Source organism: Notechis scutatus, chromosome 3, assembly GCF_049901735.1.
Source record: "Notechis scutatus isolate UNSWTSFEM ecotype Mainland chromosome 3, rNotScu1.2, whole genome shotgun sequence".
In the NCBI taxonomy this organism is placed as follows: domain Eukaryota; kingdom Metazoa; phylum Chordata; class Lepidosauria; order Squamata; family Elapidae; genus Notechis; species Notechis scutatus.
The window spans coordinates 102,717,671-103,006,028 of NC_142011.1; the positions used below are offsets into that span (position 1 = coordinate 102,717,671).

Genomic DNA, 288,358 nt, shown 5'->3' on the forward strand with positions numbered 1-288,358 from the left:
TTATATAAGTTTTCTTTGTATGCTGTCGATATTGTTAATTTATAATTTCTTTCCCATAGCATCTGCCATTTATCTAATTCTATAGTATACCCAAAATTCTTTGCCCCTGCTATCATCGTCTCCTTTACTTGCTCTTCTTCTAATTTGACACCTAGTAGATAACAACACAATATTTTAATCAGCTTGTCTTCCATTCCTGTTAAAATTTTATCCAATTCTGTCAACTGCTTATCAATACCTTCAGCTTTAACATCTTTTTCATATCTTGATTGTATTTACATATATGAATACCAATGCATATCAACTCCTTGTTCATTCAGTTCTTGTTTGGTTTTGAGCTCACCCTTTTCATTCAATATATCCTTATATCTAACAATAGTTCCCATTTTACAAACATTTTGAGTGTATAAGTGCTTCCATTGTTGATAACCAGACTGGGTGGGCCAGATCTAAGCACCCCCTGGGCCAGACCCGGCCCTCAGAAGTTGAGTTTGATACCCCTGCTCTAGACCAATCTGGCTCTCATGACTATATGATCTATATACACCTAAAATTCTGATTTGTAATCTTCAATTGGGTGAAATTGGAAGAGATAGGACAACCACTATGGAATGAAGGTAACTCAAATGGACTAACTTAACACAGTGCTGGGACCCATGATTCCCATGGAAATGAAATTTGGGGAAGTTGTTGCCTCTTGAGTGACATTGCACTGCTGTTGTTCAGCATCACTGCCCGCTAGCATGGTCAGCTGCACTCACATGGGTCCTCATTTTTTTTTTGTTCCTTGACATTTCCCATAATGGGGAAGCTGCAAGAAAGTGATACGATTGCAGATGCTTCTTGCTATCTTCCCACTGGCAAAGTTATGGGAAGCTTGCAGAGACAACATCAGTGGAAAACCCAGTAGGGAAGGTCACAAGTTGCTTGGGTAATTGTCTCCCACCACCATGGTGTCCTCCACTCCCTTTGCACTCATGCTGCACCAGACATTTGTCCATCCCTTTTATCCTTCCCCTACCCAGCAATAGCCACTTACTACCTTCGGGGAAGAGAAGGGAAGGAAGAACAAGGAGGAAAGGAAAGAAGAAAAGAATGAGAAGGGAAGGAAAGGAGAAACAGGAAGCTTGAGAAGGAAAAGAGAAAAAAGGGAAGGGAGGAAGAAAGGCCTGAAGGAATAAGTAGAGAGTTAAAGGGAACAAGGAAGGAAAGAGGGTGGGAAGGGAGAAAGGAAGAGTGAGGGAAGGCAGAGTGGAAGGAAAGAAAGTAGAGGGAGGGGAGAGAGAGAGAGAAAAGATAGTTTGTTATGCACGCTGCCGTCTTCCCACGTGCAACATCAATGGGGAACCAGCAGAAAGTTGAATGTCACTCCCACCATTTTTTTGGTCATTCTGTTTCTGTTTTGGTATATATCTCTGAAATGATGACCCAGTGGGTTGTGGGTTGTCTGGTACATGCCAAATGAGGACCTAGATTGTTGGGTGCAGTATGCTGACTGAAGCGGTATATAAGTGCTATTGCTATTAAAGATCCAAGTCAAAGTGCCTTACTTTGGTCATTGACCAGTCAAGTCTACTATAAAACATAGGAATAAAAGAACATAAACTATCTAACAAGATCAATAAAAGACAACGGGGTAAAGGATATATTGAATACAGCCAGAAAGGTGAAACTTTCTTAGTTCCAACAAGCCACTTTGAACACTGAGATCAAGAATACTAAAGCTTCATTAAAGTATCGTTGTAAATAAAGCTTTTAAGTTGGAAACAAATAAACAGAAGAGGCAACAATTATAGTACTGCTATTACTAAACTTGGAGGAAGTTTAGTAAAATTGTTCCTAATGAGTACCTGTCAAATCTCACTATTAATCAAAACCTATAACATTGCTCTAGTCAGTTAAAAAAACAATTGAGATAAAAGATAAAAAAAAAAAATACAGCCTGGATATTGAATTAGTGAAAGTCACAGATCTTTTGTCACAGATCTTAGTAAGATTGACAGTAAAGAAGCACATCAGGTGTTCTTTCAATGGCTTCCGAGTTAGGCATGAATTACATGGGATTTTATGGAATCTGCCTAGAACTTTAATTTGGAGAGTGTTGCAGTATACGAGTGTCAGAATCGTTCATCGTTTTAGTATGATCAGATTAAGATGTCTGACAGATTTACGATAGTAACTTGGTTCCCTAATTGATCTTCACCAGGACTCTGATTACCAAGAACAGAAACAATCAGGGACTTAAGAAGAAACAGCTAGGAGAGCCCTATTCACCTCCTATACAGAATCTGTTGCCAACAGTGATAGCTTCATTTGCACAGTGGTAAAATGGGTCCTTACCCCATTCCAGAAGCCTGATAGAGACCACAAATGCATTTAGATGTGTTAACATTGACTTTCCAAATGAACACTCAAGAATCCAGAATATGAGGGGTTACAAATATTCAGACTTTATTATAAATAAGAAATACTGTTTTATACAAAAACTGCCAAGTGTTGCATTTTTGTTGTTTTTGTTCACTGCTCCTAAGCAGCAAGACCAGAGGTTGAAAGCAAAAAAAAAAAAAAAAAAAAAGGGAGTGAAGGCACATACAAGAGGTGCTCACAGGCATGTGTGTGTGTGTGTGTGTGTGTGTGTGTGTGTTTTAAATGAGGGGAATTCTTCAGGAGGTGTTTCCTGTGGCACCTATTTGTATATTTCTGTGAGCAGCTGTTGCATTATTTTGTTATGCAAAGTAATAACTTGGACCTATACAAATGTGATAATGGCTATTATTAACACAGTATTTAAGAGATTCCATATAAATTCTCATTTATTTAAAAAATAAAACAAAATCTGTTACTTAAACCCAGTTTGTTTGTTTTTTCAAAGGGAAAAAAAGGGAAAAATGCTAGAAGGGCAATGAAAAGGCCAGAAGCACACAATTTGGATTCAATTTTGTTACTTTCTTTAAAATATATATATATATATATATTCTTATCTTTTTGGCAGGTGATACTGTTAGAATGCAGCCATATGACTGGCTTGGTCAAATGGAAAATACTGGTGTCATTTTTTGATTAACTGCTTCATGTATGAATACAAGGAGGATACAAATATAGTTTGGGTGAGCTGTTAGAATTGAAGGCACTAGGAAAACATAAACCAAAGTCGAAGCTCAACTTTTATTTTTCTAAACCAAGGTACGTGTTGAAAACTGAGCTCAAGATCCGCTAGTGGGCCTACAGCAACAATCCCATCCTCAGTATAGTAGTGTGACTGATACCTGTTCAAGAAATACATAAAGAGCTCATGTGCTTATAACCGTTCTTGATTTCTTTCTGAACAGAAATATGGTGTGCTTGGAAGGAAGGGATCTAGAGTTCAACCTGTTCCCTGACATGATTGTCTTCATTGGGGGAGATTTATCTGTGAAAAGAAGAGCAATATTATATTTTCTACAGAAGCCTAGCAAGAAGCTCATAGCCATAACATCAGAATCAATTCAAATTGTTAATGGAAACCAACAAGACAATCCAGAGAAGCTTTGGAATTCAAGTGATATTTTGCTCCCGCTATAAAAAGGGGAGACAAACCCAGATCGGCTTCCTATTTTGCACCATGCAGAATCTCAGCTGACAAAGTATCACTAAAAGGGCTCAAAAATATGTTACCACTTCATGAATGATAGGGCCCCAAATCCTTTGGGCATCAGTGCTTGTTTTATAAGAAGAAATGGGCAAGTAGTTGGCCCTCCAGGGAATATACAGGGGGCGGGAGGAAATGAAGTTAGTGTCACAGAACATATTAAAGACCAATATGGGAATGCAATGGGACAGGTCTGGTCAGAGGAAATGCTCGATCACTGCCACCATCCCTGCAAGGCACATCAAGAGGAAGGAGGAAAGGGTGAAAGTAGGATGTTAATTATGAAGAACTGCAGGGGAACTGTTCCTCTCTAGAAACAAGACCAATTATATTTACACAGGGGAAGAGGAGAGAGAAACAGATGTCCTCACACAAATAGCCATGATTTGAAACAAAGACACGAAACCCCCACATTCACACAAAAATATAACTTTGAAATAATTAATAGCACCAGTGTGTGTCAGATAATAAAAATTTCTTCCCCTCTACGCAAACGTACGAAGTTGCATAGTGTTGAAGGCTTGGTACACACAGTTCTCAAAAGGCCGGGAGGGTGGGCGGGGCTGGAAGCATCAGACCACACTAATGAGGAAGCAACGGAGGCTGACACGATTTCCTCTAGTTCAAGATGATGTATGAGAGATTATGAAGAAAACCACCTATAAATCTTTCCCAAATAGAAAAGAGACAAAACTTCTAAACAGGACAGACATTCGTACTGAGTTGCAAGCAACTCAGCTGGTCAATACTGCAACTTCTAAATATTTGCCCCTAGAATTAGGCCTGACCATTTTTCTTGTTTTGTCAGGGGAAAAAAAAAGAGCCCAAACTTTACTGGGATTCAGTATTTTCAGGCAACTGACTAGTACTTTCTCTTCTGACTTGATATAAAGAGAACTGCAAAATCCTTTGGGCTTGTTTTGACCAGATAAAGTTACAACAGCTTCATATTTCGGAGGGAAACATAGCAAGTAAAGTTCTTTCTAAATGAATTGCTCCCCCCACTCCAGTCAAATGTAAAGAGAATGTTAAAATCTCTTTTTCATTTTTAAGAGAGGAAAAAAAAAATCTGTCCAGTGACAGGAACAATTCTGGCCAGAAGCAGGTTTTTCCAATTAAAACTGAAGCACCTGACTTTATCCTTACAGGCCCAAAATGCATGCCTGCTTTACAGGCCAAGCTTTAGCACCATGTAAAACTAATATACCACTCATGACTCCTTAAAAGCATTTCTGAGAACTGTCTCAGAAAAACAAGATACACATATACATATTGCACACTAGAAAGGTTCTTAAAAGATGGCAGCTGGCTACCAAAGCGTCAAGTGGCTACTAGTTTAAGAATAAGCCTTTTCTCCTTTTTGGGGGGAGAATGCCAATTCTGAAACCCACCTGCATTTCTCGGAATGGGTGGTCACCCTGGCCATTGCTATTTAATACTTTGGTAGCCAAACCATTTCCTTCATAGATCAACGACAATTTGCAGGAGGGAAGGAGATACAGGAATGGAAAAGAGAATGAATAAAAGAGCCTGTGTTTGTGCCCTCCCTTACTTCAGTTCTTGGTACAAGTCCATCATACTGTAAATTAAAATTAAAATTTCTGAGAAAAAGAATGTAGAGTGTTTGAGCAAAGAAGTGTATAGAGTGTATGTCTTGATATCTTTCTGATGCCCCAAGGCTGGTAATTAAATTGCTTTTAGTTCATATAAACTTGCATTCCCCCTCCCAACCCCAAATTAGGAAAGAATGAACGACTGAACTGTGTGGGAGATGAGGTCAAGGTCCTGAAGAACATCATCTAGGAATTAAGGCACTCCACAGCCAAAACTGTTTCACCAGTCACTGAGGGAATGCCCCCACCCTGCCCTTGGCACACCCTTAGGGTTTTTCAATGTGTGGGGTATTGAAACAGCCACTTGGCAAGGTCTTCTTGATGTCCTCTAGATTGTTAATGTCTTTCAAAATGGTGCTGATGTCCCTGTTGTATTCACTGATGGCACTAGCTTGCTTTTCAGCTGCTTTCTCTAGTTCAGATACTTTCCGGTCTAGATCACTATCCTTCATCTGATTTTTTGCAGCATTTAAAGTATCTTCAATAGTGCTCAGCTGACTCTGGTCCACAGGTTCCACCCGTGCTACAAAGATGGAAAATACAAAGTTAGGAAGCCCCCTTAATCTATTACAAAAAGCTATTTCTAATTACCAGATTGGAGAGAAAGACTGAATCTCTAATAGCGGTATAACATTGAGTGGCCTTTTGCTAAGTTTATTGTTGTTGTTGTTGTTGTTGTTGTTTTAAAGAAACAATAAGATCACCCAAACTTGCTAAACTACACTAGAAGGGAACAGTTTCTTTAATTTTGCATTCCAATTGTGAAATCCCCAGTTTTTGGGGTGGGGGGTGGGGATTTGTGAATCAAAATATAGTGATATTTGTACTGGGCCACAAACTCACTCAATTCAAGTTTCTTTTAAATGCCTCCTCAGAAACTCAAATTTTGTAGAAGTTGTAAACTTCTGTGAATATTTGTATTACCAACTGATGTGTATTTAATTTAATATCCTCCAAATGTTTAGACTATAATTTCAAGCACTGCTTCGCAAATAACTTTGCTAGCTAAGATTCATTAGGTTGACGATCAAAACATCTTGAAGAATAGCCAAAGGCAATAACTCATTTAGGCAGAATTTTCTAGTAAATCATCAGCTAAAAGGAAATATATATAGAGAGAAATATACCTAATTTTTCAAGAAGGTCATTAATCATGTTCAGCAAACTGTTCACAGAGCTCTTTGCCTTCTTTGCATTATCTTCTGCTTCCTGAGCTGCTTGTGTAGCCTGTAACATTAAATGTAAAGTATGCATCTTATCCAATGTCTCATGGATGAACACATAGCTATGTGGAACGATGCCATGTCCTACTACCAAACTTAGAGATTGGATTGGGATGTCCACTTCTACAAATTCCATGTTAAAATCACTGAATAATGATCACACTAATATCAATTTACTATCATTGATGCTTGATCTCATATCATTTCCATAGTATGACAAATGCCATAAGGAACAAGATAGCCAAAGGAGGGATATTATGTGATTTCAGTGGTAAGAAGAGTTTTGCAATCTCATGACAAGAAACATATGTACCGTATTTATCGGCGTATAACACGCACTTTTTTCCCCCTGAAAATAGGGGGCAAATGATGTATGCGTGTTATACGCCGATATAATGTTAAGAAGCCTTCGGTGAATGCTGCTGGGATCGGGGATCAAGGACACAAATGAAAGAAGGGGAGGGAGGAAGCAACCGAAGCCTGTCCTTCTCTCTGGGTCAGCTCTGTCAGTCGCTCTCTCGCTCCTCCACCAGCACAGGAAGAAACTGCTTCAAAGAAGCGGGGGGCTTCCCTGAAGCACCTGTTTCTCCCCCCCCCACCCCCCCCCGCCCGCCCGCCCGCCGCAGTGCTCCGTTCTGCCTGCCTGCCTGCCTTCGTTAATGGTTGAATCGGAACAGCTTCGGCTCAGTAAAAGAGGCGAATAGTTATTATTCTCAGCCAAGCTGCTCCCAAACAACCAGAAACTAAGGCAGGCAGGCAGGCAGGCAGAATGGGACACTGTGGATTGAAGCGCGGGGGGTGGGAGTGGGGGTGAAACGGGCGCTTTCCTGAAATTTCCCTCTTAAAATGAAGATGCGTGTTATACACCTGTGCGTGTTATACGCCGATAAATACGGTACTTTTACCTAGTTAAAAAAGATTAAGAATAGCACATTGCGATCTCTATATAGATGAGAATCTTAAACAACCGAATGTTGTTGTTTTTTAGCAATCATAGTTACTTACCATTCCTGCCATCATCATATCTTGTTCAGCAGTTTGTTGCTTCTTCTTTAACTCTTTCTCTGCTTCTGTCAATTGCTTTAGCATGTCATCAACCTCTTTGTCCAACTCGGTAACAGTCTTAAAGGTGTTGTCTGCAATCTCCTTTGTGGCACTAGCATTCTAGGATTGGCAGAAATCAAATTCTTAAAGATACTGAACACATTCCAAGATTAGAAAATTAGACAGCAAAAGCCAAGCAACACAGAGGACTGTTTACTTATTTCAACAAGGATCCATGTGCATTTGCACTTAACAGATTCCTTAATTTAATGGTTTTATTAATGCCATAAGAACATTTATGAAAGACCTCAAGCTTTTTAGTCCAAGCATTCCAAAATAGTCAATGACTATTTGTGAATCTTGGTAGTCCTTGTCGTAATTTTCTCTAACCAATGCGGAAACCATTGCTCTAACCATTGGGTCAGAGCATATTCCCATGACTTACATTATTTACAGACGTAGCAATTCTCTCAGCATCATCAGCTTTGTTTTTAGCTTCTCTGGCATCAGCAGCCGCATTGCCTAGTGTCAATTCTGCTTGCCGAGTCTTACTGTTTGCGTCCATAATGGTCTGGGTAATGGCAGGAATTTTCCTAAGAGCTTCCTCAGCAGCGGTCTTGTTATCATTCACACGTTTATCGAAGTCTGAAACCAAGAGAAAAGCAAAGCACAGCTACAGCAGGTCATACAAAAATCTATTCAGTCCAACTTTTCAGTCCAGTGGCAGTTAAATTAACCCCATTGGCAGTTTGCAAAAGCAAAGATGAAAATCATAGTATTCTTTATCATTCGTCCCAGGATGTCATCATCATCCCTATTTGTTACTATGCAACACTTTATCTCAATACTGAAATAAAGGTAAAAGTTTCCCCTTTCTAGTTGTTTCCAACTCTAGGGGGCAGTACTTATTTGTGTTTCTTAGCCAAGGGAGCCAATATTATCCGAAGACATTTCCATGGTCATTATGACCTTGACGTTATGCCAAGGCGCATAGAACCTTGTTACCTTCCTACCAAGTGTATCTATCTATCTATTTGCATGCTTTTGAACAACTAGATGGGCAGGAGCTGGGCCAAATAAGGGAAGCTCATCCCATGATGCGGTGCTTGGCTTTCAAATGCGGACCGTCAGCTTTCCAGCTGTCAAGCTCAATGTCTTGAAATATTATTTAGCTATCATTGGCTGACATATTCTCACTACAGTATATTCTATAGGACAACCACCATCCCTTTTCAAACTGAGGTGAACATAATACTTAAGTTTTACCAACTCCTTTGTTTTATACTTGTTTCTAAAATCTTAATTTATATATAGCTTTAATTCTGAAGCAATTAGTTGGCTTGTGTCTGAAATACATGATGGAAACTTGCATCGGATGACTGTAACATCCAACTTCATATTGTCTGTACTTGCCTTGCACATATTTATGCACTACAGATGCTTTAGAACACAATTTCTATCAGCCCAACCAATGATCCAAGATTATGAGAACTGTGACCCAAATTTTTGGAAGAATGAAGACATGGAAGGCTGCCTTATTCTTACTGACAGTGATTATTCACAGTTTCAAATAGAAGATGTCTTTCTTATTACTATTTGGAGATGCTGGGAGTTGAGTGGGAACATCTCCATGCAAAACACATTCTCCACCACTGAGCTGCAATTCCTGGGAAACAACAAGGGTCCACATGATTGCTTATTCTTCCTTCAAAAAAAAAAAAAAAGAAATCTGGGAACACAGCATGAAGCAAGGAAATGAATTTTTCAGTGCTGCAGGCATTCCCCATATTTCCAAGAACAAGTATGGGCTATACGTGAGCTGCCCAGGAATTTTTAGAAAAAAATAGTGGTTACTTTGAAACATTCTAAGGTACTTTTGTGTCTTGCGCAGTTTTTTCTTGCCTGTTATTGTGCATTTTGCTATTTTGTGTGTACAGAGGTATTTTATCTATTGTAGATTTTTGTGTCTGGTATGTACATCTTTAAGAATTATCTTTTTTTTTTCTTTTTGTGGAGGTAAATATGGTTTGGCATTGGGATTCAGATCCCACTTCTGCCTTGTGTTCAAGTCCTTGGTCAAGAATTTGTTTCTGCGTCTCACTGTTCCTTTTATAAAACAGGTTTTATAGCAAGCAAATAATGATTGTTTTAAAAATTAAAAAGGCAACCTTAGGATCTGGAGATTAGATCCTACATCTTCCTGACATTTGGCTTGAAGAGAAATTATTTTCCTTTTAGCTTATTGGTTTGTTTTTCTGGAAGGTCCATGTTTTATCATTGGCTGCACTCACTACGGCATGTGTTTTGCAAGAGTATCACAAAGCTAAGTAAAAAGTCTTAAAGGATTTAGGAACCTCTGCCCTTTTCTGCTTGCTGATTTCAATTACTAGTTCCTAGTCTTACTTCCCAAGATTCCTGTCCATTCCTAGGAAACTGAATTCTGCCTTTCTCACAAAGTGACACACAACTGTCCTTTAAACAGAACATATTCAACCATAAGAAGTAGTAGAGATAGATACGGTAAGAATCAGAATAACAGACTTGGTGAGACAACACCTTGATTCCTGCTCAAAGAGAAGTCTATTCTGGCAGGACATCCTGCCATTCTGTCACATGGCTCCTCAGGAAGTTAGGCTGCCTACCTTTCAAATTGTTGAGGATCTCATTGGCCTCCCGGAGTGTGTTGCTTCCCTTCTTGGCAGCTTCTTCAGCCAAAGCTTTGGCAGCATCTGCTCGAGCCAAAAGCTGATCAGCAGTCTAAGCAAATACACAGCAAGTTATCACATGCTCCTTTCTGACATCATCTGGTCAAATTCTAATGCTCAAACGGCGCAAGCACAAGAAAAGCAATCAGTTGAAAAATGCAAGGCCATTTTCTGGATTTATTTCTATTCTATCAAAGGAAGTTTAACTAGATGCAAGAAAGGATAAGTTCTCTAAACTACCCACAGTTCTAGCCAATCATTATCATATGAAAAATATGATAATCATGTAGTATCATTCCAGTAGTTATAAAATGAAAATCAAACTATATTTAAAAACAAGTGATATGTAGCGCAATCTTTATGTTGACAGACTCTGTATCTCAAAAAATAATAATAATGATCAAGCAGTAGTTCTGCAATATGTGGCAATTATGAGAGTGAATACATAGACCCCACAGCATCCATTCTTGACATATCAGGGAAAATAATTTATGTTAGTTATAACTGACCTGCTGCTCTGTCTTGCCTTTCTCCAAAAGATTTTGAACTTCCAATTCTTTCTCTCTCATATCTTCCCTCAGATCTTCATAATTTCTTAATTTGTCTTTAATGAGCAGTTCTAACTCCTGGGCTTCCTCTTTGATATTCTTTGCCTCATTCTGCAAATGGAAAAAAGACAGGAAGAAAATCAGCTTCAGTGAATTTAAGAAACCTAGACTGATACATATCATCCTACACATTCAAGAGACTCTTCTTATAAAACTATCAGCTGATGAACTGGATCAAACACACCCCTTAAAGAGATTCCAGACCTGATGTAGATCTCATTGTGCTCTCTGTAGCAACTTCTTTGATTAATGGAATGCTGAAGATGTTGTCTTCAGGAATACTCAAGAATCATAATCTTTTTCCACAATTTTTTTTTGAAAAGTTACACAAAATAAATGGACTGGGCACTTGCCACTATGCCCAGTGCAGGCCTTCTCCTTCAAATCCTTTTCTCTCTCTCTAATGTATTAAGATGAAAGAGAGGGTTATGCAATGTTTTAATAAGGACTCAAGATACGCCTTGGGTGCTGGTGTAAGCATAAGTAATGAAAATATACAAAATATACACGTAGCAAATTTGTCTTCCTATGGTTTCCACTATTTCTGTACAACCGAAAAAAACAGAAAACTGAAATAAGGAGGCCACTATCTCTGCAAGGAAAAATCACGGGTTTGCCAAGATATTTCATAGGTGTCTTTCCAATTTATGTATTTGTTTGTGGTCATAGGAGGTCTTAGGAATAGAGACCTCAAAAAAGCTAAATCATGGTTGAACCTGATTAGTAATTGGAAAGAAGATTTTTAGGAAATCCTGGATGGTAAACTAGACTGGGAAGTGAAAAAAATATTCTAGTATCAAGTCCTTAGCACATGACCATAGAAGCTAGAATCACACTGATTCAGCGAATTTTGAATCAGATTTAATGCCAAGAAAAAAAGATTGGCTTACAGTGTCTTGGAAACTAGGTATGTATACTACAGCCCTCTTTTACTGGTTATGTATATAAAGACAGAATAACTCTGAGCCATCTAATCCTTTTTACAGACTTCCCTAATCGATACATACCGTGTTTAAGAGTTAAATCTGAAAAAAAAAAAAAATCCTTCAAGTCCTCATCAATCCTGTTTTGAAAATGTTTCCCTTTCCCAGATCCAAGAATGCTGATACACTCAGAAGAAAATGAAAAGTGACACCTGCATTTTCAAGAAAAGGATATGGATCTGTCTGCATAATCAATACTAGGCTGAATGCATTTGAGAACAATTTTACCTACTTGCCAAATTGTATCCATATTAGATAGCTTTAAAATATTCTACAAACTTTGATCTCAACTTGGGGCTATTCTGTCTTTTGCATGATTTGTTTTAAAAAGCATTTCATAAATAATTCCTCAGCCGAAGTTAAGCTTCAAGTATTGTCATCTAAGATTATGCCAGTACAGCAGTTTGCAAGATTTGCTAACCATAATATCTAAGTTCCTTCAGCAAGGAGCCCATCTCAAAATACCTCTAGCCCTGCAGTGTCTATGGATGGAAGAGTGGTGAGATTTGCGTAGATCTGTAGAGCTTTTTCCCCAGCTTCTTTTGCTTCTGCAGAGACCTTATTTGCCTGCTTTTCTAGGTCTCGGGCAATATTCTTTGCTTGGTTATACCTAAGAAACAAAAGTATTCCATTAGAGCTCTGTGTGGTTTATTGGCCTAAGGCTGGCCTGAGAAACATCTCTGTAGCCAATCATCATTCTTGGCTATTTTGGGGGATGTTGAGATCTACAACATAAGTAGGACCATGTGTCACACGAAAACATGAAGACTCCTCAGCTTTAAGAATATTGTTTTTTCCCCCTTTGATCTTGATATTCAACTTTTGCCAAGAGAAACTGTAACTCAAATGGAAAGAGGAACTCAGTGGCAGAGCACAAATGTTTTGCCACAAGAAAGTCTTCGTTAAAGCCATTATATCATCTCTTAGAAGAGAGAAAGACAGACTTTCCTTCATTCCAGATTGACCTCTGGTGCAGTGGTGGGATTCAATTTTTTTTACTACCGGTTCTGTGGGCGTGGCTTGGTGGGCGTGGCAGGGGAAGGATACTGCAAAATCTCCATTCTCTCCCCACCCCCACTAACCTGCTTTCCAGCTCCGTTCTCCTGTGCAGGGGAACAAAAGAAGATCCAGCTAATCAGTTGGGACTTGGGAAGCAGAGAATAAATGGGGGCGGGGCCAGTCAGAGGTGGTACTCCGAACTACTCAAAATTTCCGCTACCAGTTCTCCAGAACTGGTCAGAACCTGCTGTATACCACCTCGGCTCTGGAGGTGATATAAGACGATGAGAGCACAAACCGTGAGAGCACAAATGTGGCATATTCTGTGATATCTTTACAGGCAGTTATAACTGTCGTAACAGCACTAAAAAAATTAACTAAGGATCATTTCTTTACACTTACAACCATTACAGCAACCCCATGGTCACGTGATCAAAATTCGGGAACATGGCAATAGCCATGTATTTATGATAGTTGGGCTGCCTCAGGATCATGTAATCACCATTTGAGAAACTTTGCAGCCAGTTTCTGACAAGCAAAGTCAATGAGGGAAGCTGGACTCGCTTAACATCTGCACTGATTCACTTAACAATTGTGGCAAAAAAAAAAAAAAGATTGCAAAATGGAGCAAAAATCACTTAACAACTGCCTTGCTTACCAATGGGAATTCTGGGCTCAACTGTAGTCGTAAGGTGAGGACCACCTGTAACTATTAAAAAACTGAGGCAACACCACTGTTAATGTGCTGGGTTTAAATGAAGAAAGAACAGACTCAAATCTGTCTGCTGCTTTGGAAGTTTATTGGTTGACATCAAGCCAATCCTTCTTAGCCTAATCTACCTCAGAGAGCTCTGAATGAAATAGGAGGAATAAGTATTATGTAAGTTGGTTTGAGTACTGAGAAGAAAAGTGTGGCTCAAACATAATAAATAATTAACTACCTGTAGGACAATTTCCAACAATCAAGCCAAATTTCACTTTGTTGCTTTCTATATTGTTAAAACTGGAAGTTAGTATTAATTTGCTTGAATCATCTAGTCCAGGGGTGTTAAACTCACGGCCCGCGGGCTGGATGTGTCACACACTGGCTACCCCCACCCCAGTTTAGCGAAGGGGAAAAAAGTAGTGATACATCACGTGATGATGATGTGATGATGTGAGTTTGACACCCCGATCTAGTCCTTAATCTTCCAGTTTCCAAAATCAGCAGTCCCAAATTTATTGAAGCTGACACAGAGGTGGTATTCAGCAGGTTCTGACCAGTTCTGGAGTACCGGTAGTGGAAATTTTGAGTAGTTCAGAGAACCAGCAAATACTACCTCTGACTGGCTCCGCCCCCATCTATTCGCTGCCTCCCAAGTCCCAGCTGATCGGCTGGGTCTTCTTTTGTTGCCCTGTACAGGAGGACAGAGCTGGAAAGCAGGTTAGTGGGGTGGGGAGGGAATGGGGATTTTGCAGTATCCTTCCTCTGCCATGCCCACCAAGCCAGGCCATGCCCATAGAACTGGTAGTAAAAAAATTTGAATCCCACCGGTGAGCTGACAGCTACCAGCTTTTCTACAAAAGCTATAACAAACCATTTGCCTTCAAGTTTATGCTTCACAGAATCTCTTGGAAATACATCTAAACTAGTATTTTTCAACCTTAGCAGCTTTCAGGTGTGAGGACTTCAATTCCACATTTTCTAGATTTGTATGAGAGCAATGTATTTCCTAGGAACCTATATTTGAGCAACGTATTTCCTAGAAAAATATAAGAGCAATGCGTTTCCTAGAAAGATATTCATATTCTTACCCTTAAGACTTCCAAAGCAAACCAAAGCAGGCCCCCGAAAAGGGGGGAGGACAATTTGGAGATATTAAAATGTGGCCATTTTAATTTCGCAATTTAGTTTCAGCAGCCTGATCTCATGATACTGAGAGCTACATGCAGCCTTTAACTAGTCAATACCCATGAGAAATGCCTTACATCCATTCTGGATCTTGTCTACTTGGTCCCACAAAATCTTTATTTTTTTTTTTTAAAAAAAGCTCATTTTTTGCATACAGCTTGCAAGGAGATCCTGTGTTGTCTTGGGATAAGTCTCATAAGCAGTGTGTAGCGCTGCTATTACAAGGTGTTTACCAAGAGGCTGTTAGGGCTGGGCAAACTTCTTTTGATGATGTCATTGGTGGGGTTCTAAAGCCCCAAAGCTAAACACTTGTATTCCAAGTCTTGGCTTTAATCTCAGATGGTCAATGGTTTGAGCAGCATCGTTTCAAGTGGGTTGATTGTTCTGAGGTGATTCTTCTCCTCATTCCATTCCTCCCACCCCGATCTAGTCAATACAGCAGCAGGATCAGTAATGCCCCTGCTGTTATTTGTTTACATTGAATTGAATATTAAGTTGAGAGAAAAACAGCAGGTAAGGTAGGACAGAAGAAAAATGCTTACAGCCATAGATTTGTCAGCTTGCCTAGTAATTTACTGCTGTTTTTTAAAATGTACGTCCTATGGGGAAGCTAGAATTCATGTGTATTCCTTGCATGGGGGAGGGGGGTGTCGTACAGTTTTTATTTATTTGTAAGCAGGCAGGCAGACTTGCCTGGAAAAAAAGCAGATGAAAGAAGATGGGGTTCAGTGTATTATTCAAAATAGAGAAGATTTGGGTTGGTTTGTTGAGTTTTGGAGAAGATTTGCTCCGTATATGCTCTTAAACCTGCTAATATTAAGCTTTCAGGGAAAAGACTTTTGTATAGTTTCAAATATGGATTTCTACATATATTGGTTTCAGAGCAAGGAGTCTCATTGTTTCCCATGACTGAAATCCTGGAAATACTTCAAAGTTTTGTCTCTGTCAGAAGACAGCCAACTCTGAACAATCTAATGGAATGTATCCAGTGCAGCTGTTTTATAGCAAGCTTGAACATATTTCTTGCTTGATATACATTGCTAGTGGTCATCTTTCTGCAGGTAGAAAGCCGCCTAAGAAGGAAATCATGGGTTGTGAGTAATGCTGATTGGTCACAATTAGTGGGGAATCTGAACAATTATCTATTTCACAAAAAAATCACCTGCTTATCACTTATCCTGACCACTCTTGACTGCAACATCGTACTCACAGACAGGGAAACCATGTGAAGAGTCACAATACTGCTATCGTATATAGAGCAATGCCATATATAGCAATGTCATATATAGATCAGGTGGTCCCCCTGGGGATTGCTATTGTTATCGTAGTTGTTCTCTTCCATCTTGTTACTAATATAAGCAGGAAATAGTCAGTATATGGATCTATGTTTGCATGGAGAAGCTGACAAAGGATCTCAGAAACTTTTTCTCCGATCAAATCCTCCCCATTTTGGCCCATTCTTTTTCTTCTTGCTTTTCCTGTCCATTAATGAGCTACTTTTTTCTTCTGTTCTTTATTGTTGCTTGCCATCTTATGTTTATTTGATAATTTTATTAATTGGTTGGTCATCACTGAAGTGGGACACTGAAAAATATATTTAAAGTTTATTGTACAAATTCTTTTCTGTATAGTTACAATTTAAAATTGAATGATGAATAAAAAGGATGTGCCTGTTTCTATTTAGTATATTTGGTCAATAAATAATGTTGCTATAATGTTTTATTTCAATAAGAGAACCTCAGCAGCAAATATATAATAAAGAGTAAAAATAAAGTTCTTGTTCTGTAAAATACAATTAAAGTGCATTTCAATACTCCTGTAGTTCATAGATATCCCTCTTTGAATTCTTCAGACTGAGACAGGGATTAAGAAATAAAAAGAGAAACAACTCCTCTTCACAATTCTTTAAACCAGGGGTCCCCAACCACCGGTCCGCGGACCGGTACCGGTCCGTGGAACAAGTCCTACCGGGCCGCTGGTTTGCTAGGCGCCGCCATCTTTTTGATGAAAAGTGCTTCCGGTGAGCTTTTCCGGGTAGAAAGCTCACCGGAAGCACTTTTTCATCAAAAGATGGTGGCGCCCAGCTGATGCCGGCCCGGGCGCGGTGCCCAGCTGATGCCGGTACCGGGCCGCGGCATAAAAAGGTTGGGGATCACTGCTTTAAACCACCAGGAGTACTCTAACTCTGAAAAGCAATTCAGATATTTAAAACAAAACAACCATAAGCATTAGATGTTTCCATGTTAGACTTACTTTCTATTTAGATCACCGATGTCATTAGTTGTTTCATTCTCTCCTGCTAGTGTGTCCAAGAGTAGTTTATACGCTTGTGATGACGTATCATTTGCTTCCTTAGCTATTTTCTCAATATTATCGGCTTCCGCTTTATGCCTGGGACAAAAAAATGGAAAACATTATTTGAAATATGCTATTATTTGTATTTTCCTCTCCAAGTATCATCATCATGCATGGTTTCTAATTTACCATTCTTCAACTGCATGGCTTGAATTGTTGATTCTGTTGATAACTAACTCAATCCAAGTTGAACAAGACCCTGTTTGTGTAGAAAATATACCATCATGGAAATTTTGAGAGTGGACTGATTTCTGGCCTAGCATCGTGTCCTGGAGAGGAAGCAGTGGTGCAGTTTTCATTCTATGCTATCCCAGGTTCATGCTTCCATTGCCTCTGGTTTCCACCTTTGACCTAACTCTGCAGAGGCCTGCCTTCCCATCTGTTGGAAAGGATTACCACAAAGATTCTGCTCTAAATCTTGTGGAAGATTACTTCATCCCCATTGTTTAACAGTATTGCTTAAATAGGAAATGAGTGACGCATAGTGGTGAAGGGGGGGGAGAAGGAGGGGCATGCTATGACAATAGACTGAAAGTCAGTTCGCTAGAACATGTCAATGTCCTCAAACCAGAAGATGGAGAAAAAGGCCTGGCAAATGCGGTAGTCAGTTTGAGCAACTGAGTCGCAGAATGCCATAATCATACTAGAGACATACTGCAGACTAGAAGTAGGATTTTTCACTCTCTCAGAGTCCCTTCTTCTAAAATGTCTTCTATTTAAAATCAGAATGAATCTATTAAGAATTAGAATTATGTTAAAATATAAAATACAAGTGCGGCCCACATTTTCCATGAATGGGAAAATCAGAGGATTCCTTCATTTTAAATAAAAACAAGCGGACAGCCCATTCTTTCCAAGCTAATGCTTGTCACATATAAACTTTAAAGAGAAAAGCTGCATACAGTATATGCCTTTTTACAAGTAATGCAGTATATATGTATGTATGTATGTATGTGTAGTTATACAATAGATAAGATGTAACCTTTAGTTAGAGTATACTTAAATAAGCAACACAATTCAAAAAAAGAGTAATACTGTATAACTGCCCCATTATGGGTTTCTTACAATCAGTTCTTTTCAGAGCAGAAAAGAGAAGGGAATGTTTTTTTTAAAGGAATGAGAATTGAGGATAGAAAGAATATGGAAATAGACAACACTTCCTCCAAGGATTGAGGAGGAGACCTTATGATGAAGGTGGTGTAGAGAAGTTACCATTTAATGCATGATGGACTTGGAGAAAGGTTAAACAAAGATGATAGCCTTGGGTACCCCAAAAAGAGGCAGGATTAAGATTATCCAGGGGAATAAAGATAAAGGAGGCATCTCTCACCTTGCAGCCAATTGGCGAGCTTCTTCTGCCAGGATAGTCATGTTATTGGGGTCACTGGTTGATTCTGGTGGAGTGATAGACTGAAAGAGGGAACATAATACTTTCAAAAACCATCTCTTGCATTTTACAATACTATAAGCAGATAACAGTTACTTGTATCAGAGATAAGAAACAGAGAGGTGTGCTAAATCTGGTAACCTTGTGTTGTTCCTCTATTTTCTCTGAACCCTGCCGTGCTGAAGTTTGACCTGCCCTCATTTCCTGCATCCTTCCACCACATGCAGGACACTAATCCTGGATTAATGACCACAAGTTTAAAATGGAAAAATTAGAAAATCAGCAAAGCAATCAATAACTGTCAAATTAATCAGACTGATAAAAATCAAGTTATACTTTTTCTGCGTCCTTCCCTTCTAGACACCAGTTTGTAAATCAATGGTGAAATATGGGATTGGATATTATTTTTCTACATAACCCCATTCACATAGCAACTGTAAAAGAAATGGAATCGGTCACTGGAAATTCATGAAGCTGTTTCAAAAACGCAAAAATTCAGAAAGGCAAGGAGTAGGTCAATGTTTCTCTGTCTGTTCAATGTATTTGTTAAAAATAAAGAAAAACATGATTGTTCTTAAAACAGTTTCACATGGTGTACTGATAGAAAAAAATGTGCAGGGGAAGAAAAGCACATCTTCATGAAGTACAGCCATGCTTATTTGTACGTGGGTGCAAACGATTTCACGAAGGTTTCCTTATGAATACCAATCTTGGTACCTGATTGCAGAGAGAATGTTTTATATTCAGCCAAAGGGCAATGCAAGCAATGCCCCATTACTTGATGGAAATGATTCAATTCCAATCTCTGAGGTGGGGATACAGAAAGGAGAAATTAGGGTTTTCCTCTCAGGGCTTCTACATGAAGTACCGAGACAGTCTTTTTGCATTGTTCAACTGCTTTGGTTTAACCGAAGCATCTTCCACAGAAGACTAGTAAAGTCGAACAGGTGCTTCCAAATGATGTGGTAGCATCACTCTGGTACCTAAATGAGGGGGCCCATGTTCTGTCCAGCCACCCTGCAGGAGTGTTTGGTCAAAGGCTTGATCAAGGCCAAGAGAACCTTCCAGACTTTGCACATACCCACCTCAGCAGTGCTTCAAAACGTTCTGCAGCAGGGCCATCTTTTGATGGGACCCATCAAATTCTGTACATTGGACAATCTTGTGTAACATAGCAAAAAATATACTGCATCTTTATTTTGCATCTTTAGTTCATCTGAGAATCTCTATCTCCGTTATAAGTCCATCTTACAATTTTACTAGGTATTGCTCAGCTTTCATCATTTCCCAGCATGATTTCACAACCTCCCCTGCCCCCTCCAAAAAAAAAGGGCTAGACATTTCAGGGGGGAAATAAGCCACATTCATTACGCAAGTCAATGCTGTAGTAAAGATTTGATTGAGCAATATTCATTTTTCAAAAGTATCATTCTAGCACTCATAAATGATGAATTCCCTCACGAGGTGTGAAATCTAAAGAGAGAATGCAAATGTCACTCACCACATTGGCAATAGCCATCCTTGCCCTGTGGAGCATATTTGAAGCACTGTCAATCAGCCCCTCCGTGTTTTCCACCTGGACTTGGGCTTGCTCAGCCAGGTTTTCTGTCTGTCTAACTGTATTCTGGATGTTCCTCAACCGACCAAGTTGACTTGAAAGGGTTCTGTTAATTTCCTGCAGACGATCCATCAGCCCCTGGTCAACATCTGGAATGAGCAAAACAACAGTGAGTCACACAAAGAAACTAACAAACAGAAGTTTATTATCGCATGTTTTTACCACTAATGGATTTTATGAAACAAGAGAATGGGTACTTCTTGCCTCAAACAGAAAAGTGGCTTATAAATCCAATGAGGTTGGATTAAGGTTTTGGGGGGATTTGCAAAAATCATGACCATAGAAAATATGAAATACTGAGCATAGATTTTTACATAGGAGCTTCACAAAGTGATCTTTCACCCAAGAACAGTGTGGATTTTGTACATCTTCAGAGGAAAGAATTCTCCACTAGGACCAAATGCAGCACATCAGATAATTCAGTAAGAAATATTCTACTGGGTTTTTTCCTCCCAAATTATCTCTTCTGTAAAGTTTTTCACTTATCTCTAACACAAATCAAGTTGAATGTATCTGCTAACATACATGACCTTTGCTATCTTTTTCTCTTCCGAATGACACAGTATAGTTTTAAAATAACAGGAAGCAGAAATTTTAGGTTTTGTGGGCTTAATAAGGTTCCAAGAAGCACCACTGATGTACATAAACAAAAAACTGAGAAGAAAATCCACTCAAGTTTGCTCCTATTGCTCACAGAGTTGAGGACTGAAGTACACATCTAATCTTTTATTTCAAAGTACAGTAGGTATTAGTGTATATGTCACTTTCTCTGTGATGACAGAGACTTTTGAAAAGCTCAAGATAAATATCTTTTTACATAATCTATAATTGTTTAATTTAAATTTAATCTGATACAGCACTTTCTAATATAATCATTAAAATATAAAATACAGTATAAAAATAAAAATAGTTCCAACTACTAGTGCTTTCTCTAACATGGACAGTTTCTTCAGTGTTACTATGAAAACTATCTCTCTTCTCCCATAATGGAAGAATGTCTGATGATGATGATGAAATCTACAGAGATGGCTAAAATCTTCATTAGAATAAAAAAAACTAATATCTATATTTATGGCTAATAGGAAACCCTTTATATTTTGCATGAAACAGAAAAAGAAACAAAAGCAACCATGATTTGTGGTTTTAATGCTCAGAAAAAAATTGGGTAACAGAAAAAACTGCACAAATAAATTGGAAAAGTCTTTCTAATCATTTTGTGGTCTCTCTTTCTGCACTTTTCCTTTTCTTCTGTCTTCCTTTGTTTGTTTTAAACTTTATTAGTTCATGTTAGTGTTTATGTTATTTTTGAAAAACTTTTATTTACAAACACATATACATATTCATATATGAGCGGATTGCTTCTGAAATAAATTATAGGCTGCCAAATTGTATAACTTAATTAACTGATGACAGCCAGCTACCTTTGATATTTTGGGCATCTCGGAGTAAGTCCATGACTTCTCTTTCAGCTTCTTTCAGTCTGTCTTCAAAAGCCTGGTCAGTTATGATGTCATCACCTGTTCCTATGTTAGCTATAAGATTTTCCAGATCGCGCAGCCTCCCCCGTTGCTCCTCAACCTGAACAAGTGAGATACCCAAAGAACAACAAATCAGTAAGAAAACTACACAGGTTTTGAAGGCGCCAGATAAAAAGAAGGATGAACAAAAAGATGTTGAAAATATGCAAAGTGGCTCAGGGATAAATATGCAGATTCCTGGAACTGTTAGAATTAAGACAGATGTAGGTTTTGTATTATTCCTGTTGCTGCTGTTGCTTTTAAGTATGTGACATATTTTTTGCTAGTACAGTGGAAGGTCGCAACCAAATTGGGTGACAACCAGAATTTTTGCTTCTGGTTGCGAACAGATCTTCAGGTGGTGACCAAGCAAACCCAAAAATTGCTGTGGCGATTTTCCCTGCCGCGGCAATTTCCCCTTTGGCACCATTTTTTGGGGGGGCTTTTTTGGTCCGCGCATGCGCAGATGGTCGTGCTTCCGGTCACAACCAAATCGGGTTGCAACCATAGTACTGGAATGGATTACAGTCGCGACCTGAGGTTCCACTGTGTAACATTTTTGGGCCAAGCACATATGTGTATCATATTAATTTTCTTCGTTATAAAAATATGTAGGCTCCAAATTGGCAAAATTAGCTATAAACTAGCAAATGTTGTAATCGGTATGACCTTATCTTTCACCAATCTGTAACATGCAGGACATTCTTGACAACCAGGCCAGGATCGATTGTAGAAGTAGTTTTCTTCACACTGGTCACAGCGGATTCCCACAAAGCCTTCTTTGCACTCACAACGGCTGTCTTCTTTGCACTGAAGGGAGTGGGAACCTTCAGGGTTACAGTCACAAGCTGAGGAAACACAAGGCATTTAAACATTGAACAGGGAAGAGGCCAATGAGACAAGAACAATCTGAAAAATCTTTAATCTTGGGATATCTATTAAACCTCTTTCAAATGTCAATGGATTGGTGCTTACTATACAATAGCCTTTAGCTACTAGGAAAATAAGGCATTGCTGACTTTTACCTGTTAAATGAAGCCAGAATTTGTACATACAGTACAGGTAGTCCTCAATTTACAATAGTTCATTTAGTGACTGTTCGAAGTTCCAAAGGCACTGAAAAAGTGACTTATGGGCATTTTTCACACTTATGACCTTTACAGCCTCTCCATGGTCACATGATCAAAATTCAGATGTCTGGCAACTAACTCACATTTATGATGGTTGCAGTGTCCTGGGGGTCACGTGATTACCTTTTGTGACCTTCTGACAAGCAAAGTCAAAGCCAGATTCACTTAACAAACTGACTTAAGAACAAAGAAACTAACTTAGGAACTGCAGTCATTCACTTAACAACTATGGCCCTGAAAAGTTGTAAAACGGGAGCAAAATTCACTGAACAAATGTCTCACTCAGCAACAGAAATAAATGTGGAGCTCAATTGCAGCACTAAGTCGAGGAAAACCTATGCATGGAAAGTTCTAGCACTTCTGAAAGACGAAGTGGAGCAAGAAAAGATTCTCTGATGCTGCTGTTATGAACAAACTACCGCTTTGTGAAACAACAATGACAGAAAGGAGTCTTTACTAACGACTAACGACCAAAATTGAGCCCCACTTTTCTGTTGTTAGGTGGGACATCTGTGAAGTGAGTTTTGCCCCATGTTACCACCTTTCTTGCCACAGTTGTTCAGCAAACTACTGCAGTTGTTAAATAAAATCGTGCCACTGGCTTTGCTTCTCAGAATCTGGCTGGGAAGGTTACAAATGGGGGTCACATGACCCCTTGACAGTGCATCTGTCGTAAACACACGCCATAGTTGTTAAGGGAATCGCCACAGTTGTCAAATTAGTAACACGGTTGTGTTAAGTGAATCTGGCTTCCCTGTTGATTTTGCTTGTCAAAATGTTGCAAAAGCTTATCAGACTTTGATCTTTGACCTTTGACCTCATATGACCTTGGGACATATGAGTCAGTTGCCAAGCACCTGAATTTTGATCACATGATCATGCGGATGCTACGAAAGTCATAAATGTGAAAAACGGGTCATGAGTCACTTTTTCCCCCCCCAGTGCCTCTGTAACTTTGAACTGTCGCTAAATGAACTGCTGTAAGTTGAGGACTACCTGTATTCACATGAAGGGGAGGTTTATTATTATCATGTGGCCCAAACCAGCATCTTCCGGATGCTTTGGGACAGGAACTCCCAGAATTTCCACCCAGACTAGTTTGCTAGTTTGGATTTTGTAGCAGCTGCTATCCTAAAATGTCTGGTGAGTATATACAGATGAAAAATATTGACATGCCAAGAAAATAACAGCAGTGAGGGATCCTGTCTAGTCCTTGTGGCTCGTTTTTTTTATCCTGTCTGATTCACCACTCTATCATGACTCCATAGTTACCTTGTGTTATTTTACCATAAAAAAAGCAATGATGCAGCAAATGTAACTGTAAATAGTCTGACTCTATGCGTCATACCTGTCCCACCTAGCCTCGGTTAGGGCGTGCCTCTCAGTGAAAATACATAGTGACCGTTCAAAGCAGTGGTGGTATTCGACAGGTTCTGCCCGGTTCTGGCGAGTCGGTAGGAGTGATGAGCAGCGCTGACCGAACCGCTTCTCTCCCACCGCTCTGCTGTTGGGCCCACCCTCCCAGCCGGGCTCCTATACTGACTTTTATCCGCTGAATTTGAAGCACAGCTGCTTTGCGCGGCATAGAAGAGTGTCGCGCGGTAGCTGCTGAAGCGACCGGGATCGTGCAGGCTTGCAGGAGGCGAGTTAGAATGCCTCTGCGCCTGCGCCCAAGCCACGCCCACCGAACCGATGGCAACAATATTTGAATCCCACCACTGGTTCAAAGCTACAAAAAAAATGACTTATGACTGGTTTTCCCACTTATGACCATTGTAGCATTCCAAAGTCAGGTGACCAGGATTTGGGCCCTTGCCAACTGGCGTATGTTTATGATAGTTGCACTGTCAAGGGGCACCATTTGTAGCTTTCCCAGCCAGATTGGCATGGTTCGTTTAACAACTGCAGTGATCCGCTGAACCACTGTGTCAAAAAGGTCATAACAACTGCCTTGCTGAGCAGTGGAAACATCGGGCTCAATTGAAGTCGTAAATCAAGGACTACCTGTGTAATGTGACAAAAGTATGTGTTTGCTGTGCATTTCTGTTGTTTAAGGTATGTTCACGTTCAAAGTTACACTTGCTATTGGTATAATTTGTGTTTGTGGTCCAAATGCCAGCTCCATTTACAAACCAGAGTATGTGAATTAGAAACTAGACTCAAAAGAATATGCTTCAATTAATTTTCCTCTTCCCATTTTGCATTTAATGACGCCAAGCTGTATCCCAACAACATTTGACACTGCCATTGCAGCTTGGCATCAATACGTTTATGATACAGAACGATGGCAATTCCTCAAAAGGAGAAGGAAGCAGGGTAATTATTTTGAAGATGACAGAAGAGAATGCACCTGGCGTTCCCAAAGCCAACTCTACAAGTCCTCCTTTGCAGGAAGCTAGCATTATATATGCAGTGGATCACCATATCCAAATCTATTCATCCAAGGCTATTTTTTTTAAAAAAATAAGGAAATGGGGAGGATTAAATAAATAGGAATGTATGTCCTAGATTTTACACTTTCCATGTTCTCAGTATGAGTTAGTTGCTAAAGGACACATTCCGCAGCAACAGCGTAGGAGTGTAAGAGCCAAAAACCAGGTCAGTTCTGGGACAAAATTCAGGGCAAGTATTTATGACAAGGAGCAGCAGATGGTCTACTAGTATATGCAATCCGAATGCCCTAGAGACAGAAAGCAAGACTCATATAACTGCAAAAACATCCTTGCTGGACTTGAAATGAGAAAACATGCAAGAGGCAGACAAAGAGGAGAAAAGAATTAAACCTCTTGTGATGTCCAAGTCTAAGGACAGACACATTAGTAGCGATGAAAAGATTCTCCATACAGAGCATCAGAGATGGAAAAACAAGTGGATGAGGAAAAGTTGGGACAGGGAATTGGGTCTTCCCCACTCCCCTTACGTTTGCAGCCTTCAGGACCAAATCCAAAATGGTTGGCTTCACACCTCTCACAACGCTGGCCGGTAACGCCTGGCTGACACTCGCATTGCCCGGTCTGAATGTCACAGTGGCCATTAGTGGAGCCCAGAGGATGGCAGTTACATCTAGGAGAGGAAGAGCAATGCATGCATCTCAACATCAATGAACACGGGTAAGGAAACAAGGGTGTGCCTTATGCTTGTCATGTTCTGATTTGACCAATACAGGAGTCTCCAAACTTGGCAACTGTAAGGCTTGTAAGCATAGCTGGCTGGAGAATTCTGGGAGTTGAAGGCCACAAGTCTTACAGTTGCCAAGTTTGGAGACCCCTGGACTAATATGTCAATTAAAAACAAAACATGTTGCCCAAAGGGATGTAAGTATGGGATGAAAGACAGATGTCATTTGCCTACACAATTGGTCAAAAGGAAATGCAGCACTCAACAGTAAAGCTCCAATTAGAAAATACCTACTTTCTGTGAATTAAAGCCGTTCAGAAATGCAGTATTTGAGGCACAATGAAGACTTTTACATTTACATTTAATATTCAAGCAAATGGTTTTAAAGTACCTATTATAAAGTAAAATACAGGTAGTCCTCTCTTAGTGACTTTTTGAAGTTACAACCGATTCCTCCCCCTCCCCCCAAAACTACTTATGATCTGGTTCTGAAATTCCAACAGCTGCATCAACTCCAATGGTCAACCGACTGCATTTTTGGCTCATTGCAAAATCTCACTTTTATGGCCAATTGCAGTATTCAGCGGTCACAGGACCATGGTATGTCCAATGATACAGCCAATGCAAAAAGAAGTCGTAAAATCGGATCCAGTCAAATGGATGCCTTGATTTTACGATGTCACGATTTATGGCTGTTAAGTTGAAGACTACCTGTATTTGAACTCTTAGTTATCTTCTAAGCCTTGAGATAATTTTGAAAGCTTGTTTGGCATGAAACTTGACTAATTTTCCTATCCTTCATTTTAATCCAAGGCTTTAGGCTCCATATACAACCCCTCAGAAACATTATCTTCCTCTAAACATGAACATTGACCCAGATAATGTAACTTCCCAGTTATACAGTATAATAACATCTGCGGCTCCTTTTGGCTCTGGTCCTTTGCAAGCAGGACAGTCTGACCTCCGTAGCTGCAATGGAATTAAAGCAGATGAGGCACCCACACCACACCCTGAATAAATGAGAAAGTCTGGTGTTTGTTGCTATTTCCACTCTCTTTTTGAACACAGCCAGATACATGGACTCCAGGGATGGTTAGATTAGATGGCAGGTTTTGAAAGACACCAGGGGGCGAGGACAGATTGTCAGAGCCCCACAGGCCTCCCTTTCTGAATTTAAATATTTAAACATTGAAATATTGAAAAGAAATAGCCTCAAAGAAGCTTTGATTCTCAGATCGGTTCCTCTGCCCCCGCTTTAATGTTGGAAGTTTCTCTCTCCTTAGAGAATAGTTTGTTTTCTGTTCTTTTCCTTTTAAATGATTTGCATTGTCTTAAAGTAAAATAAGGTGAAGGTAAAAGACTCCAACTTCTGGGGACTACCAGCAGACGTCCATGCAGTTTTCTCAGGAAAGGGGTTTTCTATTGTGTTCTGGGATGTTTTTCCACCTCCTGCTCCATCCTACCCCCTTGCTATTCTCTCTCTTGCCTTCCCATTCAAGTATTAACCACACTGAACCTTGCTTAGCTTTCAGAAAACATCAAGGTTGGCTAGGTGCTGCCATCTGCTGCAGACTAATGGGAAGATCCGACAACAAAAATAAATCAATAAGTCAATTTATCTTGTGTGTTTGTACACTGTTCAGTTGAAAGTGTTACACGGAACAACAATAAGATCTCTGCTTTATTGAGTTAGCAGTTTAAAACGCACCAGTGGCAGGAGAAGGAAAAGTAACTGGGGAAGAAAGTGCACACGTGTCATTTCATGTATTGAGGCTTCATTTCAGGAAAGGTAGGGCGATATTGGGTTTTTTTTTTTAGGAAGGCATGCAAAGCATAAATCAGGGGTCCCCAAACTTGGAAACTTTAAAACTTGTGGACTTCAACTCCTAGAATTCTGGAAGTTGAAGTCCACAAGTCTTAAAAGTTGCCAAGTTTGGAGACCTTTGGCATAAATGGTCACAGGGGAGACGGGAGGCAATCTGCTGCAGACAGCTTTCTATAAAAGTCAATTTGTAAATCTTAACAGCTGCTTTTAACAAAAGCTCCTCTACTCTTGGGAAACCTCTCTGATGATGTCTCATCCATCCAGGCCACCAGCGTTCAATTCCAATGTCAGGAAAGAAGATCTCACCTTTCACAGCCACGCCCACTTTGCAGGTTGTAAAAACCTGGCTCGCAGGAGCTGCAGTCCCTCTCTGTGACGTGTGAAAGGCATTCACACTGGCCTGTTACTTGATTGCAGCTTCTCTGTAAATTTGCTGTGCCGTAAGGATTACAATTGCAAGCTACAAAAATAAAAGCATAAAAGGCATCACGATGGGTTTTCCAACCAGAAGGAATTCAGAGGGCGGTTGCAGGAAGCCTAATTCCCATTTTCACACTTTGGAAATAGTAACCCTTTTGCCTTCAAGAGGGCCATTAGGCAAAGGAAATGTAACAGCTCCAAGTTAGTATTTAGTCTCTTTGCTCGTCAAACATGTGCCTACATATTGCAATGCATCTCAGTGGGATAGGTTAGAAAGAATACTTGGCACGATTTATAAACAAAGTGTTCTGCCAGAGGTGGGGTGGGGGAACCATTTCTTCTGACCACATCACAAACAATCCATAAATACACAAGTTGGAAGCCATAATCCCTCTTTGGTCAAGCATTTGGATGGAACAACTGAACCTTCCACTCTCTCCAGGTTCCACAAATTTCTGCAGCCATTGACTGATTGGGAGATGAGGACTTTATACTACTTTCAGGGTGTAACTGAGACATCTTTCTAGCAGTCAATTTTTTGTGTGTGGCTATTTCAAATATTAAAAAGATGCCTCAAAAGAGAAGTTAAGAGGGTTGTACTTTATTTTACCGTGTTTCTCACAAAATAAGGCCAGGCCTTATTTTTTTTTGACCCCTGAAAAAACGGGTAGGCCGGCTTTTTGGCGTTGACTTAATTTCCTCCCCCACCTACAGCGGCCCATACGCACGTACCTTGCCGCGAGGCCGCTTCTTTCGGCAGACAAAAGCTCCCTTGAAGGCAGAATCCCCAGCCGCTTCAGGGCGAGGCGTGGCTGCCCATGTCCCCTCACCTTTAGGCAGTCTTGTTCGGGCGATGGAAGCTCCCCAAATGCAGTCACCAGCCACTTCAATCGGCCGGTAGAAGCGGCCTCGCAGCGAGGGGAATGTGTGTGTGTGTGTGTGCGCGCTCGCCCGAGGCCGCTTCTACCGGCCGATCAAGTGGCTGGTGACTGCATTTGGGGAGCTTCCATTGCCCGAAAGAGACTGCCTAAAGGCGAGGGGACATGGGCAGCCACGCCTCGCCCGAAGCGGCTGGGGACTCTGCCTTCAAGGGAGCTTTGTCTGCCAATAGAAGCAGCCTCGCGGCGAGGTGTGTGTGTGTGTGTATGTGCGCTCGCCCTGAGGCCGCGTCTACCGGCCGATCGAAGCTCCCTTGAAGGCAGAGTGCCCAGCCGCTTCGGGGCGAAGCGTGGCACACACACACTCCCCTCGCTGCGAGGCCGCTTCTACCGGCCGATTGAAGTAGCTGGTGACTGCATTTGGGGAGCTTCCATCGCCCAAAAGAGACTGCCCTAAAGGCGAGGGGACACGGGTAGCCACGCCACGCCCTGAAGCGGCTGGGGACTCTGCCTTCAGGGAGCTTCAATCGGCTATCAGGATATTCTGGCCTGGGCTACCTGCAGGGCACTCCTAAAGGCAAGTTTGCTCCCCATCCCCCCACCCTTCCCCCGCCCATTTCTCTTCACCTCGTGTAGTTCTAACAAACGATGTGAAAAATGGCGGGGAAAAGCATGGTTTGAATAGGCCTAATTTTGGGGGCGGGGCTTAATTTCACCTCATGCCTAGAAATCATGCTGGGCCTTCCTATTGGTGGAGGCCGTATTGTTGGAGAAACACGGTACTAAATTTGCTCCTTTACATTAACATGAGACTTTAATACTAATTAGTTTAGAGGAAAGCTACCAAGATGGTGAGGGAACCAAGTTCTATGAGGAAGAGTAAGGGACTTATCTTTCATTCAGCAGACTCAAAGATTCCAGCAAAGCTTCTGTACAAACCCTACAGAAGTGCTAGACAATTTCTGTAAGAATAGTTCTATGATCACGGATTCTGAAGGTCTTTGCTTGCTCATAAGATACTGGTTCCAAGGCACATGCCAAATCTTCTGTTACATTACAGAGGCAGAAGAAACAACAGCTGCTGAAAGTACTGGGAAGCATCTCCCAGCTGATCCCCTGGCCAAATAAATTTTTTTGGGGTGGGAGAGCTTTTCTCCTGAAGAAAGGGGCAGACTGATGTCCTAGAATTGGACTTTTATGCATTACTGAGGAAAAAAAACCTACCTACCTGAGGAAAGGAAAAAAGAAACCTTGCCCTTTAAGGAATAGACAAAGTTATTTCCTTTTGTGGATTCAAATTTCCCGGCTGGGAGAAATGCAAAATGATTTGGTCAGCTGCGTTGAAAGTCAGAATCAGTTTATTAATAGGAAGGCAGGTAAGAAATCTCACAGCGTTCCTAGGATTAATCTAATAAGTGAGTAGAGAAACTCCTTTTTTATACCCTTCAGATCCTTTGATTTTGTAAGTGTGAACCTTTGAAGTCTTTGATTTGTGTGTGCGTGATGAGTTCCTGTCTTTTGATATTGGGATCTCTTCCTGGGATCTTGGTAACTGTTTTTTGTAGCTGTTTGTTGCATTAGGTTGCAATATCCTGTTATGCCTTTTGATTTGCTTTTCACAAGTTTTTATAACTTGCCATCTATTTGATTTCTATGGGAAAGGATCTTAGCTAGTTTGTAGGGGGTTTTTTTCTCTGTATCTCATGCCTGTAATTTTCTCCTTCCTTTGTTGTGAAAAGCAAGCTGGCTCCAGCTATTTTAATAGCCCTACTTGACAAAGGGTGGGGGCTGTTTCCCTAGAAGAGGGGGGAATCGTAACTTCCAACATACCTTTGCACTTATCCTCTGGATTCTGAGCTAAGGGATTCCCAAAGAAACCATCTTTGCATCGGTCACAGTAGAAACCAGCTGTGTTGTAAATGCACTTCAAACATTCTCCTGTCAAGCGGTTGCAATTCCCAACTGCATTGGGATCAATGTTGTCACTGCACTGGCAGAGGCGACATTGCCTGAAGGGGCCATTTTGGCCAAGAGGATCTCCAAAGTAACCGTCATCACACAGCTCACACCTTTTACCTGTAGGTCCAGGAAACAGGTATATTAGAACATACACAAAATAAATACTGTAATCCATGCAAAAAAAAAAATGACTAAGGTAGAAAACTAGCTGAGAAATTATGGAAAACTTCAATTTTTCAGTCTCAACAGTGAAGTGTTAACAGAACTGTAGCCAATATGGGCTCAATGAAAAGCACAGACTTCAAAAGGAATGCTGAAGCTTTCAGAAATAGTACTGGTAATCCTTGACTTGCAACCACAATTGAACCCCAAATTTATGTTGCTAAGTTGTTAAGTGAGTTTTGCCCCATTTTATGACCTTCCTTGCCACAATTGTTAAGTGAATCGCTGCAGTTAAGTTGGCAACACGATTGTTAAGGGAATCTGGCTTCCCCATTGACTTTGCTTGTCAGAAGGTTGCCAAAGGGGATCATATGACCCTGAGACACTGCAATCATCATAAATACGAGCCGGTTGCCAAGCATCCCAAAACAAATCATGCGACCATAGGGATGCTGCAATGCTCATAAGTGGGGAAAATGGTTATAAATCTCTCTTTTTTTTCAGTGCTGTTGTAAGTTCAAACAATCACTGAATGAACTGTTGTAAGTCGAGGACTACCTGTATTTGAAAAACCCAATAAATCATTAAGCTGTATTCTTGCTCACTAAGAATACATCTCAATGAGGACTCAGCATCCTTCGGAGGCATATGTACTGGGTCAAAAAAGAAGTGAAACAGGAGATAAGACGATAACAAGACCCTGACATAGATGCCATGTCAGTTGGATTAGAAGATCTTCCAGCCCTATGATTCTATAGTCTATGAATGGCTAGAAATCTGAAGGAAACTTTCCCGAGACCTGCTTGTTTGTTATTCAGATTGATTTTTTTTTTGTACAGAGACAGAAGCACAATTTGGCTTAGCAGTAATACATCAGTTATAACAACAAAAAAGGAAGAGAAGAAAAAAGCTTCTCCAAAGCCAATGAAAGCACTTAGGAAATAAGGATTGCATTTTCCATTCACAAATCCAGTATTTTAACCAGACCCTTTGGAAATAATGCTCCAATTATTAAAACACCGACTGCAAAGCACTGAAAATGACCCTTGAGGCAGTCCAGACATAAAACTCCCCTCTGTAGTTTCATGAAATGACTACGTTGCAACCTCTTTAAACAAGACTTAACTTGGGCAGCCACTAGAAAAGTTGCCAAGTTTCTAGCAATAGCTATGGCTTGCAAAAATTAGTTGGCCTCTTCCCTTCATTGTTAATTGTTTCATGTTTGGTCTCCCTGTATTTTAAGTTTTGTATCTGTGTTTATTGGTGTGAAGATGGTGATGATGATGATGGCAAAAAGAAATAGAAGGAAATGCTAAATAATAAAACAGCTACAATAAGTTTCTTTTAAAAACAGTTCTTACTGATGAAGTGAAGTGAAGGGGAAAAAAACGTAATGGCAGACTGTCATGCAATATGGAGTTCAAGTAACCTACAGAAGAAAAACCCATAAATTCATTGATTTTTGAAAATGGGACTGTACTTACTTTGACCAAGCTATAGCTGGTGACAAATTCCAGAGTTAAGAAGCAGAGCAAAAACAAAGAAAAGGCAAAAAGTACATAAACCATCACCTGACAAGAAGTAACATTAGAAGAATGGAAAGATCAAAAGTTAAATGGAAACCAGTTTAACAACACAGTGCAGTACCGTTTCAAAGGAACTTCCTTAAACACCCTTTCCCCAACCTGAGTGTTCTCCAAATGTGCAAGGTTCAATTTCTAGAATTTCTGAGCTAGCAGAGCTACTACTGACAATTTTAGTAGTTGAAATTCACACAGCTGAATGGTGCCAAATTTGGGGAAATCTGGGATATAAGAAACAAGACTTAACAGCAACATTAAGAGGAAATGTTTTTTATAATCTAAGAGGGAGGCAAAAATATTTGGGAAATAGGTAGATAAAGGAAGAACCCATTTATCATATATTTAGTTGGAGGCTTTTTGCTCTATATATCATAGAATATTTATGCTAATGGATTCCAAATGTGCATTAGGTTACCTGGATTTTTCAATTTTTTAAAATGGTTTTCTTCAAGTGCATAGAGCTCCTATACAAAATGGGATCATTTATAGACTGGGATCACCCATTTAAAATTTTGAAAAGTGTAAGCATGCACTAAGCTTCTAGGTAGGTAATGATTATCTAGCAATCGATTGACAGGAGAGAAAATAAAGAGTTAGAAGCAAAGGACCTTCAGAGAAAGCAGGATCTCAGCCTGAAACATGGCTGTTCAGACTGATAAGGAAAAAAGAAAGAACACTGGACACAGCCTCAATAAATCCAGCATTCAGAAAGGCACAGGAAAGTTGATTTTGTGTTTACTTTTATGACTCAGACAAGTTGGGTCATGGACAGACACTCTGTGCAACCATCTGAAAGCTGCCTCCTCTAAGAGTGACACATTTGCCAAGATTGGCCAATTTCTTTATTCCTTGGGGCCAGCTCTAACATTGTTTCAGTCATAAAACAAGGAAAAAGGAGTGTGATTTCTTCCACCAGCTGTAATGGTGGAGGGGTCCAAGCATTTACTGAGGCCATTGTTAAAAGGCTATTTTTCTTATGCTTTCCTGGAAACTTGCCATACACGTTTTTGAAACAGCTTTTCCATTTTAATGGGCTCTAAGGTTGATTTCTCCACTGAACAGATAACCAGGATTAATGTATAAAATTCTACTGGGGAAATAAATCATTTGGGAGGGAGGGAGGGGAAGGAAGGAAGGAAGGAAGGAAGGAAGGAAGGAAGTAGGAAGTTATTAATTACTATCAGCCAGTAACTTGAATTAGGAGTGCCTAAATGGCTCAGTGGCTAAGATGCTGAGCTTGTTGATCAGAAGGTTGGCGGTTCAAATCCCTAATGCCACATAACGGAGTGAGCTCCCATTACCGTATTGTCCCACCTTCTGCCAACCTAGCAGTTCGAAAGCACGTGAAAAATGCAAGTAGAAAAACAGGGACCACTTTGGTGGGAAGGTAACAGCGTTCTGTGCGCCTTCGGCATTTAGTCACATGACCACGGTGACGTCTTCGGACAGCGCTGGCTCTTCATCTTAGAAACAGAAATGAGCATCGCCCCCTGGAGCCAGAAACGACAAACACGCATGTGCAGGGGAACCTTTGCCTTTACTTTAAATGAATTTTGCAAAGCTCCTACATTTATATTTTTGGTTCAGGCTCCAGGGCTGTCATAGAAATTGCATTTCTGGAATGATTGATCCAGAAGTTGACATTTCCATCCTTACTCAAATAATTCTCCTTTGCTTGTTTGTTGCATAAAAATGAGATTCAATATGTCTGAACTTTGGAAAAGTCTATGTTTGCTGAAAAAAACAGAACAAATTCAAATCCATTCATTACTCTTCTACCCAGCAATGCAACAGAACTTGCCAAAGCTGTGTCTTCATAATGAGAATTCAACAAGAGCATACCTGTGGTTCCAGTTGGACAACTGGTACAGACCACTTCCTTGGTCTTGGGAACTACAGCACAGCTTGAACCCCCGTGACATGGACATGGCTGGCAATCTGAAGAGGTGCCTGTGGTGGCATCACCATAATAACCATCACTGCACTTTTCACAGTGAGGACCTGCAGTGTTATCTCTGCAGTCACATGCTCCTAGGGGTAAAGAGAGGAAAGCTGATCATCCAGAGGCTGAAACACTAGAGCAGCAGCTACCTCACAGGGGATTCTCCAGATGTAGCACAATATCCTGTTTTAGATGCAGACAAGGGAAAGCAGTGCATAAAGCAACATGTTTTTATACATAAAAAGAATATGGAATATGACCGTGATGGTGAACCTATGGCATGTGTGCCGGAAGTGGCACGTAGAGCCACTTCTGCCAGCACGCGAGAGGTCACCCGGAAGAGCCCCACTGCATATGCGCACACGCCGCCCACCCGCCGACTGTCTGGTATCTGGCATGCATGCATGGGATGCGGGGATGCGCGGGAGATGTACGGGCATGCACAGAGATGTGAGGGTGTGCAGGGAGTCTCGTGCGCATGCGCAGACATGTGGCATGCATGGGGGGATCACGTACATGCGCAGGGGGCAAGGGGGGTGCGTGCATTGCCTTCTGGGTGCTGGCATGCGAGCACGCATGCGTGAGCGCGCACACAATTTTCGGCATGGGATCCCAAAAAGGTTAGCCACCACTGGAATATGACATTTAAAAACTAAAATAAAGAATATTAGATTAGTAAGGCATTCATTCAAGGTGATATCTAGGTCAATATTTCTCAACCATGGCCCAAAATTCCCCCACCAGTTGAAGTCCATTCATCTTTAAATTATCAAGGTCGAGTAACACTAGTCTAGATAATCATCACATCCAGGACATCAAAGTGCAAAACAAAATCTAGCACCAACAATATTCCCCATTATTCTCCTTACCAGATTCAGGGTTGCAGGTTTCACTGTGCTCGTTGCAGAAACATGGCACACAAGGACTATAAGGTCCAAGTCCTGGAGTCTCCCTTCTATAGCCCTGGGCACAGGTTTCACAGAACTGCCCCAGGTATCCTGCCGGACACATACAATTCTCCACCCAAGTTGCTGGTATTCCAGGCCCACGGTGAGCGCTCACGATAGTAACATCATGCAAATACCCAGCACCTGAAGGGGGGAAAAAAAGGCATCAAGATGAGTAAGATGTGTTGATGACAGCCTCCATAACACGCCAAAGGAGCGCCACTGCTTCCAGACAAGTCACTTTGGCTTTGTTTAGAGTTTCCAACCATAGCCACATCAGAGCCATAAAAAGTTATTTTTTTCTCCTAACTTTCGCATTAGCACTGTTTTCTGATTGGCTGATATGGAAGGAGAGAAAAGACTTCAATGAACCTACATCTCAAGGGTCACCAATAACTTTGGCCTTCTTTTGCTATTCAGAGGACTTTCTCCCATATTTTAAAATTTATATTTGGGAGGGGAGCAGAGACTCTGTCTTGTGGGTTTCGACTTGACATAAGTCCCCAATTGGTTGTTATATCTCATTTCTATGAGATATATGGTATATCTCATTTCTATGGCTCAAGAATCCAGGATTTCCCCAGTGATTTATAATCTTAACCACATAACCACAGCATTTAAACACGCACATGTGCACACACACAATAAAATACAATTATAGAACAACATCCCTGTCATCATAATTTAAAGCATCATGTAAATTTACCCAGCATCAAACAATACTCGCTTCCAAGACCCCGAGGAATAATTGTGCGTTCCTAATAATTTGGCTGCTTTGTTCTTTGTGTCAGAATTGGAGATGACTGGATTTCATATCAAAATGTATCCTCTGCACTGACCAAAATATTGTATGGCAAAATATAAAAAAATAATTGGGGGTCTTTTTGATTGTTAAAACATTGGATTTATAGGTCATGCTTGACTCTGCCAAGTATGTTACTTTAATGTGCTGCTTCAGCATGGTAACCATGTCGTAGTCTCTTGATTTAGAAAAAGGTTTTGCGGAGATTCCCTTAGTCCCCTTTCAACACAATGGTATACTTCCATCCAAGACATTTTGTGAGCTCATAAATGTTTGATCATTAATACTCAGGCAAAGGTTATTTTCTAACAAATGAATCACGTGTTATAATTACTTCTTGGTCTGGAGCCAGGCTAAAGAAGATGGCCCTGGCCATCTTCCTTTACTTACTGGATTAGTCCTTCCTTTGCCTTAATCATGGTTTTGTCTTAGATAGCAACAAAAGGAAATTATGACGCTGGCTCCCCTCATAATCAATCAAGACTTATCAATCCACCTCAATAGTTTTAAATCGAAGATTTTTGGAAGATTCTATTCTTACTTTTTAAAATCACATTTTAATTATAATTAGAAAGGAAAGAGAGTTATTATTGTTAAGGCCATAGGGCACATTTCCTTTTATTTGTAAGAAGCTGCCCATTTCACCTGAAGTGACTCTGGGCGGCATACAGTAAAAACCAAGGATTACAACGTTTTGCCAACCCATAATCAAATTATTTATCTGGTTCCTATTTTGTAAGCAAGGTGTTCAAGGAGTCAATATTACTTTAAGATCAGGGCCTACCCACAATGTCAAGATACCACTGTGGACAGATGTCTTGCCTTTGTACAGTAAAGGCTGAGAAGCACAGATGTGGCAACCAGCCAAACATTCTCCCTGTAAAAGCATGGGTGGGTAAGGAATGCAAGAAACTTATTTACACACACTTCTGCATATATCCTCAGGGAAAAAAAACTGGAACAACTCCCACCTTTGCAGATTGACAGATGGATTGGTATTTCAGGGCTGAATTAATGTTTCACTTTGAGGGAGTTCAGCAAAACCAGGCATTCTAGAGAAAAGAGCATTTCCTTCCCCCTTCTCTCTTAGCTTTCAACCCAACCAGCACTGGGATTCCTCTTCAAAACTGGGCTTGCCCTTCTAACTGCTGCCTCAGAACAGCTTGAAGAACAGCTCTGCCTCACGTACACCACAACTTCTATGGTGCTAGCTGCTGATGTAAAGTTGATATGGGGTGGTAGTTCCAGCCACAGCCCTAGGTGATGCTGCACGTTAACAATAGAAGAATGTAAACTGTATCAGGATCTCTCTGTATTTTTTTCCCTTGAGTGAAGTCATTTCCTCCTTAGATATGAGGACCCTTTTAATGCAAGTATTGTGTATGTGCTATATTTTTGGCAACTTCATCATCCTAATTTAAGAAGCCCTGGTTAAGTTTTGTATTTTGAGTGTAGATGGCAAGCTAGTATGTATGTTGAGCTCGTTCAAATTGCAAACTTTCAGGGATGGCATCATAAGGAAAAAGGGAAGAATTCTAATACCCCAAATTTTCAATGGGGAGATATTACTATGACCAATTTTATGAAATGGGTAGGAGGATTATAAAAATAATCAAGGAATGCTCTAAAATAGGGATGACCCCTAATGACCCCTTTGGGCTTTGTGTGTTGAAAATCATACCATAAATGAGTGGGGCCACCATTTATGCAGTAAAATAGTTAACACTACAATATTTTTTTAAAAGAAAAGAAACAGGCATGGAACATAAAACAGACTAATCAAGATCCATCTTTCTGATTAAAGCAAAGACTTGTTTGAACAAAATTGTTTTGCCATGCAAAAAAACATTGGAAGAAACACTACAAACATCCCAAGAATTCTGTAAGGTAGGTGCAACTGAAAAGAAAGGTATTTCTTGACATTCATTCAGTTTGATCAGCAATTACCACCAACTTACTCCTTTCACTGTAGGTCCCACGAATCTTGATAGCTGTTAAATTATGGAGCAACTTTTGGAATTCAAAGGGAGTGAGAGAAGGCCTCCAGGGGTAATCTGTTGCTTCATGGAGCCTAAAGGGAGGTAGCATTGAAACAGTTTTAAATGCCAAAGAATTAACTTGACTGGTGGACATGTTGCTTTTAAATAAGATTTGTCTGATATTATTGGGTAGCAGCATTTCTCTCTTCTGCTAGTGTCCAGTAAAATAAAGTCCATATGCATTTGTCTTGTTTCTTCTGCTGTCCTTGGACAAATAAATAGGCATATTCACAACTTCCCAATCACTCCCTGCATTTGCATGTCAGACTAATCCAAGTTAAAGCATAGAAAACAGCCACTGCTAGTTAGTCACCTGAACAGAGGACCCATCACTTACGCAACAACATGGTCATAAACAACCCTATTGTAGGCTATAGATATGGTATGGGTATGGGCAGGGGTACTTTGCTTCACATTCTAAGCCAGGGCTGTCAAACCTGTGGCCTACGGGCTGGATGCAACACACGCTGGCCACGCCAATGCCCAGTTTAGCAAAGGGGTTGAAAAGTCACGATATGACACCCCTGTCCTAAACCATTAACTAAAAAACTTTCCCTTCTCTGCTGGTGAGGAAACAGGGTGAAGGTACATTCAAGTTTGAACAAGACTTCTGCATGGTACAGAGTATCACTTACTCCTCACCTATTCCCCAGGACTAGAATCCTAAGACATCTTTAATGCAAGCCTGATCAACCACTCTTTACCTTTTGGAGAGGAAATTAAGAACGGGGGACCATAAGAGGGGTGACAGAGATAGGAATGGTGACTGTAACTATGTAAGAAAGGCAAGGACTTTACAGATTGGAAGCTTCAATCAACTTAAAAAGAAATGTTGACTTACTGAACTTAAGATTTTAATAGAACATTCAGCTGGGAACTCAGCAATAGTTAAATGCTTAGAGCTACATGGCTTTAAAACCAGAAAAGTAATAACAAATATTATTTCTCCTCCATTAAAGTTAATGAGGTTGCAAAGTGCTTAGTTTTGGCTGGGTTGTAGCCCTCTCCACCCCCTGCTGTAGATAATTAATTGATGGGGTGAGGGTGTTCTGCCCCAAGTATTATTAAAAAATAAAATATTACATAACCATTAAATCCATCATAAAAGCATTACGAGTTGCCCTCTCGAGTATAAAATAAGTATTTCAGTATAATGTAGTCTGCCACATTATTACTTTTTATTTATTCATTCACAGAGCAAAAGTTGATGCTTCCAAACAGAGCTGTATCCCTTAAAACTGTAGTTAAAAAAATACAATTTAGTTTTCCCCCCCAAAATAACAAAATTTAGTAATTTCTAATTCTCCAAGGACGTATCAAAAGTGTTCATTTCACACTATTTATTTACAATCTGAGGTAAAGAAACATTCCATTTATAGTAATTTATTCTAATATTTTAAGCTGTGCAAATAAAGAGCTTTAACCAGAATCTTTACCTCCAGGCAATCCTGACATTTTCCAGATTAGAAAATACAGACACCTTTACCTGAATGAATATTTCAGAGTGTCCTCGCTGGGATAGGAGTTGCCTTGAGCAATCAAAGGTACAGATACTCTTAGTCCAGCACCTTCAAGGATTATGTCCTCAGCAGAAAGGCGAGTGTCTCGCTTATCGACCCGAAAAGAGAATGACAGGTTTTGTCCATAACTTAGAATTTGATTTCCAAGGAATTTGCCTGAAACAAAAGCAACAAAATCCACATTCAAGTATAGGTAAAAGGTAGAAGGTTTATTGGCAAGCATGCTTATATAATCTATGTATAAATAATCATTCTTGCTTTGTACCTGGTGTGCTGAAGTAGATGGGAAAAGGTGTATCTGAGATTATAGATATTTCTTGAGTCTCAGGTATCCAGCGAATGGAGATTTCAGAGCCATCTCTCTGTTCTGCATGCCAGTTTTCCTTTCCTGAAAGCCACAAGAAGAAACCATCTTATGTTAAAAGTTGAATTCACTCTACTTAATACATAAAGAAATAAATAGAATATCTACTTGCTTTGTGAATTCTATCATGAAAAGGAAACAGATTTCAACACTGATTGAAAACAGTCTGTTGTGATTTAAGAAAACTGTTACACAAACCATATCGGGAGAAAATCCTGCTTCAGGGATTATACAAATTGCTACTGTGTGTGCTATTAAACTGGTAAGAATAGATTATAGACTTGATCTTAGCCACAAGAGTTTATTTATCAGATTTAGAGACTTGCCCAGAGTTGCTCTGTGAGTGAGATGGGTGGTCTCTAAATCTGATAAATGAATGAATAAATAAATAAAAAACTGAGAAGGTTTTGTGTTATTAAATGTAAACTGGAACAGAATAGGCCTAATTCAGCCATCTGGTACTTGGCCTCCTTCACAAATGTTGAGATTAACTCTGTTCACAAAGTAGCAGTGAGAAGAAAATATCAACTTTTCTAGTCAATGGACTTTTATTGATCATTTGATCAACCAGTTTTATATATGTACAACGAAGTAGCTACAATTTTTATTTTTCTACTCTTTTCCAGTCACATCATTTGCAAGTTATCATGAGCAGAACTATTGGCTTATCCTTATTGGTTACACATGTTCAGCATATTAATTCATGCAATCCATCTTCTCTTACTTTGCTTCTTACCTACAGCAGATAAACCACTCCGAAATCAAAAGTTTTACCAGATAGCAAAACTCACAAGCCAAAAAGCAATCCTAGGCTAATCTGGGAGCAACAGCTCAAAATGGAGCCTGACATGGCAAACACATCCCATTTGGGTTTGTTTTATCCGTTTGTGTAGCCTGGAAATAGTTTGTGAGAGAGAGGTAGGTGGCTTAATACATAATTTTTCAAACTGTGCTTCATGTAACCCTAGGGCTAAATGAAGAGCAAAATAAAGAAATAAATATGATTTTCAATAATTAGAATTTGCTTCTTGATCAAGGGTTCCAGGACTATTTTTAAATTGACAGCTTCTATGGCCAAAAAAAAAAAAGTTAAAAACCTCTGTCTTAATGGATGGTTATCACAATGTCTGAACAAATTTTCACATCATAAACATGCAACAACTGTAAAGCCAAGGTGCTTGTGACCTCAAGGCCACAATATAGTCTCAGAGGAGAACTATTTAATATTTTCAAAGGCGGCTGACTCTATAATAAAATTGCCTAATTTAGCAGAATATAATGCTGAGTGGAATGAAGAATGCAAGCCTAATGGGTAAGGACTAAAATAACAATTTGTTTTCTGGGAGACCCCATCAAAATATCAACTAATCATACACTTTCCCCTATTCAGTACTTACAATGGACAATATAAAGAAATACACCCGATGTTACATGAATATGTCCGTATGCTTGTGCGCCTTCAAGTCACCCTTACTCCTGGGCACTGTCTGGAAAAATCCCTGCAGTTTTCTTGGCAGGATTTCAAAAATAGTTTGCCAATGCCTCCTTGTAGAAGTGAGAGAGAGCAGCTGACCTAATGTCACTCAGCTGGCTTTGTGCCTAAGGTGGGACTAGAACTCACAACATCCCAGTTTCTACCCTGATATCTTAGCCACTACACCAAACTGTCTTTAGTCTGCATAGACCTGCGATTTCTTCCTCTCTAATCATTCTTCACAAGCTGCTATTCAGTGTATCAATTTTCTTTGAAAAGAAGAGATTGGAATTCTGAAAATAATTTAAGTTATTTGATTTTCTCGTTACTACTTGAAGAAATATTTATCTCCTCAAGGTGTGAGGCAGGACTAGAGCTGGTCTTCCAATTTCTAGTCTGATATTTTAACCACTATATCAAATTGGCTCTTTCTTTAGATACCACTGTCTACAAAACATAAAGAACTTTGCTATTACGTGGAAGAAACAAAGTGAGTTGAGACAGTAGAAGAGCTATGTAAAGAACTGCATAAAAAGATCCTCCAAATGATGCTATGTACCAAAGGTTTGAACACTGACATTCTGGAAAGTCAAGTTTCAGAAGGTGACAAAATACCAGTAGAATGTTTAAAATCTGACAAAATTATACTAGTTTATAAGCAGATATGGAAAATTCTACAAGTGACCGTGCAGCTGGAAAAGATAAAATTTATATTCTAAAAATAAAAGGGCACTACTAAAGAAAGTTCCCAACAATCTCACATACTCAAAATACAGCCCAGACTTCAACCATTCGTAAAATGAAAATTGTCACATGGATAAGATGGGTTTAATGGAAGCAGAGGCAGTCAAGATCACATTTTGACATGTGAAGGATAATGAAAAGGACAAAAGAGTTTTAAAAATATGTATTAAGATGCTTTACTAATTACATTAAGGCTGTTGACTATATAAATCACAACAAATTAGGGATGGTTCAGGCAATAGCAGCCCACCTCATCTGCTATTGAAGAATTGGTTCCTTGACCAGAAAGGAATCATTAGAATGAAATATGGAATGATTAAAGAGTTCAACATTGACAAAAGAGTGTGCCAAGGTTGCAGATTGTCAATCTTATTTAACCTGTACAGAGATCATGAGAAATATTTGATTAGAAAAAAAGACAACCGAATTAAAATTGCTTGGAGAAACATCAATATATCCTTTTAATAGCTGAAAATGAGGAGACCCAAGTAAACACTTGCTGAAGAAGAAATAAGAAAACACAAAACTAGTCTGCTGCTCAATTTAAAATGAAAATACACATAAAACCCCCCTTCAGATGATGTTAATGGCAATGCTAATCAAATGGAAATAGGCAAAAAAGAAGCTGAAGTAATAAGCAGATCTGAACTTCACAGGCTCAGAATTTTGTAGGAAGGGTGACTGTAACTATGAAAGAAAAACAAGGGCTTTCAGAAAAAGGCTTTGATAGAACTAGGCAACGTAGGATTAAAGTGCAAAGATATCACACTGGCAACAAAGGTAAATATTGTCAAGGCTATGGTTTCCCTAGTTGTAACCATGGCTGTCAAAGGTGAAGGCAGAATGAAGAAAAACAGATGCTCCTGAACTGGATCATTGTTCTGGAGAAAAATTTTGAGAATTCCGTGGATTGCAAAAAGAACAAATTACTCAATATTAGTGGAAGTAAAACTAGACTGCTCACTAAAAAAAAAAAGAATAATAAAGCTAAGTTTAAATAGTTTGGAAATATTTGAAAACAAAAGACCCTGGATAAGATCCCAATGCTTGGAAATATGAAAGGCAATTAGAAAATATGGCAAGAGTGTTACATAAACACAGGCTTTGGAGAATTCAAACAAGAATTGCTAACAGTCCTGATGAACTGATACCCATTGGACAATTAAGAGTTGGAAGCAACTGAATAACTGAAAAACAATGACAGAACTTGCTATGCTTTGATTAAAAAAATCTAGAATTGCAAAGTTTTTTAAAAAGCTTGTTCTCGGACACACACCAGAAAACTCTGAGTCAAGCTATGAAGCAACTGAAGTTGAAAGTTAGAAATTGTACAATTCCATTGATTATATAACACCTACTTAAAAGATTATAGCTTGTTATGGCATAATTACATGTTTCATTCTTCTAATTGCTTAACAAATTGATTTTATTTAAAGTTAGCATAGGCAAGTTAATTTGCCCTGTTTTATTTTATTGATTTCAAGTTTTGATTTTTATTACTGGAACACAAAGTATCTTATATCATGTTATACTGTGAATGTACCAATGTTTCTGCTCAAAAGAAAATAAGCTATGAATGTGTTCAAAGCATTGTGACTTATATGGCATGATAATCTAATCCAAGAAAATCTGAAGTTTAAATTTACCTGTTTGGAAGGTGGAGGTAATTTTGGAGGTACTGTATCCAATTGCATTGGTACAAACAGAGGAATGTCCAAAACAGAAACAGGGAATACATCCCCTGGGATTGTCAGAATCCAGATTAAAAAATCCAGGTTTACATCTAAAAGTAAAAGAAAACACTGAAATTCAACATCTGTCTTTTCTTCTTTCTGCATTCATATATTAAGGAAAGATTTTAAGCTGGACTAAAAGCCATATCTATAATACACTAGCTCAATACCATTGCTTCGCTACCAATCTATGTGGTCAGGCTTAGTTTTAGGGGAGGAAAATAAGGGGAAAAAATTCTGCCTCTGCCTACCAGCATCCATCGGTATTCATCTGGCTAGCAACCTGTCAGTGAGAGAGAGAGTTGAAGGCTGTTTGGAAAGTGAAACAGTATTTGTGGTGCAAACAAGGAGACAGCAAGGAGCCTGGGTGTGGCTTAGGTCAACTGTTCTATATTAAAGCTGCTTGGTTCTGTGAAACTAAAACTGAAACTGAAATTCTTCTCCTCTGCTTGCATTTGGAACAGATTTCTTTTCAGGCAGGGAGGGGGAGTAGAACTCCTTAGCATCAGAGCGTGTTAATAATAATATACGAAATACTAATGCTTTGATTGTCATTTCGAAAAATCCTTTCTTAGTGAGCACCTAGGAGCCAAGATGAACATATGTTCCAAATTTCAAGTTTGTAGGCTTTACGGTTCTGGAGATTTTGTGATGATGCGTGAGTGGTATTTTGCTTTTATATATATAGATTATACACAGCCATAATAGAACTTCATGCTGAAATGTTATCACATTTCCCTTCATTTAAAATCACAACCAGCAACCTCAGAAAATGCTTGAGATGAAAATAAAAGAAGGCAGAATTTACACTGACATTCTGAGCACTAAGCAAAAGAAGCTTGGATTATAGAGATTTACCTATAGTGAACATATCATAGCTTTGACTATATCTGTGCATTGAAGGAAAGAATTTCTACAGATATGCTGAAATGTTTAATGACCTGAATCTGTCACAGTCAATTAAATCCACTCCCATGTTTTCTACAATGTTTTCTACAGTATTATCATATGATGGTAATGCCAATATTTTCTATAGCAAATGCTACTGCTACAAAAGTCTTTTTTTTTTTTCAGAAACAGCAGGCAGAATAATGGTTCTGAATGGGCTGCACTTCTCCAAGTTGGGTAGCAAAAATCTAGGCAGACAGGTTGGAAGATGACACATCTACCAACAGTGGCTTCCCCAATAATGGTAAATTTCCAAGTAGCCAAAATAATCCCAATTCAAAATTTTCCTCCTCCACAATCTGGAACAAGAGTTGATGAGGATCTTGATTTTAGATGTATTCAGGTAGATCTATCCAGCTAATACTTAGCTTGATCAACCTCAGGATTTGCAAACAAAAACATCTGAATAATCTGCATGGAGGTTGCCCTGAATTCCTTGCAAGAACACAATCAATTCAGCACTTGATTTCACATACTAGACATTGTTTTACCTTTCACAGTTGAACCCTTCCACATTATCCTTACAAGTGCAACGCCCTGATTCTACATTGCACTCATCTGTGCTGCCAGCTGGATTGCAGGAGCAGCGCCTGAACAAGAAGAAAATAATCTAGTTGGAACACTGGGAAGAATGAAGGAACCAGAAATGTGGCAATGTTCTAATATGGATTGTTTGATCTTCTGATAGAATATTTTGCATACATCCAGACACAACTCTTCCCATCTTCACTTTTACTTTTACCTGCATCCTGCCTCTGTAAGAGAATGGAAGCCGGGCTGACACCTATCACACTTGTCACCCATCACACCAAGTTTACAACTGCAGCGTCCATAATTGTCACACTGTGTGCTGAGGGAGCCTGTGGAAACAAAATAAGGTTAAAGTACTCCCTCATAGTGATTTATTCCTCTTCAAAGTTCTAGAGAAGCATTCAGAGGTGGTATTCAGCAGGTTCTGACCAGTTCTGGAGAACCGGTAGCAGAAATTTTGAGTAGTTCAGAGAACCAGCAAATACCACCTCTGACCGGAGATTTTACAGTATCCTTCCCCTGCCATGCCCACCAAGCCAGGCCCACAGAACTGGTAGTAAAAAAAATTGAATACCACCCCCGGAAGCATTGTACACTTTGGATTTCCCTTTTATATTGTTTTTTTTATTGAAATGCTAAGGACCACAAGCTGGAATCAGGTATAAAGTTTTATTGCAAATGGGTAAACTTTTAAAATTTAGATACTTAAATAGAGTATATATTTAGCTCAAGTATTTTAAATGAGTGCAAGAAGTACGCCTAGAAGTCCTTTCCCACAAAAATCCACTTCTAGTTTTCTCTTAATAATTCCTTTTGCTAAATTTAAGAAGGAGAAGCTTTTTCTGTCACAGTTATTTTTAAATAATAACTTCATTTCAAAAATATTTTTACCTGGAAAAAATGAGGAAGGGAAGAAAAAATTAAATATGGGAGTACAATATTCTCATTATATATGCAACCTTAAATAGAAAAGTAAACATGTTAAACATCTATATTCAAAAGTTCTATTCCCAGTCTGTGTAAGTAGATGTCAATGTTCCATTTGAAGCTAAAAAAAATGGAGTCTATATATTTAAAGACAGCACTACATACAAATAATCAAGTCTTTGGTATTACATTAATTCTTCAGTCAATGCAATTTCTCACACTGAACACTGATCTAAAAAAATATGGATTTAGTATCTCAATATTTGACACTAGTAAATCTGACAAGAAACAGAAAAGGGTGAATTTCACTTTGTCTTTTTATAATTTTGTAAGAATACAGTAATATTGTTGAATAATTTCCTCAATTTCCACAAAACATGGCCATTACCACTAGTAATATGAAGTAGTCGGAGTACAATATCTCTGGTATAGTCTAGAAAACATTTGGTTAATGTAATGCATTTTAGAAAACAGTACCATTTAATAATGTTTAAAAATATATTTATACTCCTGTATTGTTTAGCTTTCAAAATCATTCAGATTGATTTTACAAAAGTACTTTCATTGGAACGGTTAACTCTGATCTAGACTGCACAATTTCAAATGGACAGCAAGGGTTCAACTCTGGCTTTCCCATAGCAATCAATCAATGAAACAAAATGAGATAAAATAATGTATAATAAAATGTTTGTATAGACAAAACTAAATGCTAAGTAAAATCATTTTAGTTTAACTTTTTTTCCTGCTATTTTTCTTTCTTCCACACAAGGTATATTCATTAGGAGATTTAACATTGCACGGCCTCAGTGGTTCCATATATTTTTTCAATCAGGGCTTGCATTTTTTTTTCTCCTGAAGCCCAGGAGTGATGTCAACTGTGAGTCTTCTATTTAGAATCCATTTCACTACATCTGAGCCACAGTCCTTCAAATCTTTTACAAAGAGAGATACTTTCTCTAAAAGATGCCAATTTCTGAAATTGATTCAGTAGACCATAGGTAGAATTTCTAGACAACTGAATGCAATAAAGAAGCTATGGTCTCTTCCCTATATCTAAAATAGCATGAGTTCTCTTATTTCCTATTGTTCAATCCTTAAGCCAAAGTTAATTATTTTTACTCTTTAAGCTAATTTACAATGCAAATATATCTCCAAGTGGAATGCATTCAACTGTTCATTTTGCTTTTTAAGTACAGGAAATATCAATACTTTACAGCCCTCAATCATTGACATTCTTAGATCACTAGGATTCCTAATCAATATAGCTGAAATTATTGCTGTATTGAAATTATGGGAATTGCCATCTCAACTTTTCTTGAGAGTGTTAACTTGGACAACTACTGAATGTTTCAGACTATAAGACAACTCTGGACTATAAGACGCACCTAGATTTTTGGGAAGAAAACAAGTCTGCCTTTGCCCCCCCAGCAATTTGCCTCCTTGCAGCAAACAGCCTGGTCAGCTTCAGCACAGCCTGATTTAACATGAGCAGCATGGATCGGACACCCGAAATACCAACTATATATATATTTTTAAGAACCCCAATAGGAAGAGTTCCGGTTCTAGATCTAGTTGTTCGTTGCTGATTTCCTGTAGCCAATCTTTGATTTTAAGCCAATATTTTCGAACCTCTGGGCAAGTGCGTCTTATAGTCCAAAAAATACGGTAACTCCTGACCTTCAAAGATGTCTTTAATTCACCTTTAGGTAATTTTTTTCAAACAGAATCAACCCCCAAAGTTTAAACAAGAGGGAATTGTTTAGCTTAGTGAAGCCTTTAGCATATATAATCCACATTCTTCTTTCTAGTCTATAATTATTTAGAAATAATTACTCAGACAAAACATTATCTTGAGTCAAGATCAAAGTATTATCTTAAATCAACACAGAGATTAAATACATATTGATTGCCTGTGTGGCATGAAATTTATTAAAGGGTTTCATTGAGGTTTGTAAATTATTCTTGAATGCATGATAAAACATGATACAGTAGAACCTCTAGTCACGAGCACTTCTGACCACGACCAAATTCACAATCCCCCCTCCCGGCCGATTTCCCCTTCTGCACCATTTTTTTTTGTAAACGCCATTTTTTTTGTAAGCGCCATTTTTTTTTGTAAGCGCCAAATTTCCAAAATTAGGTTTGGGTCACGACCAAATCAGGTTGAGACCAAAGTTATGGAAGGAATTATGTATACCGGTACCACTCTATCATGATGCTGCACTATTTATACTTGAAATGAAACCAAAACAATTTGCATCGGTCTGTATTTGGAGATCTCAGCTTGATATTGTGAATTTTTAAACCTAAAAATTGGATAACGTCTTGATTGTGGGTATGTATAACTTATTTGAAGCTTTCAGTTATATATCTAGATCCCATATTAATGTCCAAATGCAAACTTCTGCACATCATGCTTATTGTGCAATTAAGATAGAAACTGAGGACACACATGGTCAGCCAAAAGATCATTCATCCTCTAAAACAATGACCCTTTGTTTAGCACTCTTTGAAGTTACACTGGCACTGAAAAAAGTAACATACAATTAATCCTTGCTTTTATGACTTTCACAGCATCTCCATGATCACATGATTGCGATTTGGACCTTTGGCAATTGCACGCTAATAATCGCTGCAATGTCCCACAGAGCCATAATCGTCATTGGTGACCTTCCTAATCAGATTCCAGCAAGCACAATCGATGTGGAAGCCAGCAGGAATTTGTAAGTCATGATGACATGACGCCCTTGCTTAACAACACAACTACCATCACTAACTGGGATGGTTGTGTGATATTTTGCTTCGTGGCTGCTTTCCTTAGCAACAGAACTGAGGGTCCCAATTAAGGTTGTTAAAGCGAGGACTATCTGTACGGCTTTCAGCTCTCTCAATTAGCAAAACTTGGCCAATGTTTTTCTCACCCAGTTTGAATTAGAAAACACCACCAAAATCCCTCAAATAAGCTTAAAATTGTTCTAAAATAACAATACGCCCTACCCCTACCCCTAGCGGGCCTAATATTGCCTTGACTAGTTTGCATTAATGTTGAGTTCAATGTAGCCTTTGGCTGCAGGGTAAAAATATGTGACCTCTAACCATCCAAAGTTATCCATCTCTAACTGAGATCCTACACTAAGCCCTAAATTTAGACCTGTGTAGTGTAGTTTTACAACATACAGATACTGTTTCTATATACTTCCTGTTCTGGCCAGAGCACCTTGCTTTCCACTTTAATGTAATTTTGCTGAGAGCTCCAATCACATACATTATGATTTAATACAATTTGTTTTTCATATATACCCAGTACTTGTAAACCCGGAAGTATGCTACAAAACCCCTCATTTCAATATTACGGAAAACATTATCGGAGAAAAAGCGAACATGCAGAAAAGCAGTCTCCTTAACACTTACCCACAGGACTGCAGTTACACGGCAGGCAGCTCTCCTCACTGCCCAGGCGGTAGAAGTTCTCCCGACACCTTTCACAGTTTGGCCCACCAGTGTTACCAAAACAGCCTGTGCAGTGTCCACCATGGCCGGTGGATCGGTACAGTTCAGAATCAAAGTAACACTCCTGTGACCGTCCGTTGCAATTACAGCCTGTATGTCGGAGAGTGCAAACCCAGGTTAGTTTAAAAGGCTGTGAAGTGGGGGGGAGAGGTTAAAACACTTTTCCAAATTGTCAACTTACCACTACAATACTGCTGACAGTTCATATGACCTGGAAACTCAAGTTCTCTTATGAAATAAGCTGCTCAGTTCAGGTAATTAGAAAGGCCCAGAAATTTAAAAAAAAAAATGTCAGGCAGAGGTTGGACAATCAAATTATTCCTACCTATTTATGGTGACAGAATATATTTTTTTCCTCAATGAAAATTCTATTTTTATCATGTTGAAAAAATGAATCACTACTTTCGCTCCCCTTTAGATTTAGGCTGCTTTAAAAAAAAAGAAAAGAAAAATAAAGAACAAAACAACATTACTGTGGTTTCTCTTTTTCTACTTCCCAGGGATACCACAAGTACCACAGTCAGAGAGTATCAGTGAAGCTCCTGGATTAGAAAGCTGAAGCTCTGATTACAGCAGAAGACCTTAAATTGGTTTTGAATGAGAAAGCAAAAAAAAAAAAAAACTATGTCAAACGTTCCCAACATACAGATGTGCTGGACTTTAATTCTCATAATTTATTTCCCATTCATTCACAGCCAGAATGGCCTCTGGTTACACTACTTTGAATTAAGCAAACACAGAAGGGGCCAGGATGATTGGATTCCCTGCTACACCCTCCTAGTATGAAAAACAAACATTTTAGTAGAGCTTTTTCTTTCATAACTCAAGTTAATTTCTCCTAAATCTTGAGTGCAAATCAAGATACGGGAATCTGTACTGAAGATGCTTCATTGGGGAACTCAGATCACCTCTCATGCATGCATTCTTTGCTAAACCTTGGCTTACTACCAGAAAATGGCCTATGTGATCGATTTGTACATCTGTATAATTGGGAATACGGACTAAAACCATGGCCAAAGAGAATAATAGAGTTTAGGCTGCCAATCCACTACTTTTAGAGATGGTCTCTTCTTCCCAGCTAAGTAGGCAAGGAATAAAACTACCCAAGGGTGTATGTGTGTCATATTCTGTAATCAGTGTTATGGTGCAACTGCACTGTTTCCACTGGACATGGTTGACTTGATTGCCCGCTACAAAGTGACTGGCACACAGACTGAAGGTTGGGCTTGGGAGATGTTGCTTTTGCCCTGGAGATTCCACCAAGCTGTCTTCCCAGCTGTGCTGCAGTTTCTACCCTTCCCACAGCCCTCCCACACAGTTACTCTGCTCTCTGGCATGCAAACTTCAGGGAAAGATAACAATGAGACCAGACTCCCCCCCAGCTGCATCCTGTGAGAAAATGCATATATATATATACTTCTGCTTTCTTTAGTATAGACAGATGTAAATACTCATGACTAGGATGTGAAGCAGAACAAGGGCCATTAACCATTGGCTTTATTTCGTTTTCAGCTGAAGTCACGGATTTACATGGACCACTGGAATGAAAGCTGGGAAGATATCATTCTGAATTTTTTTTTAAAAAAAAATTCTCCAAGCTTTACTATTGAATTTTCAAACCTGTGGATTAGAGTGCGCTAAACAAGAAAAAAGTATGCTGTATTTTCAAAAACGAAGCTATTCTGGAGTTTAACTACTTCAGAGTGGAGAGTAATTTCAACTCATAATCAATGGGTGTGCAATTGCAGCATACCAAGCATGCCATGGATAAACACTGGCATTCTAGGCTAGAAGCTACGGCACTAACTCATTCCATGTCTGGTTGGGCAGAGAAAGTGATATATATTGAGCTATTACCTGGATCATTCTATAATTCTCAGGAGGATACCTGCCCAGTACTCATTGCTCTAGATCAGAGGCTGTCGAAAGTCCTGATGCGACGATTTGTTACTAAAAAGATTTAGCCTAAACTTATCTTAAAAGGCTTCCATTGAAAATTATTTGTGCATTATATTTATATAGATTTTTAAGCAAGACAGAATCCCGAAGCAGCTTTTTTTTTTTTTAGCTTCAAATGTTTTCTTAATTCTTTCCGGGACCCATTCCCTACTTTCCAGCCTGTGTTTGGCAAATGAGTGACAAAAAGCTCCAATGGTGGGCATCTTGCAACTGCAAATGAAAATCTGGATCGGGGTGAATGCCTTAACTTACAACTATTCGTTTAACGACAGTTCAAAATTACATGAGCGCTGAAAAAAGTAACATGATACTTTTTTACATCAAAATTCAAGAGCTTGGCAACTGGCATATATTTATGACAGTTGTACTATCCTGGGGTCATGGGATCACCATTTGTAACCTTCCCAGCCAGTTTCTGACAAGCAAAGTCAATGGGGATGCAGATTCACTGAACAACTGCAGTTATTTTATTAACAACTGTGGCAACAAAGGTTGTAAAGTAGGGCAAAACTCACTTAACCAACCGCCTTGCTTAACAGCAGAAATGCTGGGTTCATTTCAGGGGTGGGATTCCAATTTTTAACAACTGGTTCTGTGGGCGTGGCTTAGGTGGTGGGCGTGGCTTGGTGGTCATGTGACTGGGTGGGCATGGCTTGGTGACCATGTTATTGCCTGGGTGTGGCCAACTCAATATCACTCACATTGAGGCACGCATCTCCTCGCCTGGCCTCTCATGACTGTGGGGATGCTGCAACAGTCGTAAGTGTGAAAAATGGTCATAAGTCACTTTTTTCAGTGCCACTGTAACTTTGAATGGTCACTCCACACAAGCAAAGTACCAGCAAAGGAGGGGGAAAAAACTCCAGAGAAGTTCCTGAGACAGGAAATCTAGTCCTGCCCAAGAATGTAATAAGGGTTAACGGAGAGGCAGTTTCTGTAAGCAACACCAGAATGTTTCCTTCCTGCCTTCCTTACAGGATTAGTAATTACTTCTAACAACCAGTTCTCCGAACTGCTTAGAATGTTAACAACCGGTTCTAGAGAATAGGTGCGAACTGGTAGAATCCCACCCCGGTTCATTTGTGGTCCTAATTCAAGGACTTCCTGTATTACCATTTAGTTTAGCAGGAAAACTCTCTTTTTCCTCCCTATCGTTGTCGGAGATGTTGACCGAGAGAACAGATGTTGAACTAAGTTATTTTCAGCTCACTGAGCAGTTTTTAGAAAGCAACTAAGAGGAGTAGACTGTTCCCAAGATCTCGGAAACATGGCAGGGGGGTCATGTGACATTGAGTTGGCCATGCCCACCCAGGCTTTGAGGCTCCCGGTGTTTTCTTTTCTGTGGGAAACGGGTCCAAATGGCTCTTTGAGTGTTTAAGGTTGCATACTCCGGTCTAAAAAATCTCCAGTGTTACAAGAAATGCAGATCCGCAGTCCAGGAAAGCAGCCCTCTCCTAAATATCCCTTTCCTGCCTTGCTTCATGTCCTTACACCATTCTACTGATTTTTCTTCTTTTTATTTGCTGCTTTATCCAACCACTTACGCATAAAGAAAAAGCTCTACCTGTCATTGCCACGATTCCATAAGTTGTGCTAAGGGAGAAGAAGTAGAGCTTAAAACAGGACTGTTTTTATAACACACACACCTCATCAAAAATAGGATGTCCTTCATCTGAACTTCAACCAAAATGTTAAAAAAAAAGATTCTAAATTTTTTGTTTTCAATGTCCAGAGACCAAAATGAAACCTTTGCAGATCGAAATCAAAACCAAAGCAGAACGACAGAACTGTATGCCAGCAGCTAGGTGAAAGAAGTCAGAAGTGCTTTTATTTCTTATTTTGAAAGCCTTTCCCTCTAAGTAGATCAGAAATTTCATTCCTGAGAAAGGTATGAAAGGAAAAAGGGATGTTTGCCAGAAGATATGATGATACATATGATGTCATCTTATATAACAGATGTTCAGGTGTCATTATGTTACTCCTTAGCTGTACACTTACAACAAATTATTGTAAGTCTGATCTAAAATTATTTATGATACAACCAAATCTCTAAGAATATTAATATTAGTTGCTTGGCGGATTAATTAAAAAAACAGTCACCTGAACCTTTTTTTGTTATACTGAAAATCGTAGGTTTTAGAGTTAATTTTAACATGCACAAATCACTCAACCTACCCTATGACCGTAAACTGATTTTCTAGCAATTAACTGTTAATTGTCAAACAATTGGTTTTTTTAAAAAAAAATTCAGCATCTTACACTGAATCCCTACATTTTACCTTTTTATCAACACTTTGTGAGGTATGAATTAGAATCAATTTCTCAATTAACTTATTTTCTATAATACTTTTTTTAAAAAAAATATGTTTTTAATTGTGTGTTTGACACAATTCTGCAGGAATTCCAAAAACCAATGTAATTTCTTTTTCCAGTTTTGAGAAAACCATTACCATGTCACCTTTCAATCAAAGAGTTATGATGTCTTGAAAGTTCGTGGATGTGAACAAGGGCATCTGTGAAGGAGTTATAAATGCTAAGATGGAGGGTTTGACTCTGTGATCAAAGGCTGTGTTTGACAAAGAATCGGAGCTTTGATCACACAGTTGTATTTCCCATGTTGACTCTTTTGACTCCCTACGCTGTGGACATCCTGGATGGAGATAATATCTATGGAAGCCTTAGAAGCTGCAGAGATTTTGAAATATAATTTCAACTAGTTAAGAAACAAGGTTTAAATGTATTTCATGGCATCTTGATACTTCTAACATCAACAGAATATAATTAAAATTTGAGGACCAGCTGTTTATCGGCTTAATTTGAATACTTCCCTTTTCTCGAGATTAAAAAATCTGGATCATCTTATCTATTTATTTTGGCACATTGAACAATGGCTTCAATTATAACTGGTTGAGCCCAGAAGTCCATACTAAATCAACACTATATCAACAAGAACTGAACTTATTTCACAACAGTGAGATTTACCAAAAATAATCAAAGAGAACAAACCAGCAGTAGGTTAATGTGATGTAGTTTTGAGATACCAACAGGAAAATTGCCTAACCTTCTGCAATTCCCAAGACATTTTTATCAGACACCAAGAGATAACATGAACAAAGACATCTGGGGTAAAGTTAAAAATATGCTATGCTTCTGCATTGATACAGGATAGTAGCCAGGACAGGAAGTGCTACAACTTACCAAGAGGAAGGAAGAAAACTTACTGAAGGTCCTTAAAATTGGCTACCACCCTCTTGCTAGTAGGAAATGGTGAAATACTTTGGCAGAAAGATTTGGCTTCTTGAGATAAAACCAGATTATTTAAAAACAACTCCAATATACACTTACGTAAACATTCATTGGCACTCTCAGATGTTGCTCTTCGCCAAGGCCGGTCATTGTAGAAAGGAAGGCATTTCTCACAGTCCGCCCCAAAGGTATTGTGTTTGCAATGGCAAGCAAGCTTTCCATATTCATTCTTCACACACTCGCTTGCATGGCCATTGCATTTGCATCTATAAGGCAGAAACAGATTTTAGGAAAACTATACAGTTTCTCCTATAGCAGTCTCGTCTTCTCACATAAGCAAAGACTGAATCATCAGAGAGACTGCAAGACTTGGATATTCCCACCAGAAGAGAGGAGATCTTGCTACAGTGCAAGCTTCTTAATAAAAAGGACTGAGAGGATAAGCTTAATTTTGGTCAAGATTGCAATTACTTTAAAATATACCAAACCTTTTGACATCTCCAGTTAAAAAATGTGGTTTAATAATGTGGTCGTCTTAAAGTGTTTTTAAAAATTCCACTGCGCTTGAGGAATCATGCTTTTCTGTTTTTGCAAGCAAGAGTATGCATTGATCAGTCTTGACAGTGTCCCATGGCCAAAACTGGTCTCCCAAAGTTCCCATCTGGATCCAAATTACCACACCTGTCCTCCTTTTACAACTGCAGATGATTTCTTGCCAGCAAGCCGAGGGATAGACAAAAGACCAATTTTACCAATTCTGCGTCAGAATACAATGTACATCTTTAGCCAAATTTGCTGATGTTTTTTACACTTCATCCTTAAAAATAAGGGCTACCTGTTGAAGTTGGCTGCAACTCAGAGACATACATTGACTAAATGTCTAAGATCTAGTCTCACATGTCTCTGCTTGAATATATTAAGCTCCATCTCTTGCTTACTGACATCTGGATTATTTAAATAACATTTTAGAAGCAGCCTAATTACTTCACAAACTTAGTTGATCTGTTATGCCTAGGATTCTAGGAGTGAACATTATTCAATTTTCATTTTATAGGCAAGGACGATGACATAATCAGGGCCATAAATCCCATTGAAAGCCAATATGAAACACCGATTCATCAAGCATACCAGATCATGACTATGCCTTTCCCTATTCACGCTGAAACACGGAGGAAGGGCAAGCACATAACATTTTTGGAAGCATTAACATGATGACACCGTAAAGCAGCTTCAAAGTGAAGAGATATATGCATATTACTACCTTTAGGAGCAATACACATCCCTAACATATGGGAATGCATGGTGGACCGGGAAACTCAACTTTTATCTCATCAATGGATGTACCTCCCCTTCTCCCATCTGCCTCCCCCTCTCCCATCTCCATTTAAGGATATAGATATTGGCCTATCTTACAAGATTGCTTAAGAAAGTTGTTGCTATGAATAATGTTATTGGAAAAGTAGTAGATAAGGAAGACTTTTTAAGGAAGACTTTCAACTAACAAACGGAGCCAGCAAATAGAGAAGGAATTGTAAATAATGGAAAATACCAGAGTGAAGTAATAAGAGACTTTTCTTCTATGTGATGATTAGTTTCGGTATAACCCTGCGCGTAACCTCTTCTTTAGGAAATTTCGGAGCGTTCCCCTCCACCCGGCTTCAATCCTGTCCCTTCTCCTCCTGCCTGCCCCTTGTTTCTGGTTGTTGGGCGCCCGCTGAGAAATAACTTTCCTCTTTTCTCGCGAGCTGTTCGATTCAACCATTGCGGCGGGCGCGACGGCTGCGGGCGGAGGCGGGCGGGCGGGGGGGGTGGGGGGCGGCCTCGAACCCCCTCTTTAGCGTTTCTTCCTGTGCTGGTGGGCGGGCGACGACAGCTGCCCAGAGAAGGACGGCTTGGTTGCTTCCTCCCTCCCTTCTTTCTTGTGTCTTGTCCCGTCCCACACATTCACGGCTTCTTACAAGATACCCCACTTTGCCCCCTTTTTCAGGGAAAAGCGTTTATCCCGCTCTGTATATTAGTCACATTAGGACAGATGAACCACGGTGGCACAGTGGTTAGAGTGCAGTACTGCAGGCTACTTCTGCTGGCTGCCTACAATTTGGCAGTTCAAATCCCACCAGGCTCAAGGTTGACTCAGCCTTCCATCCTTCTGAGGTGGGTAAAATGAGGGCCCAGATTGTTGGGGGCAACAGGCTGACTCTGTAAACCGGTTAGAGAGGGCTGTAAACCGGTATATAAGGCTAACTGCTATTGCTACTGTACTTAAACCAGTGACTGTATTTTAACATGGTCAGCATGCAACAGTTAAAAGCAAGACATTTATTGTATTTTTCAGACTATAAGACGCTCCGAACTGTAAGACACAGCTAGCTTTTGGGGAGGAAAACAAGAAAAAAAAAAACTGCCTCTGGCTCTGCCTCCCAGCAATTTGCCTTGTTGCAGCAAACAGCAAACAGCCTGGTCAGCTTCAGCACAGCCTGATTTAGCACGAGCAACTGATTGGCGGTTGGATCTGCCTCCCAGAATACCGATGATCAGCTGTTCCAGGCTGTGGGGATCGCCACTGTCCATTGGTGCTGGAACAAGGGGGAAAATGGGATGCGCGGAGGCCGAAAATGGGGCAGCGATAGGTGGCAGCGGCAATGGGCGGCAATCCCCGCAGCCTGGAACAGCTGGTCGTCGGTATTTTGGGTGGCAGATCCAATCTCCAATCAATCTCCAATTGCTTGTGCTAAATCAGGCTGTGCTGAAGCTGACCAGGTTGTTTGCTGTTTGCTGCAACGAGGCAAATTGCTGGGAGGCAGAGGCTGGCGGGAGGGGGCTGGCAGGTGGGCGGGGCTTCAACAACATTCGCTCTATAAGACATACAGACATTTCCACCCACTTTTTTGGGGGAGGGGTGTGCATCTTATAGTCCAAAAAAAATACGGTATTTTCATAAGCATCCAAACTGAGATGAAATTTAGCGTGAATAAAATTCAAAGACGCCTTATGGATACAGAAATAATTTCTGGATCAGTTATATATTAATGTAAAGCTATAGTAACATTTTTATTATATCACAATTTTTTAATGAACATGCGTTTAAAAAAACCCTGTCTCAGAGAGAGGCTGAAATCACGCCAAAGCCCTAAAATAGTGTTTTTCAACCTCAGCAATTTTAAGATGGGTGGATTTTAACTCTCAGAAAACCCCATCCTGCATGAGAGTTTGAGAAAGACTGCCCTAAGCAAGCAATTATTTAAGCTATTAGAAAGAGAATTATTTGGGTTTTATTACTCACCGGCCACCCACAGCAAAATCAGAAATTGCATAATAATAGGATTTGAGAACCTTGGGGTCATTAAATACTTCGTCTCCAAAGGTATTCAGGCGATTGAGGCTTACTCTGATATCTGTAGCTGTGACCCACTCCTACAAGAGAAAATGGAAGTTAAACCACATAATCTAAATCAGTTATGACCAAAAAAACCACAGGAAAAGCTTAATACACACAAAAGCCACTGTTTTCAAAACATGAAGAAACCAAGGTCATTTAAATCATTCTTTCTCAACCTTAGCAACTTTTGACTCATACATCTTAAAGTTACTAAGGCTAAGAAATGCTGATTTAAAGGAAGTGAAAGGGAAGAAAATTAAGAGCCACAAATATGAGGTAGTAGTGGTGGAAAAGAGATGGAAAAGGAATTAAAATCTGTGTTAGGATGAGGAAGAAAAGGACACTTACTAAAGACAAAACAAAGAAAGATCTTTTTGAATGCAGTTTAAAAATACTAGTCTAGTTCCTTTTTAGTAAGAGATACTATTGGAGACCCAAATATTATATGACATCACCTATATCCAAAAAGTACTGGTATCTTTCCCCCCAAAAAAATCCCTATTTGCCATGAAATAGGTTGAAACTGACATAAGCAAATAGCATGCAACATTCTTTGTTCTATAATCCCTAGAGCAGATGCTTTGCTTTTGATGTATTCTACAATTTAACATGTTTTAGTTTGCTTAATTAGGAAATAATGCAAAATTAAGTCCATAAACTAGTATGCATAGTCCATGGTTCTCATCAGTTTTTTTAATAGGGCTCTTGGGTTAAATCAAAGGTCATCAAACTTGGCAAGTTTAAGACTTGTGGACTTCAACTCCCAGAATTCCTGAGCTAACATGACTGGAAGAGGAATTCTGGGAGTTGAAGACCACAAATCTTAAATCTGTCAAGTTTGAAGACCCCTGGGTTAAATGGTTACTTAAATAAAGAAGCATCACGTCTTCTGACCAACTAACAAAAACAGATATCCCTTTTTTCTGTCTGTGTGAGATCTTAAAAGCAAGCAATAGCCATTTTTATTGTCTTCCTGCTGGTTTCCAAATCTCTGGTCCTTAATTGAGCATCTTCAATAATCAGTGCATCTTCCAAAATAAAGCTAATATTATATATGAAATAAGAATATGTTCAAAAGAAAGTCATTACAGCATGAGACCACATCATTCAAACCTTTGCTGCAATGTATCTGATTTCCAACAATTATCCAGATCAATTCCTTAATACAAGGTCAAATATTCTCCTTCATTAGTACAAGTTGCATAAATATACAATACCCTATAAATACTCTTTAATAATTTTAAATCTATACAAGTATGGCACATACATGCCAGAATCCAAACTTCCACTGACATTCAATACTCCAGGCTTCTCTAAATTTTTGAATATCTAGTTCAGTGCATTCTAATAATTGTTGATTAATTACTATGTATAATTATTTTGTAAAGAATATGATACCTGTTTCCCCGTTTTACTATTACTGCAAGGGATTCTAAAATAATTAGTGCTGTCAGCCAACAACCACTCTGTTTACTATATGAAATGTTTCTATATACACACAGACATACAGAGACAGAGACACCCCAGCCTAAAACTGCTACTTTGAAATATCATGTAACATGAATTAATTCATCAGAAATGCATGCTATGTGTGTGGGAGGAAACATGTCTACACATTTTTGGAAAAATTATTTTCAGTGAAGATTTGTGATATTATCTGGACTTTAAAGGATTAGCAGTAGAAAGATCAATTGGACTTTGTACATAACAAAATGGAAAGACTCTGCATATTTGAAATATTAGAACATCTTGAAAGGTTGATTTGCTATCAATTTTGAAAACTTGATTGTGACAGTATATATACACTGAATGTTCTATGCTCAAACTCAATTTTATCCACTTTTCACTTTCTGGGGAAAATCAAACCAGGGACACCGTTTTGAGCACCGTTTCTATGTAATAAAAACAAGAAGAAATTATTATAACCTGTAGTGTGTTAATTTTTATGATTTACAAGCTGGATTTCAGAAGGCATAGGACACAGATCCTCTGAGCTCCAAACAATTACTTAGAAGTACCGTAATTGCCCAGCTCAACAAGCAGAATCTTCAAATTTAGGTGGCTCATGCTTCAAAACTTTCCTTTAAGTTGCACTGATATAAAAGTGAAAAGTGGATCTCCAATTTAAGTATGTTAATACTATTATTATGCAAGCTTGTGAACACACTGGATTATTTTAATATGGGATCTCACATCCTATAAAGTGGACTTTAGACTAACTGGGAGATATGGAGAGAAAAATCTCAGGCTCAAGCCCATTCTGTGTTATTCACTTTTTTTTCATTCTGTGCAGAATGAATGATTTCCTGGAAGTTCCATGAAGGCACATCTTTTATAGCAATGATCGTGGACATTCCAAAACTATCCTTAAAGATAGGCTTACATCTGAAAAGACTTTACTTTTTCTTAAGAACTATTTTCTATAGTATCTTCTAGTTGAAAGATACTTCAGAGGAGAGTAATATGGAAGAACATGGAGGACCATGTGACAGCCCTGCAGATGTTAAAGGAGACAGAAGTGGTTGGGTTTCTAGTGGAAGAGGACAAAATTCCCCATAGAGCATGCTTATTTTCTGTCTCTTAAAGGAATACAGGCCTTGTTGCTCCTGGTGACCATGAATGGAAAGGCTTTGCAACCCAAATGATGCTATTAAAAGGAACTAAGAGACCAGAGGTGGTGTTCAGCAGGTTCTGACTGGCCCCGTCCTCATCTATTCTCTGCCTCCCGAGTCCCAGCTGATTGGCTGGGTCTTCTTTTGTTGCCCTGCACAGGAGAATGGATCTGGAAAGCAGGTTAGTGGGGTGGGGAGGGAATGGGATTTTGCAGTAACCTTCCCCTGCCACGCTCACCAAGCTATGCCCACAGAACAGGTAGTAAAATTTTTTGGATCCCACCACTATAGGAGACAGTCTAAGATTCAAAGCTCCCCTATTGTCTTTCAGCAGATGTTGATGGCTTGAATGATGTTCTGTTTGGACCAATTCTTTTCTAGTTGGATTTTAGGTTGAAGGCAGAAGGAAGAATTGACTTTTACCTTGGAGACATCATGGACTAATATGGCTGTTGAAATATCTGGCATAATCCAATGAGTTAGGCTTTGGACCCCACAAGATTGATGTGATCTGGGACTTAGGTAGACAAATTCTATTAGTCTCTGCCATATAAGGAGGATGAGACAATCTCTATTCTTATGCCCCTCCTTTGGGTTGGAGATGATAGTATGACTTGAATTGAGTTTTCTGTCATTACAGTTTGCTCAGAGTCATTTATAGTATAGCTTAGTGAGGTAGTCAGAGGAGAAGTACAGCCAGGAGTACAAGCTCTACTTTTATTATAAGGTTAGATTAACAAAATTTTGCAAGGCTGAAACTATCTCTCCCTTTCTTCCCTACTCCTCTCCCATAAATCTAGTGAGGGTTGTATTCCACATCATCCCTCCTTCTGTAAGTTAACTTTTACATGCCAGTTGTCCAGTCTACATCTCTTCCTCCTGTCTCCCAACATCTTTCCTACATACCATTATAGTGGTTCAGAGATCAGCTTTGGGTTAAACTCCTGGCCCACAGGCCGGATGCGTCAAGGGCTGGCCATGCCCACGCCGTTCAGCAAGGGGGGGAGAGTCCCAATACGTCACGTGACTACGCCATGATGATGTGAGTTTGACACTCCTGCTGTCATTCTCAGTCATCCAGGTCATGGTTGTCCCAAAGGTGCTTTTTCAGGAGACAACAACAACAACAACCTGGGTGACTGAGAATCTCTACAGACTTTTAGCTGTACAATTTGGGATGAACATCCTTTGAATGGTGTGGGAGTAGGAATGGATTTCCAGAGGAAAAATTGCAGACTATAGGAACTAGGAACACTATTCAGGTGACCCTGAGGACACAGATAAACCTCCAAGTGCTTCAAGGACCCTTTAAAAGGATGTAAATGTCCAGCTGTCTGCAAGGAATATAAATCCTTCCATTCCCCACTACCCTGTCAGAGCTGAAGAAGCTTCTTGGATGAGAAGCAAAACGTCTTCAAAAGAAAAAAAAACAAGAAAATCCAGCTGCCTCCTGAAAAAGCACCTTTGGGATAAGGAATGAGTGATATAACTTGACCTTTTGCTCTTTTCTTTTCTTGGTTAAATTATGGCTTTCTTTTATCCTTAGTCTCAATTAAGACATCCAGTTTGCTTCCCTTGAATGATCTTAATATTACCAATTTGGATTTCAAGTCCACACTCTAATTCTTCAGCCATAGTTGCTCCCTAGTGGCCATGTTGGCTACCAAGCTTCTAGCTCAAAAATGGGCACTCTCTGGTATAGTCATTGTGATCAATAGAAGTCTTGATCAGTTTATTCATCAAGCTCTTGAGGTTCAGAGGTCACGAACTGGGCAAGCTAATTGGCCTACAGAGTGGAAGATCTGGCAAAGATATGTCAATGAAAATCCTAATGGCTAGGGCTGTGACTTTGTCAATCTTGTAAGTCACAATCTTCCTGGACTGCATCTTGCCTATATTTAAAGACCAGAATCAATACAGAATCATCTACTAAGCAAAGGTAAGGGTGGCTGGCAATATTTTTGCAAACTATTTCGGCATTATGTTGCAGTTAACAAAGTTCAACAATTACAGTCCCAGTCACAAATGCTTTGCAGTTCCATTTGTTGGGTGCCTTCTACACATGGATGGGAATTATGGTACTTCTGCAAGGTGCAATGAGGAGGCTGATACAGTATGTCATTTAGTGGACATGGAAGCATGGTACAAAGAACCACCAATCACTGTCAAGAATTACACTGGAGCCATCTCACTACCCTCATTATAATCAAGTTATATCCCTACAAATGAGAGGATACTGTGGAATTTAGCTCTGTGCCACATCTTCCCTGCCCTCTGTTCCAAATCATCTGGAATGCTTCCCAATTCTCAGTCCAAAAATTGGGGGAGAAAATAAAAGAATTTAAATACATAGATAAGTATTGGGCTTTACTTTTCCACAAATATACATATAGAATGTTCAAAGTACACTGTAAATACTACCGGTTACATTGTGCGCTGTGTTGATGTGCAATTTTTATTCCTCGTTATCTTTGCCATGGTTCATTTGCTGGCCAATGCAAGCTTAAGACATTGTTGTTCCAGATGGATGTCTACCTTGACCTTCTGCTGTTTCTCAGAATGAAAAACTATTGTAACATGCTTTAAGTAAAACTGAACAACCACTGCATAACAGCATTATCTCACACTCTTCCTGTTCATTTCATGTAGAATAGATTTAAAGTATGTTAACAATAACTTGAAACGGAAGTTAATGGATCCCACGAGAGAAAACAAACATCATAACAATTTGGTGCAAAACTTTTTTCCCTTAAAAGGGAAACTCTGCTTTTCTCATTAGAGGTGTGAATCATTATAAATTTAACTAGCTAAAAGTTGGCACTGGTTTTCTCCCACCAAAATATTAGAAACTGGACTATGGACCAGAAGAGCAATCAAAACATTCTCCTGGTTTTACTAGTCTTGTTCTGAATTCAGTATACACATAAATATATGCACTCACTGCCTAGTACAAGTAAAGAATTGTGACCTCTATTGTGGCCAATTGTGACTGGTCTGTTTGTAATCCACAATATTTCGTTACATGCTAAAAGTTGCTTTACAGAAACTTCTGAAGGCAGCATTCTTTATATTTTTCTTGCCTACATGCATATGCATGCGTTCTCCCCCCATTGACACAAAAGCGTCTCTTACTCTTCATACACATTCCCTTACATGAATGTATGTTATATAGCAAATGCTGAAGTCATTAAGTGAATGCCGTGGTCATTAAGTGAACCCATTATTTGCTCTGGAGCATTTTTGTTGGAGAGCAGAAGTAAATGTCAGTAAATTGTGATCAAACTGACTGTGAGATGATGCAAATGGCCGTAAATATGGGCTGGTTGCTAGGTGTCCAAAATGTGGCCATGTAACTGTGGATATTGGGGGGGGGGCGCACTGGGACTTCAAATCTGGGTCATAAGTACCTTTTCGGACGTGTCTGTTCTAAATTAAGGACCTGACTGAATAAATAGGAATTTGCACATAGAGAGAAGTAAGTTAATGCTTCCTCCCCCATCTTGTTTTCCTCCCTATGTATATTATCTTTGGCAACCATGTCAAGTCGTTTTGGGAAAGGATTTATAGGGAGGGATGGCAAGGAAGTATGATCTCTCTCCTTGCATTCCTAATCTAAGCCATGACAAGTTGGCAAAAATGGGGAGAAAGTGAGACTATATAGAATGGAAGATGTCAGGTTCCCTAGGAAAAAAAAAAAGAGAGAGCGACGAGGTTTTGGAATGACATGGACATTAAGAAATGAAACACACCAGTCTTAGTGTTTAATCCGATTCCAAGTTTTCTTACCTGCAAGACAGGACTGTTGTCAAAGTTATAAGCACTGGGCCTTCCCTCCAGTGTTGAGAAGGCCACATTGCCACCGGTGAGTGGCGAGATGTCACTGAACTCATCTGTACAAACGGCCTGCTGTTCATCTTCCCAACTCTTGACAAAACCTCGGTTGGGTTTGTGATATGTTTTCTCACAGGAGCCACTGTAATATTGATAGGGCACCCATGGACCATCTTCTCGAGTGCGCTTGTAAATGGCAAAGCTCTCTGGACGGCTGGTATGGAACTTTAGGCGTACATAGGTGATATCAAAGGACTTTCCTACAAAGAAGAAAACAAAAAAAGATATTGGCAATGCAATCAAAGCTGTTATGTTTTTGTTTGATTGTAGTGTGTGGTTTTGTTGTAAATTTTACTATTGTTAATTTTCCCTCCTTTTTTATTGCTATTATCTCGGAAACCTTACAGGCAAAGAAGCAATTTGAACACTTTGAAAATAAAGCAAGCAGGCAAGCATAAATGTTGTAGTAGCTAGATAAGAATGGATTTTTTTTGCACTGCATTTTTCTTAACTTTCCGTGTGACACCATACACATACGGCCCTGGAGAACCTCAGCGGGAAAACCTTGTTCAAACCTTCATTTCAATCTTAAATTATATGTTGCCCTAAAAATCTGACTAACCTATCAGTTTTATGTCTGTATATCTTGTGGGCTTGTTATTTATTTATTTAAAGCAACCACTGTAAAAAAAAAAACTGCCAAGGTAATATTACTTTATTTAAATGCTAATTTTTCCCACGTTCATTATAAAGCGGGGGGGAATGTTCTCACAAATTCAACTCAATGCTGCTGACATTACAAGAATAAGATTTACTCTCCTCTAATGTACATCCTCCATAGGAGCTAATATACTGTACACCCTCTTTCACTTTCCCCATAGATGATATGAAAAATGCTGAAGCTGAGCCAGAGAAATGGTGCAATCAGCCTCCTGGTGTCACAATTGGCATCTCAGTCACTTCCTCATTTCATGTCATTGTATTGAAGGGATCAAGGAAATATTTTAACAAGCTAAAACCTAACTATCCTAGGAAGGAAAAAGCTAAGGAAACTCCTTTGACATTATGTCTTCAAATAAATAATAGCATGGGGTTTACAAGCCTTATTAAGACATAAAATATGAGTATGCACCCCACTCCTTTCTCATTGTGATGTAAAAAATTTCCATTGCTACCACTTCGGATTCTTTTAAGTTGCTGGTGTATTTCCAAATATAGCTAATAAATGTCACATAAACTACTATGAGATATTCTCTTTCCAGGGAATGTGCGTCACTTCAAAACTTCTCTTTTATCAAAAGGTTTGTTCAATCTTCTCTTTCTGATAACCTTTTCTGTATATTGTGTAACAAATTCTGGAACTATGAAGATGATCCAAGAAGTAACCTGGCATTCCTCAGCTGTTTGAGATTTACAGCTCCTGTAATCATTGATCATTAGCAAAACCGATTAGTACAAATGAGAATTGCACTCCCTAGCATCTGCATTCCCTTCTTCTAATCTTAAGTGTTTGGGAAATTTTTGCAAGCTTCCAAAATCACAACTATTACTCGACAAGAGTTGAAAAAGTTGTCTGAAATTTCCACCTATTGTTTTGTAATTTAAAAAAAAATGTTCTTACTTGACCAAATGTAGACAATTCTTACCCTAACCCTAAAATCTAAGAAACCAGAAGAAAAGCTCTTTTTAAAGCCTATTCTAGGACAAATACTGCCTTAATGTACAATGTCACCCACATGAACTGAGAATGTTTGTAGAAAGGTGGTTCTCAACTTTTTATAACTTAAGGGGCACCGGTCATTCTGACAAATATATTGGGGGCGCCATCATAAACAAAACATAAAGTTTATACTTTAGAAAGTATATTTGCATGTTTACAAAAATTGTAAAATACAAAAACATTGTATTTAATGTTTCGTGTAAATTTCAAAGACACAAAGAACTTCAGTGATTTAACCTGGGTCCCATTACGATTGGTTACAGATCCTTTCCTCAAACTGGGTGCCTTTCAAGATGTTAATGCTAAATACAGAATTCTCCAGTTAACATGACCACTGCTGGGAATTTTGGAAATCAAAAGTTCATGCCTCAGGAGGATGCTATGATTTGGAAAAACTCATGTTAGGATATACTCCACATTCTTATTTGGTTATGTGAGAATATTCTGTTCACAAACCATTTAATACACAGCATATTTAGCTTTGAGTGATCCACATTCAGACTGAAATTCGTATTTTGCCAAGATTGGACCAAATACTGATCAAAATTTGAACGTGTATCTGTGTGTGTGTGTGTGTGTGTGTGTGTGTGTGTGTATTTGTTTTCTTAAGTTTTCGCGGGTATTTATATGTATGGTATTCAGCTTTGTTCGGGTATTTTCCCGAGATTCTGCTGAAATGTTGCTACAACTTTAAAAGCACAACTATAATGACGTGGAAAAATACCCGAACAAAGCTGAATACCATACATACATACATACATACATACATACATACATACACACACACACACACACACACATATATATTCACAAGATGAATTACTTATAATTGGTGAAATAACAGAAAAGTTAAATAAAAAAGTAGTAGTAGTAGTAAAAGTTTCCCCTGTCCAGCCATATCTAACTATAGGAGGTGATACTCATCTAGTTTCCTACCTGAGGGAGCCAGCATGGTACAAAGATGCTTCCGTTGTCACGTGGCTGACATGACTATACACTGAGTACACTGTTAACTTCCCACTGAAGTGGTACCTATTTATCTACTTGCATTTGCAAACAGCTAGGTAGGTAGGAGCTGAAGCAAATAATGGCAGCTCACCTTGTCATACAGTGCTTAGGTCTCAAACTGCCAACCTTCCAGTCAACAAACCCAACATCTTGGAACTATTGGGAGGGGACTGGCTTGGATATGCTGTGCCTCAGGAGTAACACCTAAGAGCAGGTAGGAAAGGAAGATGATGATATTGGGAAGATTGGTGGATGAGCCAATACATAACCAATGGAGGAGCATGCAGAGGGGGAAGGGAGAACTGAATTGAGCCACATCAGCCTGGCCAGCTTGCTTGTCAGATCTTCCTATTTTGTTTAGTTTTGTTTGCCTCATCCTGCAACTATCTAAACATTGAGTTTCCAATCCACTGAACCATCATCACCCCTAAACAGTTCAAAAGAAACTGTGATGCATTCTGTGTTTATTTTGAGCGCAAACCAAAACCCATTTCCCATTTCTGCCCCCCCCTAGTAACTCTCTCTGTCATGGAACATATTGTAAGAAGGCAGAAGCTGAGCATTGTCTCTTCATAAATATTCCAAGAGTTTCTTCAGCAAGAAAACCATCAGTAGATTAACAGTACTACTTCTTCAAGAGCTAAGCTGTATTTGCAACACTTTGGAGTGAATTCTCATTCCAATAGGGTCTCTTCTCAGCTATAAGAAATATACAGTGCAGAAGGAAGGGACAAAATTTGGGTACAACAGTGAGGAGAAGGAATCCAGTATTCATTTAAGCAAACAAAACCACTGCCACTCATTCTACAAAAGTCCCCTGATATAACATGAAGATTTTTACAGCCTCAGAATCTATGCAAAAAAGCATCCCTTCCCTTTAAAAGGAAAAAGAAATTCAAGGAAAAAAAACCACACACAGGCAAGACACACCCTTTTTCTGAACTGTAAATAAAACAAGAATTCCTAAGCTTTGCTGTTCAAGAACACTGGCACTTCTGTTAAAGAAACACTTTCAGAAATTTTCAACAATGCCTTTGTAGCCTTCTATTAGATAGTAGCGAGAAGGGACAGTGCTTATTGTGTCCAAGCTTTGCCATGTTGGAAGCTCGGCTGGCTGCCTGGATAGACAACTAGGAAACATTTTTAGTCAATCAAGACAAAAGAAGTCTGAGCTATTCACAACACAGTAGGCCATCCACTACAGCATGGGCTGAATCCTAGGGACATGAGGAAAAATGAACTTGTAAAGCAGTTAAGAACACCGGGAGAAAGGCCCCTGGGGAGTGAGAAATGTTTAATAAGAATTACAACAGTGGAAAGGGCTATAAAAATGTTTTCAAAAAACCCCACCTTCCATCTCAATCTTTCTTGGCTATGAGAAAATGTCCCAGAACAAGGTGTACAGCTGCACACCAGCTGTTAGTATTTCACATCAGGCAGGGCAGAATGCATGCATGCGTGTCCACATATACACACACTCGAATCCAACCAAGGGCTTCTGCAACCAAGCGACAGAGGGAGGGAGAGAGGGAGAACCTGCCCTATGCCTTAACCCATAGTGCCATTATTTTTCTATATATATGCTGTTCAAACGTATCAGAATTACCAATCATGCCTAATTTTAATACACAAACAAACTAGGGTCAACCAATAAATCCAACTCCCTACCCAGAACAGAAATTCTAATTAAAGAATTTATGAGAGGTAGCTGCTTAAAGGCAACTTTTTAATATCCAATGCAATGGAGCCATCACTTCCCTGACAGTTTTTTTTTGCACTTGGCATGAAATGATTTATTTGTGCATTATGGTATTATAACACAAGCTCCATCTTTTTCATATTTACACAGTGATGCTGCCACAAGTACATAATAAATAACATATATAACACACTTATCCCTTGACCATTTTGGGGCACCTGAGTTCCCTGATAGTATCAAGATTTTTTTCCCCTAAAAAGGGTTTTAGCAAAACACCAAGGATTCCTTTAAAAAGAACTACCACAGCAAGTGTTCACATGCAAAACCCCAATTCATACGGAGATGTGCTTTGCATGCAGTGTGATACAGCCCTCCCTAGCATGATGGGAGACCCAGGCAAGGAAAGCCATCCATCTGGAAGCAGTTCCCAGAATTCCCTGCCTGCACTGCCCAGTTCCTTAACATACGGATTTGCAATAGGGAAAGAGTGGGAAATGCTGCAATTTTTTTCACTGGCAACTGTATCTACAGGTATTTCGGGTTCATATGAGGATCTTGTAGCAGGATACAATAATTAGCGCAAACTTCACTAACCTGTTTGCAATGTTCTGACATTTTACCAGTAATACAATACGCAGAAGAAAGCCATCAGTTTACACATATCTTCCTTTCCATCCCTTTACTGGGGCAGCAAAATAAGCTGTCACTTCAAATACCATGACACAATAACCAGGATATGCATACAAATTATATCCATACTCTGGGGTGGTTTTTTTTTTTTTTTTTACACAAAGGTACACATATTTGAACCTGTAGGCAACTGGATGAAAAACTTGAATGGCTTCCTAGCAAAAGAGCAGCATAACTGCAAGAGCAGTTCATTATTGCCTAATGCCGTGATGGTAAACCTATTGCACATGTGCCAGAAGTGGTATGCAGAGCCATCTCCGCCAGCACGCGAGCTATCGCCCCAGCTCAGTTCCACTGCGCATGCGCATGTACCTCCTACCAGCCAACTGATTGTCAGGTATCTGCCGTGCATGCACAGGGGGGAGCACGGGGGGGTCGCACACGCATGGGGCAGGGGGAGCGTGGGGGGTCGTACATGCATGCACAGGGGGTTGCCTGTGCATTGCATTATGAGTGCAGGTACGCGCATGCCACACACGACGAAAAGGTTAGCCATCACTGGCCTAATGGTTACTGCATGCAGTACTAGCTGCACTGTGATGATGGTAGTTATAACAATAAAATTGTTGTAATTGAAATCCATTTGTGATATCAGTGGAAAGTACAGGTAGTCTTCATTTAATGACCACAATCAAGCCTGGAATTTTGATTATGAATCATTGTGGTCATTAAGCAGGTTACTATGTGACCTCACTCAATTTTACTGCTGTTTTTACAATGATCATTAAATGAATGATATGGTTAAGTTAATCCATTCTCTCAAATGGGTGTTGTTGATTTTTCTGGAAACCAGCAAAAAAGTCACAAATCATAGTGACTTATGACTGGTTTGCAGTGTCCTGTGGTTATAATGTGATTGTGTAACCATAGTGTGTGAGAGTGTGTATGTGTGTGTGAGTGTGCATGTATGGGTGTGCGTGCGTGCATGCACATACATGGCAGTTGTAACTTTCAGGATGAGTGCTAAGTAACATAATTTCAAATAATTGTTACGTGATGAGTTGTTATACGGGGACTACTTGTAGCAGCAAATTACTCATTAACCTCTTTGTGTAATATATACCACAATGTGTAGGAGATATATGTGCAGTCACACTTATCTTTGTGTGCTCGTGCACATACATTTTGTTGTGTTTTCCATTGACATATTCATAGATGCCTTGCATATTTGCACGCATACATTTATATTTTACTGTTCTTTTGCACTCTGGTTGGATGCTAACTGCATTTCGTTGCCTGTATCCATGGCAATGATAATAAAGTTGAATCTAATCTGAATTACCTTCTCCTAATACTAAAGCTTGTGGGGGGAGGGGGGGGTTGGGTGTGCACAAACACACATCCACACACTCCTTTGAGACAGGATTGACTCTGATGACTGTTGGAGCAAGTCTCTGCAGTTTTCTTGGCAAGATTTTGGAAATGGTATGCCATCGCCTCCTTCCTAGGGCTGAAAGGCTGTGATTGGTCCAAGGTCACTTGACTAGCTTCATGCCTAATGCAGGACTAGAATTCAGGGTTGCCCGGTTTCTACCCCGATGCTTCAACTACTAAACCAAACCAGCTTTCTGCTAAAAGAAGGCAGAAAACTGTGGTTTAAGGCTCATAACAGGCACAGGATCATTACATTATTTATTTATTTACTTCATTTTTATGCTGCCAATTCCTGGGCAGATAACAATTGTACCACAAAATTAAACAACACGCACAAACAAGAACAAGACACAAAGAAATAGCAAAAACATAAAAACCAGAAAATAAGAAAGGCTTGTGCTCACAAACTCCATCTTCAATCACAATCATAATTTCCTCCTGGGCTAGAAAGAACAGATACCTTTACCTAGAAGGGGCAAAGATGACAGAACCAGGTAAGCTCCAAATTTAGGAGCAGGTATTGGAAAGGGTTCATATTTAGAATGTAAGACTTGGTGCAACTATAGGTTACTTAAGTGTACAAGCCAATATTTCCCAGTCAGCCTTCCCAAGCTCCCATCATCTCTCGCTAGCACTATTGACCTTCCAACACAAACTAAGGGAATAATAGTCTGGGTGTAAAAAAAACAAAAAAACCATTCAACTACAGTGTGGGTCCAAAATAAGGACTTTCTACAGAAATATACATGGACTAGCTATAGGAAACAAAGTCTGAGAGCAAAAATGTCAGAGTATATTCATGAACTGGAATAGAGCTTAGTAACAAAGTCAGCCAATGAATAAGCATAGCAACTGAGTCAGCCAATGAGGGCTGTTTGGAAACTGAAACTGGAAGGAGCCTAGGCAGGGCTCTATATTAAGCTCTGCAGCTCTGAAGCTGTGTTAAACTGAGTCTTGCTTGCCTGCTGCTCTAAAGTGAAACTAACTTTGCTGCTGAAACGGATATCTGCTCTGAGCTGCTACTGCTTGTGTTTTTGCTTATGTTACCTTGAAAGAATCTACAAATGGTATTGTAAACTTTACTCATATTAATATTTTTATAAAGAAGTTAATGATCCTGCTGAATCAGTCATCTGTGTGTTTTCTGGACTTGAATTTCTGCTGCAAAAGTACCTAAGTTTTGATCTGAAAAATAAATAATTCTAAAACATTTTGAACAGTTGGTGTGATGCCAACTGAACTGAACAACAATCACAACAATCACAACAGGTTACTAAAATGAGTTACGAATCTAAGAGTTCATAGAAGATTTTCCTGCCTCTTTTTCCAATGGTAGCCTCAGGCTGTAGCTAAATACCTGTCCCTAAATATTGGCTGGCCTCCAGAGGAACAGAATATCAGAATCCCCAAATAAACAAACAAAAAAGCAAACTATTAAACCCACTGGAAGTTGCAACAGTAAAGAAATCAGATAATAACAAGAACCTCTTTATGACTTCTCCTTCCTTGATCCGGATAAAGTTGATGCCCCTTAAGCAAAGCAAAGTAAGAGAAATGTGAATTTTAATATCAGGAACAAGGAGAGAATTCAGTCTTTTGTTTTTTTTACAAAGCAATAAAAGTAAAAAATACTAAAAGTATGAGAGTGATAAAATAGAGTTCTTCTCTGCAACCCCCTTGTGTCTATTCACTTCAGTGAATGCTATTTTTCTCCAATCCCTCTTCAAATGTTACTATTTCCATGAAGCCCTGACAAAAGTGATTATCCATACTTATTTCCTTCTGCAAAACTGATCACCATAACATGAAATTCAAATGACCTGCTAAGCATAGATGTTTTCCACGGTTAAAAGCAAAGCATAGAAAGATTTGCAAAGTATCTTAAAAATTACCCTGGCGCGTTATTGTTTTGTATGTCAACCATGGAAGCTGGGTAACGTGAAAGCTCCCAACTGTGCTGTGTGGCTGAAGGACTGCAGGGAAGGACATTCAGAAAGTGGTTTTCTTTTCCTAGATGCACAACAGGACCTTGGGAAAAAGTGCACGAAATTAACGATGCTAGAATGCTTTGAAGTCTGGTCTTCAGCCATCACTGATGAGAAGAGCCTGCTTTGCACTCCCGCCCAAATCTTGCACTATTCAAATAAGGAAGGAAGATAGAAGAGAACAGGCCAACAATACAAGCGAGGCAACATGTAAGATTTTGTCCAAGACAGCTGACAAGTGGGTTATATAGAAAAATATACCTTCCTTATAGACCTTCTTCTGAAAGGAATGTGCATTCATTAAATATTCCTTTGGCACACAATAGACATAGTCCTGGATATAAGTGTACGTATCTACAAATGGATCGTCTATTATAAATTGGTTATCACTCCCAATTGGCTTGGAATTCTGCAAGTTTCATTGCTCGGTACTGTAACCAGAAGCCTAAAACTGGGGAAAGTTTTATCCAAATAACTGATCTTGCAGTAAAATTAATTCCTATTCAGTGTAAAATTAATTACTTCCATGCTTAAGTGCCAAAGAAAACTATTTCATTTGAGCCACCACATGGTGGTCATTGTCAAAATCTGAGGTTAACTAAGGTTAACTAAATTAATGCAACCAGTGGGAACAAAGATTCATCCAGAAGGTCACTAAGTGGCCTTCCGGGAAGATTTTAAAAGCAAAGCAGGAAACCAGAGTCAACCTCATTACAGGCTGCAGGTCTTCACTATAGAAAAAAAAATCTTAATGAGTTGGTGTGGATTTTCACAACAGTACAGGTTTGCAGAATAAAAAGAGAAGCTGAACCTATCATAACATTATGTACAAAATGAAAAATTAGTACCAACCCCTTACTAAAAAGTATTGATTTCACCCAAGATGGTGTGAAATAGATTTTCTAAACTGTGATCAATCTATTACAAATACCAAAGGGTTATTTATACATAAGCTATATTACGACTTGGGACCAGATTACTTTTGGGACTGTCTACTGTTCTACACCTGGTTCGAGAGGAGGAGCCATCAGCTAAGAAGTGTTGCTGGTGGGGACTAAGAAAATGCCCTTTGCAGACTTAAGTGCCTGGAATTTCACTGCCTCTGAAATTAGCTTAATTCCTAGTTTACTGGCCTTTACAAGGCCTTTACAAATTTTTCAGGACCTGGGGTCCTGGGTGTGCGATAAAGCCCAACTCTTGGCTCGCTTTATGATGCTCAGCTGCTGTGTGTTTTTATTTCTATGTTACTGTATGTAATGCGTCTATTTTATTGTAAATCATACAGAGTCATGTATATGAGGCGGATTAGAAAAATCAAATATAATTAGTATGTAATTTTTTCTGAAATTAACACAAGAAGGCAAGCTCACATAAAGAGGGTTTAAAAAAAAAAGTATAAAATCATTTCACCTTCAATGATCTTGCCTAGAAACACTGCTTCTGCCTGGAAAGCCTCACTTGACATTTGTCATCCATGCTTCACCGTGCATGTTTGACAGTTAGTTATGTGAAGGGAGAGTGCCCTTGAAGAATGAAACTTTAAGGCCAGGCTAATTTCCTGCCTATGTATAGTATGGGTGAGTACAGAATGTTGCTGGCAGCAAGGACCTGACTGAGATGTCCCACTATTATACAATGAACAAGTGCTAAAACAATCAGCACCTACCCTTTTTCACTTTTTCTACAATTTTCACAATTTTCTACAGAGCAAACATTGGTTACATAGAATCAGCAAAACTGGAAGCATGGGAATGAGATCTGGAGAGATGCTGACATCTTATACTAATTGGCAAATTGATGATCGCTAGGTTTCCAGGCAAAGACAATATTCAATATTGGGGCTGCCAAACTCCCAGCCCACGGGCCGGATGCGTCACGCACTCGCCACGTCCATGCCCAGTTTAATGAAGGTGTAAAAAGTCCAGATACGTCACGTAATGCCACGGTGATGACGTGAGTTTGACACCTCTGCTCTATATGAAAAGTATTTTATTTGCTATAGGGAAAGATTATGTCCAAGAAAGATCTTGGTAACTATTCATCAACCTATTCATTAGGTAGAAAAATAGATGGAGAAACCAGAATGAATCAGTGACAAGGTACTCTCTAGGCATGTGCAAAAGTGCCTGATTTATGAAATATTCCAGAGAATGCCAGAACATGGTTTCATTTGTCCTGGACAGCATTCCAGATGAAAAATGCCCATTTAGGCATTATATTATCCCTGGAATACCTTGAACCATCCCTGGAATATATTGAAGCTAAACATTTTCTTTAAAAACCACATAACTGTCCCCTGAAATGCAGGGCTTGGAAGAGGAATGTTTCAATGGGGGAGAAGAATATTTTGGAGTCCTCAGGAACATTCCATTCCCAAAGTAGTGAATATTGTACATTCTTGACATCCTGTGATAAAGTCAATTAAATTTGTATATTAGAGAATGGGACAGAACTCGACTATAAGGCACCTGGAAGACTACAACAGAAGAATATTCAAGGATACACTCTGTCTCTCCTGGCAAGAAAGGAGGCATCTTCATGCGAAAGGGCATGCAGGATTAAATCTAGAAGTGGTCTGTACCCCAAGATTACAGAGGGAAGGAGGTAGAACAGGTATTGTGGGCTAACTATGATGTCTTATAGGCTTATCAGTCATCCCAATGAACGGCAACTATAGTTTACTAGATAACTATGATGCTTGAATGAAAGAGGATGAAAAAGAATATATGATCAAAGCACATAATGCATCATGCGCAATTTCGGGACCATATGGGAATTTATCCAGACCATGAAAAGATTGATAACAAGAGGCTCATTATTCAAACCTTCATATGAGGATACAGAATGGAAGGAAACCAGAGAAAGGCATTCTCCAAAGGCAGAATGATTGCTAGGGAGCTTGTTTTGGTCTAATAATCACAATCCTGAGCGTGGAGGGATAGTAAGGAAAACAATCTATTATGTGTTCCCATCTCTAAAACTGAGTCTCAAGTTTGAGGAGATTCAGATAAGAATATATAGTCCAAATCCAGCAGCAGTCTTACTGTAGAATCAAAGATGGGAGCAATTGCTATGGTGAAGCATCAGCAACTGCAAAATTGGGGAGAAGTTCACAGAAACATCCTTGTGTCTCTTTTTCTTCTGATTGGAACTGATTATGAGAATTTTTTTTAGAAGATTTGGGTTGGGTAGGAGATTTGGTGCCAGGAGATTAGAACCTGAAATGTGGTTGAAACAAGGCTCCTGTCAATCTTTATGACATAGCAAAAACTTTTGGGTGAAGATAAAGGTAGGAACTTCAGGTGAGGATAAATTTCAGAATCTGTCACTCTAAAAACGTACTCTATAGTGACTTGTAAATGAGAAGAGCTATGTTTAGATAAATGCCTGCCAATGCTTAAAACAGTGTATTGTGTGAGCTTCTCTAAACCACAAGAGACAAAAGTTTCGTCCATTTGAGGAAACAAATTTGTTACTCTAGTACTGGCATTTACAGAATGGGGCTTTCAAAGCCAGAAGAGTGCATGGATTGGACAAAGATAACCTGCCTCCAATTTCCCTCCACACCCCACAAGGCAGTAAGTCAAGTAATGAAATATTATGGACATGAAGTACATTAAAACTAAGTTAAATAGAACAAAGTGGAGAAAGTAAGACTTTCAAAAGAATAGTGAGATTTCTGAGAACTATCATACTTTCAATGTGATGGCCCCAAACAAACTAGATAGATTAAGCAGAAGATGTGCCTAGTCATAGATGCTATTATGCAGAAGGCAGGACTACTATAAAAGTCTGCAAATGCATAGATGTATATGTGAACCTCCAAAGAACACAATGAAGGTCTTTTAAGTAGAATTGCACAATATTTCAATAAATATGTCAAGGGTGTACTTAAGTGAATGTGTATGAAAGAGAGTAAAAGCACTGTATACCTGCACGTATGTTTAATTTTCCCCCGTTATCCAATTCCAAAGGTTTGAACACTTAATATCTTTATAGATTAGAGAACTGAGAATATCACGTTACTTGATTAAATACTTCAAATTGCATTGTGTCTTATTTATATTGTAATGTATTGCACTGCATTGTATTACAGTGAAATCTCAAGTTTATGGATCCACATTCAATGGATCACAGAAGCAATGAGCAAAATCTGAATTTGGACTTTTTCACCAAAGACCACTGCTTGGCAAATCAGTGTGGACAGTGCCCTTACATTTATGTAAAATTATGTTAATAATGTTTAAATTATGTTTAACTACATAAAGAATATAAAATTACACAGATCGTTAAATTTGGTTTTAATAGACATTTGACTTTAATAGAACCCCATTCCCATAACTGACCATATCTCTGAAGCTTTAGTACTATGGATTGAAAAATAAATTGGGAAATATAATAGCCTCACAGAATTATAGGAGAAACATGGCTGAAATCCAAAGTTGTGGGATCCTAAAAATAATCTTTACTTCATTTGATTTCAAATAACTTCAGCTATCTATAAAATCTAACCGTCAGTGTTATTAACTAAAAACTTTGTTTGTTTCCCCTCTTTGTGGCAAATGGAAGTACTTCATCATGGATTTCATCCTTAATGAAATGGTTTTCTATGATTCACAATTCAAACAGTGTCGAGGCTACAAATGGAGACCGCCCTCCACTGCATTCCAGAATTTTTTTGATAAGGAGAATATTTGTAGTTCAAGATTGAAATGAGGGGTCCTTGGTGCTCTCTGGGCTTTTGGTTGTTTTCTTGCAGACTTTTCATTACCCAAACTAGGTAATATCATCAGTACTAGTTCTAGTTTGCAAGAAAATAACCGAACTCAGAGAAACCAATGACCTCTCTTTTGATTTTTTTTTTACCCCAGACATACTGGATAACTTTGCTTCAGTCCCTTTAAATCACTGGCTAATGTTCTTTCCAGGGCAATTTCTCATTTCTCGTTGGCCTCCATGCTAGTGATTTTAACTAAAAATTCACAGGGAAGTAAACTTGTATCTGACTGGGTCTGAAAGAGAAAACAAACAGCTCCTCAATCACTCCAGCCCAGGGAAAGCCTTTACATCAATTGACCATTGGGCCAATTCCAATTTTTGTCTTTATTCAGATGCCAAAAATACTAAGGCTGGGTAAAGGATGGGCTTTCTGCTAAAAATGAAAATACTGCTTTCCGAAGCAAAAAGGATTAGCTTCATCCAACAGGAGTCCTACGTGCCGTAGTTTACATTTAATTAAAAGGCATTTAACCTCCCTGGTTTGATAGCTTGACTATTTTATTTCATAAATATGCACACACTGAACAGTAGAAGTAGCACTTCAAATGTTTTCCACTGAGAACATTCATCGCTTATAATGACTGCAAGAAGTACATGACAACAGTCTAGCTATCACAGTCTCAACACTACAGGTAGCCCTCATTTAGCAACTACAATTGGCACCAGCAAATTGGTTGTTAAACGAAGCTGTTACTAAGTGAGACCAAGACTCTGCTTATGATTTTACTTGAACTTTCCTTTTCCTTTACAGACTTGCAAAGACCACAAATGAGAGGATTGGTTGTAAAGTTACTTTTTTGTATCACTGTTCTGTTGAACAGTCGCTAAATGAGGATAAAGTTTGGTCAAAGTTTGTAATAAAGATATCTGAATTGATAAATGAGGCATTCCTGTAATTCACCTTATGGAGGCAGAGCAGCTTTCCAAAAATCTTCCCAACCAAACACTTAGAAGAGAGGAGACAATATCTGGTATCCCTGAATTGGGAGAAAATATACCTTTCTTCCTACAACTACAGAGTTGTAAGCTCTATGGCAGGGGTGTCAAACTCGTGGCCCATGGGCTGGATGCATCACGCGCTGGCCACCCACACCCCCATTTTAATGGAGGGGGAAAAGTCGTGATATGCCATGTGATGATGTGACGCCACGGATTTGACACCCCTGCTCTATGGTAATCAGTGATACTTACCCCACTGCACCTTGTGGTCAATGGCAAGTGATGATTCAACCAGACCACACACAGACCCTGGGTGAAATATGGTCCATTTAGAAAGGAAAGTGGAAGGCTATCATCATATCACTTGAGGACAGGCCTTGAGGCTCTGAGATTTTCATAGTACGTGTCTGACTAAATTAGTTACAGACCAAGACAAGACTGTTTTGGACATGTAAGTTCAGAACAGAAGCAGATTCAAGAAACCTTTTAAAAAGCTGCCTACCAAACCTATATTTGCCTGTAACTGCTGTGCTTAGCTGAATTCTACTGATTGGGCAGAAAATATACTATATAAATGCAATGAAAAACTAAGTTTGGATATAACATGAAACACTTTTGAAGCATCTCCCTTTTCTCTCTTTCTTTGAGTCAGTGTTGACTCCTGACAACTGCCTGGACATGTCCCTGTAGTTTTCTTGGCAAAATTAGCTCAAAGTCACACAGCTGGTTTTATGTCCAAGATAGAACTTGAACTCACAATTTCCTGGTTTGTAGCCACTACACCAAAAATGGCTTAGAAGTAAATCTGACTGGTATTTGTTTTTATCATGCTTCACAAGTTAGGTCAAGATCTCAATAAAAAGAACTATTTGTTGTAAGCCTCCCAGACATACTTGTTTGTGATACGGACAGCCGTAGGGGAGAGAGAGGTGGGAGGGAGACAGTCTATGGATGTTCTGGGAAATCTACACTTCAAGGTATTTTTTAAATCATCCCTACCATTACAGGCAGTCCTCAATTTATGACCACAATTGAGCCCAATGTTTCTGTTCTTAAGTGAAACATTTGTTAAGTGAGTTTTGCCCCATTTTGCGACCTCTCTTGCCTCAGTTGTTAAGTGAATCACTGCAGTTGTAGTGTAAGTTAGTAACCCGGTTCTTAAGTGAATCTGGCTTCCCCATTGACTTTGCCTGTCAGAAGGTTTGCAAAAGGAGATCACATGACCTTGGGAAATAGCAACGGTCAGAAATTATGAGTCAGTTGCTAAGCATGTGAATTTTGATCACATGATCATGGAGAGGCTGCAAAGGTCGTAACGGTGAAAAATGGCCGTAAGTCACTTTTTTTCTGTGCCGTTTGTAACTTGGAACAGTCACTAAATGAACTGTTGTGAAAAATGAGGACTACCTGTATTGGGAAACCGCAGCAAGCTGTGTTTAGAAAGGGTTTCTCACTCCTTGGCCCATAAATCGGCACTTTAACATTAGTTCTTCTCTAGTTTCCTAAAAAAAATAACTTCAGACAGAATAAGTTAACCATGGTAGAGATCTATATGGTAATACAGTAAAAATAATTAGGGAAAAGACAGCTCATCATTTATGGACTGTTGCGGAGACTGTATTGGACCAGGCACTGAAAAAAGCAGTACTAATCTATATACCTTTAGTGCAGAACTACTTTGTGAGTCCAGTTTGCTTTTTACCTGTTTTGCCATTAGGTTGATTTTCTAAAATAATATTAAAGACCACCAAAGTCTGACAGACGGAAATGACTTCCAGAGGGGAGAGAGGTTTCAAGCCAGATTCATGCCTTTACACAAACATTAAAGGAAGTGATGTAGCCTTGGAATCTATTATTAATACAGAGCAAGGAAAAAGTAAGTAAAGATGCCATGTTAAGTGAATAAAGGAAGAAAGCCCCTTTCGTGTCTTCAAAGCACAAAGCTCTCTTGTTCCCTTGCTCTTCAGAACGGATGGATAATTTATATCACAAACTATCCCTGCCAGCTGGCATGCCTACTACAAACGACAGATTGTGAGGATTGCCTTCATAAGATAAGCATGAATTGAAATTCTCCTAGTCTTATGTTCTTCTCTCTGTTGCTTGAATTTTTGGCACCATTTCCCAATACCCAGCACAAATCACTTAATAACACTGCTAATCTGACTCTGGGGCCAAAAGCTCATTTAAGGAAATTTGGGGAAACATATATGTGTGTGGGGAGAAATTGCTACTTGAGCGAGAAAACAGCCATAGGAGAGTTTGTTGCTGCCAAGCTCCACTGCCACAACCAACAGTAAAAAAAAACTCCTGAAAACAGTCACAATTTCTCTCTCGTCAACAGATACCAAAAATCAACCTTATAATTTTCATTATCTGTATTGCCTTTCCAATCTCTTCTTCTGATTATCAGCAGTACTAAGAACTAGCTTGGATTGTAGTCTGATTTCTGTTTGTAGCTATTGGATGGTCTGAGCACACTTAATCTCTAAAATAATCTATCCCAAAGTCCATTCAGACACACAAATCTATACTCCAAAAGTTTACCTCCTTACCCTCGTAGATAGAAACTCAACTGCAACAAAGAATACAGTGTCAGTATATTTCCATGCCAAAAAAAGTCCACGATAACAAGTGAACATACAATCCTAATTTAGAATACAGCAGCCAGAAAGCTGTATTCTTCCCTTGCAATAAAAGGAAAATAAAGGTTTCTCAACCAGCCACCCAAACCCTCATTTTCTTCAGCTGCTAGCTCTTTCAAAGTACAGAGTGAGACATAAGAAGTTTGGCATGCAGCTTTAACACAGGGCTATGACCACACATGGGGTATTCCGTTCTATTTGGTCCTTTCAGATTAAGCACAATGGAAACATTTTAGCTGTGCAAAGCATGGAACACTTTTAACACCCATCGGTGCAATGGCTCCCAGCCGAGACCAATGTAGTGTGCTGGCATGCTGAATCTTCTTACAGAAACGCTAGTGAACCAATTTAATCACATCCTGGGGAGGGTAATTTCTGGATAAATCTATACAAGAAACATCAATTTTGATTAGCCCTTAGAAAGCCTAAATGAAACCACAATTTACCTGTTAGTACGTTGATTGTGCCAAGTAAGTGAGGATGATTAAGACAAGAGACAAACACAGGAAGTCCTAAAACTCTTTTACTCCAATGTATTTTTTTTATCTCAAAACAAAATTGGGGAAAATAATAGTGGAGAAGGCAATTTGGCATGGAGCAAGCATAGGCAGGAAGGAGGTTTAAACCTTTTCTCACTTTTTCACACGAAATCAGACTTCTCTTTAAACCACTACCACCACCCCTCTCATTCTTTTGGCTTATTCTACTGAGAAAACACACATTTACCACAAGGATGCATGTGGTTTCATTTTATCCATTCTCCTTGTTTGAGCCTGAAAACAAGAGCTTTCTAAGATTCTAGTGCTAGTTCTCCATATGTGGTGGAGGAAGGAGAAAGGAAGCAGAACAGGGAAGTGGGCAGAAAAAAATAAACCTCAGATGAACAGAGGAGGAGGTGGTAGCTATTTTCTGGAAATGTTTTGCAATGCTGCCATAATGTTTGGCTATAACACTATTAATAGGGCTGCACTCCAGCATGAATTCAAAAGTCACAGAAATACCCTTTTCAACCAAGGGAGTTGTCCCTACTTCTAATAATCCTCGTGAACGTTTTTATTCTTGACCATGGCTACAGAAAGTATTTTACTTTTTCTATCCTTATTTTTTGAAAGTATTTTGCCTTTTTTCTTTTCCTCTTCTGCTAACAGTATTTTTCATGCTGGTTACTCTAATGTTTCTCTGGATCTCTCTAATTTCTGATCTCCATCTTTTACACCTCATTTGTAGCATTCATCTCACTTCTCTTGCACATCATTTAGTTTTATATTATTCCTTAAATGGGTTACTTTTATTCTCATTCTTCAGATCCTACCTGTCTTTTTTCTAACTACCTTTAAAATTTCACATTATTTTACTTTACATTTTTACATTATTTGCTTTTTTCATTGATGTTTGTCTTGGCTCAGGGTAATATGTTTAAGCTCAACATTTCTCCTCATCCTGAGCCCCCACTTTGAGCACATCCTTAGCTGTCCTGTATCACTGAAACCCTCATAAATTGCCACAGTTTATGCACTATCCATTTCAAGGTTGGATAAGTTACCTTTTCACTCAGGGCTATATAAAAAATAGCTTCAGCTTCCTCTAACTCTTCTCCTATATGTCACAAACCCCTTTAATATATATAATATATACAATATCCACACATCTACTAGAATTAGCCACCTCCGGTTTAAAATAAAGATTATTTGAAATTTTATTTTTAAATTTTTTTTGTCTAATCTTATCTTGGAGATTAGCCTATCACCACACTTGATAAAACTGATATTGATTTGTTATCTGTTATAACATAATTAAAGGAATACATGGAATTAATTAGTTAAGTCTATGAATCAACCAAAGTTGTGAAGAAGAAAAATTAAGGTGAGCTTTTTAAAAGAAAGCATATGCCACAGCATATATATTGTATTAAAAAGAAAGACCATTTTAGCCAACTGTGAATGCGTAAATAATATCAAAGATTCAAAAGGAAAAACTATCGAACAGCTACTGAATCAAAGGCACTTATTTGATTGAAAAGGTAATCAACTTAACTTTAAAAGTTAATCAAACTTAATTGCCTCAATATTGAAGGCTTGTTATAAATGAACATTGATTGTGTTCAGGGAAGAAGACAAAAGAAACATGCACATTTTTTTCAAAGAAATAAAAAAGACCTCTCCTTTTCAGCAGAAGCTAAATCTAAGATATGAAATGGACAAATATCAAGCTGGTGCTGTTCCCCAAGAATCCTACTTTGGCAATGAACTTCAATCCTGCCCTTGTACCTATCTTCAAATACAATATTCAAACCTGGCAGACCACGTACAGTGTAGTACCTAGCTAGGAACACAGTGTCAAAGTATATCACTGTAATTCTAATCCTCAGCACGTCTATGTGCATGTCTGCACATGCACTCACACAAACACACACATCAGGTTTCCCTGTTATTTTGTGGAGCACCTGAATGGGCAAATTGACTTCTCCCCATGGTCTCTTGTGAGTCAGGCTCATGCTCATCCAGGATTAAATCCCCCTTTGAGGCTCCCTCTCCCTCCTTTCTTTTTCAGAAGCCACAGGAGGGGTCTGGCTTTAAGACCTTTTGATGGCGTTGTCCCACCCTTAAAAGGAGGGATCACTGCTCTGTCTCTCCAGGGCAGCTTACTTGATGTCAACAGTGATGTTTTTTCAATGCCACACAAACTTTTATTTTGTTTCTGTACATCACAGATAGACAACTGTGGGCCCTCTGGGTGTTTGGGACTTTAATTCCTGGCAGGAATCACCAGCTGCTGTTGCAAATTCATGATTACATTCTTCCACAAGCTTCTTAAATGCTGGTGCTAAGAGCTTTCTAATTGGGGGGAAAAATGAGGAAAAACCTATTGTCATTATTGTTAATTTAGCCTTCTAGTACCATTTTGAAGCATTTCCAGCACAAAGCCCACTGGGTATGCCAATACTGTCACAAAGCTTTGAAGACCAAAGCTCGCTGTTGTGATACAGTATAAAGAAGGTGGAAGGGGAAGACCATCCCATTCATTTAAACAAGGCCATTCCTGCCATTTGGAAACAAATCTGTGCTATCTACAAAGTTCCATCTTTAAGCAGGAAGGGACACAGGAAACAGTGGGACCCGCTGGGAAATTTAGCAAGACCTTCAGGATACTAAAGCTACATTAAAACTCCCACCACCCCATTAGCTCATGCATTCTTTTAATGTGGCCTGGAACAAAGAGCCCATTGAGTTTGGCATGTAGGCGGCCTGAGACAGCACAGTGCTGTCTAACACATTATTCTGTGACAATCTGGTGTAAGACTGAGCTCTTGATTCAAGTCAATTTTTCTTATAATTGCTACTCGCTCTGTTACGCTAGGAAGCAACTGCCTTTTTTGCCTTGGTCCATTCAGAGAAATGTGTTCTCTCCCTCTCTTTCACACACGCACGCTTTCTTTTTCACATTAGCAGACACAACAGTGGTATTTAAAAAGCAGAAAGATCCCCCCCCTTTTTTTTCTTTCTTATGCATTTTGCTTCTAAAATCTTAAAATCCAATTCAGAGGAGAGAAAACTACAGGCTACTCATGCTTAGGAAAGCAACACAGGATATTCTTAATAAACAGGGATCCATAAGATATTGGACCTATAACTTGATGGAACTCAATCAGAAATCTGGAATATGGGGTGTGGGGGGGGAAAAGACAGGAGCGGATAATGGAAATGTATTTGCAAAGCTATACACTTGAGAATACAGTCAGACATGGATCAAATCTACTTTGCAACATGTGTCTCTGGAAAACAATACAGGTAGTCCTCGACTTACAACAGTTCGTTTAGCAATAGCACTTATATACCGCTTCATAATGCTTTAGCCATCTCTAAGCGGTTTACAGAGTCAGCCTCTGGGTCCTCATTTTACCCACCTCGGAAGGATGGAAGGCTGAGTCAACCTTGTTAAGTGACTATTTGGAGCAATAGCACTGAAAAGTGACTTATTAATGTTTTTTCTCATATTTACGACCGTTGCAGCATCCCCATTGGCAACTGACTCATATTTATGGCGGTTGCTATATCTCAGGGTCATGTGATCCTCTTTTGCGACCTTCTGACAAGCAAAGTCAATGGGGAAACCAGATTCACGTCACAACTGTGTTGCTAACTTAACTGTCGTGACTTTCTTGCAAGCTGTGGCAAGAAAGGTCATAAAATGGGGCAAAACTCACTTAACTAATGTTTCATTTAACAACAGAAATGTTGGGCTCAATTGTGGCCGTAAATCAAGGACTGCCTGTAGATATATATTCTTCTAACTACAACTTACAAGCTTTTATATGTTGATTGTCTTCCTATAGGGGGAAAAAACTGATACCTTTGAAATAGGCTTGAAGGCAGGAATACAAAGGGAAGAACCAGAACCAGATTCTAAATAATTCAGAGGTAAAAAAAAAAGTGGTTGGAACAAATAGTGGTGTGAGTGTAGCACATGTTTGCAAGTCTTTAAAGCAGCTCAGTCTTTTCCTGGGTATCTGGTCACTACAGCTACTGTGTGATTCCAGGAAAAGGCACAATTAGTTCAAGGAGTTTCAAAGAGGGATTCCATTCAGCCCCTGAAACACATTTTTGCCTTTGAATCAGAAGTGCTGCACAGCCCTATTACACACACTTGAAAACAATCAGCCCAGAAATAAATGTTACATGCCATTCAGTAACAGTAAAGCTAACTTGCAAGAGAAAAGAAAGTCAAATAGAAAAATAATGCCGTAAATCAAACACAGCATAAAAATCAGCCCCAGACAATTGCTTGGAACACAAAGAATAAATGCCTATGTGGGGATGGCTTATCACTTCCCATCTGATGTTCTGTTTATTCAGTAAGGATACTTTCTGATTTTATTGAGGATGTTTTATTTTTACATCCAACATTAAAAGCCAGTGTGATGGTACAGTTAAAGCGCTGGAATAAAAGCAGGGAAACCCAGGAACTACTAGGCTACCCGCAACCATGAAAACTCACCCAGATCTCTCTCCTCAGCCAACCTACATAAGATGGTTGTTGTGGGGGAAAAATAGGAGATGGGAAAGCTACATATGCTGCTTTAAAAGCTCCTGAATAAAAAAATACTCTCTCTCTCTCTATATATATATTTCTTAAGTTTTCGGGTACTTACATGTATGGCATTCAGCTTTGTTCGGGTATTTTCCACGTCATAGTAGTTGTGCTTTTAAAGTTGTAGCGACGTTTCAGCAGAATCTCATATATATATATATATATATATATATATATATATATATACATCAACTAATAAATCCAAGGGGAAACGTGTTATTTGCACAAGACCATCCAATTCAGGGTTAGAATCAAGATTTAAACTTGTGTTTACCATTCTGGCTTTCGGAGGTTCATGTGACTGACATTCTGATCTTTGGAAGCCTGAAAGAGTTAAACCATTTGCCAAATGAGTTCCCAATATAAAAACTGTTGTCACGCCACATGCCTGTTCACTAGCCTGGCTGAGAATTCTATACCAGGGTTCTCCAACCTTTTTTACCTGAAGAATGAGAGTATGTTTAGCCCTTTAACAGCAGGCTGTTCATTCAGACTAGACACTATTAGTGAGCACAGCCAGTTACCAAGTACCAATTTACCAAAAGACTACCTTTTATTTTCTCTATCCCCACCACATTCTTTCTACTTACCCTTGCCACTTTTCCAAACAAGGTACTGGGCGCCTCAGCTTTATTTCCTAAAAAAGCCTATGGACTTATTTGGGAATATAAATACATTCCAGAAAACAAAGATGATGCTTAAGATGGTTGCCTATCTTTAGAACATGCCAGCTTCTCCTCTTCTGTTATTGTATTGAGTTTTTGAGGACATTTTTAATAGATGGAAATGCAAGTGGGAAAGAAAATCTGAGAACAGGAAGATTTTTGTGGCATGCCAGTATCACTGGGCACCATTTTGGGGACCTAACTGTACATAGTCCTCAAGCCCAAAATTTATGCTGCTAGGTGAGAAATTTGTTAAGTGAGTTTTGCCCCATTTTACAACTTTCCTTGCCACATTTGTTAACTGAATCACTACAATTGTTAAATTAGTAATCTGGTTGTTAAGTGAATCTGGTTTCCGTATTGACTTTGCTTGTCAGAAGATTGCAAAAGATGATCACATGACCCCAGGTCACTGCAACCATCATAAATGTGAGTCAATTGTCAAGCATCCAAATGTACGTCATGTGACCATGGGGGTGCTGCAATGTTCATATGTGTGCAAAATGGTTATAATCCACTTTTTTCAGTGCTGTTGTAACTTCAAACAATGTATTGTTGTAAATTGAGGACTACCTGTACACATATAATGAGGGCAATTACTAAGAAACATGGAGTGTATGGTATTAGATGAACACCTCAATAATGTCAGGATCTAATTCAGCTGGGACAACACCACTTAAGAATAAATCCATCTTAAACTGCTAATTTTATCAATTCCAAGACATGTTATCAGGCTCCTGCAAAGCCAAACATTCCAGATGGCAAGAGAGCCCTGTAAGTTTTGAAGAGTAGATGCAAAATTTTAATGAGCCAGCCTGTTTACCACTGATTTCCCAGTGAAAAGGGAAAAAAATATTGTCATTCCTTTATTTGATGGATTTCCCAGCACTGGTGGCATTTACATAACCCAAGCCTTGTTTAATGCAGCTGGAGACTCCTGCAATTCAAGGTAAAATTTTCCTGAAGATAAGCGAACGTTCTAATGCAAACACAAACACAATGATATTTAGTTGAGAGGCACCCTACTTGGTTGCTGGCCACACCTGAAATAAAAACTGTTATTGGAAATGATATGAGGTCATCAATAGCAAAGGTTAAAAAATACCCTTGGCTACAATCCTGAATTAAAGCAGAAGACCAACGACCCACAGATACTTCTTTTTATTTTAAACTCATCTGTACTTAGAGTTTGCATCTGGGGACTCAGGTAAAAGGGCTATGCTATCCCCTGAATTCAGAGAGAGCTTGTATGTCTCAAAGCTACACAAGCTGCCACTTCTTTACACTCCTTCAACTCCTGACAGAGTTGTTGGCCAGCAGCCACAATACAGTGCACTCAAATAACCCCATCCTAATATGTCACCTGGGAAAAGTCTATGACTGTTCTAGAATAAGTTGTGCTGAAATGAGAATAATTGCTACACCATTTTGGCAACTATGAGTCACAATAGTCCTGCAGTTTCAGAAATAGAGGGTATTTGTACAAAAAGTGTCCTTTGTGGTTCAAAAGTCCAAAAATCTTGATTTATTAAATCTGGAGTATATAAAAGCATTTGCCAAAAAACATCAAATTAATCAATTCAACAATTTTAGCTGTAGCATAGATCCCCAGTTGCCATCTTTTCCATCTTACTCACTCACTCACTTAATCAGGGAGTTAAGCAGTATTCAATAGAAAGTCCATATTTTATTAAATAATTGTGCAAAACCTTCCATTGAATGCTTCAATTGTTTTCCATATACTGTCTAAATAACGGCCAAAATCAAACATTCTGATCATTCACATTGTACGGGTTACCCAAGACCAGGGGTCTTCAAGCTTGACAGCTTTAAGACTTGTGGACTTCAACTCCCAGAATTCTTCCTCCAGTCATGTTAGCTCAGGAATTCTGGGAGTTGAAGTCCACAAGTCTTAAACTTGCCAAGTTTGAAGACCCTTGGCCCAAGACTGATAAATTTTTGAGCTGTGATTCTATAATCTATGCTGTTCCATAGACAGATAAAAGAGGATTGCCCAGAAAAACTGATCATCTCCAATCCACAGGGTTCCACGTTGAATAGTGCCTTAGCATGAATGCATGTATCTATATATTCAGCCAAGAGCCAAGAGATTATAGACAAGTGAAACTGTCTACTAACCTTTTCACAATCACTGATTAAAATTGAGATAATTGCCAAAATTGTTCTTTGGTTTGATAGACAGTTTGTAAATCAGCTATTTGCCATCCATGCTTTATAGTATGCCTTCTGTAGCCTCAAATAAGGTCTCTTTCACTTAAATACAAGATTACTTACTTTCCATTATTTGGCTTTATTTCTCTTTTTGCTTACATTTTCACCTGGTTTCTTTCCAAATTAAACTCAATTGTTCTCATCTATTTCCAACCTCTGCTTTTCTTTCACTGGAAATACTGCCCTTCAATGATTGAACTACTGAATCTTCCACAATATTTAAGTGAATTTTTCAAAGTTTATTTGTTTCACTCAGGACATTTTGGAAATCATTTTTCTCTAGCCATGTTAAACTTCCTGTATTTTTCTACATTATTTTAGATTGCGGCTTTATGCAGGTGGTTTATGCAATGCTACATGCAACCACTGAGTTACATGCAAGTATTAAGAATTATTACATACAGCCTGGCATATTTCTCTTCTCTACTAAGCCTACAAAACTTTGTTTCTTTTGCATTGTTCTTGGCCACAAATTTAATTACAGACATGGTGATATCAACAATATTATATTAAGTATAAGCATTCAGGAAACTATTTCCCTAAATGCTAACATATATCTGCTAAATAGCCTTTAAAAAGAATCTTCAATTTATTAATCTGAGCTATAACGCCAAAATGCAGATAATTCCTAGTACAAGAGATACTATAAAACAAAATACCTGATTCTAATCACATCAATGGTTCAGTATTTGGACAACTGGTTGTCAACCACAACTGATAAACAATTGTAACAATTTAAGTGACTTAAAGGAATTGGGCAATCAGAATTCTGCCAATGAAATAATAGCTTGTAATGTAATAGTATCACAGCTGATGTGATACTATATTTTTCCATACAAAAATATGAATTATAGCCATTTTCATCCAAGACCATTTTTAAATGTATAATTCTTTTCCCAAGACGAAAAGCTGCACTTGGAAACATATCCAAGAATCTCCTACATTATGTTCTTGGCAAGCAATTTCCCTTTATAACTAATGCTTAGTTCTGATGACTTTTTAAAAGAAAAGTTTCTACTTATTCTTCACTCTTGTTAGGTCAGTCACTAGACCAGATTCTTTGGCAGGCATCCAAATATTCACCAGCTTGCAAGGAGCAAATGCTCTTGGCCTTTAGTGAAACTCACATTGCTTGTTCTTAACTTTGGAGGTTAAAAATAGCAGGACAGATTGTACGAATTAGAAAACGGGGCTTTTCCTAGCCCCAATAAATGTGTCAAGAGAGTTGAAGAAATTTGTTTGACAAACACAAAGAATCTGGGCAGTAAGCAATGTTTGTAAACCTTGGCCAATGGCTAGTTAGAGTGGGGTTTTGGGGGGTGGGTGGGTGGGATGGTGATGATATATGACAGAAAACATCCTACCAATTTGAATGAGTTTAAATATATTTTGAAAATATGCTGCAGTTCCTGTTAATTCAAATCCTTTAAGACTGGGCTATCTATCTCATTTATAAGGCACCCAACTCAAATAATGTGATTCTGAGCAGCATAAAAAAACGAAGTTAAAACCCCCCAAAAAGCCTATCAATATAAAAAAAATGGCAACATACAAAACAACCAAAAAGGGACTCTCGCTCAAATAGTTCCTAGTGCCTGAGGGAAGAACTAAGATTTAACAAAGCTCCTAAAGGCAAGCAGAGTTGGTTCTGTTATATATCCAGGGATAGGAGAGGGGAAAAGCATTCCAGAACACAGAGTAACCACAGAAAGGTACACCTTTAGGTCCTATAAAATGAAAGATTTAAAAAGGAATGTAGAGGTTGCCTTTGCGGTTGGCGTGTATCAGGGGAGCAGATGTTCTTCAGAGAAGGCAGTCTTTCATGTAACTTGTTCCTACACTATGTAAAATTTTCAAGGTGATAACTAGCACCTGGAAATCTACTGGAAGCCAAAGCAGCTTATGGACTAGTAGACTTACATGGGCATAATGAGATGTGCCCATCGTTATATCTACCAATGCATTCTGGGCGAATTGGAGCTTCCTGATGGTTTCCAAGTAAACTGCATTACAATAGTCCAGTCAGGAGTGACTAAGGTATAAGTGACTATGAGCATTATTCCCTGTCCTTTGAGTGCAGCCTCTGTGGAATATATCTGTAAATCAATTCAACACATCCAAAGCTAGAAAAAGGTTGGATTTTTCTTTTAATTTGATCCAAAATGGAGTAAGGTTTCAGTAATCAGAGTAACAAGGATGCGGTTGCTGAGTGGTTAAGACGCTGAGCTTGTCAATCAGAAAGGTCAGCAGTTTGGCGGTTTGAATCCCTAGCACCGCGTAATGGAGTGAGCTGCTGTTAATTGTCCCAGCTTCTGCCAACCTAGCAGCTCAAAAGCATGTAAAATGTAAGTAGAAAAATAGAGACTAACTTTGGTGGGAAGGTAACAGTGTTCCGTGCACCGTTGGCATTTAGTCATGCCAGCCACATGACCATGGAAATGTCTTCGGACAGCACTGGCTCTTCGGCTTTGTAACGGAGATGAGCACTGCCCCCTAGAGTCAGAAATGACTAGCATGTTTGTGCGAGGGGAATCTTTACCTTTACCTTTAATCAGAGTAACATTATTCATATTCAATTTGGAATCCTTATTTCTCTTATTGTTATCCAACTTCCACTGTTATCTCTTGACTAAATTGACTAAATTTATGTTGCAAACTCCTTGGGAAAGTTGAAATTTGTCAATGTTACAGAATTCTTAATGTGTTGTTTATAAAGTCGCATAATTAACATTTTTTTCTCTGTGCATCTGTTGTATATCTGCTATTTATTTTTATTTAAATATATATTCAGACTACCTTTTCAAGGTAGAGTATCTTAATTAGGAGTCACCCAGAGTTTTTTATAAGATGGGCAGCTATATAAATGTTCAAAATAAATAAGTATGCAACTATTAGTACATTAAATTTCATCAGCAACTATAATTTCAGACAGAACAAAGTACCTAGAAATCTCTCACAAAACTGCAGCAAACAGATATTACTGGTTTGAGGAACCAGTAATATAATATAATTTCATAATAATTAAAATGGGCGTTGGTAGAAGTTACCGTGAACACCCTTTCTATCTATGCTGCGAGAGAGCCCAGGATGGGTTGACTCCTTCCTATGACGTCATAGCTGAGTCTGTACTAAGATATAAAAGCCAGCCCCCGGGAGAGACCCCAGCTTTGGCGAAGATACTTGACAGACTGAAAGGTGTCTCTGAAAGCCCAAAATAAATACAGAAATATGTCTTACCCTCTCCGGATGAATCAAGGGAGGGGCTGGGCTCTCTTGCAGCATAGATAGAAAGGGCGTTCACGGTAACTTCTACCAACGCCCATTCTCCTCCATGCTGCATCGAGAGCCCAGGATGGGACATACCAAAGCTTGCATGTCCACAGGCGGGTCTTCATCTGGCTCATCACACTGACTGTGGAACCACTTGTTGAAGCACCCGTCTGCCAAAGGCTGCAATCGCCGAGGCACAAGCATCCAGACGGTAGTGTCTGATGAAAGGAGACGGGGATGTCCACGTGGCCGCACAAAAAATCTCCTCCAAGGCTGCTTGGCTCGCCCAGGCAGCAGAAGTGGCCGCGCTTCTGGTAGAGTGCGCCGTCAGACCTCGGGGAACCGGAAGGGCCGCCTGTGAATGGAACTGAAGCCAGCTTCCATTTTCGGCGTGACTCCGCCTGACAATTTTGGAGCCATAAAAGTCTTCTTGCTGCTACAGAAGATGCCATGGCCTTGGATGCAAATTTGGTGGAATTGAGAGTAGCATCCGCAGTGAATTCCGCCGCTGCAATAATCTTATTAAAGTCTTGGTGAGACCGAAGGTCAGAAGCAGGCAATCTATTCTGGAGTTGGCACAGCCACCGTATGGATGCCCTGGTGAAGAAGGATGCTGCTGTTGAAGCCCGAACAGCCCAAGCAGCAGCCTGGTGATTGCGCTTGAGGGCCTGTTTGGAACGTTTATCATCCGGTTTCAGGATATCTTCTGGCTCCGTGGAAGTGCCAGAAGATGAGAACGAGGCCAGAACCGGAATGTCAACAGAAGGCACTGCCAGGGCATTGTCCGGAGCTGCGCTGACATTGTAGAAACGCTTATCTAGAGAAGATGGGCGAGGACCTGCTGAAGGAGAAGCGCACTGTTCCTTGACCATGTCCAGGAACAAAATGGGAGAAGGCAAAACCTCTGCATGTACTACAGGCTTGGAGAAGAGCGAATCCCGTTGGCTAGAGGGATTTCCTTGTGGCTCGGGAGCCACTTCTTCTGGCGACAGCTTGGCAGTGACCAAGGCCTTGCTGAGTAATGGTCTGAAGAGAGTAGGTTTGAAGACCAATGCAGAGGATGTCTGCTCTGGGTGAGAATCCTCTTCCTCTGAAAGATTTTGGTCAAAAATCTCACCCTTTTCACACTCTGAATGAGAGGAGTAACTGTGTTCAGATGGTGAAGGCCTTCCTTCCTCATCAACCTCCTCACATTCTGGTAGAGAAGAATGGACCCTGAGGTCCTGAGGCCTGTGTAAATCAGGATGATGAGGCAAGGAACTTATAGATTGAGAAGGGCCTGAACCCCTTCCAGAGGTCGAAGGATTTGCTTGAAGCCTTCAGCCAATCCCTGCCTAATGGCTGATGAGACTACATCTTGGATATCCCTTGGTCTATGCTCAAAGGTAGAGGCCGAAGGCCCGCTGCTGTGGGAGTGAAGGTGGCTTCAGGCCTAGATTGAGGAAAGGTTCGAGGCCTGGAGGGAGGGGGAGGAGCACAGGGCACAGAAGCTTCTTGGAAATAAGGCCCAGATCTGCTTAAATCCTGAGGATCTGACTGTATAGCAAGAGCCTCAGGAGACCAGGATGGAGGATGGAAAGGCTCATAGATAACTTCTCCTCCCCTGGGAGGGCTTGGTTGGGGCCCACGAGTATCACCTGAAGCATACTGTAGTTGCACTCCCTTCTGTTGAATAGTTCTGTTGAACTGCCTCTCTAGAGCTGCATGTCTGCGCTTCTCTGCCCTCAATTCAGCCTGAGTTGCCTTCTTAGGGGCTAGAGCCTTAGCTTTGATTTTAGCAGCCACCTCCCTCTGGACTGATTGGGTGCATTGCCTACGTCTTTTTCTCCTATTGGGCTTAAGAAGCTGTTCCACTGGGGGAAGAAAGCTCTGCCAGAGCCTTATCTTGCTCCATTTGTAAAATAAAGGCTCTTGCGTTGGAAAGAAGCTGTTTAGAAATTTTTCTATTAAGCCCCGTAGGGTATAAATGGCCACCGGGCTTACAAAATGGCCACTCACCTCATGGTGGAAGGCTTGAATCCAAGATGGCCGCTGACTACAGGAAAACAGGCTGCAAGATTGAAGAATCGTTCCTTAGGCTATACAGAGCACCGAGCGAAGTCAGCAAGGGAAAAACACAGTAGCCAGCTACACCAGTGATCCCCAACCTTTTTTACGCCGCAGCCCAGTATCCCCAACCTTTTTTATGGTGCGGCCCGGTACCGACATCAGCTGGGTGCCGCCATCTTGTTTTGATGAAAAAGTGCTTCCGGTGAGCTCACCGGAAGCACTTTTCATCAAAACAAGATAGCGGCGCCATGCGCTCGATGAGCTTTCCGGGTAGAAATGGCTTTCTACCGGAAAAGCTCACAGCGCAAGCGCCGCCATCTTGTTTTGATGGAAAAGTTCTTCCGGTGAGCTTTCTACCCGGAAAAGCTCACCGGAAGCACTTTGTCATCAAAACAAGATGCGGCGCCCAGCAAGCCAGCGGCTCGGTAGGACTTGTTCCACGGACCGGTACCGGTCTGCGGACCGGTGGTTGGGGACCCCTGAGCTACACGATCAGCTGGCTTGAGCTCTTATCAGTTTGCCGATCGTGTTTACGATCCCTCCAAACTGCAGGCGTGGGGGAGGTCTGCAGACGCTGCCCAGCTTGCCAGCACAGAGCTCTGTGACGCTGCTCCCAACGTTGCAGGGCTCTCCTGAAAGAGCAGCTGCCCAGATCCCTGGGAGCTGCTTGAAGAGAGGAAAAAAATACTGAAGATCGCTGGTGATTGCTATCTAACAGAACGCTTTCAGAGACACAGCTACTGACTGAAAGGAGCTGAGTCAAAAGCTGGGGTCTCTCCCAGGGGCTGGCTTTTATATCTTAGTACAGACTCAGCTATGACATCATAGCAAGGAGTCAACCCATCCTGGGCTCTCGATGCAGCATGGAGGAGAATCAAAGAAAGGGAAAAAAAACCTCTCCAGGTTTTCTCCATGTTATTACTCAAATATGACCAAGAAACAGAACTCAGGATTGCATTAAGTAGTAAGAATTTGATTGATTCTTACTTTGATTTTTATCCTCAAGGGTGAATTCTAGCTAGGAGCATCATTGATGGAGAAAGATGAAGGACACTGGGTTTGTGGAGCTCCCCAGATGCTTCAGGAGTTGAAATTTAAGAGGAAAAAACTTATGTGAACATTGATATTTCAAAGGTAACTTCTGGCTTGTTCCCACTTTCCTCAAAAATTATACCTAGTTCAAGAAGTAGCCCATTCAAATGGACAGTTTATGGAAACCCTTTACATCTCAATTAAAGCTACACATTTTTGCTGTAAGGTTGAAAAGGAAACCTTTACTAACTCAAGACATTCAAGAGAGCAAAAGGGTCTCCAAAGTTAAAGCAGAAATCCCATATAGTTTCTTTGAACAATGATCTTGAAAAAGATACATCCTTCATATTTGCAGGTGGGAATGGCCATGAGGAGGACAGCCAACTTTTAGTAGATCTGCTACATCTGTTCACTGACCCAGTGTCTAAACATCTGACAAAGCACATCTTGTCCTGTTATTTTACTTTGCTTCTTTAGTGTGGTTTATTTTCCTCTGTTTTTTTCATAATACCACAGCTGCAGCTAAAAACAATCTCTCTGTAGAAATCCCAATGGGTACTGGGCTGCAGAACACCATGGAAAGTATGGATCATTGTCCTTCATAACTCAAATAAATGGCCACATGTCCATATTGCAAAACAGGAACGATCCCTACTCCTGAACTCAAATATCCTAAATCAAAGGAGATCTGAACTTCCAAGGAACACTGCAGGGAAGGAGAGAGGAAGCTACCTCTTGGCATGGAAGTGTTAATTCAGATTCCAAAGTCAGCAGGCCATTTACAAGGCAAGAAAAACATGTGTAAATACCTAACTGTTTTAAAAACATTTCAAAAATTGCTACCTTGTGTTATGCGCTTTAAAAGTTTAAGCAAATTCAGTTTAGACATAGGGAATGAGGTAGAACGTCTCGTTTTTATCCCAGTTGTACTTCTTAACAGCCCAGTTTACTAAACAAATAAATTACACCTATGTATTATAAGAAGCTCCATTTAATTTATACGATTAAACATACTCCAAAATGCAGCTAAAGCATCACTGTAATCTTTGCTGCTACACTCGAGAACAAAATATAAGAAGGGGGGGGGGGGGAATTGAGAAAGGTAGCCAGCATTAAAGAAAAATGTAAAACAATTAAAAATGTGAATACACATCCAGCTGCAGAATAGTTTGTCCAGGACTAATATTTTTGCAAGCAGAAAACCATAGAGAACCCACAAATAAAACAGAACTGGGTCTTGTTCCAAAAAAAAAAAAAAAAGTCCAAAAAAAGGCAGACTAGATGTAAACCTTATGTGCCAGCAGTCTCTGAGAACCAGCCTCATAGTTAGAATGATCTTTCCTTCTGGAATGAGCAATGTCACAACAGCTCATCCTATTACGTCTGTTACCTCAACAGCCCTAAAAGATGTTTACTTTAAGATGAAACTTAATGAAACTTTACTCCAGCCATTTCTCTGGACTACCCACTATCAGAAGAGCATGTTGAGTCACTGATCCATTTTAAAGGTCTCTTCCATCAAAGATTCCTAATGCAGATTCTGTTGCAAGCTCTATTTTCCACGCCAGTTATGTTCCCTATTACTGACTCTGGCAGCTTTCTTACGGGATCCCAGTCTTTCTCCTCACCACAGCCACATGTTTGGAATCCATGTTCAGCAGCTTCTGCTTCCTGGGATGTTAACTGAGAAATCAGCAATATTTGCTCTGCATTATGTCCAGGACAGATCATTCCACAATCCTGATACTTAGGATGGCTTTCATGATAGGCATCGGACTTTACCTGGAAGCACCTGTATTCAATAACCATCTGCTTTACTTCCCAGTTAGGACCTCTTCATTTCAGCTTCCTCTTTCTTCCCAAACCATGAATATATACTCATTATGCAGGCCACAAACCACAAGGCAATGTTCAACAGATTGCATAACACAATTCATGTACCACATAATGAATACTACCATTCTAACAAAAGCAACTGAAATGGTTTACCAAGAAATGTAATTTTAGGAGCATCTGCCTCTGGATGTAGATAGAGTGGAAGATACTATAATCCTACGCTGGTAACTACAGATTATCACAACTGCTAGCAGAGCTCTCTTTTTTATTAATTAGTCATAATGAGTATATTTGAACAATGAATGAAGTCACTTTATTAAACATTTGTGGCATTGAGACTGATGCAAACAACATCTTTTAAGCATCCTGTCTTTAGCAAACCTTTCCAAAACAAAGCGTTCTGGATTCCTTTGAAAGATAAACAGGCACATTCACAGACTAACCTTTAAGTTAGGATGTATATAAGATGCAAAACTCAAGATCACTTTCTCACTGCTCAGCAGAACTTTATGGGATAGTGTCTTGAGCAAAAACAAAAAAACCACTGCATTTAAAACGAGTGGCAAATGATATCTGGGCAAGATTTATCCAGTCCTGAAGCAGAGCAAGCTTAAGTAGAAGGGTCAACTCCATCACTGGGGTTGTGGGAAGTAACAAAACCCAGATTTCTGTAAATGTACCGAACAAGTTAATGAAACAAATTTAAGTGCTTTGGTCTTTCTTTCCCAAACCACTTAAGCAACAGCCCAGATTATCTGACTGTGTGGGCCAAATTTATCAATTACTTGTTGAAGTTTAAAATATTTTTAAAGATGCAACAGCTGACCTTTTAAACTGCAACGCAGGAGACACGCTACTTGCTCCCCAGCCCATCTAGCGGTCAGTCCTGTTTCTCTGAGGCTGACCACTTGGAAGGAAGGACTGGAGAAAAAGTGCAGTTCTCCATAAGGTATAATTTTCTTCCCTGTTTAGCAACCATTCAAAGTTATGATGGTTGCAAGATTACTGAAAAAGTAATCTTGCAACTGGTACTTGTGCTTATGACTGTTACAAAGTCCCTGCAGTCATGTGGGATTTTGCTTGATTTGCAACCAGTGGGCATTTATGACTATCACACCATTCCACGATCATGTAATCACTATTTCTACACTTCACAGCCAGCTTCCAACAAGTAGTCAATGGAGAAGACAGCAGAAAAATTGCAAGTCACAATCATGTGGCATCATTTTTAATGGCTGTGGGTGATTAATTCAACGACCATGGCAGAAGTGAGGCCATGAGTCCGACACAGTCATGTGATGTTTTGTTTAACAACTGTGTCACTTCACAACAGAGTTGCTGGTCCTAATTGTGATCATTAAGTGAGAACTACCTTTGGAGGGTTTTATTTTCCTCTTCCCAGTTAACCCATGATTAAACTCTTCCTGTGGTCCATAAACAAGAAAAGGCAACCTCAAAGCACCCCTAGTGGGATGGGATAGTAGCAGCAGAAGTTTGATGCCATTTTACATGAGTTCAAAACACAAATACTGGTGAATGTCAGCCGTCATCAACTTTCATAGTGTTTTTTGTGTTTGGGAGGTAGGGCTACTTCTGAATTTGGGTTGGTTTCTGGCAACTGTATGGCCAAATGCATGCAGTTTTATTGGCAGCATTTCAGAAGTTATTTGCTTTTGCCTTCTTCCTAGGGATGTGTGTGTGTGACCGGCCCAAGGTCACTCAGCTGGTTTTGTATCTAAGGCAGGACTGGAGTTTATGGCCTCCCCATTTCTAATCGCTACACCAAACTGGCTTAGACCTGCCGTTTCTTCTTCTCTAATCATTCCTCACAAGCTGCTACCCACTGTGCCAATTTTCTGTGAAAAGGAGAGAACGGAATTCTGGAAGTAATTGAAGTTTGTTTGATTTTCTCAGTTACTATTTGAATAAATATTTATTTCATCGGGATTATTTTTTAACACGCCAGATCTAATTCTGCCAAGAGTTTTTAATTCTTTGCTATCTCTTTCTCATACAAACTCCATAATAGGAAAACTGAGTGCCAAAACTATTCATAACTGCTGCTGCTGCTTTGGGGACATTGTAGGAGGAAGACTGTATTATCTGTGGTAGCTAACAACCAGGAGGAGTTTGGAAGCAATTTGTCAGACAAATGTATTTTCTGAAAAGGCATACTTTTTTTCATATAGTTCATGAAAACCTGTGCCTTTTAACAAAATCTTATTATTCTGAAAAGGCACTACCAGAGTTCTCTGGACAAATTTTTATGATTTGTCAGAACAAAATTGAGAGAAATCAAGGTTCGGGTTAGGGAAAGGAGTGAGATAGGGTTGTCCTGATGCCTGTTTACCTCTGGAATGAACACAGCATAAGAACTACAGGATTGGAAAATGACATCAAAACAAAAGTGGAGATGAAAACTCTAACCCTGTGAGATATGCAGACAACAGCACTTTTCAAGCCAAGAGTAAAGACTTAGTAGAGCTTGTTATGAAGTCAAACTGGAAAGTGAAAAATAAACATTAAGCACAATATTAAGAACTCAAAAACAATATCTTTGCTTACTTAATAAAAAAGAAAAGGAAATGGAAATGGAAGATAGTTTTGTTTTCTTGGATATAACAACAATTAAAACTAGAGAACAATGGAGAAAATAATCAAGAAATTAAGCCTTGGAAGGAAAACAATGAGGCTATTTCCATTTCAGTAAAAAATCTGAATGTTTAATTCAGTATTTTCTCAGTAATGTATGGCTGGGAAAACTGGCCACTAAAAAATAAAAAACCCTTGAAATAAGACAGATGCTGTCAAATTGCAGATTTGAAGACAATAACTATAAGCACCAGGGGCTTTAAGAGGGGCCAATTTGTGAGTCCTGGGCCAGATCAAGGCTGATTATTTTTTTCTTGTTTGCTTAGTAAACAAAAATTCCTACTTTAGAGGATTAATGCAAGCAGATAATGTTCCAGATAATGTACCAGAGAAAAGGATTACAGTATGTTTTGCAAGACTGGAGGAAGTGGAAAACAATGGATAAGAAGAGTGGATGAGATCAAAGAATGTCCTTGGAAGAGCTATGAATTACTTATTATCTTCAACTACTGAATGAACACAGAACCAAAAGTAAATGTGGATAGAAATGGAGATCTGAAAAAATAATAGAATCGCAAACTTTTGTCTCCTGGGACCATTATATAGCAATCCACATCTATGAGTAAAATGCTAAAATTTCATTTTTACATAAATCTAAGCAATAAAAAGTTAACATGATAACAAATATGTTATGAGTAGTACTTGGAGCATAGTGGCATGTGGCCAACTGACATTGGGATCTAGAGAAGGCCTATAGAACAGGACAAAATTAGCAAGCAATTTTTAGAAATTCTTTGTTTCTAATACTGTATTTACTTAAAGTGAATGACATCGCTCCTGTAATGCTACCCGCCCTCACACATGCTTTAAGTATTTCAAGCTGCTGCTTCAGATGAACATTTTTGTTGCAATGTTACACTGCCAAATATATAACCCATGATTCTAAACCCAGTAGCAGGGACCAATGGAAAGCATGTTGATCACCATGTCTGAACACTCATTAAGTTACATAGGAAGTATACTCCCCAAAGAAATGTTCTTCTTGGTGCAGCAGACTTCACTTCACTGTTTTCAAGCTCTGGAAGTTCACAAGCAATGCTACTCCTTAAGCATTGGTGCTACAGTGCAAAGAGTCCAGTCAATATAGAAAAATACCCATAAATTTAAAAAAATTGGATGAAGATTTTTAAGTCTATTCTAGCGGTCCCTAAACTTTTGGGCTTGGCAGCCTGGTGGGGAGGGAGAGGGGATAGTTCCTTGCGAGTGGCAAGCAGGGGGGATAAGTACAAGATGGCTGCTGTTCACGTGAGGGGAACTTCGCATGTGAGTGCAAGATGGTCACTGCTTGCGTGAGGGGAGCTTTGCAAGTGAGTGCACGCACTCACCTGCTATTAGCATGGACTGGTTCTGAACAGACTACAGCCCAGTAGTGGGCCACAACCTGAGGGTTGGGGACCCCTGGTGTATTCTATATATCCTACCTGTTGTTTATTTATTAATTCACATAAAAATTATGCTTCCTCAATCACTTCTCTACTGCATTGCCTTAAGAAGATGGCATCACAAACAGATCTCTGGCCTTCTGCACAGCAATTTGTTTTTCCACTGATATGGTCTAGTTTTAGGTTTGGGTTCACTGGGAAGAAAAAGTACAGTATCATTTTGCAACATAATGATTCCCATTCAAGCATGATTTGGAGCACTTAATCTGTTTAAATGCATACTCGCCTAAATTGAATTATATCTTCCAACTTAGGCTAGTTTACTACTTGAAGATCATTTAAGGATACTAGTTTTCACTTCCATTCTGAAATAATACAGAATGATTAGAATATTCTTGAAGCTAAACTGGCTAGAATCCAAAGCATGGCTTTTTTCAAACATTAAAGCAGCAATTTTCCCCCTTTAAAAAAAAAGTGGTTTTTCTTTTGATAAGAGCACACAAACACATTATCCAATCACAATAAGAGACATTTAAATAAGGATTGGTAATGAAGGAAAAGTTTGGGGAGCACTGGCTTAGGGGAATTGCAGGAGAAAGTCCCATTATTTTGGCACCCCGCCCCTTCCTCATGATATTGCACAAAAAGGTTTTTGAGAAAGTAAATTAGTAAGCTTTAAAATTTAATCAGTATGTGTATTCATACATATACCTGCTGCTTTTGGTCTATGACATAGGGTTCAGAGTAATTCACAATGTATTTTCTTCAACTGAGTGTACAGCAAGACTAAACAAATCCTTTAAAAGATGCTTTGGAACATATGAAAGAAAAATTAAGTGAGGTGGATGTGCATGAGCATATTTTACCACTTTTGGGTAAATTTACCCAGGTATGAGAAACATTGCCCCAAGTAATCTAAAAATTTGTTGCTGAGGAGATCTTGAGGATTGGCGAAGAGCTGCTAGAGATAGAAGAAATTACTTTCTCACATTCTACCAGGAAAAAATATTATATTTTAGTTTGCAGCAGTATGACAGGAGGCAACTTGGTGTTTTTATTTATTACTAAATTTTGTGTGCCTGCCTTATTCAAAAACATCACGCAGTTTCTAAAGATTTTGTTGTTCAAGCTGAACAAGTCATGCATGCATCTTACAGTGGCATCATAATATTTATATTAATTCCAGAGTTTTTATTGTATATATTTTGATAATCTGATATCAGATTGGTTTTTCTATAATCTTAAAATGTGAGAAGAGAAATGCCAGTGTTGGATAAGGATTTCTTTATTCTTAAATCCATTCAATTTCTCTTTCTCTTAAAATATGTTTTTTGCTTTTGTAGGTTGCTTGAGAGGAAGAATGTAACTGTCTATCACTATATTTGGTGCTGTTTTCAAGCTAGTTATAGCAAAACATGAGAAGTACAATGAAATGCTGCAGCATTTGTCTACAACCTGAGGAATGTGGTTATTAATCTTTACAGTCAGCCTGGATCAGGAATCTTTTGTAATTGTTAAGATCTTTACTGGGTGAGTGGGTAAGTTTCAAGAACCTACAATATTACATTTCAATGAGTGAATACTATATACATATAGAGGATGATATTCAGATTCACAGATATCATACAGCATCTCTCTGAAACAAAGCAAAACCAGGCAAGTATAGTTGAACATATTCCATGTGGAGTTCTCAATGGATAAACATATTCAGAAATAGAATCAAAGAAAACAATACACAGATATAGACAAAACCAAGATGCAAAAGACACCAACAATATACTGAAGTTTCTGAGAAACAATCTCCCTTGTTGGCTGGAGTCACACCAGGGGTGGGATGCTACCGGATCCGGCCCGGTTCTATAGAGCTGGTAGCTCTGAAGAACAGCAGACAACAAACCGGTTCACTGCAACAACCTTTTGGTCATCTGTTTGGCCCACCCACCCTCCCGGGTTCTTGGCTGTCCTTTATTTCCTGCTTTTTCAACCTCAGCTGCTTTGCGCGGCACAGCTGAGGTTGAAAAAGCAGGAAAGAAGAGGATTTTCAAATGCTGTGAACCCGTGTGCAGCGCTTGTCAGCTGTCCGGGCAGCACAGCTGATATTTTTTTTAAGTGTTCTACACGTGCGTGCAGCAAAATGCACTCTCACCGAACCAGTAGTATCACTGGTTGAATCCCACCCCTGAGTCACACATAATGCTTAATCTTAAACCATGGAATACTAGCCACATTATTTTTAGTGCAAATGTGTGAACAATCAATACATAGCTTAGTGTCATTTGCTTACAACTTAGGATAATACATGACCCCATATCCCTTGTGTTAATTAGGTTACTATGCTTGTTAAACAAATAATGATTTAAGCAAATCACAATACATGTATCAACCCAACCAGCAAACAGTGGACTAGGGAGACCCAGTTCTAGTTTACCTTCAACCATGGAACTCTTTGGGTCTGTCACTCTCCCTCTCAGTCCAACCTACTTCATAGGCTTGTTTTTGTGGACAAAAACTTGATTATATAGGACACCTTGATCTCTGGAACAAAAGGCAGGTGATATGTTCAAAAGAAAATAAAGGGTTAGTTCTAGAACAGTTAAGTTCCATGCAAAGCGGCTTAATGTAATGTTTATAGATGTGAAAACATGAAATATTTAATAATGTATACTCTGACCAAGAAAAAAGGCCCAGTAATTATTTAAAACATAAGTGCTTTTCCTAAGTAATTCCTTACTGTTAGATGGTTCATTTTAGCAATCACAAAATTTCCAACATTTGAAGTCATGTAACTGTTGGCATTTTACTTAAAAAGTTAATACAATGGTTCTATACTTTGCAATATATTAGCAGCACGTAAAAACTACATCTATATTTTTGCAGATTCCTCATAATAACTTTATTCATATGTTAAACAAATTGCAGCCTAAACTTCTGCCAAAGAAATGGATGTTATTTATGCCAGATTTCTTTGCTAATTTTTGCATTAAGGTGGAAATTTCATGAAAGGAACAAATTTCTGTTTCAGTAAGATGCATTTTTTTTAATGTTGCTCCCTGTGATCTCTTTAAGGAAAATGAATCCCATGACAGCCTGACTCTCATGACTCAAACCAAGAATTCCCCACTCCCTTCAATTTATATTCCATATTCCATCCACCTTTGAAAGGTTCCCCCTTCACAAAGCCAAGCAATATAAAACCATACAAGATACTGCCTTCCAATTATATTGTAGCTTTAGTTATATTTCACTTGTTAACATATTTCTCAAGAGCAACCAATGAATTATTCACAAATTCCTTCAAACTATTCCTAAAGCGAATAAAATAAAGAGATAATAGAAAGTACATGTTTCATTAGAATGTAATATGAATATTCAAACTGTTATAAATGGACAACCCAAACAAAATTTCCACCCAGAAGAAAATAACTGAAAGTAAACCTATAAATAAATTTGACCGTTCAGCATCAGAAACAGGGACTATGTTGTCCTGAGTCTGCCTGTATCTTATGCTGATTTTCAGCAGTTTCATCCCAGACATTCAATTGGCTCAGTGCAGGCATGGCCTATGGATAACTCAGTACATTCAATTGGCTCAGTGCAGGCATGGCCTATGGGTAACTCAAAGTGGAGACAATTTCAGTTTTATATTTTAAAATATTTTATGATTTTGAATGAATCATCATTTTGGGCATGTTGCCATGGAAAGGAAGCAAGTCTAGTCAAGTGACATATTGACCAAGATAATGGACAAACAAGGTGAATAATTCCATGGTGCTTCCGATTGGATCAAATCCAGTGGAATTAAGAGTCACAAAGTTATGTCATGGTTACCTATTCCCTACAGAGGTTGACTGGAAGAAGTCAAAGCCAGAGCAATGAATCACAGAGATTAGATAAGAAAGTACACTGCTCTATTTCCTACCAAACAGAGCAACAGCTACCACAATAAAAGAACAATAAAGGCTTTGTAAAGAGGCCAAATTTCCCAAGACTTTCCTATTAGCTTTTATTAAAAATATATATAATTATTACATTGGAATTTCAGGTACTTTCCACTTTAATTTAGATTTGCTAGAAACTAACGTAACTGTACGTGTCAGACTCACCTAACAAATTACTTTTTCATTTATTGATCATTACTTATTATTATTTAGTGAAGGTTTCTAAGTTATCATAAGATACCACAAATCAATCCTTATCCATTATCTTTAAAAGCTTGATGCCTTGTGATTCCATTACTGTACCTCCTTTTGAAAAACAACCCCCTTTTTTTTAGTACTGGTAATCTTCAAATTTGAGTTTATTTTTATCCAAATTTTGGGGTAGGGGGGACTTAATATTTTAAATGGCTTGATTAATATAGTTTAAATGTTATAATCTTACGCTTTCGTATAACATACATTCTATTTAAGAGTGCAATTAACAATTTCAACAAGCTTATTTAAAAAAACAGAACATTAGCACAATATAGGTGTTAGATTTATTGTACATCATGCTAAGCAACGTCTTGTATTAAAGATTATTTTAACTATAATTTGCTAAATTAGCTATAGTGGCTTAGCTTGTACTAAAGCCATAAATTGTCCAGATGTTTTGGAGATCTCTCATCATTCCTCAACTACAGCCACGTTGCTGGGACTGGCATGAGTTGTACTGCAAAAAAAACCAACCAACCATGGAAAGGTCCAGATTGGGAAAGGCAGTTTTATAAACCACTCTACAAGCAATTTAGTAACAACTGTTTATATAATCCTCAACAGAAGCCAGGCAGTATTAGAATTCCAACGTGACAGATTTGAATTATTACCTCTTGTCTATCACTCAGCAGCAGTTAGAAGGTTTCAAATGAGATTAATATCCATAACAGCGTAATGTACATTTAGAAACAGTTTTCAAGAGACCGAAGTCTACTCTTCTCCCTTTCCAATCAACCCTGCAACATAAAACCACACGGGAGCCATGGTTTTGCTTCTATGGTTTATAGAAAGCTTTGTGGAAACTTATTAAGAAAACAGGAGCATCAGATAAACTTCCCGGGATGTTTTCCTTAAACCACTACAGTTTTTCTCATAATAGTTGATGAAAAAGTCTAACAAAGATAGCAAGCCAAGGGATATATGTTTGTGGCTCTGAAATCAGAGTCTCAATCACAGGGACCTTTTGAACTTTGATGTCTGATGATCTAGATGTTTTGGTAACATCTAAATCAGTGGTAGTTAACCTGGTCCCTACCGCCCACTAGTGGACGTTCCAGCTTTTATAGTGGGTGGTAGGGGTTTTGTCCTCTACTTTATAAATCACCATTATTGTGGAACCGGTGGGCAGTTAGAGAAAATTTTACTACTAACAGAGATACAAAAGTGGGCGGTAGGTATAAAAAGGTTGACTACCCCTGATCTAAATGATCAATCACCAGGTAGCAGAAGAACAGGCAACCGAAGTGCCAGATGTTACCAAAACCCAATCAACCAGACCATGAGGTCTTCATCATGAAGACACTAGGAGTTTGGAGCTCTGCAATATTTAACATGACATGGCGTCCACATGCTGGGATGGCAGCACAGAAGGTATTCTTTAAATAGCTTTAAAGCAGATACTACTGAAGAGATCTTTCACTGCCCTAAATCAAGACACATTACAGTACAGTATGCTAAATAAACTGGAAAGTATGCTCTTTCTTGTTATACTATCTACACCAGGGGTCTCCAACCTTGGCAACTTTAAGACTTGTGGACTTCAACTCCCAGAGTTCCTCAGCCAGCAAAGCTGGCTGAGGAACTCTGGGAGTTGAAGTCCATAAGTCTTAAAGTTGCCAAGGTTGGAGACCCCTGATCTACACCACAGTATCTGGGTATCTGGTTATACTATCTACACCACAGTATCTGGGCATTGCTTTCCTTATACTGCTTGCATCATGGGTAAGAGACAAGGTAATTCCTATAATACCACAACGTACTGTAGGTGTTTATGTCAGAATCTCTGATGCTAGAACACAATTATGGCATTTATGTGATCGCACAGCGGTGGCTAACCTTTTGGGGCTCCTGTGCCGAAAACTGCATTCGCGCTTGCATGCCAGAAGGCAGTGTGCGCGGGCTCTCCCACGTCCCCTGCGCATGTGCGTGTGATCTCCCCACCACCACCTCCTTACCAGCACTCCAGAAATACAGGAAGTGATGAAACGGGCCTCTTTTTCAGCCTCCAAAAGCTGCAGAGACTTCCGTCGAGTCTCTGGGAGGCCAAAAAAAGGCCCGGAAATCAGCTGGGAGGCGTGCGCATGCACAGTAAGGTAAGTATGCCTGGGGCTCGTGTGTCCACACAAATGGCTCTGTGTGCCACCTGTGGCACACGTGCCATAGGTTCGCCATCATGGACGTAGTCATAGGCATCTTGGCATTTTGGCATCTTTGCCATCTCTTGGAAACCCCACTAACTTGGGAGTTAATTTCACATGCTGTACAGCAACCTTTTTCAACATGGGCACCTCCTAGATGTGTGGTCTTCCACTTCAGACTTCCCAGTCAGCATAAACACTGCTGAAAAGATTGCGTATCTTGGCTGGGGAAGGCTCCAAGCTTTATGGTATGCATGTCACCACCAACGTTAATGGCTGAATTCAAATACTCCCCATAAAAAATAAATTTAGGCTGCAATCTGTATTCATTTATCTGTAATTAAACTGGGAAGAAATTCAATAGGATGTATAGTTCCCAGTAGTAGATATTATTTATTTGTTTGTTTGTTTATTTATTAGATTTATATTGCCACCTATTCGCACATAGTGTTGTGGTTCGTCGACAGCTGGTGCAGATGCCTGAGGTCTCGGAGAGCGAGGACTCCAATGAGGGGTCTGCGTGTGATGCAGGGATGGGGCCAGGACCCTCAGGGAGTGGAATGCTGCCTTCGGAGATTGTGAAGGCTGGCAGCAGTGATGAAGAGGTCCCCGAGGAGCCTGTGCCCAGTGCGCATGTATGCAGGGCTGCTCAAAGGAAAGAGCAGCTGCAGCAGCACGGGTGACTCGGGAGTAAGGCTGCAAGGTAATGGCCCCTCCCTTAAGAGATAAAAGCCAGCTGAGGAACCGGAGTTCTTTGCAGGAAGCAAAGAAGTTTTGGCACTCAAGCCTTGTGGACATTCGAAATATCTTGGTTGGTGTTTGGTGACTCTTTGTGTTTGCAATATTTCTTAGTAACTTTATCTAGTGTTCTTGGCAGCCTTACATAACCTTGGCAAGGCTTGTTCTTATCAGAGACAATTAGTTTGAAACAGCCAATCATTAAAAGGTTTTGCTGTTACCTGTTTGGTGTTTGTTTCCTTGGAACAAGGTTTGGGTCAGAACACATGGTGACTCAAGGCGGCTTACAAGAATATAAAAATATTAAACTAATAAAAAAGAGAAGAATGTAATAAATTAATATAATAATATAATAAATTATAAGATTGTACTGGCCAAAAAAATAATATTCAAACAAATGCAAAATATTACATAGGAATGTATATTAGAATGCTTGGAACTATTTTGTACACAACTGAATAACATACTTGTACCTAATTACTTTAAGAAAAATCATGAATGCATTGAAGGCATACAACTAATGATAAAACTCTAAATGGATACACAGTTGCAAACATATATCCTATGTTAAGAGACAGGGATCAAGGAAAAAAATAACCTTAATTACAAGTTTGATGATAGAAACGGCATTCCAGCTGCCCAATCTGACTGACATCATGAAAGCAAAACATAGGGGTATTTAAGGGCAAATGCATTCAACCAGAATGAAGATGCTTAATAGAGATACATTCTGTCAATATCCTCTTGCAAACTTTCAGATCTGCACCAATGAGCCAGCGACAACTTGCACGATACTTCTGAAAGACTTGTAAACAAACATTAAGTTTCCAACAGCAATTGCAAGACCATAAACAAATCTTCCTGCAGCTGCAGCACAGCTGGTCCAAAATCTCTGAGATTCTTCCGTTAATCCCTATGTGTTATAAACAAGAACACAAATTTCCTCCAAACAAAAAAACCAGATCTTGTAAATTGCACAGTGCAGGTAAATCCCAGCCTCCTTCCTGTTCATCTGCTGAATTTGATAGCTTTCTTTTCAGCAAGATTAGCTCAGAAATCAATCAATCAAGAGAAAGTACAGACATTAGTGATCAACTACTCCTTCGCTACTATGCTGAGATATGACCATGTAAACATAAGCACTATTTTTTGAAATTACAAATAAGCTGTGCAATAACCTTTACCCATGGTTAACAGACCCACAGTTTACCCAGTCAAATATTCCTGTTTGAAACAATACAGTGAACCACAAACTAAACATGTTCACAACCCTCTATATTAAAAAGCAATTGACAGCCTTATGATTCATGTGTTATTGGAATACAGTGGCAAAATCACAAACTGTTGTGTAAACAGGAAGAAAAATTCTAACAAGTTAATATTCCAACAGGTCTTTTCCGACATAGTTATAACTTGAGATAGCTGAGTTGCTAAAAGAACAGCAAGAAAACAGCTCTGCAGAAACTGCTTTTTGCCACTGTTTTTACACAAAATCATTTTTGTGGCTTAATATATTTCTCTATCATAAGAAGTATCTCACCAAGAAAAATAAATGGGGGTGCTCACCAAGAAACTCACTTGTGCAAATTATGAATAATTCCACCATTCCTTTCAACTGAATCAAATCAGAAAAAGAAGAATATTAGAAGGTGATATCAAAAATCATGTACTGAAATCCCCACCAATACAGAAAATGATTTGCAATAACTTCTCTGATCACTGATTTAGGTCTGCTTAAATAAAACTCTTCAATGTTACAATCAGCTATACAAAGGAACACAAATATATAAAAACACTCAAGTCCATAACATGGTATTCATTATTTCATGTCATTCAAATCAAATGATTCCTAGAAATTCACTCCCTACACTTCAAAGGAAACCTGTCAGAAAGATTCTCAAAATCCTAAAATCTATGCTCATCACCCTAGGAATTTTTGAATTTTGAATTCTTTATTGTCATTGTACATATGTAGACAGTATACATACAACAAAATTCACATAACACCCAGAGACCAGACCCTACATGCAAACACACACACACGACAATCCCCAAACACTCCCCCACTCCCCTAAATTCCCCACCCCCTAAAAACATACAAGCATCCACGAATAGGCCTTCTGGAGAATATAAATTGAGTAAATGATGTAACCAATGCATATTTTTTCCTCTTTTTCTGTGCATCTTCAAAACTGTAACACAAAAATAATCCTGTTTTAAACACAGGATCAGGTAGCATTCAATGTGTTCCACAACAAATCTCCTCTATTTTTCAGCCTCTGCCAAGATAACTTTATATGAAGTAATAACACTCACGTTCATCAGCTTTTCCCCACGCTGTAATGGGTGTGGTAATTCTTAGTTTGAGTTTGTGAATAGAGTACAAATCCATTCATAAACCACCAGAGAATTTTCCAATGGCAAGCAAAAGAATTATAATGTAGTTTTCTCACTCATTTCAGTTTTCTACGTGAAAGGATTTGATGGCTCCATCACATAAGCCTCTATTTTCTGATGAAAGCAATACTAAACAGATAAGCTTACCTTTTCAACTAAGAGGGAAAATATCCCAGTGCAAATTATAAGCTTTTAAGAAGATACAGGTAGTCCTTGACTTACAAGTTTGTTTAGTGATGTTCAGTTACAACGGCATTGAAAAAGTGACTAATGACTATTTTTCCGCACGACCATTGTGCCATCCTCATGGTCACGTGATCAAAAATCAGACACTTGGCAATTAGCTCATATTTATGACAGTTGCTGTGTCCCAGGGTCATGGGGTCATCTTTTGAGATATTCTGACGAGCAAAGTCAACGGGAAAGACAAATTCACTTGACAATCATGTTATTAACTTAACAACTGCAGTGATTGTCTGCAGAGATTCTCAGTCATCCAGGTCATGGTTGTCCCAAAGGTGCTTTTTCAGGAGGCAGCTGGACTTTCTGGGTTTTTTCTTTGAAGACATTTCGCTTCTCATCCAACAAGCTTCTTCAGCTCTGATAGCCCCACTATCCTGTCAAGAGCTGAAGAAGCTTCTGGAATGAGAAGCGAAACGTCTTCAAAGAAAAAACAAGAAAGTCCAGTTGCCTCCTGAAAAAGCACCTTTGGGACAGCTGCAGTGATTCACTTAACAACTGTGGCAAGAAAGGTCATAACATGGGGCAAAACTCACTTAACAAATGACTCACTTGGGCACAGAAATTTTGGGCTCAATTGTGGTTGTAAGTTGAGGACTACCCATACGGTGCCCAACCTTTCTGTTCTGAATGGACTAGCCTAGCCTAGCCTGGAATCTCATAACTCTCTTTCTAAATAATTGTTCACTGGCTCTACACATCACCAGTAGCTGCTTTGCCATCAATAAAAGCTTCAGCTGGTGAAGGAGTATCTGGGTGGTCCTCCTTCTGACAAGGGTTAATTGCCCTCTGAACCAAGCACAAATATCCAGAGGACCAAGGTTACTGGGCTTTTCTCCTCCACTTGCATCCTAGCAAGATGAGCTAAGTTTGGTACAGAATGAACTTAACACACTCACACGCCTGTCACACCATTTACACTAACTCACCATTTATTTTGGGATATTCCATTTATTATTAAATAAGTCATCATATGGAAAACTTCAGGATATATTCCCTGACATAACTGATCTCTCAAACCAAACTCCATTTTTAACTTACTCTTTCCTTTTCATGTAATATTTCTGAATATCTCAAACAGTCCACTCAACCATCATGATGTAATATATATAACATGCTGAGCCCAGATTTGTTTTTATTTATTGAACATATTTATATGATTGCCTAAGTCAAACATAGGTGACTCTGGGGGGGCTTTAAAAATCCGTAACATAAAAGCCATCAACCCAACTCAAGCAGCAGCAATACTATACAATCAAATCAACCATTTGATCACTCCATTCATGGTCCCCAGGTCCGCTGACAAAACCATATCTTCAGAGCCTTTTGCAAAAGCAACGAAGTTTTCAACAATTCTTCTGATCAAAATTCTTACACAAGCTAGGGCTACCTGTTCAGTTCATAGTAAATTTAAAAATGGAAGCACTCATTTCCGTGCTTCTGTAACACTGCATCAGCACTTGAAAGAAATCCAGTGTTTTTGCCAAAGGGGAAAAAAAAAAAAGTCCTCTTCCCACCCTTTGAAGTCCTGTCCCCTGAAACCTGCTTCAGAGGGTTCCTCAAATTTCAAAAGCAAAATTCAGGTCTGTGGGGAACTGCAGGAAAGAAGAGGCATTCAATCTGCCAAGAATTCTGCTGAGGGATGGACGCGTGCATGTGGATGGAGTGGGAAAAAGGAGGAGGGGGAATAGGAGGGTAGATTACCAGTGGGTTGTTTTTTTTCATTAGCTAAACTTTAACATATAAACATATATTAAGGCAGTACAAACAAGCCATGGTATCTTGCACATTAGCTAAACTTGAACATAAAAACATATATTAAGGCAGTACAAACAAGCCATGATATCTCACACAGTTATGGTGACTGTTAGAAAGAAGTACGTGTATATAGTTTGAAGAAAGTAAGAATCTACTTCCTGTATACATAGTTAATTTGAAGGTGCCAGATTATTTAGCCCACCAGAAGAAAATCTATACGCTAACTATCAATGTTTTCTTCCAAGAGGGTTGAGACCATGAGGTGCGGGGTGTGTGTGTGTGAAATCCAGGGTGTGAGAAACTATGCAGATGTGGTGCATAGTTGTGCATATGTGCAGGTGTATGTATAACTTAGGCTGCTTAAAAAGCAGAGGAGCAATAAATCGTGTAATGCAATTTAATCAGTTAACTCCTGCCTGGAGGGAATATTAAGAGGGAGCGGGAGAAAAGAAACTTTTCTAAAATTCCCAACCCTACGTATGGTCATCCATCATAGCCTCTAAAAAAACACATAATTGATTTCCTTCCTTCCTTCCTTCCTTTCCTTCCTTCCTTCCTTCCTTCCTTCTCCTTCTGATAAAAAGTGGCAACATCAATAAGGCAATCAGGTTACATAGATTTGCTTAAGCCAAATAAAAATAGTAAACCTTTACAAACGTACATCAAGAGTTAGGATCAAAGTACAGAATATTCTTAATCCCTTTGCTGAGATTACTTAAATTCTCTTCATTTCAAGCAGGGAAAAAATGCTGTTGACACCAGTTAATGAGGAATTAGAACCTTTTGTAATATTCTGCAAAGCCCCAGAAATTAACCAAATGATTCCCATCTAAATTCTATCCACATTGTCTAAAGCTCTTCCTAATGCTGAATAGTAAATACTGAAACATATTTTGGTACAACAGAGTATTTGCCCTTTTTGCAAAAGATGTCAACTATCTAATCTCTCAAAAATTAATAAAATGTCAGGAGGCTGTTCCAGACAACCCTGAAAACCTCTAAAGGGGTTTGATCTGAAATTCTGCTTTTCCTGTCAAAGGGTCTGTCTTTTTAATAGTATACCAAGATAATGCTCTACTAAAATAATAAGTGGATACCTGATTGTTGTGAAATCACCAACGTCAATATGAGTCAGGAAGTCTTTAGTCCCAGATTAGACTAAATTTGTATATGATTTTAGGAGCTGCATAAGGGTGAGTGACTATCAAAGTAAATAAACAGGGCTAGAATCGAGTGTGTTCTGATCTGATATAAATTCAGTACCTAGTATTGTACAGTAAGATGGTTAGGCCAGATTTATACAACTTTGTGTTCTTTTAATTAGAACACCAAGATCCATAAAGTAGAACCAATTGCACACTTGGAAGATTTACACACCCTTGAACAAAGCATTCTTTGTTCTTGGCTTATCTGATCTAATCATGTGCGAATAGGGTGAAGCTGCTATTAGTCTTCCAGTAAAACAAGGCAAAATTCAAGAGTACCCCTATTCTCTCCTTTTACTGTTACATAAACCAGTGATGGGGGGAGGGTTGTCAGAACAAAGGAAATGAAGAGAGGACTACCCTTCCCTACCTTGGTATGTAATGACTCTAATATCTGACAGAGCACAGTGGATCTGCTTTTTGCATTTCAAAGTTCAAGATACCAGACACTGCAAAGGTTGCTAGGATAGCAGCTGGGCAGGATGGGAACCAGCAAACCATGTCCAGTACAGATTTTCCATTGTGTATTTCTTGGCTATTCATGGATATCTATGATTACTGCTGAAGAGAACTTGCAAATGTTGCAAATACATTTCTTGGACTTACGGAGCAAACACATTTTTGAGAACAAGTTTAACTCAGAAATCTGTTTGCTGTATAACAACTAAGCTCAACTCCTCACATAAAATTCCACTTGAGATTCATCAAATTTTCATTACTTTAATTGCCTGATTTGTTGAGATGGACAAAGAAAATCATTTGTTGCTGCTATGGTAGTAGGAAATATGGTACTTGATCAAGTATATTGCACCACCAAAAGCTAAGCAAAACTCAAGTGATTCTTAACTACAGGTAACCCTTGACTTACAACCACAATTGAACCCAAATTTTCTATTGTTAAGTGAGACATTTGTTAATCAAGCTTGCCCCATTTTACAACCTTCCTGGCCCCAGATGTTAAGTGAACCACTGCAGCTGATAAGTTGGTAAAATGGCTGTTAAGTGAATCTGGCTTCCCCATTGACTTTGCTTGTCAGAAGGTCGCAAAAGGTGATCATGTGACCTTGGGACACGGCAACCATCGTAAGCATGAACCAGTTGCCAAACATCTGAATTTTGATCACATGAACATGGGGGTGCTACAAAGGTTGTAAGTGTGAAAAAGATCACAAGTCACTTTTTTCAGTGCCATTGTAACTTTGAACGGTCACTAAATGAATTGCTGTAAGTCATGGTATTTTGTATCATTGTGGTAAACAAGCCATCTTAAATCATTTTAAAATTGTCTATGGAGCATAAAAGTGCTACTGTTTTATGTACAGGGGTGTCAAACTGGTGGCCCGCAGGCCGGATACATCACACACGGGCAACACCCACCCCATCTCTGCAAAGGGGAAAAATGTCACAAAACATCACGTGATGGCAATGTGATGCAGTGAGTTTGACACCCATGGTCAAACTTCAGGAAATCCTCGACTTAAGAGTCACAATTGGGACTGGAATTTCCCTCGTAAGTAAAATCAGATTTTGCCACATAATAGTCACCTTATGATCATTTTTACCAGAGTTAAGTGAATCACACTGTCATTAAGCAAATCTGGTATCCCCAATTGACTTTTCTCGTTGATAGCTGGCTGGGCAGACTGAAAATCATGATCACATGACAAGATGCCACAACCATCACGAATGCCGGTTACCAAGTGCCTGAATTGCAATCACAGAACTGTGGAGATGGTGTGATGGTTGTAAGCTTGAGAGAATGGTCACAAATCACTGAGGCCATTAAACAAATAGTTGTAAATCGAGGACTACGTATATTATATTTACAGAAAGGTATTTGTAAAACAAATTATACTGCAAATAATAATTTAAAATGGGCGTTGGTAGAAGTTACCGTGAACGCCCTTTCTATCTATGTTGCGAGAGAGCCCAGGATGGGTTGACTCCTTCCTATGATGTCATTTAGCTGAGTCTGTACTAAGATATAAAAGCCAGCCCCCAGAAGAGACCCCAGCTTTGGCGAAGATACTTGACAGACTGAAAGGTGTCTCTGAAAGCACAAATGAATACAGAAATATGTCTTACCCTCTCCGGACGAATCAAGGGAGGGGCTGGGCTCTCTCGCAGCATAGATAGAAAGGGCGTTCACGGTAACTTCTACCAACGCCCATTCTCCTCCATGCTGCATCAAGAGCCCAGGATGGGACATATCAAAGCTTGCATGTCCACGGGTGGGTCCTCGTCTGGCTCATCACACCGACTGTGGAACCACTCGTTGAAGCACCCATCTGCCGAAGGCTGCAGTCGCCGAGGCAAAAGCATCCAGACGGTAGTGTCTGATGAAAGGAGACGGGGATGTCCACGTGGCGGCACGAAAAATCTCCTCAAAGGATGCTTGGGTCGCCCAGGCAGCAGAAGTGGCCGCGCTTCTGGTAGAGTGTGCCGTCAGACCTCGAGAAACCGGAAGGGCCGCAGCTTTGTAGGCCTGCTCAATGCAAGACCTGACCCACCTGCTAATAGTAGAAGAGGCCTTGTGCCCCAAGTGAGAAGGGAAAAGGAAACAAAATGGCTTCCGACTTCCTGAAGGAGGAAGTGCACTTAATGTATATTCTAAGAGCCCTATCTACGTCTAGCGAGTGCCACTGCTGCTCTAAGTCATGGTGCGGGAGGGGGCAGAAGCCAGGCAACATAATGTCCTGGGACCTGTGAAACAGGTGTTAACCCTTGGAATAAATGAGGGGTCCAGACTGAGGACAACCCTATCATCGTGAAAGAAACAAAGATCCTGTCTGATGGAAAGAGCAGCGAGATCGGATACCCGCCTGACTGAAGTGATGGAAACAGGGAACACTACCTTCAGAGTCAGGAAACGGAGAGACAATGTTCTAAGGGGTTCAAAAGGGGGGTTTGTAAGGGCATTAAGGACCACATGAAGATCCCAGGAAGGATACCTGTGAACCACCGGAGGGTGCAGGTTGGAAGCCCCTTTTGAAAACCTCCTGACTGAAGGGTGATGGGATAAGGAAGGAAGCGAACCCCATGAAAGAACCAAGGAGAGGGCCTCAACCTGCCTGCATAAGGTGTTGGGGGCCAAACCTTTCTCCAGATCATGCTGAAGGAATCTAAGAACCTCTGCCAACTGGGCTGAAGTGGGAGAGAGAGGCACCCTAAGGCACCATCGGGAAGGGCCTTCCAGGTGGCATCATAGATGCGCCTTGTAGAAGGTTTGCGAGATGCCAGGATAGTGAGGATGACCCTTTCAGGAAGATCAGCCACCTCTAGCCGCTGCCGCTCAAGTGCCACATGGTCAGGTTGAGCCACTGGGGCTCCAGGTGGAGCAGAATCCACTGATGAAGGGAGATTAGATGGGCTGGGATCCTCCAAGGAGAAGCCATTGATAGGTTGATCAGGTCCGCAAACCAGGGCCTCCTTGGCCAATAGGGTGCCAGGAGGAGGAGCTCCGCTCATTCCTCCAACATCTTCCGAATTACTGCCGGAATGATGGGAGCGGGGGAAAGGCATAGAGGAGATTTTTGGCCCATCTGCACCGAAGGGCATTGGTCCCCTCCGCTCCCTGGCAAGGAAACCTGGTGAAGAATCTGGTGACCTGGGCAATTTGAGGAGTGGAGAAGATCCACCTCCGGTGTTCCGAATCTGAGGGAAAGGTCCCTGAATAGAGAAGGAGGAATAGACCATTCTGCCTGGTCGACTAGGCTCCTGCTGAGCCAGTCAGCCTGGGAGTTGTTGATCCCGGAGATGTGGTCTGCCGCGATCGATAACAGGTGTTTCTCTGCCCATAACCCCAACCGTAGAGCCTCTCTCATGAGGACTTTGGACCTCGTCCCCACTTGCCAGTTGACATGAGCCTTTGAGGCCATGTTGTCCGTAGGGACTAGAACATGAGAGCCGGTCATGAGTGCCTGAAATGCTTGAGAGCTAGAAAAATGGCTGAGCTCTAGCCAATTTATGGGAAGGGCCTGCTCTGACCTGGACCAAGGTCCTGAGCTATCTGGCCCTGCATATGGGAACCCCAACCCAGGAGGCTGGCATCGGTGGTTATCACTAGCCTGTCTGGGATCCTGAAAAGGAGTCACTTCCAGATTAATGGGGAACACCACCAATTGAGAGTTCTCCGGATTTGTGGCGGGAGCGGGACCTTGATGGATGAGTGGCTGGTCCCTGCTCATTGGTAGGGAAGCAGGAACCATTAGAATGGACAGGAGTGGAAAAATCTGTGGCTCTGGAGATATGACAGGGTAATTTGCAGATCCCGATGGGCTGCATGGATGAAGGAGGACAGAATCAAAATGTTGTCCAAGTAGCATTGGATCCTCACTGGAACAGAAAGCAGAGATGCCATCAATGTTTCCAGAACCTTCGTGAAGACCCTTGAAGCCGATGAGAGGGCGAAGGGAAATGCTCGATACTGGTAATGGGTATTCTGATAACAGAAACAGAAAAACTGGCGATGATGAGGCCCAATGGGGATGTGGAGGTAAGCCTCCATGAGATCAGTGGAAGAGAGGAGATCGCCCTCCCGAACGCTCTCTAAAATAGAATGCAGCTCGGGTTTCAAGAAGGAGTTGAATGGCCTGATTCATGAGGTCTTGCCTGGAAATGTCCAAGAGACTGGACAGATCAAAAAATTGGAGGGGGGGAGGGTGCATTAGGAAGTCCAATTGTAATCCTGACCTAATAGTGCTGAGCACACAGGCATCCACTGTTGACTCCTCCCATTTGGAGGCAAAGAAGGCTAGGTGACCTCCGATGGGTGGGGAGAACGAGGGATTACTTAGAGCGACGGCAGAAACGACCCCCACCCTCCCGAAAGGGTTGTTTACCAGTACAAGGAGCTGGGCGATAGTCGGCTCTCTTCCCAGAGGAAGAGAGAATTTCACGTTTATCTCTGATTTCAATAAGGTTCCAGAGCATTGCCAAAAAGCTTATCGCCCACGAATGGAACTGAAACCAGCTTCCATTTATGGCGTGACTCCACCTACCAATTTCTGAGCCATAACAGTCTTCTTGCTGCTCCTGAAGATGCCATGGCCCTAGATGCAAATTTGGCAGAACTGAGAGTGGCAACTGCAGTGAATTCTGCCGCTGCGATAATCTTATTAAGGCCTTGGTGAGACCGAAGGTCAGATGTAGGCAATCTAATCTGGAGTTGGTGCAGCCACCATATGGATGCCCACCTGAGAGTGCCAGAAAATGGGAACGAGGCCAGAACCGGAATGTCAACAGAAGGCACTGCCAGGGCATTGTCCAGGGCTGCGCTGATGTTGTAGAAATGCTTATCCAGAGAAGATGGGCGAGGACTTGCCGAAGGAGAAGCGCACTGTTCCTTGACCATGTCCTGGAACAAAGTGGAAGAAGGCAAAACCCCTGCATGCACTAAAGGCTTGGAGAAGAATGAGTCTCCCTGGCTAGAGGGAATTCCTTGTGGCTCGGGAGCCACTTCCTCTGGCGACAGCTTGGCAGTGACCAAGGCCTTGCTGAGTAATGGTCTGAAGAGAGAAGGGTTGAAGACCAATGCAGAGGATGTCTGCTCTGGGCGAGAGTCCTCTTCCTCTGAAGATTTTGATCAAAGGTCTCGCCCTCTTCACGTTCTGAACGAGAGGACTAACTGTGTTCAGATGGTGAAGCCCTTCCCTCCTCGTCAACCTCTTCCCATTCTGGTAGAGAAGAATGGACCCTGAGGTCCTGGGGCCTGTATAAATCAGGGTGATGAGGCAAGGAACTTATAGATTGAGAAGGGAGAAGGGCCTGAACCCTTTCCGGAGGTCGAAGGATTTGCTTGAAGCCTTCAGCCAATCCCTGCCAAACGGCCAAAGAGACCACATCTTAGATATCCCCTGGTCTATGCTCAAAGGTAGGGGCAGAAGGCCGAAGGCCCGCTGCTGAGGGAGTGAAGGTGGCTTCAGGCCTAGATTGAGAAGAGGTTCGAGGCCTGGAGGGAGGGGGAGGAGCATAGGGCCCAGAGGCCTGTTGGAAATAAGACCCAGATCTGCTTAGATCCTGAGGATCATTGTACTGCAAAAGCCTCAGGAGACCAGGATGGAGGATGGAAAGGCTCATAGATAACTTCTCCTCCCCTGGGAGGGCTTGGCTGGTGCCCACAGGTATCACCTGAAACATGCTGTAGTTGCACTCCCTTCTGTTGAACTGCCTCTCTAGGGCTGCATGTCTGTGCTTCTCTGCCCTCAATTCAGCTAGAGTTGCCTTCTTAGGGGCTAGAGCCTTAGCTTTGATTTTAGCAGCCACCTCCCTCTAGACTGATTGGGTGCGTTGCCTACAACTTTTTCTCTTATTGGCTTAAGAGACTGTTCCACTGGGGGGGGGGGGACTCTGCCTGACCCTTATCTTGCTCCATTTGAAGAATAAAGGCTCTTACGATGGAAAGAAACTGTAATTTTTTTGTATTAAGCCCCTTAGGGCATAAATTGGCCCCCGGGCTTACAAAATGGCCACTCACCTTGTGGTGTAAGGCTTCAATCCAAGATGGCCACTGACTATGGCACTGACTATGGAAACAGGCACCGAGATCGAAGAATTTCTCCTTAGGTTATAAAGAGGCCGGAGTGAAGTCAGCAAAGGAAATGGGCGTTGGTTCTTACCTGATACGCCCCTTCTCGGCGAGCCGCAAGGAGCATCCAGAGACTGGGATGTGCTTCCGAGTCCTCTTCTTGCAGGCTGAGCTTTAGATGAGGAAACGCTCCGCCCCTCACGTGACATCGCGGGCGCCTCCCCAGTTTTTGCGATAACGAGAAGAGAGGTTATTGATTCTTTCTAATCTACTATTGGCTCCTTGGCTGAAGAAAGAGCCCCCACCAGACGGAGAAATTAGGGTGGGGCTGGATGCTCCTTGCGGCTCGCCGAGAAGGGCGTATCAGGTAGAACCAACGCCCATTCTCCCTCGAGCCGCTCGGAGCATCCAGAGACTGGGACATACCAAAGCTGGGCTGTCCCTACGGGTGGGACTCCGTCTGGCCCGAAGGCCCCTCCGGATCACTGATGACCCTCTGTAAGACCCGTCGGCCAAAAGAGGCCTCCGCTGAGGCGTACGTATCTATTTTATAATGTCTGATAAACGGGGACGGAGAGGACCAGGTGGCTGCCCGACAAATGTCAGCGATGGGGGCTTGTGTGGCCCAGGCCGCCGAGGTGGCTGCACTTCTGGTGGAATGGGCGGTTATCCCACCCGGAGCGGGCAGAGAATGGGAAAGGTAGCACCTCGCAATAGTAGCCCTGATCCAGCGACTGATGGTGGAAGGGGAAACCTTAAGCCCCATTGACCTGGGTTGAAAGGATAGGAAGAGGGATTCCGACCTTCGCATGGATTGAGTGCGCTTAATATAAATACGCAAGGCCCTTCTAACATCTAGGGTGTGCCAGAGGACCTCCCTGCCCCTGGAGGGCCTGGGGCAGAAATTTGGTAAAATCAGTTCCTGTGACCTATGGAAGGGAGAGTTAACTTTGGGTAGAAAGGTAGGGTCGGGACGAAGGACCACCCGGTCTGCGTGGAACACGCATAGATCGCTCCTGACTGACAGAGCTGCTAATTCCGAAACTCGACGAGCAGAAGTAATAGCTACTAGAAAAACTACCTTGAAGGTGAGAAACTGCAGGGATGACTCCCTCAAAGGCTCGAACGGGGACGTGTAAGAGAAACGAGGACCTTGTTGAGGTCCCATGTGGGGAACCTGTGAACGGTAGGAGGGCACAGGTTGGTGGCGCCCTAAGGAAAGATCTAACCCTGGGGTGGTGAGAAAGGGAACCGTAGTTATCACAGGAGACCACGGTTGAGAGAGCAGAAACTTGCCGTCTCAGGGTGTTAGGTGCGAGCCCCTTGCGAAGACCCTCCTGAAGAAATTCCAGGATCTGTGCCACCGAGGGAGAGAGGGATTAACCTGAGACCCGCTACACCACTTGCAGAACCCTTTCCAAGTGGCATCATAAATTCGTGTGGTGGAAGGGCGCCTGGCGGCCAAAATAGTGTCGATGACTTGAGTTGAAAGATTCTCAGAAGTCAGACGGATCCGCTCAACCTCCAGACGGCTAACTGGAGCCATTGAGGCTCCGGATGCAGAAGGGGCCCTGAGAGAGGGAGACCTTGTCCGGGGGATCCTCCATGGGGCGCTACTGATAAGATGCGGAGATCCGCAAACCACGGTCGCCTGGGCCAATAGGGAGCCACCAGGAGAAGTTCTGCCCTCTCCTGAATGAGTTTTTGAACTACTCTGGGAACTAACGGGAGCGGAGGGAAGGCATATAGGAGCCCTGGGGGCCATGGGCAACGCAGAGCGTTGTGATTCTCCGACCTGTGAGACGGATACCGGGAGAAGAACCGTGGAAGCTGAGTGTTGGTCGGGAAGCGAAGAGGTCCACCACCGGAAGGCCGAATATTCTGGACGCTTCCTCGAAAAGGGATGGATGGAGACGCCATTCCGCCTGGTCCACCGTGGCCCTGCTCAGCCAGTCCGCCTGAGTATTGTCTACTCCGGAGATGTGTTCGGCTTTTAAAGATAGGAGGTTGGATTCTGCCCAGCGGCAAAGGCGCTCGGCTTCCCTCATTAGCTGGATGGACTGGGTGCCCCCTTGCTTGTTGATATGGGCCTTGGCCGTGACGTTGTCCGTGAGCACGAGAACGTGATGATTGCGGATCTGAGGAAAGCTGCGCAGGGCCAGAAGGACGGCGTGAAGCTCTAGCCAATTGATGCTGCACCCCTGCTCGGTCAGCGACCATTTGCCCTGTGCAGAGATCGAGTCGAGATGAGCGCCCCAACCGGATAGGCTTGCGTCCGTAGTGACGGTGAGTCGTTGAGGTTCCGCGAATAGGTGGCCTCTGTTGATGGCGGGATTGGTCCACCAGAGAAGAGAGCGTGAGGACCTTTGAGGGACCCTGACCTTGACCCTCGAGTTGCTTCTTCCGGATCGTTGGAACGGGAGCAGGAACCATTGGAGGGATCTGCTGTGTAGACGAGCCCAGGGAATAATGGAGATGCATGATACCATTTTGCCCAACAATTTAGAGAGGTCCAACAAGGCCACCCTCCTTGAACGCCTGATCTGATTGACCAGGGCTTGAATGCTAAGGAACCTCTCGGAGAGAGGAAAACTCTCTGTGACACCGAATCAATTATGGCCCCCAAGTGGTTAATTCGAGTAGAAGGGGTAAGTTGGCTCTTTTGCCAATTGACTAGAAAACCGTGTGCCCGTAAGGCGGAGAGGGTGACCCTGGTATCCCTGACTGCCTGGGATTTGGACGGGAGAGAATAAGAATATCGTCCAAGTAGCAGTGGAGGCGGACGGGAACGGTCCTGAGATGGGCCGCCAGGGCCGCCAGGACCTTGGTGAAGGTCCGGGGCGAAGCCAGACCGAAGGGTAGGGCCACGTATTGATAATGAAGGTTATTATGGCAGAACCTGAGGAATTTGTAATGGGAGGGCCTGATTGGAATGTGGAGGTATGCCTCCGACAGATCTATGGAAGATAACCAGTCTCCCGCCTGGTGCCTAAGAGAATTGATTGCAAGGTGTGCATCTTGAATCTACGCTGGATGAGGTGACGGTTGAGCCGTTTCAAGTCTAGGATGGCTCTCCAACCCCCAGAGTGTTTGGGCACCACAAAGAGATGGGAGTAAAAACCTTTCCCTTCTGGGCCGGAGGGACAGGTTGAATGGCCTGGATGTCAAGAAGATGATGGATGGCTGCATCCATTAGAGCCCGTTGGAGGGATCCCTTGAGGAGGGGGATGGGATAAAACAATCAGGGGGGACCTGAACTCCAGGGCGAGACCAAACCTGATTGTGTCCCTAACCCATGCATCGGAGGTGGATATGTCCCATTGGGCGGCGAAGTGGCTGAGGCGGCCGCCAATGGGGAGGGAGGAAGAGGATCTACCTTCTACGGTAGGGCCTTCCTCCCAATCCCGGAATGGTCTCTTGTAGCCGCCACCGCGTCTGGTTCTGTCACCGGGTCCGGCGGTCCTGGGACCGGAAGGAAGGAGGTCTAGGGTATCTGGGCGGGAAGGGGGTTGGTAGAAGGGGCGGGGAAGCTCCTCCGAAAGGGCTGGGGGCCCCTGGTCTCCGATCTTCGAAAAAGGGAGGGCAAATACTTTCTCTTACTGCGGCCCTCGACCAGCAGTGGTTCCAAAGCTGGGCCAAACAGTTTGTCTCCCGTAATGGGAGCAGTGGCCAGCTTGACCTTATTCTTTACGTCCGCCTGCCAGTGTTTGAGCCATAGCATGCGGCGAGCCGAAACGTGCGACGTGATGGCTCTGGAAGAAAATTTTACCGACTGGTAAGTGGCGTCAGCCGAGAACTCGGCTGCAGCCACTAACTTCGCTATATCCTGGTGAGCTCTCAGATTGGAAGCAGGGATGTGGTCCTTGAGCTGACGTAGCCAGCGGATGGAAGACCTGGTGAAAAATGAGGCGGCCGTAGCCGATTTAATGGCCCAGGCGTCAGATAGGTGGGCCCTACGCAGCGCCAGCTCCGCCCGCCTGTCCTCAGGCTTTAAGGCCTCTAGGGCCTCACTAGGGGTAGAGGAAGAAGCTAGACCCACAATGGGGTCATCAACCTCCGGGATATTCAGAAGGTTAGACAGAGCCACATCGAGATTGAAGAATCTCTTGTCTTGGCTAGATGGAGCAGGAGGTGTCCCTGAGGAGGTAAGTTGCTTTGCAACCAGATCTACGAAGATGGGAGGGGATGGGATGACCTCGGCTTCCACCACTGGTTGGGTGAAAATGGAGTCTTCTGGGCCCTCTTGGACTGGGGGGTTCAGCAGGGGACTGGGGAAGAAGGCCAGATACATTCTTGGCCTTAAGGAGGAGGGACTTGAACATATGTGGTTTGAACAGCCCCCAAAGGTGGGTTGGTCGGGGGAAGGACCCTCGTCCTCCGACATCTCCCCCTCCATGATGTCAGCCTCTAAGAGGGTTCACTATAGCGGGAGGATCCCATCCGGGAATCCTCTTCCTCCTCCCTGAAGTCCCCAAAGTCCCCTTCCTCCTCCATCTGGGCCCCAACCGGTGGAGGGCTATCCCTCTGAGAGAGTACCTGATCAGTTGGGGGACCGGTTGTGGAAGGGATCTGAGTGATAACGAATCGTGTTCAGAGGCTCGCGGAGAAACCTGATCTGGACACGTGTTGTAGTGCCTCTGCTATGCCCTGGCGGATGGCTGATTCCATCCAAGCCTTGATGTGAGGTGGAACCTCGGAGGTAGAGGTTCATCCTGGCGCAGACCAGCGGCTGTGGGTGTAAAGGTGGCTTCGGGGTCCGTCTGGTCGGAGGTCCGGGGGTCGGAAGACCCTGAAGCGAACTGCGCCTAGGTAGGGAAGAAGGGTCTGAGGGGAGAGGTAGAGCAGAGGTAGAAGGGGTTGGAGGAGGAGGTATAGGCGTCTCGGCGGGACTCCCTTGAACGCCGGTCGAACTCTTTTTCTAACGCTTTGTGGCGCCTCAAGGCGTCACGTTGTGCGGCCTTGGAAGGTTCCTTGTCCTGTCTGGAGCCCTTAGGTTCCTTGTCCTGCCTGCGCAAGTAGTGGGACTTTGCTTTAGCCTTCAAAGAAGGACGTTTAGATGGATTGTCGTCTGCCATGTTAGGTAACAATACTAGCAAAGGCGGTTGGCTCGCCCAGAATAGGCCTGGATGAGGCCGGGTGAAGGTGAAGCTGGCCCTCTCCCCTTTTGGAATTTGTAGTGTACAGAGATAACAGTGAGGTATCTGAATAATATAGTATGTACAGGAAAAAATAGATACTCTATTTGTAATTCCTTTGATTTCTTTTTGTTTGTTCTTTTTATCTTTTTCTCTTTTTTTTTTTTTTTTTTTTTTTGTACGCAATATATATACAGGTTATCCGTAAATGTCTATATATCTATGAAAAAAAATTCTTACTGTACAAAAAAACAGAAATTATTATTATTATTATTTTGCAAATATATTCCTTTTATTCTCGAACAGTAGCAGTAACTGGTATCTCAGTACAGGCCGGATCAGTCAAATAAACGCCTGAGGCCTATGTAGAAGAGAGGGCCTCTGGCAGCAGGCCTCCAGACAAGGGAAAACAAAACCGGAGGGGGCTGCAACTTCGCCCGAACGGACTGCGGGAGGCCAACTAAGATAAAAGAGCGAGCCAGGTAGAAAGAAATGGGCAGCAAAGCTTTGACCCAAGGCCTGGGGCTCTAATTCACCGCAGCTTGAACCAGAAAAAAAAAGGCGCCCGACCACGAGGCGGAGCCAAAATGGCGACCACAGCTGAACCGTCGGGGACGCCGAGACGAAAAGGAGGGCTTTGCCGGTCAGCTCGGCACGCCTAGGGCCTTAGGGGCAATAACCCTCCCGGTCGGCGTTTGGGGTGGGGGGAATCCAGCAGTAAATGAAAGTAAAACAACGCGTGCCACGAGGCACGCGGAGGCAGCGATGCGATCTGATAAGGACGGGGGTGGCGCTAACGCGCTGCGAGCCACGCAGCTTCGTCTCAGGGACGAGGGAAAATTTTCCCTTAAGTCCAGACCCTTTGCGCAGGAGGAGAAAGAAGGCAAACCTTATCAGAAAGAGAAATAGGAAGGAATCTGCGATCAGCCAAGGAGCTCTCTAACACACAGCCTGACTCTTCGAGGCTGAGCAAAAGACTGGGGAGGGCTCCGCGATGTCACGTGAGGGGCGGAGCGTTTCCTCATCTAAAGCTCAGCCTGCAAGAAGAGGACTGGAAGCACATCCCAGTCTCTGGATGCTCCGAGCGGCTCGAGGGAGAAGGGCAGCCTCTGGCCACATGATCAGCTGGCTGACGCTGGTATCGGTTTGCCGATCGCTTTTTACGACCGCTCAAACTGCAGGCGTGGGGGAGGTCTACAGACGCTGCCCAACTTGCCTGAACAGCGCTCTGGCAACGCTGCTCCCAACCTTGCAGGAGAGAGAGAGAGAGGCCTGCTCTCCTGGAAGAGCAGCTGCCCAGATCCTGGGGGCTGCTTGAAATGAGGAAAAACGGCACTGAAGATCGCTGGTGAGTATTATCTAACAGAAGCTATCAGAGACACAGCTACTGACTGAAAGGAGCTGAGTCAAAAGCTGGGGTCTCTCCCGGGGGCTGGCTTTTATATCTTAGTACAGATTCAGCTATGACGTCATAGGAAGGAGTCAACCCATCCTGGGCTCTCGATGCAGCATGGAGGAGAATAACATATTAGTTAGCTACAGTTGTATTATTTCATTATTTAGGATTACCTGTTTTGTCATTAGTCTAATTAATATTCACTCTAAATTATGCTCTGACCGAGCAACTCGTTTAACAAAATTGGTATGCTTTTCTTCAAGAAAAAAAAACCATTAAATACTTATTTAATATTTTTCTTAGGATTTCTCATTTAGCAATGTCCTTAATGGATTTTCATCTAACTTTCAAGGGAGACTATCAATCAGCAGGGCTGGTCACCTATTCCACAATTTCTAAAAGCATAGAATGATCAAAACATAAAATACTGAGCAATGAAAGATTTCTAGCCTTGTGACTAGAAAGAAAGTCAAGTAATGTTGGCAATGCTATTTGAATCTTTGAAGTCAGAAAGGACACAAGATTTCCTGTTGTAAGGATTTTCATGTCCTTCCTGTTGTCAGGATTTTTATATCCTTTCTAATAACAAACAGAAACAGATATATGCACACTAAGCAAGAACTAAGCTATGTTTAGTTAACTAGTTTAAAAAGCTTACAATTTATATACACGTTTTGTTTTCTTTTAGTTTGCATCATTTGCATTTTTTAGATATATAACTTTAACAGCTGAAACAGACTTTATTATTTGTGTTACTCGTATTATCACTTTTATTTGATTCAAAAACTCAATACAGTTATACACATACCAATGTTTAATTAACTAATTAAAATAATTAATTAGCTATTAACTAATTAGAATTAAAATGCATGCAATAGTTTTAAATACCCATTTGAATTACTAATTTCTTCCCCTTCACCTAAACGTTGTGTTAACTGTGTACATTTCAGAAAACTCAAGAAGAAATCATACCTTCTTACTTCCTATTTGCTTGCAAATCTGTTCAAATAAATCATAATCAGATTACAACTTCAACAAAAAGAAAAGTAATCATCAGTGACATTCATCTGAAGACAAGTAATTGGTCAGTCACAAGCTGCTGCAATTATACTGTACTTCCTCCTCACAGATTCAACATGAAGGATGCCAGAGCTGCCCTGCCCCGTTATTCCTGATTGACTTGATAAGTAGTGAGTTTATTTACTGCTAGGGTTCTGTACAAGGGCTTAAATCTCTTGGTTCTTCTCAGTGTGTTTTATTAGCCACAACAAACACCAAACAAACATAATAACCAGTGCATCTGAGATCCATAGATACTGAAACAGAAGAATAAAAATTGTGTCTGTGCGGGCCTGCCTTCAAAATGATTCCAAGCCATTCCTAGGAAGAATACTGTTTTGGGGTTATTTTTAAAGTTAAAAGTGCTTTTTTTTTTTTGCTGCTGTCGAGTCTCCTGACAACTGTGCCTGGACGAGTCCCTGCAGTTTTCTTGGCAAGATTTTCGGATGTGGTTTACTACTGCCTTCCTCCTACATCTGAAAGAGAATGACTGGCCCAAAGCCACCTAAGTGGCTTTGTGTCAAAGGCAGGATTGCAACTCACAATCTCCTGGTCTCTAACCTGGTGCCCTTAATTGCTCTTCAGGGCGGTGTTCTTCAACCTTGGCAACTTTTAAGGCGTGTGGACTTCAACTCCCAGAATTCCCATGCTGGCTGGGGAATTCTGGGAGTCAAAGTTCACATAACCTAAGATGCCAAGGTTAAGAAATACTGCTTTGCTGCCCGAGAAGGTAGCAAAAGTTTAAGCAACTCTTCCCACCATGGAATTATACCCTGCAATAAAATCTTCCATTTTCAGACACACAGTTGTTCTGCTTTAAAAAAACAAAAACAAACCTAACCTAAAAATAACTTGCTGAAATACAGGAAGTCCTTGACTTATCACCATTCATTCAGCAACCATTCAAAGGGAGGATGGTGCTGAATGAAGGGACTTACAATCCATATCTGAAGTTACACTATGGTAGCACCCTTGAGGTCATATAATCAAAATTGGCAGCCCACCCACATTTAAGATTGCAGGGGTGCTTTTCAACTTCCCCAACACTTATCTCCACTAACTATATCCTTTTGGACCCTTGCCACCCAGTGCTCCACTGCCCCAGCTGAAATTTGCCACCATCCCCTTGGTGACAAGGCATGGCTGGCCTGCTTGCTGGGCCATATAGGGCTTGCTTTGCAATGCAAAAAAGGCGGAAAGAGCAGAAGCAGCCAGATAGGGTGCAAGGCATCCAAAAGAGTAGAGATGGAGTGAGGGGAGAGAGAGACATGTGGGGGCGGGGAGTTACAAGGAATTCCTTATCTTATTGAGGCTTATGGTTAGGAGGAACCAAGGCCAGAAGCTAATGACTGGAAAAATTTGCTTAACAATAACAATGGGGATTGCCATAGTCTTTGCACAACAGTGGAAAAAGGAAGAAATCACTTCAGATGAAAGTGTTACAAAAAACAATATTAGAATGTGCAGAGATGGACAGATTAACACTAAAAATAAAGAAGAAGGAAGAAACGGAATACTTTTTAACATGGGACCTGTTTTACCAATGGTTAACTAACAGAAATAGAAGTTAGAAATTAAAGAGACTTGGAGAATGATTAATTATATAAGGAAAGCTTTCTACAAGTGAAACTCGAAAAATTAGGATATCGTGCAAAAGTTCATTTATTTCAGTAATGCAACTTAAAAGGTGAAACTAATATATGAGATAGACTCATTACATGCAAACCAAGATAGGTCAAGCCGTGATGTGGCATAATTGAGATGATTGTGGCTTATAGCTCATGAAAACCCCAAACCTATGGCATGTGTGCCACAGGTGGCACGCAGAGCCTCTCTGTGGGTACCTGCATCATTGCCCCAGCTCGGCTCTGCCACACATGCATGCGTGCGTCCCGCCTGCCAGCTGATCTTTGGGTCTCTACTGTGAATGCACGGGGGTGCATACACAGGGGGGCACATGCACACGGGCAGGAGCATGCAGGGAGTGGGCGCATGTGCCAGGTGTGTGGGGCACATGCACAGGGTGTGGGGTGCATGCATGGAGTTCACGCATGTGAATGCAGGGAGCACACACAAGGCGGGCTGAGCATGTCACATTTTGGGTATGCACACGCCACGTGCGCTTTGGGCACTCAGAGCCAAAAAGGTTCGCCATCACTCCTTTAGGGAATCAGCATCATACTTTCCTGAAGCCCTTGAAAGTGGAAAAAAATGGCCCATGTTTTCCAGACAAAAGAAACACCTGCAAGTGGCAGATCACACATTGCCCAGATGTATCGTACAAGGACAAATCATACATTGGAAAGATCACTTGGAGGTGGGAGATACTTCTAATGTAACCTACCAGATCTCCTGTATGGATTGCCCACTGTGACTATGTAGGACATGCAGGGAGGAAGCTAACCATCAGATTGCAAGAGCACAAATGAGCAGTCAGACGAGGAGACCCAAACTCATTGGTTGCCTCACATTGCAATGAACAAGCACATACATTCAATTTTGCACCTACTAAGATTGTTGGTCATGTAGGTACAAAAATAACCAGGGAAATGATTGAAGCTTGAGAAACGGGCCACTTGTCAATCAGCAAGAGTGCTGATTTACCACCTGCAGCACAAGTAAACAACAGTCAATTGCTGGCCACCAACACATCAATCAACCAAAAGGAAGGCAGCATATAAATACAAAGCATAAAATAGCCCAAAGCACATATTTCGGTACAGAGAAGTTCCCTGAGGTTAGGCTCCAGTAAAGCTTTTGAAGACTAAACCTCTGGTCCCGATGACTGGCCCAGATTGGATCTTGCAACATTATCATGGGACACCTATATTTGCCTTCATTCGTCACAAAACAATACTGCCTATTTCTGGGGCATAGAGACAATAGTTTTAAATACTCACATGGTGATTTCAGGATTGCTGAAATTACACATACTGTGATGTATCCTGGCCCCGCTAAAACATTTCCATCTTCTATTTATAGCATTGTAGTATGCACAGTAAAGATAAACTGAAAAGAGAAATTGGGCTGCATTGCAAAATTCAGTTTTTAGAACTGTGGTATAACAAAAGCCATAGTAACACAAGTCAAGCCTTTTACTGCTCAAACTGCAGACTTCTAAGTAACATTTCATCATTATTTGATGAAGTACATTTTTCATCTTCCTCCATTCCCCATAAACAGCCCGTCTATTCAACTCAGCATCTTTGTATTAAGTGTGTTATGTTCCAATCACATAAACAAGCATTTTTCAATTTCTTACTTCTCATGTTCCCCACAGCAACTCATCTCTAACAAATAACAACCCTTACAAATAGTAAGTGAATGTTTTATAAACGCAAAAAAAATTACAAGACCTCATTCCTCTCCTATTTAGGGTAGCAATACATACAAATGACTGGTATGGGAGTGTGTAAACAAGCAGGCTAGAAAAGATAGATATATATATCCTATATACCAACCAGTAAGAAAGTGTTTTGACTAGTAAACACTGTCCACACATAAATGTTAACTATTTTTGATATAATCAACAGAGAGAGAGATTGGACAAAGAAAATAGATTCTTTTAACTATCAAATCAGCCATAGAGCAGCATAAATCTCTTAACTATAATGAAGGAATCATCATTGTGGCTCCTCTAAATATCTCATCAAATGATTAAAATTAACTACAATGTGGTCTGATGTTTGAACTGGTATATCATGGCTTTCAGTTAGTCACTACATGCTTTTCAGTAGATTTGCAAACCACCGCTGGTGGCAACAGTGCAAAATAATGGCCAAGGCATGGGCATTCAGTCTATTTAAAGTACATCTTCGCAAACTCTTTTAATGAGCGCAGAAATATTAAGAGCAGATAAAAGGTAACATTAAAAATGCCTGGGGACAGCTAGAAGCGCCTGCACTAGCAATAAATCCCTCTGTCACGTCTGTCCAAGACCACAAATAGCAGCTATTTTGTATAAGCAAAACGCCACACAGTCACCTCCTTCTCCTTAAATAATTTCCCACTCAATTCTATTCCTGAAAATACTCAGCCATTCTTAGTATTATCAAGTGTCTCTTGGTGTCTCAGAGGCACCAGTAGTGTGAGAAAAGGATGAAGGAAGAGAGGTTTTTGGGGGGGAAAGGAGGGGGAGGTTCAGGGCAGAGATCAAGAACTGTACAGCAATTTTATATAACTGAGCTGAACAACTGCTGGCCATTAAAAAAAAAATCCCTTAAGCATTCAAGTTGAAACTTGCAATGTGTAAATCAAGCCTTTGTGAGTCTAACTAAAATAGTGTCCCCTCAGGGCTCCACAAATACCTCAGTAAAATCACTAAAGCTATTCCCAGATCTTAAGTTAACAAAGTCTCCAAAGAATTTCCTGACAAAATGTACAGTTAGAGATAGGTCTCAGGTTTCTCCCAAATTATGTACATATTCTAAAAAAGATTAAATAAGCACACAACTGACATTTCAGCTAAATGACACTGTAATAGACATATATTCAGGAATAAGCCCACCCTCTTCAATGAGAGTGGATCCTCTATTTGATTACAGCCTAGGAGTGTCACTTCAATTTATCCAGTATACAATAGCCTGATGCTTTACTGGGATTTCCTATTACTACAATATAGAACAACAATTTTAGTCAAAAAGGACTCATTTTTTTAACAGCAAAGTTAGGTGCAACTTTCAAAATAATCACCATGGATAAATGTACAGGTTGGGGCATCAAGTATAGTTAATTTGTTCCTCATTTGGGAATTCCACCAATATTGTCTCTTAGATTATTCATCCAAGTCTGCCTGTTCCTTTCTTCCCCCAACTATGCTTATAGTTCAGTTGAAACAAACATACAGCTGAAAGACTAGTGCTAACAATTGAATGGGGTGGGGGACGAAACTCTCCAATGGAAGGTTTAAGGATTGGAAGATAGAGCCAGAAGAGGACTAAAGAGAGGAAACAGGCAAAGAGGGAGAGAATATGTATGGATGGATAGTCAGAACCTAAAGTAGTGAAGAAAACTAAAGTTCACAGATTGGGAAAAAAAACAAGCCAAATCTTTGGCTGCAAGCCTGTGGGTTATTTTCAATTCAGGAAACAAAAATAAGTTCCCATGCAGTTCAAAAGAGACTCATACTATGTACAGTAAAGCAGTTAATAGGCTGCAATCCAGTTTAAAGTTATTTTCACTCTTGTAAGCTGGGTCATTATCTACATACACATATGCTGACTCTGTAAACTGCTTAGAGAGGGCTGTAAAGCACTATAAAGCAGTATATAAGTCTAAGTGCTATTGCTATAAGACACACACACTCCTCTGGAGTCTACGAGAACCTTGGCAACAAAGAAGAGAAAATGGAAGTGAAGCAAGAAGGGGAAAAATAGGTAATGAAATAGACTTCTTATGAGCAATGGGATGGTCCTCACTTAACCAACACTTGGTTAGAGACTGTTCAAACTTACCACAGCGCTTGGATGTTTCTCTGCCCATAACCCCAACCGTAGAGCCTCTCTCATGAGGGCTTTGGACCTCGTCCCCCCTTGCCGGTTGACATGAGCCTTTGCGGCCATGTTGTCCGGAAGGACTAGAACATGAGAGCTGGTCACTGATTGCCTGAAATGCTTGAGAGCCAGAAAAATGGCTCTGAGCTCTAGCCAATTTATGGGAAGGGTCTGTTCGGATCTGGACCAAACGCCCTGAGCTATCTGGCCCTGCATATGGGAACCCCAACCCAGGAGGCTGGCATCGGTGGTTATCACTAGCCTGTCTGGGTCCCTGAACAGGAATCCCCTCCAGATAGATGGGGAATGCCACCAATTGAGAGATCTCAGGATTTGTGGCGGGAGTGAGACCTTGATGGATGAGTGGCTGGTTCCTGCTCGTTGGTAGGGAAGCAGGAACCATTGGAGGGCTCGGGAGTGGAGCCGAGCCCACGGGACGATGCCAATACAGGAAACCATCTTCCCCAGAAGTTTGGACAGCAGCGACAGGGGGACAATTTGATGTTGCTGGATCTGGCTGATGATCTCTGCCAGGCTCTTTCCACGAGCTGGGGACAGGAAAACCTGGCACGACATGGTATCGATGACTGCTCCCAAGTGTTGCAATTTGGTTGTAGGAGAGAGCTGGCTCTTTTTGGTGTTGATGGAAAATCCGTGGCTCTGGAGACATGACAGGGTAATTTGCAGATCCCGATGGGCTGCAAGGATGGAAGAGGAAAGAATCAAAATGTCACCCAAGTAGCATTGGATCCTCACTGGAATAGAACACAGAGATGCCACCAATGCTGCCAGAACCTTTGTGAAGACCCTTGGAGCCGATGAGAGGCCGAAAGGAAGTGCCCGATACTGGTAATGGGTATTCTGATAACAGAAACGGAGAAACTGGCGATGATGAGGCCAAATTGGGATGTGGAGGTAAGCCTCAGTGAGATCAATGGAAGAGAGGAGGTCGCCCTCCCGAACGCTCTCTAAAATAGAATGCAGAGTCTGCATTTTAAATCACCTGTATTTTACAAATTGGTTGAGAAATTTTAGATCAAGTATGGCTCACCACCCCCCTGAGGCTTTGGGAACGATGAAAAGGCGAGAGTAAAGCCCACGTCCCTGTTGAGACGAGGGAACAGGTTGAATAACCCTGATTTCAAGAAGGTGCGAAATGGCCTGATTCATTAGGGCTTGCCTGGAAATGTCCCGAGACACAGGACAGGTCAAAAAAAATTTGGGGGGGGGTGGGGTTAGGAAGTCCAATTGTAACCCTGACCTAATTGTGCTGAGCACCCAGGTGTCCATTGTTGACTCCTCCCATTTGGAGGCAAAGAAGGCTAGGCGACCTCCGATGGGTGGGGAGAACAAGGGATAACTTAGAGCGACGGAAAGAACGACCCCATCCCCCCCGAAAGGGCTGTTTACCAGTAGAAGGTTATTGCCTGCCAGATGTTTCCGCCCGTTTGTCCTGGCGTTGGGAGTATGGCCTGTGAGAGCAGGGGAAGTGAGATGAGGTCTCCGCTCGGAAGGCAGGAGCAGGGCGATAGTCGGCTTTCTTCCCAGAGGAAGAGAGAAGTTTACGTTTATCTCTGGTTTCGATGAGATAAGGTTCCAGAGCATTGCCAAAAAGCTTATCGCCCGTGAATGGAACTGAAACCAGCTTCCATTTATGGCGTGACTCCGCCTGCCAATTTCTGAGCCATAAAAGTCTTCTTGCTGCTACAGAAGATGCCATGGCCTTGGATGCAAATTTGGCGGAATTGAGAGTGGCATCCGCAGTGAATTCCGCCGCTGCAATAATCTTATTAAGGTCTTGGTGAGACCAAAGGTCAGAAGCAGGCAATCTATTCTGGAGTTGGCGCAGCCACCGTATGGATGCCCTGGTGAAGAAGGATGCTGCTGTTGAAATCCAAACAGCCCAAGCAGCAGCCTGGTGATTGCGCTTGAGGATCTGTTCGGAACATTTATCATCCGGTTTGAGGATATCTTCTGACTCCGTGGGAGTGCCAGAAGATGAGAACGAGGCCAGAACCGGAATCTCAACAGAAGGCACTGCCAGGGCATTGTCCGGAGCTGCGCTAACATTGTAGAAACGCTTATCTAGAAAAGATGGGCGAGGACCTGCTGAAGGAGAAGCGCACTGTTCCTTGATCATGTCCAGGAACAAAATGGGAGAAGGCAAAACCTCTGCATGCACTACAGGCTTGGAGAACAGCGAATCCCCTTGGCTAGAGGGATTTCCTTGTGGCTCGGGAGCCACTTCCTCTGGCAACAGCTTGGCAGTGACCAAGGCCTTGCTGAGTAATGGTCTGAAGAGAGTAGGTTTGAAGACCAATGCAGAGGATGTCTGCTCTGGGTGAGAATCCTCTTCCTCTGAAAGATTTTGGTCAAAAATCTCACCCTCTTCACACTCTGAATGAGAAGAGTAACTGTGTTCAGATGGTGAAGGCCTTCCTTCCTCATCAACCTCCTCACATTCTGGTAGAGAAGAATGGACCCTGAGGTCCTGAGGCCTGTGTAAATCAGGATGATGAGGAACTTATAGATTGAGAAGGGAGAAGGGCCTGAACCCCTTCCAGAGGTCGAAGAATTTGCTTGAAGCCTTCAGCCAATCCCTGCCGAATGGCTGATGAGACTACATCTTGGATATCCCTTGGTCTATGCTCAAAGGTAGAGGCCGAAGGCCTGCTGCTGTGGGAGTGACGGTGGCTTCAGGCCTAGATTGAGGAGAGGTTCGAGGCCTGGAGGGAGGGGGAGGAGCATAGGGCACAGAAGCCTGTTGGAAATAAGGCCCAGATCTGCTTAAATCCTGAGGATCTGACTGTACAGCAAGAGCCTCAGGAGACCAGGATGGAGGATGGAAAGGCTCATAGATAACTTCTCCTCCCCTGGGAGGGCTTGGTTGGGGCCGAGTATCACCTGAAACATGCTGTAGTTGCACTCCCTTCTGTTGAATAGTTCTGTTGAACTGCCTCTCTAGAGCTGCATGTCTGCGCTTCTCTGCCCTCAATTCAGCCTGAGTTGCCTTCTTAGGGGCTAGAGCCTTAGCTTTGACTTTAGCAGCCACCTCCCTCTGGACTGATTGGGTGCGTTGCCTACGTCTTTTTCTCCTATTGGGCTTAAGAAGCTGTTCCACTGGGGGGAGAAAGCTCTGCCAGAGCCTTATCTTGCTCCATTTGTAAAATAAAGGCTCTTGCGTTGGAAAGAAGCTGTTTAGGAATTTTTCTATTAAGCCCCGTAGGGTATAAATGGCCACCGGGCTTACAAAATGGCCACTCACCTCGTGGTGGAAGGCTTGAATCCAAGATGGCCACTGACTACAGGAAAACTGGCTCCAAGATTGAAGAATCGTTCCTTAGGCTATACAGAGCCCCGAGCGAAGTCAGCAAGGGAAAAACACAGCAACCAGCTACATGATCAGCTGGCTTGAGCTCTTATCAGTTTGCCGATCGTGTTTACGATCCCTCCAAACTGCAGGCGTGGGGGAGGTCTGCAGACGCTGCCCAGCTTGCCTGCACAGAGCTCTGTGACCCTGCTCCCAACCTTGCAGGGCTCTCCTGAAAGAGCAGCTGCCCAGATCCCTGGGAGCTGCTTGAAGAGAGGAAAAAAGTACTGAAGATCGCTGGTGATTGCTATCTAACAGAACGCTTTCAGAGACACAGCTACTGACTGAAAGGAGCTGAGTCAAAAGCTGGGGTCTCTCCCGGGGGCTGGCTTTTATATCTTAGTACGGATTCAGCTATGATGTCATAGGAAGGAGTCAACCCATCCTGGGCTCTCCATGCAGCATGGAGGAGAAATGTAATTACAATATTAGTACCCTGAACTACACTAATAGAAAAACAAACTTGCAAAGAAGCTGTAAGGCAAAATTACTAAATCTGTTTCCGAGTTCCATAAATACTAATGTCAATACCAGATTACCAATTAGCAACTTTAAAAATAAATCACTTTTAAGTATTTTGTATATCTGGATCACTGCTCTATTTACTGATAGAGCAGTAAATTTATCTGATTTAACTTCACCAGAAGAGACAGAGTTCAACCAAATTTATAGTTAAATAGTAGAGCTCTTAATCAAATCAAGAATCTACTTACTGGGGACAAGGCATGAAGGCTGTTCAGTTTGGATGTTCTCTACCAAATGACTCCCAAAATACATGAGGATTTCCAGCTGAGAAGCCAGACAGACCACTCACTGTCTTTATCTCTTCCTTACTGCTCCTTCTAGCAATATGTGGCATTCAATACAATACAGGTAGTCCTCGACTTACGACCACAATTGAGCCCAAATTTTCTGTTGTTAAATGAGACTTTGTTAAGTGACTTTTGCCCCATTTTATGACCTTTCTTGACACAGTTGTTAAGTGAATCCTGAAGCTGGTAAATTAATAACTGTGATGGCCTGGGGCATGGCACAAAGGCAACAACAATCAGATAAGCAATAAGAGTCCCTTTATTATCTCCAATTTTGTCCCCAATGTCCAGGTTACCTTTTGGCTGGAGAAAAACTCTCCCAGGAATAGCCTTTGACTGCAGAAAATTAAGTCCAAAACATGAGCAACACAAACTGTAACTTAAAGGCCAAACAAACCAAACTGAAGTAATTAGTTTGGCAAGCAGAAGCAAGAATCTCATGCTTGAAGGCATGGCAAAACTCACATGGTTGGGAAGACGCCAGGAACACAGATAAGCCACAACAACACAGGATAAAGTCACTTTGCTTCCAGCAGCCTGCTGCATGCAGCCCGCTTTTCTTATCAACTGTCTTCCCAGCTGTGGCTAATGAAGGGAATCAGGGCCCTCTCCTCCGTCGTAAGCCACGCAACCTATGTTGCTCTCTTCTCCATTCCTTCCTGCGTGCCCTAGGATGAAGAGGGAGTGGGTCTGGTTCTTCCTTTGAACTCCCTCTCCCTTGTTCTATCTTTCCCCTGCTCTGCCCAGCTGGACTTTGCCCTTTCCCAGCCTCCTCCACAGCCAACGGAGCCACACTCCCACTCCCTGTCAGCTGTTCGGCCTTCCCCTCTGAATCAGATTCTGACAGGGGCATGACACTCCCTGTTAGCTGTCCGGCTTCCTCCTCGGATTCAGACTCCAACAGGGGCATGACAATAACCCTGTTAAGTGAATCTGGCTTCCCCACTGACTTTGCTTGTCAGATGGTCGCAAAAGGGGATCACATGACCCCTGGGACACTGCAACGGTCATAAATACAAACTAGTTGCCAAGCATCTGAATTTTGATCACATGATCATGGGGATGCTGCAAAGGTTGTAGCTGTGAAAAATGATCATAAGTAACATTTTTCAATGCCGTTGTAACTTTGAACGGTCACTAAATGAACAGCTGTAAGTCGAGGACTACCCGTACAGCAAAGCAGAATCACAGCAGTTCAATGGAGAACATTTAGGGAGCAACTTCCTCACTGCAGACTAACAAAACAAACTTTTATATTACAGCTTTTCTCTAGGGAGGAGACTAGAAATGGAGTATATTTGAATGAGAGCTACAAATTCAGAAACTATGAGAAACACTAACACCTTCAACAAGGCAGCCGGGGTAACATAGAGGTTAAAGTGATGGATTAGGTCCGTGATGGCGAACCTATGGCACGCATGCCACAGGTGGCACCCAGAGGCATTTGTGCCGGCACGCGAGCTGCAGGGAAACTTACCTCACTGCGCATACGCGCGCCTCACAGCTGATTTTCAACGAAAAATAAGCCCATTTCATCACTTCCTGTATTTCCGGAAATACCGAAAGTGACTAAGGGGCCCATTTTTCAGCCTGCAAAGGCTGCAGAAGCCTTCCTCAAGCCTCTGGGAGGCTGAAAAAGGCCTCAAACAGGCCGAAAATCAGCTGAAAGGCGCAGTGCAGGTAAGGGGGCGGCAGGGGGGGTGGATTGTGCATGCATGCGCAGGGGGCATGGGTATGTGTGTGTGTATTGCCTTCTGGGTGCTGGCACGCAAGCACACATGTGCAAGCGCATACACAATTTTTGGCACAGGAGCCCAAAAAGGTTAGCCACCACTGGATTAGGAATAGGGAGAGCAAGGTTCAAAGTTCATCCTCAACTATAAAAGTTCACTAGATGATTTTGACTAGTTGCACTCTCTCAGCCCAACCTGCTTCATAAAGTTGTTGAGAGGACAGTAAAGCAGAGGAGGGAGCGCTATGTCTGCTGCCTTGAGTTTCTGGAAAAAAGGCGGGATATAAATCTAATAAAAGACATAAGGGAACCTTTGACCTCTCACACCATATCTGAGAGTTCACAGAAAAAACCTTCACGTAAAGGCAGAATATGCTGTTCATAGTGCTAATGTAACCCATCAATAATGCTGCCGTACTGTGAAAAGAATCAAACAAGACGCCACACTTTTCCATTCTGCCTTACCTGCAGCTTGAGCACGATAACGGTGCAGGCTATGATAAAGCAATTACTGGCTTTCCTTCCTGCTGACCACAGCTCTCAAACCATGGATTGTTCTGCCCAAAAGATTGGCTACAATTTCTTGCTCTTGAAATAAGCCAGTGGGGATGGGGAAGAGTGGGTCATGCTCCAAGAAGAGCAAATAAGGGTCAAAAGGTATCATTCGTAAGTGTAATTATAATGGAGAATTCTTGCTTACCATGTCATAGCATCTACTGATTTTTAAAAAAGAAACAAACACACCTTTGTCAAACTAACATCTATAATGAAAAAGATTCTTTTTCCTTCTTAATTTTCTCCGACTGTAATAAATTCAGACCCAGCCACACCACTCATTCCAGACTTGTAATAAATTAATCCAAGGAGAATGGCGAGAGAGAGAGAGAGAGAGAGAGAGAGAGAGAGAGAGAGAGAGAGAGAGAGAGAGATAACGTGTTGGACTATGGAAAAAGTTTTAATGCTGTCAGTGTCAACAGGTCTCTTTGTGTGTCTTTTTTCTACCCACAACTGGGTCATTATCTACATACACATATGCTGACTCTGTAAACTGCTTAGAGAGGGCTGTAAAGCACTATAAAACGGTATTTAAGTCTAAGTGCTATTGCTGTAAGACACACACACTCCTCTGGAGTCTACGAGAACCTTGGCAACAAAGAAGAGAAAATGGAAGTGAAGCAAGAAGGGGAAAATAGGTAATGAAATAGACTTCTTTTTTTTTTTTTTTTTTAAAGTTTTATTGATTTTAACAACAAACCAAAAAACACATAAAACATAAAACATAACATAAAAACATCATCATCCTTCATAAATTTACAGACAGTGTATCGGTTGGTTTACCACTTCTTTTTGTGCATTCATTTCATAGTCATTATAATAATTATATTACATAATAACTCATATTATCAATCAACAATTATATATCCTAATATCATTATTAAACAATCATTTGACTATAATTTAACTAATTCATACTTAAGCGAGATAACTATAGTTTAGTTAATTTTTTCCCCAACAAATCATAAAATCATACCAAATCTATCTTAATAAAGTATTATAAAAGTATTATCAACCCCCCCCAAAAAATGTATATTCATTATTTCCTAAATCTCTAAATATTTTATTATTATATTGTATTATCCAACCATTGATAAAAAAGATCCCAAACTTCATAAAATTGTTTATCTTCTTGTTCTCTAATTTCAAATGTCAATCTACTCATTTCTGCACATTCCAATATTTTCTTAATAACTTCTTCTGAAGGTATTTTCTCATTCTTCCAATTTTTAGCAAATACAATCCTAGCCGCTGTTAATACATTTACAATCAAATACTTTAAGTTTTTATTATATGTATCAGGTAAGATTCCCAATAAAAAAAATCTCTGGTTTCAAATCTATATGTTTCTTTGTCATTTTTTCCAACCATATGCGAATTCTAGTCCAATATTTTCTAGCATCCTCACAAGTCCACCACATATGGTAGTATGAGCCAGGTATCTGTTGACATTTCCAGCACTTTTCAGATTTATTCTTGAACATTCTTGCTATTCTTGTCGGGGGAAAATGCCACCTGTAAAACATCTTATACAAATTTTCTTTATATGCTGTTGACATTGTCATTTTATAATTTTGAGACCACAATTTTTGCCATTTCTCTAAATCAATCCCATATCCAAAATTCTTCCCCCAAGCAATCATTGTTTCTTTAACCTGCTCTTCCTCTAATTTAATTTCCAACAAATAATTATATAATTTTTAATCACTTTTTCATCAGTACCTGTCAAAATCCTATCTAAATCAGTCAATTTATCATAGAATCCTTCCATTTTAGAATCTTTAAGATACCTTGAATGTATTTGCGCATATGAAAACCAATTCATCTTTATGCCTTGTTCTTCTAAATTTTGCATCGTTTTAAGTTCACCCTTTTCATCTAATGAATGAAATAGACTTCTTATGAGCAATGGGATGGTCCTCACTTAACCAACACTTGGTCAGAGACTGTTCAAACTTACTACAGCGCTTGGATGAATGGTATTTAAAAGTGGCCCTCAAAATTCGAGCTGTTGCAGCATCCTTGCAGTCATGTGATCACTATTTGCCACCTGCTTTGTTGGCTTCCTACAAGCAAAGCCAGCGAGGAAGCAGGCAAAAGGATGGCAAACAGAGATCACGTGACCTTCTTGCTTAACAACCCACAACGATTCGCTTAGCAACCAGAAGTGTCAGAATTTCTGACATTAAGCAGTCAGGTAACATTGTGTTTTTTGACCATGTTGTTTAACAAAGGAAATTCCGGTCCCAATTATCATTGTTAAATGAGGGCTACCTGAAGTAGTTGGGTGATTTAAATCAGGGGTCTCCAACCTTGGCAACTTTAAGGCTTGTGGATTTCAACTCCCAGAATTCTCAACTCTGGGAGTTGAAGTCCACAAGTCTTAAAGTTGCCAAGGTTGGAGACCCCTGAATTAAATTGTCTTTCTTTCTAATCTGGCTTTATAATTACACTGATAGAAAGCTATTTCCAAACACCACTAAGCTGATTTAAGGCAAATTTACTTTCTCTGCATTTTAACTACAAAAAGATTCATCTGATATACATAGGGCTGTGTTATTTTTGCTCTGATTGTTTATTTAAAGAAAATGAATAAGACTTGCTAGTACCGTATATGTCAAATATGACCAAAACACAAAACAGCTCAGTGTTGATGTACTATTTCATTGCTAAAACCAGTCCTCATTTATATATCCTTCCATCTTCAATAAAGACAACTTGTCTTGTTTCACTTAACAGGCATGTATAGAAAATACCAAGATCCCTAAACATAATTGCAGAATATTTGTATTAACTTTCTTTTTCTTTTCCAATATCAAAGGTGATGCATAGGGCAGGGGGGGAAAGCATGCAAAATACACATGGAAAGTTAAAGTAATAAATAAGGATAACAACACCAATCCATCTGAAGTAGTAAGAACATGTCTTTAATCAGTAAAAATCTCAAGAATTGATAGCTCAATCTTTACTGCCACAAATGACAGAAACTGATGGAATTTGGAATATGGCCTCTCCCTAAGCTGATGCCTTCCAGATATGATGACACAACAATTCTAACAATTCCCAGCCAACACATCAGTAATTATAAGCTGTACAAACAAAAGCTGTGCAGCTATCTGCAACTACTATTCATGGTCTCAACTGCATTATTATTATTCATTATTATTATTATTATTCATAATTGAAATTTAAAAAAAGGAACTGTATGTACTTCAAACCAGTGCTTCACTCCTTTCTTCTGCATGCATTTTAATTACCTGCAGAGCACTTGAAGAGATTACAGGTAGTCCTTGGTTTATGATCACAATTGGGACCAGAAGTTGCTACTAAGCAATGCAGCCATTAAATGAGTTATCACATGACTGAGTCTAATTTCACAACATTTTTTTGCTGTGGCCATTATGTGAATCATGCAGCTGTTTAGGAAATCTGGCTTCTCCCACTGACATTGCTTGACAGAAGCCAGCTGGGAAGGTTGCAAAAGGCGCTCTCATGATCCAGGGATGCTGCAACCATCGTAAATACATCCAAGCACCACAGCTGCAATCATGTGACCATGGGGATGCTGCAATGAATCAGTTACAAGTCACTCTTTTCAGTATTGCCATAACGTTGAACAGTTGCAAAACGAATAGTTTTTAAGTCTAGGACTACCTATATAAGAAGATCTCTAGGTTGTGAACTAGACTTTCAGATCCACAAGAAAGCAACAGCAAACCACTACCATATGGTTGCCAAGAAAACTTTTATGTGAATATTCTTGGGGGGGGGGGGATTCCTTATCAATAGTCCTAGCTTAGTGACAACAACTGGGAATGGCAACTTGGTTGCTAAGTGGCACAGCTGCTAAGTGTCAAATCATCACCAATTCCCTCTTTTCTTATTTCTTCTCTTTTAATTCTGCTTGTCATAAGTTGGCTGCAAAGTCCACAAGTGGCGATCATATGACTGCAGGAAACTGCAACATTCATAAATGTGAGAACTGGTTGCAAAGCTACTTTTTACACTGTGTAACTTGAAACTGTTGTTAAAGGCAATCAAGTCAGTAAGCAAGGAATATCTGTACCCCCTTCACTAAGAGCCAGTTTGGTATAGCAGTTAAAGCATTAAGCTAGAAACCAAGCCACTGTGAGTTCAAGTCCTGCCTTATGTACAAATCTAGCTGGGTGACCTTTGGCCAGTCACTTTCCTCAACCCTAGGAAGCAGGCAATGGCAAACAACTTGAAGTCTTGCCAAGAAAACTGCAGGAACTTATGCAGTCCACCAACACTGATTCAAAGGTACAAGAAAAAAAACTATTATCTTTTCATTAAAGCTCATTAGAGCATTTCTAACTCATGTATTCATTTTATATTGATGAATAAATTCAGAAATATGTTAAGTAGCATTCCAGAGAACATTTCTTTAGGTGTCTGCAAATTTTGTGAGTCAGAAATAACCAATTCTCTCTTAATATTAGAAACGTTTTAGTAATATTGACATTTTAAACAAGTTTTACAATTAACCCAATGCCATCATTAAACCTGCCCTGAGAAATGACAACAAAGCAGAAAATAATTTTTAATATCGTCAAATGAATGTCACTTTTCCATTCCCCACCGCCCTGTTTACCATCCAGATAACAGAAACTCAAACATCCTCCTTCAAAACGTGAAATACATGCAGGCAAAATTCAGGGTAATTGCTAAATGAACAATTGTTCTGTTTTGTTTCTTTCTTCTGGTCATAATATTTTGAATAAAAGTCCCTCCAAGAACACTTACTGCACACAGGTGTGCAAACATTTCAATGTTTGCAGTCAGGAAGTGTCAAAAGCATCCTTCCGAAATGATTACTTTGTCGTTAAAAAAAAAATATTCATTTTTTAAAGCCTACATTCAAGACTTCAAAATCTTTCTCCACCACACACATTGTTCAAAGCAAATCCAAGAAAGGGTAAATCCAGAATGGAATAAACTGCTAAGATATTGCCTCAACAATTTATTATTTCTTTCAGACAAGTCATTTCCTTTGTATTTTGCCTACGATGGGATAAACTGTAGAACTGCTTTGTTACCTATTTTAAATTCCATTTGAGTACCACAAAGCTATGATTTAACCTTTGAGACAGAACACTGCTTTGAAGTATTTAGTCTATCCAGATGTACAAAGGTGACATAGAAGTGTTCCCCTCCACCAATTTCCCTAAAGCAACAACTCTTTGTGTGGTGATTGTTTTAACTTTTCTACATTTATGTTGCTGCCTCGAGTCAATCTTTAACCTGAAAATCTCCCCATACCCCAAATTATCTTCCCAAGGAAGACAAATTTGTAAAACTGTACAAGTAACCGTCCAGTATTTTCAAGAAAGCAGAAAGGAATTAGGTTAAGGGACAGGGAATAGCAAGGAATGATGGCGGAAGAGTTAAGAAAAGGAAATTGAGTCCTTGTACAGGAAAATGAAGAATGCGTGTTCAACCAGCACAGGAAATGAGAAAAGGAGGAAACTGTCACTTTATAAAAGATACAGGAAAAAAAATAAATCTGCTTTCAGACAAAAGTGCTTAGGACTGATGTGAAAGAAACTGTTAGTGAGAAATAATAAATGAGAGGGCAAAAGCTAAAGTAGTTTGTGTAGTTAGGGGAATCCACAATGTCAAAGTTTAGCAACTAAGGTCCAGCTAGCTACATATGTATACAGAACCGCAAAAGAAATCTTGTCTATTGTTTGTCTTTTAGCCAGAGAAAGATGCAAGACTAGTGAGGCCCATTAATGCCTCCCTTCCCGAAGTGAAAGAAAAAACCACAAGTTTCAGAAAGGAATTGATAAAATGACAGAGAGTTAGAGTTCAGAAGGACTATAATGATACACAGCAAGAGTCCCCAGGCAAAAATCGATGGACACCTGCCTGGCTAGATGTCAGATGTCAGCTTATTTATTTTCAGAATCTTTTAATTAAAATCAATTAAATCCAATATACCCAGAGGACGCCAGGTTGGGAAAGTTCACAGAATTAAATTAAATTCATTAGGATTAGCAGAAGGGAGCACCAATGAAATCACAGAACAGTGGGTCTAACAATAGGTGCTGAATTACTAGTGCTGACTGTCCATGCAATTCACTGGCTAAGGACAAATCAGTAACCAGGTTCATGTATCATACTCAGCATAGAGTAGCTTTATTTTTAGCATATTCCACCAAACTGTGATTTAACAAACAATAGTTTGCTAAACATTTGTGTAGACAGAGGTTCCCTGAGGATGGGCTCCAGCGCGGATCCAAAAGCTCAAAAGACCAACCCAGATTGGATCTTGGAAGCCATAGTTTAGCTAAATTGTAAACCAAGCTCTGTCTAAATCCATCCTTCTTTGCAGTTATAAGGATATGATGGGAAAGTTCTCATTCATGCATTTGACCATGAATCCAGTGGAGAAAGAGTGGGACATCAATATGAATAATAGGGAAGCATCACGGTCTGCCCAACATGCCATCTCAAATGCCAGTGAAGCTCATTTTCCAGTTTCAAGCAAATTTTCTCAATCTGGTATCCCTCATACTTCTGAATCTCAACTACTTTTTCCTAGCTAGGGTAATGTACTGGAATACACAAGGCTGGAGAAGACTTAGATGAACAAACAGCAAGAATGGAAATTACACTCTAATTTTAAAGTAAAGAATGCTCATATTCATGCCTTTAAAAAAACACCTACAAATGGCTTTTGACAAGTAACTATTACTTGTGGTACTCCTGCAAATTATATAATTGTTCCCATTCTGAAAGGCATCCAGCAGTTGTGCTTTTCCATAGGCTCCCTCTGCTACTGCCCAAGGCATGGAAATCTAGCAACTTAAAAGTATATTAATTATAAACTATATAATTAGTATGTAAACTAGCTACTGACTTATACCTGGTAGTTTTCCAGATCTGGCAGTGAACACAACGGCTATTTACACTACTAATTGCCACCAGTGGACAAAACAAGTGAAAGTATATGCCTCTCTTGGGTGTGGCTGCTATTTCAGTACACTTGGATTTCTCTAATTTGTAAAATGAAGTTTCTTTGTCTTCTACACACCTGTTTTAGTAAGCAGCAACCAAAGCCAATAGCACAGACTTTCCTTCCATCACCCTTTCATAAAAATAAAAAAAATCCATAAAGAAATCAAGAAAGATGCTGTGCAGACATTCACTCAACAGATGTAATTCGAAAAGTATGCCAAACAACTTCTACACACAATGTACCCAGAGCCCTTATTTTGTGGAAATTCATTTTTTACAGCTGTACTGGGAAAAGCAGAGACCACCCCCCCCAAAAAAAAATTAAGATATTTTGGCAGGCTACTGAAAAGAAATAATGTACATGGTTAGAAGAAACTGCCAATTGTGCTATTTGACTCTCTTTCCCACAATATTACTCTGGGCAAGGTGCAGTACAGAGATCCTGCATTTATTCTTTTTTCCACTCCATGCTTAAAATCCCATCACAACTTCCTGGTGGCTCAAATATCAAGAAGCAACGGAAGCCGCTCCCCCAAGTCACCCTAAGTTACAAATGGGATCTAAACTATAAATCAGTTAAGAGAGTGGGAGCAGAAAGTCATTTCATTTCCTGTTCCACTGAAAAAAGAAATCCAGCACATCACAGATCAAAGAGGAAACTATCTTCCAACATCTGCTTACTAAAATCCTTCATAAAACTTCAACAGAGTTCATACAGGATGATCGCTGTTCAGAGGCCTAACCCTTCCCAAATTCCTGCCCAGAAGATGCTACAGAAATCCAAGAGTCTGCGAGACATCAAAAAAAGAAAGAAAGAAAGAAAGAGAGAGAGAGAGAGAAAGAGAGAGAGAGAGAGAGAGAAAGAAAGAAAGAGAAAGAAAGAAAGAGAGAAGAGAAAAAGAGAAAGAGACAGAAAGAAAGAGAGAAAGAGAGAGAGAGAAAGAGAGAAAGAAAAAGAAAGAGAGATAGAGAAAGAAAGAAAGAAAAGGATACCGATGCCTTGTCGAACTTGGTAGCCTGCAATGCAGCAGCTACATTGGCTGGATCAGGAGAAGGGGCTCCTCCGAGAGCCTCTAGTCTACCCCGAGAGCCTCTAGTCTACCCCGACCCGGCTGGTGCCACTCACCGAGATGGAGAGTCAGATTAATGGTGTTGGGGTACTGGACGCCGGCCAGCATGGTCTGGCTCTGCCACCAGGTGGTGTCGGCCTGGTTGTTGTAGTCGGTGAGGAAGGCAGCGCCGTGCTGCAGGTGAGGCTGGGAGGCGTCGCACAGGTGGCAGGACTTGGTGACCCCGGTGACGCCGGTCTGCACGCAGTATTCCTCGGCCGGGCTGCCGCACGTGTTGGTGGCCACCACGGTGGCGTTAAAAGCAGCGTTGACGAACTCGGGCATGCAGCGTTGGGGTCGCCCGCTCTGCTCATCCGCGCACTCGTCCATGGCGCCGCCGCACGGCCCGATCAGCAGCAGCAAGAGCAGCCCAAGGTTCAAGCGGACGTCCATCCCCGCGGTTTTCCCTTCCTTCTCCCAGAAGCCCGCAAAAGCGGCTCGCCTGCCCTTGCTCTCCGCTGTCTCCCGAGGAAAGAGGGGCCCGGCTCGCTCTGCAGCAGCGCTCACATCCACCGAGCCTGCATAGAAAGCTTGTAGCGCCCACACACACACATACACACGCACGCAGCCTCTCTCCGCTCTCTTGGCTAAAGGGTGGGGGCACCGCGTTGCACGCTGGGATACGCAGCCCTCCAGCAGAGGCGGAGGGTGAGAGGGGAGGCGAAGCTTGGGGGGCGGGGGGGGGGGAAGAAAGGGCTTGACCGGGATCCTTCCAGGCGCGGCCTCATCCCACACCCCCGCCGCCGCCGCCTCTTGGAATGTCCTGAATGGGGAAGGATTCCCGCGTGGGAACATTTTGCCAAAGAGAGGAGAGAGAAAAAAAGAGCCCGCAAGGGGAAGAAAGGAAGAGAGAGCAGCAAAGCCTTCAATTTCCTGCCCTTTCCGCGCCAGGCCAGGTTAATTAATTAATTAATTTGTCGATTTATTTTATTATTTATTGCTTTATTTTTATTGTAGTATTTTTATTTATTCTAAGCGAAGCCCAAATTGTGGGAAGCGCTGCAAAGAGCAGCGCGGCGACTTGAGTCCCGGGGCCCCCGCGCTGCAGGAATGTAGCTTCTTGCCTTCCTTGCGCGTTTTTACGCGGAAGGAAATCCTGCAGAATCCCGGGGAACTTGATTTCCAAGTAAGGAAAAGCGCAGCGGTTGAAGTTGTGGTCTAACTTAGGAAGTACAGGACGGGTTTAAGTCACCGCTGCGTTTGCAAACCCCCGCCGGCTCTGATTTCTCAACTGTACGTTGGTTTTATAAACGGCTTTACTAAAAATAAATAAATAGTTGGACGTCTCGGCGGGCGAAGAAGAGAGATACACAACCGCTCTCTGGGAAGATGTGAACTTATTTATTTATTTTTATTTGTCAATTGCTTACAAGATAATAGGTATAAGTAAAAACATAGTTATGAATACATGGATACATATAAGGAAAATTATATATATATGTATATGTGTGTGTGTGTATATATATATAAATATATATATGTATAAATATATATATAAAATTATTGTGTGTGTGTGTGTATATATATATATATGTATATAAATATATGTATAAATATATATGTATAAAAGAAACTAGGACGGATACGCACATTAAGACTTGGCGGAAGTTAAAGCAGAAAATCCTTTTGATTAAATTTGCTCTCTGAGCATTAATAGTCACAACAAGATTTCCAGTGTTTATTCGGATATGAGTCGATTTGACTTCAATCCCATGTCCCTCAAATCTATCTACATTTAGCCGGTCTCTGTTAGATAGGAACAGGCTCTTGATTACCTAGTACAAATAAATAAAGCATGAGTACATAGTCGCCAATCTTTTCATGCTTGCATTCAGATTTGAAGGTGAAACAGCCAATAGTTGAATCACACTCTAAGTATCTTGGCTGAGTACAGTAATTTAATCATGCTTTCTTAAATGTGAAAGTCATCCTATTGGGGAAAAAACCTGAGATAAATCAGTAGTGCTCTAAAAAACGTTTCAAATCATTCATAATTCAATCATTTGGAGAAATACTCAGGTGACAAAAGTTCCTATGAAGTGATCTGCCATTTATTCAAACATACACACAATAGTACATCTTTTAAAACACATGTCCTTACATTTCAATCTTTTGAGATGTAAATGCTCAAGCTATTTTACATGCATATTAAAAATACACAGTTTATTAGATTTTTAACTCACTTTTATTACTTTATAAGTAACTCAAATTAGCAAAGATATCTAACAGTCCTCCTATTTTCCCCACAACAACCCTGTGAGGTGGGCTGGGCTAAGAGAGAAAGGGTAGGTTTCATGCCTAAAGCCGGATTAGAACTCACAGTCTCCCCGTTTCTAGCCTGATGTCTTAACCACCACACCAAACTAGCTCTGATTTGATATAAAGTTTCAAGAGATTTGAAGGTTCTGGGATCACAGTTAATTATTGTGATACTAAAGTGATTATAGCATATAATATAGGTTTTTGGTGTGGATGATTGAAGCCCCCTTCTGGATCATATAGCTATGCATTCATTGCTGTCAAGTTTGTGTCCTTTGTTTTCTGTCATTTTATTTTTTAAATTAAATTGTTCCATACGTGTTTAACTGTGAATCTCCAAATCACTGGAGTCAGGCAGCATAAACATTTAATAAATAAATAACCCATATGGCCAGATACATTTTGTATTTACATACATTTTGGATATCACTTATGTACCACTATTCCGATATTTTAAGACGAATCTGAAGATCTTGTCCCAAATAGCCAACTATTTTTATTTCAACACAGGAGAAAGGAAACAAAGGAAGAAAAGTCTGGCTAATCATGAGTTAAAATGAACACATGTAATTACCTGCAGTTGTGCTTATATTTACAGTAGTTAGAGAAAATCTTAAATTCAGTTTCATACTTCATATGCAACAAATCAAATTGTAAGTAAGTGTTGACTTTTCCCCTGCTTTAAACCTAAAAGGGTTTATCAATTATTTATCAATTATCAATTATTTTAAGTGAACCAAAGTGATCATGGAACTGAAGTTCCTTCTGATTCTGTAGTAGGTATGATTTGATGATATGTATTCTTCCAAATGGAGTTAGTGACAGATTTTATTTTCCTAGGGTCCAAGATCACTGCAGATGGGGACTACAGCCAAGAAATTCAAAGACGCTTGCTCCTGGGGAGGAAAGCTATGGCAAATCTAGACAGCATACTAAAAAAACAGAGACATCACCCTGCCAACAAAAGTGTGTATAGTCAAGACTATGGTATAGTCAAGGCTATGCAATGTATGGCTGTGAAAGTTGGACAATAAGGAAGGCTGAGTGCCAAAGAATTGAGGCCTTTGAACTATGGTGGTGGAGAAGAGTCCCTTGGACTGCAAGGCGATCAAACCAGTCAGTCCTAGAGATCATCAACCCTGACTGCTCTTTAGAAGGCCAGATCCTGATGATGAAACTCTAAAATACTTTGGCCACCTAATGAGAAGGAAGGACTCTTCACTGGAGAAGAGCCTAATGCTGGGAACGATTGAGGGCAAAAGAAGGAGGGGACGACAGAGAATGAGGTGGCTGGATGGAGTCACTGAAGCAATCGGCATGAACTTAAATGGACTCTGGGGGATGGTAGAGGATAGGAAGGCCTGGAGGAACATTGTCCATGGGGGTCACGATGGGTCGGACATGACTTCGCGAGTAACAACAACAACATTCTTCCAAACATTCACCAGTCACATAAGCACTTCTTCTGTTTCAACGAGCCTTTTCAACAGGAGAGAACATTTATGGGGAACATTACATATAATGATTTAACCCAGGGCCATTTTAAAAACGATAACCAATTATTTAAGAAAGAATTAAACAATCAAGTTTTGACAATATAACTTCAAATAGGTAAAATGAGGATCCAGATTACTAGCGGCAATAGGCTGACTCCGTATAGGTAGTCTTTGATTTACAACCGTTCATTTAGCGACCATTCAAAGTTTACAACAGCATTGAAAAAAGTGATGTATTATTGTTTTTCGCACTTAAGACCATTGCAGCATCTCCATGGTCATGCGATCAAAATTCAGATGCTTAGCAACTGACTCATATTTCTGACCGGTTGCAGAGTACATGATCGCCTTTTGCGATCCTCTGACAAGCAAAGTCAATGGGGAAGTCAGATTCACCTAACAACCCATAGGACTAACTTAATAACTGCAGTAACAACTGTGGCAAGAAAGGTCATTAAATGGAGCAAAACTCACTTAAATATTTCACTCAGCAAACAGATGTTTTGGGCTCAATTATGGTCATAAGTCGAAGCTACCTGTAAAAAACTTTAAAGCTATTAAACACCAACTATAAAATATTTACAACCATCATAGCGAATAGACTGAAGAGACTTTTGAATGAATATATACACACAGACCAAAATGGATTTCTCCCAGGCAAATTAGGAACAATCTGAGGACAGTAATAGATATTTTAAAATATTATGATGCCCACCCAGAGAAATAACAATCTGAGGACAGTAATAGATATTTTAAAATATGATGCCCACCCAGAGAAATAAGTATCACTTGTCTTTTTAGATGCTCAGAAAGCATTCGATAATTTGAATTGGCAATTCATGATACAGCAAATTTATAATATGAATTTAGGAACTAAATTTGAGCAAATAACAACAATATATTCCAATCAGAAAGCAAATATTGTTTTATAGTGAATGGTGAAATTACCCAGAGCTTATTTCTAAGAAAAGGAGTTAGAACAAGGCTGCCCACTGTCTCTTCTGCTTTTTATATTATCACTCGAGACCCTCCTTAGACGAATTAGGCAAAATTCAAAAATAAAAGGATTAAAAGTCAAAAAAGAAGAATATAGATTACAAGCTTTCACGGATGATATGGTCTTTGTTACTGAAGATCCAATAGAAACAGGAAAGGAGCTAATTAACAAATTAAAAAGATATGGGGAAATAGCAGGTCTGAAAATTAATAGAAAACGAAACTTGTCTAAAAACTTAACGAAATTACAACAAATAGAAGTAGAAAGAATAACAGGACTACAAACAATAAAGAAAATTAAATATCTAGGTATATGGCTGACCACGCAATGTAAAACAATAAAGGAGAATAATTATGAAAAATTATTACAACAAACAAAAAAAGATTTGGAATTATGGGCTAAATTGCAATTATCTTTACTAGAAAGAGTAGCAGCTATTAAAATATCAATCTTACCCAAATTTTTATATTTATTTCAAACGATCCCTATTAGATTAGAGAAATCTTTTTTTTAATGAACTTAATAAAATTACACTGAAATTTATTTAGCTAAGCAAAAAACCTAGAATAAAGATAAAATCATTACAGGATGTAAAAAGCAGAGGAGGATTGGGTCTTCCGAGTTGGGAGTTACCGTATATGCCGGCGTATAAGACGACCCGGCGTATAAGACGACCCCCAACATTTCCACTCAAAATATAGTTTGTTATATACTCGCCCCTCTTCCGCACGCCTTCCACTTTTGCACTTTTTTTTTTTTTGAGGCACTTTTGTTAGACTTTGTCGTGGAAAGCGAATCCCGTGAAGCTGAAAGGAGCAGCCAGCCTTCTCCCAGCTCCCAAGAAGCAGGCTCGCACCGCCGGGCTCCGCTGAGGGTATCCGGCTGGGGCTGTCAGGAGTTGTTACCGCTGGCGCGGCTCCAGCGGGCTCCAGTCCGCGTTGCCTCGGAAGGGAAGGCAAAGGAAGAGCCGCGGCGGCGCTTTGCAATGGCAGCAGCGGCTCCTGGTTTTGCCTTTCCTTCCCGAGGCAACGCAGGACTGGAGCCGCGGAGCCGCCAGCGGTAACAACTCCTGACAGCCCCAGCCTGATACCTCAGCGAGCTCGGCGCGCACCTTCACCTTGGGAGCTGGGAGAAAACTGGCTCCTTTCGGCTTCACGGATTCATTTCCATGGTGCACAAAGATGCCTCAGCCTTGGCAGCCGCGGTGCTTCCCAATTACTATTTGCCCCGTATAAGACGACCCGGCATATAAGACTGACCCCCAATTGGAGGCATCTTTTTCAGGGCAAAAAAGTCATCTTATACGCTGGCAAATACAGTATATTATAATGCAGCAGCATTAACCTGGACGAAGGATTGGATCAATTTAACTAATAAATGAATACTAAGTCTAGTAGGCCATGACCTACAAAGAAGATGGCACGCCTTTTTGTGGGAAACAGGAATGAAGAAACAACAGTATTTTCATAGACACCTAATTAGAGACGCCCTGTTACAAAATTGGACTAAAATCAAGAATATGAAGATACCAATTTGGTTATCTACGATGGAAGCTATGATCCATCCAAACAATTTAGACTTAGCTAAGATGATAAAATATAAAGATGTACTAGATACAAAGGAAATTTGAAATCGATGCAAGATCTACAAAAACAAGGGATACATATTGACTGGTGGGCATTTCTTCAGCTACAAAATAGATATAAAAAAGATATTAAAGACTTTGGAATATATTTAAAACCACAACAATTAGATAAAATACTAATAGGCCCAGATAAGTACCTGCTGGAGGTGGAATTAAAGAGATTGTAAAAGGATGTATGATAGCCTGGGCCCAAAATATAGGGCATGATATAAATTTGACAGAATGGGAAAGCATGCGGACTTGAAATTATAAGTTAACAAAATCAGCCACATACAAAGATGTTTTATACATACAAGATGTTTTACAGGTGGTATTTGCCTCCTTCGAGATTAGCGAAGATGTATCATAACATGAATCTGACATGCTGGAAGTGCAAGAAGAAAGGTACATTTTACCTGTGGTGGTCTTGTCCAGAGACCCAAAAATATTGGCTAAAAATCAAAATATGGTTGCAAGAGATTACTAAACACAAAAAGAAGTAGAACCGAAATTATTTTTATTGGGGATATTTAAGAAAAAATACTGGAGAAATATAAAATATATAATATTACATATTCTGATGGCAGCTAGAATTGCTTTGGCCCAATGCTGGAAACACCCATCTATACCTTCAGATGAACTGGTTATTCAAAAAATAATGACGTGCTGAGATGGACAAACTAACGATGTTAAAAGAGAAAGAGGAGACTGAATACTATAAAATTTGGGGAAAATGGTATGACTGGATCAAACAGATCATTAAAAGATTGATGAATTAAGGATAAACAATGCATAAGTTAAATGTTTATAGTTGCAAAAATTGTATATATTTGTAAACAATGCACAAAATAGCAGCATAAGAAAATTGCCATTGTTTGTTGAATTATTGAATTGTCGAATTTAAGAGATTTTTACTTTTTACTTGTTCTATTTATTTTTGTCTTTTTTTAAAGCTATAAAAGATCAATAAAGTCTATTTTTCAAAAGAAAGCTTTAAAGAGTGCTGTAAAGCACTATGAAGCATTATATAAGTCTAAGTGCTATTAATCAACATATTAAAAAGTCAGAGAAAAATGAAGCGCATTTATACTACAAGTTGAATTCCTAAAAAAAAAAAATATTTGAAAGTCTGCATCCTTGCCTATTTATGGAGAGGGGAAGGAAACTAATTCTAATGTTCATAAACAATATGGGAGGAACTTATTCTGCAAAACAAAATGGTTTAGGCTGATTTGCTAAAGATGCCTAAAAATCCTAGGCCAGAAGAAAATACACATTTCCACCCACCCCCCAAAAAAACTATGACAATAACAATAGGGCAAATCCTAATTATGTAGGTTCAACTTCCATTTTCTTAAGCTGCATTTCCAAGTTAAAGAATTGGAGAATGCGTGGCTCTTGAGCAAGATATATAAAAAGTCTAGAGGGCATTTTGAAATAAGCAGCAACAAGCAGCAACAATTACGCTAGTCCTTTAGCAAACAGGACATTTACAGGAAACTGATAAAGGTAGAATTTAGTGATATGATCTCGTTTTGTGATCTTATTTAGAGTGACTAGGTTGGTTACTATTAAGTTCAACCAATACAAACACACACACAATAGATATTCTTGATATGGAAACTAAACCTTTGATGATTCCAAGCATTATGAGTCAAGTTTCCCAACTGCATTCCAGATTCTTCTTCTCAATCATAGTGAAGTGTGATAAGGTGTTATCTGATATTTAGGTATTAATTGCATTTATGACAGGTTATTTTTAATGTTTTCTTATTGTTGCACTGCCTCCAGCAGCTTTTCACACACAAAATTCTTAGTTGTTTTTTTTAAAGCAATCAATAATAGATATTGCTGCTGATATTATCAACCTATAAACATAAGCAGCCAAATGATAGGACATTTCCCTTTCTCTTGTTCCTGTTTAATTTATCCTAGATCAAATCTGATCTAAATGATAATATTGTCATCTCTGTAGTAGATTGGTCCTGCCAGACAGGGCTAAGGACTAGTTCTGATTTATTGTTCCTAAGTCAGAGACAGTTATCACCATGGAATCTCCATAGCTCTTTTAAGATTCAGGAATGCAAACAAAGATTGAGTTAGCTGTTGTGCAAGATATCTGTTTGCTTTTTAAGGAAGACAGGACTAGGTAGGGAAGGCAAGCTGATTTCTATATACTGATTTACTGTAGAACTGAGGTACAAACTGATGGAGAATGGAATGAAATTCAGTTTGTGCATTGTTTTTAGTTTTCATTATACAACAACCATCATACAGTGTATTAATGGAATGACAGATTTATTAGTTATAACCCAAAATAAACATTTCAGAATATGATGCTTAAAATATATTTTTTTACAAGTTTATGTTTTAACATCAGCCTGAAAATGGTTTAGCTGATTGTAACTACAAGGAATTTTATTTTTTTATACAACAAACATTTATTGTTTTTTTCTGTGTCATAAATATGGAAAGTGGTGTCCCACTGTTGCTGTTGCTTTAATATGCTTTAATATTATTAAACATGCAAGACATTTGATCCATAGAGGAGATTGTAATTATTTTCATAAATAGGGGATGCAAATCAGACAGCAGAGATGATACAAATGGACTCATTGCTGTCCATTACCTGCAAGATCTTTGCCCACACTCTCCTGAATAGACTTGTCACTGTGTCACAAAGAAACTTTGCAGAGATGCACTGTGACTTTCAGTCAGAATGAAATATAGCAGACATGATATTTGCTCTTAGGCAAGTCCAGGAGAAGTGAATTGAACAGAGCAAGACTCTTTACTCTGTCTTCATTGACCCAACAAAGGTATTTGACATTGTAAACAGGGAGGGTCTCTGGATCATCCTGAGACATTATAGATGCTCGAGGAAATTCACAAAGTTGTTTTAGCTACTCCACAATGGAATGACAAGTCAGGTTCTTTACAATAAATGATATATCACCTGCATTTGCCATTTCCAGTGGTGCAAAAAATGGTTTCCTATTCAATCTGTTCTCATTTGCATGTTGTCACAAGCTGTCCAGGGTCTGAATGTAGAGTGTACATCAGGTGCCAACTGAGCAACTTTTGATGACTCTCTTTTTGATCTTTGCTACTTGAACACCTGGGTGAAATGCCTACATACAGTCATTCAAGAAACCTGATGAGTGTGCAGTCCTGGTGCACAAAGAACGTGACTTACAATAAATGCAGAACAAATTCTCAGATGCTGCTATGCTTTTCAGCTTGACTATCAGGCTGAACAAGTCTGAAGTACTTTACCAGCCAAATACCAAGTCCATAGAACCAACAATCACTATTGATAACACCCAGCTGACAAATGTAAAAGCTTCAAATACTTGGGAAGCACCATCTTCTTGAGCAATGTGCTTTTTGGACAAAGACATTGATTCCAGGATCAGCAAGGCCAGCCAGACACTGAGACAGCTGCATACTAGAGTGCTCAGTCAACACAACATCCATATCTTCTCAAAGCTGAAAGTCTACAGGGGCCGTGGTTATCCCTTCACCCCTACATGGATGTGAGTCTTGGCTTTTGTCCCAAAAGCACATCAAACAATTGAAGAAATTCCAGGTGCACACACTCTGCTCCATCCTATGTCTCCATTCTGGAGATCTTGGATGGTGCAGAGTCCACCAGCATGAAGTCCTTGATGATCAAAGCACAGCCAACATGAACGGAGCATATAATCAGAATGGATGATTGCTGTAAGCCTTGCCACTTGCTCTCTATTGACCAATCAAGCACCACAAAGACGCTGTAAAAGAAACCCTATACCACTGTGACATCCAGCCAAGAGAACTAGAAGCTGCTGCTACTGCTGATTATACTGCCAATTCTCTGCTACTACTGACAGAACACACCGATGAGCCCTGCAATATGAACTCTACACTGACTTTGAAAACAGATAGAAAACATTAGGGACATCACAGAATAACACCCACAGTTATTACAACAATGGATTTCCAGTGCTCCCATTGTGCTAGATTCTGCACTTCCAGAATGGGATGGCAAAGCCACAAGTTGCACAACAGTGTGTCCTCTTCAAATAAGAACAATAAATATCTATGACATCACCTTCTTTAGTCTCATGGCAGGAGATGTAAGAATTAAAGGCAAGAATTCAAACATTCATGGTTTGCTACAACATGGTACAACATATTTATTATTTACAACAATGTAAATAATAAAATATCCATAGTAAGTATATAAAACAATTTTGTTCAAAATATGATAAATCAGGATTAGTGACGTGAACACAGCCACTATCTATGAATAGCAGTAACTGTAGTTACAGTATCTACTATGCTAAGCTCTTACATGGGTTGTTTATTTTGGCTTAATTTGAATGTGAATCTAACCAGTTATGGTTTGTTCAATAAAACACAATTAAGCAATTATTTTTCCTGTGCATATATCCAGCCAGAATGCTTTTGTGTACATAATTCATCATTCACATTTTGACCAGGTCAAGAGAGGTAACTGATGTTAACATCAGTCACTCATTCAGCAAGAAAAAAATGTAGCAAGCCCTGGGTTTTTATGTAGCACAACAGTGCCCCCAAAGGTTTTGATAATTTGACCTTGTGTTGAGAAACCTGCATGGATGGAATTACTAAATTCTGTTTTTTCCATTTCTTAATCTAATAATCCTAGAAGAAAAGTTTCTGGTTTCCATTGTAAATCTCTTTTTCAAATGGTTTGAATTACATAGATCAGGGGTGTCAAACTCATGTCGTCACGGCATCGTCACGTGACATATCGGAATTTTTTTCTGCTTCGCTAAACTGGGCATGGCCATGGCCAGCGCATGACGCATCTGGCCCATGGGCCAGGAGTTTGACAGCCCTGACATAGATAGAATTAGTCTTTGGTTTACTCTCAAATTCCATCTGCAATGCAATCTTTTTCTACAACAGTGAAGGTAATAAAAACTCATTTATAACTACAATTCACTATAGGGAATTTAGAAAACTGAGTTTAATCACTAAAAATAGTACTCTAATTTGTTGTCTAAGTCAATGATGTCAGAGAAGACCATAGTTGGATTGGGCAAAGCAACAGTTGGGCTTCCTGAGGAGACTAAATTTCACCTATCTTGTACATTCTATAAAGGTGAGGAGAGTGCTAAAAAAAAAATAGGTTTAGCAGGTTTAACAGGTGATTTTCATCTAGTTGTGCTTTTGGCAATAATCTAAATGTGTACTGGAACTCAAGATCTTATTTAAGGGTGTAGTATACTTATTTCAGCTAGTCTTTCAGCTTCCCTTTCCAATTATGGCACAAACAGGTCCAAGTAATCATTTTTATATAAGAGGCACAGAAGATGGACAAAGGAGGAGGAGAAAAGAGTGATGTGGGAAGGAGGGTCTCCAAAATTCCTCTAAATTTTTCCTCCGTTTCTGTGATGTCATTTGGGCCAGTTCTCAACATGGATCTTGTGTTGTTGAAGACGAGGCATAGAATGAAGCGGGGGTGGTGGTGTCTCCCAATGATTTTTCCTTCAGAAGAATACTACAAGCCATGTACAGAAATTAGCTTAACTGGCGCAGATGCAGATTCTGCAATGTCTTAGTTGGGTAACTTGACAGAAAATTAAATTCATTCTAGTTTTCTGATTTGAGGTACATGTAAGCCAAGTAACTGGATCACTGCAAGAAACCTGATGCATGCTTATAGTTTCATCTGTAACCATAAGAATCTGCAAATGTAGATAATAATTTAAAGTGATGATCCAAATTTTACCACATGCTTGTATTCATCAGGGGAAGCCAAAGAGTGGCAATATTCTATATTTATCTTTAGCATTGCTATTTTTAAGATAGCAATAGCACTTAGACTTATATACCACTTTACAGTGCTTTACAGCCCTCTCTAAGTGGTTTACAGAGTCAGCATATTGCCCCAAAAATCAGGGTCCTCGTTTTACTGATCTTGGAAGGATGGAAGGCTGAGTCAGCCTTGAGCCTGGTGAGACTCGAACTGCCAAACTGCTGGCAACCTGCAGTCAGCAGAATTAGCTATAGTACTGCATTCTAACCACTGCACCACTATGGCTTAGATGAACCAAGGAGCAAATAATGTGACAAACTTAAGCTCCACAACCCGGGAACTGAAAGCTAAAATTGAAAATTTAAAAAAAAAATCCTACAGGGCAGGTGGACATTTTTCTGTTTGTAATACAGCCATCTACAATATAAAGTCTAAAAGATGCAAAGGAGAAGATGTACTCTGGCCAAGACAATAATAATGTGGTTAATACGTCCTATTAACATAAAATATGCTTCATTTTGCCTGAATTACGCTTTATAAAATAGTAACCACTTATCTAGGGGATTCAGATTTTCGTGATTTATTTGTACAATATCCCAAAATTGTAGAAAATGCCACTGTATATTGATTACTATTCAGGGCCTCCATTGTAAGGGACAATTAAACAGCCTATAATTCTGATGCATTTTCAAACTACCAGTAAAAGGGGGGAAACAGGACACTATATTAGCTGCAATTACAATATATACATACTCAGTAAGCCAACTGTATATATCTCTCCCCAGGTGACCTCCCGCTAATGTCTCAGGCTGAGACCCCTCTCACCTGCCTCCCACTACAAGCAGGGGTCCTCACTTCCTCATCTCAACTCTGAGGGAGGCGTCATCAACTTAATGTCACAGGTGGACCTTGTGCAATTGCAACTTTCTACTTCTGATCAAATCTGCCAAGGATCCTGTGGTTAGTCAACAATCAGGGCTGTAGCATGGCTCAGTAGTATAGGATGGAAGTAAAGCTGCTCCCCGTCCAAACTAAGCCATGATCCCCGCCTGCCTGCATTGCTAAGTCTTATAAAATAAACCAGTTAAAGAATGTCATTTCTTGACCTATATTGATGGATATGAGTCTTCAGCTTCCGAATATTGGTTCTTTTTCCCTTTCATTATCTTTTCCAACCATCTTGGGACACCACGGAGCTGATATTAAAGAGTTTGCTGGAAAGGAACTCTACCCTAAGCCATCTTATGTTTTTATTAAATTCAAGAATTAAGAAGAAGAGAGTAGAGATTTGATCTGTGGGAGGAAGTAGAAGAGAATTTTCATCAAGAAGACTTACTTCAAGGAGCCAAAAATTAGACTTCGGCTAACTAAAATATAGCTTTAAAAGAATATGGACTCTACAAAGAGAAAAGACGTAGGAATGGTTGGTATTAAGAGAAACACACATCTCTGCAGACTGAAAAATAAACACCTATTGCTGTGAAAACCGTACTACTTGTTAGCTAGGAATAGGACTGTTATGTGAGGTGGCAGATAAACACTGCCCAAAAAATCATTCAAGAATTCTGGGCTGCTATTTCTTTCCATAACCCCAACTTTTCTGGATTGTCTTGGAATAGAGAACAACAGGTCCAAGTCACCACCTGCTGTGATAGCCTGTTATAGCATGCTACAATTTGGAAGGATTTGCTATAACTATTCCCATATGCTGATATGGCTTGGAGCCCTGGGTAGAGCTTGGAAGAAGAGAAGGCAGAGGACTCAACCTTTTTCTTCTTCTTCAATGAATGACAATCATGAGGAGGAACGCACATGTTCACAAATCCAGCAGTGCCATTCAAATTGCTTTCCATCTTCTTATACACCCTGTGATGCCATCCTAAAATTGAAAAATGCTTCCACCTGGCCAAAGTGTCATCTCCCTCTTTACAGACCTAGGTAGCCAAAGAATACAACTGGAGGGACTTCTAGTGCGATAGGAATCATGAGAACCATTAAAAGCCATCTTCCTCTGCAAAGTAACTTTTCCATATTCCTCAAAAATCTATGTATGCGTCCATAATGCAAAAAAAGAAAGCCATTTGCAAATACAAATTCAGTTCCCTCCTGGCCATGCCCCTTCATTAGGGCTTATTTTTGGGGTGGGGCTTATATAGCAATAGCACAGACTTAGCACCGCTTTATAGTGCTTTACTGCCCTCTCATATTGGCCACATGCTTAAAAATCAGACTAGGGTTTATTTTCGGGATAGATCTTATTTTTCAGGGAAACACAGTAAGTACTCCTTGGGGAGGGGGGGCAGGGGGGGGAGGAAGTACATCATTCTCCTATCTTGTAAGAAAGAAAGTTGGGACCAGAAAGAAGGGGTTTACTCTATATAACTTAAAGAAAAATAGATTCTCTCAGAAGAATCCAGATCTCTCTCTCTCTCTCTCCCTCTCTCACACACACACACACACGCATACACACACCTTCTGAAAATTCTCTCATTTGGGAATGGAATTGATTTCATTGATTGAAAAGGTTTTCAAATAGAATCCTAAGACTAATTAGAATTCAAATCAAACATAGCTAGACTTGAAATTGCACTTTTCTGCCTGAAGAGCAGAGGCAGAAAAAAACTAGAATAAATCAAGATTTTTGTTTTCTTTCCAGTTGCACTCAGATGATTTAATCTTGGAAGACTAACAGGAGGAGGAGGAGGAAGAGGAAAAGTGCAACCCTGTGGGTTTCATTGCTCCAGAGGATTCCCACTCAGAGAATAACCTGAAGCTTTGGAGGACAAAAGATGAATTTGCCAGGAATCCATCACTGTTTGATGAATGAAGAACTGGAGGAAGCTCTTCAGGCAACTTCACAAAGAAGTGAAGCCAAATAGAGACAGCTTCTTTCTCTGGCCAAGATACAGTAGGAGGTTCCATATCTTATCCAAACACAGTTGACTTTGATATGGAAGACAGAGCTTACCACTATGCCCTCAGAGGGAAGTTTATAGAAAAGGAAACAACAGGTAAAGATCAATGCTTTCTGGTACTGATCAGGATCTGTGGAGAAGTTGAGATTTTCCATGAGAAGAATATCTCTCTGAGCCCTAGATCGGATACTTGGAATTCCAGTTTTAAACTAAAAGTGCAATTGATGTTGGCTTTGATTCACTTTGCCATGATCACTATACTTGCCTTTTGTCTCCCTTTGGAGTCTGTTTCTATTGCCTGTTGAATTCATCAACATCTTGGATTTACTTTGGACTTTGTGTCTCCCAGGGCAATGCCTGTCTGTGAAACAGAGTTTAGAATTAGTGGTCTATTGTTAATAGGGTTTTCTTGCAGAACCTTTCTGTGCCAAATGACTGAATAATTGCTACTGTATTCATTGTCATTCCATCTTACCTTTCCAGCTACTGGTCATTCAGTCAAATTTACTGAACTTGCCAAATGATTCCCCTCAGACTCAGTTTCTATGTTTTACTGGATGCACCACGCTTGAAAGTGAAGTGTGTTTCTGATGATCCTTTGCCTTTCTGAGAAAGAGAATTCTTCAAAAGAATCTCTTTATGAATAAATAAGACCTTAGTAATATCCAGGACTCTGTCAACTCCAGCTTCATCATGTTTTATATCAAACTGCTGCATATTCATTGTTAGTCGGGGATATCGAACTCAAGGCCCATGGGCCGAATGCGGCCCGCAGGGTGCTTAAATCCAGCCCACAGGGCCAGCCTGGAAATATCAAGTGACTGGCCCGTGGTGCCTCTGATGGCTAAAACGATCCGTGTGTACCACCGGCGCCATGCTTTCACTCTCCATGGCCTCCTGCAGCATTCTGCTGGCTGAAACCGGCCTGAAAACCAGGCCTAACACGGGCTGAAAAACAGGCCCAATAGAAACTGACAATGGGCCAAAAAATGAGCTAAGACCAGGCTGAAAACGGATGAAAAATGGCTCAAAAATGGGTCGCTTGACTGGCAGAGTACTGCAGGAGGCCATGGAGGGTAAAAACTAGGCACAGGGCGGATGCGCGTGGACCTCCTACACACCGTTTTGGCTGGCAGGGTGCTGCAGGAGGCCATGGAGAGCAAAAATGAGGTGCAGAAAGGAGATTTATTTAAGAAAATACATTGTGGAGAAAGGGAAAGCCTAGCACCTAATTAACAATATCTTACTAAGAGACGAGTCAGCATGTATTCCATGCATATGTATCTGGAAACAAAAACAGGAAAATGTGATCTGAGATTAGATATTATAGACAAAGAGCCGATAGACTAACAGGTAAAGGAAACACAGAATGAATCCCTAGTTCTTACCTACATTCCACTGTTGTTTATGAACAACTCATCATGGCGAACTGAAGAATCAGTGCCATTAAAACCACACTTTAACAAGGGGAATGATGTATACTTCCCTGAACAAGACACTAATAAATGCTTGAGCTGCTTTGTTCCAATTGCAGAAGAATCCATAGTATCATTCAGATTTTAGAGGAGAAATTATGATCACTGAAGTAAAAGTAAAATACATGGACTAAATAAAGTAGAGTTTGGATAGAATGCCAAACTAGCATTCAGAAACAAGAAAAAAGAACATTTTCTTTTAATGAACAGTGAAACCTTTTCTCATACTGATCCTCATCCAAAAGAGAAGTTAAATTCTGAACTTAGCGATAAGCCCCAAACATGCCATCATGTGTGTGTATGTATCTGTTTCTGAGTGTGAGATCCTGGCCACTGCAATTTTTAATGGGTGGGTGACCTTTCTTAGCTGGGAATTTAGATCTTACTCAGAATTAGAAGGGTTTAAGGGTGGATTGGGAGCATTTTACCTTCTAAGGGGAACAGCCACCATTATTTTGCCAGTTTCAATTTGCAAGTTGTTGCTGTTAGACTACTGGAGGAGCTATAAACAGGGATGTTGGGCATCCCATTTAGCTTTTTTATTATTACCTTTATTGTCAGAGTACAACGTGTACAATGAGATTGGCTGAGCCTCCCTTCGTGCACCCACCTCCAACACAACTCACAGTGAGGACAGAAGTCCCTAATCCAGTCCCAATCTTATTATACTTGTTGCACAACGTGCCGCCCCCACAAGTCTATCATACTATGTTGACAAGAAGTTATTTTCCATTCAGAAGTCTGACAGCCCATGGGTAGAAACTGTTCTTCAGCCTGTTGGTGTATGAATATGCTATGCTTCTATATCTCCTACCCAATGGTAGGAGAGTAAAGAAGTGCTGACCGGGATGTGAGTCATCCCTGAGAATTTTCCTCACTCTTCTAAGGCAGTGAGCCCTAGAGATGTCATCTAGTGGTATCAGGGAACAACCCACAATGTTTTGTGCTGTGCTCACCACCCTCTGTAATGTCTTTCTATCCATGGCTGTCAAGCCAGCATACCACACCGTAATACAATATGTGAGGAAGCTTTCTATTGTGGACCGGTAAAAAGAGATCATGAATCATTGTTCCACTTTATTCTTTTGCAAGACCCTAAGGAAATGGAGTCTCTGTTGTGCCTTTCTGGCCACCTGGGTTGTGTTGATTTTACAAGTAAGATATTCACTGAGGTAGACTCCCAGGAATTTAAATGAGGAAACTCTCTCCACACAGCCCCCCTCGATGTCAAGTGGGGTAGGTTCCTCTCTCTTCTTCCAGAAGTCTAACACCATCTCCTTTGTCTTGCTGATGTTCAGGTGCAGGTTGTTTTCTAGGCACCATGGGGATAATTTTTGAACCTCCCCTCTGTACATTGTTTCGTCTCCACCTGCAATAAGACCCAGTACGGTAGTATCATCTGCGAACTTAATGATCACAGTGGATGGGTCAGATGATACACAGTCATGTGTGTACTGTAAGTTCAGGCAGGGACTGAGCACACAGCCCTGTGGGGAGCCAATGCTAAGCTTCAGGGAGGTGGATGTGACAGACCCAGCCCTCACTGTTTGGGGTTCGTCTCTCAGAAAGTCTTTGATCCAGTCGCAGATGGAAGAGGGAAAATCCAAGTCATTCAGCTTTTCAATAAAAATGCTCGGCAGGATAGTATTGAAGGCCGAGCTGTAGTCAACGAAAAGCATCCGGACATAGTTTCCGGGTTTCTCCAGATGGCTCGCTACAGAATGTAAGGCAGTAGCTATTCCATTGTCTGTTGACCTGTCCCCCCTGTAGGAAAACTGATGTTTGTCAAAGTCTGGTGGGAGGCATGTCCTAAAGTGTTGGAGAGCCAATCTTTTGAAGCATTTCGCCTGTGGTTTATGGTGTGATACAATACCCAATCTCAGCCATTTTGACAGCAAAAGGCATGGATTGTGATATCTTAGAACTGAAAGCTGTGAGACTATAGTATACAAAACTATCCCAGAACTATAGAAAATACTGTTGACACATAGTTATTACTATTCAGAGCCTCACTCTTGAGGTATTATTAAAAGGTATGTGATTTTGATATGTATTTCAAAGTAGTGATGAAATGATGGTGAACAGATCCCTATGTAGAGAATTCAACCCTTACATGCCAGATAGGTAAAGATAATGAACCTTGAGGCAAAATTGACTAGAGTGACTACATAGCAGCATTGATGCTATATTTCAAGCATCAGTGTGGAAGCATTTTACTTTTCCCTTAATCCTTTGTGACTGAATCCATGGAGTTTTTCTTGGAAATGCTGTAGAAGTAGTTTGCTATTACTTTAGGATTTTTGATAAAAAGTCAGGAGATACACACACACACACACACACACACACACACACACACACATTTTAGAACATTTTAGAATAGCTCAGGGATACGTCCTTTGAACATATACTTCAAGCCTAGAGGATTTTCACTGCTGCATCTGCTTTTTCCTGAGACAGTATGAACTGGTGGTCCTGTTCCAGGGGATTTGCATGTAATACTGATGCATAACAGTTTAATCCTCCCAGAACAGCATTAACAGCAGCCCTACCACAGAGGCATTCCTCTCATTCTTCTGTAAATATCAGCATATGCCAAACAACAGATTGCACCATTTGCCCATTTTGAATGGAAAGATGATGGGCTCTTTGATTGATAATCACATGCATGGTGATTCTGTGCGTTGACAGTTGACAAGAATAACACATATGCTAAATTAGATAGTTGCTAACAATCAGATTAGAATCCTGCATTTATATATATATTTAAAAACTGGCAGCACTAAGCATTACTAAGAATTATATGTACCAAAGCTTTGTGGAACAGCTGAAACCGCTACTAGAAATATTGAGGCACCATGTCTTCCTGAAAGAAGGGCTGCATGTCATCTAGGTGTGTAGGATTCTTCTTGGTTGTTAACTAAAACCTTCTGCATATGGAAATTCACACTAAGGTCACTGAAGTGGTCACACACAAATGGGCACCCTGAGATTGCTGTAGAGGCAGGACAGCCTTTGTCAATGGTTGGGAGCATATGTGGGGAGCAAAGTCACACATCATTCAATCAGACATCAATGTTTCTGGGGTATTGGATAAGCTAATGATTCTCACTAAATAATACATAATACACAAGAACATTTTTATGAATCTCCTAGCTTTATTGATTGCAATATGAGGCTTTGCTTACATACATACACATACCACCTCTTATATTCACCAAAATTTATCAAAGTAACTGATCAAGAAGCCTGAGAAGAATGGAGAAGATAGATCAAGATTCAAGAGCCATGTCATGTGTGTACATGGAATGTCTTCCAGTCAGTTTTCTATCCATCCTTCTCCTTTCGTAGGCTGCCAGCACCAAATTTACTCTGCAGTTCAGTTTTATGCTTGTTGGTTAGGTAGCTAGATTTTATTGACTGATGTACAATTTTCACTTCATGGCCAGCCTTCTGTTCCTGGCTTAGTTCCAGCTGGTTCAAGCTTGCTCATTAATCATGTTATAGAAAATGTCTGAAGAACAAACTGAAGTAGACCCATGATGAATTTTGACTGACCAAGGGAAGAAAAGGAAAGGAAAAACAGCTCAGTAACAGCAAAAGAGAACCTGTGTTGTCTGAGACAAGAATAGGAAGCGGCTTGGCAAGGTGTCTGGAAAGGCTTAGCAGCAGATTTTGAAAACAGTTTAACAACAGACTTCAGCAAAGTAGGGGGTGTACCTAGAGGAAAAGCATGTGATAACTACATGCCACATTGGAAAAATTACAGGAAAAATTAGGTGTGTAAAAAAAACACACAATGGTGTGGGGGTGTAAAATCAAGCTCACTGGAACAATCAGATGTGATCTTCTTCCTCAAGATCCCAGACCAAAGCCTGGCCAGTCTGGTTGTTGGATGTACAGAATTTCTATATGATTATAGAAACTGCTTAAATGATCTGCTTGATTTTGTGTCAATGGTTTCATATCTATGGTTCCCCAAAACCCTAAGCCTAAACCTTTCAAGTCAAATCAAGTCTATTTAATTATGATCAATGCCCAGCAAAATAAAAAAGAGCAAATTGTCCTCAGAGAGCTTTTGGGTCAACCATATCATTGCCAGTTGTTTATTTCTGATATTATGAGACATTTCTGCTATTAATTATTAAACTATTGAGGGAGGTTTTCTAAACTGTCACCCAGAAACGACCCCCCAGGTTGTCCCAAATTTTTATAATAATGTTATTTTTCAATTAATTTGGTCTTTGCACATTTAGCAAGCATTCTACTACTGGGATTTTTTTTGCTAGACAATGGGGGAAGATGGAGAAGGAGGGAGCTCTCTATCCTCCACATTACTAAAAAAAAAAAAAAAAATACAAACTACCTTCCAAAAATATTATCCTCCATTTCCATCTCTCCACTGCCAATACTCCAGATTTAATGAGCATATGACCTGTTGAGTAAGATGGTGATAAACTTGTCATAGTGAAAAAGATTAGTAATATAAAGTTTATATAGTCTAGCTTTAAACCTACTTATATTGATTGTATTGATACTGGTCATCTGTGGGAATATTCTAAAAATACTTCCAGTTTGCAAACACTCCTCTTATATAGAAAAATGCAACCTTGTTGAAGATATGAGAGATAGTTTGTTATTTTTCTATTTGATAAAGTTACAGAGGAAGTTTATTTTAATTTTAAACTTGGATATAGGCACTGCCAAACATTTCAATAACCATATACTATTGTTTAAAATAGACAGTTTCCATTTCAGGTATAAACTTGTTTGCTTTTCGAACACTAGCAGTGGTGCAGTGGTGCTGATATGCAAATTATTAAAGTGCAAGATTGCCCATGCAAGATTGCCCATGATGTATATTCTCTGGTTCCCTAGAACAGCGGCCCCCAACCTTTTGGGCACCAGGGACAAGTTCCATGGAGAGAGGTTTTTTCGCAGACTAGAGACGACGTGGTTTTGTGTGCTGCCTGCATCATGCGGATGGGGCTTTGCTTGTTTGGGTAACCCGGTTTCTGGCATGCTGTAGCGATGGGGACCCGTATCCTAGAAGATCAAGAAGATCTGCACAAAGCAACGCCAGAGACAATAATCAGTTGCATAGCTGAATTGGACATCCAGTTAGGAAGCCACTGCTGTATCCCCATATAAGTTTTGTATATAATTACATGGATTGCATGGTATATGTTTATTTCTGTCCTGTTCTCATTATACGCTAAATAACAATAACTAAGAGGCAGTCTACCACGGCAGAGCTAGGCCTCTTTGGGAAAAGGAATCAGCAGCTTTTCTAATTTGTTTTATATCTTCTCAAGGGCATTTTCCTGCAGTGCTGGGATACAGAAAATGGTGGAGCAGGTGGCTGTTGACAGAATCCCCTGGAACACCTGTAACTAAAAGAGATCCAAGAGGCAGTGCTCAAAATTCTGCAGAAAGGGCAATGCACCAGGGACTGGACACTTCACATTTCCCAAAGAAGAAAAAATAAAATTATTGAATGTGAGGAGAGAGGTTTGTATCAGTACATCAGTAACTAAGCAGGCACCTATCTTGCCATCCTGATGATAGAGATGCATAGGACAGCTGCCTTGGTATCTTGAAAGGAAGAGGGAATGCAAGCCTAGCTCAACTTCCTTTGAACAGAAATAGCACATCTCTAAGTATCAGACGCTGGTGAGAATAAAGTTCGAAAGTAACTATAAACTTGCTATATGGACTGTATGATTCACTAGTGTGGTTCTAAGAGGCATCATCTTGACTTTGATCTGATCCTATGCCAATTCTTGCTCTTTCGAGGACTTCAGAGACAAAAGCAGTCTCCAAACTAAGGAGAAGAGGAGGATCAAAACTTCCTTCCAATGTTTACCGCTAGTAAGTTTTCTGTTGGAAATCAAAACATCGTTGTTGGAAAAAGGAAGGGCTAACTATCCAAAGATATCAGTCTGGCATTGCTAGGATGTAAAAATTCAGGACCAGGTGATCACTGTTAGTACCCCATAGTGCTCAATGGCAAGGAGACCTGGAATCTCTTTGAAAACTCCAGGGCTTTCGTGAACTCATCCATTTATCCCTGGGCTGAACTCTCAGTCACACCCTGTCCTCAGTGAGTGAAAACTTTTTATTTATTTTATTTATTTATTTACTTTTGTCAATTGCTTACAAGATAATAGGTATAAGTAAAAAACATAGTCATGAATACATGGATACATATAAGAAAAATAAAAAAATATAAGAAACAATAGGACAGGGACGATAGGCATGTTGGTACGCTTATGCACGCCCCCTACAGACCTCTTAGGAAAGGGGTGAGGTCAGTAGTAGTCTAAGCAGTCTAAGATTAAAGTTTTTGGGGTTTGGGAAAGAAACCACAAAGTCAGGTATTGACCCACAGGTATTGACCCCCAGACATTGACCACTCTGTTGCTGAAGTCATATTTCCTGTAATCAAGTTTGGTGCGATTAACCTTGAGTTTGTATCTATTGTTTGCTCTTGTGTTGTTATGGTTGAACTGAAGTATTAATTGACAGGTAGGACATTGCAATGTATGATTTTGTATACTATATTTAGATCGGACTGAAGGCGGCATAGTTCTAGGTTTTCTAGGTCTAGAATTTCAAGTCTGTAGGCATAAATAAGGTATTCTGCAACGAGTAGGAGTGGAGAACTCTTCTTGTGAAATATTTCTGGACTTTCTCAATTGTATTAATATCAGATACATGATATGGGTTCCAGACTGATGAGCTGTATTCGAGTATAGGTCTAACAAATGTTTTGTATGCTCTAGTTATTAGTGTAATATTACCAGAGAAAAAGCTACGTAAGATTAGGTTAACAACTCTTAATGCCTTTTTGGCTATGTAGTTACAGTGGGCTCTAGCACTTAGATCATTAGAGATGAGTACTCCAAGATCCTTGACAGAGTTTGGATCATCAGCAAGGTCTTGACTATTCAGCCTGTATTTTATTTTCTGATTTTTTTTGCCAATATTTGGCAAAAAGAGCATTTATTTGTTGAGATTTGAAGTTGCCATTTGTTTGACCATTCTGATACATAGTCAAGGTCTTTTTGAAGGGTAGCAGTATTGTCTGTGGTGTTGAATAGCTTTACATCATCAGCGAAGAGAACGCAGTTGCTCTTAATATGATCACAGAGGTCATTTATGTAGAGTATGAAAAGAGTTGGTCCTAGAACACTGCCTTGGGGGACACCACTGTTGACAGGTACAGAATTTGATAGGACACTCCCAATTTTGACCTTTTGTTGTCTGTTTGACAGGAATGCTTCTATCCAGTTATGCAGGTTTCCAGATACCATAAGATTTTAGTTTTAGTAGTAGTTTGTCGTGTACCACTGAATCAAAGGCTTTACAGGAAGTCTATGTAGATTGCATCTATTGCTTTGCCCTGATCGAGTTGTGTAGTCCATATGTTTTTGCAGTGTAAGAGTTGCAGATTACATGATAGTTTTTTCCTGAATCCAAATTGTTTATTAGAGAGTAGGTTGTTTGTTTCTAAGTGGAGGATAATGGATTGGTTAATAATTGATTCCATGACTTTACAGGTGATGCAGCATAAAGAGATTGGTCTGTAATTTTCAACTAGGCTGGGGTCTCCCTTTTTGAAGATGGGGATGACTGTGGCTTGTGACCATAGTTTTGGCAAGGAGCTGGTCCTGAAAGATTTTTCAAAGATTATGCTTAGAGGTTTGGCTATGGCAGTGGATAGCTTTTTTAAGAAGTAGGCACATATGGTTTTAGATTGCGTAGTGCTTTTTCAACTTTGTCTTCTGTAAAGTTAATATGTATTAGATCATTGTAGTTGTCTGTAGTTCAACTAGGAAATACTAGGCATGATCCATTGCTGTTTACAAATACTGAGCCAAAGAATGTGTTAAAGAGGTTGGCTTTAATAGTGTCGCCGTTGCAGTCTTTACCATTAGGTCCTTTCTGGGGTGGGATAGACCTTGAGACTTTTAGTTTGTTGTTTACAAAATTGTAGAAAGCACAGGGGGAATTGGTATGTAGAAGGTTTTCTTCTTGTTTATTTTTATAATTGGTGCATTCAGTCTTTATCTGGTGGCATAAATTTTTGTATCGGCTTTTGAAGTTGGCAACGTGACCAGATTTGTTTTTCCGCCAAAGTGATTTCTTTTTGGATTGAAGCTTCCTTATTGTTATGGGTAATTTGTTTTTTCTGGTTTTGGGAGTTGTTATTGGTACATGTAGTTTGATGACTCTTTTGACTTCAAGTAAAAATATGTTGTAATGGTCTTCTACAGTATTGCATCCAGTGAATAGAAATTGCCAATCAAGGGATGAGAAATCGTTGAAAACTCTTTGAAAACTCCAGGGCTTTTGTGAACTCATCCATTTATCCCTGGGCTTAACTCTCAGTTACACCTTGTCCTCAATGAGTGAAAACTTCCCTTTTAAGATGTCAGTTTAATTTCACAAGAGCTGCTGGGCTCTGGACATTTTCATTCCTTATTGGTGTTAAAAGACTGGAATGATCATTTTTCCAATTGATAAAGAAATAGTATTCTTAAATTTCTAAATTAGGTTTCTTAAATTGGATATACTAATGTGGCCATAGAACACACAGATCACGAAAAACCAAATCATGGTTAAAACATCAGATTTACCCCAAAAGTACTATTTTTCTACTTTGGGTTTTCTCCATCCTAGAGATTTTGTTACAAGATCTAAGTATGTTCACATGAGTTAAACTGACTCTGAAAAAGACTCTTCAGTCCATTCCTTTTCTTAGATGCCTTCTTCTCTGTTTTAGGGGATTTTAAAACTGTTTTTCCTGTTTTGGAAGAAAATCGAGAAAGGCTAGGACCATAAATGTTCAATTGAAGCAAAGTGATTATGGAAAAAATACTTTAGTCCAGGATCCCCAACCTTTTGACACCCGTTCAGCTGGGTGCCGCTCGCATCACTGGGTGCGCCATCTTTGAAAGATGGCGGCCGTGCTTTCGGAAAATGCCTGCCAAAAGCTCCGGCCTTGATGAAAAGTGCTTCGTGAGCTTTCTCCGGAAAAGTAGCTTTACAAGATGGCGCAAACCCGGTAGAGTTGTTCTCGGACGTTCGGTCCGGACGTGGGGACCCCTGTTTTAGTCCGTTCCTTTCCTTAGGTTCCTTCTGATCTCTTCTGGGAATTTTAAAACTGTTTTTCCTGTTTGGGGAGAAAACCAGGGAAGGCTAGGACCACAAACGATCCAGGAACTGGGTTCAAACTTCTCCAGAAACAACGACATGCCATTAAGAGGACAGTACCAAGTCTCCTCAAAGAAAATAAATGAAATTTATTATTGATATGAACTTTTAAAAAAATGGAGTGGTGCATAAATTTGGGATGGGAGGGAAAGGGAAGGACTTCTCTCAGAGTGGACTTCTCCAGGTAAGGTTATACAGGAGCAAAACGTAATTACCAAACCTGTAGTAACACCGGTTAAATCCCACCCCTGCTTACAATGTGGTCAAAACAGCTCATCTGGTCATTTTTCTGTATCTCTTAAGGGCTGACACAATGACTGGAGGCTGAAGAGCCTGGATTGGGTGCATAGTACCTCTCCTTTAGAATATCTTCCCTAAGGTTAGGAGGGCCCCATCCTGTTGGCATTTTGGAAGGCCTTAAAAACTTGGTATGGGTCTGGGTCTAGAGTCCCAAGTGTGTGAAGGACCCCATTTCTTGATTATATGAACAGTTACAGATTGCAATATTAGCTAATATATGTATGTATTACATGTATGTTTTTCTTTTTAAATTGTATTCTTAATTGGTTTATTTTATGATTGTTTGCCACCCAGAGTCACTTGTTTGATATATATACATTGAATAAATAAACAAACTTTGGATTCTATTCCTTCATTTGTTTTCCTAAAGAACCTGTGTTGCTTTTCTATATTTTATTTTTTTTAAATCTGTGTTTGTTTAGTTTTACTATCCGAAAAATAAAACAAAGTTATCCATAAAAAGTAGTGTCAAAGCAAATTCTGAAATTATTTTCACATGGAGCAAGATTAGAAATCTCACATAAAGATGCATAATAGAAGTATTGATGACACAGAGAGCCCCAATCTCAGTGCCAATAGCTACATTCTGTGGTATGATACTGCACTGCCATCTAGGGATTAGCTGCAACTGGGCGGAATTCTCTGTCACCTGATTTTAAGCACATTTAGTAAAATAAATAACGAGCTTATTTTTATGTGGAATATTCAGGATTTTCCCCTGGAATTTCTCTTTGGTTTGTGGAAAAAATGCATGAAAGGAAAAAATATAAAGCTGTATGATATCAAAGACAATTTGCTTGTCCTTCCTCAGGTGATTTTTGCAAGTCGCAACCTAGATTTTGTGAACCGACATACTGTAGAATATTTGTCAACAACTAGATAAAATTGAATATTGCCCTGCCAGGATGCAGGCTCTGCATGGATCATTTCCTAAAAGCTTTTTATCGGTAATGACTACTTTCTCCCATATTCATTTACTAGCTTGATACTCGTGCTTTGCTACGAAACAATGTAGTCGGGCTTAGTTTTTGGGGAGGAAAATAAGGGAAAAAATTTCTGCCTCTGCCTACCAGCATCCATCGGCATTCATCTGGCTAGCATCCTGTCAGTGTATGAGAGAGTTGAGGAAACTGAAACAGTATTTGCTATGTGAGCAAGGAGATAGCAAGGAGCCTGAGTGACTTAGGTCAACTGTTTTGTACTAAAGCTGCCCGGTGCTCTGAAACTGAAACTCCTCTCCTCTGTGTTTTGCATTTGGAACAGATTTCTTTTCAGGTGGGGAGGTGGAGTAGAACTCCTTAGCATCAGAGCATGTTAATAATAATATATGAAATACTAATGCTCTGATGGTCATTTTGAAAAATCCTTTCTTAGTGAACACCTAGAAGCCAAGAAGAACATACGTGCCAAATTTCAAGTTTATAGGCTTTATGGTTCTGAAGATTTAGTGATGATATGTGAGTGGTATTTTGCTTCTATATATATAGATTTTACAATATTTATAGAAATATATAAATGCTATTTTAAGTACAGTATTTTGGTACTCCTTGAAAAAAATGCAATATAAAAATATCTTTATTTAAGAACTGGTAATTTGGACTCTACAGCTGGACGTATTCAATTTTTTTCCAAGGGTTGGGGAGTCATTTTCAGCATCAGAAACTTAAAAAAAAAACCATTTGAGTTATTGTACTGAAATCTACTCAATAATCATAATATTTTAAATGTTATACATAATAATAGAAGGATAAGAAATATTTTTAAAAGGTATTACTTTTAAAAAGTTACTTGACTTTCAAAACATTTTTATACGTATAAACACATTTTGTATTTTTATATGTACACAATACATAAACTCTTCAGGCTTATTAAACCCTTCAGACAGTTACTCATGCCCTGCTCACCTCATGATTGGATTCTTGAAATGTGCTGTACATGGGATTACCCTTGAAGACCCACTGGAAAATACAGCTGGTTCAAAATGCAACAGGGTGTGTAGTAATAGCAATAGCACTTAGACTTATATACCACTTCACAATGCTTTACAGCCCTCTCTAAGTGGTTTACAGAGTCAGCATATTGCTCCCAACAATCTGGATCCTAATTTTACCGACCTCAGAAGGATGGAAGGCTGAGTCAACCTTGAGTCTGGTGAGATTCAAATTGCCAAATTGCAGGCAGCCAGCAGTCAGCAGAAGTAGACTGCAGTACTGAATTCTAATCACTGTGCCACCACGGTAATTGTCACCTTAAGTATGCCTATGTCACCACTGCTATTCGAGTGGCATTGGTTGTCAGTTAGCTTCCAAGTGCAACTCAAGGTGCTAATTATTACTTGTCAGATCCTATACATATAGCCTTGGTATCTCATAGATGACTATCTTCATTCATCTCTGCCTGCCCAGTACATTCTGGCAGTCAGTGCCTTTAGGTCCTTTTCATTATACATTTGTCATCTTGTGGGACCGAGAAAATGTGCCTTTTCTATTGCAGATCCCACCCTCTGGAACAGCATCCCTTTAGGATGGTGTCCTTTCTCCTGGAGTTCTAGAAAGGCGTGAAACTTTGGTCCCAGGCCTGGGTTTGATGTTTATTATTTGTGTAGGGCCATGTTTTGCTTTACTATTTATAAGATTATTTTAAAAATAATGTATTTTATTTAATATCCCACTTTTATTTTTCCAAATAGCTCAGGATGGTGAATATACCCAACAAACTTTCATCTTCCCATTTTTGCCACAACAGCAACCCTATATGAGGTGAAGTTGGGCTTAGAGTGATCAACTGGCCAAAGGTCACCCAACTGGCTTCCACGGTTAAAGCAGAACTAGAATTTATGATCTTCTGCTTTCTAGGCGAAAAGTCTTGTTGTTTTAGCTTGGTACCTTAACCACTGGACCAAACTGGATCTCTGTATGAGAATATATGCTGAAAATCTGGCTATAACAAATGGAAAAGAGAAAAAAAGAGAGTTTATATAAAATGTATCTCATTGATATTTGTCACCAGAAAAAGATTGTCTAAAATATAAAGGTACTTCAAATTCACGCTGAAAATAAGAACAAGGGACTTTTTATCATGCTTGGTGGACATGTAAAAAAGTTTTTAAAAATACATTTGTTAATTTAGAAGAATTTAAAGATTTATATTCTGAATCTAGAAATATTTATTTTGGGGACTGATTGACAAAAAGTTAGGAAAAAAATACATAGAACTTTAAATGTATACAGTATATGGTTAATAGCAGCAAGGTTTTATTTGTATAACGATGGAAAGATTTGACATTACCCATAACGGAAGAGTAGATGGTAAAAATAATGGAACTTGCCAAGATGGCTTTGATTAGGAAAAAAGGCACAGATTAATTTGGCACTACTTATATTTTTGTCTTGTCTTTTTTCTTTTTTCCCCTCATCTTTTTTAGTTACTGTTAATCTTGTTTAAAAAATTAATGGTTATAAAAAACGTAGGTCAGCTCTAGGAAGGACTTGTTAAGACCTCTGAAAGTTTTCCAAATTGAAACAATATTGGTCAGTTGCTCCATTTTTTTAAAAATTTCTCTGTTTATGTAAGCCTCAACAGTTTCTTTGTATAGTCTGTTTTCAATATGCCTTGCGGATATTCCTTGCAATATCTGGGAAGACAGACCAAGCTTTTTTTCTGGCTTTGATGTTTTTTCCTACTTTTGTAAGTTGCCCAGAATCCACTGGAGTTGGGCAGCGAATAAATTCAAGTTAAAAAATAAATAAATTAAAAGGAATATCCGCTTCGATCTGGTGCGGGGAAAGACGGCGGAGCGAATAACCGTTTGTTAGACAACAGCTAACGGCCCTTCGTGGCCATGGGCACCGCCTTCCGCCGCTCTGATTGGTTGCGCGCGTCGGAGCGCTTTTGTCCCGCAATAATTAGTTCCCGTCGAGGGAATGGTGTGACATGCTCGTGGCGGTCGCGCGCCCCAAAAGGCGCGAGCCGCTGAAGAAATGGCGTCGAATGTTTTGGATCACCTAGAGAAGGAAAGTGAAGCCAAAGAAGAAAAGGGAGCTGCCGGCACGTCTCCTGACTTTTTGGAGAGCCCACCTCGAAAGGCGAAGAGCCACCGTCTCCTTCGTCTCGGCGGGGAGGAAGACCACGGGGAGGAGGAAGCTGGGCCGCTGCCGAGGGAATTCCCGTCCTACCTGGGAGCGCTGACCGGCCGGGAGAAGGTGGCGCTGTATTGCGACGACCTCTTGAAGGGTTGCAAGGTGGGTCGGAAGCGGTGAGAGCGCGGGCGGTGCCGGTGAAACCCCGGCCTCGTGTGACAGTGCGAGCTTTCTTGTGCTTCTTCGAAGGGATCCATTGAAGTGTACACATTATGCTTGCCTACTTTTATCTTACTGTACGTAAGGGATTTTTTTTTTTAATGTTCGTTTTCTGAACGTGTGTGTGTGAGAGAGAGAGAGAGAGAGAAACCGTTGGTTGTGGTGAGGCTTAGAGAGGCTGCGTATGCATTAGATAGGAAGGCAAAAACATCTTTGAATTCATTCCAGAAATTAAATGGGAGATAACATCAGTAATTGGCATGTTTGAAATTAACCGCTTAGTCCCAGTAAAGTTTCTCTCTAGCATATTTTGCAATAAAGTTATGGCTTCTGAATATTAAAACATATCCCGTGTGTTATGGTTAGAATATGGATCGCTATAGATAAAACTATTTTTTCCCCAGATAAGACATACCAGATATATCAGTATAAGGTGGTTAAAAAGTGTTCTGTATCAGAGAGTCCCTTAAGCCTTTGGGACATATTTGAGTCTGATTCTCAAAAAGAGATGCAGTCTCTCTTCAATTCTACTCCTCTGTCATTACTATATTTAATATATGGAATCAGTAATACCAAACACGAGATGGGCTTGTGTGAAATGTATTATCCACAGGATTTTCTCAATGTTAAAAAGTTCTGACTTCAGATTCCAGTAAACTCAGTAGCATGAAATGACTTGCTCCTATTGCCGATCCTTATCCTGGTGACATTGCTTCTGCTCTCACTCACTGCTGACTGATTTTCCATATTCAGTAATTGATAAGGAAAATGATTGGTTTCAGTGCATCAGCAGCTGATGGTAGAAACATTCACCCATCATGTCACTGATTGGGGCATTTCTGAATGCATCACTTCAACTGTCTTCTTAAGCTCTTACACTTATTCTGGGGTAAGAAAACCATAAGAATATAAAGGACAGAATGATGAAAAGAGCACATAAGTGAAGACTTTGCATCCCTTACTTTTCTTTGTTTATATAAGCTGCCTTTTGCAACTGACTGATGGTGAATTTGTCAATGGGATGGTCTTTTTAATACATTTATTTTCTGCCCATCTTGCAGTTTGAGGCAACTGACAATTATTTCTGTTATTTAAAAGGCAGAGGATGCCAATGAAGCTGTGAGTAAGTATCTTGTAGAAAAACTGAAGATGAAGGAAAATTGGCTTGGAATTTGGAAAACCAACCCAGAACTTTTTTTTGTCAATTCTGAAGAGATTCCCATACCTTTTATAGGAGTGCTTGTTGAGGTAATTAAATGTATTTTAATATTATTTTAAAGCTTTCTAATAAAACTATAGCTATGATCAAAAAAATTGTCAATAGTTTACACCACCACACAGTGGTCTTTTTTTTTTTCATTGGAGGCCATCCAAGCCATAGATATTGACTGGATCTGACATAGTGAATTTTGATTATAGCACATTTTAAAAGTTTTTTTGTGGCTTAAATAATTATGTGTAGAATGGCTTAAATGTTATTGAATACCAGTATAATGGGTAGAGCTTTTCCAAGCATAAGACATTCCACCTATAAATTGGATATATTCTCTGGGGCTTCACGTCTATTCTGCTAGCTGTATTTCCATTTTTTCTTCCCAGAGACCCAAGTTATCTCGGATAAGTTGTTGATTGGATATAAAGGGTTTTCTGGGTCCCATATTGCAATATCCAAACCAATTTATTGATACTAATAGAGGCTTTTTAAATAGCAAACTGCAGTATGTAAGGATATTTAAAAGTAACCTCTTCCTCTTCTTATGCTTCAGTCTTTTAAAAAAGTTGCTCCTTATGCTTCAGATTAGAAAAATCATTCCTCCTACCCTAAAGATTGCTACATGCTGCAGTTACATGCTAAGTGTACAATATTTTTGGCAGTATTGTATACATGTGAATGAGATTTGTTTGCGAAAGCAGACCTTGGAAAACTTTGAATAGTGATCTTCTGTTCCAGACATGAATTGTCTTCACCCAGGATAAGAGGCCCCAATAAAATTCTGTATCCATGCTATTTTCAGTTATGCATGGGAGAGGTGGGCAGGGCAGATTCATATTTCTTTAGCAGTGATATAAAATAATGAAAGAACTACTACCATATATACTTCAAATATATGAGGTTTCTGTATTATAAAAATCAAAAATTATGAAGTATAAAAGTTTTAATATCACCTATATTTTATAATTGTTTTATTTGTGTTTTACATTCTAGGTTACTTGTAAACTGCCCAGCAATCCTTCAGCTAATTTCAATGTTTCTGTATCTATAGCTGAACCTTTTTCCTCTAATATTGCAAATATTCCAAAACAGTTAGTTGATGAAATATTAGAAGAAATGGACTATTGTGTGCCTCTTTTAGAAGTATATCCCGTTGAAGGACAGGATAGTGTAGTGTTTGATATAGCCAAGGCTTTAGAAATCGTGAGGTATGTTTTTCTCAAACTCAATTATGAATGTTTATTTTAACATTTTAATATGTTTCTTACTATATTAAGATGATATTAAGTTGATGTTAATCTGTATTTATAATTAATATGTTGATTATAAATCTAAAATATTTCATTAAGATTCAGATATTTTGAACATTTATTTCATAACTCCTAAAGATGGGGAAGAAATCAGTAACCCCCATAGAGCACATAAAGTTGGCCCTTCCATAATTCTAGTATTGTAGCCCATTTGCCTATTTAGAAACTACATTACACTGTGGTTCATGTTTAACTAGTGATTTTACTAGGACATTCATCTCCCTTTCACATGTGCTGCTTCCAGACCTGGTTTCTCTTTTCCTATACCTACACTTTACACTTTCATACCTAGATGCAGAACTTCACTTTCTCTCAATATCGGCTCTGAAATGTAAATCACACCAAGAAATCACTTCCATACTAAGACTGCCTTTTTAAAGATTGGTTGTGGTAATACAATTGTGCAAGTCTGGTTATGTTTACCCATTCCCTGATATAAATTGGTGTGTGTGTATTGTCTGTGTATATACCTGCTTCATTGTTGGATTTAACCAATATTTCCTCTTTCATTGCTTTGGTATTAAGGATTTTCTCTCGCTCTATCCATGGCATTCTCTTTACATTAAAATCCATCCTGTTCATTTCATCCTATTGCTTAGATCTTTTTGAATCATTTCTGATCTAAAATATTAATGCCCCTTTCAGCTTTATGTCATCTGTATACTGTATAAGTATCTCTGAAATTCTTGAAGGTATTGATAAAATAAATAAAGTTGAATAGGACAGACCCTTTAGAAATCCACCCAGTTTTGCCTTTCAGCTAAAGTGGAACTTTTAATGAGATCTCTTTGGCTTTGGACATTTGGCCAACTATATGTCTAATCTATAAACTATATGTCTATAGTAATCTGATTTAGACTTTATTTTACCATTTTATTAAACAGGTACGAGGTACTCTAAAAGATTCTGCTGAGGTCCAAATAAACTACAGTGTGTTGATGTTATCTCCCAATTTAAAATAATTAAGAATATTTTAAGAATAACTCAAAACAGAACTTTAGTGTATATATTTACATATAGAGAGAGATCCACATTTAGTGAAGTAAGCTTGTAAGGTAAAAAAAGAAACTGATTATAAAATGATGATTCAGTTAAATTAATAGAGTAATATGCACCATCTACTATTGCATAAATATTGAGGTAACTGAAAGGGGTCAGTGTATAAATACTGTACTGAAAATATTAAAACAAAGAAAATAAAATATTACAACAAAGACTACTGTCTATATTTTGAAATACCTTTTCACTCCCTGCATCCTTTTTATAGAACATTAAAATATAAATATAGTATCACTATTATTTTTACTTAGATTTTTCTATGACTTTCTTTGGAGAGATTGGGATGATGATGAAAATAGTGAGACCTATGCTGCATTAATGGAAGAGAGAATTAAAATGTAAGTAGAATATGCTTAATTCTCACAACAGGAAATGAAGTATTAAGCCAGAATTTTAACAATCATACTTGAAGTAGTGCTAGAAGCTTTCATATTAAAATGTTTCCCTACCAAAATATACATATTCTCTGACATCCACATTAAAGATTAACCTTTTTCAGAGTAAAGCAATGTGAACAATGTCTTCAATTTATTTGTATTTGTTTTCTAAACATATATGTTACTTCAGTTACTGACAACATTTAGAATTATCCAACATTGATAAATCTGGTTAAAATATAACATTACGATACCAAAGTCAAACTACCTGTACATATATAAACACAGAATCATCAATTTATATTTGACAAATAATCCAAAATGTGAGAACATTAAAACATTGGTGGTGTTGCAGTAATTAGAATGTTCATTGCCAGGAGTTAGATTCTGACCAGTTGAAGATTAACTTAGCCTTCCGTCTTTCCAAAGTCATTAAAATGATGGTCCAGATTGTTGGGGGCAATATACTGACTCTGTAAACCACTCAAAGGGTACTGTAAAGCACCATGAAGCGGTATATAAGTAAGTGCTTTGCTATTGCTATCTCAACCTGCAGGACCTACTGGAACAACATCCTCTTCACATATTCAAGTTGAAATTATACAGTTTTCCTCTCAGACACATGGGGTTCAAACTTACACTTGGGGGTTAGACTGGGAATTGCTCTATAGCATTCCAACCCATAGTGATCACCTTATTTGCAGTTATAAGAATAAAAATGGATTTTATGATATGCATTTTCAAAAGTTGAATTTCTATTTGTCTTGATTTTTTTAGTTGGTGTGATATTCAGAATGGAATTATTCCCGCTCCAATTGCCCATCGCTTTAGAAGAAATTTGGAAAAATACAAGAGTATGCATTTGGAATTAATTCAATACCAAAGTAACATCAAAGAGGAGCCCACAGCAGAAGAAGCTGTTGAATGTTGGAAAAAATACTATGAACTAATAATGCTGTGTGGCTTGTTGAAAATATGGGAAGATTTACGTTTAAGGTAATTTCATTTGTTGTGATCTAATTTTTTATTTGATTGTCAACATGATTTTATTTTTATTAGTTATTACATGATGGTTTAGTCATAAATTTGCTAATTCTTAAATGTTATTCTTGACATGTTTTTTTCTTCAAAAATAAGTTCCATTGAATTCAGTGTTTATTATTCCCATTTATGCTAATGGAGGATTGATTCAATGTATTGTAATTTTCATTTATTTAATGAAATTTCCATTAAAATCAGCCAGAAACACATTTAGGCTTTTCTCAGGCAAGCTTGAGATAAACAGGAATGCAACAATATAAGAACTTCTGATTTATTGTAGAAATGCTAAGAGTGTCATTATGAAATATTTCCACTGTAAGCTGTGTATCTAATGCTAGTTCTCTTTTTGCTACATCAGTGTTAAATTCTAATCATTTGCATCTATTTATTGTTTGATAAAGATCAAACAATGTCTGCTTGCTTTTGTCCATTTGAGAACTAGCTTGACAAAATAAATAAAAAAGAAACAACAAAAAAACCCCAAATAGCTCCCATGCTATAAATAAACATCAGAAAGATGCAACATCCTAAGAAACAATGGTATCTGTTAATACACTTTCAAAATACTAGTATTTTCATAAGTAATAAGAGACCATATTTTGATAAGTGCAAATTTATTTTAAATGGAATATATTAAAATATTGTTCCAGGAGTTTTTGCCCTTATTTGCTCAAATTAAGCATTAGAAAATATGAGTCATATAAAATTAAATACATTTAATTCTGCAGATTAAAAAACTATCCTGTTTAATGTTATTCAGTCCTAGTTCAATTTATTTTGTAGAATTTTATTTCCCTGAATTTCACACTGCTTTTTAAGCTGTAAAAAATTAAACTCATTTAATATATTAAGTTAATTTAACTTGGAAATTAATAATAGCAGATTCTGTTTTTCATCATTTTTTTAAAAGCAAAGATTTTATACTTAAATGAATTGTGTAAAATTGATTACATATTTTTTTAAAAAAAACCTCTTGCTGGATGTATCCCCAGTTCAATAATTCATAATTCTGTCAGCTTCCCATTTAAATAATAATAATTTGCCCTTCAGAATATCTTATACAAATAAGGTATTGTCTAATAATTTGAAAGGTTTTTAGAATAGTTAAGTGTTTTCAAATATTATTTAAGCCACAGTTTAAATTTTGAGTATTAAAAATATATATTTTATTTCTTCAGAAGAGAATATGTCAGGATTTGTGGCCTTCTTTTTAATGTGGTCCATTCATTATTTAAATTATAGGTAAACCCCATCAAATAGCAAAAATCCTAGAAATTTAATTTCTTTACACATATTTGGGATGTGTTTTCTGAAGCAGATTTCTCTGCCTTTCAGTATATCAAAGAATTTCAGATTACAGTCTTTTTTTCCTCAAGTGGGGCATATTTATATTTAAAACATTATCTTATTATATTTATTTAAAAGAGCCAATTAAAGCCTTATTCTGTATTCTGCCTGTACTGTCTAACCCAGGATATGGATGGTGGGGTCCCACAGGTCTAAAATTAATTGTGATAGAATTCATTTTCAATTTCAGAGCTCATGGCCCCATGGCCCCAAGAATACTGAAGCGTAGAAAAGGACACAGGCAGGATGGGGAAACTGTAACCTACATTGTTGCAAAAACAGTAACAGCAGAAGTGGTAAGAAACTTTTAAGTGGATGATAGTTATTCCTTAATGCTGCATGCACTAATGTGTGTAAATATGCAAAGAAGTATAATTTGGCATTAAGATGATTCTTTTGGGTCATTGGGAAGACATTTGCTCTGTTTTAATATATTTTTCAGTACCATAATAAAAAGATGATAGTTGCGGGCTTGGTGCAGTTATACAAAAATCTGTACAACAGGATTAATGCTATTATATAAATCAGGGGTGTTAAACTCAAAGTTTGATACCCCTGATTTAGATATTTCATGAACCTTAGCAGGAGAGTTCTTGCATGGAAGAACTGTCTTAGTAAAAATTTGCAAGCACTAGTTCAGAATAGTAACTTACATTCTAAAATTGCTAATCAATTAAAATTGTATATGTTTTATAAAAGTCTTTAGAAAATATTTTTATGTTCCATTAAGTTCCATTACATACATTGGGGTTTGTTCCCAGGAACTATTTATATAACTGAAATGTAAGAACCATTGCAACATTATTTGAATTTTGTATTAAACTTCAACATTTTATACTAAGGCGATTCTAAAAGAGTAAATAGCAATAACAGTAGTACTTATATACTGCTTCATAGAGTTTTACAGCACTCTTAAAGTGGCTTACAGAGTAAGCATATTGGCCCCAACAATCCGGGTCCTCATTTTATCAACTTTAAACGGATGAATATATCTATCTATCTATCTATCTATCTATCTATCTATCTATCTATCTATCTATCTATCTATCTATCTATACTTAGATAGATAGATATAGATATAGATATATAGATATATATGTTTTCATAGATTTTCACGGGTACAGGTATGCAGGTCTAAGTGTGTTCGGGTCTTTTCCCGTGTAAGATTAAGAGTATCTGGGCGATGTTTCGGCGAGGTCCCACTCTCCATCCTCAGGCTGGTGCTTTCAGCTTTGTGCCAGTGCAAGCAGTGTGTGATCGGAGCTGCCCTCTCTCTATAAATACTGGTGGTGGGGGGGGCTGGTGTGCTGGGCTGGTTGGCTGCGCTGCTGCCTCTTGATTGGTTGATGGAGTTGATGTTGGTATAATGGGCTGTGTGATGGCCTTGTGAGTTTTGTTGTGGAGATATCCTGGATCTTGTGCTGTAATCTCCTGGGTTGTTTGTTTTGTAGTGATCTTTTTTCCATCAGCCTCTCATGTTTTAACGGCTTGGGTAATGGGTTGTGTGATGGGCTTGCGAGTTCTTTTGTTGTGGTATCCTGGGTCCTGCGTTGTAATCTCCTGGGTCGTTTGTGTTTTGATCTCTTTTCCATTAGCCTCCTGTGTTGTAACGGCTTGGGTAATGGGTTGTGTGATGACCTTGTGAGATTTATTGCTGTGGTTTCCTTGGTCTTGTGCTGTGATATCCTGGGTCATTTGCAACTTCTTGAGTTCTTGTGGTGTAATTTCCTAAGTTTTCTGATGTGATATCCTGAGCGGGTGGCTGTGATGTAGCATTCTGGGTTTTAGTCTGGCTTCGAGTTTGGGGTCTGGGTCTGTGTTCTTGGCGTGTGTCAGCTTGTTTGGTTTTGGGGTCAGGGGGTGCGACAGCTGGTGAATTGCCCAGCCACATACATTGAACAAACCAACAGGAGAATAAATGCATGCATCGCAGAACACAAAAACGCAGTCAGAAGAGAAGAAAATACTTCCTCCCTCTTCCAGCACCTTAAAACCACAGGACATGAAATTAATTTCGAAGGAACCAAATTAATATTCAACACTGAACACTCCAGCAAGAGAATAATCAAGGAAGCCATTGAGATAGAGAAACACCCCCATAACATGAATAGATGGGACGATACCTCCCGCCTACCAAACATCTGGAAGCTGGCCCTCACCAACAAACGAGTCCCAGCAACGAAAACCAACACCAGACCCAAAACAACATGGGACACCACCGCCAACCCCCCTCATCAGACCCAGGCCCAAGCCCATCCTATAAACGAAGGACAACCACCATCCAGAAAACACCACGGCTGCATCGCCAGCTGTCGCACCCCCGACCCCCAAACCAAACAAGCTGACACACGCCAAGAACACAGACCCAGACCCCAAACTCGAAGCCAGACTAAAACCCAGAATGCTACATCACAGCTCAAGACATCACATCAGAAAATTCAGGAAATTACACCACAAGAACTCAAGAAGTCGCAACACAGCAAATGACCCAGGATATCACAGCACAAGACCAAGGATACCACAGCAATAAATCTCACAAGGTCATCACACAACCCATTACCCAAGCCGTTACTACACAGGAGGCTAATGGAAAAGAGATCAAAACACAAATGACCCAGGAGATTACAACGCAGGACCCAGGATACCACAACAAAAGAACTCGCAAGCCCATCACACAACCCATTACCCACGAGAGGCTAATGAAAAAAGATCACTACAAAACAAACGACCCAGGAGATTACAGCACAAGATCCAGGATATCTCCACAACAAAACTCACAAGGCCATCACACAGCCCATTATACCAACATCAACTCCATCAACCAATCAAGAGGCAGCAGCGCAGCCAACCAGCCCAGCACACCAGCCCCCACCACCAGTATTTATAGAGAGAGGGCAGCTCCGATCACACACTGCTTGCACTGGTACGAAGCCGAAAGCACCAGCCTGAGGATGGCGAGTGGGACCTCGCTGAAACGTCGCCAAGATACTATTAATCTTACACGGGAAAAGACCTGAACACACTTAGACCTACATATATATATATATATGCAATGTTATTTTTCTTTTGTTAGTTAAATAATTTGGTTTTAAAAGACTGATGTTCAAAGATTCACTTAATTCCCAATGTTATTTTTTTCTCTCTTTCATATAGGCTAAAGAATTATCCTCTGATACAGTTGTTCAACAGAATGAGAACCTAAACATAGCTTTGGACCGCTGTTACAGTGGTGATAATGTGCTTATTTTCCCTGGAGAATATAAAGCAGCAAACCTGTCCATGTTAACTGAAGATATTATTATTAAAGGCATTAGTATACTTTCTCTCTCTTTTTTGTATTTAAAGTTGCCAAATTGAAAGAACATTGTAATTTTCTGTTGAGGTGAAAGAAAATATTGGATAGAACAATTTCCCTTGGTTTGTATGTCAAGCCTGAAATTAAATTTTTCAGACCTTTAAATAATGAAAATTTTAAATATGAAAATTTTTCAGAGACTTGTTTAAATATGAAAACATTTCTCATTTTAATCTGCTACAGCTTCTTAATGCATGCATAAAGTAATTGCGTATATGTGTGCGTGTGTGTGCACACACACAATATTGAAATCATTTGAATAACTAAAATTATTGAGGGAATTATTCTGTCATCCCACAAGTTCAACCTCAACTTCCCCAATATCACTACTTTCAGTCTGGCTTGAATTAGTTTAAAGTATCATGACTATTGCTGCTGTTTATATTTGATCAGCATATTGGACTGTTAAATGAGGCAAGCAATTGCCTGTTGCATTAGTCTGTGCGTGTTCTCATAAGATTGCATTAATTTTTTTAACTGTACCACTTTAGCACTACCATATACTTAATATTTGGTATTTGTGAAATATGGTATTAGAGTACTTAAAAAACTTAGAAACAGTCCTTAGTCCTATCTCTGTCTGGAAATCTCTCATCTATATCATTATCTATCCATCTATCATCTATTTGATGGTATTAGATTTCTTTGCTGTCCAATCTTGCCTCGAGGCAACCCTAGACGGCTTACTTATAAAAACTGTAAAACCATAAAACATATATATTTCTGAAAACAATAAAATAGAATTATAATTTTTCTTTCACTGTTGGATGAATTAAAATACTAAGTTGCTTTCTAATATAGTTTTCTCTTTTTCTTCAGGAGTTGGAAAACCAGAGGAAATTGTGATAGTTTCAGAACCTGCTAATGAGAGTTTTGTAGTATCTAGGGCTAAAAATGTCAAATTCATGAATATTACATTGCTTCAGCAAGGGACTGTTGATGGGATTATTGTAGTTGAATCTGGACACACAATTGTGGAGAATTGTATATTGAAATGTGAAGGAACTGGTATTTGTGTACTCATCGGGGCTTCATTGACAATTACAAATAGTGAAATTACTGGAGCACAGGTATATTCTCTTTCAGTTCATTCAAGGTACAGCATGTATGCACGAATGTAAATTTTTTATTTAAGTTGAGCAATAAGTACCTGTACATTAGAAGGGAGATAGGGAAAACACAAACATTTAATTTTTGCTGCCATCTAATAATAATGATTTTTGCAGTCCCAATCTGATAGCCCTGAGATTTCAGTTACTTAACCGGCCAATTTTTTTAATGTAATCTTTTGGCTGTTCTCAAATTCTTTCAAAAACATGAAAGAATGAAGTTAATAAGGTACAAGTCAGGTTCCAAAGGCAATCTTAACTGATACTTCTTTTCTAGATTTGGTTTAATGTAAATGTTGATTGTTGACTGACCTCCAATTTCCTAATGCAATGAGCTAGTCACTTTATCCCTAATTATTAAATATTTTACTCATCACTAGATGGCAGTAAAAACAATATTATACCTATGTGAACTAAGCATTTTTTCCTTGTTTTTTTTTTGTAAATTCTGGTTCCTTTTCCTCTAGGCTGCAATATATTTTTATCTCTTTTTAAAAAGGAAATCATTTATTTACACTATTGCCAATAAATAATTTGAACAATAGGCAGTAAAATTAATTATTTGAGTGGTGATTGAATTCATTATTTGGGCAGAGCAGTTAGAGCCTATAGAAAGGTAGGCCCATCCATTTATTCAAGATCTAAGTTTGCTCTAGTTTGGAGAATGGCTCTGTGGTATTTCTGCAAAAATTCAAATGGTGGAAATTCTTGCTGTCCCTCTACAAAAGTTTTGCCAACATCCCCGCACAGGGAAATTACATTTCATTTTCTATTCTTATCTTTGGAGATCTTGAAAATGATTATTAGAAAGATGTTTAGCAGTTATATTTCTCCCACTCCTGTTGAGAAGAGAGACATAAAATTGGTTCTTAATGCAGTAGAAGCAGTAGATGCTTCAAGGAAACCCTTATTGTAGATTTGCTGTTGACTGTAGTCCCTAAGAATAGGGGATATACAGCAATTGAAAACATTTTCAGTCTAGATGTTTAAAGATGGGCAGTCCTTGATTTACAAACACTATTGAGACAGAAAATTATGTCATAAATCACTCCAATTGTAAGTCAAGTTGGATTTTATAACAATTTTTACTGCAGTCATTAAATAAATCAATGGTTGTTAAGTGAATCCAGTTTCCCAGTGGCCATGTTTTGCCACTGGGGAATCATAACCACAAGATTCTGCAGCTGATCAAAAATGTGAGCTGGTTTCCAAGTACCAGAACTGTGGTCAGATGACCATGGGGGCATTTAGTATTTTTTGTAGAGAAAAGAGTAGGGCAATAATCAAAGTAGATGTAATCATAATACACTTGAGAGCAGACATTTGTGGGTAAGTTTGGAGGTTGTATTTGCTTTTTAAGCAAGGTAAAACTCAATAGGGATTATGTAATTTGTTACCTCATAATGATTGGAAACTGCTACTGATTTTCATTACCTGGGAGTTTAAACCTGAGAGGACATTAAAGGTAATAGGAGTTCTTGTATTTTGCATTGTGGTCTGTAAATAATTAATTATGACATAGGATGATTCAAGTATGATTCAGCCAGCTCTCAAAAAGATATTTGTGAACTAAATATATAAGATAAAGAGCACGAGTTATGGACATTTTGTATCTATGATTTATTTAGTTTCTTTTGCTACTGCAAAAAAAATACCTATTTTGACTTCCTTTTGTTTTACTCATGACTATTTTGGGTTTTATTAAAGGACAAGTTTATCTTCATTTTCTTTCTTCTGACTAACCAGATCTCATTTTCCTTTGCAATGAGCTACTAGAATTGTTATTCATCACTGCTACATTAAAAAAAATTATATCTAGGGAGCTGGTGTTGAGTTATATCCAGGAAGTGTGGCTATCTTGGAGGATAACAAAATTCACCATTGCAATAACTTCAGAACGAGTGACTCTTCACGGGGTAGTCTTGGTGGAATTAACATAAAGGTAAATCATTGCTGACAGTGGATTGTCACTCATAAACTGGTGCTCGCATAATAGAATCAGCCATTTGTTTAAACTTTTAATTTGCTTTTACTAAAGTTCATTTGCATATTTCAATGTTGAGGGTTTTTCATGGTTGCTTTCTGTCTCAGGCACATTGCTAATGTGAAGAACAAATAAGGCAATTTTTTTAGACTTGCGTGAGGTAGCTGGTTTAATGTACCTATTTTCTTCCTTCACACACCCCCTTGTTCACAAAAATCAGAATAAAGTTGGTAGGGACCTTGGAGGTTTTCTAATCCAATCCCACACCAGGCAGGAGCCTATAATATTCTAGACAAATGGCTGCCCAATATCTTCTTAATAACCTCCAATGAGAGAGCATCCACAACTTCTGAAGGCAAACTGATTAATTATTCTCATTGTCAGAAAATGTGTCCTTAGTTCTAAGTTGGATCTCTCCTTGACTAGTTTCCACCTGTTACCTGTCCTGCTCTCAGGTGCTTTGGAAAATAGGTTGATCCCCTATTCTCTGAGACAACCCCTCAAATATTGGAAGACTGCTGTAATGTCACTTCCCAATTCTTATCTTCGTTAGACTACATATCCAGTGCCTGCAACATTCATTGTAGGTTTTGGCCTCCAGCCTCCTAATCATCTTCGTTCTTCTTTGTACTCTTTCTAGAATCTCAATCTTATTTTTTTTAAAAAAAGTTTTTATTTTTATAACATACAAAATAACAAATAAAACTACCTTTCAGTTATACAGTGTATCGGTTTGGTATATATATCATGTGCACAATATCTATAATCCTTTCCCTTAACTTTACATTTGTATTATATTCTGATCAACATTCCATATCATATTATCTCATTATACTATTATTTAAATTTTAATTTCATTTCCAGACTATCTTTAAAAGCAAAACTCAATTCTTACTAAATTATATTCATAGTATTACTTATTTAAAAATAATCAATTATAATATATCATTACTATTGCAACATACTTCAATTTCTTACTCTTCTATCTAGCCATTGATAAAATAAATCCCCAATCTTATAATACTCTTTTTCTTCTTGTTCTCTAATTGCTAATGTTAGGCCACTCATTTCTGCACATTCCATTATTTTCTTAACCACCTCTATTGGAATTTTCTCATTTTTCCATTTTTGAGCAAATACAATTCTAGCCGCAGTTAAAACATTAATAATCAAATATGTTATTTTTTTACTATAACCTTCAGATAAAATCCCCAATAAAAATATGTCTGGTTTTAAATCTCTATGCTGTTTTATCATTATTCCAACCATGTGTGTATTTTATCTTTTAGCTTGTGCACATGTCCATCACATATGGTAATATGATCCAGGTATTTGATGACAATTCCAACATTTTGCCAATTTGTCCTTGAACATCTTTACTATTCTTGCCAGGGATAAATGCCACCTGAAAAACATCTTACACAAATTCTCTTTCTAGGCTGTTGACATTATTACTTTGTAATTTCTAGACCATAATTTCTGCCATTTATCCAAATCTATCCCATATCCAAAATTTTCCCCCCAAGCAATTGTTTCTTTAACTTGTTCTTCTAATTTCACTCCTATTAAATAACCATAAATTTTTTAAATCATCTTCTCTTCAGTACCTGTTAAAATTTTATCTAATTCAGTCAATTCTTTGTAAAACCTATCTATCTTACTATCTTTTCCATATCTGGAATGTATTTGCATATATGAATACCAATTCATCTTTATCCCTTGTTCATCTAGTTCTTGCTTTGTTTTGCGTTCATCCTTTTCATTTAAAATTTCAGTATATCTAACATTATTTTCCATTTTAAATACATTTGGATACGCAAATGCCTCTATTGTTGATAACCAAACTGGTATTTTCAAATAATGTTGTTCCCTTATTTTCTTCCATCTCGAATATGTCTCCGAAAGTATCCATGCACTTTACTTTCCTTATACCATAAAAATGCATGCCACCCTGAATCTCAATTTTTTTGTATCATGACCAAAACTGGACACAGTATTCCAAACAGTGTAAGCACTTTTTATACTAACACTTCACCTGACCTTCCTCACCACTGAATTACATTTTGTAATTGTGTTCAAGTCTATCAAAATCCTTCTAGATCTTGAGTTTTCTAAAGTGTTGGCTATTCTCCTCCCCAGCTTAGTGTCATCTGCAAAGTTGAAGAGTTCCTCTTCTATTCCCTCATTTAAATTGTTTATGAAGATATTGAAGAGTACTGTGCCTAAAACAGAACTTTGGGGTTTCCCACTGCATACTTAACCTCCATGTAAATGCAGTTCCATTAAAGACTGTACATTGAGTGCAGTTGTTCTATAAGTTACAAATCTATCTGGTGGTGATGCTGTCTAACCCATATTTATCTATCTTGACAAGTAGTAAGTTATGGTCTATTTTATCAAATGCCTTATTGGGGTCCATGTAAATTATGTCAACAGCATTTTCCTGGTCCAATAATTTAGTTACTTTGCCAAAGAATTTAAAACAAAAGTAAAACGATTGAGTCTGCCTACTTGGGAGGGCACAGGGGTTGTAAAGAGGTTTGCAGCGCCACACTTGAACTGTAAATTAAATTACTCCTGTCCTAAACCATGTGTAATGGTCTACTTTTTGCAATTGGCTGGACTCAAATTACATGCTAAACTAATAGCCTTCCACCACCAAAAAAAGTACATCACAACTAAGCCTAGCTTATGAACTCAGTGGCACTCTGCATCAAATATCAGTGACAGCAACTGGGAAATTTGAAATGATCTCCATGTTTAAATAGATAATTAAGAAAAAAAAATTGAAATTATTGAAATGTTAATTCCTTAACAGGTCCTCCCTGCTCCTAAAGTAAAGATGAAAAATAACCATATTTACAGTAACAATGGTTACGGAGTGACAATTATGAAGCCTTCTGAACAGCTGGGCACTACAGCAGAAGAAACAATGGAAAGTGCTGCGGCAGGAGATGGAGAAGATTCTGTTTCTAAACTGATGCAGGACCTGACCCTTCAGATAAATGCAAATACACTGGAAGACATTAAAGGCATCAGCATGGTTAACTGAAGCTGCAGGGTCTCATGGTTTAGCTATGTCCAGTAGCACAAGATAAAAGTTTATATTAAAAAACATTGCTGTATAACAAATACTGTTAAAACAGCGGCTTTATAAACATTTCATAGGTAAAGAGAAAGCTGAAAAGTGGGATGAATACATTTATTTTTTATCTAATAACTTCCTGTATCAGTCATTTAATAAAGGATTGAATTTTATATGTACCCTTCCATCATATTCATATATGTTGTTACTTGTAATCTTTCAAAACTAGGATAGGGCTTTAGGAAAAAGTTAAAATCAATTCATCATTGAATCTACTATGCTTATCAATTTTATTTTTACTACATTAGAATTAGCAATATTAGATACCAGGACAAACAGAAATTTTCTTTTACCAGTCTCCATAAAACTTTATATTAATTTTAAAAAAATAAGGGAGAAACTACATCATTAGAAATATACAAATAATTTGTAAAGCTGCAACAAGGACTTCTCTGTCTATATTATAGACTAGGGTATCGTCCATTGTAGATACAAAGGTGGCTCAAAAATCAGACTTAAAATCAGTCATTTTTTACCAATTTGGAGAGGAATTGAATGGGATCTTATTTTTAATATTATTTTGAAGGAAGAGAGGATGCTTAACAGATTTATAGATGACACAATATTTAGTGGGATAGCTAATGTCTTAGTTCTTAAAAATCTACAATACTGTAGCATTAAAAAAAGATGAATAATTATATATTCCAGTAAATCTTAACTTCTTACACAGCTGCAGTTCTTTGAGCTTTACATAGCAATACTGGAAGGTTTGGAACCATTCTCAGGTATAAGGTAGAAGTTGATGGCAATAAATTCAATCTTTGTGCTGTCACAAATTACATCAAATAAATTCAATTTGTGAGAGCCCTAAAGGCCAAACCCTAATAAACATGCAGCAGATGCATTTTACTGATTTAATCAATTTTAATTCATTTAATGAATTGTGTTAATGAATTAAATCACTTAGTTAAAATGTCATCCACGTAGATTAGTGTGATGTATGAACCCAATCACATAGAAACCAGATCTGTCTACATTCAGACCTTTATCCACTGAGGCCAGTGAACATAAGCCATAATCCACTTAGAAAAGTAGTTGAGCATAATGAACATTTTATTGGGTAAGAAAAGAATTCCATCTCTGAAAATGGCATATTTTTCCTCAAATAGCCATATTTTGTGATCCTATATATGTAATTACATGCCATATTTATTTTATTTCTATCTCCCTTTTTATAGCAAAGTGATTGAACTAATTAACTCATATTATGGCTAATAAGTATTAGAGATTTAATAGTAGTAGAGATTTAATTTATACGTTAGTTTTCTGCTCAGATGAGCATTCAGAGTGGTTAGCAAAAATTGAAAATGGGTAGAGAAAAATCCAGCATCTAGTTCATTTTCAAACAACATATTGAAAATGATCCAACTCCTAGAAATTGTGCATTCTGGAACTATACATTCATGTGTTCCAGTGCAGACAAAACATCCTCATAAATTGTAGGATACTACTGGAGTTGTGTTGGCCATATCCCTTCCAAAGTTTTCTGCCTTGAGCAGATGCTGCAAGTCCTGTGACATTAGAACATAATGACTGCTTCAAATGTCTGGGTGATTCAAGAATATTGGGGGAGGGGAGCATTTTTTTTTGTTAGCTTCCAAGCAATTTGCTTTTTCAGCAATCATCCAAGATTCCTTGGATGACTGCTGAAAACTCCATTCCCAAATCAATGAAGGCATGATTCTTGTCTATGAGCTGTTGATTACTTTTCATGTCCTGCTTCCACTATTGATCATGCAACTTAGGTTTCATAGGTACTGAGCAAACAATATCCACATTTCCATTCCACAGAAAAGTGGCTGTTGAATATTTGCATTTTTCCCAGGCTCATATATTCCAGAGGCAGTTAATAAACTGGTGAAAGCCACTTGAGCATAACAATTTGTTCAAGTACATTAATGATTGTGAAAGTTATTGATACAGAAACTGAACAGCCTAGGTATTTGAATGCATCCACTTGCTCAGTTGGTTCATCTCTAAGGGCAGGGGTGGGATTCAAAATTTTTAACAACCAGTTCGGTGGGCGTGGCTGTTGGTGGTCATGGCTTAGTGGTCATGTTAGTGGCTGGGCATGGCCAACTCAATATCACTCACATCGAGGCACGCATCTCCTCTCCTGGCCTCATGACTGTGGGGATGCTGCAACAGTTGTAAGTGTGAAAAATGGTCATAAGTCACTTTTTTCAGTGCCATTGTAGCTTTGAATGGTCACTCCACACAAGCAAAGTACCAGCAGAGGAGGGGAAAAAACCTCCAGATGTTCCCGAGACAGGAAGTCCAGTCCTGCCAAGAATGTAATAAGGGTTAACGGAGAGGCAGTTTCTGTAAGCAACACCAGAATGTTTCCTTCCTGCCTTCCTTACAGGATTAGGCCAGTAATTTCTTCTAACAACCGGTTCTCTGAACTGCTTAGAATGTTAACAACCGGTTCTAGTGAATAGGTGCGAACTGGTACAATCCCACCCCTGTGTAAGGGCAAGATTATGTGCCATCAGCTGACACATTGGTCTTTGTATATCTTTCTACTCTTAGGACATCTGACAGTTCCTGTTATGAAAATATGATTGGCATATGCTGGATCTGTGAAGTTCAGCTCATCCACTTCATACTGAACTCCTGTATAACCAGCTTTTCCCCCCAATATCAATCTACTTCTAAAACTTACCACTTACCCTTACCATAACCATTAAAAGGACAAAAGGGTGCATCATAGGGCAACAGTTTTTGAAGCAAGATACCTCAAATAGGATAAATTACAGAACGTGAACAAAATCCAGGACCTATGATTCCTGAGGAAATGAAATTTCGGGAAGTCAGTGGCTACTTCAGTGCTGCTGTGGTCACATGACCTTCATTTACAATGTTTCAGGACTTTCCAAACCAGTCTTGCAATCTCATTTCTTCCCGTCCCCCAGCAGAAGCCATTCACCTAAGGAAAGGGGAAGGAACAGCGGGAGAAACTCCATACACCTTTATTGTCCCATTCCCCCCCACCCAATGTTCTCCTAAACCCGAGCTCACTATCCCTGTGTGCTTTCCCCAATACATGCAGCACCTTTTCTGCGCCCCATGCATCCTTCCTGACTTGTGCTGCCCCATACCTCTTGCAGGTGTGGGTCCTGCACACTTTCCCCAACCCATGAAGCTTGGGCACCGTCACATTCTTCCTGACCTGCGCTCCCCCTGCCCAGTACCATCCCTGACTTGCACTGCACCTCTTTATACACCCTTCCCAGCCCGCCCACCCACCCTCATACACCCAAGAAAAGGGGAAACACCCCAATGGCGCATGGATTGTCTAGTCCAGCCTACCACATTGAATAAACGATCTGGAATCCTGGCAAACACTTCAAAGACATTCAGCAATTAGTACGTTTCTCAAGTACTTGCCTGGCAGAAATTTTTGTTGGTCCACATAGCCACAGACTGATTTAAAGCAGTACTACTATTCTTGAGGCTTCTCACGCTGGCTATTGGAAAGTTCTGATAACCTGTCCAAGGAGCTTTTCAATCAGAAAGGACTGATTCCATGACAATTTTCGCATCATGTCCTATCATTCTATTTAATAATGGGCATAGTATCAGCAAGTTTCTAATCAATTGGGACCCACTTTCTTTCTATTCTTTTGGGAATAGCCAGTAAATACAATCATTACAGTGCTTGCAACTTAACCATCAAATGACTGGAATTAGGCAAGAATGTAACTAAACTAAGGGTCTGCAGGCTACTTCTGCCGATTGCTGGCAGTTTGCAGTTTGGCAGTTCAAATCTCATCAGGCTCAAGATTGAATCACCCTTCCATCCTTCCGAGGTCGGTTAAATGAGGACCCAGATTGTTGGGGGCAATAGGCTGACTCTGTAAACCGCTTGGAGAGGGCTGTAAAGCAGCGTGAAGTGGTATATAAATCTAAATGCTACTGCTGAACAGTAGTAGTATACTCCAAAACCTTACAAGTGTTTTAGTCATGCTTATTTGGATGTAGTGGTTAAGGCACCAAGTTAGAAACTAGAAGACTCTGCGAGAGGTGCTGCTTGGGTCTGAAAGGGTGTACAAATGGTCAGTACAAGCGCAGAAGGGCAAGAGGAGGGTGTACAGGTGTGGGGGACACATCCCAGTGACTTGTGATCTTCCCGGCCACTTACCCTGTTGACTTTCTGAGGAAACTGGCATGGGAGGTGATCAATGGCAATCAAAGGGTCATAAAGCACTTGGCAGTAGTTATTATAAATGCAAACAGGTTGCCAAGCAGACTGCAATCACATGACCATGGGGGTACTGGGATGCCAGGAACTCCAAGGGCTGTCATAACCGCCCTTCATTCAGTATTGTAACTTCAGTTGTTGAACAAATGGTCCTAAGCCAAAGAATGTCTGTAGCTGATGCTAAACTCTCTAGTTAGAAAAGGATACATAATTACAGTGGAACCTTGGGTCACAAACGCTTCCGTTCGTGACCAAATTGGGTGGCAATCAAAAATTTGGGGAAATTGTTATTTCTGGTTGTGAACAGATCCTTGGATGCCGATCAAATACAGCCACAGCAATTTCCCCTTCCGCACATGCGCAGAATTGTAGGCACATGCGTAGTCAGTCTCACTTCTGTTCACGACCAAATCGGATTGTGACCGAAGTCCTGGAACGGATTATGGTTGTGACCCAAGGTTCCACCGTATATATTGAGTTGGCAGTTTAACCACATGGAAGGTATTCAAAAAATGACATCTATATTTTATGACATTTTTGGATTTGTATTATTTTTATTTTAGAAGTTGCTGTATGTGACAAACATTTGAACAGATAAAGAACTTTAAGCTGGCAATCCTAGTACCAAAGGCATCAATCAATTCAGTTTTTGATGATACAACTAACAATCAAAAATTCAAGCCTATATCTATGACTAATCCGTTAAAAATTAACAACTTCATTTGGACCAAAATAAACATACAAAATTAAAGTAATGTGAATACTGCATATAAATATAATTTGAAATTAATATTCCAAAGTATGATGAACTCCTAAATCAGAAAGAGATCTGTATTACAAATAAAGAAATGTATGGAATAAAACAAGTTCATGCATACTTTTATTCTGGAATTACTAACATTTAAGGATGCCTATGCTTTGAATTTAGCCAAAATGATGCTTTAGAGTAGAACAGGCTATTGGCAACACCTTGACCCTAAACTTATTTTCCAGAGATCAGGTGCTTACCATGGAATCCAGGAAGGACTGAACTTCTTTACGCTCCTTTTCAGCTTTAGATTCAATGTGCAACACACCTTCACTAGTATTTTGTCAGTAACCACTCCACCCTCCTCGAAATCCACCACCTCTGTTTCTTCCAGTTTGGTATCCTCCTCCTGAACCTTGAAAACCACTACCGCGAAATCCACCTCCACCACCCCCTGAATATCCTCTTCCCCCAGAAGCACCACGATAAGAATTATATCCACCACGATATCCGCCTCCATATCCACCTTGGTAGCCCCCCCTGTGGCCAGTTCCACTTCTTCCTCTGTAGCCACCTCCACCGTCATATCGAGCCATTTTAGGTGGACGAGGTCCGTCGCCAAACCTAGGAGTAAAAATTAAAATTCTTTGTGATTGTCTAGAAAGATGAATAAGTGCAATCCTCCAAATATACCATTGTGTATGTATATTACCAAGAAACACTTACTTTACCTAAATAATTAGAAGTGTGAGAAAACTGCCTTTGTCTTCAAGACATCATTTTGATCATTTTAACTGTCAAAAATTCCTTATACTACTTGTATTTTAAAAAAGATATACTTTTATCCATGTGTACCTGAACAGTGTCCCATAATCACCCTATTTTAAAATTCACAATAAAAAGAAAAAAGAAACTAAAGACTGCTGCCAACTTATTTTAAACCAGGCATGATATTCCCCTCTGAAAAAAAAATCGGGCCGGCCAAGAGACCCCCACCGCGCGCCAAGAAATCGGCCGCGCCCCCGCCCCGCCGCCCGCCCGCCCCTCCGCTCACCCGCCGCTCGCCCGCCCGCCCCAGGCGATTCCCAAAAAAATTGGAATTCCGATTTTAATCGGAAAAATATCATGCCTGTTTTAAACCCTTTTTGTTACACTTGTTTTATTCTTTGTCAAAGTAGTTCGCTAATATGGATTCCTGTGGATCCCATGTTTAATCATTATGTATCTTTCTATTTCAATTTTATACTCACTATAAAATGTGTTCAGTTGCAGGATCACAATGTACTTGAAAAATATATATTGTACAATATATATTGTAAAATTAAAAGAGACTTCTTTCAAACCTCAGGAGAACATTATTAAAAGATAAGCATTCCATTATGATTCTAAGCGAACAGCTCGAAACTAACCTCATATTGCCACCTGCTGCAAGGTTAATCCCAGCAGACAAGGGTTTGGAGATTTCGGAAATTACGTTCAGCATCTGTTTGTTCACATGGTCTAACTCACTGATAATTTCTGGATTTTTTGTTACTTCTACCACAAGAGCTTCCATTGCTGCACGCAAAGAAATAATACAGGCAGCTGCATTGTGTGGCATCCTCAGTTTGATCCTAAAGCAAAGAAAGCAATTTAGCAAATGAAAATTACTTTTCCTATTTACTAAGTATCTTAGACTTCTATAAAGAGAATCCTAAAAAATACATCACAAGAGAACTTGGATGTCTTATACTAAAAACCGCACTACCCTGCATAAACAGTAGTTTCAATTGCAATGAAGAAAGGAAAAGAAACCAGAGCATAGTAGTGTATCTCTTTTTCAAGCAATAAAAAGTACATGTATTTAACAAGAACTATTAAATAAGGTATTATCCTACTTAAAACAAGAAAATTCTGAGTTCATTTTTCCTTATGAATTTCTTTTAAGATATGAAACCAACTATTAAGTTTTGCAATCCCGCCTTGCCCACTCATGACACCTTTATTATGTAACGTCATACCAGTCATCTAGTGTAATAATCTCTCCATCAGATACCACTTTCTTTGAGCCAAAGAGAAGCAGCTGTAAAGGGCTCACTAAGGTCATTGCTTTGGCCGAGATAGCCCGTGTCCGGATCTGCAGAAAAATGTATACATAATCTATTGTATAATACAAAATATAACAACTTTCTATTATTTACCCAACTGCTCAGAAGTATTGGACTCCCACACATTGGATGTCCTCAAGTAGTATTAAGTCCACCATCAACATGATGCTTTAACTTATTTGAATGTGCTGTCCTAGCAGATGATGGCAGTCACATGACCTTTACAGATCTTTAAAAAGTGAAGTTGGCTTGAATCTGCTTAATATCTGAATGGGAGAGCTGTACTGTTCCCACTCTTCTGACTTTCCATAATCTATTTAAGATCTGGTTGTTCTCCCAAACACTGGGCTAGAAGGGAGGCCCAAGCTTCTTTGGATGGTTTCTATTTTACTTTCAAGGTTTTAGTCATCGTCTTTTTTTTTCCTTGATAAATTTTGTTTTCTTTGAATGTTTAATCTGTAAGTCACCCAGAGTAACTATGGAGGAGAGTAATTGAAATATTAAACAAATACATAAGCAGGAAACAAGATCCCAATTTCTTCAAAGTCCATAAAGCACAAGTCAATAAAGTCCATTTCACAAATTTGGAATTATTAAAAAATAATTATCAATAAAAACGTGTGCTGATCAAACTGATAGAAAATTAGGTTTTATACAGGTAAAACTCGAAAAATTAGAATATCGTGCAAAAGTTTATTTCTTGATATCACATCTATAAAATGTTTTCAGGATAGATTTGGTATGATTTGTTATAAAATAAATTAAGTAAATTATAGTTATCTCGCAAAGTATGAATGAATAAAATCATAGTCAAATGACTGTTTAATAGTAATACTAGGGTATATAATTTCTGATTGATAATATGAGTTATTATGTAATGTAACTGTAATTGAGACTACGAAATAAATGCACAAAAACTGGTAAACCAACCGACACACTGTTTGTATTTCTATGAAAGAAAGCTGGATGTTTTTTTGTTTTGTTTGCTTTGTTTGTCTTTAAAAACTAATAAAATTGTTTTCAAAAAAAAAAAGTTTATTTATTTCAGTAATGCACCTTAAAAGGTGAAACTAATATATGAGATAGACTCATTACATGCAAAGCAAGATAGTTCAAGCTGTGATTTGTCATAATTGTGATGGCTTACAGCTCATGAAAACCCCAAATCCACAATCTCAGAAAATAAGAATATTACATGCAATCAATAAAATAAGGATTGTACATAGAACAATATCGGACCTCTGAAAAGTATAAGCATGCATATGTACTCAGTACTTGGTTTGGGCCCCTTTTGCAGCAATTACTGCCTCAATGCAGCGTGGCATGGAAGCTATCAGCCTGTGGCACTGCTGAGGTGTTATGGAAGACTAGGATGCTTCAAATAGCGGCCTTCAGCTCTTCTGCATTGTTCGGTCTCATGTCTCTCATCTTTCTCTTGGCAATGCCCCATAGATTCTCTATGGGGTTCAGGTCAGGCGAGTTTGCTGCCCAATCAAGCACAGTAATCCCACGGTCATTGAACCAGGTTTTGGTGCTTTTGGCAGTGTGGGCAGGTGCCAAGTCCTGCTGGAAAATGAAGTCAGCATCCCCATAAAGCTTGTCTGTGGAAGGAAGCATGAAGTGCTCCAAAATCTCCTGGTAGACGACTGTGTTGACCCTGGACTTAATGAAGCATAGTGGACCAACACCAGCAGATGAAATGGCTCCCCTAATCAACACAGACTGTGGAAACTTCACACTGGACTTCAAGCATCTTGCAGTGTGTGCCTCTCCATTCTTCCTCCAGACTCTGTGTCCTTGGTTTCCAAATGAGATGCAAAAGTTGCTCTCATCAGAAAAGAGGACTTTGGACCACTGAGCAACAGACCAGGTCTGTTTTTCTGTAGCCCAGGTAAGATGCTTCTGACATTGTTTGTTGTTCAGGAGCGGCTTGACAAGAGGAATACGACATTTGAAGCCCATGTCCAGGATCCGTCTGTGTGTGGTGGTTCTTGATGCACTGACTCCAGCCTCAGTCCACTCCTTGTGAAAGTCCCCAACACTTTTGAATGGCCTTTTCCTGACAATCCTCTCCAGGCTGCAGTCATCCCTGCTGCTTGTGCACCTTTTTCTTCCACACTTTTCCCTTCCACATAACTTTCTGTTAATGTGTTTTGATACAGCACTTTGGGAACATCCAACTTCTTTTGCAATTACCTTTTGAGGCTTTTCCTCCTTATGGGGGGTATCAATGATGGTTTTCTGCACAACTGTCAGATCAGCAGTCTTTCCCATGATTGTGATTCCTACTGAACCAGACTGAGAGACCATTTAAAGGCTCAGGAACCCTTTGCAGGTATTATGGTTTAATTTGCTGATTAGAGTGGGACACTTTGAGCCTAGAATATTGAACCTTTTCACAATATTCTAATTTTCTGAGATTGTGGATTTGGGGTTTTCATGAGCTGTAAGCCATAATCATCTCAATTATGACACATCACGGCTTGAACTATCCTGCTTTGCATATAATGAGTCTATCTCATATATTAGTTTCACCTTTTAAGTTGCATTACTGAAATAAATGAACTTTTGCATGATATTCTAATTTTTCGAGTTTCACCACTACGCTAATTATAAACAGAAAATCCCCACATGCAGATGGAAACATTTTATTAGGAAAACAAATGAATATCACCAAGAGTGTGAATGATTTGAGAAAAATAAATTGTTTTGAAATCTGTAGCAAACCAGCATGTTCCAGAGGTTCTGCTAATGCATTTCAAAACAGCCACTGTTTGACAAAATGTAAATGCTGACTTCTTGTTCTCGGTTCTGAATTAAACAAAATCCAGATGGGGCAAACCTGGTATATATTTCTCCCTCTCTGGTTAACAATTTCCAATGGAGCATATTCTTCCAATCCTATTTTTGGAGCAGTGTCCCTTCCTTCTCCCTGCACCTTTCCCTCTTCCCCTGATATTTTTTTCTCTCTTTCCCTGCCTAGTCCATAAAAAAGAGGTCCATTTTGTTCCACACAAAATCTAATGCCTGCATATTTAGGCTAGGCACTGATCAATCAAAACCAGCTGTTCTGCATACAAAATGATTTACGAGTGGCATGTAACCTAATGTTTCAATAGTCAAATGGACATTTGGCAGTCCAAGGGCTCCCCCCCCCTTTTTTTTTTTACCTTTTCTCCAAAAACAAAGAAAGGAGAAGGATACTTCATATCCTGGCTGCTGAATGGGCAGTTAACAGAGGATTTATGAATGAGAGCATTACGTCCTTCGGTAGTGAGAATCTTCCTCTTTTCTTTGTGAAAGCAGACATTGGGATACAGGCCAAAAGCCAGCAGAGAAATCACAACATCCAGGTTGTTATCTGGTCCAGTGTTGTTGAACACCTGAGTCATTAAACTCTCTAGAAAGAGACAAACATGGGCTTTTCTCAACATCCTACCAACAATGCATAGAACTAATATAAACTGAATATTATTTCAATGTTTGAAACTTTTCAAGCCATGCCTGTTATTCAGGAATGCATGAACTCAAAGCACATATGTACTCTATTTAATAGTTTGTTTGCAATGAATAAATTAAAGATTAGTTATTATTTTAACACAATGTACACCATGGAAAGTTTATTTTCTCCTCAGTGACAAAAAACTTCAAATATACTTTGCATAATAGTTAAGGTATGTATTGAACATACATTCTTCTCATATTCTTCTCACAATCCAGATTGTGTTTATGTAAATTATTTCAAAATGAGATTAAAAGTAACAGGAAAGCAAATGATAGAAATTATTTCTGCAGATAAATCATAAGACTTTGAACAAGTTATAAAACTATTTACTATCTATGTATCTGTATGTTTATGGGGGGGACACACAAACACTTTCTATAGCCTCATCCAAAAACCTTAAATATGAAGAATGATCAACTTATGTGTAATAAAAAATACAGCTTAGTCTTATCAGGTTCAGAATATACAAAAGTGCTATCACAAATAGCTACAGGTATTCCACACTTAATGACTGCAATTGGGACCAGCAATTCCACTGCTAAACTAAGTGATCATTAACTGGAAGCCATGGGCATGCTATACAAACATTTGATACTCTCTTGAAATCTCTTCCTCTCTGATCTTTCTGCTCTGCAAGGGGAGAGGGGGAGGAAAAAAGTAAGCAATCTCTCTTTTGCCTGACCCTTACTGCTGATTTAATTGCATTGCTTTTGATGTATAGAATAGTAAACAACTTATTCTCTTGCAATTCCTTCCTCTCTAATCTCTTTGCCAAGTGATGGGGGTGGGGTGGGGGAAGGGACATTTGTGGAAGGATTAGGCAAAGAAGACTGTCTTACAGAAATTGCTTGCCCCCCCCACCCCCACCCTTGCAGAGTGAAAAGATTGGAGAGAAAGTAACATATTTCTGTAGTGTGCCTCTGGCTCCTAGCCCTCAGTTGCTGGCATGATTGCACTGCTTTTGATGTGTAGAAGAGCAATCAGTTTATTCTCCAGAAATCACACTCCATACTTTCTACTCTGCAAGTGAGGAAAAAAGAAAAAAACCCAAGGCACAGACACAGGACAATGCATACTGAGTGTAATGTTGATCACGTAATTGAGGGACACTGCAAAGATCCTGAATGGGCCATAAAGTTATTTTTTCATATCTTTGAATGGTTGCAAAACGAATGGTCCATAAACAGGGACTTCCCTTATATTCATACAAAGTTTTTCTTTTATTTTTACCTTCTGGGAATCCAGAGTTAACCAGAATTTCTTTCAGCTGTACTTTGGCTTCCCAGGTCATTCTGAGTGTTGCCATATTGAGTCTCTTAAACTCACAGAAACGACTTTCAGCATTTTCTCCACCCATTCTGCAAGAAAAATGGGTAAAAGTCAGTCAAACCACTCCATTTCAGTGCAACATGCTGAGTTTTTTTATATAAAGTAAGATGTCTTGTGTATTGCCCTAACTCAAATTACCTTGCATTATCCCAGGCTTGGAAGACTGAGAGCAGGGCCACATGATCAGAGAACCGGTTTCCAGCAAAATTCCTATGGACATAACCCAGCCTTTTACCCTCACTAATGAATGGCTCAGGGAAGCAGGTGGCAGCAGAGATAGTACATACAGCATCACCAACACTGAAAGAAAAAGCACAGAATTAGCTGAGCTACACTGCAATATAACAAATGGCAGTGTCGAGCAGAAGAAATGAATGGGACAAAGACTGCTGGTGGGATTCACTTTACTGTTCCTGGGTAAACATGACTTTATCAAAAAAATAATTCTCTTCGTCCTTTTTTCTCCAGTTACTTTTGAAGTTATTATCACTTACTAAAATATGCACCCCATTATCATCATTTTGCCCAGTCGAGGTTCAATGGGGAGCCTTGCTAAAATTCTTCCAAGGGGGGTCAGTTCATCATTGGTATCCAGGGCATCAAGCTCTGAAATAAAAGCAAAAGTAAAATCTAACAGAATTTTCAACTGATTTTTTTTCCCGTTATTGCAATTGGTGAAATATTTAAATTGTGAAGATGGAAATGATATATTTGCTGCTGTCCTGCTCATTAATTTTTCAAAAGGGAGGGAGGGCCGATTACTGTTGAATTTTTTTTGCATATTATCTGTGTTCCAATGTGGATCTCTGACTGAAGTTATAATTTATTTATTTATTTTGTCAAGCGATTATAAGATGACAGGTGTAAGTATAAACATAGTTATGAATACATGAAATGGATACATATAAGAAAAAGAAACAATAGGACAGGGACAGTAGGCACATTGGTGCGCTTATGCACACCCCCTACGGGCCTCTTAGGAAAGGGGTGAGGTCAATAGTAACCTAGTAGATTAGACTTTTAGTTTTGCTACTCTGAAATGGACATAAAACAGCATGAATGAGTGGTTTTCAAATCTATACTTTCAAGTGATTCAACTCTTTCTCTCTTTTCAACTCAAGTTTACTGTATAGACCAATACAAGCAGTGTCAAGTAATTCAGATAAAGAAAAAATTGTGTTGTTCAATGGATAACAATTTTGGTAATTATAAGATTCAGAGTTGATCAAACCCCTAAGAGAGGATTAGTTAGGAAGAAGAAAACTATCCTGTAGTAGTAATTTTGATGTGAACAGAGTGCTATGTGAACAGAGTGCTATGTAATCGGTAATACTCGATCGCGTCATGTGACATATCGTGACGTATCAGAACTTTTTTTTTGCCTTTGCAGGACCAGGGTGGGCGTTGCCTGTGGGCTGCCATTTTGGCAGGCCTCTGCTATGTAATAGCAAAGCCTCAAGCAGACTGAAAAGCACAACTTAAAAGATTTTTGAAAAAGATCTGTGTGAATGTCACTTCAGAAAGGGACCTAGAAATTACAGGACCTGGGAATGCAAAAGGCAACAAAATTTTAAACAAAGGAAGAATTAAATCTGTTCTGGGATTTTGCAAAGATCTTGGCTGCCCAGGTTCTTAACTAGATGGTCAACAATATAAATTGGAAAAATAAATAAACTGGATTTCATTTCACCAATGAATGGGAGCTATGAAAATATACACCATATTTTCATTGACAAAACAATTCAACAGATACCTCGGAGTGTATGCTCTGCTTCAATCACTGCATCCAAAGGGGGCGGCTCTATAGCTTTGGCCAGAAATTGTCCAATCCCGCCTAATCTTAGCAGCTTGATGCTCAAAGCAATTTCATGCAGTGGTGTTCGAAACATTTCAGGGGTCATATGAGTCTCAAGTCTGGAAGAGAGTGGACATTTTGGATATATTCATCTCTTACAGCTCATTACAATCTAATAATGACCTCCAAATTGCTTTTATATTTATCTTCTCATCCCACAACTCTTCATAAAAACTACTGTTATATCATACAACAAATATATAAACCTGCCTTGTAGGTTATTAATGCTGTAACAAATTTGTTGTTGGTTCACACAGTACCCATGAATGCATACGTGTGTGTGCGCGCACACACACACACACACAATTCCTATTCTCTAATCTGGGTTTCAATTTGATTTTTCACATCAATTACCCCAGAATATCTAGAAGTGCAGAATATGAGCCTACCTGTCAAAACGTGCTCTGCTGCAAAGGTGAAAGCAGAATCCAGGACGGACACGACCTGCCCGTCCTTTCCGTTGCTCCAGATTTGTTTTTGAGGCCCACACAGTGGCATAATTGGTCATGTTGTTATGAGCAGTGAATAGTTTAACTTTCTGTCTGTGGGATTGGAAGAAATACCAAATAAACTCCTTAACATTGGAAAAATGTTGTAATGCATGGGGTAATATTCTGCAGTGCATGGCAAGATCAATTATGTTAGATACAATTTTGTGAACCCAACTAGCCTTAACAGGTGACAGCACCTAGATGACCATGGTAGATTTGGAAAAAAAACTAAGGATGAAATCGATTAGTATGTGGATAATTCAGAGAATTCTAAGGCTACACTAGGAAGTCCTTCCCTATTCATTCATCCATTTCTTCCCCAGAGGTTAGCAATGGCAATCCTGACTGTATTGCAGCCAAGGAAATGGACCTATTTACAGAAGCATCAGAAGTTGAGCTTTTCAAACTGAAATTAAACTTAATCTATTTGATCTTCATCTAAAGGTAATAGAGCTCTGAGGGCTACAATTTCCTCTAAATCCCGACTGTTCTATCTTCTACATTTGCTACTTCACTACAGATCTCCTTCCCCATTTTCAGTGGTTTCTTTTATTTCCTTGTGGAAAGGAAACAGGGGTTCAATTATACAATGAGAAGCCTGAACAAAAAGGAGACGAACCAAATTGATATAAAAAATGTGAGTCTGAAACTTTAGCATTGCCTAAACTTAAGCAAAAAATAATAATTACTGTATAATGTTTTCTTGTAAGAGAACTACAACAGTACCAATGCTCAAGTGCAGGTTCAAAATCAAGCTAAAAGAAGAAATCTATCCATCTTCTAAAATATGATCTTCAAAGGATACCCATCATTTTTAAGGAGAGTGTCAAGAACAACTCTGAAGTCCTAAATCTCAATGATGAGGAACTGTGGACTCAAATAATAATAAAAAAATGTTAAGGACACAAGTGAAAAGAAAGTACCGAAACCTAAGAATTACAGAAATTAAAAAATATATTAGACTCAATGATGGAAATTGTTAAGAATAAGGAAGAACCTCAACTGCATAAAGTTAACAATCTCATGAAAGAGCTTACTAAGACATTTCAGAAAACTTCCAGGAGATAATGGGCCTTATTATGATGACACCTATAAAGAGACTGAAGATGGAAATAGACATGGAAAAACCAGTGAAGTTTTCTAGCACCTCTGAATTCAGAAGCGCACTCCAATCTGAATGAGTTTGCTAAACGAAACCAATAAACACATGTTAGTGGAGAAAAATTCAGAGACAAAAGTATAATAATGAAAATCCATATAGCAGAAATGCCTACTTCCAAGATACTTTTGAAGATTGTTGCCTACAGGCAACTATACTATTGGAATATGAAGTCAGATCATCACGCTGCTTATTACAAAGTGATACACTGTTTACAAAAATACAGTGCATAAGATTCAAAAACTCTAACCACATTACACCGACAAATGTGAAAAACAACACAGCGGTAAAAAATTACATATTAATACCAAAAAAAGAACTTTAATAGACGGAAAACTATCAATTTTACATGCTAGCAAGATCTCTAAATCATTCAACACAGATTAAAACCTTACATGGAAACAGAAATACCTATTTCTCCAGTGTGTTTTAGAAAAGGCTAAGGAACAAGAATCAGCATTTCTGCTGCATGCTTAATAGTTCAGAAACTCACGAGAATACCAAAAGGTTGTCAACATGCCATTGATTGTAGAAGAGCATTTGACTGTCTTGACCTCAACAACTTGTGGAATGTCATTAGGAAAATGGGGATACTACAACATCTCATTATTTTAATGATAAATTTAAAAACAGGAAACAAAGCCAAAACCAGGAGAGAATATGGTGAAACAGATTGATTCCAATTTGGCAAAAGAGTCAGACAAAGCTGCAAACTCTACCATTACTTATTCAGTTATTATCATCATCATTAAATCTATACACTACCAGGTTCCCAATGACTCAAAACTAGACTGAAAGAAGACAAGCATTGAGTTTGAAACTGGAGAAAGAAACATCAATTATCCAGAGTATTGATGATACTACAGCATATGGACACTTGGATGTCTGAGAACACTGATGAGATGCAAATCCAGTAGCAAAAATCAGACAGCTGAGGGGGGGAGGGGGAGAGGACTACAATTAAATGCAAAGCAGATAGCAAACACAAGCATAGGAAGCACCTTCAGGACAACTCACTTGCAAGAATCAATAACGTAGACCACATCATTGATGGTTATGCTGGTCTCTGCAATGTTGGTTGATAAGATCACCTAGGGGGACAAAAAATACCATATGCTTGGATACAAGGCTGTATTCACAAATGCACTCACACACCTGAACTCTCTAAACGTGCTGGGATTATACCTTCCCAATGCTATGCTGTACAGATAGTCCTCGAGTTACAACAGTTTGTTTAGTGACTGTTCAGTTACTTATGTAACTTATGATCACTTTTCACAGTTACGACATTTGCAGCGTTCCCATCATCATGTAATCAAAATTCAGATGCTTGGCAATTGGTTCATATTTATGAAAGCTGCTGTGTCCCAAGGTCATGTGATCATCTTTTATGACCTTCTCACAAGCAAAGTCAACAGAGAAGCCAGCTTCACTTAATTGTGTTCCTAACTTATCAACTGCAGTGATTCACTTGATAACTGCTGCAAGAAAGATCGTAAAATGAGGCAAAACTCATTTAACAAATGTTTCCCTTAACAACAGAAGTGTTGGCCTCAATTGTAATCATAAGTTGAGGACTGTCTGTATATAAATTCCAGGAATAGAAAGTATACAACCGCTGAAAAGCTGCAAGCTGGAAATGGTTGAGCTACACCTATTCCAAGAGGTTCACCTTGGTTATTCCAGGGGCCACTGGATCAAACACTTTGCGTTGCTCTTCTCGGGGTATCTGGGAATGCAGAGGAAGAACTCGGTATCTCTGGGTTCCTACAGTAAGAGTAGAGGAAGGAAATTATTTTAAGCAAGCTTATTTCATTTGTATATCTCCTATTTTAAATATTACATATTCTTTTCAGCAATTAGCCACCCAGAATTGCTAAACAGTGAGATGGGTGGCATATAGATTTAATAAATACATAACATTCACTCCTCCATAAGGAAGCTCTTTCAGTTTTATGATCACCTCAGGGGGGAAAAAGTAAAAAAAAAAAAATACAGCTGAAAATTGCTTGTACCGAAGTGTGGATTCATTTCCAGGTATTTCTGCATAGTGTATATCAGATTCCAGCCAGGCAAGAAGACAAGGACTGCTCCTACGACATTCAAGGTCTCAATATATTTCAACAAAGCCTCAATGAGTTCAAAAGGAGTTTCCTTCTCATTCATCTGAGCCATGCGGTTTTTTGTTTCTAGGCCATATTCATCACCACAGATAAGGTTGCAGTTTGCCTAGAAGAAAATTGAAATGGTGGAGGAAATGTCTGCATGAAAATAACTAGGTTCAGAGAGTGCAAATGATTCTACCACTCAACTCAGTCAGTCGTATCCTCTACTATTAGAAAATTTTATATATAAGCATATGGCAGACTTCTCACTAATAACAGTACTAGTATGCAGGTCACTGCTGGGAGATTGAAAAAGCAGAAAGACATATGAGCACTCCAAATCAAAACTACTGCAATGATTGACTCAAAACAATCATCCTAAATCCCATATTAGTTCAATATAGTGTCCTATTTTCAAATAGAAACATTATGTATTTTATGTTGCTTAGCATAAGAAGGCCTAATAAAGCTCAAAGTACTATACAAAGACATATGCCATTATAAAATATGTATCACTATGCATGCTTTGTCATTATAATTCTAGCTTTTATAAGCAATATTGTAATTGTATTTGGACTAAAAATCCTTAACAACATACTTACATCATCATCTTCAGTACCTTCTTCATCCTTATCTTTCTTTTTCTTATCCTTCGGTGGAGGAATAAATTTAGTCATTTGAATACAGTCTTCCAAAAAGTATTCTATAAGTAAAAGAGTAAAATTATTGTAGAAATCATCTTGTCAGCTAAATGCCAGTTTCTGTTGCGATTTCCAAAAAAACATATTTATTTGCTAGATTTATATTTTGCATTTCTCCCTGGAGTATTTTTTCGTACTCCAACAACTTTTTCCCCTCAGCAACAAAATTGTCTGTAGATAACCCTCAAAGTCTTCAAGTTGAAGATTCATAACACAGTCACATGCAAAAAATAAACATATTTTTGAAGCCTATTTTTTCCTTCATGAATCAAGAAAAATGCTTTTAATGGTTTTTTCTCTATATAGTATCAAATCATATTTTCCATTCCTCCATGATTTTTGGCATTCAAAATATAACCATATCAGCCATTAGGAAATGGCTCAAAATCATGCAAATAGCTCAAGCTTCTCTAATATCCCCAATCAAAAGAAAAATAGAAATAGAAAACTTTTTTTGAATGTTCTACTAGGCAGGTGTTTACCTTGAACTGGATAGGTTCTACCAAAGACTTCAATAATAGGGCAATTAAAAAAATATTCACAGAACATGCTGGTATCAATAGTAGCAGACATGAGAATAACCCGGATTTCAGGGTAGGCTTGAACAACATCCCGCAGAACCACCAAAAGGAAATCAGTCTGTAAAAGAAAAGAAAAAAAGGCTGTCCTTTATTAGATTTTTAAAAATGGAGGTAATTATCATATTTAAGGTTATCAACTTCATCTCGCTTTATATACCACCATTCAGTGGTATATAACTAATTGAATTATTCTCCGTCTGAACTATTTTCATAGCATAGTACAGTTCTGCATATATACACAAATCATTCGAAGCGGTTTGTACAATTTTCTGGCAATCTCAATTAATGTATTTGTCACACTGTGATGAGACTCTTTTGAACTACAGCTGTATTGTTTTGTAAGGGTGATACAAAAAAACAAGTGGAAGCGATTTTTAACTATATACTACTGTGTTTCTCCAACAATACGCCCCCCCCCCTAGAAAGACTCAGCATGTTTTCTAGGCATAAAATGAAAATAAGCCCCTCCCCCCAAATCTAGGCCTATTTTAACATGCAAAATGGGGGGGAGGAGAAGGGGGGAAGACTTGCCGTTAGGAGCGCCCTGCGGGCAGCCATGCCTCGCCACCAGCCACTCCTAACGGGCGATCATGATGAAGCGCAGAGAGCTCCCTACTCCTGCCAAGCACCTTTGTTGCAGACCCGAGACCTTCGGCGCCCGCCGCTGCTTTCTCCACCGCCATTGCTTTCCCTTCTGCCCGTGCCGCTGCCGCATTTGGAGGTGCTGCTTGTGCGTTTGGAGCGCCACTATTTGGAGCACCGCGGCGGCACTCCAAACATGGCAGCAGCTCCAAACGTGGAAGTAGCAGCTCCAAACAGGGCGGTGGCGCTCCAAACGCACTCCAAACAGTGGCAGCACTCCAAACATGAAAGCGGCAGCTCCAAACACTGCGGCAGCACTCCAAACGCACAAGCAGCAGCTCCAAACGCGGCAGCGGCACGGGCAGAAGGGAAAGCAACAGCAGCGGAGGAAACAGCAGTGGCAGAAGCCGAAGCTCTCGGGTCTGCAACAAAGGTGCTTGGCAGGAGTAGGAAGCTCTCCGCACTCCGCCATAATCGTCCGTTAGGAGCGGCTGGTGGCAAGGCATGGCTGCCCGCGGGGTGCTCTAAGCGAGGATGCAAGGGGGGAATTAAGTCACCCCCGAAAAGACAGCCTAGCTGTTTTTTCGGGGCTCAAAAAAAAATAAGACTCAGCCTTATTTTATGAGAAACATGGTATGACTCTATTTAGAGCAAGTATTTCCAATATGTTTCCAATGTTCAGTTTCTTCCTGAGCCTCCCTTTCAGAGACTATCCTGCTTTCTCTTCTGCTTCCTCTCCCATTCTCTCCATTTCTTTCCTCTGTTTCTGGGATTCACAAGAAAGAGACTGAAAAGAACGGTCTGGAATGTACTCTCATGTGCTCATCATAGAACTGCTCAGCCAAACACCTACTACTATTACATTGGAGGAAGAACCACTTATTTCAGGGTTTTCTGTCTAGTCCTTCCCCACAGACCAGAGCTCCTCTACTGACAGCCAGTCTCCTCCTTCCACTCTGAGGTCTTGGGTGAAGCCACTATCTATAGCCAATCAGGTCCCTCCTTCCTATTCTTGGGTCCTGACTGGAGCTCTAATCCCTCTGGATCTTGGCTTTCCTTCTTCCAGGGAAATCACCCTGGACCTTTATTCCCCCTTTCTGATCATGAACCCAAAAATTTCTACACATTTAAACTTCTTATGCCAGTCATTCCATATTCATACATTTTCTCTCCTCTCCTTCTCTCTCTTTCACTCTAATGTTAGGTCGTATCAGCAGCGGGTCTCCCAGCAACTGAGGAGATTGGTGTCCCTCACAGAGCTCTAGTATCCAACACTTATATGCCAGACTGGACTCCTGTCTCACAATCTCCCTACAGCAACCCTGGCTAGCAGCCAGGTCAGTTAATCAAACCTAGTGACAGTACAGCTGTCAGATATGCGTTGAGCTGTTTTTCCCCTTTTACTTACTACAATGGCTAAGTCACAACAGCAGTCAGCAGCCATGCCAAATCACAAACCCATGTGCCACAATATTTTTCCTATAATGTAGGCTAAGTAATAATGCTTTGTGGATGTAACCTATAAGGGTTATTTTTTAACCATCACATTAGAAGTATGAGTGCACTGCAATCCAAACTCCCCAGATTATGTTGTTACTTCTAAATATTTATTGTATAATAAGTACTAGAATTGTGCAATACTCCTGTTTCAAAAGAAAAAAAAAGGTGTTTTCAAAGACACAGGGACACTGAAGTCATATCTGGTGGCAGCTCTTTTAGAAAAGGAGCTTGTGCAGCTCCTGCTTATGATTCCAGGAAAAGATGTAGTCAATTTAAGCAGGAGTCAGCATGTATAACTTGAGCGAATCTATATGTCTGAGTCATCTTTTCCCCTTTGAATCTGGATCACTGTACTTTTCTAATAATTACTGATACTGGATGCAATAGATGGTATTTTTCAGATTTGTTCAAGATTATTAGATTTTTATCTTGACCTTTTAATATATAACTCCAAGTAGCAAACATAATACTCCTGCCTCTTATTTCCCAATAAAATCCTGTGAGGTGGGTTGGGCTGAAAGAGAGTGAATGAGTCACCCACCCAGAGAGCTTTCATGCTTAAGGCAGGGCTAGAATTCAGTGTCCTGGTTTCAAAGCCAGCACTTTAACCTCTACACTGGGGTTAAACTGGCTAGATGTACAATGTTATTTTACTTATATTTTTCCTCCTACAAGGGAGTAACTTTTATTATAGATAACTCTAAGCTATATGTGAGCAAAGCAACTATTTAAAAAATGCTCACTTTTAATATAAAAATGTGCGCAGTACTTGGGTAGAATTCAATTACATGATGACAGAAAGTGTGTTCGCTTTCATATGGCACAATAGCAGGAACACTTACATAATTTAGAGCAGATACACTCTGCTTGGATAAATTAAAAGCTTACTCACATTAATGTCTCTCTCATGAATTTCATCCACTATGACATGACTGATTCCACGAATGCCAGCTTCCAGCTTTCTCAGGAGGACACCTTAAAAACAGGTCTTTATTAATGAGAATGGCTTAATTAGGATAGATGATTCCTTTACAGAACAGGTTAGAAAAGACACTGTAATGCAACACAGTTACTGATTATGAACATATCATGGAAATCCATTTTAATCGTGGTTTGTTAAACTAGCCAAATACCAGTCAAACTGAATCATATAAGCAAGCAATCATGCTGAAGTCTGCCAATTCCTCATTTATTTTTCTTCTTAGCACTTTGAACTGTGGAAAGCTTGTAAGATAAAAATGATTTACAACCCAGGAACTAAATAAAAACCTTGTTAAATCCTTGATTTCAATTCATTATGGATAGTAATAAGAAATGGCAGAAATGAAACACCCCACAACTTACAATTGCTACTATCTGTTTGGCAGTTATTTACTACTCAGACAAGCCCAGTCCCAATACACAACAAAACGCTTTCGTTTTCAACCACCTCTGAATGGACAATAGGAAGCACACATACATGTTGCTAGCATCAGCCATTTCATATTGTCCAAGAGAAGTATGAGAAAAGATTCTCTATTTTTGTCAAATTCTATTAACCACTCTATCATAGCCTATACATTTTAACAAGCAACACCCACCTACAGTGCAGAACATCACACTGGCATGTGGCCGGGGAAGCATTGATTCAAAGCGAACGCTATAGCCACAACTATTTCCAGGTTCTTCTCCTCTTTCATAAGAAACTCTTTCTGCTACAGAGACAGCACTGATCCTCCTAGGCTGTGTAGAAAAGATATCACAGGTTGAGTAAGAATCCCAGATCACCTCATCAAAAGGAACAAGTCCATCAAGAAAAATCACAGAACTGAACAAAGTTACACAAAACATGCAAGATTTTTATAGATGTCCTGAGAATTTGAAATTAAAATATTACCTGCTGGAAATCTAAATATTTGCAGTTATTTGCATATTAAGGTGCTTAAACATTCCTACTAGTAATTCACAATATGAAATACTGCTTTAGGTATTGCCTTTATAAATAGTTAATCCCAAAATTATTTGGGAGATATAAAAAAACTATGGATATGAAGCACTTCAAATTAAAAATAGAAAGTAGTACTTCAGTCTGTTTACTTCAGTCTGTATGAATTCAAGAAAAAATATGGCATCTTAATGAGGGGACACTATGCATGATGTACACACTCATGTCTGCTACAAAGCACCTTTTCAGCTTTGTATCTAAAAAGCCCCTATTCAAAAAGTAATTCTAATGCCATTAATGTAAAATTGTAGGCTAACTGGAAATAATGGCTTGAATAGATTTTTCACCTGAGTGACAACAATATTACATTCTGCAGCTCTTCCACTGTGGATGCATTCATCTAAAATGTACTGTGGAACCTGTGTGGTTTTGCCACAACCTGTAGCTCCACGGATGATCACAACAGAGTTGTGACGTACGGCATCTAGGATTCCTCGCTCAAAGTTCTTCACAGGCAGGGTTTCCCTCTCTTGAAGAATCTGAGACAGGAAAAAGTTCAGTTAGTATTATGCAATTATGATCCATTAATGTCCCAAAAGTGCTTTTTCAAGGGACAACTGGACTTTCTGCTGTTTCTTTGAAGGTATTTCGCTTCTCATCTAAAAAACTTCTTTAGCTCTGATCCATTAAGTACTGTATTTTTCACACTATAAGATGCACTCCCCCCCCCCCAAAAAAAATGGGTAGAAATGTCTGTGCATCTTATAGAGCAAATATTGCGGCGGGGGGAGAGGCGTTGGTGTCTGTCACACTGTCGGGGAACGCTGGAGCCTTTGCTGCCAAGCAGCTGATTGGCGGTTGGATTGGCCTCCCGGAATATTGCCGATCAGCTGTTCTAGGCTGTGGGGATTGCCTCCGCCTATCCCTGCTGTCTAGAACAGCTGATTGGCAGTATTCTGAAAGGCAGATCCAACCACCTATCAGCTGCTTGTCAGCGAAGGCTGCAGTGTTCCTTGGCAGCGACGGCAGCTCAGCTCTGTTGACCAGTAGTGGGTGCAAAAGAGTGGAGCCCTGACAAGCCATGGGCTACGATAATGTGCTGAAGCTGACCAAGCTGTTTGCTGCAAGGACGCTAGCCAGATGAATATTAGATGGAGGCAAAGGCAGATTTTTTTTTCTTGTTTTCCTCCCCAAAACCTAGATGCATCTTATGTTCCAGAGTGTCTTATAGTGCAAGAAATATGGTAATTATTCTTTTGTAAGTTATTCTGAGTATATCTTTTTAGCAAACTACTGTCCTTCAAGTTCTGTAACTGAGATTTTAAAAGGAGCTTTAAACAGGCTCTTCAGCTTATTAATGTAAAAAATAAACATATTGTTAGGAAAACCTGATAAAATGCTAGATAACTTGTGTCCATTTGTGTTATCATTTCAGAGATATCTCTTTACCTAAGCAGAGAAACAAAATAACCAGCTTTTTTTTTTTTTGCTTTATTTTTTTTTTTGGGGGGGTTGGAAACAGGAAAGACTTCACTTCCTGCCAGCTTCCCAGTTGACTTTCCTTGTGTAAATCTGGCAGGGGGCATCAGAAATCTTCCTTACTTCTGTTTCCAGCAGCAGGTAAGTGAGTGCTGCTGAGGGAAGGAGGGAGCAATGGCAGCAGCCCAACAGCAGCCAGTAGTACTGAAGCAGCCACTACTCCCCCAAATTTCATTCTCTTGGGAATTTATAGGTCCCAGATTTTCGACACATTTTGTAACTTAGTCCATTTGAGGTATCTTGGTTCAAAAACTGTTGCCCTATGATGCACTGTTTTATCCAATTAAAGATTATGACAACAACAGTTTTAGAAGCACATAGATAGAAATATATACTCTTCTTTTCAGAAATGCTGAAGACTGGATAAAGATATACAAATATGTATTTTAAAAGTTTGGCTCTCTATCTTAAGGTATAGCATACCCTTAAGGAATCTACAAATTCAAGTATCTGCACACTTACTTTCTGTAATTCCTGGTCATTTTCCAGCTGATACAAGAGGTTGCTCTTTATGTCAATGCTTATCTGTTCTGGTGTAGCCTGGAAACAGAAGATAATTAAATGCATAGTTCATCTATTTCTAAGGACACTTTATTCATGCTTCAGAATGGTGCATGTACAGTATGAGCTTTTTATATGAATATAAATAAACAGGAAAAATAGAAAATAGTGATAAACAAGACTCACATATGCCAGAGGACCCTCGTCAATATTGCTGCTAGTCCATGGATTCCAGTTTGACTGAGGTGGGGACCATGGCACAACTCCTGATTGATTCTGCTTCTGGGATGGTTCAAAGTGAGCTAACTTTCCAATGCTAAGCAGAGCAGGCGAACTGGGATCTTCAGGCTGCCAAGTTAAAAAAACAACAACAGTGGCTGTTAAATTAACAAAATTATAGAAAAGGAAACACAACGCTTATGTATGAACACATACTCACTGGTGGAATGACTTCAAGACACATATCATCTACAATTCTCTTCAACTGGTTTTCCAAATTAGAAGTGAGGTTGATATCATAAGGCTCTACCTATTGAATTAAAATAAATGTATAAAATAATCATATAAAATTAATCTCAGACAATAAAAGAAATTAAATATCTTGAATTATTTACTAACACTGAAACAGCTGCACAGAAAAAAGTTATGGAATATTTGTGGCCCATAACACAATCACCTAAAACCATCAACATATTTTTTGAAAAAACCAGTATTATGGACCATGTTTAAATCCACACATATGAAGAACCTAAACAAGAGACAATAAGAATGGAAACAGGAAACATAAACATATTTCTAAGTATCACAAAGGGACATCATAGCAGGAAAACACTTCTAATGTATTTTAATACTTCATTCTCCAAATGTCTTCTTGGTTGATGTCTATTTGGGAATATCTTATTATCCACTATATGCATTAATTTAATTTTATTCTTTCTTTAGCTTAATCATCCCACTATTGATATACTGTTATAATCCTAGGAAAATGGCATTGCAATATCATAGTTATTTATGTAAGGGAAACTTTGCATCTCCTTTCTAAATTTCGAAATCATACACCGTATTTTTCAGACTATAAAATGCTCCAAAGTTTAAGATGGACCTAGCTTTTGAGGAGGAAAACAAGAATTTTTTTTTGCCTCTGCCTCCCAGCAATTTGCCTCCTTGCAGCCTGGTCAGCTTCAGCACAGCCTGATTTAGCACAAGCAACTGATTGTGATTGAATCTGCCTCTCGACAATCAGCTGTTTCAGGGTACAGGGATACCGCCTCAGTATGCCCCATTTTCGGCCTCTACCCGCCACATTTTCGGCCCATTCCAGATGACAGGGATCAGAACGGGCCAAAAATGGGGCGGGCAGAGGCCAAAAATGGGGTGCACAAAAGCAGCAGATGGTGATCCCTGTAGCCTGAAACAGCTGATTGCCTCCTGACTTGTGCTAAGTCAGGCTGTGCTGAAGCTGACCAGGCTCTTTGCAGTAAGGAGGCAAATTGCTGGGAGGCAGAGGGCGAAGGGTAGGGGCCGGCAGGTAGGCGGGGCTTCGGCAACATTCACCGTATAAGACGCATAGACATTTCAATCTACTTTTTTGGGGGGGAGTGTGTCTTATACACCAAAAATACGGTCTAGACAGTCCTTATTTCTCCATTTTTCAGCAACCATTCAATATTACAGCAGCACTCTAAAAATGACTGGTCCTGTTGGAGCACCCCTGTGGTCATGTGACTGTTATGTGGGTGTCCAGCTCACAACACAGCAGAAGCAGTCACATGATCATTGTATGCAACACTCTTCTCTGCCAGCTTCCCACAAGCAAAGTCAATGGGAAGCCAGCAGGGAAAGTTATATAGTAAATTGCTCTTGCTCTTTTTTCTCCCAAGGAACCTGTTATGGAGGAGCTGATCTCATACTCTATGGCGCCCACCATATTCTGTAGTATGCACCTTCCTCAATCTGCATGTAATCTGCCCTGTACCCCCCCCCCCGAGCTTCAGTTGGTGCACCCATGCACCGTAACATCTGTCTACAGCACATCCTTTCTCCTTGCCCAAAGGCTATTTGTGTGAATTTTTCTTTGTATCCTGCTTTCCAGACTACATTATTCCCAAATTGGATCACAAGCAAGTCAAGCAATATGTACGAATGAATCAGTTACAGAATATTATCTGCAAAACTCACCGATTCACCTTCCTTCTTCTTGGTTTGTCCAGAATAAGCCTCAATGATGCTCAAATGATAGAGCTGTCTGACCAAAGAAAGAGCACAGGATTGCGCTGCCAGCTTTTTATTTGAGCCATGCTCACGAGCAAAGATTCCTGAAATAGAGGAATGCTACCTCTGAGAAAGATTAACCAAAGGCCATCTTTTTATTCCTTTGCTTTAGAAATCTGTTTTCCAACTCTGGCAACTTTCAGGTACGTAGACTTCAACTCTCATCAATGGCTATGCTGGCCATATTTTGGGATTTGAAGTCCACATATCTAGAAAATACCAAGCTTAAGAAACTGCTTTAGAATGAAAAAGTTAAAACACAACCATAATCACAACTGCCTAAAAATTTATTTGTAATGTGATTTATTGGGAAAGCTATCCAATTTCACAAGCGACTTGGATAAATAGCTGGAAAGTTAATGCTGATAGATTGGTGGGAAAATTCCATGAAAAATATCCACACAAGCCTAAGGCGAATTCTGCGGGTGGCAGAGGAGGTTAAAATGCACATTGTATGAATGTGTTTAACCTAATTTCAATCTTTATGTATTCCATGTTGTTGCAGGGGTTTCTTTTCAAATGAGGGAGGGCAGCCTGTCAAGCCCGAAATTGAAATATGTGTAGCCATTTTAGCTAGGCTTAGTATATATTCTTTTTCTTACTTTCTCTTTGGTGGTTATGGGGGAAGGGTTTCGGGCTTGCCATATTTCTAAAGAGGGAGGAGTTTAGATAGAGAGAGTTGTTTAGGCTAGGTGATTCTTCTTCCCATGGGAACACTTGCTACTATGCTAAGGCCCCTTGAGGTGGAGATTTATGACATCAAGCAATGTTGAATTACTTCTATTGGAGAGTGTGACTTTTGGGGATTGTTTCTAACTTCTAATATTGTGGGGTAATTCCAAGCTGTCAGATCCAGAATTACCATGGACTTTGCCAATTTGATGCTTTCCTAAATAAAAGAAATGTTTTAGAAAATGGACTTTGCTCTTTTCTTTTTAAATGGATTTCATCACTTGGAAACCTGACATTCGTTGTATAAGACGCACAGACATTTCCACTCACCTTTGGGGGTGGAAAAAGTGTGTCTTATACTCCGAAAAGTATGGTATATAGACAGGAATTTTGTCAGCTGTGTATAACGACAACTCCAGGTAATGGGGATGCGAGGAAAGGGTATTTCACAGTCTGAAAGTTCTTTGCTTGCCAACTCCTAATCACTATGAAGCATTCTAGTATACGGAATCAATTCAGGCTCACTAATTTCTCTAAATGGAAAAGAATTCTTTTAAATTGGATTGCTATATTATGTCATGATGTTCACTTCCAGTTAAGGACTTACTTCTGCCCAGCTGTTTGACATAAATAGTCATTTCTGCAATGAAGCTCCTGCAACACATTCAAAGAAGGCAGCATTAGTACTTTAGTTCTGGGGAACCAAACAAGGGATTTCCAACATAGCTGTGTAACAAAATGTTATGATAAAACCCATTAACATTCAAATTGATGAATTAGAATTGATTTAGAATTCACATTTTAAAATAATTCTACCCCGAAGCAACATTAGAGAGTAGTTTTTCCAAACATGTACAATTCCCATCATGCCTTAGGGGTTAATATACTGCTGAAAGAATTTAGAATCTATAATCTGTATTTCTTGGGAGCAATGATAAAGTTTAACAGATGAACCATGAAGCTCTTAAATGAATATGTAACTAGGATTAAAGAATTCATGCAAAATAAATTGTTATATTGGATCCTTTCTGCAGACTAAAAAAACTAGAAAGTCTCCAAAGACCCAGATCACATTACAAATGCTTGACTAGAATTTTGCTTGCCTCTGCCTATGAGGAGCCAATATATGATTAGATTGGTTAGATACTGTATATACCTTTCTTTCTATAAAGGCAATACATCGCTAACAAGATATCCAAGTAATATATGCTCAAGCTTGGGACTTTCCTCCAATAAAACAATTATAACAAATAGCCCTATGTAATTATTTCAGTCATTTTTAGGATCTGATCAGAGTTAGGAATATTTGGTAAAATAAATTTGTACTGTGATAATTTACCTCAATGTTTTAGTGAACAAGAAATGCTTATTTTGAACATGCATTAATTTATCCACAGATAATTTAATCCTCAAATGTTTAACCAAAATACCATAAAAATCAGCCATCTGCAAATGAATCAACCCTTTAAATTTTTGTAATGTTTTAATTTTCACGAATGGCTTATCTTTGGGTAGCATGTTTTTCATGGTATGTATGTGAGTTAAACATTCAAGGGGTTTATTTATCTACAAATGGGCTTAGCATGACTATACACGGAATATGCAGATAGTCCTGGACTGGGTGGCACTACCCCGGATGGACCTGGTGCATAATCTGGGGGGTCCTCTTGTACTCCCAGCTCCTGTGAGAACATCAGAAGTTAACAATGGCCAAGAAGGCCTTTGCACATCTTAGAGTTGTGCGCCAGTTGCACCCATTCCTGGATTGGGAGTCTTTACTCAACTCATGCCCTTGCAATCTCTCTTCTGGATTGTTGCATGAGTTCTACATAGAGCTGCCCTTGAAAAACATTCAGAGGCTTCAAATAGTGCAGAATGCAGCTGCACAGATAGTAAATTATGTCAAATATGCAACACATGTAACACCAGTATGCTTCCGGATATAATTCAAAGTGCTTATCACCTTTAAAGCCTTTCATGGCTTGGAGGTGGGTTACCTAAGGGACTGTCATCTTCCAGGCATTTCTACATGTCGATCTGGCAGATTGGGCGTGTTACGGGTCCCATCAGCTAATGAATACCAGCTGTCAGGGACCAGGCAACATGCCTTCTGTACCGTAGTCCCTGCCCTCTGAAACATTATCCCTTCAGAGATCAGGAAGACCCAGACCTTACTGGCCTTTTGTAAGGTCATGAAGACTTGCCCCAAGTGTGTTAAGGCCCTATTTCTTGGTTGCATTAGCATCCATGGCTATAGTTCTATTTGGTGCCATATATTTTTGTATTGTTTTAATTATTTTAAATTTGTTTTTATATTCTATGCCACCCAGTGTCATTTGTTGAGATGGACAGCTATAGAAATCAAATCAAACCAATCAATTAATCAAATGCATACTTTTAAAAAGCATTACTGTATATATTCATTCATAAGCCCATCCACTGATAAACTGAACTGAGATTTTGCACCTAAAACTCTCAGCTTAACTACAAGTATTTACGGCATATGCTTTTTAAATCATTTGCTCAGCATTTACTCAGCAGATATCTCTAGCTACATAAGCATGCATACAAACAGGCTGTTGGTTTTAATAAGGAAATACATTTAATTTTAAACATTCTAGGAGTGCTATAGAAACTTGAGATCAGACACTCAATATTACAAGAGGAAGACTGATCATTCTGAGCATTTCTTCTGGAAAGTGATAGGAATTTAGCCAGGTTTTGTAAAGAATGACTCTTTTTAAAATCTTGCAGAGACAATCGCCACAGATTATTTTTAAAGATAAAATAATAATTGTAATGCATCAAGTATTCCTATTATACTGTAGGAAAAGTAAGTTATATGTAAAACTATGTCAACATATTAATTATTTCACTGCAGACAAAAAAACAAACTAGATGATACTAAATTCATTCTTAGCTCCTTCCTAAACCACCAATGAACTGACCTTCAGGCACAGCGGCTTCATGAATCAGAAGACCACTGGCTCTCAGGGACAAACAGCCACCCTTTCATTAATGACACCGATGTCAGTATGTTTCTCAGCCAGGCTTAAATTCAGCACTCAATTCATTTCCTCCACCTGGGGGGGAACAACGACACCAGAAATCAGTTTACAATAGAGTCCCATGTGATTGCTTAGTACAGCCTAAGCAGCAGCACATGTGTGAACAAGCAAAAATCTCTGGTGTCGCAGTTGCCACCCGATTCAGCATAGAATTTATATTGAATTACTATTGAAGTCCTTTTCCTGATGGAAAATCAATTTTGTACAACAGGAAAATGTGTTTAGGTTTTTAAAAAATGCCTTAATAGTAACTTCCAGTCACAGATTTACACATTCACCAATATAATTATGTAATTAAGTACCTATTCTGTTCCATTACAGGTAAAACTTGAAAAATTAGAATATCGTGCAAAAGTTCAATTATTTCAGTAATGCAATTTAAAAGGTGAAACTAATATATGATAGACTCATTACACGCAAAGCAAGATAGTTCAAGCTGTGATTTGTCATAATTGTGATGATGATGGCTTACAGCTCATGAAAAGCCCAAATCCACAATCTCAGAAAATAAGAATATTACATGCAATCAATAAAACAAGGATTGTACATAGAACAATATCGGACTTCTGAAAAGTATAAGCATGCATATGTACTCAGTACTTGGTTTGTGCCCCTTTTGCAGCAATTACTGCCTCAATGCAGCGTGGCATGGAAGCTATCAGCCTGTGGCACTGCTGAGGTGTTATGGAAGACCAGGATGCTTCAGTAGCGATCTTCAGCTCTTCTGCATTGTTTGGTCTCATGTCTCTCATCTTTCTCTTGGCAATGCCCCATAGATTCTCTATGGGGTTCAGGTCAGGCAAGTTTGCTGGCCAATCAAGCACAGTAATCCCACTGTCATTGAACCAGGTTTTGGTGCTTTTGGCAGTGTGGGCAGGTGCCAAGTCCTGCTGGAAAATGAAGTCAGCATCCTCATAAAGCTCGTCTGTGGAAGGAAGCATGAAGTGCTCCAAAATCTCCTGGTAGACGACTGTGTTGACCCTGGACTTAATGAAGCACAGTGGACCAACACCAGCAGATGACATGGCTCCCCTAATCAACACAGACTGTGGAAACTTCACACTGGACTTCAAGCATCTTGCAGTGTGTGCCTCTCCATCCTTCCTCCAGACTCTGGGTCCTTGGTTTCCAAATGAGATGCAAAAGTTGCTCTCATCAGAAAAGAGGACTTTGGACCACTGAGCAACAGACCAGGTCTGTTTTTCTGTAGCCCAGGTAAGATGCTTCTGACGTTGTTTGTTGTTCAGGAGCGGCTTGACAAGAGGAATACGACATTTGAAGCCCATGTCCAGGATCCGTCTGTGTGTGGTGGTTCTTGATGCACTGACTCCAGCCTCAGTCCACTCCTTGTGAAAGTCCCCAACACTTTTGAATGGCCTTTTCCTGACAATCCTCTCCAGGCTGCGGTCATCCCTGCTGCTTGTGCACCTTTTTCTTCCACACTTTTCCCTTCCACATAACTTTCTGTTAATGTGTTTTGATACAGCACTTTGGGAACATCCAACTTCTTTTGCAATTACCTTTTGAGGCTTTTCCTCCTTATGGGGGGTATCAATGATGGTTTTCTGCACAACTGTCAGGTCAGCAGTCTTTCCCATGATTGTGATTCCTACTGAACCAGACTGAGAGACCATTTAAAGGCTCAGGAACCCTTTGCAGGTATTATGGTTTAATTTGCTGATTAGAGTGGGACACTTTGAGCCTAGAATATTGAACCTTTTCACAATATTCTAATTTTCTGAGATTGTGGATTTGGGGTTTTCATGAGCTGTAAACCATAATCATCTCAACTATGACACATCATGCTTTGAACTATCTTGCTTTGCATGTAATGAGTCTATTTCATATATTAGTTTCACCTTTTAAGTTGCGTTACTGAAATAAATGAACTTTTGCACGATATTCTCATTTTTCGAATTTCACCTGTATGTGGACAGGAAAATCTCCATGATTGTATTTCTACAAAACATTTCCCATTTCATGAAATAAACTAATTAATAAGTTAGTAATTAATACAATACTAATCAAATGTTAAAAATTTATTGCACAAGCAACCTACTGGAAGCCTTGAGCATATATGCCCTTCCCTCCTCCGCATGCATATAGGAAGAAATTCAAAGTACTAACTACCAGTTTTCAATTAACCAGTTATTCATTAATGTGAATTTCTGTCAGTTTGAATTGTGATTAATGGAAAAAAATAGGACTGAAAAATGATTTTTGTTTGTTTGTTAGAATCACAAAGCCATCAATTTAAGGTAAACAGACTTTGATTCTGGGAATAACAGAGAATTCTAGTTAATTGGGAAATAGAGTATTACAATCTCAAGCATGGCACCTGAAAGAACAGAAAGGATGAAAAGAAGCATAAGAGCCCAAGGCTTAAGAAGGTTGTATTGAATCTAGATCCAAAAGGAACAAAATAAAGTTTGGGTGTGTTTAGTGGTATTTAATCCTAAACATATGTGCCAATTTTGTAGCTTCAATATAAGTTCTGAAGCTGAAAAGGTTCAATGCTATTGAGTTCTTATATCAATATTTAAATATATTGAAATATTAATATTCTAATATTACTAATTTCCAAATTAAGAAATTGATTTGTTTAAATATACCATATTAATGTAGCATCCCCTTCACTCCCCCTTCCCCCATAACTAATGAACCCATTTCAACTACTGTCAGTTACTAGGAAAGACACTGAAAGAATGTTTTGGAAAAAATTGTTTGGTTATTTTAAAAACCTCACATCATTACTTTAAAAAGAAAATTGGGAAAAAGGGACACAGTATTTAGCAGGATACATTAAACATTGCAATTCCATGGGAATTTGTCTTCTAAGAGCTTTTATATCCCAGACAAAATTACAGAGGTTTGATATAACTGACAGTATTCTTCTTCTTTTTAAAGCTATGCCATTTTATGCCTAAAAAATTGGGTACCCCATAGTGTGTTTATTTATTTAGATGTTTTTAACACAATTTTCTTCTTAGAGATGTAAGAAATCCATCTAAGCCTTCCTGGGAGGAACAAATTCTACACCCTGGAATGCTCTTGGGAAAACAGCAAACAGACCGAGAAACATACTGTCATCCATGCCTCCATCTTCATCAAGTAAGTATTAAATAAAACTTGTACTTGGAAAAAAATAACATAACAGCAGAACTCCAAGAGCTATAGAGGAGAAAGTCTAAAATGGTAATTTTATGAAGAAATTAAGCAAGAGCATTTTTCTGGGCAAACTGTCAGAATGGGGAAAGTCTCAGCTATTGAACTTCTGAATGTCAGAATGATGATAAACATAAAGCAACACTACTATTATTAAATATGATAACCCTGATAGTATACAACAACTGCACAAAGAACTATCTTTTATGGAAGCTGAAAGGGAAATGATATGAAGTACTTCAAATCAGAAATTGAATCTAACTTCTGAATTCATGTATCAAACTAGATCAGGCATCATCTATCATTTGTTGGAGTCAACCAGGAAGGCGTTAGAAGCCTTGGTAGCTTTCCCCCTTATTTCTTTTCCCTTTTGAATATTGAATCCAAAACTATGTACAGCTCTATTTTCTTGTTCAGTATTCACAGACCTATATATTTCATTTTTAGAAGGTATGTATCATGTAAAAGCAAATGTTTTCATGAAAAAAATACGATTGAGATACCAACAAAACCAAGACTAATTTATGAAGTTATTAGAAGGTGAATAGCTTCACCTTGGTTAATTTTGGATGTTTGAAGGACAGGTAGGAACAGGTAAACAACTGAAGGCAGAGACAGAGGGGAGAGAATTATTTCTTTATCAGCCTAATATATATATTTACTCAATTATATATTTATATACTTCAGCTTTAATATTATAAGAAATTTTGCAATAACAAGTAGATGTCAAACATACTGCAAGTGACTGGCAAGCCACTTTACAATATAAACCTCTTCTGGGATTACATGAAAGTAGCTGCATCTCCAAACAAATGGGATTAAAATAAACATCAGGCATGTAAAACAAATGCAAATTCCAACTATTTTGATGTGCATACACTGGCTTTCTACATGTATTTTTTTTATCTTCCCTACTCCTTTAAGAGCCCAGTAATATTCTGCCAATATTCTGAGTTTTTCTTCAAATTGTAATTCAGATTTTAAGAACAGGCATGATACTGATTTTTTTTTCACACATCGTCACGTCAACAAACACTGTTCCCAGGAATTTCTGCTTTTCAAATTTAATAAGATACTCTATGACTATTATATAGATTGTGAGACAGAACTAAGTACATTTTATAAATCTTACTACTAAACGTTCAAAAACTATTTCCAAATTCAATGGAACAGCCCATGCTTAATTACTCTGCCAAACCATTAAGGTATCTCTCCATTTATAGAAGAAAAGCATACAACCAGCTATTAACAAATAAAATGTTTTTCAATAACATCATCAGCTTTATGGGGAAAAAAAGCTACCAAACCTGTTGTGATCAGGTCCCACTTGAGTATATTTATATTCGCCTTGGATTTTCTCCTTTTGGAAAAACTGATTCAAACGGGCTTTAGCATTCTCCAAAGTCCAATTTCCATGAAGGCCAGCATTTAAATCAATTTCTTCTGACTCCAAGGTCTAGTAGCAAGAAACAATTGACTTTTAATTGCCACAAACACTATTCTTAATTTGTTTACATGCTACTGTAAAAATATATTTTAACACTGAATTATATTCTCTGATAACCAAGTGGACTATTCCCGGAAAATGTAAGATTTAATGCTCTAAAAAGTTATGTTCTTACTTGGAGAACTCTGAACAGATAGCAATAGGAACCCTTGAAATCTAATTTCCTAGAATGTACAGCGTCATTGTACTATAATTCAGACACATTACTATGTATTTAGTTAGCAAAATAACTAAACTTTATTTGTACTATCAGTTAATCAAAGTAAAATTGTCAAAATGTTAGCATGATTATATATAGCATGATATATACTATAGAATTATATCTGTGCTAAAATATGTTAGTCTTGCATCACTATCTTGTTTTACTTAAACAAGAAAATCATAGCTCTGTTGACAAACAAAATCTTTATAATGAAAACTGAGCTTGGTTAATAAGTCTTCAAGAAAAAAACCTTACAGCCTGGACTTCCTGTTCTTCCTTCCGGGAATAATAATCGTTCAAGTTAGCTCCACGGTCCCACTGAGCTCCACCATAGCCAGAATTTCCAAATGCTGTTTCAGTAGAATTGGCAGCAGCATCTAGCAATGGGAGGGGGAAAAACATGGTTATTCAGAGCATTAACATCTGTGATGCAGATAGTTTTAATATAAATGTCTGAACCTCACAAATCCTGTCTTTGTCCTGCCAGAAAAAGCTTCATTTGAAACTGTGACAATATAGCACTGTTATTAGTAAATAGAGTAATGGACACTCCTTTTCTGAGCAGCTTTCAAGATTTATTATAATTTATGATTATTACATCAAATTCAACAGATGCGAGGACAGTGTCAACTAGAAAATCTTTGTTCATTTATTTATGACTCCTAATAAAGAAACAGGAATTGTAGTTTGGGTCTGGGGAAAGGAAAAAGAGGATTCATCCCCTCAATTTCCAATGCATTTAAAATTGGTCAACTCTAACTTTTGAAATTACTTGCTTTAAGTGTAAAAGAATAAATGCAAAATATAAATAGATGTTTTGATTTTTTTTCTGATTATAATTTCCATCTTTTTTCTAATTCCAAGAACACATATTTCAGGAATTTAGATTAGGAAAAACATGAAGAGAAAAAGAATTATTTTGGCTTTTTCTATAAATTTTGTTTACCATACTTCCTGATATTTGGAGAGCTGTAAAGTAGGATATAAAAAACTTAAAAATAAAATAAACCATAGAAATATCATACAAAATTAAACTAAAACCATCAACAGTTCTTGTTAATTTTAATCTATTTGTCTCACTGTTTTAATCTTTTATACTATAGTTTTATATATTATAAGATGGTCAGAGTTGTAACAGTGAGATGGATGGCGAATAAATATAATAAACAAAAACAAAAAAAATGCAGAATATTTGACATTTGAATCTACGTGAAACAAGTTTTTATTAAGGAAAACACAAGTTTTACAAATACAGAAAAATATTTTGTCAACAACTCTTGAGGTGAATCTAGATTAAGTATAAAAAAGCAAATATGTCAGTCAATTATGTTGGAAAATTGTTGGATGGGACTGAACTTCCATTGCCTAATAAGCAGTTTTAATTTGTTTGGTAATATACAATGTATTGAGCATGCAGAGGTTGAATGACTTACCTGTTTCTGTTTTGAGCGCCAAATGGGGAGGAACTGGCCCACCCAAAGGAGCATCAAGTCCGTCTCCAGCATCTGCTCCGAAGGCACCTTCAGTAGAAGTACCCACTGCTCCTGCCTAATAATGATCAAAAACACTGTAAAATTGCAATCTGTAAGTATATGTTTAAGTCAGATGCACCCTCAAGTAGAATTACTATATGTCAGGTTTACTGCTACAAAACAAAGGTGTATGTACAACTGCATTTCTCTGCATGACTGTGTTACAATCTGTTGTCCCCCCCTCAAGAAAGAATGTACCCTTTAACTTGAATAATTAAAAAAAGTTTAAATGTTTAAAATGTGCTTCATGAAATCTCAGCATCTAATCCTGAATGCACATATAAAGAATACATTCCATAGAATTCTAGACAAAAGTATTTCTGAATAAATGTCTGTCTCCCTCCCAGTGGTGTCTTCCCTTTCCCTTTTCAAAATAAATTGTGTATAAATCAAAATATTCAGCATCTGAAATGAAGGATATAAAGCAAATTCTATACACAGATGCAAAGAAATTATGTGACTTCCAAATATCGTTCCTCTTAAAACACATTTTGAAAAAAAGGTTTCAAGTACTGTTACAGTATGACTAAAAATACTACTTTATACTGTCTCTCTTCCCCAGATAGCAAAATAGTGTGCAAAACAACCAACAGATAAGCACCATGCACTATAAAATATAATATTCATTCTGCAGGTGGTAGTATCACTTACTCCAAAAGCTGGAATTTCTTCACTTTTGATTTCATTCACTCGAACAAGATAATTAAGGAAGTCTCTTGCAGCATTGGTCTGAGCATCTTTCTTGTTGGTGGAATTGCCCATACCAATATAGTTGAAACCTGTCACACGAACCTATTATATACATACATATATTACTAAATAACTTCAGCAACATACATGCTTCCTGTATAAAGTTCAGAACAAGATACAATTAACATAGCTGTACAAGTCTTCTTAAAACGACCCTGGTCAAATAGCAAATCCTACAGCAGGATTTGTATTTGCAGCTGCCATGGTTTATTTGACATGAAAAGTATAATTCAAATGAGAGTAGTAGCAAAATGTGTTGCTCTTATCCAGCAATGATTGCATGCTTGCCCAATTCACTCTATGATCAATTATTTGGATTAGTCAAATGATCAATACAGGTTCTGATTGTTTTCCATTATGATCCAAGTCTCTACCTCTGCTTTCTTTCTAGCTTTGTTTCATTTTGCAAGCCACCTTAAGGTCCAACCTTCAGGAGCAATAGGATCTGAATTAAGTAATAGGGGCATAATTTATGTAGGCAAATAATTTTTAGCATTAATTTAACTAAGAAGGCTAAACACATGCTTAAGTCTCCCTGAAACACAGGAATCAAACAAGGGTTTAACCTGGATCGCATTGTATCTACCGTGTTTCTCCAACAATACGGCCTCCACCAATAGGAAGCCCCACCATGTTTTATTGGCATAAAATCAAATTAAGCCCCTCCCCCCCAAATTAAGCCCCATATTAAACATGCGAAATGGGGGGGGGGAGAGCGGGGGGGGGGCTTGCCGTTAGTAAGTACTTTTGTTGCATGCCCGGATATGGTGCTGCCTGCGTTGGTGGGGCACTTCATATCGGGAGACCTTCCACCGTTGCTTCTCCCTTCTCCCTTGCTGCCGCGGCGTTTGGCGCAGCCACGTGCGGCCAGTCAGGTTCCTCCCTGCAACCGGAGCCCTGAGGAGACACTTGGCTTCAGGCGCTCCCGTCTTCCCTTTGCTTTGAAGGTAAAGCGAATTATTTTACAAAGCCTCCCCTGCCCGAGAGGGCAGCCCAGCCACGTGGGAGGCTAATCTCCCGGGGCCTCTTCCGTTCCTCCCCCGACCTCCCTACGCTGCGCGCCTCTGACGCGCCCGCTCCCTTCAGCCCAGCGAGCTCTTCCACCTCAAAAAAAGGCCAGGCGGGCGGCTGCGGAGCAGCAGCAGCGGGTCTGAGCCGCTCGCAGCAGAAACAGCCACCACCCGTAGGCCCGGCGCAGGGAGAACAAGCGAGGTTAGCGCCTGCCAGCCCGGGCGAGATTTGGGAACGAGGGGCAGGAGGAGGCACGCACACACCCGCGGCTCACTTTCCCAGCTTTGCCCAGCCCTTACGGCTCTGGCGCGGCCCTGGCGGGCAGCGAGCACCTCCCGCCGGACCCTCCGCTCATCCTGCCAGGGCCGTGCCAGAGCCGTAAGGGCTGGGCAAAGCTGGGAAAGTGAGCCGCGGGTGTGTGCATGCCTCCTCCTGCCCCTCGCTCCCAAATCTCACCCGGGCTGGCGGGCGCTAACCTCACTCGCTCTCCCGCCGGGCTACGGGTGGTGGCTGTTTCCGCTGCGAGCGCTCAGACTCCGCTGCTGCTGCCCGCAGCCGCCCGCCTGGCCTTTCTTTGAGGTGGAAGAGCTCGCTGGGCTGAAGGGAGCGGCGCGCGTCAGAGGCGCGCGCAGCGTAGGGAGGTCGGGAGGAACGGAAGAGGCCCCGGGAGATTAGCCTCCCACGTGGCTGGCTGCCCTCTCGGCAGGGGAGGCTTTGTAAAATAATTCGCTTACCTTCGAAAGCAAAGGGAAGACGGGAGCGCCTGAAGCAAGTGTCTCCTCAGGGCTCCGGTTGCAGGGAGGAGCCCTGACTGGCCACATGGCTGCGCCAAACGCCGCAGTAGCAAGGGAGAAGGGAAAGCAACGGTGGCCCGAACCCGAAGGTCTCCCGAATATCCAAGCTGTCGCCGCCCGCCCACCCACTCGAGGATGCAAGGGGGGAGAATTAAGTCACCCCCCGAAAAGACGTCCTAGCCGTTTTTTCGGGGGTCAAAAAAAAATAAGGCCCGGCCTTATTATGTGAGAAACACGGTAAATATAACACTTCATTTATAAATCTTTATTTCTGACTAAGCCATATATTGTAGTTCTCTATGCAATATAAATTTAGAAAATTTAGATAAATCGGGGAGTCATTAAATGCTCACCTCACACACAAATTTCTGCCTGTTCTTGTTGCCCACAGCACGGATCTCATAAGCGATGGTGATTTTTCGCTTGCCACACCAAGCATATAGGAAGTTCTTCACATCCCCCATGGCAGAAGCAGCCTGAGGTAGACAGAATCTATGGAATAAAAGTACAAAGCATTAGATTGCCAATGTATTTGTATGGAGACAAGCCTTCTCACAAATGGAATAAACAATAATAACTGGTCACGGGACAAATCCAGGAGTTGTACTTGAAAATAATTAGTTTTTATTGTCTCACATGCATACACATTCAATTCCAAGTAAAAGTAAACATAGGAAATCATAGCATTTTGGTTCTTATATGTATTATTTATTAATAATATATATTTCCTGTTACCAACAGAGCCAACAAATATCTTTACAACCTTATAACTCCCTTTTATATCAGGATTTTTTTTGGAATGGAGCAATAAAAAAGCCTTACCCATGGGACATATTACCCACCCACATTACCAAGCCCATTTTGTTAGCTGCTATTTCAGATACTAGGAGAGGGTCCCTGCCATCTCAGGAAAACAGTATTTTCCTATTCGATTAAAAAAAAAACAACCCCTCTATATTCCCGCTATTTGCTTAACTCAAACCTTGTGCTCAATCGAATAGAGACGCGCACCTTGTAGTAAAATGACCACCAGGTAGGCTTGTTTTTCTTTTAACGCAGCAAGCGAGGTCTGTTAAACCTCAAATGGATTAATTGACCTCTTCCCACCCAGTTTCAGAGATGCTGAACCCAAAACGGTATTACACCACCACATTCAAGGCAAGTTTTGGCTAACGCATCTGAAGAGTGGCAGCTGCTGTTATCCCCACCTCTGTGGAAAAAGGGCTGCGTTTCCCTACCAAGCAGCTCTACTGCGCATGCTCTTCGCCGTTAGCCTTTTCTCTCTTCCCTCCGCTCATGCAGAGTCTGCTCTCGCTTGTCGAGTCTGCGCACTCCTTCCCCAAATTTCATGCTGTTTATATCCGGAAACCCACGGCCCCTTTGCGCAAAAATACATAGTTATTATTATTTTTGCTAAATAGACACAACCTGGTCTGGTTTGATGCGGAAAACTTTGTCTCGAGGAAGGCGCAGAAGGTCGTTCGCTCCCCTCAGCCCCTCTCGCAGACTCCCGTTCTCAGTACATCCTCAAGATGGCGGCGGCTTTACGCTTGCGCAGGACTGCACGACTAACGGCCTAGTTTCGAAGAATGTCTCTGCGGGAGAGCGCTGAGGAAAGCGCCTCCAGTGGTAGGACGTAAAAGTGCAAGGAACGGCGGACTAGTGGAACAGCGTTTATAGGCTTTCCGAATGGGAATTGTGTAATGTGTTCGTGGAAATCACATAAAGATGAGAAAAAGCCTATAGAACTTGCCCTTGGGGTAATGAACAGATGATAAATTACAGGCTAAGAGGTCATCATAGAAGCCTATTGATAATACTCTTTACCGGAAGTGAATTCATTTGTTTTAGCAAACACAATACTTGAGACACCATACATGAATAACAGTAAAGCCTTAGAGGTCAAATATTATTTCACAGGTTCATGAAGTAATTGCTCCATACATGATTGCAGGTTGGGGAGTAGGAACCATAGAGGTAGCTTAAATTATAATGAAAACTGAGGATACAGGCTTAGCATCAGTGGTGGGATTCAAAAAATTTTTACTACTGGTTCTGTGGGCGTGGCAGGGGAAGGTTACTGCAAAATCCCATTCCCTCCCCACCCTACTAACCTGCTTTCCAGCTCTGTTCTCCTGTGCAGGGCAACAAAAAAGACTCAACCAATCAGCTGGGACTCGGGAGGCAGACAATAGATGAGGACGGGGCCAGTCAGAGGTGGTATTTGCTGGTTCTCTGAACTACTTAAAATTTCTGCTACCGGTTCTCCAGAACTGGTCAGAACCTGCTGAATACCACCTCTGCTTAGCATAGAAGCTTGCATGTATATAAAAGCAGCATGGTGATTGTTTTAGGTGGCAACATAAAATCCTCATGTTGGTAAATAACTCCTTCAAGGGTATAGAATACTATTAATGTTGCCCAAGCCCAGATATAATTATTGGTTTAATTCAGCTATATCCATGATGGTGAACCTATGGCATGCGTGCTGGAAGTAGCACGCAGAGCCATCTCTTCGGGCACTCCAGCTATCGTCTATTGCTCTTCTGGGTTTCAGCACGTGCATGCATGCCGACCAGCTGATCTTCGCACATGTGGGAGCATCGGAAATCGGAAGAGCAGCTCTCTGGCATACATGCGCATGCACGCTAGAAACCGAAAGACCAGGTGGCCGGCATGCTTGCTCCCGTTTCTCAGTGCCGAAAAGGTTAACCACCACTGAGCTATATATTGGAGCCCTTATAGAAATTTCTCCTCTAAGAGGATATCATCTTTCAAATCTGCAGTAGACTCATTTCAAGTGCATTTAAATCTTCACTCAGAATTTTCTTGTTCATTGATTCTATATACATTTTCATAGCAACGTGCTCTCTTTAAACATTTTGAAAGCAGAGAACCTTGCCAAATTAGAAAAATATGCATCAATGAACAAGTTTTGTTTTTATGGAGGACTGATCAATTGACGTCAGTGGTGGGATTCAATTTTTTTTACTACCGGTTCTGTGGTTAGCGTGGTTTGGTGGGCGTAGCAGGGGAAGGATACTGTAAAATCTCTAGTCAGAGGTGGTATTTGCCAGTTCTCCGAACTACTCAAAATTTTCACTACCAGTTCTCCAGAACTGGTCAGAACCTGCAGAATACCACCTCTAATTGAAGTGCCATCAAGTCACCGAGTGTCTATGGAGATTCTCAGTCATCCAGGTCATAGTTGTCCTGAAGGTGCTTTTTCAAGAGGCAACTGGACTGTCTTGTTTTTCTTTGAAGATGTTTTGCTCCTCATCCAAGCAGCTTCTTCAGTTCTGTGGGGATGGTGGGGAATGGACTGATTTATACTCCTTGCAGACAGCTGATCATTTGCATTCTTTTAGAGAGTAGTTGAGGCTACTTGGAGGCTTGTTTGCATCCTCAGGGTCACCCGAGTAGTGTAAAAAGACTGAAAAAAGACTGTTTTGTGAAGCTGTGCCCCCTGCAGAATGTTCTCAGAGTTGACTTTTAGGGATCACACACTTCTCCAGAGGTATGTTAGAAAATTAGTAGTTGAGGGGACATGTCAGAGTTAATTAAATCTTCTGCATCAATTGTGATTGATGAGCAACATTTCTAGATGTTTATAAAAGTAATAGCAAATACTTTAAGTGAAGGCCCATAAAACTAAATAAGCACCGCCTTGGGAGGTAATCTGTAATCCTCAATCAAGATACAGCCCTGCAACAGCTGCTCTAAGGCGATATATAACAACAGAGCTCCTACCCACACTTGCTGCAGACCCAAGACTTTAACTGCCTCTGTTGCTTTCCCTTCTGCCCATTCTGCCTTTGGGTGCCAAAGCTGACACCCTATTGAGCTAACTGGAACATATTTGGACTGCCTCTATTTATAAGCCCCCTTGAAGCTCGTGAAAAAGGAAAAGCCTACCTTTTCAAGCACCACCACCATTCAAACAGGGCAATGTTTGCAGCTCCAAAATGACGGATCGGCCCCAATCTGTGGTGTCCAGACAACGCAACTCAAACATAAGCATGCCTTGAACACTCATATGTTGCACTGCCCCTGTTTGAAATGCATCTTAGTTTGAAGTCCTAAATGTTGGAGCATTAACGCTATTTGGCACCACGCCACCCAAACACGCCTCAACCGAAGCGGCAGCTCAATCGACCTGGCTAGGGATACCTTTCTTTGGGCTTATCAATACCCTAGAAGCATACTTAGGCAGTAAAGGAGAAGACAGTTATAGGTCTGTGTGTAATATTGAACTATACTCATTGCCCAGGGATTGGGGGCGGGGGGAATGGAAGATAGTAGAAACATCTTGGAAAATTAGACAGATTTATGAGAATATCCTGAATTTACAGCTCCTGCTTGAATAGCAGGTGGCAGCTGTGGCTCCAAATGGCAGAGGCAGCTCCAAATGGCGGCGGCGGCTCCAAACGGCAGAGGCAGCTCCAAACGGCGGCAGCAGCTCCAAGGGCACTCCAAATGGCGGTGGTAGCTCCAACGGCACTCCAAATGGCAAGTCCCCCCCCCTTCCCCCTATTTTGCATGTTTTAAACTAGGCCTAAATTTGGGGGAGGGGCTTAATTTGATTTTATGCCTAGAAAACATGCTGGGTCTTCCTATTGGTGGAGGCCGTATTGTTGGAGAAACACGGTAGCAAATACTTTAAGTGAAGGCCCATGAAACTAAATAAGCACTGCCTTGGGAGGTGGCTGTAATTCAATGAAGATACACTGCAACAGTGTGCTAGGGAATATAGTAACAATGAATGCTACCATGGTCTGAGTCTGTAAAATTTAACAGATGCTAGTCTGCTCTTCTCACTTAATTTCTCTGGGTGCAAACGATATCCTATTCAACAAACTGGAACAAATATATGATTGGCCTGGTGTTTGGGTGGCTGTTAAAATCTGTTGGTTTTCTTGTTCTGGTGTTGGGCATGTTTTCATGCATGTCTCGTTTCTCTTTTTAGTTTTTACTTTAAGCCACCTAAAGCCAACAGGGAATTGGACACCCTTTAAATCCAATAAAATAAATCAATCTTGATTAATTTCGTGTTCTTGTAAAGGAAAGTTCTGTGCATTTTTTCGTGCATACTCAATCACAACCACTACTTTCTGAGAATGCCCAAACTATCAGAGTTGAAAGGATGCTCATTCACTTTGCTGCAGGATCCATTACAGCATCTCTGACAGCTTCTATTCAAAGAACTCCCTTATAGCTCTGCTGACTTACAACTCATACCATAGGAAATTACTCTTTATGTTTGGCCTGGCACTGGATCTGCTCTGCCCCCTGGGTCAATAAAAAGTAAGCCAACCCATTCTCTTTTAAGTATTTGAAAACACTAATATATGTTCCCTTCACTTGCCTTTCCTGTAGTCTAATCATTTAATTATACCTCAGAGCAGTGGTGGGATTCAATTTTTTTTACCACTGGTTCTATGGGCGTGGCTTGGTGGGTGTGGCAGGGTAAAGTTACTGTAAAATTCCCATTTCCTCCCCACCCCACTAACCTGCATTCCAGCTCCGTTCTCCTGTGCAGGGCAACAAAAGAAGACCCAGCCAATCAGCTGAGACTCGGGAGGCAGAGAATAGATGGGGTGGGGCCAGTCAGAGGTGGTATTTGCCGGTTCTCCAAACTACTCAAAATTTCCGCTACCGGTTCTCCAGAACTAGTCAGAACCTGCTGAATATCACCTCTGCCTCAGAGGGTTTGGTTTCCAAATCCTTCACCACTTTGGTAACCCTCTCTGAATTTGTTCTAAAGTTTGAGTATAGAGTACTCCAAATGGATCTGACCAGGGCAAAGTAAAATGAAACAATTACTTCCCATCTACCTCAAAATGGTAGTCAAAAGCAATACTCCAAATGGACACATTGCAGAGTTACTTGGGAAACAATCTTTACTCAACCATTAGCATTTAGCAAACAATTATCAGTAGTTAGAAATGTCATCAGCAGGCAACCAGCTACAACAATTAGTGGTTTCTCCTTTGTTTTCCTGTTCTGCCAACCTTCCATATTTATTAACAGAATCAGAAATACATTTGATATTAGCTTTGAAAGTGCACCTACTCGACCAACTCAAGTGTATGTCTCAGACAGTAATAGTATTCCTAGGCAGAGGACTCCCATTTGTAACTATCAAAAGGCATCATAAAGCTCTTGCGTATTTTTCTCATTAATGGAATGTTGCGAGCAAGACAATTAATGGTAGTTATAGAAGGGGAAAAAAGCAAGTGTAAACGATGGGTGGGCGATTATTCATTAAAGCCCTACCTGCACATTATAATTAAGATATAAAGAAAGAATATGATTCGATTTTGAAGTTCCTGGTTTTCTATAAGACCAAAAACTAATGGATTATAATAGAATTTTAATAGGCAGTCTTCATTAAGAAATACAGGGCTGAACAATTTCCCATGAAGAATATCTTGCCCATCTTCTAATGCAACAGGCAAGATGTTCAACACATTTTAAGATACATTTTCAGGGGTGTAAAATCTTAATCCCAATTACTATTATAATCCAAGGAATACCTGCATGCTAAACATACAATGGTCAGGATGTATTTGACACATAATCATTATTTGTAAAGAGCTTTCATTTTTCCTATTTGATCAGCACAAGGGAAAATCTGCCAATAATAGCATGGGTTAAAAAATATAACAAGTTAGCTTAATTGAGTGTTGTTTTAAATTCAAGATCTTACTGCCTCTTGCAGTTCTTTTAAAGAAGAACTCTACACTGTTTCTAGATAGCTGTTTGGTGACAAAATGATTGTATCTGCTACTGTTTCATCCATTTATTTGAACTACAACTCCCATAATCAGGATAGATTTGGTAGCTTGGAGGTGGGTTAGTTTAACACACTCAGGATATTATCAGATGGAAAGGAATTTCTTTTCATGATGTCTCCTTTATCATTCCTGAGCCTAGTAAACTAGTAATTCTAATAGTTAGAATTTCAATTTGATCAAGGAAATGCCAGCTTTACTCATTTTCACATCAAAACAGTGTCATCCAAGGTTAGTATAACAGTCCTTTCCTTTTCCTGCAATATTATAATATACTTTGAGGCTAATACTTATCTCATAGGCTGCCTATGGTTGAAAACTTGGTTGTAAACAAAAACATAAAGTTCAAAAACATAATGCTGAGAATAAGTTCCATTTCATGATTTACTTCTTTGTAAAGGTGAATGCGTGTATCCTAGATAAGTTGAGATGAAATCCCAGGTTATTTTTTAAAAAAATACTTTTTTGTTTAGCCTTCTAGGCAAGGAGTGTATAATTAGCTTTATTCCTTTTTTTTTATTACTCTTTCATTATTTTAAAAAATGGCACTTGTTTTTTTTTAAAGCTAGAAAACATTTGTTAATTACAATTCATTATTCCAATTGGACAAGTTCCTATTTCAAGTTTTCAACTATGTAAATTTCAAGAGTAAACATAAAAGACTTCCAGAGTTTGGGTTCTATAAATGCAGAGCTTTGAGCACTACATTATTGTTCATCCAGATATGAAAATAATAAGAAATAAATCAGTTGCTTAAATTGTGCTACGCTCTCTAATGTTGCAGAAGAATTTCAGGAGATAAGACTTCTTTATTTGTTGGAAACAAAATCCTCCTGTTTCAAAATTAGTTTCTTTCCCCTGTAAAACTTCAGTATTGGCAGACTATAAGCAGGTATCATCTTCCACACAAACAAGGCCAGATCATTCTGGATAGGAAGTTGTCCAGGCCAAATTCCTGAAACCTCATGAAAATGGTGCAATCCGCAAGTATTTCAAATCCTACATTTCAAGTTACCTGTTTATCAAATTATATGGACTATTTTTTTAAGACTGAACCAGAGAGACAGTTATTCAGGCTTTCCAGTTTGGTTTTTACTTTAACAATGTAGTCATCAGAGACAGGTGAAAGTGGAAGTCGCGGTGGGCCCATCGGGATCCCGGAAAATAATGTCATGACCGCTTTGATTTGTGGAACACCAAAGCCTGCCCAAAGTGCAAAAATAATTCAGTTAATATACTATAGCATATCAATTGATAGGTTTCTTTTTAGTGATGTGTTAATGTAATGCAGATAATGGCTAAGCAATGCAGTTATAAAATGCAATCACGTTGCTTAGCAACAGCAATCCTTGCAACTCTGCTTGCTTTCGTTATCCAAATCACAGGGTTGTTAGGTGAGGCAACTTCCCACAAGCTATTCATGACCAAAGTCGGGGGTGGGGGGGAAAGTTGGCAGAAATCTGCAAGTCTTCGGCCAGCAGGAATGGTGGGTCAGTGGAGGTTGGGGAGGGTGCGTGAAGGGAAGCATGAGAGGTATTGCATGGATCAGAGTGTTGTGGTTAGCTAGCAGCAATGAGGAGGATGTTCCTGAGGAGCCTGCGCTACGTGCGAGTGAGAGCAGGATGATTCATGGAAGAGCAGCACAGGCGACTCGGGAGTAAGAATGCTAATTAATGGCCCCTCCCTCCAGGGAATATAAGCCTGGTTTCAAACGGTTTTTGCCTTTGCAAAAGGCAAAAATGTTCAAAGGATTCAGTGTTGTGATTAAAGACTCTGATTTATTTGAAGACCTCTATCAAGGTTTTTCTAATTGGACTAATTGGCTGCAAGCCATCTGTTATCTACAAAGAGGTTTATTTTTAGATTAAAGCCTTGAAAGTTTGAGTTACTGAGTTTATCTGTGTTTGCTCTCGGGGAACCCGGCTGGGCCAGAACACAGACAGGGTGCGTGAAAGGTGCAGTCTGGGTTGGGGAGGGTACATGAGGGTGGCGCAATGGGGGTTGTGGAGGGTGTGCAAGAGAGGAGGTGCAGTGAAGTTTCAGGGAGGATGTGGGGGAGTGCATGAGGCTGGCGTGATTCAGGCACACAGAAACTAGGGGAAGGTGCCCGGTGGGAGATACCCTGGTGATCTGTGACCTTCCCTGCCAGCTTTGTAAGGAAGTCAGCAAGGAAGATTGCAGATAGCGATCATAACTAGTCATAAGTAGCAGCCTAAGTTACTGATAACAATCATGTGACTTGTGAGGGTACTGGGATAGCCAGAACTCTGGTTGTAACCTACCATTCATTCAGTGCTGATGTGAAGTTTGAATGGTTGCTGAATGAAAGGTTGTAGGTCAAGGAGTACCTATACTAAAATGAGAAAGATAGGGATTCAGATTCAAAGTAGAAGAGATGTTTCAAATCCGGGATGGGTGCAATCATTGTCCCTGTCAGTGGCTCCTAAAAAAGGCACACTTTTTTTTCTGGGCTAGAGTTAAGGAGGTGGGAACAAGTACAACTTTTGTCTTTACTGCCTCCTTAATTCCTGGAAGTGAATGGCTACTACTGGTATGTGATACTAGCAAAACGTATGGCTTCTTTAAGGATCACAGTTGTACCTGCTTCAGATTGCAATAGCTACACAATCCTTAAAAATGCATTTGAAAAAGGAAAGTCTGAATAAACAGAAAACAGGAAATCACCAATCACCTTGGTTAACGACCACTCGTTTAGTGACTGATTAAACTTATGATAGTACTGAATGAATGGTACTTACAATCAGCCACCACAGTCTTCCCCCCTCCCCCCTGATCTGGGTGTGATCATGCCCAGATTTCTAACCTTTACAATGCCCCACAGTCATGTGATTGTGATTTGTGGCCTTCTCTGTCAGTTTCCCTCAAGCAAAGTCAATGGGGAAGCCAGAAGGAAGTCAAAAGATGTGGTCACATGAGGTCCTTGCTGAACAACATAGTGATTTGCTTTAAAACAGTAATTGGGGACTGCTGGAATTGTTGCTAAGCAGCACTGTTATGTGGTATTGCATTTCAAGACTGCACTGCTTAACAATGGAGTTGCCAGGCCCAATTACCATTAAGAGAGGACCACCAGTAGAAGAAAATATGAAGAGCAATTTATAAAAGAATGAACGAAACATGCTTGAACAGAATTCTACAGAACTGAACTTCTGGGAGATGGAAACTATTTAGGGAAAACTGAGAAGCATTCAGTCCATTCTAGCGAGTTATTTAGCAAATGGGTTAAATTACTGAAGTACTTACCTAGTGAAATGAGAAAGCCAAAGAACTCCTGAATACAGAACTAAGAGAAACAAAGTATTATTACTATTCATCTAATGCAGTCAGTATTATATATTGTCTTGATGGAAACAACCAGGAAAAGGTTTCTGAAGTAACTGTAATAGCTAACGGTTATTTACATATATTTCTTTGTAACAAGGCAGTTGGATTGAGTAGTTCCTATATAAATTCTTCACACAATGCACACTGAAGTCTATGGCCTATATATTTCTTATCATAGAAATAGCTGTCAACTTGGAAATTGTCCAAATTATTTAAAATAATTCATAAAGTGTTAATGGGGGTACAAGAGGGAAAGTATTGTATCTCTTTTGTCTCTGTTGGCCACTATGAATGAAAAGAATGTAAGAACAGTTCTGGGATTCAAAAGACCTATATAGCAGGGGTGGGATTCTACCAGTTCGCACCTATTCGCTAGAACCGGTTGTTAACATTCTAAGCAGTTCAGAGAACTGGTTGTTAAAAGAAATTACTGGCCTAATCCTGTAAGGAAGGCAGGAAGGAAACATTCTGGTGTTGTTTACAGAAACTGCCTCTCAGTTAACCCTTATTACATTCTTGGCAGGACTAGACTTCCTGTCTCAGGAACTTCTCTAGGGTTTTTTTCCCCTCCTTTGCTGGTACTTTGCTTGTGTGGAGTGACCATTTAAAGTTACAATGGCACTGTGACTTATGACCATTTTTCACACTTACGACTGTTGTAGCATCCCCACAGTCATGAGAGGCCAAGCGAGGAGATGCGTGCCTCGATGTGATATTGAGTTGGCCACACCCAGCCAATAACATGACCACCAAGCCATGTCCACCCAGTCACATGACCACCAAGCCACGCCCACAGAACCGGTTGTTAAAATTTTTGAATCCCACCCCTGCTATATAGGCTAACATTTATCTGATTCATTACACAGAACTGTTGTTATATTCCACATTCTCTTTTAAGAGACTAATTATCTGATTCTATTTTAATCTGCTTTGAGGTATGGTTTTGAAATGGACACTGATTGGATCACCTTCTAGAACAGGGGTCGCCAACCTTTTGGACCTCAGGGACCACCAAACTCATAATTTTAAATCCCAGGGACCACTAACTACGTGGCCTAATTTGTGGGTGTGGCTTGGTGGGCATGTGATTGGCTGGGCATGCGTGTATGTAAATATTATAAAGATTTATATAAATATTGATTTTTTTATTAAAAAAGAGCAACTTTTACCCAAAATCAGGCAAAGCAGGCAGGCAGATTGAGTTGCTCACAGAATCACAGATTCATTCAGAGATCTATCTATCTGCCATCGGCTAGCTCAGTTCTGTCACATAAAATTTGTTTGCTGTCAGTCTGCACTAAATAATAGAACCTTCAGTCCTAAGGGAGGTTCAGCTGTGCTGAGCCGAAGATCTAAAGACTAGCTAGAAAGCAAGAAATCCAACCATTTCCTGCTTCCTAGCTAATCTAAATCTCCCGGCACAGCAGAACAGCTGATGTCGGGGGGAAAAAAGGAAAAATAGTAATTTAGCTGGTAAGTTTGCCGGGTAAGGAGTGAATAGGCAGGGAGGGTTCCCGCGGGCCATGTGGGCGGCGCAGCCTTGTGTTTCTGTGCAGCCTGGATTAATTGCTTTGAGGGGTGTTCTGGGGGTGACATTTCTCTGCAGCCCACCAAAATTTTCTCGCGGACCACCTGTGGGCTGTGGCCCACCGGTTGGCGACTGCTGTTCTAGAAGACCTTATCAAGAACAAATATGACTGTTAATTCTGGAATTTTCTGTTACTTTTGAGGCTATTAGTCATGAAAGCCTTCTGGGGAAGATAATAAGTATATAATCATTATATTGTACTCTAGTTCCTATTTGGACATATTGTTTCAGAAAGTAACAGCAAAGGATTAATGATCTACATGAGCATACTAAGCAAGATATCATTACACAGATGACATTCCAATTTTTTTAAAATTTTCACTTCAGACAAAGTTATCCAGGATTTGTATTGGTATGTTGAATCCCAGAGGATTAATGGGGCTGAATTAATTACATTCTATTATGACATTTCGCACTAATTTGTATAAATGAGAAATGGGGGACTCTTTAGAGGAGTTTTCTTTTCAGATCCAGACCTCCTATGGATCACAACCTGAGATGTTCCCATCATCAGTAATCTACTTGTTTAAGAATGCTTGAAGTCTGTTGCTATTGTCTTGTCACTTTCTAACTCTTTCTATTTATTTATCCAAACACTGTTCCACTCTCTTCTAATCTGTATAATACTTCTGAATCAATTCCACACTTTCAATTTCATAATACTTTCATAGGACTGTAATACATGCTATGGCTTAATATTTAATTTAGTTTAATTTATTAAATTTACCATGATGCCTGAATCCTAGTGGTAATTATTGCAAGTAACAAGCAATTTGCAATTGGCTTTAGTCAGACACACACTCACACACAGGGATCTAATTATGTGACCTGTTAAGTTTACTACTTGGGTAGGAGATCAACGGGAGATCCCAGGTTCTAAGCTAGAGTGAAAAGTAACAACAACAACAAAAATCCAGAAGGCAGCAATGGCAAACCACTTCCATATTAGTAAACAAAACTAATATGAATAGGTCCATGTAATTCATCAGAGGTTGAGTTTGACCTTAAGACTTATTTTTCAGCAGAAACATACCTCATATTTTTGTGCTGTATACAAATCTCCAGAGGCAAAAGCTTCCAATATTAAGTTATGTACCCAGCCCAGGTAGTTATATGTACTGTTAAAAAAAGAGAGAGATACCAATAGTGAAAAAGTAAATTAAAGCATTCAAAACTTGTCTGCATAAAGCTGGCTTTGTAACAACAGTATTTGGAACCAGAATTTCCATTGCTAAGTGCTGTGATCATAAAATGTGACATGTGATTGCACTGCTTAGTGACCATAATCCCAGCAGTCCATTGCCGTTGTTAACCAAATCTCACTGACTAGTAGGTGAGGATGTACCCTAATCCAAATCATTTTCCACCATTTCTTTGATATTAATGTAACTCTTGTCCCGCAGTGAGTTGGACTCAGCAAGTTGGCTGTGGCGAACCTCTACACAAGATACAGCACCCAATTCATAAAGGCCCTTCACTCATGTACAAAAGACAACTTACCTTCCAACTGCCCCATTTGCTCCTATCACCAGTGCACTCAGGAGTTGCTACTTAGTAAGAAAGAAAAATGGTATTTACACGTTTTATTTACATATCACTGCAGCCAACAGAAGTGTTCCCATAAAACCAATTGTAATTGACATAGTTCAATCATAATAATGCTATTTTTGGCAAGATGGCAATCATTTCCCAAACCCGTCTATTTTCCTGGACAGCCCCTCCAGCTATTCATTCCCTCCTCCTGTCGATTTTCCATTCTTTCTTGGGATTGTCCTACTCCACAGATTTTAGCTTTTACACCCAAACCAGTCAAAGACAAAGGCTCTTGCCATGTAGAGATTTGCATCCTCATTAAAATGTATCACATTTTGCTCAAGGAAAGCCCTAAGAATATTCAGCATTCAGAATACAACTCTATTTATAGTCATATTCTCAGAGGAAGCCACCCTGTGTCGACTATAGTTAACAACTTTGTATATAAAACCCTTACCTCATCCACACCATACATAAACACAAAATGGTCTTGTTCACTTTTTTGCACGCATTGCCTCAGATCCAGGAGGTCTCTGTCACTGAACTTCACCCCCTTAAAGGTGGGAATCTGCTCTTTCATACTATCTAGTAATTCTTCAGCACGAACTGTACAAAAAGAGACTTGCAGTAAACCAAGTGTTCATGTCTGATCAAGAAAGAGTCATTATCACTGTTGCATCATTGCAATAATAAGCTAAAGATAAAATTGTTTATTGCACATGCATACTGTGTTGCAATTCTACTCAACAAAGCCAAGAGTGGTTATTAAAAGTGGGAAGCTTTTCCTACAGCAGCTTTTTGCAATGTGGCATCTTCCAGAATCCAGATATTTTTTTTTTTTAAACCACTCCCAATTCAGGTATTTGGGCCTTATCCAACTACAGGTAGTCCTTGACTTACGACTACAATTGAGTCCAAAATTTCTATTGTTAAATGAGATATTTGTTAAGTGAGTTTTGTCCCATTTTACCACCTTTCTTGCCACAGTTGAACCTCTGCAGTTGTTGGGTTAGTAACATGGTTGTTAAGTGAATTTGGCTTCCCCACTGATTTTGCTCATCAGGTGGTCACAAAAGGTGATCCCATGACCCTGGGACACCGCAGCGGTCATAAATATGAGTCAATTGCCAAGCATCTGAATTTTGATCATGTAACTATGGGGGTGTAAGTATGAAAAGCAGTCCTAAGTCCCTTTTTTCAGTGCCTTTGTAAGTTTGAACAGTCATTAAACAGTCATGAACTGTTGTAAGTCGAGGATTACCTATACTACGTTATTTTGAGGTGTCTTATTCTCTATCTTTGCCAATAAATCAATTCTACTGTGTTCAAGAAAGTTTCCTTAGAAGAAAACAAGCATAGAACAGCGGTCTTAAAGGAACATTACTTAGACATGGTTTAAAAATTCAAGAAAAATGAATTACAGAAATTTAAAATGTAAACTGAATAATTAAAACAGAACTGCTTATCACTCAAGTTATTTTGAAATATACTGGATTTCTGCATTTGTATCACTTACATTTAATGCCAGTGATAGGAGGAATGTGATAATAATAGAATGGGATATTAGGAGCTTCAGATGCAACATCCCGGAAGAAGGCAACCAATTCATCTAAAGTAGGACAAGGGAAGCAATGTGGAACATAGAATAATGGTAAATATACAGCTGAAAATGGAGAAAGCATTATTTTGGGCTTTCATTCTAGGGCTATGTTCTTCAACTTTACACATTTTGGTTATTTCATCATCATCCAGGCCGAACTGGAAAAGATTGATGGAACCTCAGTTCAGCCCTTTTGGAAGGCACAGCGTTGTCAAAGTTGAAGATTTTAGCTGCTGAATTCATATTAATTACTTTAAACAGTGGTTCCTTGATTAACCACAACTGCAGGGTCTGTTTTTGTTTTTTTTTTCAGATCAAAAGTTGACCCATTAGTTGTGACAGGAATTGACTAACTGGCTTGATGTTTGAGCCTGATGTTATGGGCTGAGAGACTGAGTGACTGGCCCAAAGTCATGCAGCCAACTTTCATGCTAAAGTCTAGAACTCATAGTTGGCTTCTGGTCTGTTACCTTAACCATGAGACCAGGTGTGTCCAACCCATGGCCCACAGGCCCCATGAGGTTCTGGGACATCTAGTAATGCAACCCCACAAGATCATAAACCTGTAACATTATTATATGATTTTATGTTATAAAACTCAACTGAAAACCACAGTTGGGCCCGAAGTTTCTGTTGCTAAGTGAGACAATTATTGAGTTCCTCCCCATTTTACAACCCCTTTTTGCCACGGTTGTTAAGTGAATCTCGGCAGTTAGATTAGTAACATGGCTGTTAAGTGAATCTGGCTTCCCCATTGTCTTTGCTTGTCAGGTCGCAAAAGGTGATCAAGTGACCCTGGGACACTTCAACAATCATAAATATGAACCAGTTGCCAAGAGTCTGAATTTTGATCCTGTGATCACAGGAACACTGCAACAGTCATAAGTGTGAAAAATGGCCATAAGCCATTTTCCCCCCAATGTCTTTGTAACTTTGAACAGTCACTAAATGAATGGTTGTAAATTGAGAACTATCTGTGTATTATATATTTTATATGTCCTCTTCGCTCAATTTGGCCCAGGGAAGCCAAAAGGTTGGACACCCATGAATTAAAAATCAAATGTATCTTCACTGCTTGTAAATATTCAGGCACCTGTCCAGAATGAATAAGAACAGAAAAACGTTCAGCTTTTTCTTGAATGTTCGTTCCTTGGCAGGCTCTTTAGTAGATGCCTGGAACAAAAAGTAATTATTTCCAAGCGAGGATCTCATAGAATCTTCATTAGCCAGTTTGAAATGAAAGGGATAGAATTATAAAAGCTGGACTTTTCTGTGTAAAGCACTCTGACAACTATAAAACGTGCATACAAAATGTTTTATGAGTTGACAGTGAATTACGTGTCTCAGAGTTGGCTATGCCCAGGCTAATGCCAGAATGTCAACTTCAAATACAGCTTTTTTTAGTTTTGGGAGTGTGGCTCAAGGCTCATGATTTAATTGGAGTAACTGCCGGAATCCTGACACACTCTAATTTGCAGAAAGCCAGCATGCTCAGCTTACCTTTTGTCATCAAGGAAGCAACAAGGACTCAAAAAATCTCTTTTCTGCAAACCTCATCTGGCTGCTGAGATTTCACAAGATATATGGGCTGCTCATATACCATCTGCATGCAACGCTATATTCATTTTTTTTTTCCTACACTCTCACCCAAAAAAACCCCACACAGCTCTGCCTGTATGCATTTTGAGGAACCTGGAGAGAAAATTATAGGCTGGAAACAGCAGCCAGCTAAAGAGCTGGTTTTGCAAAAACTGCCTTCATTTCCAATATTTTATCACAGCTGTGAGCAGCTTATGACTTCCCCAAACGGCTTTCTCTACAGAGCTTGGAGCTTCCTCTGAATAATGGTGCAGTTTTCTATTCAAAACATTTGCAGAATCTTTAATATCAGCCCAAACCTCTAACCAAAAGATTGCCCATCTTTACTATAATTTACATGTTTATGTATTTATGAAACCTGTTTAAGAAGGGGCTGACAAGTGGGAAAACAATTTGGTGAAATGTAATGATCTATTCACCTTTATTTATGTGTTTGAAGAAAAAAGGGGAAATGACAGATATGCCATCCGCTCCTATCTGGGCTGCATGCTTGGCCTGGAAACAAAGAAAGGAAATGAACTGAAAAGAGATATTTATATGGCTATTGTTAAATAATGCTGAAAAAAATGAGAAATGTTAAGCAGTTAATATGGCAATAGGATCTGCTGATGTCAGACTATAAAAGCTCCCCAGTGGCTTAGCAGCAGGGGAGGTTAAACTCACATCCTCAAGTGGCATATTTGGACATTTTCCCCCTTCACTAAACTGGGTGGGGGTGGGGCCCAGAGGCTGTGAGTTTCACACCCTTGCTTAACAGTCAGAAGAAGAAATTTAGGAAGAACACATCCTGATTGATGAAGCAGTTAAAAGTGATAGGGGAGTATTGTACCTTTAAACTTGGAAAATTCTGTTAATGAAGCCTTAAAGAGAACTAGTTAATCTAATCATGTTTCCTGTCTGGTTTTACCTGGAAAATTACCTATGGCGATAATGAAATTGGCTCCCTTTTTGATCGCTCAGACCATATTTGGGAGTAATGCCTCCTTTTTGGAAAAGTTTTCTCCTTGCTCTCAGTATTCTGCTGTGTAAAAATCGAAGCACGGCCAAAGAGAAAAGTGCACAAACAGACACACTCACCAGATCCTTGGATTCAGGCAAGCTCAGTGATCCAACATGAATTATTACATGATCCAGCCTGCAGGGAAAGAAATTAAAAAAAAAAGATTATCAAAATATGGGAGTGTGATAATTAAACTGATGATTAATTATTTCTCAATATTATCTTGCTTTATGTGTTATATGACCTTGATGTCTATCACTGATAAGCTCACATTTTAGCAATCTTATGTGGGGAGAGTTGGAGGAGGAGGAAGAGCTTATTCCCTTAAATAAAATGCAAATATCCCTCAGCCCAGGGGTCTTCAAACTAGACAGCTTTAAGACTTGTGGACTTCAACTCCCAGAATTCCTCTTCCAGTCATGTTAGCTCAGGAATTCTGGGAGTTGAAGTCCACAAGTCTTAAACTTTCCAAGTTTGAAGACCCTTGCCTTAGCCCCATGGTTGCAGCCACTACTGAAGAGGAGATGCGTTTAAATGGGTGGTATTAAGCCTATGGTCATGCCTGTTTATTTAAAAAAAAAAAAAACATACCCACAGCATTGACTGATACTTTGGCTTTACTCTCTATAGCCTTCTTATTGCATCAAGTCTGAATTTCAAAATTTGGAGGCAATGTATGATCTTTAACTTACAATCACAATTGAGCCCAAAAATTCCATTCCTAAGCAAGACAGTTAATGAAAAGTGCCCCATTGTACATCTTTTTTGACACTGTTGTTAAGTGCATCACTGCAGTTGTTACTTTAAAAGCTGTTAAGCAAGTCTGCCTTTCCCTATTGACTTTGCTTGTTGGAAGCCAGCTGGGAAGGTTACAAATGGTGTGCCAACCCTGAAGCTGACCTCTTGGAGCTTCAGTGTTGACCTCGGTCAATATAGGGATAGGGAGCGGGGATTAGAGATAGCTGGGCTTGTGTAGTCATCATAAAATATTTTCTCAAGACTTTCTCCTGGGAGCCAAGGACAGTCTCACACCTGGTCGAAGGAAGGAAGAGTGATGTCACCAGACCAGCGGGTGCTGCAGTGATTGGGCCATGTGACTGATTGATTGGGATTGAAGGAAAAACTTTTATTTTTAATCAGGTGAAAACCAGATATGTGCCAATATGATATTTCCAATAAAGCTATTTGAGGAATTCACTTGCCCGGAGTTTTTGCTTGCAATGGAGTCATTACTTGGAACCCTGACATGGTGATCACCTGACCTTGGGACAGTGCAACTGCATGCTAACTGCCAAGAGTTCGAATTTGGATCACATAACCATGCGGATGCTACAATGGTCATAAGTATGAAAAAATGGTCATAAGTCACTTTTTCAACGTTGTTGTAACCTCAGTCACTAAATTAATGGTTGTAAGTTGAGGACTACTTGTATTTTGCATATCTCCAAAAAAGGGAATAATTTCAATTACATCATATAATCTTACATGCAGGTGCCCAGAACCATTTATTTGAAACTACATATTAAGTGAAAAAAGTCAAGCCTGTAATTATTTTGTATCTGTTAAGAGCTGAGATATTTTCTTTGAAAAAGCATTTATACTACTGACTCCAAAACTTAAGAATCTTTTTTCTGCCAGCTCATGATCATTTTGTTGGAGAGAATTTGCTGACACTGTAAACAACTCAGAGAGGGCTGTAAAGCACTATGAAGCCGTATATAAATCGAAGTGCTATTGCTATTTTCATTGCCAGCAATTGGTGGATTTTCCCCTACTAGTATCTAAGCGTTGTATGGACATTGGTTGGTGTCTCTTATTCTTTCTAACCTGTTTCTGTGATGTTGCCTTCATCTTACCCCCAACCATAACTGAGGTAGCTTAAAATTACTCCTATCAGTTACTGTTCAGGGTGGTCAGTTATTTTACCATTCCAACTAATGCTGGCCTCCACACTGGAGATAGGTTTGCAAATCTAATGATTAAAGAATTTTCTTTTCCTCTGCCTAGTCTGCCTATCCTACCTGGCTCAAGGTTGACTCTGCCTTCCATCCTTCCGAGGTCGGTAAAAGAGGACTCAGATTGTTGGGGGCAATATGCTGACTCTGTCATCTGCTTAGAGAGGGCTGCAAAGCACTGTGAAGTAGTATATAAGTCTAAGTGCTATTGCTATTGTTTCTCCTGGCCAGGCAGTGAAAATTAGTAGGTGAAAAAGAGAGTTCTAACAGATGGCTAAACCTGTGCATTTAGCTATCTCTCCAAACCATAGCTAGTACTTTGTTCAGTGGATGGGTGTTGTTTTTTTACTGGCTGGTGATACTGAGAGGATGTGGGAAAGGAAACATCCTAGCACAGGAAATAAGGACACTGACATGTTAGGAACTGAGGCAGCTGGGACTGGCAATGACAACAGCAGCATCTATAACTGAGACGGTCTTTGAAATGCTCAGAATTTCATATAGCCAATCAGTGCAATTATCAGCTTACCAATAAGACAGCGTTGTCAACAACTCTCTATCATCTCTCTCCCCTGTTGCCAGATCCACACTTTTATGTTTGGTGTTTTATCCTTGGAAAAAGGATCTTTGCATAGAGCTTAAGTGATCACAATGACAGTAGCTACAAAGTCACAGTAGAAATACTCTCATGGAGTGGAGTTCATAAAGGGATTTTTCTTGTTTCTGAACCAGAATTATAGCACAAGAGTCCTGTCTTGGTCAACAGCGTTATCCCTTTCCCCAGATGCAATCTTTTTTTGCCTCATTGTCAGCCTCTGGATCTACAACTACTGCTGAACTACCACTTCCAAGTAGCCTCAGCCAACATGACCAATGGTAAGGCATGTTGGGGGTTATTGATCAGCAGCATGTAAAGTCCCACTTCTGCCTGAGACAAAATAAGGCAGATATAACTAATTCAATAGATCTAACCTGGTATCTTCCAGATGTGTTGAACTTAATTGACAGTTGCATAGTGAACCATCAACTATAAACAGTGAAGTCCAGCAGCTTTGAAATAAATCAGGTTGAGGAAACTGTCACAGTAATTGCTTCCTATTTTCCCTCTTTGCTCAACAGGAAGAAGCAAGAGAATTTTCAAATAACAATTAACTTATTATAAATAACCAATTCTGCAAAATTCTGTGAAAACAATCTCATTCACTGGCATTATCCCCACCCCCCCCAAGCAACAGCATCAATCTGAGAATGCAGATTTCACAATCTACTGCAACCTCTGCCACAAAGATTACTCACTTATTCTTGCCTTGAGTCACCCATTCCTCTGCCAGCTGTTTTCTCTCCTGAATGCTTAGGGATAGACCTTCTCCTGTTGTTCCATTCACTGTTGTTAAAATATATATATTTGACATATAAAAGAATAGAATATAAAGTGATTTAACAAAGAAAGTTAAAAGACACATTACATTACATTGCCTTCAAGGCATCTAATGCGATTGTAAATATCAAAACCTAATGGTGACACTTCCCCTAGAGTTCACTTGGCCACATCCCTCAAAACTTCAGGTGGCAGGTTAAAACAGCTTTATTTGGAAACATTCACAACAGACATATTTGGAAATAAAAATAAAGCAAAATTATTCAGAACTGTCATTCAAACCAACAGGAGCAATTAAAATTAAACCAACTAGAAAAATGGACATGGAAAAATCAAGCAAGGATGGCAGACATTTTTTTATTACTGAGAAAACTGAAAAAAATCAGTTTAGTATTTATTAAACTTACATGCATTTATTTCTTATTTCTGATGGTTTTACTATTTATTCCCAAGTTTTCTTAGTTGTGCAGGAAGGTTTTCTCATCTAATGCCCATCAAATGTGTCAGATACTTGGAAGTTCCTAGTCACATCTCAGCATGATTATCCTTGGTGCTCTCTGTGCTTGTTTTCTTGCAGACATTTCATTACCCTAACCAGGTAACATCATCAGTGGTAGTAAGCAGTGCTGTTTGCTGTCAAGTTTATATTCTGCTGACTTGCTTGTCTATGTGGGTGGGGGTGGTTTTAGAGGTTCTTTGATTGGTCTGTTTACTGCTAACTTTGGCAGTTTCTTATATTGGGGTATTGCTTACTTGATTGTTGGGTCTGAAGTTAACCTTGGAGTTAATTTATGCTGATCTGGTTGTTGATTACTGGTGGAGAGATGCTGGCAACCAGATCAGCGTAGATTAACTTCAAGGTTAACTTCAGGCCCAACAATTAAGTAAGCAATACCCCGATATAGAAACTGCCAAAGTTAGCAGTAAACAGACCAACCAAGGAACCTCTAAAATTGATTTTGGGTAAAAGTTGCTCTATTTTTTTTATTAAAAAATCAATATTTACATACATGGTGTGCTGTGAGTTAATTTTGTGATTTTTGCTTGCTAGCAAATTTTATGTGACAGACTGAGCTAGCCGATGGCAGATAGATAGAACTCTGAATGAATCTGTGATTCTGAGCAACTCAATCTGCCTGCCTGCTTTGCCTGATTTTGGGTAAAAGTTGCTCTTTTTTTAATAAAAAATTCAATATTTATATAAATATTTATAATATTTACATACAAGCCATGTCCAGCCAGTCACATGACCACCAAGCCACACCCACAAATTAGGCCATGTCCACAGAACTGGTTAGTGGTCCCTGGGATTTAAAATTATGAGTTTTGTGGTCCCTGAGGACCTACAAAGACTCTTCCAACTCTGTTAATTTGTTAAATGGACTGTATTTGTGTTCAGTTTAGTTATATGCTGGATAAGTCACCATTCATCTCTTCTTGGTTATCCATATTTGATACTGTATCTGTTTCTGAACCAGAAGCTGTTCTTTTTATTCAAAAGAAAAATTTCCTCGGAATACATATTATCTATATCTTACCAAATACATTCTTGACACCTTGCTGATTTATTAGGTAATCCACATACTGTCTGATCAGAGAGAGATTGATGTTTCTAAAAAGAAAAAGGAACATAACAGAGCAGATGGAACTAGTTATAAAAAACTTTTTACAAGTAACATCTTACAAACTAAAGTTCTTAAAGAGTTGGAGCTTCAGATTCCCCCCCTCCTCGCCCCTTCTGTCATTGGCACAAAATAGTGAATAAGATTGAATAAGCAGCTTCTACTACTTCCCTCAAAGTACATTTTATAAAGGGGGGAAATTAGTTTATAAAAGCAAGCAGAAAGTGGTTCAAACAGAATAATCTGTTAAGAGTTGAATTTCGGTTTGACTTTCAAGATTTTGCTTTGGAACAAGTTTTAGCACACATAGAAAGGCATTTTCACCATCACCTTTCCTATTAAAATCCAGGGAGGATCAATGAAGGACAAAAGGTCTCAAATATCCCCAGCTAGAGACAGCTTTTGTCCCAGAAATATGAAAGTAACCAAAGGCATTGTCCCCTGTGCTATACATTCTCATTCCAAATTTACTACGTTTTGCTCAAAACTATTCTTCACATAAATAAAGCTGACAGTCACATTATCTCCAATAGCCTGAGAAAGTCAAGCTAATTTTGGATGCCTTCATCCTTGCACAATATCAGCAGCAGCCTCCTAGTTCACTAACTGCTCTTAAGTTTACCAAACAAGAGTTACTGCCGAGTGTTCTACAGTTGGATAAAGTCTCTGACAGGTGTATTTGTTATAGAGAAAATTGATGTACCACCAAGTCAATGTCAACTTTCAGCAACCACATAGAATTTCTCCAGGATAATCAATGCCTAACCTGGCCCTTCAAGTCTTCCAATGATGTGTACCCATTGCTATTGTAATCATGTCTGTTGCTGATCATACTCCTCTATTTCATTCCACCTTTCCCAGTACCATGGACTTTACATGGGAGCTGGATGTACCTACAATGTCTCCAAAATATTAACAAAAGACTGCTTACAATATCAGACACAAGTCTGTTACAGCATTTTCTTCTTCCAAATTGACTACCGTAGTGCCAAATGATACTGGTAGTATATTTTCGAAAAACCTTGGTTTATTCTATATTGCAGTGACATGACTCTGCATTAGGCCCTCCTGCATCTGACGAGAGAATCTATATAGACTAGAAACTGAAAAACTACTTCAGACACACCTAAGGATTTGAAAACCAGCTATATTGAAAACTGTCACACACAGAGATACATGCACAATGTAAGTCTCAAGAATTACTTTCCAAAGTAATTATTAAATACAGGGAAGATAAAAGCCAAGTGCAGAATAAAAATGGATTTTAGCAAATGTAGAAGACAGGAAGGGAAAATTGCAAAGTATACATTCCATTTGTATAGTTGAATAAAGGTATTTCAGGCAATTCAGGTTGTGTTAAATACTTCTAAAAACAAAAAAAAAACTAAATATGATAAGACTCAAGGCACTAGTTAATTATTGCTATGTGGAAGGCCATTGCACCTATATTTGAAAATGTTTGAAAATAGTACATTTAAATTAATTTCTGAGCCCACCAAACTGATCTAATACTGCTTTTAGCATCAATAAAACATTTACCCATCTTCAGTCATTGGAGTAATGGTGGCAGCAACCAGCCCCTGTAGCTTCTTCTGGAGCGCCATGAAACAAGCTGAGTCAGATATAGAAGAAATCTGTCTGGAATAAGGAAAAAAAATACTGAGCAGTGGGTGATTTCTGTTAATACTAAAACTTTAAGGCAAAGTTCAGGACCAAAAATATGTAAACATCTTCCAAGAACATTGCTTACTATTTCTGGTATAGGACTCTGGCCACAAATCATGTGGTAACATTAGACTCAAACAGCTTTGTGGAGTTTCATCAACAACATATAACAAATAATGCAATATGTTGAGGCCATCAACAATATAATGTTGAGGCTATATGTTGACTAGATCTGACTGGCCCTGAGTGACCAGGGCCAGATAAATATTCCTGGAAATCAATGGAAGATATTCAACAGTCTTATTACTGATGAACAGAGGTTTTAGTTTGGACCCCAGTTTAGTTTGGATTTGGAAAACAGGTTTCTTAATTGGTGCTGGTCCAGAGACCTATCAACTCTTCTAGGATCACAATTATCTTTCATTGGATAGCATTGGAATTAATAATATTTTTTAAAAAACCCTAAATTTCAGGAATAGTAATTTCATTAAGAGGATATGAAATCTGCTAACTTTCAGCGCAACAGGTTGATGAATTTTGTTAGGTGTTGTTACATTTTAATTTGTCCTAATCCAAAACACATCCTATGCTTTTTCTCCAGCTTACATAGCAATATTTTCCCCCACTCCCATCACATGAAGAGACTGGAGAGTATATTCTTTTCGGCATTTACCCAATATTACTATCAGATTTGGCATTTGTCTTCCATGGACTCAGTGCCTAATTTATTTTGGTTAATACTATAGAGCTATTTTATTTGTATAAAGGAGTGCTAGGAGTGTTCCTGCTAATTGTCGAGAACAAAGGTAATTCAAAATGTAATCTCTTACTTTGTTTTCAGACAGAGAGGAATCATTGCTTTCTATCTACAGTAAACTAATTTAATTAGGCTTTTTTCAGAACACCTAACAGGCAGCAACATGTGATAGGTGGAACTTCCGGCACAGCTTTTAAGGATCGCATAAACACAATCATGAGTAAGAATTTTGTAAAACTCATTGCTAGCTCCAATATTTGATAAGTTTCATCCAAGCGTTGGACAAGTAATGTTTCACATGGACACAAGTACACCCAATTTCATTGGCAGAAGCCAAACTTTTTCATTTTATGAAAAAAAAATAATCCCAAAACTCAGTTCCTAAATTTCTCTCTAAGCTCATGTGAAAACCTACTTTCAGACCATTGCTACCTTCCCTGAACGCTGCTTTTGCAAAGGGACATCAAAAGTAGATGAGCCACTATTTAAACTTAAGAGTTTACATTATTATTTAAATAGTCATATAATTCTTTTTAAATAATTTAAAAACAAAATTTTAATTTAAATAGTGCTTTAACTTCTTTAATATATTTTAAACAATTTATTGAAATCATTATTATTGTCGAAGGTCACTACTATAACAGCTCTTTGATGTATTTTTCTTGTCACTTTTAATTTGTCCCGATTCCCCCTTTTTCCTTTTATGTTAGTTTGCATTTTAATGTTTGATTTTGAAATTTAATAAAGCTATATCAAAAGAAAAAGATCAGCTACAGCACAGATGTTTAGCCAGTCACGAGCTTCGCTTCCTCAATCTCAGTTGTTGTTTTTTTCCCCTTGTTTTTGTTTTCTTTTATGGGTGTTTTGAGATCTTTTTACACCCAAAGGAGGGCTCTATCCTCATACTCTCCTTTCCAATCCAAGTTAAGCCAATGCTTCCCAAAAATGCAATACACAATAAACTTACCACTCCGCTATTCGGGATCAATGAAGTCCAACGTCGGTTTCAACATCACACTAAGCAGAAGAGACGTCTCCTCCCTCCGCCCTTCTCTCTGTTTTCACCCCCCTCTTCCCCCTCCCACTTTTTTGGAAATACTGAGCATGCCCGGAAGCAATACTTAAATCCGCTGCCTTGAAATTAACTCTTCACAGTATCCGAGGTTGGAAGGTTGTCCGCCGAGAAGTGTCAAAAGGGATTCATAGCGGAGTGAAATTCAAACGCTTATATCCTACGGAAACTGCGAAGGGCTTTGTACTGAAGAAGTTCGTCCCCGTTTTGTTTTTGTTTTTGTTTTGTTTGAGCAATATTTCTTTTTAAGACCTGTAGCTCCGCGTTTGGAAAGAACGCGCCTAAAGTATAAACCTTTATGGACCCAACAGTCAGTTCCATCAAATCCAGAAAGATTTGCCTTCAGATAGATAAGTGTAGGATTTTATACATTTATGTAAGGATTATTACATTACACCCGTTCCTGTCTTTGGTACTTCAGTGTGGTAAATGTACTTCTCCCCTTCTATTTTTTTTTCTTTACAACAATCCCGAAGAAATTTAGCCTGGTACTAAACCAGGCATTAATTGCATGAATCTTTCATAGTTGTGGCATCTTTAGTTAATCTTTCATAGTTGTGGCATCTTTAGTTTCCACGTTTTTTGTTGATGCAACTCGGTTTTAAAGATTTGTCTGTGCCTTAGCAAAGGACCTTGGAATACTCACCTCTAATGATCTAAGTGCTAGAGCCCACTGCAACTACATAGCCAAAAAGGCATTAAGAGTTGTTAACCTAATCCTACGTAGCTTTTTCTCTGGTAATATCACACTACTAACCAGAGCATACAAAACATTTGCTAGACCAATACTCGAATACAGTTCATCAGTCTGGAACCCACATTACGTATCTGATATTAGCACAATTGAGAAAGTCCAGAAATATTTCACAAGAAGAGTTCTCCACTCCTCTACTGTTGTAGAATACCTTATGCCACCAGACTTGAAATTCTAGAACTAGAAAACCTTGAATTACGCCCTCTTGATCTGATTTAAGCATGGTATATAAAATCATACATTGCAATGTCCTACCTGTCAATGAATACTTCAGCTTCAACCATAACAACACAAGAGCACACAATAGATACAAACTCAAAGTTAACCGCACCAAACTTGATTGCAGGAAATACGACTTCAGCAATAGAGTGGTCAATGTCTGGAATACTCTACCCGACTCTGTAGTTTCTTCCCCAAACCCCAAAAACTTTAACCTTAGACTGTCTACTATTGACCTCACCCCTTTCCTAAGAGGTCTGTAGGGGCGTGCATAAGCGCACCAACGTGCCTACTGTCCCTGTCCTATTGTTTCTCTTATTCTTCTTTTATTTTTCTTATATGTACCCATTTCATGTATTCACAACTATGTATACACTTATACTTATTATCTTGTAAACAATTGGCAAATCAAATAAATAAATAAAAATAAATAAAAACTGTCAGAAATGATAGGATCTCCTGCTTGAACAGGGGGTTGGACTAGATTACCCACAGGGTCCCTTTCAACTCTGTTATTCTATTATAAAAGAAAGAAAACGAAAATGTTGGCTCTAGTGGAGAGGGCAACCATAGCAGGATGGAGAAGTGACAGTAGAATGAGGAGATAGAAGCCAAGCTGTAGAAATGCTTTATGTAATCCTGGTGACATGTTTTATACTTCTGAAATGCTGGCTGGAATTGCAGTAAAATACTTGTGTTAACTACAAATTAAAAAAAAAATCCAAAACCACCAAATTAAGGGTAATAATGTTTATTAGACCAGCCAAGGATTTATTGGAATTAATTCAGTATCTGGCTGAACTTGTCCAGTCTCAAAAGGTAACAGGCTCCTGATGTTTAATTGGATGGGAATCTATTGGGCAATTTCAGAGAAGATGAAAAAATATACTGGAAGAAGACAATTGGAATCCCCTTCTGTACCATTGCAAAATTAAATTGTAGGGACATGTCTTCATATTTATCAGGGGTCAAGCTGGACTCAAGGGTGTCTGTATATTTTTTTAAAAAAATCTTAACTATTTTTTTAACCAGTTAGAGGTGTTGTGGGTCTCAAACTTTACAGATAAAGTGGCTAAATGCTGGGGGTGGGAGTATAATTGGAACAATTGAGACTATAATTATTTTTTAAATAGAAAGTTTAAAATGTGTTCTTTTCCTTCTTTTTCCTTCAGTTTCAGAGTCTCTAACTGCAGTTTGCAATCACTCCCTACTAGAAAATCTGCATACCTGAAGGGTCCATCTATCACTCTAAGAAAACTACTTGGTACAGAAATGATTTAACTAGCCATTTTCCAGGGTCACCTTCTTGTTTATTTCTCACTTTATTTTTAAAAGTTACAAGGAGAATACAGATGCTTGTATTCTCCATAGCAAGCTTGGCATGGCGATAGTAGTATTTAATTTTCCCAGATAAGATAATTAGCCTAGAAATTATCATAATGTCTGAGTGAAGACACTGCAATTCCATTGTTCCAGCTCCTATAATATAATAAGTATTGTTCAACTTCAGGTTCTTCCTAATGCTTATTGACCAAGATAAATCTTTATAGGTTTATAAGCTTCTTTTGTTAACCATATATTTTTTTTCCTGACTAAATGGCATGGCCCATACTAGCTCAGACAGTTGTGTTCTTTGGTGTGTGGCTATAATTGGTAACTTGCATCTGAAGGCTCTAGGTCAGGTGTGTCAAACTCATGTTGTCACAGCTGCATCACGTGACTTTTTCCCCCTTTGCTAAACCGGGCGTGGCCAGCATGTGACGCATCCAGCCCGCAGGCTAGGAGTTTGACAGCTTTGCTCTAGGTCTATCACTTCTTGTTCGTAACATGCTTATGCTGGGTTAACATGGGAGGCAGCTAAAGGAAGAAAACCAGGAATTAAGAAAACCTGTGTGCTAGAAAAAGCATACTGTGAAATAATTAAGTTGTGGAAGGGGATTCCTTATAAGAGGAAGGCTTGCTTTTGTGGGCAGGGGGTTGTGTGCATGGCCAGAAAACCAAGAACCAAAGGCTGTGCAAAATCATTTTAATGCAAATAAATAATTTGAGGGTTTGGGAGTTGGGGTAGGAGATGTTTGCAATGGGGGATTGAGATTTTTGTTTTGTTTTTCAGATAGAAAGAACAAAGATATTATCTAATGAGGTTGGTGGTTCATGTGAACTGGAATGGAAGAAAGTTAGATCTCTCTCCTTCCTCATCCCCTTACACACACACACACACACACACACACACTGCTCCTTTGGCTTCAGTTTGTGACTTCTTATTCAGCCTAATGCTGTGTTTCTCAACCTTAGCAACTTGAATATATGGAGACTTCAACTCCCAGAATTCCCCAGCCAGCCCGAAGTTGAAGTTCACAGAACTTCAAGTGGCCAAAGTTGAGAAATACTGGCTTAAGGTTATTATATTTTGTGCAGTGCAAAGGAGCCCCCAGGAGTTACAATCAAGCCCCCACAAAAGGCTAAATTATGTCAGTCCCTTTGCTCTCAAAAGTTGAAAAAGAGTTTTTTCTTCCTTGGAATGCAATTAATAAGCTTTCCACTAATGGACATCACAGAAGAGCTAATTATTTTTCAGACCAAGCAAGTTAAACTACTTCTGTGGTTGTCAGTGCATGTAAAACAATCTGTTTGGGAATGAATAAAGATATTTCAGGCAAAAAAATAAGGAAATCCTTTAGAAATAAAGGGTTCTCTTTATTTCTCTTCCAAACAAACTTGCTTAAATTAGTAACAAAAATAAATAAGATAGAATGATGAAAAGTTGCAATACAAAAAGATGTGGCAAAATTCAGTTGTCTTTAGAATAAGTTCCTAACTTCAGTAATTTGATCTTTGCTCATGCATCCAGCCAGAAAGGTGTGCACTGTTTAATACACTTGTACATCTAAAACCATCTCTATCTATTGGACCGGATGGAATATGTGCCTACTTCTTAAGAAAGCTATCCACTGCCATAGCCAAACCTCTAAGCATAATCTTTGAAAAATCTTTCAGGACCAGCTCCTTGCCTAACCTATGGTCACAAGCCACAGTCATCCCCATCTTCAAAAAGGGAGACCCAAGCCTAGTTGAAAATTACAGGCCAATCTCCTTATGCTGCGTCACCTGTAAAGTCATGGAATCAATTATTAACCAATCCATCATCCTCCACTTAGAGACAAACAACCTACTCTCCAATAAACAATTTGGTTTCAGAAAAAAACTATCCTGTAATCTGCAACTCTTACACTGCAAAAACATATGGACGACACAACTCGACCAGGGCAAAGCAATAGACGCAATCTACATAGACTTCTGTAAAGCCTTTGATTCAGTGGTACACGACAAACTACTCCTAAAAATAAAATCCTATGGTATCTCTGGACAACTGAATAACTGGATAGAAGCATTCCTGTCAAACAGACAACAAATGGTCAAAATCGGGAGCGTCCTATCAAATCCAGTACCTGTCAATAGTGGTGTCGCCCAGGGCAGTGTTCTAGGACCAACTCTCTTCATACTCTACATAAACGACCTCTGTGATCATATTAAGAGCAATTGCGTTCTCTTCGCTGATGATGTAAAGCTGTTCAATACCACAGACAATACTGCTACCCTACAAAAGATCTTGACTATGTATCTGAATGGTCAAACAAATGGCAACTTCAAATCTCAACAAATAAATGCTCTGTCTTACATATTGGCAAAAAAATCAGAAAATAAAATACAAGCTAAATAGTCAAGATCTTGTTGATGACCCAAGCTCTGTAAAGGACCTTGGAATACTCACCTCTAATGATCTAAGTGCTAGAGCCCACTGCAACTACATAGCCAAAAAGGCATTAAGAGTTGTTAACCTAATCCTCACGTAGTTTTTCTCTGGTAATATCACACTACTAACCAGAGCATACAAAACATTTGCTAGACCAATACTGAATACAGTTCATCAGTCTGGAACCCTCATTACGTATCTGATATTAGCACAATTGAGAAAGTCCAGAAATATTTCACAAGAAGAGTTCTCCACTCTTCTACTCGTTGTAGAATACCTTATGCCACCAGACTTGAAATTCTAGAACTAGAAAACCTTGAATTACGCCGTCTTCGGTCTGACTTAAGCATGGTATATAAAATCATACATTGCAATGTCCTACCTGTCAATGAATACTTCAGCTTCAACCATAACAACACAAGAGCACACAATAGATACAAACTCAAAGTAAACCGCACCAAACTTGATTGCAGGAAATACGACTTCAGCAATAGAGTGGTCAATGTCTGGAATACTCTACCCGACTCTGTAGTCTCTTCCCCAAACCCCAAAAACTTTAACCTTAGACTGTCTACTATTGACCTCACCCCTTTCCTAAGAGGTCTGTAGGGGCGTGCATAAGCGCACCAATGTGCCTACCGTCCCTGTCCTATTGTTTCTCTTATTCTTTTATTTTTCTTATATGTACCCATTTCATATATTCACAACTATGTATACACTTATACTTATTATCTTGTAAACAATTGGCAAATCAAATAAATAAAAATAAAATCTGTATACGGTTTCTCAATTTGTGCTCTTGCTGAGAGACAAAAACAAAGAAGATGGAGTATTTGTAAGAATGGTCAGGATTTCATATATGCAGACCGTAGCCAAGACAGGGTAGAGTTTGGATTGCTTAATTTTAAAATTTCATAAATTTATATTCAATGCTATTAAAGTAGATTTAAATTAAACTCACAAGAGCCAGTTTGCTGTATTGGTTAAGGTGCTGGCTTAGAAAGCAGGAGACTGAATTCTAAGGCCTCCCTTAGGCAAGAAAGCCATTTGGGTGACTGGGCTGGTCAGTCTCTCTCTCTCTCATTCTAAGCCAACTGTCAAGGTTGTTGTTAGGTGGCAAACAGGAGTATTAGGTATTTTTACCAATTTGAGTTATCTATCTAAATACTACTAAAACTCTTGTTATGATTCTTACCTGGGTGAATTGGTATATTCATAGGGGCAACATTTTTTGAACCAAGGTTCCTCAAATGGGCTAACTTACAGAATGTATCCAAAATTCAGGTGGTTCTTTATTTTCAAAGTTCCCTGACAATTTTCCAGTCAGTCTTGCAATCAATCCCTCACTCCCTACCACCCTTTGGTAGGTAGGTAGGTAGGTAGGTAGGTAGGTAGGTAGGTAGGAAGGAAGGAAGGAAGGAAGGAAGGAAGGAAGGAAGGAAGGAAGGAAGGAAGGAAATAATAAAATGGCAGGGAGGAAGGGATAATGTCTGATGTTTCCTGCCAGTTTCCCACAAAAATACTCACTAGAGAAGTTGGCAACAATTGGACATTGCTCTCATCCTCTTTGCTATTTTGCCCGCCTATAGTCATGCTATTTCTCGGTTTACATAAAGAAATACCTCTGACGGGATGACCCAGTGCGGCACAGGTTGTTTGTATACAATTAAAACTCTCATTCCCATAACCTTTAACTGGGCAAAAAAAAAAGCAAAAGGCCACACTGCTTCGATCTACAGATATACTACACTGATACATTAAGACATCGTAGGTTCTTGGGAAGAACTTGATCCCTATGAAGACCAACTTTAGCTGAAGACCTGGCAGCTGTGATTTCACATTGCTGGGTATGTAATAATAATTCTGTGTTATTCTTATTTTCTTCATTTTTGGCTTCCTTAGAGGTTCATGTATCATTTTATCAAAGAGACTTCAGAATGACTTGCATGACAATGCTGCAAATAAGAGAAATATGTGCAATAGTCTGAATGAAGCGAACACATTGCATTGACATAACGGTATATCCAGTACTAGCAGTTCTTATACTAGGCTGTAGATGAAATGCTGCCTGGTAGCCAAAGGGGAGGTAGCATGCCTGTATTTATATGAAATTCCCAAGAAACACTTAGGATTGAAAGTTTGCCCACTGGCAAGATTGTATATGTTATGTATATACCCAAAGGCAGAATAGGAACCCAGCCTATGAACAAGCCAGTTAAAGTGGCTAATAGGAACTGGGCCAATCCATCTCACGGAAAATTCAGTGAAGCACCTCAGCAACAACCACAGATTGGGATAGGCGCTGGAAAACAGCTAAGGACAATCTAAGGCTTTATGGATTGTGTGCCATCAAATCAATGCTGACTCTGTGTAATCACACAAGACAGATTTTCTACATTAGAGGCAATTACAGAATTTGATGAGGGTTAGGATGATGATTACATGGCAGGAACATTGTGGGAGCCTGTTTGTGTCAAGGTACACGTGAGGAAAAGCTCAGGGGAGGGGAGAATTTGGCAGAAAACAGAATCAAAGTGAGATTAAGATGAGCACATACTTCAAAGGGACTGAGAGGGAAGTGTGAAGAAGCTCCTGTTCTAAGAGACAAATTGTGCCTAGACCCAGAGGAGAGGGATTCAAATATTACTTTTTTGGAAGGTTTAGTTTATAAAGTATGGTAACTGGAAAGCAGAGGTTGGACAATATTTAGTCCAAAAAATACAGAATATGCTGAATATTAGATAGCCCTGATATTACAATGTTGTTGTTGTTTCTTCCATGAGCTCTTGATAAACTCAATTTTATCCTAGCAGCCATTCTTATTTTCTTCAAATCTGATACCCTTCAAAACACCTTGTGCATTGTTTAAGGCATGGATTACCAAGCTCAACAAACAGCAAAATCCCAGAAATAGGAAAGAGTCTGTCTGGTCTACAGGAATATCTGAAGAACTATAACCATCCATACTCCTATTAAGACAGAAGAGATAGTACTTAAGATAGTACTTAACAGAATAACAGAGTTGGAAGAGACCTGTGAGATCTTCTGGTCCAACCCCTTGCTCAGGTAGGAAATTCTATATATGATATCAGATAAATGGTTATCCAATTTCTTCTTTAAAACCTCCAGTGTTGGAGAGGTTTTGTGATGACCCAGAGTATCCCACAAATGTAACAAAAACCAAAACGCAAATAAATGTTCTTTAATGCCTTCAACTTGGCTTCACTGTTCAATTGTTCACCGTTGGAGATTAAACTCTTTCCAAAATAACATTGCAAACGAAAGAAATACAGTCCAACTCAAAGAGCAGATAACGAAGCAATAAAAAAACCAAAAACAAACCGCACTGAAGAAATGAAGAAAGTTCCACGACAGACCAGGATAATTAATTACAAACTTCAAGAAGATAACCAGGTATATATAGTCCATTGGAAGAACGCCAACTAAGATAAACCTCATCCAGGAATAAAACACTCTTTGTCTCCAGTGTTTGCCAGCACGCAGGTCCAAACTCTTATGCAGTTCTCACACCTGCATCCCATGAAGAGGATCAAGGCTCTCTCCTCCTGAGTAGACCACATCTTTCCCTTATCCCTGTGTGCCCTAGGATGGAGAGGGGATGGGCCTGGGTCCTCCGCTGCCTGCTCAGCTGGCCTCTGCCCTTCCCCGGCCTCCTCCACAACCTCTGGAGTCACCCTTCCACTCCCTGTTGGCTGTTCCTCCTCTCCCTCAGAGTCAGTTGCCACCAGGGGCATGACAGGCTTGAAATGTGCAGATAGGGCAAAAAGCAATGATACTTTATTTTAAATTTCAGGACTGGGAGAATTATAACCTAGACATCACTTTCTTTGAATTGCTACCACCCTTCAACATACCAGTATATAAATATATATTTATAGATTTCTTGTACACAAATTTTAATCAACAGGGTAAGAGAAAGGAGGTAAAATCATAGAAACAATGACAGAGGGAACTGTCCTGTTGAGATTTACTGGTGAAGAGTTGACTTGATTAAGAAGAATGCTAGAGCAATCATTGATTACACTAACTGAGATACAGGGATTCAACAAGAATCTTGATGAGGATAAACAGGGAGAATTTTAAACAAGGTATTATCCCAGTCATTTAAAGGTCACTCTTAGTTGAGCTCCATTTGAGATTTCTTGATTACTTCAGGAAAAGATTATGTGCAAGTAGCCCTTGACCACAATTGAGCTCAAAATTTCCATTGCTAAGCAACACATTTGTTAAATGAGTTTTGCCCCATTTTACAAACTTTCTTGTCACACTTGTTAAGTGAATCACTGCAGTTGTTAAGTTAACAGGGTTGTTAAGTGAATCTGGCTTCTCCGTTGACTTTGCTTGTCAGAAGACCACAAAAGGGGACACCAGGACACTGCAACTGCCATAAATATGAGTCAGCTGCCAAGCATCCAAATTTTGATCCTATGGCCATGGGAATGTTGCAAGAGTCATAAGTGCAAAAAATGTCCGTAAGTCATTTTTTTCAGTGCTGTTGCAACTTCAAATGGTCACTAAATAAACTTGTAAATTGAAAACTACCTGTAATGCTGAAGATGATTGGAATAAAAAAGGAAAAAGCAGGTAGGGATATTTAATATTAATACCGGTAGATATTCAATATTCAAGGAAAAGGGAGCTCGGCTTGCCTTTTGTATAGCTCAAGATGGTCATGAATAAAATAAGAGCTTAAGGCTACAGCAACATAAAAGCAAGAAAAATAACAGAAAAGATAACAGGAATATAAAATTTCCACAACATGACCATCCTAGGCTTACAATCTCCCTGTCTCTATAAAGATGGGGTGTATGTGTGTGAAGGGGCTGAATTCACTTCCACTTTGCTGGGAAAGTAAAGCTGTGTGAATGATCAGCTGCTTGTCTTGACATACTGCAATTAGAGATCTTATAACAGAGGAAGCAAAGACTGGAACACTCATCCAGCTAAAAACATATTGGAAGGATGAAGTCACTGCAGGTGAAGTGAAAATATATTCAAAAAGTAATTGACCGTAATTGGGTCAATCCATTTGCTGGGAAATTCGCTTTTGGCTGGAATAGAAAAATTCAAGAGAAAAATGCTAAAACTCATCACCAGGTGTCTCCCTGGAGCTATGCCTGTCACACCCGCGAATTCGACAACTTGCCCAGATTCAATTAATGCTCAGGTTCATGTTTCCCCTTCCCAGAAATAACATTTTAACGTTTCTTGAGAAATAAGATTAACAGCTGAACATCATTACAGAAAGCACATCTCTGACACTTCAGTCAAAGGAACATTTCGATTTGCCCTTTTCTGGTGTCAGGAAGGGAGAAAACCACTTTTTAAAGACAAGTGTTACAGTAAAGACCAATATTTTGTACCCATACACAATACAAGCCTCAGAAAGGGAGTTCTCTGCAATGAATGCAAGCTGTCGTGAAAATTGCCTTTAATTTTTCCTTAATAGCATCAGCAGCTAGCAATTCTGGGAAGTCCATTATAGCAAGAAACAGTCAGAGAGAATAGGATCTCAGTAACAGAAATGTGCTTATGCTCAATTTTTCTCTATTTTCATGGAGCTCTTTTAATTTGTTCTTGATTTCTTCCATTGCTGTGCTTCCTCATTGCCATTCTTCAACAAGAATGTTGTTCCCCTGTATCTCTTTTCCCTAGAAAGCTTTTCCAAAGGTATTTTCTAATGGTGCTCACCTGGAGCCATAGTATTTCTGAAGAACAAAGAATATTATGGCAAAAACCAACACATTTATTATGGCAACATTTTTCCTAAACTTCGGCCTACTTTATTAAATGTAGGGAGCATTCTCCTGAAAAGGGAGTATATCAAGGTAGTTTTTGCTTATCAACTGGCTCATTTAATGACTGTTCACGTTATGATCATGTAAAAAAACAGTTTTGCAGTCCTCTTATTTATAACTGTTGTAGTGCCTTGCAGTTATGAGATCGCTATTTGCTTGCTTCCCAACTGATGTGTGACAAACAGAGTTGGAGGATGGAGGTCTCAAAGTGTTGTGGTTCGCCGGCAGCAGGTGTAGACGGCTGGGGCCTCGGAGAGCGAGGACTCAGATGAGGGGCCTGCGTGTGATGCAGGGATGGGGCCAGGACCATCAGGGAGTGGAATGCTGCCTTCGGAGATTGTGGAGGCTGGCAGCAGGGATGAAGAAGTCCCAGAGGAGCCTGTGCCCAGTGCGCATGCACGCAGGGCTGCTTGAAGGAAAGAGCAGCTGCAGCAGCACGGGTGACTCGGGAGTAAGGCTGCAAGGTAATGGCCCCTCCCTTAAGAGATAAAAGCCAGCTGAGAAACCAGAGTTCTTTGCAGGAAGCAAAGAAGTTTTTGCACTCAAGCCTTGTGGACATTCGGAGGTTGGTGTTTGGTTGGTGTTTGGAGTCTCTTGGTGTTTGAAATATTTCTTAGTAACTTTATCTAGTGTTTTGCAGCCTTGCACAACCTTGTCAAAGCTCATTCTTATCAGAGATAATTAATTTGAAACAGCCTTTTATCCGTGAAGGAACGGAATTTGTAAATAATCATTAAAAGGTTTTTCTGTTACCTCTGTTTTGTGTTTGTTTCCTTGGAACAAGGTTTAGGTCAGAACACAAAGTTGCTTTTTCAAAAGGCGACTGGACTGTTTGAGGCAACTGTGACTGACTGACTGTCTGTTTCTTGGATGAGAAGCAAAATGTTGTCTTCTTCCTCAAGGAAAAAACAGTCCCGTTGCCTTTTGTTGAGGCAACTATGACCTGGTTGACTGAGAATCTCCACAGAGTTCATGGTGAATGTGGAATTAAAATTCTACATTGGAGTCACATGATGTTCTCTTTTCATGACTGTAGTGCATTGTTTAACAACCAATTGGGAATTAATGTTGTTAAGTCCATGACAGTCATGTCATTTTCCACTTAGCAATGGAGTTGCTGGTTCCAGTTGTGGTTACTAAGCAAGGACTACCTGTGTTATAAGCAGTGGTGGGATTCAAATAATTTAACAACCGGCTCTCTGCCCTAATGATTTTTTCCAACAACCAGTTCACCAAACTGCTCAGAATGTTAACAACCGGTTCTCCCAAACTGGTGTGAACTGGCTGAATCCCACCACTGGTTATAAGGTATACAGTCAGAGGGAAATGAAATGCAAAAGGCACAAGCTATGATAGTTTACCAATAGAGAGCAGTTATTGAGCCTGTTCAGGGTAACAAATGTAGCTTTGGTGAATTGATTCAACCAAGTATAATAAGCTGTCATCCTTCCTTGTCTTTGAGGAAAATATTCATTAAATTCTAGTTTAATTTCACAAGGCACCATTTATTTTTGTAGCCATAGCGAAGTGGACGTGTGTGTGTGTGGGGGGGAATGATTATGTATGTCACATTAAAAGATGAGCAAAAGTATGAAGACCTGGTGCTGAGCATGTCGAAAGTATGCACTTTGTGGACAATGGGGTTTCATAACACCTGCTCAATTAAAACATCAATTCTGCCTCCTATGTAAAGCAACATAATACTCAATCAAATTTAATCTCAAAGAACTGAGCCTCTTAACCCATATTCTCAGAAATGGTAAATCTGCTTTCCAGGACACAAAAGGATTCTCTCTCCTCTCATTTACATCCCTACCAATTGATGTTACACAATTAAAATATTCAAGTCATTTAAACCACTGGTTCTTGAGGCCATATGGCCCCATGGGGGGCCTTGAATCTTTCAAATGGGCCACTGGTAACACCCATCACACATAAGCTGAGGGAGATACAGAGAAGCAAAGTCTATTACACTGCAAAATGTTGTCTTGTTGACACCAGAGAAGGCATCAGTTACTGTCCTGAGGGTTACATTAATTGACTAATAAATTATGTTAAGAGTAACATGTTGCATGTAATTGTGTATTGTAAACTGCATTATTAAAATTACCATAAATAAAAGCATATATTCTGTTTACAAGCCCAGTATGTATCTAGTAATCTTTGACAGCAGTATTGGGACCATGATGGGGGATGGAGGGGTCTACCAGAAAAAAACAAGGTCAGGAGGAGGCCATGGGCAAAAAGTGATTGAGAAACACTGGTCTAAGCCAGGGGTTGCCAACCTTTTGGACCTCAGAGACCACCAAACTCATAATTTTAAATCCCGCAGACAAGAGACCCTGAGAAAATCCCCAAAAAAGTATGCAGGAAAATTCCCTGCCCCGTTTTCCTACCAATGGATCATTCTTTATTTGGGATCGCAGGATACCATCTCCAGCTCTGTTCTCGGGTGGGGGGAGAGAGAGACTTTTGGCTTCATGCAAGGAAAGCAGCAGAAGCAGCAGAAGTCTTTATTTTTCTCCCCCAAATTCCCCCAGAAATGAGTCTTTGTGAGACTTGTTGCGCCGTCGCAGCCTCTTGGACAGGATGCCTTGCAGGATCCCAAAGACTCATTTCTGGCAGAGTTTGGAGGAGAGAAAGAAAAACTTTTACTGCTTTCCTTGTGTGCAGCCAAAAGCAGAAGAAGAAAGAAGAGGAAAGAAGCAGCCTGGAGGCCAGGCCAGGCGCATGGGGCAAGTGGGGCAAGTTCCCCCCCTCTGCCCTTTCCCCTCTTCCCTCACTACCTTGTGTTATATGTAAGTGATGCAAGCCTTGTATTCCCGCGGGCCATGTGGGCGGCGCAGCCTTGTGTTCCTGTGCAGCCTGGATTAATTACTTTGGGGGGTGCTCTGGATGTCACATTTCTCTGCGGACCACCAAAATTTTCTTGCAGACCACCAGTGGTCCCCAGCCCACTGGTTGGCGACCACTGGTCTAAGCAACAATTTTGCTATTTAGAGAAAGAGCAGGACAAAGAGCAATACAAAGTTAAAGCCTCTTGCTTGGTTTTTTGCTCTCTTTTCTGTGGTCTTTTCATATTTCTATGGCTACTTAGTGAGACAGGGCAGTTTACTAATTTATTTAATTGGCATTATGGAAACATCATGTAATTGGGCCCCTGACTGTAGTTATGCACAAACATTTGCTGACACTTTGGGTGTTGGAAAAGTTAATGATGATTTAAATTAATGCTAGGCATGTGATCTTTGTGACAGAGAGGTGGGTTAATTACTATTTTTACACACTAATATGTTGTGCTAATTAATTAGTGGGAGCCAGTCACTGACTGAAATGAATGAAAAACCTGGTGGCAGTATTACCACGTACCCAAAATAAACATCACAAGTGAAGGTCCAAGTGAAAAGGTGAAAAATGACACATTTATTTGAATTAAAGATGCAAAAAAAGCAAAAAAAAAAAAAGCACTTTTAATATCACAAGCGTGAAAATGTCCTAAGACCTGAAATAACATCGACACAAAAAAAGAACATCGGCTGAATATATTAGGCTAATTGGGAAGCTTGAGAAGAAATTCAATTTTTTCCTAGCCAAACGGGACCGTAAATTTCTATATCCTGATCTTGGATTTACATATCTTTACAATTCAAATAAGACAATTTAACAGCTTCACTTGAATTGGTAGCAGTGAGCAGGCCTCTCTTCTGAACTTGCTTGTGGATATTCAGCTACAGCTTTTAAGACAGTCATCTATAGACATGCTTTTTTGGTGCAGCACTGGCTGACCTTTTTGATTTCAAATTTGCAATATCAGCCCAAGTTAGTAGCTAAGATATGCCAGACCTCTAGGCTAGGCTGGGCAGTTGAGAAAAATACCACCACCACCCCCAAAAAAGTAAAAGAGCAAATCACTTCTCTAAGGCTGCCAATAAAATGGCATAGATGCTCCATGTTGTGATCAAAATGAACTTTGGGAAATATTAACTTTATAATAAAAGAGGTCCCATGAAATGTAATTTATTTCTGAATAAGGGTACATAGCTTTGTACTAAAATGACTTGAGAGTAGTTGCACAGAGGGTTTCCCATAGTTTATATGTTTCTTTGATACTACTACTGCTTCTGATAAACAGATTTTGTAGGGTTTGGGCAATACAATGTTCTGCAAAGGCATTTTATTTCACACACACACACACCTTCAATTGGATCCTATGCAGTTTACAACATATATAATAAAATATATTAAAATGAAATAAAATAATGAAGTAATATAAAATATAAACAATATATAATTGCAATAAAGATTAAAACCTAGATTTACATTGATGGCTCTGGAATCAATCTTGAAAGAGCCTTTAAAAAAAAGGTCTTTCTAGAAGGCTCAGAGGTTGGAACTGTTCAATGGGAGGAAAAGCTCATATAGACAATGCCCACATCCTCCCACTGTACTTCCTTAGTAGGTTCTTTAATTGGACTGGATAGGAGGATTTGATTAAAGAAATTTCTTATATATCCAAACTGTAATCTATTTAGAGGCAGTGACCAGCACTTTGAATTACACTTCAGAACATGCTGATAGGCAATGCTACTCCTACAGCATTAATATAATATGGGAGAACCAAGATTGATGAGTAAGGCTATGTTTCATACTAGTGGAAGTTTCCAAGTGGCCATCAAGGACAAATTCGTGCAGAATGAATTACAGTAATCTAAAAGGAAAGATGACAAGGACCTGAATAATTGTGCTTTTCTTTCCAGTTAAAACCACAATTGTTGCTGCAGCTCAAGATGAGCAAATGCTCTCTTAGTCAAGGTCTCCACCTACTTCTCTTGTAGGAACATTAGTTGGGGGAGAGGGAGACTTCAGATTGCAAGCCCATTATGATTGACTGATGGACAACTCACATTTATAAAGCTTAATAACTCCGGATAAACTAACCGTATAAAACAACATCAGACATAGAAAAAGGACATAAGTCTGCCTGATCAGATCTAGGAACCTCTGAGAGAGGAAACCACATCTCACCTTAGCCCAAAGCTTGGAGAAAGAGCCAAGTTTTCGGGGCTCATTTAAAGGAGAGGCAGAGGCCAGGCTCCTATGTGGATGTTTCCAGGTCCCATCAGATGACATTGTTTAATAAATGGGACTCGGGGCATGTCAGCTGTATCTGATCTTACCTGATGGACAGAAACAATGGAAGAGATACGGTCTCTCAAATAACTAGCCCTATGCCATGTAGCGCCCTGTAAGAAATAACTGACTTCAATTGCCCCTGGAAAACTACTAGTAACCACTTCAGCTCCCGAGTTGAGGTATTCCATGGACGTACCACAGCATGCCCATAACTTAGACTAACTTTATTGTCACCTTAAATATAATCGGCATACATTAAAATGAATTATCGTTGCATACAGCCCTCAAAGGGTCACAACCTCCAGTGTACACTACATAAGCATGACAAAAATATAAAAAAATATGCATATACCCACATATATTACATAACAAAGAGAAACAACAGTCTGGTTTGGATGTATGGTGATAAAAATGAATCTTGCGAGTTTCCGGTTTGTCGGCTTTGCGAGCGGTAGGGATTCGTGAAGCTGCGCGATCCCTGCCGCGCTAGCAGCTTTTGGGGCTCCGATCCGAAGGCTGCGGAGCAAGGCTGCCCTGCAGGGGCAGCTGAAGGTAGGGGATCCGGAAAAGGGTTTGGGGGTGTTGCAGACCCCTCCCTGGCCGGCAGAACCCCTTTTACCAAGACGGCGTAGCGGCGGTTCGTAATGGCCGCCACAAAGAAGCCGGCAGCTGGGCAAGTATGCGCAGGAGGAAGAGGAGAAAGTTTTTAAAAGTGAAAGTCTTCTTGGTCGGTCCAGGACTCTGAGATATATTTAATTTAATTCCTGGAAGTGATGGCTTTTTGGATGATTCTTTCCACAAGAGAAAGTAAGCGGCAATTCTGAGGTGCTGAAAGGAAAGTTTACTCTCCTCCCGACGGAATTAACAAACGGATATTGAGAAACCTGTTTGTTTTTTCAGGTTAAACTAGCTTTATGGGATAAGTTGGAAGGAGAGGACAAAAATATATTTATCTGGTTGGATTTTGTTGGAGGAGATGCCTTAAGGATTTGGAGACAGAAATAAAATTTTAATAAGGCTTCAAAACACAGATTTGGATTTTCTTTTTCCTTTGTCTGATACTACCCCTGGAAGAGAAAGAGGAAATTTTGGCTTGGCTTGGATTGATTGAGGATTGTGGACTTTGGGATTGTCTTATTTTTCTTTTGGAATATTTTGGTTGGAGTGAGAAGAAAGAGGGAAAAAGAAAAGAAAAAGATTTATAATGGCTTTCTCCTTTGAGGAACTGAGGGATGAATATGAGCAAACAAAAGCAGCCTCTAAAGATGGTATGGAAAAAGCTTTTCTAGTTTTAGAAATGGCGCTGGTTAACTATGAACAGACAATGCGACAGATGGAACAACAACAAGAAGAAGACGAAGACACCATCTTTAATGAATCCCAAAATTTATCTAAGAAAGAAGGAAGGAAGAAAGCGAGGAAAATGAAGGACTTAAGATCTAAAAAAACATTTAAGAAAGAGAAAAATATGATGCAAAATAAATACAATGATAACAAACAAGAGAAAAAGGGAATACAACAGAGAAGGGATGCCAGCAAGACAGAGGTTAGAAGAAGGGGGTAGGAAGATCTGGTGGGGGAAGAAAGAAAGGGGAAAGGCGGAGAAAAGCCACAAAGTTTTAAAATTGGATGGGAAAAGAGGAATCTTTTTTAGGGATAAAGGGTGAAGTATAAATTTTCTTTAAAAAGATTTTGCAAGGTACATAAGACGGTATTGTAATATTTGTATTAGAAATAGAAAATTAGAATGGCTTAAGAGTTAATAAGAAATTAAAATGTTGAAATGTTTAATAATGATTGATTTTTAAAACGTAATCAAATATTGAAGGGAAAGGCAATGAGAATGCTATAAGATTTATTATTTAGATTTATTATTCAATTACGTATTTAGGAGGATACTATGTATTTAAACATTTTCGATTTATTACTCTGTTTTTATTGTTATTAAAAGTAAAAATTAATAGATAGAATGTACCAAGCAGAATCAGATTGGGTATTAGGTGTTATTTTAAATGTTAATCTAATATTTAGGAGAGGATAGAAAGGCATCATACTCTGATTAGAGATTTCAGGAGAAATTCTTTTTTTTTCATTATAAGGAATGAGATAGAGGGATAATAAAGGATGGGCAAAAGATACAAATATAATGATTTAAATTAAGATGGATTGAATAAGATAGAATTATGAAGAGTGAAATGTGTGGAGAAGTATATATAGAAGATACAAGATGAGCATGAATATAATTAAAGCCCATATAAAGAGAGGTACCGGGGCCAAGTTACTTTACTAAAAGATTTTTTATATGTTTGTTTGTGTCTGTTTATGTTTTGAGAAGTACTGGTGAAACCTTCTAGAAACACAGAAAGAGAATGACGATAATCAAGTCAGAAAGAAATAGAGGACAAGAGATGTTTTTATGCTTATTTAGAAATGGTTTAAAATAGAACTGTATTGTATAAGATAAGGTTTATCTGACTTGTAAAATTTATAATGGAAAAAGGTTCAAATATGTAATGGTTGATGATTTGTTTGTTTTTGAAATTAATAAAACTTGTTTTTTTTTTTTTAAAAAAATGAATCTTGCGAGTTCATAGATGGCATAGGGAACAAAGCTGTTACAGAATTGGGCAGTCCCACTCGAAATATTTCGAAACCTCCTGCTTATGCTGCTGCATTCTGCTTCAGCTGAAGTTTGTCAGTGGTCTTCATAGACAGCCCTATGTAGAGTGCTGTTGTCCACATCCAAGGTCACTAAGACATGAATAAACTGACAGAAGAATAATCCAGTACAAAACAGTTAACAAATGATACACAATACAAATCTGTGCAAATGCCTTCCTCACCACAACTGCCCTTTGCCCTTTGAGAAGGAACTGAGATTCTGAAAGATCCCAAAATTGAAGTCTGTTCTATCTGGGGAAAGGCAATTCCATTCAGAACCAGACATGGCAAGTCTCTGGATCCAAAAGGTCCGGTCACTCATACCCACCCAGCTTTGCTTACCTTTGGTCCTTCTCATCTAGACTCCCACAATCTCCATTCATTGGGACAATATCATCACTCAGTCATCCAGTATCAAGTTATATTGCTAAATATTGTCAGCATACTGATACCGTATCCTGCACCAATAGGTGTTTTCATTCAGCAACTTTATGTAGATATTAAACATAAGGGTGAGGTGTTGAATGTTGTGACACCTCCAGATGAGAAATTGATTTCTCTATCTGAGAAAGCCATAGAGAAAGGAGAACTACTACAACATTCTGTCCCCACCCCCAATTCCAATCCCCACACATAGTCCAGAAAGATATAATAACTGATGGTATTGAAAAACCAGGAGAGAACAAGGAAAATCAGGATTGTAGATTCCTGGAATCAACAAACTTCTGTATTAGCTACCACACTATATTGTTTGGGTTAAGTCCTAATCCTGTTTTCCATTCAGGGCCTCCAGTCATTGGTTTAGGACATTTATGGCATCTCCAATTTGCTCCAGGTTGGAGGTTTACAATTGGGAATCGTCAATGTATTTGTCAGGGTTCCGATGGATGCTCTAATTAATTCATGAGCCTCGAGCCAAGTTTCAAAAGAAATCCAATTATTAGGAGCAACATGGCAGCACTTTTCCCAAGTGCCGTTGGCTCTACCCTACATAATTTACTGTTCACCTATGACCCTGTTTCCCCTCACCTCCCAGGGTGTGTCATAAATCACATTCTCCAACCGAAGCACTTTTGTGGGCTGTGAAAACATACCTCTCCCGACTGGGCTTTGGAACTTGAGACACAATCTGGAGAAAGGTATGCATGGAATGTGCTTCTGATCATAGCAACGAACTGCTCCATCAGAGTAACTTGAGAGCAAGCCAGGAATGCTTTAGAAGATGACAGTATTATTAATTAATTAATTTTTCATATGTTTCAACTGTGACTCATTTTCAATTTAGTATTTTATTTCCCTTGGACTGGAAATCTTTTCCAGTCACTGGTGAATCCTGAAGATTTCCAAATGGAGCTTCAGGATTACCAGCAATCTGGAAGGCAGTTCAGTTGAACATTTTGTTGGAACTGAGAGGTAATCAGAGTGCTAGATCCAATTGTTGCTGTGTGGTGTCTCCTTGTCCATTGACCCCAACCATCTTCTTGCTTGGATTTCTGAAGAACTCCTGGAAAATAGGTTGAAGAGGTGCTTGGAGCAATGCTTGTGGGAAACGAAGTCAAATTTCATCTGCTCTAACGTTAAAACCAGATCTGTATATCAGAAGTGAAAGGATGAAGAACTATAAACAAAAGGGATTTGTTTTCTTAGCAATGAAAATGCAATAGTTTAGGTATTAAACTGAAGGTGCAATAGTTCAAGTATTACAATCTTGCCACACAGAGAAGACTTTATTAACAGCTATAAAAATAAGTGCTATATTACATAATGTTGTTAGCAAAGTTGTTTTAAAAAGCCAGGAATCTAATTGTCTATATTTTAAGGGGGAAAAGTAACATTACTGTCCTGATGCAGTTTGGCAACACATTGCATGAATTTCAATAATTTTTCTTCCAACTAACACTATATAATTTAAGCCCTCCCCCACCTCTTTAATTACTGTTTTCTTCTTGTTCTGCACATTAGTCTTTTTTATCTGTCACTGCCTCCTGATGGAAGAAGTGACAACCTATAATTTTATTTTCTGTTTGAAACTCAGGTTCTCAACTGGCAGAGAAGACTTCATTCCAAAGATTATTCAGGATTATAGGATGACTCATTTGTAATTCTCCTATACAAAAAAGAAGAAGCAATGAAGTAATATTTCCAATAAATATTTTGGAGACATTTGAAACTTTATACTCCTTGGAAAGGTGGGATATTGGGGCATCTGATCATTGCCCTGAGGACTATAATTGAAAAGATCCTGTCTTTCTTTTATATAGGTGTTTAACAGTATGTTTAAATTCTTCTCATAAAGATCATGCGTACTCTAGGATCAAATTTCCTTCTGGGTAGTGATGCAGGTACAGATCAACCCTTTGACATACGTACTGTGTTCTTATTAAGAAGATTGTCCTTGTACATAGAAGGTTATAGGTATTCATAATTTGGACTGAATTATGAAATCCCCTAGTTGCAGTGTTCTTTCTTCCTGTCTTCTTCTCCCATCTTATTTCCTGTCTTCCATAACAAAACCGTTGAGCTTAAATTTGAAACCATAAGCAATGAAAAGATCCAGAATCATTATGCTTGTGGACCTAGTAGCAAAATGAGTTCTAAAAACGAAACCCCATCCTGGCACCTCAATTGGTCTCTATGACTGAAATCTAAATGGGTAGGCTGTGTTGAGAGTGTTTACATTTTCCTAAGAGTTTTGGTATTTTTCATCAAAGAATTTCACCAACTGGTACAAAAACCCACTACACCTATATTTCAACAAATTCTGAGCCAGGAATCTATTCTGAGTATCAGATCTAATTACAGTTGTATTTCCAAACCCAACTCCTAATTTCTATAAGGAAGAGAGGGAGGAGGCAGAGTTGGCCTATGTATTGTTTGCAGCTCCCAAGACCTTCCAAGCCAGCAGGCTAAGGTCAGGTGGAGACCATATTTTAAACTGTTTTCCTGTCCTTTTCTTCCTACACAGACTCATGTAGCTATTTGCTACTAATATGATTCAATGAACAAGGAAACAGTTATACACTTGAGGCCCATACATTTTCTCAAGTGCCCTACACCATACATTGATATATTCTAGCTAGGTGTGTTGTTAACACATACTCTTTGGATATGGCTTCCATGAATTCCTTGAGGATTCAAAACAAATCTACCTTGTGGAAGAAGAACCCAACCAGAGGTGGTATTCAGCAGGTTCCGACCAGTTCTGGAGAACTGGTAGCGGAAATTTTGAGTAGTTCGGAGAACCGGCAAATGCCACCTCTGACTGGCCCTGCCCCCATCTATTCTCTGCCTCCCGAGTCCCAGCTGATCAGCTGGGTCTTCTTTGGTTGCTCTACACAGGAGAACGGAGCTAGAAAGCAGGTTAGTGGGGTGTGGAGGGAATGGGGATTCCCCTGCCACGCCCACCAAGCCACGCCCACCGAACTGGTAGTAAAAAAAATCCCACCAGTGAACCCAACCTTGTGAATTGAATCATCCTTTAATTTTCTGGCCAGAGAAATGTCATAAAACCAAGACATCACTTGTTTGGCTTTTTTTGTTTTTGTTTTTTGAAATTATGCTATGTGTCCCATGGAGATTCTGCTAGGGTTGTATAACTTTAGCATGGAGCATGAGGTAAGAAAAGTACACCTGCCTATCCAGCCAGCTTAACCCTGGTGAGCAGTAGGGTGATAGATGTCACAGTCAAGTCCAGTACAAATCCCTCACATCCAATATTAGACTCTTTAAGACCTAGCATTGCTCCAAAGGATACTGCTCAGCTTGCTCTCTGGGACACTGTCATCTACACATTTTTTAAATGACATTAGTATTATTTTAGGATTAGTAGATCTCTGCTACAAAAATCCAAATGATCACAAGAAGGCAAAAGGAAGTTACTAAAAACTATCCTTTTTGCTGCTTTCTACTGATTATCATTAATCAGATTTTTGCAGCCTACATCTGATATCCCTAAGTAGCAATAGCAATTAGACTTATATACTGCTTTACAGCCCTCTACAGAGTCAGCATATTTCCCCCCAACAATCTGGATCCTCATTTTATCCACCTTGGAAGGATGGAAGGCTGAGTCAACCTTGAGCCTGCTGAGATTCAATCTGCCAAATTGCAGGCAGCTGGCTGCAGCAGAAGTAGCCTGCAGTACTGCACTCTAAACACTGCGTCACCGAGGCTCTAATGTATCTCTAAGTATCTGGATATCTGAAGATCATAACAGTTTCTTACGTGACCAGGATAAATCTGGTATTTGTCTAAATAAAAAAATGCAGAATGAAGTTAAATTTAATTTAAAATTAAGTTCAATTAAATTGAATATTAAATTAAACTTAAAATCAAAATTAAAGTGATGGAAAGGAGACCTGACAGTGAAATTGTTAATTTTATTTGCATTAAATATAGTTTAAAAAAAAGATAGAGGAAGCACACAGAATATGGTTCTGGAATTCTTCCCAACCCTTAATAGCGCCTTTCTTCTAGGTCATGTGATCAGGAGGGTCAGGAAGGGGATTTTAAGAGTGAAGCAGTGGCAGCATTCCAAAACCCTACCCAGAGGAATATATTATATATTAGGATATTTTTTTCTCTCTATCCTCCTGTCACATCTGGTCCATTTTCAAAACCAAGTCTTTCTTTTGCCAGTTTTTCCTATTATGTGGAGCTTGATTCTAGTCTCTTTTCAAAGAGTTATCCTGCTTGTAAGGTTTCAGCCTCCTTCCATAATTTCTTTGCAATATTCCTTTGCGTTGGAAAGAATTAAAAAGAGGGGGCACACGCATGCACGCACACACAGAGAGAATCACTTCGTTAAAACCAAACATTAATTCTTACAAATTTATGTAAAACTAAAAGATCATATTTGTGAACACTAAACCAAACCTGGTAACTATATGTTAAAAAATGGAAAAGTCTCATCATATACTTCTGATTAGAATTTACCCAGTCCTAACAATTGTATCAACAAAGAAGAATATTTGTAGCTCAGGGTTGAAATGAGGGGCCCCTGGTGCTCATAATGGACTGATGATGTTACCTAGTTTTGGTAATGGAAATGTCTGCAAGAAATCAGTGAGATGACTTTGTGGGAAATAGGCAAGAGAGCTGAAACCTTGCTTAAATGCTCAGAAACAGGATAGCAATTGGAAAAAAACACTCCTCTCTGGATCACTGGATGCAAGAGGAAAGGGATGTAAAGCAAAATCCAGCTTGCAGGATTTTCTTCTTTTAGCCAGCTGGTCTACAGTAATTCTAGCCTTCCTGTACAATCTGTTTCCTCATCTGATCCACCCTGAAGGGCTGATAGTAACATGGCTCCTGGTTGTTTAGTAATCCTGTCAGGGTTTCCATGTTATATATTTTACTGCTTCTTTAGGTAATAATATACCACTTGCATCGCTATATAAGCCATTTTTTGTAAACCTATTTTATGCACTCTAAAACAATCACACTGGCTCAGAATTCTGTGAAAGGTAGCCCAACCTACCTCAGCATCCGATGCCTTATATAAAGAGCCAGGTAGCCATAGAGCACCTTCATTTTCTAGTCCCGTCACATTCTTAAATGAGGCCAGGTGCTTCTGTTTTCAAGTTCACGAGCCTATTAAAATAGTTTTCAGTTGAGAAAAGTCTCAAACTGACACCACATTGTGAGCGCTGCAGGCTAGAGACAATTTAAGCTACTTACAGATGTAAATGACATCTGCATTTCTTCCTTCTGCAGTGCAGCCACACACCAGTAATGTTTCCTCAGCTCATTAGTTAGGAGAATCATTAAGGTGTCTATATTTGCAGAGAGATGTCATGCCTGTTTCTTGGACTACTCCTTTCTGTTTCCATAGGGACTCTGAAAATCAAAGCGGTTCCATTTTTAAAAAGAGACATCTCTCAATACTTCAACACAAATCATGCTGTGATGTGCCTTATAATTCAAGTATTTCCTATCCCTGGAGGATGTCTAATGTAGATCTAATTTGTAACGATAATGTAATTATAATGGTTGTGGTTTCATGGATACACCTTCTTAAAATCCTTAATATTTCCCCTTGATCCAGCAAGGGAAATGCATACCTAACAGGGTGATTTTTTTTGTTCATTTGCCAGCTACACCTATCAAAGAGATGGAAGCTTACTATCACATTTACAGAGAAAAACTGGGGCATGGGCGGGGGGAGGAGAGGAGAGAAATACTTGAGGAAGATAGCCACAACTAAAACCAAAAGTCTTCAAAGACAAAGGATGGGAGGAATCCTCCTTCTTTGAGCAGCCCGAGCCATACATTTTAACAACTGCAACAACAACAACAAACATTTGGGGCAGAAAAATGGAGAGGGCAATATAATCCTTTCTACCAATGGGCCTGCTTGTGCCTCTAAGACAGGGGTGTCAAACTCAAGGCCCGAGGGCCGAATCCAGCCTGCCAGGTGCTTAGATCTGGCCCTCAGGACTGTCCTGGAAACAGTGAAGGACTGCCCCACAGTGCCTCTGTCAGCAAAAACTGAGCTCAGGAGCGCTGCATGCAGCCCTCCCGAGCTCCGTTTTCACTGGCAGAGCGCTGGAGGAGGCCGTCACCACAAAAAACGAAGCCTGGGAGGGGTGCCCCTGACATTAGAGACCATGCCTACCCTGGCCATGCCCACCCAGCCCCCTGAGGTCAAACACAACCCTGATGCGGCCCACAATGAAAACGCCTGCTCTGCACCCCTGCTCTAAGAAGCCATCTTAGTGTCACATTTTTAATGAAATGTTATAGAAGTTTTCGTCTTGTTGGAGAAATTGAATGAAAGGGTCTCTTCTCTGAAGAAGAAATGGCCTTCTTCTCTGTCCAAAAGAACATTTTAGGATAAATGGACCTGAAACAAGAAACTTGGAAAACTGAGCTGGGATCTGCAGTCATCTTTTACAAACACACACTTTTTAATAAATACGTAATTTGTAATGACTGATAATTATTACATCAGTAATAGCATGAATTATATAATTCATGCTATTTCTCACTCTATACATACGCACACATATTTGATTATAATAATAAAATCTAACTAAATTTAAAGATAGAAAAAGAATTCAAAAACAGTAAAAATAATCAAGAAAAAAGGAAAAGAACAAAATAATTATGTGACGTTCAACCTTCATCACAACAAATATAAACAAATTTACTGACTCTTTACCCCCCTCTAAGGTTACAAGCATTTATCTCTTTATCCCATATCCCATCTCTTATCTATAAACAAATCAATAAAACATAATCTTCAGCCCTGGTTTCAGCAGAAAGTCCATAAAAAGTTGCCAGAAGTGACAACATACCTCAAATAAACCAGCTTTACTGATTTTCTTTTACTTTTAACAGTCTTAACCTTTAGTTCAATATTGTCATAATATTTCATTTCTCTTCCTTTCTTCTTTATCCTATTGCACATAATTCTTCAAGGCTTTAACAAACCTTTTTGGTAGATCCAATTGGAAAAAATTATCTGAGTCACTCTTGGTTTATCATTTATATTTCTCTTTTACATTTTAAAACCTCAACCAATTTTGTTTGTAATCAAGGGAAAAATCTTTTCTAAGCCATTCTCTTGATTTGTCAGTTGGAAATTCACTTTCAATACCATCTCTATCTTGTCAGATAAAATTTGTTCTACATCTGTCATTACTTCAATAATATCTTTGGACATAGTCTGTCCATAGAAGAAGACATCATTAGGGAAATTGTTGATGTTATGGCTACCATTTGCTGATCCCATTGTTCAAAAGTGTCCTTCAGGATTTTTGTTGTTATGTTTTGCATCATATTGTAGCCTTGCATATATTTCCTCTACCTAGAAGTCTTTATTCCCCTCTAATGTCCAGTTTCCAAAATTGTGAAATTGTTTATCTTAGTTATGTGTTATAAAAACCAAAACAGGTTCTATTTCTCATGAAAAACTGCTTGTTCTTTACAGGTAATCCTTGACTTACAACCAGGGTGGGATTCAAAAATCCCAGCAACCGGTTCTCTGCCTGATTGCTGGGTGGATGTGGTGGGTGTGGTGTGGTGGGCGTGGCCTACTGGAACTTCCGGTTCTGCCGTTTTTCACCTTCCCCAGAGTCCGGAGGCTTCCTTCGGGCCCCTGGGAGGGTGAAAATGGCTTCCCCTGGGCTCCGGAGGGCCTACGGAAGCCGGAAACAGGCCTGTTCCCGGATTTCTGGAATTTCTGGTTCGGCCCATTTTTTGGCCTCCAGAGCCTCTGCACGGACCCTGCACTTACCTGCATCCAAAATGGGCTGCGTGGAGACTCCTGGGAGGGGTGGGGTGGGCATGGCTAGCCGGTTGGTTCAACTATCGATTCAGTGAACCAGATGTAAGTTTAACATCTGGTTCACCTGAACTGGGCCAAACCGGCTGAATCCCTTACCTGCTTACAACTATTTATTCACATCTGCAAGTAGCTGGAGAGACTTAGTCCAGCTACTTGCAACTTTCCCTGCCAGCTTTCCCAGGAAGCCAATGGAGAAACTGTCAGGAAAAGTTGCAAGTAGCTGGGATACTAGTTGCTTTGTGGTGTTAATTGTAGTCATAAGTCAAGGACTGCCTGTTTAATTAATTCCAAAATCTTAATGTAAAAGATTCATGTATACCAATTTTATCTGGGCCCTCTGTCCATTTTCCATTTTCTAAAATAAAAAATAGTATTTAGTTTTTGCTGATTTCAGATTCTGTCTCTCCCTACCCCACCCCCTCTCTGTCTCTGTCTCTGTCTCTGTCTCTGTCTCTCTCTCTCTCTCTCTCTCTCTCTCTGTGTCTCTCTGTCATATACATACACACATATATGTGTACACACACACACACACACACACTTATATTTTTATACTGCTTCACAATGCTTTACCGCCTTCTCTCTACAAATAGATATATTGTTCAGATTGAAGGCAGGATTATTTGGTGCTTTTAAATTTGTCTTTCCTAAGATCTCAAATAGCTTACAAGCAGTTAATGAGCAATTTCTGAAAGTGT

At 39.6% G+C, this 288,358-nt stretch overlaps 4 protein-coding genes across 8 annotated transcripts; 1 reads left to right on the top strand and 3 right to left on the bottom strand.

The window, feature by feature from the left end:
- Nucleotides 1-2,427: 2,427 nt before the first annotated feature.
- Nucleotides 2,428-149,427, bottom strand: LAMC1 (laminin subunit gamma 1). Its single transcript, XM_026669260.2, has 28 exons — nucleotides 149,052-149,427; nucleotides 65,109-65,413; nucleotides 58,615-58,745; nucleotides 55,431-55,597; nucleotides 50,028-50,216; nucleotides 45,901-46,018; nucleotides 45,650-45,748; nucleotides 44,124-44,260; nucleotides 40,161-40,283; nucleotides 39,862-40,051; nucleotides 38,295-38,407; nucleotides 35,457-35,678; nucleotides 34,488-34,676; nucleotides 30,772-31,017; nucleotides 27,950-28,103; nucleotides 25,622-25,764; nucleotides 22,241-22,419; nucleotides 21,476-21,632; nucleotides 19,938-20,143; nucleotides 18,380-18,459; nucleotides 16,948-17,085; nucleotides 12,270-12,414; nucleotides 10,723-10,872; nucleotides 10,151-10,265; nucleotides 7,954-8,153; nucleotides 7,470-7,628; nucleotides 6,369-6,468; nucleotides 2,428-5,764 (listed from the first exon to the last, which is right to left on the bottom strand). The coding sequence occupies exons 1-28, from the start codon at nucleotides 149,425-149,427 to the stop codon at nucleotides 5,508-5,510; spliced, it is 4,788 nt and encodes a 1,595-aa protein (XP_026525045.2). The 3' UTR covers nucleotides 2,428-5,507.
- Nucleotides 149,428-178,971: 29,544 nt separating this feature from the next.
- On the top strand, nucleotides 178,972-195,477 carry SHCBP1L (SHC binding and spindle associated 1 like). 2 transcript variants are annotated; one of them, XM_026669145.2, is made up of 10 exons: nucleotides 178,972-179,345; nucleotides 180,501-180,650; nucleotides 181,609-181,823; nucleotides 183,236-183,322; nucleotides 184,139-184,357; nucleotides 185,940-186,045; nucleotides 188,903-189,056; nucleotides 189,924-190,174; nucleotides 192,033-192,155; nucleotides 195,016-195,477. In XM_026669145.2, exons 1-10 carry the CDS (start codon nucleotides 179,085-179,087, stop codon nucleotides 195,247-195,249), a joined length of 1,800 nt encoding a protein of 599 aa, XP_026524930.1. In that variant the 5' UTR covers nucleotides 178,972-179,084; the 3' UTR covers nucleotides 195,250-195,477. The 2 variants fall into 2 exon arrangements, with proteins under 2 accessions (XP_026524930.1, XP_087816983.1); XM_087960857.1 differs by lacking the exon at nucleotides 192,033-192,155.
- Nucleotides 195,478-200,080: 4,603 nt separating this feature from the next.
- DHX9 (DExH-box helicase 9) lies at nucleotides 200,081-236,679 on the bottom strand. Of its 3 annotated transcripts, none has more exons than XM_026669255.2 (28): nucleotides 236,554-236,679; nucleotides 235,479-235,617; nucleotides 233,222-233,362; nucleotides 232,472-232,586; nucleotides 231,294-231,415; nucleotides 230,637-230,785; nucleotides 223,704-223,750; nucleotides 222,332-222,468; nucleotides 220,593-220,682; nucleotides 220,340-220,501; nucleotides 220,115-220,192; nucleotides 218,461-218,652; nucleotides 217,770-217,911; nucleotides 217,082-217,164; nucleotides 214,009-214,165; nucleotides 213,428-213,528; nucleotides 212,736-212,949; nucleotides 212,393-212,487; nucleotides 211,738-211,811; nucleotides 209,460-209,612; nucleotides 208,969-209,129; nucleotides 207,710-207,821; nucleotides 207,354-207,515; nucleotides 207,117-207,244; nucleotides 205,552-205,781; nucleotides 202,295-202,410; nucleotides 201,704-201,907; nucleotides 200,081-200,918 (listed from the first exon to the last, which is right to left on the bottom strand). In XM_026669255.2, exons 2-28 carry the CDS (start codon nucleotides 235,587-235,589, stop codon nucleotides 200,639-200,641), a joined length of 3,756 nt encoding a protein of 1,251 aa, XP_026525040.1. In that variant the 5' UTR covers nucleotides 235,590-235,617; nucleotides 236,554-236,679; the 3' UTR covers nucleotides 200,081-200,638. The 3 variants fall into 3 exon arrangements, with proteins under 3 accessions (XP_026525040.1, XP_087816985.1, XP_026525041.1); XM_087960859.1 differs by lacking the exon at nucleotides 236,554-236,679 and adding an exon at nucleotides 236,137-236,376; XM_026669256.2 differs by lacking the exons at nucleotides 230,637-230,785; nucleotides 231,294-231,415; nucleotides 232,472-232,586; ... (1 more) ...; nucleotides 235,479-235,617; nucleotides 236,554-236,679 and adding an exon at nucleotides 226,045-226,176.
- Nucleotides 236,680-241,490: 4,811 nt separating this feature from the next.
- NPL (N-acetylneuraminate pyruvate lyase) lies at nucleotides 241,491-261,052 on the bottom strand. 2 transcript variants are annotated; one of them, XR_015748714.1, is made up of 13 exons: nucleotides 260,929-261,052; nucleotides 259,079-259,177; nucleotides 257,456-257,529; nucleotides 255,836-255,923; nucleotides 252,662-252,719; nucleotides 252,004-252,079; nucleotides 249,902-249,994; nucleotides 248,843-248,991; nucleotides 248,353-248,399; nucleotides 247,886-247,970; nucleotides 245,184-245,223; nucleotides 244,202-244,272; nucleotides 242,990-243,122 (listed from the first exon to the last, which is right to left on the bottom strand). XR_015748714.1 is itself a non-coding variant. In XM_026669257.2 (12 exons), exons 2-12 carry the CDS (start codon nucleotides 259,141-259,143, stop codon nucleotides 242,956-242,958), a joined length of 942 nt encoding a protein of 313 aa, XP_026525042.2. In that variant the 5' UTR covers nucleotides 259,144-259,177; nucleotides 260,929-261,052; the 3' UTR covers nucleotides 241,491-242,955. The 2 variants fall into 2 exon arrangements, 1 of the variants encoding a protein (XP_026525042.2); XM_026669257.2 differs by lacking the exon at nucleotides 244,202-244,272 and having other exon boundaries at nucleotides 241,491-243,122.
- Between the last annotated feature and the right edge of the window lie 27,306 nt (nucleotides 261,053-288,358).

Bases quoted from the DNA above. Each gene is read 5' to 3' on its own strand.
- LAMC1 (XM_026669260.2), bottom strand. From the start codon at position 149,427: ATGGACGTCCGCTTGAACCTTGGGCTGCTCTTGCTGCTGCTGATCGGG. The intron at 40,284-44,123 runs GTAAATTTAAAC...TGTGGCTTTCAG, and splicing joins TACCTCCACCTTCCAAACAG to GAAAGGAAAACTGGCATGCA. The intron at 8,154-10,150 runs GTAGGCAGCCTA...TCTTGGTTTCAG, and splicing joins GATCCTCAACAATTTGAAAG to ACTTCGATAAACGTGTGAAT.
- SHCBP1L (XM_026669145.2), top strand. From the start codon at position 179,085: ATGGCGTCGAATGTTTTGGATCACCTAGAGAAGGAAAGTGAAGCCAAA. The intron at 183,323-184,138 runs GTAAGTAGAATA...TGATTTTTTTAG, and splicing joins ATGGAAGAGAGAATTAAAAT to TTGGTGTGATATTCAGAATG. The intron at 190,175-192,032 runs GTATATTCTCTT...AATTATATCTAG, and splicing joins GTGAAATTACTGGAGCACAG to GGAGCTGGTGTTGAGTTATA.
- DHX9 (XM_026669255.2), bottom strand. From the start codon at position 235,589: ATGGGGGATGTGAAGAACTTCCTATATGCTTGGTGTGGCAAGCGAAAA. The intron at 207,245-207,353 runs GTAATTTGAGTT...TTTTTCTTGCAG, and splicing joins CAAGCCTGGGATAATGCAAG to AATGGGTGGAGAAAATGCTG. The intron at 202,411-205,551 runs GTAAAAAAAAAA...ATTTTTCTGCAG, and splicing joins TCTTTGTTTTTGGAGAAAAG to ATCCGGACACGGGCTATCTC.
- NPL (XM_026669257.2), bottom strand. From the start codon at position 259,143: ATGGCGCTCCAGAAGAAGCTACAGGGGCTGGTTGCTGCCACCATTACT. The intron at 255,924-257,455 runs GTAAGATATAGA...TTTTAACAACAG, and splicing joins AGGTGTCAAGAATGTATTTG to TGAATGGAACAACAGGAGAA. The intron at 248,992-249,901 runs GTAAGTGATACA...CTTTTTGTACAG, and splicing joins TCCTATCACTGGCATTAAAT to TTCGTGCTGAAGAATTACTA.